The 232,100-nt window shown below is 44.4% G+C and overlaps 4 protein-coding genes across 4 annotated transcripts; 3 read left to right on the forward strand and 1 right to left on the reverse strand.

Annotated features, from left to right (window-relative positions):
* The first annotated feature begins 324 nt into the window (after window positions 1–324).
* yjefn3 (YjeF N-terminal domain containing 3) lies at window positions 325–94,720 on the forward strand. Its single transcript, XM_052037596.1, has 6 exons — window positions 325–445; window positions 71,454–71,562; window positions 84,230–84,340; window positions 87,562–87,675; window positions 88,598–88,745; window positions 91,383–94,720. Exons 1-6 carry the CDS (start codon window positions 381–383, stop codon window positions 91,580–91,582), a joined length of 747 nt encoding a protein of 248 aa, XP_051893556.1. The 5' UTR covers window positions 325–380; the 3' UTR covers window positions 91,583–94,720.
* A 7,588-nt stretch (window positions 94,721–102,308) lies between these two features.
* cilp2 (cartilage intermediate layer protein 2) lies at window positions 102,309–131,914 on the forward strand. The gene is made up of 9 exons (XM_052038281.1): window positions 102,309–102,417; window positions 106,152–106,253; window positions 110,302–110,571; window positions 112,030–112,212; window positions 113,987–114,157; window positions 115,116–115,430; window positions 116,193–116,301; window positions 117,189–117,337; window positions 129,543–131,914. The coding sequence occupies exons 1-9, from the start codon at window positions 102,309–102,311 to the stop codon at window positions 131,912–131,914; spliced, it is 3,780 nt and encodes a 1,259-aa protein (XP_051894241.1).
* Window positions 131,915–149,006: 17,092 nt separating this feature from the next.
* c24h6orf120 (chromosome 24 C6orf120 homolog) lies at window positions 149,007–153,876 on the reverse strand. Its single transcript, XM_052037598.1, has 2 exons — window positions 153,750–153,876; window positions 149,007–150,348 (listed from the first exon to the last, which is right to left on the reverse strand). The coding sequence occupies exon 2, from the start codon at window positions 150,300–150,302 to the stop codon at window positions 149,754–149,756; it is 549 nt and encodes a 182-aa protein (XP_051893558.1). The 5' UTR covers window positions 150,303–150,348; window positions 153,750–153,876; the 3' UTR covers window positions 149,007–149,753.
* Window positions 153,877–202,293: 48,417 nt separating this feature from the next.
* Window positions 202,294–211,085, forward strand: LOC127582400 (golgin subfamily A member 6-like protein 4). The gene is made up of 5 exons (XM_052037597.1): window positions 202,294–202,678; window positions 204,680–204,776; window positions 207,115–207,256; window positions 209,437–209,547; window positions 210,483–211,085. The coding sequence occupies exons 1-5, from the start codon at window positions 202,376–202,378 to the stop codon at window positions 210,487–210,489; spliced, it is 660 nt and encodes a 219-aa protein (XP_051893557.1). The 5' UTR covers window positions 202,294–202,375; the 3' UTR covers window positions 210,490–211,085.
* The last annotated feature ends 21,015 nt before the right edge of the window (window positions 211,086–232,100 follow it).

The raw sequence follows: 232,100 nt of genomic DNA on the forward strand, positions 1-232,100 counted from the left end.
CACACAGATTTGCACACACATCACATGCAACACACATAAACATTACTCAGACATTCACAAACACACATTCATAATAGTTTCACGTGTATATTAGGTTTAAACAGACCACACACACATATTAAGGCTCACAGAAAATGTGCACAATCAAAGTGAACACATACACTGACCAATCCTGGTGCACACACGGCAGGCCAATCTTATTCTTCTCTGTTGAAGCTGATGTTCTTCTGATTGGCTGCTGTGTCAGCCAATGGGCGAGGTTACTGAATCACAAATGAGGATGCAATGTATCTGTGAAGGCAGAGAGTCTGACAGCAGCTCACAGCCTCAGTATCAGCAGCTGGCATCACCTCTCCTCTCTCCGGGCACTGTGCAAGGACATGGCCAGCACCATCCATGGCGTGGAGCCGGAAACTGGAGGGAATGAGCCTGTTAAATTCATCAGGTAAGCAGGAGCCAGCACTGAGTGTGTCAGTGCAATTGTCACATTGATTCCTTGAAGGCTGTAAGGTCTGTACTGTTTAGGATGCACCATTACAAAAGGTTTGGAGCTCTTGTGCAGGAGATGTCTGTGAGGGACAAGTCCCATATGCTCTGGGTTCAAACCTGCTTCACTCTGAAGGGGGATGGTGACCGTGGCAGGGCTCTCTAGAAATGTCCTGAAGGTATCGAACTGCCACCCGCACAGCTACCCAGGCAGAGACTGCTCTGTAAACTTCTACATTGTGGTCTTCAGTGAAGTAGGTCGATGCTAAATGAAAACTCACTTGGTTTAAGATTCAACGCCATACATCCCCGGATTCAAATGAAATCTGCACATTGTTCTCCTTATTACTGGTGGGTGAGGAAGACAAACCACCATCTCTACAGTTGACTGGCTGCCTCCCACATAGCCTACCCTTCACCCAGATCCGCCCCCAGCATCAAATTATAGGCTTTAAACCTATAGGGTTTTTAAAATGAGGAATTTAAATTTATGTGAGGAATTTAAATAGAGGGATATGGGGGAGGTAGAGATTAGATAGTCTTAGGCAAGGCTTAAAGGTCGGCACAACATTGTGGGCCGAAAGGCCTGTATTGTGCTGTACTGTTCTATGATTCTATGAAACCAGATAAGTATGGCCTGAGTGTATGTAACAAATTTGCACATTCTCCCAGATGGGTCGTCAGTGTGGATGTTGTATCATTTTGAGTGGTCAGAGCAACTTCTGGGTTAGGGTCAAGTAACTGGTTTATTATTGTCGTATGTACCAAGTTACAGTAAAAAGCTTTAGTTTGCGTGCCATCCAGACAGATTATTCCATACATACAGTAAGTGCATTGAGGTAGTACGAAGGAAAAAGAAAACAGATGCAGAATTTTGTGTTACAGCTACAGAGAAAGTGCAGTGCAGGTAGACAAATAAAGTGCAAGGGTCATGACGAGGTAGGTTGAGAGATAAAGAGTTCTCCTTTATCATATAAGAGGTTTGTTCAAGAGTCTGATAACAGTGGGATAGAAGCTGTCCTTGAGCCTGGCGGTGCGTGAAAGATGTAACAACTGGACATGAAGCAAGGGGTTGGGTGCACAAGGCATGAACATTTAGACACTGGGAGTTCCAAGGGTAAGTTATACATCTGACCATCTCACAGAATTTTTAAGATGATGCACTTCATTTATTGTGTGTTGGGGTGAGATCAGAAAGTAGGGAGCAACAGTCACAGTGAAAATCTCAATAACAGTCACAGCAACAATGGCAAAGATGGTCACAGTGTTGATCATAGTGATGACCACACCTGTGGCTGAGGGGTGCTCCATAGTGGGAGTGGAACCAGGCGACAAATGCCTGCAGCAATACCGTACCCTGAGCCCTGGTTTTGTCAGGTTACCTCGACAAGAAGCCAACCGCTGATGATGCAGCATGGAAAATCACTGATGTGCCACTTTGTACCTAAAATCTCCAACTTACTCCCCCATAAAATGAAGCCCCCTGTTTGGGTGGGAGCCTCGGAGGATTTGTCCGATCATTACTGGAGAGGGTGCTGGAGATCTGCAAAGATGTTGTCACCTGTGAAGAATTATGTTTATGAGGAGAGACTGTCCAGGCTGGGGTCATTTTCTTGGAATGGTAGAGACCGAGGGGACTTTTAATAAGTACTTAAAATTATGATCTTGTCAGGCTGAATCTTTATTGTGCAAAGGTGAGAGGTCAGCATGGAACGTGGAATTTGCTGGCATTGGTTGTCTGTCCTACTTGCCGCTGAACTGTGTGGGTTAAGAATCAACTACATTGGTGGGTTTAAAGATTTTTTCTTTAAACTCCAGATTTACTTAATTACTTGAATTTAACTGGGGAGATTTAAAAGATATTTAAAGGACACTCGGATAAGTACGTGGATAGGAAAGGTTGAGACAGATATGGGCCAAATGCAGACAAGTGGGACTAGTTTAGATGGACATTTTGGTCGGCATGGATATGTTGAGCTGAAGGACCTGTTTCCCTGCTGTATAACTTATGACTCTATGATTAGAGGGGAGTTGAGAAAAAAACTGATTTCACTCAATAAATGTGAGGGTCTGGAACTCACTGTCTAAAGAAAGAAGCATTCCCCACATTTAGACTGTGCCTGGAAGACCTGTGACCTGCGGGGACTGAGAACTGGGAGTAACCTAACGTTCATTTATGGACTGAATAAATGCGATGGGCTGAGTGGCCTTGTTGCTGCATATTTCTATTATTATATTTAAAAGTAATCACCTCTGGTCCCCAGGCAAGGTGACACAGGCTGGTACAACATGCTAAACAGACTAGCCAAATGCTGGGCTCTCTCATCCCTCAGTACTCTTCCTCAGACAGCATGTATAAGCCTCACCGATTCATCAGAGTGACACTGGCACCAACGGAGTTAAATTCCAAGGACTGGTTGCACTGACTATGTTCCCTTGAGTACTTCAAGTCATCTGGTGATTGGATTGAGAAGTTTGAACTGTTATTGTGGAATGGGTACAGAAAATTTCCTCACAGGGTTGGGAATGGTGGGGGAACCGGGAACATGAGGTGGAATTAGAACCAGGAAGCAGGTTTTTCCACCTGGTTGAAATCCCAAGATCCAGCTGGGGAAAGCTGCAGATCAACTGAAGAGTTTGGGAGTGGTGGAGTCATGTTGAGTAGTGTATTGAGGGATATTCCCCAAAAATGGGTAAAAAGAGATGCAAAGATTGTCCAACAACATGGCATCCGGTAAGGCAGTGAGTGGAGTTGCTTTCTGTCAGCTCCAGTGACCCAGCCCAATCCTGAACTCTGGCACTGTCTGTGGAGTTTGCCCGCTATCCCTGTGATTTTTCTGGTTTTCCTTTGGGTGCTCTGGTTTCCTCCCACATCCTGAAGATGTGTGCATTGTCCACTGTAAATTGCCCCCAGTGTGTAGTTGACTGGAAGAATCTGGTGGGAGTTGATGGGAATGTGCGATTAGTGTAAATAGTGCTTGGTGGTCGACACGGACTTGGAGGTCTTAAGGGCCATTTTCATTGCTGTATGACACTGTGACTTCATGACGCTATTGGCCAGGATATGGGCTGGTGGGTCCGAGCAGCTCCTCTTTATCCTGTGCAGTTGGACTGTCTCAATGAAGGTGGAAGTTTCAGCTCTCCTCCCAGGTCTGAGGGAACCAAGAGGCTAAAGTGGAGGTTCCAGCATCTGACCTTTGCGTCTGCTGGACCAATTGTGATGCCTATCCTATCCAAACATCCACTGCCCTGCCCTGCTCTCCAGCACAAGCATTAGCGGAAACAGAGCAGGGAGGGTTGGTTCCTGAAGTACAACGTCAAGACCAGAGTCAAAAACAATGAGGATTTGGGACATGCTGCTTGGCACGATGAAACTGATTCAAAAGGGAGACGGATAAGGAAAAGTTGCAGTGCAGTGATGAAGGGATATGGAGTGGAAATGCATTGTTCTTGAAATGAATCAGCACAGATTCAATGGGTTGAATGGCCTTAATCCATGCCAACATATCCTACAATTGTAGGAAGAATTAAGTCCTTTGGCCTCAATGGGACAAGTGCCACAGACTGAAGCCAGAACCCCTCCCACAGCCCATGATATCCAGCCATGTGTTCCGTGATTTGATGAATCTACATCAGCTGCCCCTGACTAAGGAAGGAAAATCAAAGTCAACAAGTAGGAAATCAGCTGAGCCCTCTGTGTCAGAGCACTTTATGGATCAGTAAGATCCTAGGCTCAGGGACCATGGTATTCTCGGGGTCTCCCGTTCCCTGTGGACAGGTGACTGGCTCTAATCATCCATCATTTGGGAGGGGTTTTACATTGAGGCCTCATCTGTTGCTTCAGCTCACAGAATGCAGAAGAGCAGAGGAGTACATCCCAGTGCCCAGCCGGGATTGTTCCCTCAGTCAGTGTTTCTAATACGTGTTATCAGGTCATCGTCGCAAGATTGTGTGTGGGATCCTTGCTGTGTGTGGGATCCTGTTGTGTGAAATTGGATGTTGCATTTCCTACGATAGGAATTGCACTTCACTGGCTTGCAGACCAACTGGGGCTGTGAAAGGGCCTAAGGAAAAGCAATTGTCTTTTGTTGTTCCATGGGATTGGCAGCACTGGGGAATTATGGAAGGGATCCCATTGGACTTGGGGTGGGAGTGGTGGGGGAGGGGGTTGGCAACTCTGATGACTTCCCACAGAGGAATAGTTTGCCTGACCTCATAGTCAGTTCTGGAGTTGACCACAGGCAATTCTCCCGTACCTTTGATCCTGCCTGTCATTAATCAGTCCATGTTCTGGGACCTTTGTACCTTCATTCCAAACCAATCGGGCTCCTTCTAGTTTGAAGCACAAGGGGAAATATCAAAACCAAAAATGCTGAGTGATCCATCTCATCCCCTCCTGAGACTGCCATCGTCTCAAAAGCTGGCCTTCAGCCAGATTGATTCACTCCACCTGTTATCAAGAAACAGCTGAGAGCTCTGTATGTTGCAAAGGCTTTGGGACCAGATAACATTCCAGCTGTAGCACTGAAGCCTACACTCTGAACAAGCCAAGCTGTTCCAATACAGCTACAATTCTGGCATCCACCTGACTATGTGGAAAATTACTCAGAAAGCAGGACGTATCCAATCTGGTTGATACCATCAAATCCATCTACTCTCAATTATCAGCAAAGTGGTGGAAGATGTTGTCAACAGGGCAGTCAAATAGCACTTAGCCACTAATAGCCTTGTCACCAAAGCCAATTTTGGTTTTGTCAGTCCACTCAGCTAAAAACTCATCACGGCCTCGGACCAAGACTAGACTATTGAGCTGAGTTTCAGAGGTGAGGTGAGGTGACATCAAGGCAGCATTTGACAGGCGTGGCATCAGGGAATCCTGGTAAAACTGAGGTGAATGAGCTGCAGGGGGCAAGTTCTCCAATGGCTGGAGTCATGCTTTGCACAGAGGAAGATGGTTGTTGGAGGTCAATCATCCCAGTCCCAGGAGTTCCCCAGGGAAGTGTCCTGAGCCCAACTACCTTCAGCTGCTTCATCAATGACCTTCTTTCCATCATGTTACATGGAGAAATTTGCTGATGATTGCACAGCGATCCATCCCACTCACAACTCTTCAGCCAATGAAGGAGCCATATCTGCAGGCAGCAAGACCTTGGCAATGTTTGTGCATGGGCTGATGACTGGAAGGTAACAGTCATGTCATGGAGATGCCAGATAATAACCGCCTCCAACGTGAGATAGTCTAACCGCTGACTCTTAACATTTAAAAGCATTATCATTGCTGAGTCCCCTACCATCAATATTCTGGGGATCACCATTGACCAGAAACTCAAATGGACCATCTAGATAAGACCATGGTGATGGGAACAGGTCAGAGGCTGAGTATCCTGCAACGTGACTCACCCTCAATACCACAAGGCATGTCAGAAGGCTGAAGGAATATTCCTCCCTTGCCTTGGTTGTGCAGCCCCAACTACTCTCAAGAAGTTTGATGCCACTCAGGACAAAGCAGCCCACCAGCCCAAACATTCAGTCCCTCCACTAGCAACGTATCCACAAAATGGACTGCAGTTACTCACCCAACCTTCCCCGACAGCAAACTCAAGAAGAACAAAGACACAGTGTATGTGAACACCACTGCCTTCAGACTCCTCTCTAAGTTATGCACCATGCTGACGAGGAAATACATTGCCAGCTTTTCATTGTCACTGGGTTTAAATCCTTGACTTCCTTCCCAATGGTACTGTAGGAGCACCTTCACTAGAAAGACTTCAGCGGTTCATGAAGTTGGCTCACCACCACCTTCTTGAGGGCAATTAATGATGGGCGATAACTTCTGGTATTAAATACTAGGAGTAGCGCGACGCTATTACAGCGCCAGCGATCGGGGTTTGATTCCCGTCACTGTCTGTAAGGAGTTCATACGTTCTCCCCGTGTCTGCGTGGGTTTCCTCTGGGTGCTCCGGTCTCCTCCCACATTGCAAAGACGTACGGGTAGGTTAATTTGGGTTTAAAATGGGTGGCTCAGACTCGTTGGGCCAGAAGGGCCTGTTAGCACACTGTAAACAAAAATAAATTTAAAAAAAATAAATTTTAAGCTGGTTAAGCAGAAGATGGAGAAAGGTGTCAAGGAGGATGTGACATGTGAACTGTAAAACATGGCGGAGGCCTGATTGATCATCTTCTGCTGAACACTCAATGTGTGGGGGGTGAAATATAGGGAGGGAAAATATAAATCATGGGCAGCCCAATCAGAATTAAGCTGGCAATTTTGGAACAACTATTCCTCACTACACACCAGGGTCAGCATTACAAAATCTCACTCCATCCATAATACAGCACGGTGTAACACTGTAATGGTTAACTTTCTGGACTAGCATTCAGGCTATTGATCCAGGTACACAAGTTCGAATCCTAACACGGCAGCTGAAGGGGATGGAGGTGGGAGTTAAAGTCATCAGGTCTGGGATGAAAAGTTGGTCTCAGTTATGGTGACCATGAAACAATCTGATCGTCATGGAGCCCATTTGGTTGACGAATGACTTCAAGGAAGGAAATTCATTATTATCAAGTCTGGTCTGGATGTGACTCCAAACTTACTGTGGTTGACTTCCCTTTGAGGTGGCCTGGAGGGCAATTAGAGATGGATAATATACCCTGCCAGTGGTGTCCATGTCCTGTGAATGAATGAACAAAGAAAACCAGGATAATAAAACTCTTTTATTCCAGGCTGTCAGCTATCCAATGGTGAGTCTAAAAATGTTTCATTCAATGGTTAACTAGTTAAAATGTCAACCGTGTTGTACTGCAGCGGAGTGATGTGATCACAGGATGTCTGATGTTGCGCTTCTCCATCATTGCTACCCTGCAGTTTCTGTGGTATTTTTAATGTCATTTGAATCATTACCAGCAGGTTCCAAAAAAGGTTATTTTGCAAATTATTGTTGAAATATCGGTCGCCCTTCAGGGAGGCAGTGGAGGATTTTGAACCAGAACAAAGCAGGCTCTCGTTAATTACTGCAGGCAGAATTTTTACTGCCCTGAGCGTTCATCTTTTCTTCTGTTCCAATTTCCCCACAAAGAAAAATTGAAAGATAAAGAAAGTGAGGGAAAAGAGAGGGAAGAGTGCAGATAGGACAAGAAAGAGAAACTGATATGAAAGAGAAAGAAGGGGATGGAGAGAAAGAAGAGGAGGAAAACAAGATATGAAAAAAATTGGGTTTGTTTTGTGATTTCTGTATATTCAGAGTAGGAATTGGAAATGGTTCATCGAGTCTCAGTTTCATTCATAAGGATGCAAGACAGAGTGAGGATAACCTCCCTGCAGGTGGCAACCTTCAAATGTCTAAATGTTGATTCAAATTGAAAGCACAGTCCATTCTCCTGTTGTGGGATGGTTGTTTTTAATGCTCTGGACACGGTTATGCTGAATTCACACATATTAGAGGCATTAGTACATGGAGGGGGGGGGCTTAGAGTATTACGGGCTGAATGCAGGAAATTGGGACTAGCTGGGTGGGCACTGTGGTCGGCATGGACTGTTTGGGCCGAAGGGCCTTTATCTGTGCTGTATTGCTCGATGACTCAATGACTCTATTCCACTGACAACTAGTGAAAGGTATACTTAGCTTTATTCAAACTCTAAATTACAAAGAAAACATGCAGGCACTCGCATCTTGCATGGTATACTGCCTGTCAAGACAAGAGTTTATCAACCTTGTTCAGAGTTGTAGTTTCCCTTTGTCCTCGGATTTGCAGACTCAAGCTCCCCCCTTGTGAGTGTTGGATCTGGGATCTCTCTGCCATCCTAGGTTCTCATGCTGTTGTATGGTTCAGTAAAGAGTTAAATCCTGTTTCCAAGGCCCATTTCCCTTCTATCCCATTTGCTATTCTCCAGTGAAACAGTACCACATTAGTAGTCTGGTCCAAGTCAAACCCATTTTCATCCTTTTGCCGATGGACTATTCCTCGTTACACTACAAGCTCCATTTCCCATTGCACCAATTTTGTAACATCCTAGTTACTGACGCTGAGCCAGTTGGGTATAGAGCAAGCTCCTGACATTTATAGAAGGGCTTCATTCCTTGTGTTGGTCACATGACCAAGTCTCACACATGGGTATTTTGCTGTGTTAACCAAGGCTTCTGGTTATCCCTTATTACCATAGTAACAGCCAGCTCTTCTGTCTGCTGTTGAGGCTTTGGATGTCATCGGCATTGTCTGTGTGTGAGCCCATTGTTTCTTATATCACCACAGCCAGATGGCCACTTCTTAATTAATTAGGCCTCTGGGACCTTGCGCCTTAGTGAAATGAGCTAACTTCCCAATTTATTGCCGCTGCTTACAGTGGACTATTGTCCCTTTGCTCATGCTGGACTAGTTTATCTTGTGATCAATCAATGCTGGGGATTCACTCCAATTGTGTTGTTATCAATCCCCTTGCTTATATTTTCTTGACATTCTCAAAGAACTTCTCAGACCATTAAACATCCCTGTATGGGGTAACCCCCAAGACTAAATGTTGATCCAAATTGAAAACGATGTCTATGTATAGTTGTTTTTAACCTTCTCACTACCATAACACTGCAGGAAGGAGGCAAGTGCAAAGGGAGAGAAAAAGGTTGCAATGGTCTTCTGTGGATGTTGGAGATAAGGACGGGTAATCTGGTGAGAATCCTCTTCTGTATCCAGCTCATAGAATTACAGATGGAGGACGTTTGTCCTGTCCTTCTCTGCCATTCTTCCAGTGAACCTACACTGCCCTGAATCTTCCTATGGTCTTGAAATTCCCTGAGATTGTACTTCTGATTTCTGGAATCTTTCCATCTGTGTGTTTGTGTGTCTTGATTTCAGAATCTTTCAATATTTTGCTTGCACACAAAGATTTGAAAAAAAGAGTTGGTGTGAAATATTGCACTTTAAAGCTAAATATAGACATGCAAATATATTTAATACCCAGACAACGAAACAATGAATAGTTAAAATGTTAAGTCCTGATGGTGGGTCTTGGGCCAAATCGTCGACTGTTTATTTCCCTCCATAGGTGCTGCCTGACCTGCTGATTCCTCCAGCGTTTTGTGTGTATTGCTCCAGATTCCAGCATCTGCAGAATTTATTGTGACTAAGTTTTGTGTTTCCTCCTGGACTGTAAATAGTCAGCAATTAATCAGCCTGGCTCAGCAATTGGCAACAGCTCACACCCATTTTGTTAGGTGCTTTCTGGCTCTTTTCTAGCTGATACTGAGAAATAGAAAGCCCAAAGACACTAGCAGTTAGATCCAACAAAGAACCTGCAGAGGTTAGAATTCAAGCAGGCACTATGCTTTCATCAAGGTAGGGCAGGCATGGTAGTGTAGCAGTTAGCATAACACTTTACAGCACCAGCAATGTGGGTTCAAATCCGGCCACTGTCTGTAAGGAGTTTGTACGTTCTCCCTGTGTCTGCATGGGTTTCCTCTGGGTGCTCCCGTTTCCTCCCACATTCCAAAGATGTACAGGTTAGGAAGTTGTGGGCATGCTATGTTGGCGCCGGAAGCGTAGCGACACTTGTGGGCTGCCCCCAGAACACTCTATGCAAAAAGATGTATTTCACTGTGTGTTTTGATGTACATGTGACTAATAAAGACATCTTAGATCTTAAATCAAATACAATAACCCAATAATTGAGCTTTTTGAAAAGGTGACCAACCGGATTGATGAGAGCAGGGTGGTAGATGTTCAGCAAGATTTTTGACAATGTCCCATGTGGTAGACTGACCTGGGAGGAGAGATCACGTGAGATCCAGGGTGAGCCATCTAACTGGAAACAAAATTGGCTTGGTGGAAAGAGTCAGAGGGTGGTAATGGAAGGTTGTTATTCAAGAGTGGAGGCCTGTGACCAGTGGTGCGCCTCCAGGATCAGTGCTGTGTCCCCTGTTGTTTGTCATATTTATTAACGATTTGGATAAGAACGTAGGAGGCATGATTAGTAAATTTGCAGATGACATCAAAATTGGTGGTGTGGTGGGTAGTGAAGAAGGTTGGCTCAGGTACAACTGGATCAACTAGGAAAATGGGTAAGGGAATGGCAGATGTAATTTAACTCAGACAAGTGTAAAGTGGTGCATTTTGATCCAGAATCAGAATCAGATTTATTATCAGTGACTTGTATCTCATGAAATTTGTTATTTTGCTGTAGCAGTACAGTGCAAAGATATAAAGTTGCTATAAATTCCCAAAATAAATAAATAGTACAAAAAAAGGGATAACGAGGTAGTGTTCATGGGTTCATGGACCATTCAGAAATTTGATGGTGGAGGGGAAGAAGCTGTTTCTGAATCATTGTGGGTCTTTGGGCTCCTGTACCTCCTCCCTGATGGTAGTAACAAGAAGAGGGTATGTCCTGGATTGAAAGTTAAATGAGAGCAGCACTTGCACAGTAAATGACAAGACCCTGGGGAGTATTGTAGAACGGAGTCCTAGGGATACAAGCACGTAGATTCCTGAAAGTAGATAGAGAAGGTGGTGAAGAAGCTGTATGACATACTTGCCTTCATTGGACAGGGCAGTGAATACAAGTGTTGGAATATCAAGATACAGTTGTACAAGATGTTGGTGAGACCATACCTGGAATATTGTGTGCAGTTCTGGTCACCGTACTATAGGAAGGATGTGGTTAAACTGGAGAGGGTGCAGACAAGATTCACAAGAATGTTGCCGGGACTGGGGGGCTTGAGTCATAAGGAGAGACTGGAGAGGCTGGGACTGTTTTCCCTGGAGTGAAGGAGACTGAGGTGTGACCTTCTATAAAATCATGAAGGGCATGGATAAGCTGGATGATCACAGTCTTTTCCTGGGTAAGGGAGTCTAAAACTAGAGGGTATACTTTTAAGGTGAGGGGGTAAGATTTAAAGAGTACCTGAGGGTCATGTTTTTCATACAGAGGGTGGTGGCATATAGAATGAGCTACCAGAAGAAGTGGTAGAGAAAGTACAATTACAATGTTTAAAAGACATTTGAACAGATTCATGGATAGGAAAGGTTTAGAGGGATATGGGCCAAATGCAGGCAAATGGGACTAGCTCAGGAAGGCACCTAGGTCAGCATGGATGAGTTGGGCCGAAGGGCCTATTTCCATGCCGTATAACTCTATGACTATTGATGTGAGTAAGCATAGCGTGTTCATTAGTATGTATATGTGTAAAAGCAAGTTGCACTGATTGTACTAAATGGGTTTGGCCTGCTGTGAACTACCTGATCATTTACGGCAAGTGCTTTCACACATACAGCCTTTCTCCTTCTGAAATAAAAGCACAAAATGCAGGAAACACTCTGCAGGCCAGAAACATTTGCAGAAAGAGAAACAGTTAACCCTTCAAGTCTGAGACACTTCTTGGACCTAAAACATTAACCGCTTCTCCTTCCACAGATGCTGCCTGACCTGCTGAGTGTTTCCTGCATTTTCTGTTTTTATTGCAGATTTCCTGCATCTGCATTTTTTGATTTCCATTTACTGCCGTTCTTCTTCTTCTGCTTATGACAAAGACACATATAAAGGTACAGACATCGAATTCAGATCAGAACCATTACTCACCCTGGTCATGGCACCAAATAATGAAAGAAAGACAGACTCATGTTTCTGCACCATTATTCACATCTGTCTCAAAACACTTTGCAACCAATGAATTACTCTGAAGTTTGGCAGCCAGTTGTAGTAAGATCCCAAAAAACAACAATGTGACAATAACCAGATAATCTGACTTTAACAATATTAATTAAGCAATAAGTGTTAGTCCAGTAACAAATCCCATGCTAAATACTGTGGGGTTTTAACCATCTGAGAGAGCAGACACTACATTGATTTAACATCTACTCTGAAAGCTTGCACCTCCTGCAGTACAGGACTTCCTCAGTTCTACCCTGGACCATCAGATAGGTCTTTGCGCTCAAACCTCTGGACAGAGAGTTGAATCCATGATCTTCCAACTCAGAGTCAAGTGTTCTACTTACTGAGCCACAGTCCACGCTTGAAAATCAGAAAAAAATTACAGATGCAGGAAATCTGCAGTAAAAACAGAAAATGCTGGAAACACTCAACAGGTCAGGCAGCATCTGTAGACAGAGAAAAATGTTAATGTTTCAGGTTAATGCTTCAGGTTAACGACCCTTCATCTGAACTGGAAAAGTTCTGACGAAGGGTTTCCAAAATCACATGTTTAAAATAAATAATGAAATAAAAGTAGTGGATACAGTTTGATACTCAGGTGAGAGCTCCCTTCCTCTCTCAGCCACATTCTCTGCCAATGATCCACACAATTCGTGTTTTCATAATACCTTATGAAATAGAAGGAGGCTATTGAACTCATCAAGCCTATGCCAGCTCACCAGGCAACCCCATCAATCCAATTCCCTTAATTATTTCTCTGGAACTTATTTTTTCTTACATGCCCATCAACACCTTTCTTCTCCCACCTACACTAATTGGCTACAGTAAATTACTCAGCATTTTCCAAGATCTTAGCTTTGGGAAGTGAGAGGAAACTGGAATACCTGGGGGAAACCCATGCAGTCAAAGGGAGAACTTGCAAACTCTACGCAAACAGCACTGGAGGTCAGAACTGAACCCAGTTCCCTGGCGCTGTGAGGCACCTGTTGTGTACTGTGCTGGCCTCAGTTCTTCCTCAGTTTCACTGGTCTCTGTAGCTCCTTTGGTAAAGATAAAATTAATGTGCAGAAACAGCATTTCACTGCACGAGTTGTCATGCCACTGAACAGGCTCCCTCGGGAGCTGCTGCTGGCAGGCAGTATTGCCTTCAAATTCCTTTAAGGTAACATTTCTTTCAGAGACTAGTGCCTCATGATACAATATGTGAACAACTGGAGACATGGCTTGTGGTAAGTGCTGTGTTTTCGGGGATACAGGGGCTCCTCCCGCTACTGGTGGGGAGCAGTCTTTGCCTCACATCGGAATCGGTCATGACAATCACCACACACATTAGAGTTGCTCTGCACACTCTTGGGATAAGTCAGTCAGTGGTAACTTTCCCACTTCATCACTATCCTGTGACCCCACTCCTCAGCCTCACACCCCACACATAAGAACGCGAGAAATGAGGAGGAGGAGTTGGCCAACTGGTCTCTCAGGCCTGCCCCACCATTCAACGTGACCAATCTGCCCCAGACCTCATCTCCTCCTCTGTGCCACTTTCCTGGTGCTCTCAACTCCCCAGTCTTTCAAACATTTGTCTACCTCCTCTTTAAGTATCTGCACGCACCCTTCGTTGATGGTGGATGTGATCACTGGACAAGGGTCAAGATCAAATGGCGAAATGTGCTGCTGGCATTCACTGTCTCAGCCTGGGTGAAATTTGATGCTCGGGAGAGGTGAGCAGAGTTTGTGTGGGGGAGGTAGAGAAGTAAGGGAGTCAGAGAAAGATACACAGTCAGTACAACACAGAATAGCGATTTTTTTAATATATATAAATACATCCACTTCCAGTATGTTGCTGGTAAGGCCACACTTATCGCCATCCCTAACTGTTCTTGGGAACATGGTGGTGAGCATGCTTCTGAAATGGGGAATCCTTCTGGTGAAGGTCATTACACTGTGGTACTAGAGAGGGAGTATCAGGATTTGTACCCAGTGACAATTAAAGGTTTGTGTCCCCATACATATGCTGCCCTTTTCCTTCCTGGCGGTAGAGTTCACAGGTTTGGGAGCTGCTGTTGGAGTAGCCCAGGCAAGTAATTGTACTGCTTTATATAGATGCCTTTCTCTGCAGTCATTTGATTCATTAGGCTACAAATTGTTTGAAAGCCCATGCATGCTTGCGGGTTAACCTAATTATAAAAACACCATAATGACATAAGATTGAAGCATCCCTGTGTGTTGTGGGAAATTTGATACCATTTCCATTAAGCAGCTCGTTATGAGAAGAGCATCAGGGCCACTCACAAGTCTCACTGGATCCTCTGACTGACCTATGGTTTGAATTGATCATTACTGAGTCCCATGGTCACATTTTTTTCATTTTCCGTGGAACGTTTGGAGAGTTGGACTGACACGTGCAGAGATTCCCGGAGGGAGTGGGGCGGGGATGCAATGGCTCTGTTGCAGTTCACCACAGTGAAGAATGGTTTTCATCTCAGGAAGCTGCAAACCTTCCCTTGAGCACGTGTGTGTGTGTGTGTGTGTGTGTGTGTGTGTGTGCCTGCATGTGTGTGCGTGTGTAATTGTGTCTGTGTTTCCATTTGTTTATGGCACTTTTTGTGTGTGTGGTTGTCTGTGCAGTAGTGTAGCGGTTAGCGTAATGCTTTACGGCGCCAGCAACCCAGGTTCAATTCTGGCCACTGTCTGTAAGGAGCTTGTACATTCTCCCTGTGTCTGAGTGGGTTTCCTCCGGGTGCTCTGGTTTCCTCCCACATTCCAAAAAAGGCGTACGGGTTAGGAAGTTGTGGGCATGCTATATTGGCGCCGGAAACGTGGCGACACTTGCGGGCTGCCCCCAGAACACTCTACGCAAAAGATGCATTTCACTGTGCGTTTCGACGTACATGTGACTAATAAAAATGTCTTATCTTATCAATGTGTATTTGTTCTCCTGTCTGTGTGACCGTGTATATGTTTGCATGTGTATCTGTAGAACATGGAGCATAGTACAGCATAGGAAAAGGACTTTCAGCCCATGATGTCTGTGCTGACCATGATGCCAAATTAAACTAATCCCATCTACCTGCACATGACCCCTCTATTCCCTGCATGTTCATGTGCCTGTGTAAATTCTGTATTTCTTCCTTTGCATGGAAATGTTTTTTTGTGCACTTATTTCTGCTTGTCTATGTTTCAGAGAGTGAATGATTGCATTGGTCTATGTAAGATAAGATATCTTTATTAGTCACATGTACGTTGAAACTCACAGTGAAGTGTATCATTTTGCGTCGAGTGTTCTGTGGACAGCCCGCAACTTTCGCCACACTTCTGGCTCCAACATAGCATGCCCACAACTTCCTAACCTGTTCACCTTTGGAAAGTGGGAGGAAACCGGAGCACCTGGAGGAAACCCACGCAGACACGGGGAGAATGTACAAACTCCTTACAGACAGTGGCCGGAATTGAAACCGGGTCAGTGGCGCTGTAAAGCGTTACGCTAACTGCTACACTACCATGCCTGCCCTAAGATATCTTTATTCGTCACGTGTCTGTTAGTGTATGACTGTGTCACTCTATGTATGAATGGAAAATTGGGCAGAGCAGAGGCAGATGGAATTTCACAAGATCACAAGACAAGGGAGCAGAAGCAGGCCATTCGGCCCATCGAGTCTGCTCCAAGGAAAGGGAAATAGAAATGAGAAATGGGGAATGGGAGAGGAAGAAGAAAACAAACTATTCTAATCCCAATTTCTGGCCTTATCCCCATATCCCTTGATATCCTGACTATTTAGATATCTATCTCTCTCCTCCTTGAACGCCCCCACTGATCTGGCGTCCACTGCTGTACGTGGCAAGGAGTTCCACAAATTCACCACCCTCTGGCTAAAGAAATTTTTCCTCATCTCTGTTCTGAAATTGTACCCTCTAATTCTAAGATTGTGCCCTCTGGTCCTGGACTCACCCACCAAGGGAAACAGCCTAGCCACATTTACTCTGTCCTTTCCTATCAATATTTTAAATGTCGCTATGAGGTCCCCTCTCATTCTTCTGTACTCCAGTGAGTACAGTCCAAGAGCCGACAAATGCTCCTCATACGTAAGCCCTTTCATTCCTGGAATCATCCTTGTAAATCTCCTCTGAACCCTCTCCAACGTCAACACATCCTTCCTAAGATGTGGGGCCCAAAACTGCGCACAATATTCCAAATGAGGCCTCACTAGTGCCCCGTAGAGCCTCATCAACACTTCCTTACTTTTATACACTATACCTCTCGAAATGAATGCCAACATAGCATTCGCTTTCTTTACCACCGATCCGACCTGGTGGTTAACCTTTAAGGTATCCTGCACGAGTACCCCCAAGTCCCTTTGGACTTCCGTGCTTTGGATTTTCTCTCCTCCTAGATAATAATCTGCCCGCTTATTTCTGCTTCCAAAGTGTACAACTGCACATTTCCCTACATTGAATCTCATCTGCCATTTCCTTGCCCATTCTCCTAAACTGTCTAGGTCCCTCTGCAACCTTCCTATCTCTTCAATACTCCCTACTCCTCCCCCTATCTTGGTGTCATCCGCAAACTTAGCCACGAAACCATTTATTCCATCATCCAAATCGTTAATATACAAGGTAAAAAGGAGAGGTCCCAACACCGACCCCTGCGGCACACCACTAGTAACCGGTAACCAACCAGAACGAGATCCTTTTATTTCCACTCTTTGCTTCCTGTCAACCAGCCAATGCTCCACCCATTCTGTTATCCTACCCGTAATTCCATGACCTCTTATCTTATTAATCAGTCTCTTGTGAGGCACCTTATCAAAGGCCTTTTGAAAGTCTAAATACACAACATCTACTGCCTCTCCCTTATCCACCTTACCTGTGATTTCTTCAAAAAACTCCAATAGGTTGGTCAGGCAGGATCTTCCCTTCACAAAACCATGTTGGCTAGGACCTATCTTGCCTTGCGCCTCTAGGTATTCCGTAACCCCGTCTTTGAGGATAGATTCCAATAACTTTCCCACCATTGACGTCAAACTAATAGGTCTGTAATTTCCTTTATGCTGCCTCCCACCTTTCTTATACAACGGAACTACATTTGCGACCCTCCAGTCCTCCGGAACCATGCCGGAATCTATTGATTTCTGGAAAATTATCGCCAATGCCTCCGCTATCTCTAAAGCCACCTCCTTCAGAACCCGGGGATGCACCTCATCCGGTTCGGGAGACTTATCAGTCTTTAGCCCATTTAGTTTTCCTAGCACCTTCTCCCTAGTAATCTTAACTGAACTCAATTCCATTTCGTGAGACTCCTGACTAACCGGCACATTGCTGATGTCCTCCACGGTGAAGACCGATGCAAAATATTCATTCAATTCCTCTGCCATCTCTCTATCGTCCATTATAATAGCTCCTGCACCATTATCAATTGGTCCTATATCAACAAGACAAGTGCAAGGTAATGTATTTTGGGAGTTCATATGCTGGTAGGACATAGAGAGTAAATGGCAAGGACCTTAGGAATGTTGATGTACAGAGAGACCTTGGGGTGCAAGGCCAGAGCTCCCTGAAATTGGCAACACGGGTGTACAGGGTAGTGAAAAAGGCATTTGGTATGCTTGTCTTCATAGGCTGAGGTATTGTGTGTAAGAGTTGAGGAAACACGTTGCAGTTTTATAAAGCATTGGTTAGACTGCACTTAAAGTATTGTGTACAGTTCTGGTCGCCACACCACAGGAAGGGTGTGGTGGCAATCAAGAGAGCACAGATGAGATTCACCAGGATGTTGCCTGGAATGGAGGGCTGTAGTTATTAGGAAAGATTAGATAGCCTGGGTTTATTGTCACTGTTACATAGGAGGCTGAGGGGTGACCTTATAGATGTTTATAAAATTATGAGGGGCATGGATGGATAGATAGATAGGTAGACAGAATCTTTTTTCCAGAGCAGGGGAATTTAGAACTAGACGGCACAGGTTTAGGGTGAGAGGGGACAAATTTAAAGGAGATCTGAGAGATGTTTTTCACATAGAGAAGGTGATGAATATTTAAAACGAGCTGCCAGAGGAGGTAGTGGAGGCAAATACTATCACAATGTTTAAAAGACAGCTGGACAGGTACCTGGACATGAAAGGAGTAAAGGGATATACAGTAGCATGCAAAATGTTGGGCACCCCTGGTCAAAATTTCCATTACTGTGAATAGTTAAGTAAGTAGAAGATGAACTGATCTCCAAAAGTCATAAAGTTAAAGATGAAACATTCTTTTCAACATTTTAAGCAAGATTAGTGTATTATTTCTGTTTTGTACAATTTTAGAGTGAAAAAAGAAAAGGAGCACTATGCAAAAGTTTGAGCATCCCAAGAGATTTGAGCTCTCAGATAACTTTTACCAAGGTCTCAGACCTTCATTAGCTTGTGAGGGCTATGGCTTGTTCACAGTCATTGTTAGGAAAGGCCAGGTGATGCAAATTTCAAAGCTTTATAAATACCCTGACTCCTCAAACCCTGTCCCAACAATCAGCAGCCACGAACTCCTCTAAGCAGCTGCCTAGCACTCTGAAAATTAAAATAAATGATGCCCACAAAGCAGGAGAAGGCTATAAGAAGACAGCAAAGTGTTTTCAGGTAGCCGTTTCCTCAGTTCGTAAAGTAATTAAGAAATGGCAGTTAACAGGAACGGTTGAGGTCTGGAAGACCAAGGAAACTTTCCAAGAGAACTGCTCGTAGGATTGCTAGAAAGGCAAATCAAAACCCCCGTTTGACTGCAAAAGACCTTCAGGAAGATTTAGCAGACTCTGGAGTGGTGTTGCACTGTTCTACTGTGCAGCGACACCTGCACAAATATGACCTTCATGGAAGAGTCATCAGAAGAAAACCTTTCCTGCGTCCTCACCACAATATTCAGTGTCAGAAGTTTGCAAAGGAACATCTAAACAAGTCTGATGCATTTTGGAAACAAGTCCTGTGGGCTGATGAAGTTAAAATAGAACTTCTTGGCTGCAATGAGCAAAGGTATGTTTGGAGAAAAAAGGGTGCAGAATTTCATGAAAAGAACACCTCTCCAACTGTTAAGCACAGGGGTGGATCGATCATGCTTTGGGCTTGTGTTGCAGCCAGTGGCACGGGGAACATTTCATTGGTAGAGGGAAGAATGAATTCAATTAAATACCTGCAAATTCTGGAAGCAAACATCACACTGTCTGTAAAAAAAGCTGAAGATGAAAAGAGGATGGCTTCTACAACAGGATAACGATCCTAAACACACCTCAAAATCCACAATTGACTACCTCAAGAGGCACAAGCTGAAGGTTTTGCCATGGCCCTCACAGTCCCCCGACCTAAACATCATCGAAAGTCTGTGGATAGACCTCAAAAGAGCAGTGCATGCAAGACGGCCCAAGAATCTCACAGAACTAGAAGGCTTTTGCAAGGAAGAATGGGTGAAAATCCCCCAAACAAGAATTGAAAGACTCTTAGCTGGCTACAGAAAGCGTTTACAAGCTGTGATACTTGCCAAAGGGGGTGTTACTAAGTACTGACCATGCAGGATGCCCAAACTTTTGCTTTGGGCCCTTTTCCTTTTTTGTTGTTTTGAAACTGTAAAAGATGGAAATAAAAAAAGTAATCTTGCTTAAAATATTAAAGAAATGTGTCACCTTTAACTTTATGCCTTTTGGAAACCAGGTCATCTTTTACTCACTTAGCTATTCACAGTAACAGAAATTTTGACCAGGGGTGCCCAAACTTTTGCATGTCACTGTAGGCCTAATGTGGGCAAATGGGATGAGTGTAGAGACATCACACTCAGCATGGATGAGGTGGGTTGAAGGGCCTGTTTCTGTGATACATTTCAGTGATTCCATAACTTTGTATCTGCTTCTGTATGTGCATGTCTGTCAGTGAATGACTTAGTCTGCCTGTGTGCATCTGTGTGTCTATCAGAGTACGACTGTGTGTGTGTGTGTGTGTATCAGTTCTGCCATCCGATTAACCTTGTCTCGTGCCTGTAAATTGTCTGCAGTTTGTCCTCAACTCCTTCCCTCTGAATGAACAAAGGCAACAAAGCTGTTGTTTGAAAGCACTGTGCAGGCCTAACATTGCAGTTCACTTATTTGCAGTTCACTTGTCTCCAGTCAATAAGAGAATCGGTGATCATTTCTTCCGGAACAAAAGCAATGGCCCCTCTGTCACCAGCTTCACACGTAGAATTCCATAATGTTCATTCCTGCAGGCCATTGTTGATGTAGTATCCAACAAGTAACTCACCACGTCACTTATATTGAAGAAATTACTCAAAAGAAGAACAGTGACACCATTGTCTTACTTCCATATCATGTCATTGAAATTCTTCGCGCAGAAGATGCCTTCTTAACTCATTGTGACTGCTGGATCTCCTCACTGTGACAGTATTTCCTCTGGGCTCTTCCTCTCCCTAAAAATGACTTGATTTTCTTAAACTGGTCGCTGAAGGTCACTGACCAGCAGGAGGTGTGGATGAGGGACTGGGGAGAACGACTGTCAGTTCTGCTCACATTGCTTTAAAGGCAGAAGCAGAAAGCATTATTTGCTTTCAGCATCATTTGGCTGTTGGATGTCTGAACTGCAGTGGAGTGGAAGACAATGTCTGCAGGCATCTGCTGAGAAAGCTATTGCCCACAAATAAAGGACAAAATATAACCAGTGGAACAGGGTGTTATGCACATAGTGTAGCGGTTAGCGTAATGCTATGACAGTGCCAGCGACCCGGGTTCAATTCCGGCCGCTGTCTGTAAGGAGTTCTCTCCATGTCTGCGTGGGTTTCCTCTCACATTCCAAAGATGTATGGGTTGGGAAGTTGTGGGTGTGCTATGTTGGCGCCAGAAGCGTGGTGACACTCGCGGACTGCCCCCAGAACACTCTACACAAAAGATGTATTTCACAGTGTGTTTCGATGTACATGTGACTAATAAAGATATCTTATCTTATCTTATCTCATTTGATATCAGTCTGTAAATGACCAGGCATTGTGTCCTCTTCATTCCTCTCGCTCATTACAGAGGCTGTTAGCTTTGAGATCATTGAAAGAGTTTGCTTTCACCATCTCAAGATATCTAAACCACCCCACAGCTGGGGAAGTGTAGTCACTCAGTAATATCAGGTCCCAGGCAGATTTTCTTGATTTACATCGGAGTTCCATGCAGGTGTCAAAAGCACCAGGCAATTCAAGTCCCAATGGCCAAATTCATACTTTGGCTTGTGATTGCCATAATATGCAGCTGATCAGGCACCTTCTCTAACTTAGAAAAATCCCGGGATGGCAACTCCGAGGGAGAGAAACTGATCGTCCTGTGGCTCCAACACCACTGTTGGAACATATGCAATCCTCAGGCATGACATTATCAGCAAGGAGCAAATAGGGAACATGGACTCCTTCTGACAAAATGCTTGGAGCCCGGTTTTCTCACAATTAATACTCTGTTTTGCCAGAGTGACCAGCAAAAGATGTCATGGCAACACCCCCAGTCCAGGTACTAGCACCCGTTACATTATGTTGTCCTCGACAGACTGCAAGGACATCTGCATCACCTACATCAGGACAGGGACTGATCACTGTTGGACTGACCACTTCCCAATCTGCACCGTTATCTCCATCATACTGGCCCCTAGTAACAGCATAAACAGAAAATCCATGTTGATGGTCTCAAGGACCCCACAAAGATAGCACTTCTGAGACAGTGCCTCATAGACAACTTGACAACTCCCAACCAACAGCAGCCACAAAGTGTCTGAGCTGCCTTGAAGTACATCATCAGTTAGTACCTGTGATGAGACTCTTGGCTTTTCTGCAAGAAAGAACCAGGAATGGTTTGATAAGAATGACAAAGAGATCCAGGTATAGTTGGCTGTAAATGCAAGGCGTTCCTGGAATGGAAGCTCCATCTTGCCACAAGCGGTAAGGAATAGCCTTACATGCACCTGAAGGCTGAGATCCAAGGGAAAAAACTGTGACCTAAAGAACAGATGGTGGGCGTAAAGAGGGCAGAATATCCAGCAACTCATCGATAGCCACAATACGCACTGTCAAGGCCATCTATAGACAAAACACCAATAGGCAACTCTACTGACAGCCAAAGACGGAGGGGAATTATCTAGGACAGGGAGGCAGCACTTGTTGGAAGGGTCACTTTGAAGAACACCTCAATGTAGACTTTGTTCTTGGTATGAACATCCTTGACTCTATCCTATAGTAATTCATCTGATGCAGCCTTACTGCTATCCTGGACTAACAAGAAGTTGGACAGGCCTTCAGAGCAGATAGCATCCCTGCTGATGTCCTAAAACTTGGTGGTGAGGAACTTCAATCATAAGTTCACAGTCCCATCTCCCATGAGTGGCAAAAGGAGTGTATACCATGGGACCTCAGAGGCACCATTGTCATGACCATGCTCATAAAAGGAGGCCAATCCAACTGCAGTAATTACCGAAGGTTCTCCCTGCTCACTATTCCAGTGAAAATCATTACAAGCTCCTCCTGAGCCACCTCAACCCAGTGAAAGAACCACTCCCCAAATTGTAGTATGCATTCTTTCTATGTGGAGGTACTGAAGAAGTTGTCTTCATCATGTGCAGAGTCCAAGAGAATTGTAGCATCAACACTGCACATGGCCTTTTACAAAACTCTTTAACTCTGTCAATCAAGAGGGACTATTGAGCATTTAGGTGCCCACAGAAATTTATTTCTGGCACACGAATCGTGATGCTAACTAACAGGTCCACTGAAAATCTAAAATCCATGCAGAATTGTGTCAAGCAGGTCTCCGTCATTGCCACAATCCATAGGATTTAATGCAAAACTGTTCAATCTACAGATTCTACATTTCAGAAACAAGGTCACCCCAATCTGTCATCGCACTGCAGTGTGCAGACAATGCTTCCTTATGCGATGTTCAGAGGCTGAGCTCCAAGTCATTGCTGACTTATTCACTGAAGCTTACAAGAGTTAGAGCTTTATATTTAACATCTGCAATAAGATATCTTTATTAGTCACATGTACATCGAAACACAGTGAAATACATCTTTTGCGTAGAGTGTTCTGGGGTCAGCCCGCAAGTGTCGCCACGCTTCCGGCACCAACATAGCATGCCCACAACTTCCTAACCCGTACGTCTTTGGAATGTGGGAGGAAACTGGAGCACCCGGAGGAAACCCATGCAGACACGGGGAGAATGTACAAACTCCTTACAGACAGTGGCCAGAATTGAACCCGGGTTGCTGGCGCTGTAAAGCGTTATGCTAACCGCTACACTACCGTGCCTGCCCTACTACTGTGCCAAAGGCTCTCTGCCAACCTGCTACAGTATACAACACCACCCTTCAACAATAGAGTGAGACCCTGGAAAATGTGGTCCACTTTTCATAACTCAGGTGCCAGCTCTCAGAGCAGGTAGGTGAGAAAATTCACCTTCATCTCCAGGGCCCCAGCACACCCTTGGTCCATCTGAGAAAAGGAGATTAGCAGCACAAACTCTCTACTAGTCCCTGACTTCCTTGCATTTCTAAGACTCTGACTATTACTAAAGGAATCTCAAAGCACAAGAGAAAGATCAGCATCACTGTTTCTGCAAAATCTTCCAAATCCATAGCAGGATAAATGAACAAATATCAGCATCCTTTCCCACGCCAACAGCCCTGCATTCAGTTCCTAACTGCACTCTGTCAGCTGCATTGGACAATCTGTATTGTTCACATGCCTGATCCCAGCCTCCTGAAGCAGACACTCTGTTTCATGCTCAGTCACAGCCAAAGATCCGAAGCAGCAGAAAAGATTCAAGGATGTTCTCAAAGGCTCCAAGATCAGGTGCATCATCCTATCATCTCCTGGCCCTGGCCTATGACTGCTCACATTGAAGAAAGAGCATTCAGGATGGCACCAAGAACCTGGAGTCCATGCAGTGGGAAGACACTGAAGCCCAGTGGAAATGAAAAAAGGAGCACACCTCAGCTCATAAGCTTCCTACAATCACTTCTCTGGCCCAACTTCCCCAAGCACCTTCTGCTCCACCTACGGTGGTGTCTGTTACTCCCACACTAGCTTTGTTGGTTACCCAATGGGTAACCCGAAGGACTACCGCAGAAGAAGAAGATACAACTGATGAATTGTACATGGTGGTCATACTCTCTGCCTCAGAAACAATGGTCAATTAATGACTGTATTTTGGTGATAATGGTTGAGGGATAAATGTTGGTCCCAGGTAATGAGGGAGGACTTGCCTGTAGTCCCCCAAAATACCAACCCTGCGAACTTTAACGTCCATCTGAGAGAGCAGACGAAGCCTTAATTTATTGCCTAGTCCAAAACAGGGCCCTTCCAACAGTGCAGCAATCCCTCAGCACTTCACCATTGATGATAGGCTCAAGTCCCATGAATGGAGCTCATTCCCACAAATGAAGCCAGATGTAATATTCCTGGCAAACTCACAACACTGATAATTCTTTGTCTCTGTTTGACAAAGTAGCAATCTTGTTTCTCCTCTTTGACCACACCAGGTATTTTCACATCACCGTCACTGCTTAGACAGCCAGAGGTGGAATTTGCCATATCTTCCCAGTGCTGAAGGTTAAACCAGCATTGCTGGATGGAGATATTGAGCAGAATGTTCGAGGTTCATGTCTGAGAACAGCGCAGGTGGTTACAGCTCATAACTCCACACACCCAGGGACGTGTATCTTATTTTAAAGCTGGGAGACTGCTCTAATTTAAAACAGCTATCAAATGGGAATAATAATTTAAAATGAATAATTACATGTAATTTATATGCCAATTTCCAGATATTGCTCAAAGCTTTCTCTATACTGTCGTCAAGCACTCCCAGGGCAGCAGCAGCACAAATTTGATTCAGAGTAGAACTTCCTCAACATTGTCCTGTCAAGACTACTCTCTCTCCAGTGAATGATCACACAACTCCCAGAGCAAGATCATTGAATATATACAGGATATTGAATATAACTCCCTTTACACTGTCCTACCACATACTAAAAGAGTCTAGATGATGGGATTGCTTTCAGTGTGAGATTAGGATCTCTTTATCTAGGTATTAGTTGAGCCATGGAATACAAGAACCTTCAGCAATCAGTCCATTTTCTCCTGACTTAGTTGACCTCAGCCATGTTGCCAATGCTTTGTTGCTTTGTTCCTGGACAAGAGAAAGGAATTAAATCAACGGAAGTTTCTAATTTAGAAGTTCCTGATCTGAAATTCCTTCCCTAAACCTTCTGTCACTCTATGTCCCTTTCCTCCTTTAGAAAAGTGTCAAAGCCTGCTAATTTCTCAAGCTATTGGTCTTTGCCCTAATACCACTTCTGTGGCATGGTGTCACATTTACTTGGTTAAGCTGCAATGTTCTACTATGCTAAGGGGGCTAAGCAAATATAAATTGCCATTGTCTTGATATGTATCTTTTGGAGAAGTGTGTGTGTGTGTGTGTGTGTGTCTGTATGTATGTATGTATGCCCACTGCCATTGGCAAGAAGTAGGAAGGTCAGGAGTGTTGAGTTGATTCAGCAGTGCTGGACTAATTATCGATTTTATTTACTCAGTTTCAGGGTGTGTCTGTTGCTGCCAAGCACTTATTGCCCTTCAGATGGTGATGGTTAGCCATCTTCTTGTACTGCTGTAGTCCTTCTCTGGAGAGTACTCCCATGGTGTTACTAGGCAAGGTTTTCCAGGATTTAGACCCAGTGATGACGAAGGAATATTAATATACTTCCAGGTCAGGATAGTCTGTAACTTGGAGAACCTGCAGATCCTGGTGTTCCCATTCTCCCACAGCCCTTGTCCTTCTTGGTGACGGAATTTTGAGACTTCGAGTGGTGTTGTCAGAGCAGCCTGAGCGAGTAACTGCAGTGCATTTTGTAGATGGTGTTCACTGCAGCCATTGTACGCTGGTGGGGAAGGATTGAACGTTTAGATGGTAAGTGGGTTACCAGTCAAGTAGATGGCTTTGTCCTAGATGGTGTTGAGCTTCTTGACTACAGTTGAAGTGACACTCATCTAGACAAGTGGAGAGTATCCCACGACACATCATGTGCCTTGTAACTAGTGGAAGGGCCTAGGGGTGTGTGAGGAAGTGAGTCACTTGCTGCAGGACACCCAGCACCTGACCTATCACAGCATCTATGGGTTTTATTTGGTTGAGTTTCTGATCAACCCAAAACAGTTGCTCATTCACAGAATTGGCAGCAGAGATTGCTCCTTTATTTGTGCAGGGAGACAGGAGGAGGGAGAATGAGAGAGAGAAAGAGGGAGTGAGAGGGAGGGCTGAAGGACAGAAACCCCAGAGAGAAAGAAAATCCTTGTGGGGAGGAATGTGCGTTTAAATTCAAAGTGTTCGAGTACTTTGCCAACTGTTACTATAGTAACCCTGATTTTTTTCACAGCTAAATATAGATGAATATCAGTGCTAGTGGGTTTGCAAATGAAACTTACACCTGGATGTGAAGAAGTCAATTAACCCTTAACAACACTGGCCGAGACCTTTTATATACTGGAACTTTCCTGCATTCAGCAATTGCAGCAAATTTACCTCCCTTCTTTAATGTAGATGTTCTGTGCCGGAAGTAAGTGAATACCAAGCTGGTGCAGGGGTGTCACTGTGGCTCATTGTGGGCACTCTACCTCTCTAAGCTATTGTTCAAATCCCAGTTGGGATTTGAGCACACAATTTGAGGCTGACACCTCAATGCAGTACTGAGGGAAGGAAATGCACTGTCAGGGGGGCAATACTGAGGGACCCTTGCGTTGTCAGAGGGGCAATACTGAGGGACCCCTGCATTGTCAGAGGGACAGTACTGAGGGAGCCCTGAATTCTTGGAAGGGCAGTACTAAGGGAGTGCCATGTGGAGGGGCAGTGCTGAGGAAGCATGGGAGTCCTATGCCATCAGCGTCATGAGGGTGGCAGCACACTATCAGAGGGACCACTTGGGGCAGTATAGGGGTGTGTCATGGGAGTACTGCACTGATTGAGGTCCACACTGTTAGCAGAGCCTGTACTGAGGGAGCACAGCACTATTGGGCTAGGCATACTGAAAGACAGCCACATTGTCAGAGCAGTGCTGTGGATATGTAGCACTCAGAGGGGCAGCATAGTAACAAAAGAGTGGTTCTGAGGCAATGCCACACTGTCAGAGAGGTTGTCCTTTGGGCAAAATGTTAAATTGTGGCCTTCTTTGTCCTCTGCAGGCGTCATTTGAGGCAGACCAGTGAACTTGTCACTGGTGTTTGAGCGATTATTATCAGGCAATATCACTAAACAGATTAGTCTGAATACGAAGGTTAACATAGATCTTGCGGGGTTGATGCATTTCTATATTGTCCACACTTCAAAGATACTTCATTGGCTGTGAAAAATTTGAGAAATCATGAGATTTGGTGGTCCTTCTATGGAAGTGTAAGTTTTCCCTACTGTTGCTCACTGAGTCTGCCTGTCTATGTGGTGGAATGTCCACTGAGTTGTAGTGTCTTTGACCATGGTAGTAGTAACTCCAGGGAGACTATCGCCCAGCAAGAGACGGCACCTTCAGGACTGATGGATGAAGTATTGGATTGGGATAAGGAAAGGGGATTATTGAAAGGATGGGTGATATGGTGAGACGCTGGGACTGAGAATTGCTGAAATGGTTGGGGGAATCCAAAGAGACATCAGATTAGTCAGATTGGAATCAGGAACGGCAGCTACTTCCCGTTGTTAGCAATCTTTGTCAGTTGTTTCCCAAAATTAATTGAAAAGCAAAAAAATTGTAGATGCTAGATATCTGAAATGAAAACAAAAATTGCTGGAAATACTCAATAGTTCAGGCAGCATCTATGGAGAGAGAAATAGGTAATGTTTCAGGTCATTGACGTTTCATTACAACTAAGGAAAGTTAAGCAACAAGCATGAAAATGAAAAGCTGCAGATTATGGAAATGTGAGATAAAAGCAGAAAATGCTGGAAACACTCAGCAGGTCAGGCAGCATCTGTGGATAGAGAAGTAGAGTTAATGACCTGAAAGTTAACTTGTTTCCCTTCCACAGATACTGGCTGACTTTCTGAGTGTTTCCAGTACACAAGCATGTTTCAAGTTTTCCCTACCTGATTGCTAGGCAATATCACTAAACAGATTAGTCTGAACACGAAGGTTAACATGGACCTTGCTGGGTTGATGCATTTCTCTATTGTCCACACTTCAAAAGTACTTCATTGGCTGTGAAAAATTTGAGAAATCGTGAGGTTTGGTGGTCCTGCTATGGAATTTCTTTGTCTTCTTTGTTTTCTTAACTTTTCCAGGTTCTGATGAAAAGTTATTGACTTGAAACATTAAATCTGTTTTTCTCCCTTCTGATATTGCCTAAACTGTTGAATATTTCCAATATTTCCTGTTTTTATACCAGAATTTAATTCCTATGTAACATTATCTGGTGGTTTGCAGCTTTGATCTCTGTTCTCAGGCAGCTGGTTCACCACACAATAACAGTGTGCAAGAGGGAAGTAGGTTACTCCAGGGACAAGGAACACTTTAATAACATGATATAAAGTTAATCTAATTGTTCTGCCTAATCACCTGCTCACAGCATAAAGACAAGTCAATGTCAGTAAGTATCAGTACAATGCCCTGATTTGTGAACTGTTGCGAAGGAACTTTTAAGGAACAGAACCAGGAACTAGTCTCTTTGCACTATAGATTTAAGTCAACCCTATAAATAGTGCATAATATTTCTTGTTCCAGGGAATGTTGGCCAAAAGTGGAAGGAAGAAAGGGAAGCGAGGGAGAAATGTGAAGTATATTTCAGGGAAGAATATTGAAGCAGGGAGTATGGATGGGTTGAGAGACAACATGAGAGAAGGAGATTTAGAGCAACGACTGGAAGATGGAAATGTGGAGAGAAGAGATACATTGAGAGAATAGGATTGAAACATAGAAACATAGAAAACCTACAGTGAGAAATACTGTGAGATGAGGAGAGAGAGAGAGAGAGAGAGATGAATTGGCAACAAGTAAAATGGCCATTTCCTGACCCCAACCCCATTGTTAGGAAAGGCAACAGTAACATACCCCTCTCCATCCACCTAACCCAACCATCTGAGACATCCCACTCCAGCCTCCCCATCCACCTGACTCAGCACAATCTAGACTATGACCACTTTGACCATTTTGCACTAAAATGGACATTTTTTTTGTTCTTTCTTGTAAAAATTGTGCATAATTTATGTTTAATTTATGTTTTTATTGTGAATGTTGCTTGTATGATGCTATGTGCCTGTGGTGCTGCTGCAAGTAATTTTTTCATTTCATCTGTGCATACATATACTTGTGCATATGACAATAAATTCGACTTTGACCTTGACTTTGACTACTTTTTCAACATCATTCAGTCTGAGCAAAACTAATTACATCAGGTTCATTCCACTTTGTTTAATTTCAACCAGTTGTCCCACCCCAGCTAAAGATTCAAAATGCCCTGAAAGAGATGAGTTTATTTTTCTTTCAGCGCCCTGTTGATGTTGGTCGGTGCACTCTGGCATTTGCAACCATGCTGCATGTGCTATACTTGGTCTTCTGAGCTCCTGGAAGGCAGTGCAAAACCGACACTGTCAAGAGGGTGAGGAGGCTGAAATCAACAGGCTGGGAAGAATTGGAGCTCAGGTTTCACAGACCAAGTGCCAGTGTGGAATCTAGTTTACCTCAACAATTCCAAGTTACTGACTCAATGGATACTTTAATCCATACTGACTGAGCAAATTGGCCAGATTGGATTTGTCATCATCACTTTGTTGATTGTGGGAGCTTGCTGTGCGGTAATTGGCTGCCATGTTTCCTACATTCCAACAGTGGCTACACTTTAAAATGGCTTCATTGGCTGCCAGATCCTTTGAGATATTGTGAAAAATTGCTGCTAGGTGTGAGACCACCTTTCAGTGAGGTGAGGGCTGCTGGCTCTGTGTCTGGTTGTGGCCTTGCTGTGGAACTGTGCTGTGGTTCATGTCAAGGGAGGCTTCCTGGCTGGTGCCATTGCTCCAACCCTTCCCACCCCTTCCCACTGTCATGTTTCACACTCCCCACTCCCTCTCCCGACCGCCAGCCTTGGTGCCACACTGTAGCCATCACAGCAAGTGGGTGCAAGTCTAGCAGGCAATGCTCAATGAGTTCTGAATAATTGATTGGCAAATGGAAGTCATGCAGTGGCACTGGATAGAAAGATGGCCTGTTTCAGAACTCACATTAAAAGCAAATCTCCAGCAATTGATTTTGTGATTAATGAATTGGGCCTCAGACTGTGAGGCCCAACAGTGCATTCATAGTGATTGCTGAACCTTCTTATTAACTCTTTGGGGGATGGGATATTTAACGTTTTCAACATACATACAGTGTACTTTTCCTCAGATGATGTCTTATGCCGAGGCTCTGTCTGCTCTTCCAGGTGGATAGAAATAACCCCATGGTGTTACTTCCCAGGGCCAATATTGATATCTCAATCAGTGTTGTTCCTGGGAACTTGTTATGTGCAAATTAGCTGCCGTGTTTCTTAAATTACATCAGTGGCAACATTACAAAAGCCCCTCAGTGGTTGTGAAGAACTTCGGGGCGAGCAGAGGTTGTGTCCAGCAGCAGGGGAGTGCAGGGCTGTCTCTCTGAAGGAACAAACTGAGCCATACATCACCGAGCCTCTGGCTGGTGTCTGGCGTTTTCCCACATTTCTCAATGGCTGAAAACTGACAGCTAATACTGGATGGAATCTGCACTGAGAACAAAACCCTGCCCATGTGGATCATGCCAGGAAAGGAGAGAGATCAGGCTCAGAAGCACAAATGGAGTCATATGCACCAGGGGTAAGAGTGGGGGAAGTTGTGAATATGTAACAGTGGGTGAATATGTAACAGTGCAAACATTTCCAACTTTCCTGAACCGATGTCTAATTCAACCATTTGAGATCATGGCCTTCACTCCTCTTTCCTCAAACAGCAGCTGCCAGTAACTATTTTGTTATTGCCATTTGCACCTTCTCCAGATTGATCACTTGTTATTTTTAATCCATTCTGCCCTACAGACCTTCCCTTTTGCTCTTTCCTCCCTTGTTTCCCAATGTACCTGCTTAATCCAATTCAGCTCATTCTGAAGAAGAGTTATTGATTCAAAATGTTACTTATTTTACTCACAAAGGAAGCTACCTGGCTTGCTGAGTGTTTCCATGCTTTCCTGTTAATATTGCAACGAATTAATCCCCTTTTCATTGAAGGACAAAGTACATGGCTGTGTAGAAATAAAAGGAAGGTTCAGGGACAGGGCGGGTGGCTAATCACTGAATCTTAGCACCCTTGTGGGTTTCCCTTGAAAAGAAGAAAAGCTGGACTTTCACTTCTACATTTATATAGCACCTTTAATAAGCAAAATGTCACTGGACCAAATATCAAACAAGAATTGATTCCAGATATATTAGAACTGGTTCCATAATAGAGTTAGATCTGAAGGAGTATCTTATTGGCAGGAAGAGGAGCAGGGAGTTTGCAAAGTTTAGAGAGGGAATTTCAGAGGTTGGAGTCCCAGCAGCTGAAGCTATGGCCACCAGAGGTGGTGCGATGGAAACGGGGTGCACAAGGGTCCAGAGTTGAAGGAAAACAGAAATCTCGGGGGTTGTAGGAATGGAGGAGGCTTCAAAGAGAGAGAGAGAGAAACCAGAGGCCAGTAAGGGATGGTGAGCATGGATGTGATGGCTGAATGGGATTCGGTGCGGGTTAGTCTCAGGTGATCTTATGTTATTCAGGGAGTAGTGTGTTACAATAATCAGATATGGAAGTAAGAAAGACATGGGGAGGGTTTCAGCTGCCACTGAGCCAAGCTCACAATAGAGAATGATGTCATTGAGGTGGAAACTTAGTGACAGTGTGGAGATGTGTTCTGAAACTTCCCTTGGGATTCTATATGACACTTAGTTCCTGCACAGTGTGAATTAACCTTCTCATTATACTCCTCAAACCTATTGACCCATCTTTGCCCACAGCATTCACCACCACCACCTTCCCCCAAACCCTCCAAATCCACCCACACCTCACACCTCTCAACTCCACCCACCGTCCTGCCCCTACATCCCACATCCCACAATCCTACTACCTTCCCTCTTATTCTTCAAACCCGCCCACACCCCACATCCCTTGACCCCACCCACCTTTCCCTACACCCTTCCTTCTGTCACATTCTCAACCCCACCAAGGCACTTTTCCTTAGAACTCAAACCCACCCTCCTCTATACCTCCACCCCACACTGCTCCTTCCCCATCTACCCTCAAAACTACCCACCAGCTCCACATCCCTCAATCCCCTACCATCCACCTTCTCTCACACACCCCAACCTCCACTTACCTTCCCCCACACCCGTCGCCCCCACTCACCCACTTCCTCCCACACCCCTCAATCTTATCTGCCCACCTCCCTCACAGCCCTCACCCCCACCCTCCCCCACACCCCTTACCCTCATCCACTGACCTTTACCATGTTATAAATCCACCTAAGATTAAGGTTTCACTCTTGTGTCATTGAATCTACACTAACCATTGAATAGAGTGACCACATGTTATACCAACAGGTCCACCAAACAGAGCAGCACGCCCATAATAAGACAGTAGCCAGCCATCACCTCCTCACCCTTTCCAGCACCCCCCACCTCCCAACCTTACCCAGCTTGACCAGCTGCTCAATTCAGACAGAGTAACAAGTTTTCTGACAGGGAGAAGGTGGTGGGTTTGGAGGAGGGTTTGTCCCTTTACAATCTGTGATGGGGGAGCATATTTTCTGGCAATTTTCATCAACCACAATAATGGTAATCTGGCCCATTCCTTTATCATCATAGGGCCTCAAGTTAGACCAATTTCAATATTGCATTGAGAAGGTTGACAGGGTTCCAATGAAGATCTATTCATTACTTTTAAAAAACAGTACTAAGTAAGTGAATAAAGTTCTTTTTACTTATATAACATTATTTCTGTGCCATTTGTGGCCCCAGTCATTCAGAAGCTCCTAACAACCTGAAATTATCATTGGATCTTGGGACACAATCCATGAGCTTGTGGTTGATATAAGTAACACTATGTTCCTACGTTCCCTCTTTCCTTCTGACCCTCTCGCCTTCTCCCATTGCTCCTCTTCATCACTCTCTCATTCCCACAAGAACTCAATCTCCAAAACCTTTATTCACCTCTTGGTAATCACTGTTTCTCCTTAGGAGAGCCCCAGCCTACAATTTGTCCAGTTAGATCTCAGTGAGGAGATGGGAGCTTCTGATTGGCCATTCATTGTTGCCTCACGACTTATCTCATGGCTGCATTCCATTCTCTACCTCCATAAACTTCATCTTATCCAAACCCTCGCTAGTTCGATGCAAACTCACACCAAGTCCAGTTCACACATCAGCCCTGTGCTCACTGACCTGCAGCAGCTCCCAGTAAAGCAACTTTTCAGGTGTAGAATTCTCACCCTTGTTTTCAATCCCCTTCTTGGTGTCACCCTTCCCCACCCGTGTGCCTCCTTGAGCCATTGACCCTCCCAGGACTCCACCAGTTCGGGCCCATTTTCAATGCTCTACTAATGGACTTTGGCTGGGTTGCTTCCAAAACTCTGGAATTCCCTCTCTAATCCGACCTTGCCTTCCTCCTTTTAGACTTGCATTAGAGCCAATGTCTTTGATAAACCTCCTGACCATCTTCCTGTCAATATCTCTTTCTGTGGCTTGGCATTAAGTTTTGTCTAAGAATGATCTGGGGCACGATTTTACTGGTTAAGGAAATTTTGAATGTGAGCTGCTCTAAAGAACATAAAAAATTTGCATTTATATAGTTTCTTTCACAGCCTTGAGGCATTCTCCTGCCAATAAAGCCCTTCTTGGGTTGTAGTCAGTGTTCCGATGTTGGAAAAGACAACGAATTTATGCACAGCAAGCTTCCACAAACAACAATATAATGATGACTTCATAATCTGTTTTGGTTAGGGCTAAATATCAATAAAGATGCAGGTAGAACTTTTCTGCTCTTTCTCTCACTAGTCATAGGATACTTCATATCAATATAAGAGAACACTAACAGTTTTTGGTTTAACATCTCATCCAAAGGGCAGCATCACTGACAGTGCAGCACTCCCTCAGCAATGCACTGAAAGATCACTGCAGTACAGGACTTGAACCCTCAACCTTCTCACTCACATGTGGGAACGGCACCCATAGGACTACAATAGGTCAATCTCGTCAATGTGTTAAGCACAGACCAGGGAATGAACAGCAGCCTTCCTGGTCTGACTGATCAGGCTACATTCTGTCCTTATGACGCAGGCTATTTGTAGTGATCAGAACTTCCTTGAGTTCTGTGAGTGGGCTTATGATTTGCATTCCTAGGATTTCTAGCCGGGTTGCCTATGGATATCGAGAGGTTCCCATTTACTTCCTCTTGAGCCTGTTAGACAATGGGTCATGGAACTCATTGGCTCAGGCAGGAGGGGAGGGACTTGTCCCAGAAGAGAAGCTAACAATAACAAGACCAGCAATCTTCTGCTACCTCAAGACAACAAGATTGTCACGTGACATCTCACCTGAGAAAGAAGTGCAATGTAAAATAAATGTAATGTTTTCTTTTTGTGGCATGTTGACTGGAGCTGTTTGGAGCTCATAAACTAATCCTTTGTGCCTTTGTTGGTGGCTGTTGAGGAAGGTTTAATGACCAGAGGGACTACAATGGACCAGTGGCACAGTTCACAGTACATAACTTAGATTTATGTGACAGCGTCTTCAGTGTAGCAAAACACGCCGAGGCCCGTCACAAGAATAGATGTCAAAGAGATGGTCAAAGAGATGTGTTTAAGGAGTATCATATTGAGAGAGTGGTGGGGAAATTCAGGGATACAAAGCTGGGTGGCTGGGAGTTGTAAAGAGAATGCAGAGAGGCTTCCAGGGATGCTAACCAGACTAAGTGAATGGGTCAGAACACAGCAGGTGGAATGTGATGTGGACAAGTGTGAGGGAAAAGTGCAAGAAAACAGAAGAGTGGAGTATTATTAAATGGTGAGAGATTGAAAAGTGTTGTTATTCAGACATAGCAGAATGTCCTTGTATGTAAATTATGGAAAGTTAGCACGTAGATACAATAAGCAATTAGGAAGGCAAACAGTGTGGTGGCTTTTATTATAAAAGGACTTGAGCATAAGATGTCTCACCACAATTGTATAAGGTTCTGGTGAGACTGTACCTGGAATACCACGTGCAGATCTAGTCTCAGGAAGGCTGTAGTTGCAATACAAGGAGAGCAATGAAGGCTCACTTGATTAATTCCTGGAAAGGGAGGGCTGTATAATGAGGAGAGGTTGGACTGAACTGCACCAACACTCACTTGAGTTTCGGAGAATGTGAGGTGATCTCAGTGAAACGCATAAACTTCTTATGGGTTAGATGTGGGAATGATGTTTTTCCTGGCTTGGGCTGTCTAGAAGCAGAGGTCACAAGCTCAAGTGGTAGCCTTTCAGGACTGAGATGAGAAGACATTTCTTGACCGGAAAGTAATGAATCTTTGGAATTCCCTCCCCAGGAGGGCTGTGGAGACCCAGTCACTGAGTTCATACAAGACAGAAATTGATTGATTTTTGGTTATTAAGGAAATCACAAGATATGAGGTTAGTGCAGGGAAGTGACACTGAGGTAAAAGATCAGGCAGAATCTTATGGAATGGCAGACCAGGTTTAAGTGGTTGAGTGGATTCCTCCTGATTCTATTTCTTAATGATGACAGATGACAGAATTGGAGGAACACAGAGACCTCAGAGGATCACAGTGCTGGAGAAGGCCACAGAAATGGCAGGGAATGATGCAATGGACAGATTTGAAAATAAGGATGAGAATGTTATAATTAAAATTTTGTTGGAAAGGGAGAGTGTGTGAGTCAGTAAGTGTGGGGGAGGGGGGTGAACAGGTTGTCATGGGTTAGGATACCAGCAACAGGGTTTTGGATGTGATCTGTTGAGGATGTAAAGTGTGATACAACAGGTAGATGTGGGATAGAGCCATGGTTTTTTGTATGTTCAGCCTGATACTTGTCAGTCAAAGATGACACCTCAGTTGCAACATCTGCCTGAGCAAGGACCTGGACCCACTGCCTTTCGCCTACCGCCACAACAGGTCTACAGCGGACGCAATCTCACTGGCTCTCCACTCTGCTTTAGGGCACCTAGGCAACAGCAAAACATATGTCAGGCTGCTGTTTATCGATTACAGCTCGGCGTTCAACACCATCATCCCCTCAGTACTAATCAACAAGCTTCAAAACCTGGGCTTCTGTACCTCCCTCTGCAACTGGATCCTCGACTTTCTCATCAGGAGACCACAGTCAGTGCAGATCGGTAATGACATCTCCTTCTCACTGACAATCAACACAGGTGCACCTCAAGGATGTGGGCTTAGCCCACTGCTCTACTCTCTCTACACTCATGACTGTGTGGTTAAGCACAGCTCAAACCCCATCTATAAATTCACCAATGACACTACTGTTGTTGGTAGAATCTCAGATGGCAACGAGAAGGTGTGAGACAGATCGGCTGGTTGAGTGGTGTTGCAATAAGAACCTTACACTCAATGTCAGCAAGACCAAGGAATTGCTTGTGGACTTCAGGAAGGGGAAGTTTGGGAGAACACACACTGGTCCTCATTGAGGGGTCAGCAGTGGAATGGGTGAGCAGCTTCAAGTTCCTGGGCATCAACATCTCGGAGGATCCATCCTGGGCCCGACGCATTGATGCAATCATGAAGAAGGCATGCCAGTGGCTCTACTTTGTTAGGAGTTTGAGGAAATTCAGTACGTCACCAAAAACTCTTAGAAATTTCCATAGATGTACATTGGAAAGTATTCTGACTGGTTGCATCACAGCCTGGTATGGAGGCTCCAATGCACAGGATCACAAGAGGCTGCAGAGGGTTGTAGACTCAACCAGCTCCATCACAGGCACAACCCTCCCCAACTTCTAGGACATCTTCAAGAGGTGGTACCTCAAGGAGGCAGCATCCATCACTAAGGACCCTCACCATCTGGGACATGCCCTCTTCTCATTACTACCACTGGGGAGGAGGTACAGGAGCCTGAAGACCCACACTCAACGATTCAGAAACAGCTTCTTCCCTGGCACCATCAAATTTCTGAATTGTGCATGAACCTATGAACACTACGTCATTATTGCACTCTTTGCTTATTTTTGTAACTTACAGTAATTTTATGTCTTTGCACTGTGCTGCTGCCGCAAAACAACAAATTTCATGTCATTTAAGTCAACGATAATAAATCTGATCCTGATTCTGATCTGTCTGCCCAGTTGTGGTCTGTGCCTACAGATCATTGAAATGCCATGGAGAGCTACAGAAAACCACCAAACAGATGAATGGAATGCTGGCTTTTATATCCAGAGGAGAACAGTATAATGAGCTAGAGGTTATTTAACACCAGCACACAGCCATGGTTAGACCACGCTGGGAACTCTCTGAGTGTTTTGGGGCCACACACCTGAGGAGGGAGAGATTGATCTTGGAAGGTATGCAGTGTAGATTGCCAGTATAATATGGAATGGGAAGCACACTATGGAATCATTAGTCATAATACAAGGAATGGGTTTGTTATAAACAATGCAATAATGCAAAAAGTGCTTCTGAACTGGAATGAACATTGATTGAAGTGGATGGTAAAACAATGGCCTGCCACCCACAGACCCCATACCCACAGACCCACAGACCTGTTACTGAGACTGGCGTTAAGTTCCCAGCCCTGGAGGCTGCTGTGCATTTCTCTCCAATGTTGCTGGGAACTGATAGCATTTAAATCTCTGAGTTTCCACAGCACCAAGAACTGACAACCTGCTGACAGGATGATATCAGGAACCGACACAAGTTAAAGACTAATTCTCTGAAACTGGTTTTCCCTGCTATATTAACAAATAATTAAAGATCTAAAGAGATTTGACCAGAGCAGAGACTCTGTCATTACTGGTCCATTAGTAGGAAATCCTATCGGCGTTGACAGGGAAGAGACAGAGCGACTGTGATGAGTACAGACATGGGAATATGACAGGCTGTGGGCTTGTTTGATTGACAGGTGAATTATCAAGGGATTGGAATGAAGTTAACATCTGAGAATTAGCCGGATTTCCCTGCTCCAGTGATGATCGCTGCTACCAGTGATCATCTGGTGACGAGAGTGTACCTGGGCAATGTGCTGGGATACAGTCCTTGAAAAACAACTTCCTTCACACCTCTCCCCTTCCCCCTCCCCTCTTCCTCCTAGATCTCCCTCTATGTCCTCACAAATTCTCTTCATATCCATTCACGGGATGCAGATATTGCTGGTGAGCTTGGCATTCATTGCCTCTGAACTATGTCTCTCTGAGTCACTTGAGAGGGCAGCTGTGAATCAACCATATTGGTGGGACTGGAGTCACGTACAGGTCAGTCCAGGTGGGGATGGCTCATCTCCTGCTCTGAAGGACATTAGTGGACAAGATGTTCTTTTCGACAATCTAATAGATTCATGATCACCATTCGTGATGCCAGTATTTCAATTTCTAGTGTATTCGATTAACTGTATTTAAATTGAAACTAAGGTCTCTGGCCATTGGTCCAAGATTTTGGGCTTCTGATATAGTGATAGAACTAATATGCTGCCATACCCCCAAGTAAAAGCTGGAGTCCTGAGCAGGCATTAAGATTGGGGTTTGGGTAAAGCCTACCAATATCCACCAGTTACCTTCAGAGAAAAGGAAGACTCCAGCTTCTCCAACCTCCACAGTAACCGAGGCCTCTCAGCCTGGGACCATTCTAACAAATTGCCACCAGACCCTCTAAAAGGCCTTGACATCTTTCCCAAGGTGCAGAATTATCCAGAGTACAGTTAAATAATGAGCCAGTTTGGTTGTACCAGCTGTGACACTGTTGTAGCTGTTGTTCTCTGAATTAAGAGGCTGTTGTTTTTGGTTTCATTCTGATGAGATGTTTTGTCTTCATTTGTGGGATGTGGGCAAATTGGCTAGGGTGGTGTTTATTACCCATCCCTAACTGCTCTTGAATGGGTAGTGGTGAGCTGCCTTCTTGAACCACTGCAGACCCTCTGATGAGGGTACTCCCACAGTACCATTGGCTAGGGTGTTCCAGAACTTGAACCCAGCAACAATGAATGACTGGCAACATATTTCCAAATCAGGATGGTGTGTGACTTCAAGAGGACTTGTGTGCTGGTGCTGTAGGGAGTGAATGTTTACTGTTGTGAATGGGGTGCCAATTAAGTAAGCTGCTTTGTCCTGGATGTTGTTCAGTGTTTAGGGAGCTGCACTCATCCAATCAAAGGGAGAATATTCCAACACACTCCTGCCTTGAGACTTGTAGATGGTGGAAAGGCTTTGGGGCGTTAATCGTGAATGACTCACTGCAGGATACCCAGCCTCTGACCTGCATTTGGAGCCATCCACTTATGTAGCTGGTCCAATTGAGTTTCTGGTCTTAGAGAAACAAGGAACTGCAGATGCTGGATTCTAGATGAAACTAGAACTGTTGGCTGCCAGGATGTAGATGGCAGTGGACAGAGTGATGGTAATGCCAGTCAATGTCAAGGGGAGTAGGTTAGGCTAGCTTATGTTTGCAATGGTCATTACCTGGCAATTGTGTGGTGCAAATTTACTTACTGGTGACAAACAGCTTAAACACCAAAACCTAGGCTAACGTTCCCAATGTTGCACTTGTACTTCACTTCTTCCAAATGAGGTGCTGCCAGAGGGAGATTTCCTACATTCAAAGGGTGGCTTCTCTTCAAGAAGACCTCATTGGCTACAGATCCCTTGGGACATCCACGGGCTGTGAAAGGAGTTATAAAACTGCAAGTCTTCCTTTCTTTATTTACAGAGGATTCCTATCACCAGGTGCCAGCTGTGGTTTTACATAAGAGTGGAAACGGGGAAAGTGCAGAGTTGCAAACTATTTCTCCTCTACTGTTTATCTATTGATTCATTTTTAGAGATCTGGGTGCTGCTAGCAAGGCCAGCATTTATTTCCCATCCCTAAATGCCCTTGGATGGTGGTGGTGAGCTGCAACCTTGAACTGCTACAGTCCTCATGAAGGTACCTCAACACTGCTGTTGGGTAGGGAGTTCAAGATCTTAGACCCAGTGATTAAGAAGGAATGACAATGTATTTCCATGTCAGGATGGTGTGATTTGAACTGATCCCCTGTGCCCGCTGCCCATCTCCTTCCTGATGGTAGAGGTTGTGGGTTTGGGAGGTGCTGCTGGAGTAACTGTGGAGAAGAACTGCAGTGCATTTTGTAGGTGCTACTCACTGCTCTGGGCTAAACCAGCCCTGACGTCTGTTTGCGAACTCCATAGGCAGCCAACAAGCTATAGGGAGGCAACTGTGCAAACAGAGCAAGATGTGAGGCACAGCAAATCCCCAGGAGCATCAAACAGAAGAGCTCGGAATATTCAGGCTGGTTGAGTGCCCAGCAGCCTGCTCTTGTTTACTTGTCGAGTGCGTCGATCCATCACCTGCTCCCATCTTTCTACAAACAGCTGCTATTTTTGCTACACCAACAGCATGCCTCCTGTGCACAGGCCGATGTCACAGAGAAATATTACTCATCGTTTTAGCCTCTATTTTCCAATGCATTAGGAGAAAACACACAGGCTGTAATATGGAATAACAGACAGCCTCAACTGCATTATACCTTGGAAAACATTGATTGGTGTGTGGAACACCCAGAATAACATGTTGGACTGCATTTACATTGAATATTACACAGATTAGGGTGTGTATTACACAGATGAACCCACGTGCAGGACTGCGTTGTAATGCATTTACTGGAATGTGTTTTCACAGCATAGTGCTCAGTCCATACACAGCAGTTCTGTATCCCCCACAGTTCAATGGAAAGACTCTCACTTCTATAGCCAGTGGTTCAAAGAATTGACATAGTCAGGTAACACTCGGAGAACCACATGTCAGAGTGCTGCTCTGAGGAAGGTGCTGTCTTTCTGATGAAATGTTAAAATGACCACCCTACTACTCTCTCAAATAGATGTGGAAGGTCCCAAGGCACAATTAAACAAACAGCAAAGGATTTCTCCAGATTACGTAGGTCCAGTGTTTATCCTCCAACAAACATAATCTATGGTGAGAGTGTGTGATGGGACAGTGGAGTGGGGTTTTTTAATCTCAATCCCATGTCTGTGTAAAACGGGAAATTATCTCAGTATCCAGCACCAACATCCCACAGATTATTCAGGGAAAAAAAATAATCCAACATGACTGACTCAATGAGTTGAATAAAATCACACTTAAGGTTGTGGAGTGCCTCCTTGACCAGCTGCTGTTGGAACTCTGTTGTGTTCCATTGTGGTGCTTGCTGCTCAGAAAGCTGTGGTTTTATGTAAAAGGCTTTGTACTGAAATATGCTTTGCTCATTAAAAGCTCCTGTTGCTCCAGGTTCTCCTTGAGCATCGACGTCCGTTACACAACACAAGAGGGAGGACCTCACTTTAATTTTTAAAAAAATACTCATTTTGGGGAGGATGGAGAAATTGGGATTGTTCTCTTTAGATGAGGAAGGTGAAGGGAAGATTTAACAGAGGTGTCTGATTGGGCGTGTGGGGCGTTGTAAGGGGAAGCTTATTCCACAGGTAGGATGGTTGATGGTTGGAAGTCACAGACTTTGTAGCAAAAACAAAACTAGCAGATGGGAAGAATGGAACGTTGAGGTCTGGGATGCACGGCCTGAAGGGGCAGCAGAAGCAGGTTCAACAGTGGTTTTCAAAGGGGGATGGGATTATACTTGAAATGGGTAAATTTTCCATACGGATGAATTAGGCAGCCTTTTGCATTTGGGAAAGTGGTTAAAGTACTGAACAAGAAATCCAGAGGCCTGAACTGAAAATCTAAAGACTGAGTTCCAGTCCTATTGTGGTAGCTGTGACAATTAATTCAGTCAATAATCTGTAATTAAAATGTGGGATGTAAAAAAACTCTAATTATTAGTAAGGATGATCATAGTTCTATGGTTCTGTCATAAAAACCAACCTGGTTCACTGGTGTCCTTCCAGGGAGGAACTCTGTCGTTCTTACCCAGTCTGTCTGCTACATGACATCAGACTCATCAATGAGGATTCTTTAACACTATCTGGAACAGCCTCGCAAATCACTCAGTTCAAGGACAATTAGGAATGAGCAATAAATGTGCTGTGGGCATAAGCCCAGATTCCAAAAACAAATATGTTTTTAAAAAATGTACTGAGACTTACTGGGGTACAGGATACAGTTTCGAAAGGCAACAAATATCTCTATGGTCAGATGCCACAGACACTGGCCCTGATCCAGGGTACAATCTCAGAGACACTGACTCTCACTGGGGTATGAGTCTCATGGACATTCTCACCAGGGCAAAATCCCATGGCACTGAGAGTCAATGTTTGGGAATCTCACTGGGGTACAGCCCCTCAAACACTCTCTCTCAGTGCCGTACACTTCCTTTGACACTTTCTCACTCCAACACCATCTCACAAACACAACTATTAATGTTGTACAATCCTATAGACTGACTCACAGTGGTGAGCGGGTCCACGGACACTGACCCTCACTAAGGTCCAGCTTCACAGATGCTGTTTTGAGGAGAGACTGGATAAAGTGGGTTTGTTTTCTTGGAGCGGAGGAGGCTGAGGAGGCACCTGGTAGAGGTATATAAACTTATGAGGGCCATAGATAGGGTAGATGGTAGAAACATTTTTACTGGGTAAGGAGTTTAGAGGGGATCTGAGGAAAAATCTTTTCATGCAGAAGGTGGTTGGAATCTGGAGCTTGTTTCCTGAGTGGGTGGTAGAAATGGGTACTCTCACAACATTTAAGAAATGTCTAGATGAGCACTTGAATCACCAAAGCGTAGTAGGCAATGGACCAAGTGTTGGTAAACTGGTTTAGCATGGATAGGTATTTGACGGTTGGCATAGATACATTGGGCGGAAGAGCCTGTTCCTGTGCTGTATGACTCCATGCCTTTATGATTCTGAGATACTGACCCTTAGATTGGTACAGTCTCAAAGACACTGACCCTCACTTTATATAACGTGTGCAGTCCACCCTACCTGGGAGCATTTGATGGGTCACTGTGGTGGGAATTTTACTCTGGATCTAACCTGTGCTGTCAATACCCTGAGAGTGTATGATGAGATACTGTAGAAAGAAGTTCACCCTATATCGAACCCAGGCTGTCCCTGCCCACAGCATGTTTGTTAGAACAGTGGAGAGAAGGCTTTACCCTGTATCTAACCCGTGTTATCCCAGCCCTGGGAGTGTTTGATGGGACAGTGCAGAGGGAACTTTCCCAGAACACCCTACGCAAAGATGCATTTCACTGTGTGTTTTGATGTACATGTGACTAATAAAGATATCTTTTCTTATCTGTATTGAAACCATAATTGTGGTGGGCATGCTAGAATGGAAATTGTTTCAATATTCAATACCAACATACTACAGATTAATCAGAGAAACAAATCCAACATAACTGATTCAACAAGTTGAATAAAATCACACTTAAGGTTGTGGAGTGCCTCCTTGACCAGCTGCTGTTGGAACTCTGTTGTGTTCCATTGTGGTGCTTGCTGCTCAGAAAGCTGTGGTTTTATGTAAAAGGCTTTGTACTGAAATATGCTTTGCTCATTAAAAGCTCCTGTTGCTCCAGGTTCTCCTTGAGCATCGACATCTGTTACACAACACAAGAGGGAGGTGAAAATTAAAAAAAACAGCAAAAGTTGGAAATCTAGAAAATGCTGGAAACACTCAGCAGGTCAGGCAGCATCTATGAAGTGAGGAACAGTTAAAGTTTCAGGTCCAGGACTCTTCATCAGAACTGGGAAAGAGAGAAGCATTAGTTTTGGTAGCAGGGAAGGTGGTGGAGAGGGCTGGGTGGAACAGAGAATATCTCCGATGGGGTGAGACTGGATGACCTATTGTGGCTGCAATGTGTGTCTGCAGCACGCAATATTGAATGATTCAACTTTAGATAACTCGCTTTCTTTCTGCTTGTATGAGGACAGGGCACTTTTGGCTGCCATCCTAATTTTATTGTACAGTTTGGGTGCCTGAGCATGTCCTAGTAGGTCAGACAATACAACATTAGCAACATATCACACAGACAAAGTTCGATCTGATTTTAACTGCCCCGAAACTGGGTCATCCAGTCTCATTCAATCAGAGAACTTCCTTTTGTTCCATTCACTCCCCTCCCCCACCTTCTCACCAAAATCAAACTTGTTTCTCTTTATCCCAGTTCTGATGAAGGGTCCTGGACATGAAACGTTAACTGTTTGTCTCTACAGATGCTGCCTGACCTGCTGAGTGTTTCCAGTGTTTTCTGTTGTTTACATCAGAGAGATCCTCACTTTAATTAAAAACAATAACACTCATTCTGGGAGTGCGGAGAAGCTGAAATTGTTCTCCTTAGAAAGTTAAGGGGAGGTTTACCCGAGATGTCTGACATTATGAGGGGTTCGACAGGAAGGAGGGTCAATGATCAGTAATAAATACTCCAGCTCTTTGGTCAATTCTTGTGCATCAGGCAACATCACTAAAAACAAATTATCGAGTAAACTGTCTTCTTGTTTATGGAATCTTGCTGTGTATGAATCAGCTGCCATGTTTCCTGTGTTACAAACCTCAAAATGTTCTTCATCAGTAAAGTGCTTTGGTTTGTCTTAGTGCTATGAAGCATGTGTAATGAGGACATAAACCTGACTCTCCCTCATGTGTGAGTGTCTGTCGGTGACGTGTTAACTGCTGATCTCTGTTGGGTCTGGGTTGGTGGACGAGGGTTTAGTTGATGGAACAGGCTCCCAGGGGAGAGAGCAGAAGCAGAAATTGTTTTTTATTTTTCGTTCTTGGGATGTGGTGTTCATTTGCAATCCCTAGATGATGGAGAAGATTGCAGAGTAGTTTGCCACAGCACATCACTGTCAACCAGGTTGACACAGGTCTTGCATTTCTATTGTGCCTTTCAGGACCTCAGCAGGTCCAAAGTGCGTTCTCTCCCTAAAATTTCCTGGGATTCCCACTTCAAGTGCGTGCCCAGGGAGAATTGCCAGGAATAGTCTGCAGCAATGTTAGGGATCAGCCCAGTCCCCACACTCCACAAGGCTGCATAATATCCCAGTGCTTGTGTTTCAGGAATAGCCCCTTTGTTAAGGGATGGGAGTGATACTGCCCCTGGCAAGGTTCCATTCTCACATCTAAAATGCCTCTCACAAACACAGGATGTCCCAAAGTCCTTCACAGCCAATGAAATGCACTAATTAATTTGTAGAACATTGGTGTTGGATATTGAAACAATTTCCCTTCTAACATACCCACAATAATTGCGGCTTCAATGCAGACTGAAGTTCCCTCTCCACTGTCCCATCAATCACTCCCAGGACTGAGACGACACGGTTTAGATACAGGGTAAAGCCTTCTCTCCACTGTTCCAACATACTCTGGGTAGGGAAAGCCTGCATTAGATATAGGGCGACCTCTTTCTCCAGTATCTCATCAAACACTCTCAGGACATTGACAGCACAGGTTAGACACAGAGTAAAACTGTTGTAATGTGTGAAACTGATGACTAAAGTGTGCACAGCGAGCTCCCATAATCAGCAATGTGGTAATGACAGGGGCTTGTTTTACTGGTGTTGAAAAGACCCAGTAATCAAAAAGCCCAAAACTGCAGATACTGGAAATCAGAAAAAAACAGAAAATGCTGGAGATACTCAGCGGGTCAGGCAACCAACTTCCAGCTAACACCAGTGACGCCACAGAAATCTATTGACGGTCATACCCCATGGTGCCCATGGTTCTGAGAGGTGCATGTACTTCAGTGCTCACACTGAACATTACTGAGCTTTGGTGAAAGGAAAGACTTGATGGAGCCCTGAACTGGATTAATTCAGCTCTCTGATGGGCAGGGGGGTGGGGTGGTGAGGGGGGTAACGTGCTAATCTGTCCAAACATTCCCAAACTACTGTCAAGATTGGAAATAATAATAATCTGTGGCTTGTGACAGCTCTCTCGCCACAGAGACAGGAAGTTGTGTGTTCAAGTCTCACTCTTAAGAACTGAGCTTATATTTTTTTCTTGTGTATGGCAGAGGGAAAAGGCACCAGATATTCTAATTAAATCAGAAATGAAAGCAAAAGTCTTAAATTAAGTGCCCAATGCAAATACTCCAGTGCAGTACTGAGGGACTGCTGCACTGTTGGATGTGTTGCCTTTGGAATGAGACATAAACCCACAGTTCTCCCCACCCTCTCAGCGGGATGCAAACGCTCCTGTTAAATGGATCAGTGAAATTGTCCCCACAATCCTGGCCAATGTTTACTGCTCAACCAACATTACTAAGAAAAGGTTTTTCTACCAATCCATCACGTTGTTGTTCGTGGGGTCTTCCAGTGTGCAAAGTGACTGCAGTGTTTCTCTGCAGTGACTACACTTCATTGGTTGTGAAGAATTTCTGGGTGTCCTGCAGTTGTGAGAGGCACCTTTAGAAGTTTAGGGGTGGAGCCTGCCAGGAAGCGGTAGCTTTCCCATCCCTTAATGGAGAGGCTTTTCCTGAAGAGTAAGTCTCAACAGCGAGCATGGGGAGATTATATAAACTGTGGAACATAATGAGTGGATCTAAAATTTCCTGGCATCTGTTCTCGGGCACGCATTAGGAAAGGCAATCTTGGGAAATTTTAAAGAGAGAGAGAGAGAGTACATTTCCATTGTACTGTTCACAACCTCAGGACATCCCAAAGCACTTCATGTCCAATGAAAAGCTTTCAGAATAGTAGTCACCACCAGGAATAGTAGTCACCACTGGCATTGTGGCCAACATGTGCACAGCAAGATCCCACAAAGAGAAATGGATAAATATTGGCCCCAGGAGCACAGGCGCTACTTCCCTTTGCTTCCTGTAACAGTGTCTTGGAATTGTTCCACATGTTAAGATGGCAGATGTGTTAACATCTCAGCTGGGAACAAGGGAGGGAAGAAAGGGAAGAAGAATATAAGAGAAAGACCAGGCGAGAGAAAAAGAATAAGCATAAGATAAAGTAAGAGAGAGAGAGAGAGACAGACAGACAGACAGACAGACAGACAGACAGACAGAGAGACAGAGAGAAAGAGAGGGAGAAACTAAGGGAGAGGTAGACAGACTGGGAGCAGAGAGTTTGCAACAGGCGGTGAGAGGGAGAGATGGTCAGACAAAAGAAAGTGAGATCCTGAGGGAGAAAGATGGACAGTTGGAGGGTATTAAAGAGTTCAAAGGAGGGAGAGAGTGTCAGTTGACAGCAGATAAAGATATAGAATGAGATGTGGCAGGTGAGATTTAAGAAGACAAGTAGGGCTTTGAACCAGGAGGCAACTCACAAAGCTCAGTGAGACCACTATGGAGGGAGTTGGCTGGGATGTCCCCAGAAATTGCTGCTGGGAAGCGATGGGATGGTTTAGAGAGAGTTCTAAGGTAGGCTTATGCAGCTGAAAGAGAAGTCACTCATGGTCACTCATGGCAGAGTGACTGGGTGGAGTTGTAAGGCTGGTGGAGGTTAACGAGATTATGAGAGGTCTCGGAGGGACTAATGTATCACTTCATTTCCCTCTGGCAATGACTCATTTTTGTTGTGATGAATTAAGACTGCTTTTCCAAGCCTGACACTGAGGCAGTTTGGAGCAGTTCACACTAATTATCCAGTGGGGAATCTTCTCTGATCTTTTTTGTTCCAAATATTTTGCCTTCTGTGTTTCAGATTCTTCCCACGGAAAAACCCTCATTCCCCATCAAATCTTCCCAGCTTTGACATCAGGGCAGGTATAATTGGTAACCTGTAGAAAGATTATAATCAGCTAGCCTGGCGTCCCGGAGGAGGTGGTGGGAGCAGCGGGTATTGATTCATTCAGAGGCGAACCGGATAAGATTTCTTTTGCTCTGCAAGGCTTGTGGTCTGGAGTATGAGGAATTGGATTCAGGGTTTGTGGTGAGTGCAGGAAACAAATGACCTCAGGCCAATCCACACTCCTTGGGAGTGATGGGGTGGGGAAGTATGTCCTTGCCCCGTACCTACAGGCATTTCAGAACTATGCTCCCAAGGCTTGGACGTCACTGGCGTTTATTGCCCACCCCTGAGGTAGTGCTGAGCTGCCTTCGCGAATGGCTGCCGTCCTTCTGGTGAAGGTGTTCTCATGGTGCTGTTGGGTCAGGTGTTCCGGGATTTAGACTCAGTGATGATGAAGGAATGGCAAAGTATTTCAAAGTCAGGAAGGTGTGCCACTTGGTTGGGTTGGTGTCATGTCGCCTGCAGACCGATGACCTTGCTGCACTCCGGGGCCGGAGCCTGCCGACAAAGAATGCAAGTCTTGGGTGTTCATTCATGGAAGTGGGGTGGGGGGTGGTGTGCTTAACTGTGTTCATGTGCACAAAGCCACTCCACCCCCTCCCCCCCCCCACACACACCCACACATTTACACACAGACACACAGATGCATTTACACATAAACACGCACACAGATGCATTTACACACAGATGCATGTATGCATGCACAAACATGCGTGCACGCACATATGCACACATGCACGCACACAGGGCTGGAGGAGCTTAGAGGAATGTGGGAGGCAGGGGAGGCATTTTTGATAGCAAGAATACGAAACAGAATCAATGGTAAGAAACAACTAAATGTTGGCGCTGAGACAGATCAGGGATGCCGGTGTATGAGACCCAGCGGTAAATTAACGTGCAGGAAATTAGCAAGCAATCACGAAGCAAATGATTGTTTGGTCTTCATTTGAAAGGGGATGAAGGATGTCTGAGTGAGGATTGGTGTATTGGACTCAGAAATGATGCAACATGAATTCACCGGGCTGAACCCTGGACTGGGGGCAGGGGGTTCCCCGTGAGAAGAAACTGAGGATGATTGGCTAAAACCCAGTGGAGTTTAGGAAAAGGGGAGGTGACGTGAGGGGGACTGACAGATGTTGGAGAGGCTGGAACCAGTGGGGCCAATCTATCCATTTATGACTGAGATAAGGAGCAATTTCCTCACTTAGGTTATTGTGTATGCTCAGTAGTTGCGTGCATTCAAGGCATGAACACGTGCACGCACACGTGCATGTGTGCACACACTACACAGGACACATGTGCAACATACACGCATGCACGCATACCACATACCTTCATACCACATAGGCACAACATACATACATACTACACAGCATGCAACAAACACAAACACAGCACACACACCACATACAGACACTACATACAATGTGCAACATACCACAGTCAACACGGACACCACACACGCCAAAAATACATAGCACACGCGCACGCACACACACACACGCATGCACGCACACACGCACGCACGCACGCACACACACACACACACACACACACAAAGTTGCCAGAGGGGTTTAATAAAAGTTTCAATCAAAGTGCTTACCAGACAATTTGTCCTGTAAGAACAAATAAATATATTGTGTGGGTGGGATGAGGAGAACTGTCAAGCCCCTGAGGGAGGAGGAGGAGAGCAGATGCTGCTCCTGTGATTAATGTCAATGGAGCCTTTGATTTAAACAACCTCATTTACAGTTAATTAAATTCCCTGTAATATTTCTACTCCCAGAATGTGATATTTCTTTGGAATACATAGAAACTCCCTGTTGACTGTAGCAGTGCGTGCAGACAGAGCTAACTGCAAATAATGTGCATTGTTTGAAATACCTTTTAGTTGGTCTATATTTTTAACTCACTCTTTACTGGACAGTGTGGAGTTGGGTGTGATGGGGGCTGGGATTTGAAAAGAACCCACAAGACCTCTCGATATTTGGACAATGCAAATTTATGAAATTTATACAACTTTAATGTAAAAAATATCCCGTCACCTTCACTAAATGGGATGCCAAGGTATGTTAGGAGAGGTCACCAAACGTACGGTCAAAGTGTAGGTATTAGTGAGCACGTGAGAGGAGGAGGGAAACGGAAGGGTTGGGGAGGGAATTCCTGATCCCGGGACATAGGCAGCTGAAAACATGGCTGCCAGTGGCAGAGTGCTTGAAGGTGGGATTGACATAGAGGGCAGAATTGGAGGAGGGTTGGGGGTCAGAGAGATGGGAAGGAGGAGTAACTTTGAGGAGACTTGTAAACAAGGGTGAGAATTTGTGAGTCAGTTCTCAGAGCTTCGGAATCCAGAGGTAACAAAGGCACGGACAAGAGATTCCAAGTAAGGAATCTCCCATTTCTATGTTCAGATTCAAGATTAAGAGATGATCTTTCTCCCAGAGAGCATTGCACCTCTGGAACAGGCTGCCAACTACGCATGGACACCAATTTGTTGAGGTCCTTTCAGTGAGAGTGGCACCTGTCCTGGTAATGTGTCACGTTCACAGAAGTTTCCTAGTTTGGATCAATCAGGTTGGAGACAGAGAGAAACCCTCCACATACTTTGTTCAGTTTTTAAAAATAATCTGATCTGGCCTCCTCCAGGAGATCACTTGACATCCATGCGTGGGTGTGGGGCCCGTGAATTGTGGTGGATAAATGTGCAGATAGACTGGAGGATTCTTACCTTTCTTGGAAGGCAGGCAGTGCTGGCCAGCATTTCTTGCTCATTCCTAATTGCCTTGAGAAAGGGCTGGTGAGCTGCCTTTTTGAACCTCCTGATGAGTGTAGTTGGGTAGGGAGCTCCAGGATTTAGACCCAGTGACGATGAAGGAATGGCATTATGTTTTCAAGTCAGGATGGTGTGCAACTTGGAGTGGAATCTGCAGGCTTCACTGCTCCTTCTGCCCTTATCCTTCTTGGTGATAGAGGCTGCTGGTTTGGGTGGTGTATTCAAAGAAACCTAGGCAAGTAACTGCAGTGCCTTTTGTGGATGGTGCACGCTGCAGCCACTGTGTGCTACTGGTGGAGGGAATGCTGCTTAGAGCAGTGGATGATCTGTCCATCACAAGGGCTGCTTTGTGTGGATTGTTGAGTTTCTTAGGTGTTGGTGGAGTTGGTCTCACCCAGGCAAGTGGAGAGTATCCTGCTCGCGGTTGTCCATTTGTTGATGGTTGTTCCTCCCAGGCTCTTGCTGCCTCCACATCCCACTTTGAGGAGCTGGTGGGTCCTGAGTCAATCCGTGGTCGAGCGAGGGGCAGAACAGAGGATATAATGCTCAGGTCTGAGCCAAGGACAGGGAGAGTTAAAACCAGCACTGAGCAAATGTTCTCCTCCTGAGGGTTGTGTTTCACTGTACTGCCTCCTACAGTCAAACAGCAGTGAGGGAACTTGGGCAAGTTGCTGGCTAGTGCTGGTGGAACTTCACAAGATCACAAGATCACAAGACAAAGGAGCAGAAGTAGGCCATTTGGCCCATCGAGTCTGCTCCATGAGCTAAACTAATACTATTCCTATCTAGCTCCAATTTCTGACCTTATCCCCATATCCCTTGATACCTTGACTAATTAGATACCTATCAATCTCCTCCTTAAATGTCCCCAATGATTGGGCTTCCACAGCTGTATGTGGCAAAGAATTCTGTAATTTCACTACCCTCTGGCTAAAGAAATTTCTCCTCATTTCTGTTTTAAACCGGTACCCTCTAATTCTAAGATTTTGCCCTCTAGTCCTGGACTCCCCCACCAGGTAAAACAGCTTAACCACATCTACTCTGTCCAGTCCTTTCAACATTCTAAATGTTTCTATGAAGTCCCCTCTCCTTCTTCTGTACTCTAATGAACACAGTCCAAGAGCCGACAAACGCTCATCGTAAGTAAGCCCTTTCAGTCCGGGAATCATCCTCGTAAATCTCCTCTGAAACCTCTCCAACATCAGTACATCCTTCCTAAGATAAGGGGCCCAAAACTGCGCACAGTACTCCAAATGAGGCCTCAGCAGTGCCCCATAGAGCCTCATCAACACTTCCTTACTTTTATACTTCATACCTCTTGAAATGAATACCAACATAGCATTCGCTTTCTTTACCGCCGATCCGACCTGGTGGTTAACCTTCAGGGTATCCTGTACAAGTACCCCCAAGTCCCTTTATACTTCTGTACTATGAATTTTCTCCCCATCTAGATAATAATCTGCCCATTTATGTCTTTTTCCAAAGTGCACAACGGCACATTTCTCAACATTGAATCTCATCTGCCATTTCTTTGTCCATTCTCCTAAAATATCTAAGTCTCTCTGCAACCTTCCTGTCTCCTCAATACTCCCTACTCCTCTACCTATCTTGGTGTCATCTGCAAACTGAGCCACAAAACCATTTACTCCATCATCCAAACCATTAATGTACAAAGTAAAAAGAAGCGGCCCCAACAGCGACCCCTGCGGAACACCACTAGTAACCGGTAGCCAACCAGAACTTTATTCCCTTTATTCCCACCCTTTGCTTTCTGCCAACCAGCCAATGCTCCACCCATTCCAATACCTACCTGTAATTCCATGAGCTCTCATCTTATTAATCAATCTCTTGTGTGGCACCTTGTTGAAGGCCTTTTGAAAGTCTAAAATTTAAACTTCATGTTTAAAATTGAAGTTAGTGGAAAGAAGATGAGCAGAGGAAGGGAAGACTATAGAAATCTGAGAGAGAAATTCAAGCTAGAATATAGTTCTGTCTTCCATGGATGGGAACAGTATGTTGGGACACATTACACCATCGCAAAAGCACAGCCTGGGGCAAGTGGGCATCACCCCAGGCAATGATGCCCCCTGCTGGTGGGTAAAGATGCAGCATTCAGAGGAGAATCGCCTAAAACATGTGGAACAGGGGAAATGATTCCCTGCTGATGTCCTTGCTGTAGGCATTTATATTGGTCCATTTAAGGAAGGCGACCTCCTTCCTCACCGGTCCCAGCTGCCCATCTCAGAGTTGTGCCTCAGGTAGAAATGGATTGAAACAATCGTGTTTTCACTCGTTCTGCACTGCCCGCCCTCCAACAGTCCTGATCCTCCTCCTCAACTCTCCAAGCGATACCTCTTGTGTACAGGGCCCTCGAGACAGGTCGCCTTACTTGAAGACAATATCAACCTTAGCTCAGTTGGTGAACCCTTGCAGGAAATGCGTGGGTTCAAGACCAGCTCCAGGAATTTGAGCACCAAATCCAGACTGACTCTCCCACACAGCACAGAGGGAGCACTGTACAGCTGGATCTGGCTATTGTAAAGAATCCCACAGAGTAATTTTGAGTGCTTTGTGTCCTGGCTGATATCTGTCCTTCAACGTCACTGATATAGACTATGTGACCATTACTCCAGCCAGTAATGCCCTCTAGTAGTCTGTTGGGTGGGGAGTTCCAGAATTTAGATCCAAGCACGATGAAGGTCAGGCAATATATTTCCAGATAAGGATTGTCATAGATTCATGGAGAGATTCAGCATGGAGTCAGGCTCTTCAGCCCATAGAGTCCACGCTGACCATCGGCCACCCATCTACACTAATCCTACATTAATCCTGATGCAGGGTCTCGACCCAAAACACCGACTACCCCTCTGTGTTCACAGATGCTGCCTGACCCGCTGAGTTACTCCAGATTCCAACATCTGCGGTCTCCTGTGTCTACATTAATCCTATTTTAATTCTCCCCACATCCTCATCAATTCTCTAGATCCTATCACTCAGCCACACACCAGGGACAATGTACAGCGGCTGAGTAACCTACGAACCTGCCATGTCTTTGGGATGTGGGAGGAAACTGGAGTATCCAGGGGGAAACCCATGTATGATTGGGAGGGAACCCTGTAGGTTCCATGAGGCAAGTGGAATTTTATCCAGAGTATGTCCAAAGATCCTTCAAAGTAGCAGAATAGGCCAATAAATTTAAGATTATTAGTCACATGTACATCGAAGCACACAGTGAAATGTATCTTTTTTTGCGTTTAGTGTCCTGGGGGCAGTCCACAAGTGTCACCACGCTTCTGGCGCCAACATAGCATGCCCACAATTTCCTAACCTGTACGTCTTTGGAATGTGGGAGGAAACTGGAGCACCCGGAGGACACCCATGCAGACACATGGGGAGAACGTACAAACTCCTTACAGACAGTGGCCAGAATTGAACCCGGGTCACCGGCACTATAAAGAGTTATGTTAACTGCCACACTACCACACCTGCCCAGATATTTTAACTGCATTGGCTGGGAATTGAACCCGGGCCTCCCGTGTGGCAGGCAAGAATTCTACCACCAAACCAAAAGCATGGTAGATATTTTGCTTTATTTGCAGAGGTATAAAAGGGCAGGGAGGTTATCTAGAACCGTATACAACACTAATTAGGCAACAGCTTGTGCACTGCGTGCAGTTCTAGTCACCACATTATAGGAAAGATGTGATTGCACTGGAAAGGGCACAGAAGAAATTTATATGGATGTTGCCAGCTGTGGAAAATTGTAGCAAGGAGTGTAAAATGGATAGAATGGTGTTTTCTTTCAAACAGAGGAGGCTGAGGAAAATATAGAGGGTCCTAGCTAGAGTTAATAAAGGAGTTATTTCTCTTGTCAGTGGGATTAAAAACCAATGGGAATAAAATTAAAGGAATTGGTAGAAGAATTAGAGAGGAGATATAACACAAATTTTGACTCGGAGGTTGTGGGAGCCTGGAACTCACTGCCAGATATGGTAATAGAGACAGAATTCTTCACCACATTTAAACAGTACACGGGGAGTTGGGAGGTGCAGAGTGTGGGACCAAGTGTTGGAAAGTGGGATTAGGGTGGGGAGCTCTTTCTCGACTAGCACAGACACAATGGGCCGAATGTCTTTCTTCGATGTTGTAAATTTTCCATGGTTCTATAATTCTAGATTAACTTGGTACTTGTGGGATCTTCCATGCATGGACAGGGTGCTGCATTTCTTGCATTTCAAACATTTTATTGTCTGTAAAGCACTTTGTGACATGCTGGGGATGGTGGATGGATTTATAAAGAAAATTGTTTCCTTTGTTCCAATAAATCAAAGCAATATTTTACATTTTAGGAAAAATCTTGGTCTGTATTCCCACAGTTCTCACACTGTGTAATTTCTGATATCTGTTGGCAGGGTCACACGGAATGATTTACTTGCAGATTAAGGAGGTCCCGTTAAAACCTCTCCTGCGAGTTTACTGATCTTAATGATTTGCAAGGACCTTGTGCTGATAACAGGCTGAATAATTCACCAGCAGGTCATAGAGTGTCTGATGAAAGGCAGGGTGTCAGAGACAGTGTGAACACCACTGCATTCTGTTGTGTTTGAAGACTGAATGCTTTAAAGATCTCATTCTTTATCTTGTATATGTCATATAAAAGGCTTTGGATATATATCATGCCAGCATGATATATATCCAATGTGTCTCACAGCCAATCAAATACTCTCGAGGTTTAGTCGCTGTTGCAATGTAGGGAACTACTAAAGACAATTTATACACACCAAGCTCCCACAAGAACCATGGGCTGGATTGTCTGACGGTTATGATCCTAACTGCTGGATCTTTGTAAAATAATTTTATACAGAACAATTTCAAGCCTACCCTCAGCTCCTGGCTGACATCTGTCCCTCAACATCACTGACAATGATTACCTGTTAGTAACCCAGCCAATGATGCCCTCTGGTGGTCTGGTCTGTTGCAGAGGGAGGTCCAGGATTTGGACCCAGTGCTGATTAAGGTATGGTGATGTATTTCCAGGGCTGGATGGTGTATGACTGGGGTTCCCACAAGGCAAGTGGAATTTCATCCAGAGAAGTGTGAGGTAATGCAGTTGGGGAGATGTAACAAAATAAGGGAAAGCACAACATATGGGAGGATATTGATTGGAAAAGAGGAACAGAGAGACCTTAGAGGGTAACATGTACAGTGGCACAGCATTTAGTGCTGTTGTCTCACAGCTCCAAAGACCCAGGTTCGATCCTGACCACTGTTGTCTGTGTGGAGTTCTTGCATTCTCCCTCTGATGGTGTAGGTTTACAGCGGCTGCTCCAGTTTCCTCTCAGCTGTTAAAGGCAGGCTGGTATGTTAATTAGCTACTGTAAATTACCCCTTGGTGTAGGGCAAAAAAAAATCAAAGGGGATTTGATAGGCAAGTGAAAGAGAATAACTTGCAGGGTACAGGGAAATAATGTGGGAGGAATGGGACTGCTGGGATATCTCTGTTGGATAAATACAATGGGCCAAATGGCCTCCATTTGGATTGTAAGTGTACCTACAGATGCTTAAAGAGAAGAGGTCAATAAGCCTGATAAAAAGCGTATGTGAGGGTTGATGGCTGGGTGGAAGTTGCCCAGACAGCAATCCCTTGCTGAGCTCCTGTGCTGATTCTGGGCAGTGCTGATGTGTATGTGGGGAATGGTGGGAGGGATCTGCTTCAGCAAGGATGGAATGGGCTTCCCAGTCTGGGACCCAGTGGCAGGCAGTGGGGAAAGTGTAGATTCTCTCAACACTGGAGTTTATTGGATTCAAGCATCTTTGCAAGTAAAATATTTCACACAAAAAGCAATTTGACTAAGAAACTACTTGCTTATTTGCATTATCACTATGTCTTTTAGACACCTATTTTATAAAATGACTTTTGCCATCTGTTTAATACTAAAGATTCACAAAACTACCATCCAATGAGGATCTGACTTCACTGCTCACAGCTTTTAGGCAGCATGCAATACTACTTTGCACCCATCACTGTTTATATTCAGTTTGGAAGGGTGCACAACATTGTCTGTTCTCTATGGGGGTCAACTTGGTAGGTGTATTTCCTTTTGTTTCAGTTTTTGCTATAAATTATAGAGGCTTTTTTTTCTAATTGTGGTCTTGTTATTGTTCTTTCTTGTAAAAATTGTGTATAATTTATGTTTTTTTGTGAATGCTGCTTATATGATGCTATGTGCCTGTGATGCTGCTGCAAGTAAGTTTTTCATTACACCTGTGCATAGATGTACTTGTGCATATGACAATAAACTCCACTTTACCTTTGACATAGGCACAGAGTCAGAGAACACAGAAATAGCCTTCGGCCACCAACACCGCACCGACTATAGCATAAGTAATTGAAGTAGGAGCAGAACATTCGGCCCCTCGTACCTGCTCCCTCATTCAATAAGATCTTTATCTCAGCGCCACTTTCCTGAATAACTTGATTCCCAACATGTGTTGTATAAGGAACAGCAGAGCAAAAGGTCAGGGACTGTCCAGAAACTGTGCAGTTTTGTTCTCACTGGATAGTTACACTTAACCTGGAGTTCTGTGACTGGTTTATTTGCATAGAAGCAGTTGCATGAATAGATATTGCTGTCAGCAATATAAGTAGGCAAATTAGTGGGGCTGGGGAAATTGAGCAATGAGAGTTTTCTGGAAGTTAAAAGGAGGTGGATTAAAACAGTAAAAGTTCTAAGGGTGGGAAGAGGGAAAGCGCCAGTGGTGTGATTTTTGATTTCCATAATGGGGTAATCCTACAGAGCCTGCCTGTCCTTCATATCACATGGGACCCAGACTTAGACACAATTCTCCATCTGGGAGTAGACCAGTGATTTATAAAGGTTGCAGGACAGCATTAGCAGCATTGCAAGGGTTCATCTTACTGAGCAAGTGACAGAAAATTGTTAACCACAGGGATTAATAGCAACATATCATAGAAGCATATAGCCCAGCTGCCAGCTTTAATCGACTAGTGTTCCTCACAGGGTTGCAGGTTTGTTCATATTCTGCCTGTAATTAGTGGCATGAATGTTAGGACGTGGCAGTCTGCCTCCCACAGGCAGTCGGTAAAGTGACCCATATAGTGCTGGGAAAGAGAAGTTAGGTTCACCCAACCTAAAGATAGTTAGTTAAAGTGACCTCAATGGGGCCTTTCCTGGTCTCAGGAGGTCCCAAATGGTTTAACATATAATGAAGTCCGTATGGAACTGAAATGTGGCAGACAAGTTGGGCACAACAAGATCCCATAAATGGAAATGTGATATGGGCATAGTGCCCCTGTGGATATGTCACTGGGATAGTAATTTAGCCTTTTAGACTGATGATTGGAGACAATTGAGGGGCCGAGTGGCCTACTCCTGGTACTAATTGGTACATCCACGCATACAAGGTCAACAGATACAGAGCAAAAAAACAAATTACTGGAGAAACTCAGCAGGTCAAGTAGCTTCCACAGAGGGAAATATATATTCCATTGACAGAAGGTCAGTCCAGATGAAAGATCTCATTCCAAAATGGTGTCTGTCCATTTCCCTCTATAGATGCTGCCTGACCCGCTGAGTTCCTTGCTTTTGTCTCCAGATCCCAGCACCTGCAGTCTCCATCGTGTCGTCAAACCTCCTACACCAGATGTAGGGGAAAGGAAATAAGTAGCCAAGTCAAATCGTCCCCAACATAAGATGGATTCATGACCACAACATCAAGCTAGTATGCTGGTGATTGTTAACACATGCAAGTCCAGGCCACCATCTGCTCTTCCAAAACGGACAGCACACCTGGTTGTCAAGGGGCTACAGAGGGAGATTTAAATTCAATTGATTACGTTGATCAGTAATGTGGACTGTGAAATTACTGGGTTGGGGTAACATCCCACCTGGCACTAAGTGTTCATCAGGGACAGAAATCTGCCATCCTTATCCAGTTTTGGCCTGTATGAAACCCCAGGCACTCAGCAATGTTGTTGGCTCCTATCTGCCCTCTGAAGTGCCAGTGAGCTCCCTCAGGGTAATTGCAGATCGGTGTTACAGCTTTGCCAACAACACACCATCTGCTAAAGGAACAAAAGAGTTCTATTCCTCGCTGAGGTTGGCTCAGGGATAAACTTTGGCCAGGCACGACAGGAGCATTCCTGCTCTTCTTTAAAATAGTCTCATGGGATATGATGGACCCACTGTCAATTTACCAGCAATGTTAACACAGAAGTCCACATTAAGCAGAAAGTTTACCCCCTATTGTCCTGTCAAAGCCATTTATGGTTTGGTCCAAGTTGGATTAGATGAGAAGTAACCAGGCTCACAGTAATAAACTACAAACTCTGACATTTTAGTAAGGAATCAGAAATTGTGGAAATAAATCAGCAACACTTTCACAGTAAGATACCAACATTAATGGTAAAGTTGAACACAACCAGAAAAATGTGCACCCTCATATTTTTTTAAAATGTAGGAAACAGAAAACTAAAGGATAATGAACCAGGGATTCATTGACATTTGTCTGTGGGTGTGGATCTTGAAGGTGATGAGGTGCCCGTGTAGTGGAGAATTATTGCTATAGAGAGAGCTATTAAAATCTTCCAGGGTGAGTCTTACTGCAGAATCAGCCTCAGTGAGAATGACTGAGTGCTGATAGAAATTATACTTTGAGAAGGCAGTTGGACATAGGCCTTGGAAACACTTGAATTGATTGAGTGCTGGAGAAAGAGGGGATTAGTCTGAAGGAAACTAGTTACCAATTACAGTGAACAGTCAGGTTGGTTTGTATTATTAATAAATTGGCGTTCTTGGTACCGCAAACATGGCTTTTACAATTTGTGCTCATTATACTTTACTGCACTTGAGAATAGAACAGCTGCCAGGAGAATTGATGCTGACCTGCATTAGAAAAGTGTTTGTGTGTGTATGTGCATTGTGTCTGTGCTTTTGTGTACGTGTGTGTATGTACATGTGTGCATGCTTGTGCATGTGTGTGCGCATGTATGCACATGGCTGTGCATAGGTATGCATAAGTGTGTGCACATATGTGTGTGAGTGCATGTGTGCACATGCTTGTGCGTGCTTGTGTGTGTGCATTTGGACTGCTGGTTTCTCTGCTCTCATCTATAGACACTGATTCATGCTTGTGTTCAAATCCCTTCATGTCTCTTTTCTTGCCATATCTTTACTCCTGCTCCAGTAAATCCATTTCTTGGAGATCTCTGCACTTCCCCAGTTCTGACCTCCTGACCATCCTTATTTTTGATAACTTACCACTGGCAGCTATGCCTCCAATTGCATGTGTGTGACCATACGTATGCACGTGCTCCCTGAGCTCTGGAAATCTGCCTCCCTCCCCAACTTTTCCACTTTCTCCCTGTTCCTTTTAATAGCTTCATCTTGGACTACACATTTGGTCACCTGCCCTAACATCACCTTCAGTGGCTCAGAGTCAGATCTTGTCTGATAACACTCCCATGATATATTTTGCAATGTTTTGCTACATTAATATGAGAATAAGCAGAAGGATTTGCAATATCTACAGGCTCCCTAAACACCATGTGCCACAGGAAATGTGGCACTGAGTGAGCACAGAGCAATTCCCCAGAAACAGCAATGTGATAGTGACCAAATCATTGGTTTTAGTAATGATGAGTAAGAGAGAAATATTGGCCCCAGCTTACTGATGAGATTGCAGTTGCTCTTTTCAAAAACACCATAACCTATCTCATTGCCTGAATTTGTCATCTGACCTAACCCTTCCTTCTTTGGTCAATTTTTGTCCAATCACACTCTGACAGTTGGTTACCACTAGCAACCCTGCTTCACCTCTGGAATTCACTCCCCAACTCTCTCCTCTCAGATGCTCCTTAGACCAGATTTCTTTGAGCAAAGTTACGGTCAGTGGTTCTTGTATTTGCTTATGTGGCTCAGAGACAAATTTTATCCACTGATATTCTGGGTCATATCTTGAAGGGTACTGCTGTGTCAAAGAAACTATTCAAATTCAGGTTGTTGCTGGTTCGTTCCCAAACAGATTATTCAATTTTGTATTATAAGCACAGGACTGTATGTGGGAGCTATATGGACTGCATGCTGCGAGTGACAGATATAGACAATTCATTAGGAGCTGGCACAGGTTCAGCTTCTGAAAATAACTGTTAATTGAAGAGGATAATGAGGGACTAATTACCTCTTCAACCATTCTTCATCATTACCAGAAAGCCTCATTAGCTTTTCAATGTCACGTTTTCTTTCATTGAGGATTGGCAGCCCTTATTTATTCAATCCACATGAAATTGATGTCTCTTTCTTAGAAGAAATGTGTTGTTAATCTATTTCTTTCTGTATGAGTAATTTCTGATGAAAATTGTCAATTTTCTTCTTTAACTTACTGTAAATCCAGAAAGCAGCAGTGACTGATTGCCCTCCTGTGTTGTGTTGAAGTTACATAAGCACTGAGGACAAGAATGGCCGTGGAAGCCCAATAGTGTCAAATCTGGCCTCACTCAGCAGCCACTTGCCCACCTCCCACGGTCAGGAGCAGGGACTCAATGCTGAGGCTTCCTCTTCTAGTCCCCTGACCAGTGACACACAGAGCCCAAACATCAATGTGCCTGCTTTGAACATATGACTTGGAAAGATGATTGACTAAAAGGACATCAGAAACAGGAGCAGATGAAAGCCATTCAGCCATCAAACATCCTGTCATTCAACAAGATCTTTGTTGTGCTGATCTTGGTCTCAACTCCAGTTTCCTAAAGGTTCCCAATAATTATTGACTGCCAAAAAGATCGAAAATCTCAGCCTTGAATGTATTCAATGATTCTGGCACCACAGCTCTCTGAATTCACAAACCTCTGGAAAAATTATTCTGAAGCAATGCCCCAAGTACTAGATTCCCTACAATGGGAAACATTCTGTCAACATCTACCCTGTCAAACCCCCACAGAATCTTATATCTTTCAATAAGATCATCCCTCATGAATATGGACCCAACCTGCTCAATATTTCCTCTCCTCTTCATCCCAGGATTCAACTGAATGAACCTTTTTGGAACTGCCTCCAAAAGATTTGGCTTTAATTCGCTTTTGATTGGCAAATAGCTCACTGCAGCTCAGCGTAGACGTGAGGATGGGATGTAGCATCTGGAGCTTCACTCTCTAGCTTTTCAGAAATGGACGGTCAACATTTCGGGTTGAGACCCTTTGCCTGGATTGAAAGAGTAGAGGGGAGATTGAAAGAGTAGAGGGGAGATAACCTGTATAAAGGGGTAGGGCAAGAGTTGGCAAGCGATAGTTGGGACCGGGGAGGAGGGATGATGGGCAGATGGAGGAGGGAAGGTAGAAATAGGTACAGTGGCTGGGAGGTGATAGGTGGAGGCAACAACGGGCTGCAGATGATGGGATCTGAAAGGAGAGGAAGACGTTGCCTGACCCACTGTTCCTCCAGTACTTTGTTTGTTGCTCCAGATTCCAGTATCTGCCGTCTCTTGTGTCTCCACTATACAAATGCAAGTTGATGTGATTGGTCTGTTAACCACCTTGCTTCACGCCAGCAGTTACTTCCTGTGCAGAAGATGTTACATTAACTCAAACAATGGGCCAGTGTTGTGTTTCTCTTTATAAAATATAAGCTGAAAACCAACAGGAACCTTCATACAGAATTAGACTGCAGCTTTCGATCGCCAGTTGTCAAAACTTCATTCATTGTTTAGGACCAGAACGTGTTGATAAGAATCCTCCACAAACCTCCCTTGCCTCTTGCTGTAATTGTAGTAATTTACCAGAGTGTTGAGTCTCTTCAGAATGAGTAATCGCTCATCTGGATGCCTGTGAGAATGTTTGGTCCGCATCGCAGAGTGACGACAGCTGCAGGGGAGTGGTGGGGGGCAGCCAATGTCAACTGTTACATGTACAGAAAATGAAACACATATAACACAGAAACCGGCCAGAAGAGAGATTGAGGGAGAACAGAAAGAGAGGAAACTGAAAGAAGGAAGGAAACAAAGAAATCAGAGACAAAATGAGAGAGGGAGGGTGGAATAAAGTAAAAGGAAACAAGCAAAAAAAACTCATGGGAAAATGTTATAGCAGTAGTTTCAGTCTTCATCTATAAAAGAAGAATGATTTATGTAATGGAGTGAGCATTTCCTAAGGTGATCCATGGAAGCCTTTGTCCTGGATGTGATGCCCAGTCTGAATTGGCAGCCATGATGTCTCCCTGCCTGCACTGATGTGATCCGGATACAGAGGGTCGACCGAGTTGATACTCCGTACCTGAGAAGCACTGAGTGAGCAGGAGTGGGCCACGAGGAAAGACTAGGCCTCAGATGGTAGATCCTGCAGCCCACCCCAGCACACCCTGATGGACAAGCAGAACCAATTAGGAACTGTCCAATAGAGTTACCTCATTAAAAAATAAAAGCTGGCAAAAGATTTTTTAAAATTAATTAAGAATGCTTCACAACGATAGCAAATGATTAAAAATATTAAATAAAAGTATTTAGAACCTGCTTAGGTTCAATGACCTATTTTCACAGGTTAATGCGGTGCCTCTCATCATTGGCCCCTTGTCTCACACGTCTGTGCTCCACTGGTGGTCTCAGTGGTGAGTCCAAGATGCAGCAAGATGTCATGCGTGCCAGCATCTGACTGTCAGCTCACTTTGAACTTCCACACCAGACCACGTGCACAGAAGTCTGAGACAAGTCAACTCCACAGAATCTGGATCAACTAAGCTGGGCAAGTAGGCAGAGCGAGCCCGAGTTTGGACAAGGCTTGAAGCACTTGGATCATATTCACTCTGTCAATGACATCAGAGAAATCCCAGTCATTCTTGGTTCATGGAGAGAAAATTAAATAATTGCCAGTTAGTTAACAAAGATTTTCCACATCAGTTTTTCCACTTGGGTCTCTCATCTACTTTTTCACCTTCCATCCTCTGTCTCTGCCTCTCTGTCTGTGATTATTTCATCCTGTCTCTGTTTCTCTGTGGAATTACTGGCTACGTGTAAGCCCATTGTCACACCAAAGGTTGGCACAGAGTCACATGAGGCATTGGGAAAGGTGGTGAAGAGCTTAATCAGTCAGAGAAAATTTTATGAAGGGAAGTTGGTAACCACAAGCTACTCTTTAAATTTCTGTGATCCTTCACACTCAACCTCCTGCACCCTGGGTCATAAACCCATGACATGGGCTCCTGAGCTCACAGGTGGAGAGGACGGGCTCTGGGGCTGAAGGGAGGTTATTGACACTTGCAGATTTAGGTCGGGTATCACAAATAAGTTGCCAGTGGGGCAATAAGCAAGCTGCTGCAGGAACTCAGTGGGTCAGGCAGCATCTGTGCAGGAAATGGACAGTCGACGTTTCGGGTTGAGACCCTTCATCTGGGCCTTTCCTCCCAGCCCCAGTCCCTCCAGTGATCTGATTCCAACTATCTCCATCATGCGGCTGCAGTGAGGAAAGGCAGAACCCACTGCAGGACCTTCTCTGCTTTAAGATTTATTTTTAATTTTAAAAATAAATTTTATTCATGATAAAATATATATATCCAAAAGGAAAAAAAACAAAATTCTACATTCTTAGTGTCATTTGGTCAATATGTTCAATAGTGTTAACACTTTTTTTAATGATAGCACCATCGCCACTCATGTAGCCCCCTGGGGTGATACAACCTTTCATTGTTTGAGGGGCTTCCCCATGTGACTCAGCCCCTCTGTGTCCAGTAGTGGAAGGGGCCCAGACTGTGGTCCTTCCCCACAGAACCTTTGCGTTGGCTGCACCGAGCTTCAGTGCGTCCCTCAGCACGTACTCCTGCAGCCTGGAATGTACGAGTTGGCAGCATTCCCTTACAGACATCTCATTATACTGGAAGACCAACAAGTTTCAGGCAAACCAAAGCACATCTTTCACCGAGTTGATTACCTTCCAGCAGCACTTGACATCCGTCTCTGTGTAAGTTCCTGGGAGCAGCCCATAGATTAGAGTCCTCTGTTACGCAGCTGCTTGGGATGAACCGAGACAAGAACCCTTGCATCCATCTCCACACCCTTTTAGCAAAGTCAAAGTTATTTCTAAGAATCAGTCTCAATTTCACTAAGTTCTAATCCATCGCTCCCTTTATCTCCAGACACTTGGACACTCCCTCTTGGTAAGGCCAAGGTGGGTGGGACACCCATCGCCCAGTCTGTGTGTAATCTGCTTGACGTTGATAAGGGCAAACTGGGTAATCCTGGTTCTAGTGTCCGTCTTCAACACTACAGCTGCGGGGGATACCAGTGGGGAGGAGGAGGAGAAGTTGACCATAATTCCTTGCTCCCCTGTTCTTCCTAACATTCCCTTAGAATCTTTTCCCTTTATTTGCTCGCTCTTTCTGAATAATCGTGAAGTTAAAGCTGAGTTTCATCTCCTGGTCACTGGGAGGAATTCTCTCATTGCACCTCGAAATGGGAGCCTTCCTCACCCTCTCTCCATCTTCTGCAGTACTGATGGGATGCTGCAGTGCCAAAGTGCTGTCTTTCAGAGGTGTTGTTACACCCTTGGCTCCCTCCAGTGGAGATCCATGACCTACAGAGTAGAGCAGTGGAGGTCAATACAATACTTGGCCTCCTCTCACCATTGTAGGAAGATGGCCTCTGGCCATCTGTTCCCTCATTGCGATGTCCTGCTCAGCACACTGTGTGTAGCAAAGCATATGGACCCCTGACACATCTCAACTGCAGCCCTGAAGACTTCAAGACCAACCACCCTCCGTGGTAGACAGTTGTCGGGCTCTCCGAATCGAGTCGCTGGAATCCCCACTGATGACGCCACACTAATGGAAATATTGGGCTGGGCGGTGTTGACTGCTGGCTGCCTCTTCCCAGTAGAAGTCCCGTCACCTGCAATGTGCATGTCAGTGTGCTCCGGGCCTATGGAAGTATGGAACATGATGGAGGACAGATGACAGCCACCCAACCTCCTAGTCAACCCCAGATTCAAGGGGTGGATCCATGATGTACGGAATTGGGGGGCTGGAGGCACCACATCTGGCCCTCCAGCATTATGCCAGCCACAACTGGCGCATATACAGTATACTGGCCCCAATCATTTAAAAGGATTGCTGACCGTCACTATTAGGGTCAGTGAAGGTAATTTATTTTACTTTATTTTAATTTATATTATTGTGTGCAATTAATTTCGATATGTAGAGTGAGTGAATCACCAAACACATTTAGAAACAGTGGGAGACACAAGAGACTGCAGATACTGGAAATCTGGAGCAACAAAGCGTTTTGACACCACATCACCTGTTAGATGCCATCAGGATTGCGGGGGGCAGGGCCTTTGCTCTCACCGCCTGCGGCTCAGTTGATGCTCACAGACCCCTCTGTCTTGCAGACCGGTCCCAACCCCAAGGCCGGCAGGACATTGGGAACTATTGGGCCTCAAGTGGTTGGTGTGACTGTGGGCTTCCCACAAGAGGGGAATAGAAGGCTTGTGTTGATCCCAGTGTGATCTCTCCACGTCTACAAACTGAATTCCTTTATGCTTCTTGGTCAATTATCTCTCAAAGGAATAAATGCCAGTGTTTATGCAAAATTGTTTATTTTAACTTAACTCTTTAAAGTGCCAGTAACATTTTAATTGCCAATTTATGAACAAGTGAGGTAGTTCTCTGGATCAGTTCTGTGGATGTTCAGCCAATAATGGCCATGTAAACAATCTCAGGAATCAATTGCAAAGAATTCTTTTTCTTTAAGGTTCAATGACACAATATTCATGTTTAACGTATGAGGTAAGCACGTGTTTATGGTCCCATTTGCTACAAAGTATGCTGGAGCCAAAGGAACTTTCTTCCTTCATAAGGATGATAAGATCATCTGTCTAGACATCAGATCCCAAGTCCCAGCCAAACTTATCACCAGCTCCAAATTGCTAAAGACTGTTGGTCCGTTTTGATGCACTGCCTTTAACTATTGGGTTGCTTTATGTACATGTTGTGAAGGAAGGCCCTGCATCAATCCCTGACACCACAGAACCCCTTGGAACACCATCTGGGCTCAGTGGGAAGTATCTTCTCTCTGGAACAAAAAGGTTGTAGGTTCAAGCTATTTAATCTTCATGCACTATCAATAAAGTAGTCATTAATTAACATAAACACATCAGATATTGGAAATAGGAACATAAAGAAATAGAAGCAGGAGTAGACTATTCAGCCCCTAGTTCCTGCTCTACCAACTCAAGCTCAGCACTACTGTTAACCCTTTATCCTTTGATTCCCTTAATATCTACAATTCTCTGTCCTGAATATACAGAGGCTCCCAGGGGTAGAAAATTGCTAAGATTCACTCGCTTCTGGGGAAGGAATTTCTTCTCATCTCAGTCCTGAATGGCTGACCCTTTAGTTTGAAACTGTGACTGTTGGTTCAAGACTTCGCAGCAACATTGCATCTGTGGCGTTGAGCACCTTAAAAATGTTGTACTTTTGAATGAGATCACCTCTCAATCTTCTAAATTAAAAATAAAAACATAAAACCCTGGAAACATCAGCAGCCAGGAAACATCTGTGGTGAGAGAAGTAGAGTTAATATTTCAGATTGATGATGTTTCACCAGAACTGGTTCCAGTATTTTCTGCTTTGATATCATTAATTAACCCACCTTCCTGTGGGTATATTGGGTTTCCGATTTCCTACATTACAACAGTGAGCACCTTTCATTGGCTGTAAAATACTCTGGGATGTCCAGAGAAAGCAAAATCGACATAGAAGTCCAAATCCTTACTTTCTTCCATGTTATGCACCTCAGGAGGTGCAGCAATGTAAAGAGAAAGGAACTTTGCTTGGCGTCGGAAAATAAGAGAGGACTCTTGCTGGGCAGAGGCCGAGACTGAGCAGGGGTGCAGAGCTACTCACTCACCTATTCCTGGCATGTAATGTTATCATAAAACTCCCCCTCACAAGATGAATGGGACTCAGGTCTTGCACTGAGAGCCTCACTTGCTAACAATACTGAGGCTGGCATTTTTCACAAACAGACAACAAAGACTAATTAAATCATTATTAAAGACTTGAATAGGTCAGCTATCATTTTCTGCTTCAAATATCAGAGTAATTGGTGTTCACTGTGAGTCAGTATTTACATGCTATAGTGTGCTTACTGGGAAACAGGGCAAGTTTGAATCTCCTCTTCCCAAAGTGCTCCTGATTGGCTCTCCGCACCTCATTCCTGGGGGCTGTGGTAGATTCATTGTTCAAGATTGATTACCGAGATCAGTCAATGACCTCACTATAGTATCGATTGACTACTAGGATGTTGGAAGGTGAACCAGGTATTTTTCTGTCCGGCAATTCCAGGCTCCCACAAGCATATTGAACTGGCTTGGTGTTAGTAACTGCAACTTTCATTATATGGCACCTTCAATGCAATAAAACATCCAAAGAGTTATCACAGAGATGTCATGTCAGGAGAGAAAATGTCAGGTGGCCAAAAGCCCAGTCAAGGAATGATGATCTTAAACGGTGGAGGGATGGTGGGACGGGTGGGGGAGGTTTCCAGGGTTTGGAACTTGGGACGTGATGGCCATTGGCGGGCCAATTAAATTCGAGACTGCACAAGAGATCAGAGTTACAGAGGTGTAGGGGTTTTGGATCTGGAGGATAGACAGGAAGATGTTGCAGACTGCAGAGAGTGGAAGGGATGGCTCTGTCAGATCTGTTTGTCCTGGATCGCATTGAGCTGGAATGTTACTGGAGCTGTGACTGGAGAAAGAGCTGCTTTGTGCTCCTGGCCCAGCTTGTTCTTCAGAACGCTTTAACTTTTCTCTATTCCACCAGCAATTTGACTTCAAACTCTTCAGCCAGGAAGTGCTCAGAGGACTTTGCCACAGGAACCTCACTGGATATGGGTCATCAACGTTACCAGGTTACAATACAGTCATTCTGTCTGAGGTGGAATAACTTTGGCAAAATTCCTTGGAACTCATGTTCTAACCCATCCAGTTTCTCACTGCAGTATCTCCTCACCACTTCTGCCTATCCCCCTACCCCAGCCTTTTCCAATCCTACTTTCCAGAAACTTTCCCTCCAGTCTTCCTAGTTTAGAATTCCCATCCCTCTCCCTTGTGCCTCCGTTCCTTGATCCTCCCCGTCTCCCTTCCCTACCTGTTTCTCATTGCCCATCGCCTTCACTCACCTGAGGCCTCCAATTCCTCCTCTGTGTCTCCCCACCCATTGTTTCCCACCCCAGGTCTACACATTCCCTGTGCCTTCCTGCTTCCATCTCCCCCATGTCCCCCATCCTGCCACGTTACCTCTCTCCCCTATATGCCCCTGCCCCCTTCCTGTGGCACCAATCCCCTGTGACATCCCTCCCCAATCTTTCCTTCCCCCAAATATCCTCACTGCGTCACTCCTCCCAATTGTATTCCCCTCCCACATCTCCTCATCACCCATCCCTGCTCTTTTTGGTTGTCGGATCTTTTTAGACCTGTCCCTGAACGTTTTGTCACGTGATTTTAATTCCATGCTGCCATGATTATTCCTCATGGAAGTTGCTCAATGTAGTGTTCTGGAGACTCCTGGGAATTCGCTGTACTGGCCAGTCAGCTCCTCTCTCTGGGAATGGTCTGGTCAGGTTTCTGCTTTAAGACTTTGGAATTCTCGGCATGCTCTTCCTCTCTTCTCCTTCCTCCACATCCTCAGAAAACAAATGCCAAACCGATCGCCTTGGGAATTCATTCAGTCACCTTCCTTAAGAAAGCACAGGTTGTTACTCAGCCTCCCCAGAGCACTCTCAGTCTTCCATTAGCTCTGTCATTTCCCTTCTTTGAAGACTGTGCCTTGTGCAATTATTTCTGTAGTCAGTCTTAATTGAAAAATCAACTTAAAGTGAGTAAATTAATCAAACCTTCCCCCTGAATATAAGGGCTCTTTAGAATTAAAAAGATTCAGTCACAGTGTGATATGGAGCACAGAAACAGCCCTTCAGCCCACTGTCCATGCCAACCATCAAGCACCCATTTTTACTCTTAACCTATTTTCCCACAATCCCATCAACTCCCTCCCCCTGTCATGCACACACTGATTCTGCCACTCACATAGGCTCTAGGGGCAACTTACAGCAGCCATTTAACGTACCAATCCACACATCTTTGTGATGTGGGAGGAAAATGGAGCACCCGGAGGAAACTCACCCGGTCAAAGGCACATTACAGCACTGGTGGTCAGGATTGAACCTGGGTCTCTGGTGCTGTGGGGCAGCAGTTCTACAAGCTGAGCCACTGTGCTAACTCAGGTCTTCACTTAATTTGTTGCCTCCTTACTCGAGCTCCTCAGTCCATAATCAACCCATGATTTTACAATTCTCACTAATTCTAAGCTATATCCATAGCCTCACTCCTTCCTCACTCTGCAATCTCCTCCATCCCTACAACCCTCAGCTATCTGTGACCCTCTAACTCTGTTTTTTTTATTACCCCCAAATCAAATATTTTCACTATTGGTGGCTGTAGCCTCCCAGACAGCACCCCTGACAGTGCAGCAGTCCCTCAGAAGTGCACTGGGAGGGTCGGCCTGGTTTATGGACTCATAAGTCTAGAACAAGTCTTGAACCTATGACTCTGAGTCGGGGGCGAGGATGCTGCCCACTGAGTCACTGTGAGTGACAGGGCTTGTGTTCTTTCTTTTTCAATCTTTTTATTAGTTTTCAAATTAATACAGATTGATATATAGCATCAATATTTATACATGTAATACAAAGAGATCAGGATAACAATCATAGCATATATAGTTATAAAGAACAAGAAAATATAAAAAAAATCTGTAGATCCAATGATCTCTTAGTAAATGAATATAATATAAAAGAAAGGAAAGAAAAAGATTTATTATATAAATTTAAAAAAAAAACCAAATCAATAAAACAAAATTATAAACAATATAAACTAAACAAAAAAAACTTTTTAAAAGAAAAACAAACAACAAAAAAAAGAAAAAAAACTGGGCTAAAATTTCTCAGTAGAAACAGAGCAATATTATGTCGTCAAGTCCGTTCCTCCAAGTTGGAAAGTTATTGAAAGGGGATCTACATCATGTGAAAATATTGAATAAATGGACTCCAAATATCTTCAAATTTAAGCGAAGGATCGGCAGTACCACTCCTAATTTTTTCCAAGTTTAGACATGATATAGTTTGAGAAAACCATTGAAAAGTAGTAGGGGGTATTGGATCCTTCCATTTAAGCAAAATGGATCGTTTGGCCATTAATGTAACGAAAGCAATCATATGGTTAGCGGAAGGAGATAAATGGCCAGACTCTATCCTTGGTAATCCAAAAATTGCAGTGATAGGGTGAGGTTGTAAAGCAATCTTCAATACATTTGAAATAGTGTTAAAAATGTCTCTCCAATATTTTTCCAGAAGAGGACAGGACCAAAACATATGTGTCAAAGAAGCCACATTCGATTTACATCTATCACATATAGGATTTATATGGTTATAGAAACGAGCTAACTTATCTTTGGACATATGGGTCCTGTGGACTACCTTAAACTGTATCAACGAGTGTCTGGCACACATTGAAGATGTATTGACTAAATGAAGAATTTTCTTCCAGGTCTCTATAGGTATAGATGTCTGGAGAGAGCTTGTGTTCTGACTGCTTTCTCCTCCTTGTGTATTCTGCAGCAAAGAAGAGGCGAAGGAACTGGAGAAGGAGCTCTATGAGGAATATCGATTCGGACAGCAGCAGCTGATCGAGATGGCAGGCTACAGCTGTGCCATGGCAATCACAAAGGTAGGCCATGCCCTGAAACCCCCTTCCAACCGTCTCGATTGCCAGAAGGAACAGCCTCAGCCCCAATCCACACACGGGATGCCAGGTGCTCTGAGTGAGGGCATTGCCAGATTCAGTCAGCCTGCCCGTCTCTGCCGCTGGCTCACAGCACTGGGGGAAGAGGCTGTGCGTCGGCATGGTAACATCCTCAGATAATCTGCAGCATTGTCACAGCTGCCTACAGATGTTGCTCAGGCGTAGCTGAAAGCAGCCAGATGCCCTCTGATGCTCCCATTTCTACTGTGATTTTGAGGAAAAACGGCAACTTATTCTTACATTTCATTTCAAGGGATGAAACATTATGAACACGCAGCTTATAATCTGCAGCAGTGAGTTGAAAAAGCAATTTAACCCTTAGTATTCCATACAGATACACTATTCATTCTTTTATTGATTTGTTCTCTGATACTGGCTTTTAATCGAATTTTATGCATCAGCGTTTACATTCTGCTTCTAACATGGTTGGATTCAAGCGTGTATCTCTGAACCAATGGTCCAGGCATTTGATTACAAGTAACCACAGAGCAATAATATTTTCAACTCAATTAGTTTTAATGAAGTAGAAAATAGCTCCACTGATCTTGAAGTGGATAGCAGTGGCTAAAGTGACATGATTACAATATTGATGTATAATGTGGCTGTATATTGATAGCCATGTGGTGGTGGCTATCTTACCTATACAATACTAACCTATGTTCATAGTGCTGATGTAGTGTATTGACAGTGAATAGTGTTGATGTGTAGGTCCACCCAATGGCAAATAAGGCTTTTTTACACCTCATATCCATTTAGTTATTTTATTGTTCATTTTTGTGGACATCGCTGGAAGACCAGCATTGATTGCCCAACCTAAATACCTTCAGAACATAATGGTGAGCTACCTTCTTGAATCCTGCAGTCTTTCTCCTTCAGTTGCTGTTGTGGAGGGAATTCCAGGACTTACACACTGTGACCATGAAGGAATGGTGAATTACTTCCATGGTACACACTGCAGCCACTGAGTGCCAGCAGTGGGGAGAGAGAGAGAGAATGTTTGGGTAGTGGATGGGGTGGCATTCAGGGGTTGTTAATTGGGAGGTCTCAGTAAATCATTGTCTCCGGTAGAGCCAAATAAACTTCAATAACTATTCTTATTAACACTCATCCAACAATTTCAAGTCTTGTGTCTGAAACCAACAGCACAACCTGAAAGACAGTTGATATACAGTAATCGTGTCCAGACACCCAAACCTTCACAAAGCCAACAGAGATCGGCAGGCACGGTAGTGTGTGGGCAGGCACAGTAGCGTAGCGGTCAGCGTAATGCTATTACAGCGCCAGCAACCCAGGTTCAATTCCAGCTGCTGTCTGTAAGGAGCTTGTACGTTCTCCCTGTGTCTGCGTGGGTTTCCTCCGGGTGCTCCAGTTTCCTCCCACATTCCAAAGACATACAGGTTAGGAAGTTATGGGCGTGCTATGTTGGCGCCAGAAGCGTGGCGACACTTGTGGGCTGCTCCCAGAACATTCTACGCAAGGATGCATTTCACTGTGTGTTTCGATGTACATGTGACTAATAAAGATATCTAATCTATCACTGAAAGACAAACCAAACCAAGTACTGGGGGTGGGGGGTCATTTCCATGGAATAAAACTGAAAATCAGAAAACTTGTTGGATATGTCATATTCTGGTTGGATCATACTGTTCTGTCAAGAGTTCTGATCTCCCATTATAACATGTACGTAGAAGTACTGGAGAAGTTGCCTCTATATAGCTCCTTGAGACTACCCTGTCACAAGTTTGTGGCCTTAATTCCTTTTTCCTATTGATCCTTATTTCCACTAAGTTCTTGAGACCACTGTCTCACCTTTGAATATACTCAGTGACTGAATATCCACACTGTCTGGGGTAAAGAATTCCAACCCTCTGAGTGAAGGTACTTAAGCTGAACAGCCCTGGGACCATGTCCTGGGATCTAGTCTCTTCATTTTGGGAAACTGCTTCTGAGCATCATCACCACTGGCCCCAGCGATCAGTCAGAGTGACACCCATTGACCACTATGTGTTGTGTAAAAGTATTGAAAAACAATTCATCGACCAACCCTGATAGCACCTGGTTTCATGGAGTGATACAGCACAGATTGAGGCCACCTGCCCGTTGGCTACATGCTATCTATTTGTAAGATCTCTCCAATTGGTTACAAGCATCTCATCTATCACCTTATCAAATATTGTCACAGTATTTTCATCCACAACATTAAGTTTTATCTTTAAAGGATCTGACCTTTGTTCTTAAACCTTTGTTGGCATGGAAACATCACCTTTGCTCTTGTTAAGTAGCTGGAGCTTATTTCCTTCAATGTTTTTTCCATTATACCAGTCAAGACAATTGGCCGTCTGAGCTTCAAGAAAGAATTTAACCTAAATCATTCATCTGGTTCTTGCCTCATGTTTAATGAGCTGCAAAATATTTCAACCATGGCTCCCACTATTATAGTCTTTGTTTCTTTGATTATTATTGGATGCATTCCATCTGGTCCTATTGGCATCCGAATATTCCTATTATTTTAGTGACGATTTTATTACTTTCTTGTCTCATTTTGCTACCTACACTCCTGAGCTCCCAACTCTGGCTGCAGTCATTACCTCACCCACCTGGAACTAGCCAGCACTGAGGTGGACAGCTGATGCCAATGGTCTACTTTACTGGTGGACACCACAGCTGCACTTGCTTGTCTATGCCCAAGATCTCAGCATGGCCTTGTTAAAGAGTACTATAGCAATGTGCTTATGCAGTTGGACCAGCAATCCAAGGCCCAGATCTGGAGATATGAGTTTAAATCTCACAACAGCAGCTTGGGAATTCAATCAAATAAAAAGCTAGTATCAATAATTCTGACCATGAAACCACCAAATTATTGTTAAAAATCCCATTTGGTTCACTATTAGCATTTAAGGAAAGAAATCTGCTGCCCATACTCAGACCCCCTCTTCACTGCCCTCTGAAATGGCTAAATGAGCAGCTTAGTTCAGGGGTAGCTAGGGATGGGCAATAACTGCCGGCCATTTCCTGTGGGAGTGGTGAATTATAATCAGAACCCAAGTCTTGCATTCCTATAGCACCTATCACAACTTCAGTCTGCTCCAAATAGCTTCACAGCCAACAAAATAATTTGAAAGTGTGGTCAAATGGCAGTCATCCAGATTTTCACACAGCAGGATCCCACAAATGGAAAAGTGACCAGAAAATGCACTTAAATTATGACAATTGCAGGATAGGTTATTCACTAGGACACCGGAGAGAACTCCCTTGGACCTGTCCACATGTTGCCATCACAACTCCTACATCCACCTGAGAGCAAGGTGGAGTCTTGGTGAGTCTCACCTCAAGCTTGCCACTCTCACCAGGCCTCTGAGAGTGAGCCACAACCCTTCACCCATCTACCACACAATCCTAGCCCCTAACAGGCAGTCAGTGGAAAATGTGTGGGTACTGGGAAACTGATAGGGTTTGGATTGGGATCAAGCTGGCTCCACATTCCACTGAGCCTATTTGTGCTGGTCAGTGTAGAGTAATATTGTACTCATTGTAACACTGGCATTGCCCTCAATTCCAAACCCAAAGATTGGCACTGGAAGCCCTAGAATACATTGCTGTGAGTTAAGTGATGCTATCCATGGAAGGCCAGGAGAAAGGCCCATGGTTAATTACAACTAGCAAGATCCAACTGAACTGGGCTGCCATTAACACAAGGGCCACTGGACCCAGAGGTAAGAAGAGAATGCTGCCATGTCCAGAGGAAAGCATTCATTCATTTCTGCTGGGCTTGTTTTAACTGAGGAAATGGAAGGGAAAGGAGTGAGATTGGGTTGGGGAGGTGGAGGTGAAAGTGTTGAGAGGAAATGGAGTGGGGGACTGGTGTGTGGGTTTGGAGGGTAAGTGCTGGGTTGGTAGAGAAGGGAGGTGGGGTGATGGGTTTGGGAGGGAGGTTTGTGGGAGGATGTTGGTGAGTCAGTTGGATGGGAAGTGATCTGGTACTTGGGAGGGAAGGGGAGGGCCTGGGAGGGAATGGAGTGGGGGGAGGTGGGTAGGTTGGGAGGGAAGTGGTCGGGAGATAGGGATGAATAGAGTGGGGGGATTTGGGGAATAAGAGTGGAGGGGTTGGCAGCAAAGGGGCTGGAGTTGGAGGTGGAGTTGGGAGGAAAGGGAAAGAGGCAGGGGCGCAGGGTTGATGTTGAATTGAGTGGATGGGGTGACAGTGATGGGGTTGGGAAGGAAGAGAGTTGGAGGATTTGTATTGGGGTTTGTGTCAAAGGCCTCTCCTTCAGTGCCACAGAAGTTTGAGAATCCCAAGAATCCTTAACTGGCTTCCAACGGAGTTAAAAATTTCAACATGGGGAATGATTTCTCATTGTCCACCAAAATTGGGCAGACAGAGGTCTTTCAAAATGGTCAGAGACTTGAAAGAGTGGGGTTCATCTGTGTAAATCAAGGCAGATGATTGGGTACCGCACTCTCTATCAGAGGACTGGAGAACTTCTGTTTCAGTGACACAGGGTCTGGCTAAACCACTAGGAACAACTCTGCCCTCTCTCCACATGGAGGGGATGATGGCCTTTCAGGGACAGTAGATTAGATTTACTAGAATGTTATCTGATCTCCAAGGATTAGTTTATAACGTGGGGTTTTATTTAATGGAAATTGAAAGGTTAAGGGGTGATTGGTTAAAGTTCTCAAGATATTAAAAGCATCCTGTGGGGTGGATAGAGAGAAACTAGTCAGAGAAGATAAGAAGATACGATATCTTTATTAGTCACATGTGCCTTGAAACACACAGTGAAATGCATCTTTTGCGTAGAGTGATCTGGGGGCAGCCCGCAAGTAAGGAGGGGTCCTGCATGTGGGGCAAAGTCTAAAGTTTAGAGCCAGCTCTCTCCACACAGATGGTGATGGGAGTTTACAATTCTTTTGATAAACAGCAGTTGTTACAGGTCAATGGTGAACTTGAAATCTATGCCTTTTATTATAATGCTAAGATTGCTTGTTTTATGATGTTGATTAAGACATAAAGAGTGCCAGACACAGGTGAAGTCTCCTCTTTTTAAACCAATGTCCCAACATCTTTTATATCCAAGGGTCAGGCGGATGGTACCTCAGTTTACCTCTTCCTACAAATGGCACCTCTGACAGTGAGCACTTTCTCAGTACTGTTTAATAGCTAACCAGACCCAAACCTATTACTTAGCCCCAAGCAATTAAATTAGAGCCAAACAGTTACAATTAATTAAGATTAAAAGGTTAGTATTTATTGGGCATGATTTAGATCAAAACAGGGCTTTATTAGACACATGTATATCGAAACACACAATGAAATGCATCTTTTGCGCAGAACGTTCTGGGGGCAGCCTGCAAGTGTCACCACACTTCCCTCCTGCTGGATTGAGCAGCTGAGAGTCTGTACTTCGGGGTCATAGGGTAGTGTTACAGTGACTAACTGATCACACCATTGCTCTTTGAACCCCAAATCCCTCTCTGCCTTCACCTCCTGTTTACATTCTCTGGTTTGTGCTGAGACATTAAGCTGTGCATTTGTGATACAACTTCTGTAAAAGATTAAACATTAATGATGATTAGGACTTGCAAGTTGCACAAAGTTGGCCATTTTCATTGTGGGTTCCTCTGTGCCCCTGAGGAATGACCCCAATGAGAACCAGGAGCCTGTGTGTGATGTCCATTAATGTGCAACACCTGTCTGGGTGGCAGTTCCAGGATATTCAATGGCATTCTATGAACCTGCTTCTGTGCACCTTCAATGACACAGGCCAGTGTAGGTATTGTAGGCATGGACTCTTGAGGAGGAACAGAGGGATCTGAGAGTGTATTGTCTGTGGATTCCTACAGGTAGCATGAAATAACAAAATGGTGGTTAAAAAAGGATACGAGAGATTTTCCTTTATTAGCCAAGGCACAGAATATAAGATCTAGGAAATTATACTAAAATTATATACAACACTGGTTAAGCCACAGGTTGAGTACTGGGTTCAGTTCTGGCCACCATAATACAGATTGGACTGAAGTGGGTGCTGAAATTTATGAAGTTGTTGCCAGGAATGTAAATTCTTAGCTGCAAGGATCAGATAACCTAAGGTTCTTTCCACTGGAACAATGATTCTTTGACTTTCTGCATCTAATACTAACGCTTTCGATATCTGTCCTGGTTGTGTTCGAAGGCATGATGTAAAAAGGACTTTCACTCTGTGTCCAATCTGTGTTGCCCCTGCCCTGGGAGTGTTTAATGGGGCAGTGTTGAGGGAGCCTTACTTGTATCTAAACCATCCTGTCCTTGCCAAGAATCCACAATCCTTTGATAGATCAAATACATTAGTTTCAGGCTGTTTGACTAAGTAGGCACACTACAGCAGCCAAATTTCATCGATATGTTAAAATTCAGGTTTATTCTGTACCTTTCTATTGGCCAAATGGATTAAGTCCGTACGGGCTGCCAACTCCCAGTTGGACATCTCCCTTGAGGTGACTTCACAAAATATTGCTCCCCCTCTCCCACTCCATCTCAACATCCAACAGTCTTGCCATTGGATGCTTGACACATCCATCCTTGAAGAACCTGCCATCCAGGTCCAATCATAAAACACAGATTCTGAAAACAGTCCATATCATGATTTTCCATCAAGGCAAATCCACGTCATCTGCACCTGCTTAAAGAAACGCGAGTTAAAAAAAATTGTGTGTATTTATTTACTTTTTTTAATAAAATTCAGTAAGAGCAAATTTTATTCTATATCTCAAAGTTTTGGGTAGTGATTGGCGAATCCAAGGGCAAATTTCTGTTACCCGAATGACCATAATGTGGGGATCACCTGTACCCCCCTGGCCATGTCTTGACTGTCCTACAGATGTTGACCCTTGGTGGATAGTTTTAAAAATAATGGGCCAAATTGATGCAAAGAAATGATTGGAACAGTTTTATTTTACTGCTTCCACAATCTTTCATCCAAGAGACACCAAATCAAGCCTATTGTGCTCCAGGATTTGGAGCAGTGTTAGAACCCACAACCTCCCATCTTGGGGAACAGGTAAGAGAGTGCCTCCCACTGAGTTAAAGCTGAAACAGTGCTCAGGCACGAAAACTGACCACCACAAGAAAACTACAGTGTTGCAAAAATCTCCACGTATTCCAGCCTCTTTCTCCTGAATCCCGTAAAAATGAAGCCTCTGCCGTTTTAAATCTGATATTTTGGGATAAGGCCAATGAAAGGCTGTTCTCCGTTATTGGAGTATGTCTAATTTGCCTCCTATAAAATTAGCTGCAACCTTTATTAATTTGGCTATAAAGTAAATTACGTCATTGATCCTTTTAAGGTTTATGAGGAGCCTTTGGCTCCCTGAGACCCAGAGGACAGGATTTGGCAGCTGAGTGCTCTCTCACACCTGTCTAGGGGCCAGAAGTACATTGGGTCCAGAAGTCTCACAACAAATTAGCCAAATGGAATTCGTACATCATTCATTAGGAATAGTGAGATTCATAAGAAACTGTATCAGGAGCTGCTCAATTGGCTCCTCAAGCCTGCTCCTGTGTTCAATGTGATCCCAGCTATTCTGCAAAAATCAAAAAAACTTGCAGATGCTGGTCACCTGAAATAAAAACATAAAGTGCTGGAAATACTTAGCAGGTCAGGTGGCATCTGTGGAAAGAGAAAGAGTTAACGTTTCAGATCAAAGACCCTTCATCAGAACTGAGAAAGAGAGATGTCAAGTTAGTTTAGGTAGTAGAGAAGGTGAGAAGGCCAATGGGTGGAACATAGGGAATATCTATAATAGGGTGAAACAATGTGGTCATTCAATGGGCAGTGTGTCATGAAGACCAGGTAATGTTGTTTAGTCTGACCTATAGGGACATGCCCACCAAGCAACACTGTACAAATGAAAGAAAAAATGAAACAAGGAATGATAGCCAGAAACGTCCTCAAAATTGCTTTGGGCCTTGTTATAACAGTGCAGGAGGCCACAGGCAGAGGTCAGCGAAGGATTGAGATGAGGAGTGAGCTGATCTGTGTCTCGTCCACTTTCTCATCCAATCCCGTATTCTCTGAGTGTCCAGAGATCTATTGGCCTTAACCTTAAATATACTGAAGATACTGAGGACTCTCAGCCCTCTGGAGGGGAGAATTCCAAAGATTCACAACTATCACTAAGGTGAAATTCTTGCTAATCCTAAATGTCTTTCGTTCCATTCTCCAGCCTGTGGAAACAACACCTTGGCATCCACCACATCGATTACTCCCAGACTCCTGTGTGTCCTAAGGAGATGACTCTCATTCTCAAACACTACAGTGAATAAGGACAAATTTAACTCAATCTCTTTCTTTGAACAATCCCTCATCCTAGGAATCAATCCAGTGAACCAATACTGCACTGACTTCAGGAAGTAAAGTGTAGGGGAGGCCAGGAGGTTGGATGTTGTTCTTTATAGCAGGGGAGGTGGAATTGCAGTCTAGCTGAGAGTGCACTGGGCTGTTGTGAAACATCATGTGGAGCACCTGGTGAAGTTCTGGTCTCTATTGATGAGGCGGGATTGACCCCCCCCCCCAACTCTCTGTCCCCCAATTCTCTGTGTCCCTCCTCAGTCTTTGTGTCCCTCCTTACGTTCTGTGTCCCTCCTCACTCTCTTACAGACCCACACCGTGCACGCCTACCGTTTCTGCATTGATCTGGACTCACTATACACTAAACCCAACTCTGCACCTCCCACATTGTGAACACCCCACAACTCATATACCCCTACATTCACTGTGCATGCAAGCTCACTGTGCACCAAGACTCACTGCCCACCCACATGGACTGTAAACACACACACACACACACACACACACACACACACACACACACACACACACACACACACACACACACACACACACTACACCTGCATTCATTGTTCCCTTAGAAACAGTATTGGAATAAATACTGGTTCTGTCTGACTTCAAGTGGTCATAGACTCTGTACACAGGGTCCCTCTAATCAGGCTTCCTACCTTCCTCACTTCAAAAGGGGGTTCTGCTCCCTCTAGATTTCTGGTTCTAGAATACCCCAACTGCTCACTCAACCTCTGGTGAAATCACACAGCACAGTGACTGTCATCAGCAAGGACCTTCCAAGAAAGCATCCCTTGTCCTAGTGCAATCCAATATGGTGGGTATTTAGCAGCAGGCATATTGGGTTCCCACACTCCATAATGGGGATGATCAGTTAGTGCCTACAAAACAGGAATGGTGTTTAGATAAACATTTCCATTGGGTTCAACTGATAGGATGAAGTGGGAGGAACTAAATCCACATGAAACTACACTTTTTTTCCAATCTCTTGAGGTTTTATTTGTCCAGGAATGTACTTAATAACTACAGCTCCAAATTATATGCTTTCCTCTTAATTGTTTTGTCCTTGCCTTACAGTGACCTATAGGATATCAATTTAGGAAGCATACAGCTAGAATAATGAGCCTTTAGTTCTCTGAAGTCTGCCCTTGGAATTCATTCACCAGACTTTATGGGCATTAAACTCAGACCTCCTACTAGTCAGAGCCTTTTCTTTAAAGCTTTAACATTTAGTGGCTGTGCCATCACTATTTAGGCCTCAGCAGGTAGTCCAGATTTCGGTGAGGAATTTAAGCCTGGGGCCCAGGGTAAAGAACAATCAACTGTGACTACTGGACAGCTCATGACTTCAGATTGGGCTGTGTGGTAGCAGAGAGGTATGACATTCCTCAGCCAGCTATTGTAGACAGAAACAACCACAGATTCCACATTGTATAAATTCAACCCACTGGGTACAGTATAAGACTCCCTTTACACAGTCCCATTCAATAATCCCATGGCAGCAGGCATTAGATACAGAGTAAAGCTCCCTCCACACCATCCCACGAAGCACTCCCAGGGCAGGAACAGTATAGATAAGACACAGATTATAACTCCCTCATTGTGATCCTGTCAAACACTCCCAGTGCAGGGACACTATAGGTTAGATACAGAATAAAACTCCCTCAGTGCTGTCCTGTCAAACACTCCCTCTGCAGGGTCAATATTGGTATTGGCATTGGTTTATTATTGTCACTTGTATCGAGGTACAGTGAAAAACTTGTCTTGCATACCGAACGCATAGATCAATTCATTACACAATGCAGAATGCAGTTACAGTACATTGGGATAGTACAGAGTGTATTGAGGTAGTACAGAGTGCATTGATGTAGTACAGGTAAAAACAATAACAGTACAGAGTAAAGTGTTACAGCTACAGAGAAAGTGCAGTGCAATAAGGTATCGTGAGGTCAGAGTCCATCTCATCATATAAGGGAACCATTCAATAGTCTTATCACAGTGGGGTAGAAGCTGTCCTTAAGTCTGGTGGTACGTGCCCTCAGTCTCCCGTATCTTCTACCCGATGGAAGAGGAGAGAAGAGAGAATGACCCGGGTGGGTGGTGTCTTTCTATATAGGTTATAAACAGAGTAAAACTCCCTCAACATTGTCCCAGCAAACACTCCCAGAGCAGGAAAAGCATGGATCCAATACAGTGTAAAGCTACCTTTGAACTATCCCACCAAATATTCCTAAGTATGGGCAGCAAGGGTAAGATGCAGAGTAAAGCTCCCTCTCTGTCCTGTCAGATGCTCTTGCCCTGCCGGAATAGTTGTGCCTCAATTGGCAGGAGGCTATAATTACAGTGTAACACATTTAATTTAACAATATATTAATAATCTCAATATTCTCCTATCTAATGTTAAATTCCTTGGCACTATTCTAGATAAAATTCTCTGTGGTTGTGATATCCTTTTGATAATGGGACACATAACCGTACACTTTAGTCCAACAGCCACCTTATCAACTGTTCCAGACATATTTAGCATGTTTTCTTTACTTTTATATTTGTTGCCACAGTCACAAAGCCTAAAATGTTCATCACCTTGTTTTTTTATGTACCTTTACCCCTCCCTATCCACCGTCAACTCCAGGAATGTCAGGGGTCTCCAAGAATTAAACATTAATCTTCTGCATCCTCTTCCTAAGAGCATTAAAACCGTGTTTATTTTGCTGCTTGTGGGTGAGCTGTAGCGATGGAGAATGATGTCCGACTACACTGAGGCCAGAGTGTTAATACTCAGCCAGCATCCATGACACAGGGAGAAACTTGGGAAAGTGTTATGTCCTGAACAAGAATATATCTGCCTTAGAGACAATGCTATGGAGCTTCACTGAATTACATCAGCAAAGACTGAAAAGGTGTGGCAAGCACTCCCAGTTGGAGTTTAGAAAAATGAGAGGTGATCTCACTGAAACATGAGATTGAGAGGGATGGACAGGGTACATGCCAAACGGCTCTTCATTTGGTTGGAGAGTCCAAATCATGAGGTTGTAATCTGAAGATAAACTTAAAACAAAGAGCAATGTCTTCACTCAGAAAGTGAATTTTTGGAAATTTCTACCATATGAAACTGTAGAGGCTCAGGTGTTGGGAATTAAAGGAAATGGACTTCAGGTGGGAAAGTGGAGTTAATCATTTTGAAAAGCCTCAAAGGACCAAAATCTACTCCTGCTTCAAATGTCTTCAGGTCACCCAGCAGGTATTCCTTCCTCCATCTTCATGCTGCTTCCTTGTTGCCTGATCATTCAGTCAGCACTTCTGTTGCCATTGCTCCTCTGCTCTTTCCCTTATTTCCACTAAGCTCCAAGAATTCTCAGACTACCCTAGATTCATTCCTGTATTTTCTTTGCCAGAAGTAGGTAAGTTTAGAGTCATTAGGTACCAGATCTTCTGTAATTGTCAGTGAGGCTTGACAACTTGGGTATCAGAAATAGGGAACAGCTGGGGCTCTGGGGAGGAGAGAACCTGTCAGCCTTCCACACTGCGGCATGATGGATAGATATCATTCCTGTGCAACTGCTCTGTATTTCCCTCCAGTCACACAACTATAAATGGTAAATCTTTCCTCAATAGATGGCTTTGAAGGTTCACATACTTCAAAAAGAATACTCAAAAATATTACCACTTGCACTAATCTCTTAGCTGCTAGATTTCTTTGTGAGGTTGACTGAGTTTCAGGTGTGAACAAGTGGAGATGTTCTCCCTACTTTAGGACCAATTTCTGACCAGGGTTGCCCCTCCTCCTCTGAGTGCTTGTTCTTGCTCTCATTCTGATGGTGTCCAGCCTGGAGCTCAGCCAAGTGTTTGGGTGTGAGGTCATCACCTAGTGCATTGGAGGGATTCCACCGCAGCCGAGCTCTTTGAAGTGGTACCATGGACCCTTCTAATGTCCAGACAGACTGCAGCTCAGAGTGAGCTGAAGCTCAGCCCTCAATCTCCACCACCAAAATAGATTGTCTGCCCATAATTGCACTGAGGAGAACTTGCTGTGCACAAAATGGCCGCCACATTTCATCATTACGTCAGTGGCAACCTTTCAAGGAGTCTTTCATTGGCTTGGGAGGTCCTGAGATTGGGAAAGGTACCATAGCATTCAAATCTCCCTATATCTTCAGGTGATGAGACCTCCAGGAGTGATTCCAAGTGCAGTTGAGCTTCTTATTGCTGATGTTTGATTCAGAACCCACTGATTTTCTGTCTCTTTCCCCACTCAGGCTTATCCACGGGCGTCTCTTCTCAGGAAGCAGCCAACTATTCTGGTGATCTGTGGCCAGGAGCAGAATGGGGCTATCGGCCTGGTGTGTGCCAGGCACCTCCGCACATTTGTAGGTATCGGGCTGGGGAGAAGGGGGAATGGGGGGCAGGGGGGGAAGGGATGGCGACTGAGTGAATGTGGAGAATGTTGGGGAGCCGAATGGGTCCTGGGGAAATGGGGAATGGGGTTGGGGAAGCAGGGAATTAGGGAGCAGGATGGAGGGAAGGGGCAGGAGTGGGTTGGTGGAATGGCGTGGGGTTAGTGGTCTGAGGGAGTAGGAGCAGGGTGGAAGACGGAGAGAAAGGTGGGAGCAAGGGGTGAGGAGAGGTACATTCTCCAACATGGCTGTGTTGAGCTGATTTAGTTATGTCATCACTCCTACCCTGTTCTCAACTCCCCAACCCACCACTTCCTGAGGGCCTGAGATCAAAGTTAAAATAGAAAGCTTTTTGAAATAATTTGAACTCTCTTCCTACGATGGGACTTCAGATTCATCAAAAAATGAACTAAAACTTTTACTGAAAATTTTTCAACCGATAAAATACCTTTGCCAGCATATAGGAGGGAATTAGCCATCTTTTTGCACACAGCAAGCTCCCACAATCAGCCATGCAATAATAACCAGATCATCTGTTGTTTATTGTTGTTGTGAGATATATATTGGTGGAGTAACTGCAGAGACCTCCTCTGCTTCTCTTTGGTCAATGCCATGGGATCATTTACATCTCCCCAGGACACCTCAGTTTAACATCTCATGCAAGGGACAGTGTGCAGGTAGTGCAGCATTCCCTCAGTGCTGCAGTGGGAGTGTCAGCCTGCACTACATGGAGTGTATCTTGAGCCCACAAACGTCTAATGGCCACTGAGCCAACATGGAAGCATCTGCGGTACACTATCTGCAACCCAGGATCAAGGGAAGGTCATGTCACAGGTTGCTGCACTTTGGACACCTGTATGTTGCATTTACAAAGACAAGTTCCATAAAAGCCAGCACAACTCACTGCCTGCTGCTGGTTTCCCCTGGAGTCTTGCACAGATGTGAAAGCTGGGATTTAAAAAAAAGAGCAAGAGGAGGTAGATGAACTCCTCACCTGAAGTGCAGTGTTGGTCCTCCTGGGACAGTGAAGCGAGTCACCAAGCCCTGGTCCAACCAAACCAGCCTGCTTCCTTTCTATCCACAGTGCTCAAGCAGAAACTGAGGTTTTGGAGCAGGTGGAGGCAAGCAGCAGAACAGAGAAGATGATGATGATGCTGGGACAAGAGGGAGGAAACACCAGGTGGATGGCTGGAGTTAAAGGGCAGTGCCTCTGCTGCAGCTTCGGGATGTAGTCAGTGACAGGTCAGCTCAGAGAGAGCTTGAGTATCAGGTGGCCGTGAGTATGCACTGACTCAATGGCACCAGACTGATGCTGTGCTTCTCAACATCCTCAAGGTGCCACCACAGCTCATGCGATTAAACCAACAATGATTCCCACCAGACAGCCAGGTATTCTGCCTGGGAAGTCTGATGTCAGATTGTAAACCCTCACCAGAAGATGGGTTCCCATCACAACCGGGCTTAATGGGATTAGTGTAGATGGGCAAAAAGTTTGGCATGGACATGGTAGGCCGAAGGGCCCATTTCTGTGCTGTATGACTCTATGATTCTAAAGATATGTCAAGCAGTTTGTATTTCTAACACAACCAGCTTAACAGTATCCTGTAACATCAAAATTAAAGATTAAAATTTGTCAGTGCCAAAGTCTATTTGACAGGAAATATGTTTGTAAGGACTTCCTGTGGATACTCAAAATGGCTGTCCTGAAGCCCAGAACTCAAGTGATTACAAACACACCTGAAATCTCTCTCAGTAAATTAGCCAACCTGTCTCTTTAAATGACAGTATTCAGAAGCAGCACTGCACTAATGACTCTCACGTGGAGGCTTTTTGTGGTGAAGAGTTTTAAATAATTTATTGTTGAGTGTCTGTCAGCTCCGCAGTGAGAAAGGCTTCAGAGACACCAGCCTGCGTATACAGTGTTGAACAGCAGATGTTGACCCTGGGTAGAGTCAGGATTATGAAACCCACCTGAGACTGTTTAACGTTCCTCATGAAGAAACACAACCAATAAACTGGATAATTCCACCTTCATCTTATTTCTGAAAAGAGGCCACAGTTCTGGTGCTGCTGATTGCACCAGCAGGGATGGAAACAATCTCCCAGTGGTTGGCATGGATACAAATCCGCTATTAACTTGTTCTCTGCACATGAGGGACACTGGCAACAGGGAAGTTGTTGCCCTCTGTGCCCCCATTCCCAGCTGCCCTAATGGGGGCATTGATGGGGTGCTCACCCTCTGTCCCAGCAGACTGGGTGATAGTGCCCCTGTTGCCCCATCAGTGAGTCACCAAGCCCTGGTCCAACCAAACCAGCCTGCTTCCTTTCTATCCACAGTGCTCAAACAGAAACTGAGGTTTTGGAGCAGGTGGAGGCAAGCCATGGCAGAGGCGCATGGCATAAAAGAATCTTAGGGACCTTTAATATCCCAACTCCTATAGCTGTATATACTGCTGCCTCACAGGTCCAGTGACCTGGGTTTGATCCCAACCTTGGGTGCCCTCTATATGAAATTTGAATGCTCTCCATGTGACCACATGGGTTTCTTCCAGTTGCTCCAGTTTCCTGCCACATCCCAAGTTTGTGCTGGTAGGTTAATTGACCATTGTAAATTGCCCCTAGGGTATGTGGGTTGCAGGAAATCAGGGCATGTGAGATAAAATAGATTGTAAGGAGATAAATGGGGGAAGGGGACTGATGGGATTGTTCTGAGACCCAGCACAGACTCAAAAGGCTGAATGTCCTCCTGTCATAAGGAAATATGAGAAATGAGAAGGTGCTTTGCAGGAGCTTCAGACAAAATCTGACATTAAACCACATACTAGTGCTGGTGAGCTGAAGCTGGGTCAGAGAAGGAGGTTTGAAGGACCATTTTACAGGAAGAGAGACGTGGAGTGGTTTATGGAGGGAATTCTGGAGTGCAGGTCCAGGCAGCTGAAGGCATGACTGTGGTGGGGAATTAAAATTTGGGATGTGTTAGAGAACCAATCTGGGGAAGTGCTGGGAGCCCGGGAATCTGCAGGGATGGAGAAGATTACAGAGGTATCAGGGAGGTGTGGGGAGCAGTGGCCGAGGCTCTGTGGGTGGGGCTGGGGTGCAGGGATGGGAACATTTTAAAACGTAGGGGTTGGTGTATACTTGACGATAGGAAGAAGCTGAAAATGAACGTTGATAATCCATGCTTTGTTTTCCAGGGATATGAACCGACCATCTATTACCCCAAGCGTTCCTGCAAATCCCTCTTCTTGGATTTCACGGTTCAGTGTGAGAAGCTGGATATTCCGTTTCTCTCCTACCTTCCAGCTGAGGTGATAAAGCTTGAGACTATGGCTTCCTCTGGTAGTTTTAACAGCGTGGCTGGGCAGCTATTGGGTTACCATGAGGTGAAGAATGCAGGATTGCATGGTTAACCTGGACAGTTCGGTCATGATCACACTGTGTGGTGGGACTGGCTTAAGGGGTTGAGTGGCCTACTCCTGCTCCTATTTTCTTATGTTCTTACGGTTTTATTCACCTTTTGCCCTAGAATCTGAACCTCCTGTTTTCCACTGTATGCCCATAAATGGTCACATATCTATTTATGCTTCATGGATATTAAATTGTATATCCTGCAGGTACAGAAAATAATCAAAAAGGCTAGCCTCAGTCTGAACTATGAACTCTATGTTGCAACAACATCTTTCACAACATCTTTAACATAGGAGCCCAAGATGGATCAGGTCTGGGCCAGGCTAGTAGGTTGAAAGACTGACCCTGGGGTGAGGACAGTGTAGAATCACCAGAATGATACCTGGATTACAAAGATTAAATCACAAGAAGAAATTTCTCAGCTGAGGTTGTATTCCTTTGAATGTAAAAGAAATGAGGTGAGTTTATCAAAGTTTTTAACATTTTATGAGGGCCTGCTTAGGAAAGTAGTGGTAAGAAACTTACATTCTTCACGTAGCTCCCTCTATATTGTCCCACCAAACATTCCCAGGACAGGGACAGCACAGGTTAGAAACAGAGAGGTCAGATACAGAGTAGATCTCGCTCTACATTGCCCCATCAGATAATGCCAGGACAGGGATAGAGAAGGTGAGACACAGGGCAAAGCTCTCTCTACACTGTTCTGGGAAGCAGATTGTTAGGATACAGTATAGCAGCATTTGATGAGCTGGTTTTGGGTGATCCTAGTATGTCTGACTCTTTGCCAAGTGCGAAATGGTTCCTGTCTTTCCTTCTTCACAGGTGCAGTTGATAAATGATGCCTATAACCTGATCATAGATGCGGTGCTGGGGCTTTCAGATGAGATGGGCCTGAAGGAGCTGTATTGCAATATCTTGACTACGATGAAACATGTGAAAATACCTGTAATCAGCATTGATGTCCCCTCAGGTAATGAATGGACAACTGCTTTCCAAAGCAGTATTGTAAACTTACATGATATAGATCATCATACCACTATCAACTCTTGGGAAGAGCAAACCAGTTGAATGCTCCACTCCATCTCCTGCTCTTCCCCCCCATATCCAGGGAACTTCTCCCTGTGCATTTCTCCAGTTCCCTTTTGGAAACTATGATTGAAACTGCTTTCACTCGTCATTTTAGCCAGGGCTTTATTCTTCCCATATCTCCCATCTGGTTCTTTTCTCAGTAAACTTAAATCTGAGTTTTCTATTTCACTGAACATCTTGCCACAGGTAGCAATTCCTCCTTATTTACTCTATCAAACTACTTCATAATTTGAAACGCTCAGTAAAAATCTCCCCATGACCTCTCTGCTATAAGGGAAACTGACCCAGTTTTTCCAACCATTGCATGTGACTGAAGTCCCTCTTCCCCGGGGCCATTAAGGTAAATCATCTCTGCAGCTTCTCCAAAGTCTTGAATAGGGTTGATTTTATGGATGTTGCTTCCATTATAATTATCTTCCATTCATCATTCACTACTGCTGGAGAAATGATCCTGTTATTATTTGGAGACTGTGGTGAAGATCTGATCATTAACTCTTTTGCTCTAATTCAGGGTAACTCTTATTTAGACTCTGCATGATACACCTTCATTCTTTTTTTCTACCTTGTCTTTATTGGTTCCAATTAAGTAAAATTTCACTTTTAAAATTTGCATCTTCATTTTCAAATTCCTCCCTGGCCCTATCACTCAATTTCTCTGTAATCTCCTCCAGTCTTAAACCCATCCATTTCTGGCCTCTTGAGTATTTCAACTGTAATTGCTCCACTGTTGGTGACTATTGAGTTCCGAAGCTCTGGGATTCCCTCCCCAAAATTGTTCAACTCTCTCCCTCTTTCTGCCTTTAAGATGGTGCTTAAAACCTATCTCTATGACCAATCCTGTAGGCACCAGCAATAACACCCTTTTTTTGTGGCTCAGCATCAAATTTACTCCAATATTATTCCAATGGGGATGCTTTTATTATGTTAACAAATGCATATTATTGTTTCATTGAACTCTGTAACAGGCCTTTCTCCACCTTCCATTCATTGGCTAACTAAGTGGTCTTGGTCACTTATTTCTCAGAATGTGGGCATCACTGACAAGGCCAACATTCATTGCCCAACTCTAGTTACCCTTGAGAAGGTTGTGGTGATCTGCCCGCTTGAACTGCTGCAGTCCTACTGGCGAAAGTGCTCTCACGATGCTATTGAGTACAGAGTTCCAGGATTTAGACCCAGCGATGATGAAGATTAAACTGCTATGAGCAATGAATGTCTGTAATTAAGCTTTCTCATTTTGTTGATCAGAATTGGTACCAGAAGACTAATGTTTTTAATCAGATCTGGCCTGACTTTAAAAACCATAGCATGATAGAAATTCGGGCCATTGGAAGAGGCCTTTCAGCCCATTGGGTCCATGCCAGCCAGAGCTGAACTAGTGACACCAATTCCATTTCCCGGCACTCGATCCATAGCTGTGTAGGTTATGGTACATTAGATGCTCATTCAGGCACCATTTAAATGTGTTAAGGGTTTCTGCTTCTAACACTCTTTCAGGCAATGAGTTCCAGACTTCCTCCCCCACCATCTGGGTGAAAACATCTTTTTTTTCATTTCCCCTTTACTTTTTCTAAGCCTTAACTTGAATCCATGCTCCCTGGTTGTTGAACTCCCAGAGGATAGATCCTTCCTGTTCGTCATATGAAAATGAAGCCAATAATTAACACCAACCTTGCTGCCAGCAACAGTAAGCCCAAAGAACAAGGAAGTTCATTCACCTGGGAAATAGGGAGGCATCAAGAAAGAAGTCACCTGAAGAATTAACAAAGCAAACCTGCCCTTTACAATGCTGGAGAACACCAGGACTTCAAATACAACAAAGACAAACATCTTCAACAGCAAAGTCCTCTGTGTGGTTATATGGTGCACAGCAAGAACAGTTCACAAGCTGGAGCCCTTCCAAAGCAAACGCCTGTGGAAGATCTTCAGAATTTTCAGGCCAAGAAGAATCTCAAACCGAGCTGCACCAGAGGATAAATGTAAAGCCTCTGATGGTAAAAACGAGATGGACAGCTTGCCTGTAGGTGACAAATACCACCCACAGCTGCCCAGAACAGCCCCATGCTAGACACTAGATGGGTAGCATTGAAAGAGTCCACCCAAGAAGACTGGAGGAAATACGGTAGAGAAAGAGGGCATGCGCTGATGTGGGATACCAGCTGTGGTTCTCTCTCATGAGAGCCTTATCTGGCATTGGAAGCATGAAGGGTTGAAAGAATGACTCACTCTGTCTCGGCTTCTCACAGTTCTATCCACCTGATTAAATTCTCCCTTCAGTCTCCTCCATTCCAAAGAAAACAACCCCAGCCTGGCCAATTTCTCCTCATAAATAAAATTCTCCAGCTTTGGCAACAACCCCAAAAATCTCCTCTGCACCTTCTCCTGTGCTCTCACATCATTCCGGTAGTGTGGTGGCCAGAACTGTACACAGTTCTCCACTAGGGCCTAACTAGTGTTGTACACTCTCCCAGCATGACCTCCCCTTTAATGACAGGTGATCTTTCTTGTGTTTGTGCAGGCTGGGATGCAGAGAAGGGGAAAGGTGATGGCATCAATCCTGAGGTCCTCATTTCCCTGGCTGTACCAAAGAAATGTGCCACCCAATTTTCTGGAAAGTACCATTTTCTAGCTGGTCGCTATTTGCCCTATGACCTACAGAAGAAATATGATCTCAACCTCCCAGACTACCCAGGAACTGACTGCATAGTACAACTTTAAGAGCTTACACTAAAATGACAGATGCAAACAAGGAGAGGACTGACCCTAACTAGAAGCTCGCCTGGGTAAGCATAGTGTCCGCTCCTGCAATGGGAGATGCACTCTCCAGAAATCCTACCATCAGCTCATCTAGTTCCTTAGAAAGAAAGGAACCCCGGAAAATGCATCTCCTCGGGGAGGGATTTGGACTGCATTCTAGATCAGCACAGTTCAATTTTGTTTAGTTTATCTGGTCCAGCTAGTGTGTTGCAAAATGTAATGGTTTGTCTTCAACTTTTATCAAAGTTCTTCTGTTGCAGAGAACGACCTTTATGTGATTTCAAGAGACAGTGAACCTTTGGCCAGGCCAAAGTTTGGTGTATCCCTTTGTGATGTTTTTAACTGTGCAGCTAGCTGTTACTAATGCTTATGTTGCAGGGGACCAGAGCATTTCATGTATCTGTAACGTTTATATAATCCTAGCAAATTCCCTGTTCAATTCTGGAGGTGGAAATGGGAATGACACTGCAGACATTGGGAATGTTCCTATTTTGACTTGTTTCAATGCTGCTTTAACCTAACAGACCTTGGCAGGTGTAACGCCAAGCATATTACTGAGTGTGAGGGGGGATGGGAGTCCCATTCCTGAGCCCTAACAAATCCGCAAGCACCCACCTACCTCTACACCCTCTCCATTTCACCCAGCACCACACAGAGTGGTGTTAGTCTTGACAATAGCACTCGCCATAGTTGATCAAATGTCCCAGTTTCTGCTGACTCGCAGGAAGAAGCCAAAAGAGGAAGGATCACTTGGGTTTATGAACTTCTTTCTGGGATTGTGATTTGGGACAGGATAAAGAAAAAGTTGAGGTGACGAAGGAAAAGAATGTCGATTGCATTCTGATTAAAATCTCCCCAAGGCAGTAGGGAATGTCTGTGTTAAAGTGATATTACATAACATTATTATTTTTGCTCTGGGTTGGCTAAGGATTTTGGCGAATGCCGGGTTGGATGGATATAGAGGAAAGTGGAACAGGAAGGAGTTCACACTGAGGTCAGCAGTAATTCTGTAGCAAAATCAGTGGAAACAGGAAAATAAGAAAAGCTGACAAATGGAGGCAACCAGGCTTCCCAACCACCCAGAACTCAAAATCTATCCTCAAGATCATACAAGGCTTGGGCAATATTAGTGGGAGAAACCACCAGAAGCAAAAGGAATAGATGAATTGCAACAGGTATGGGAAATGTGATGACTTACTTCAGGCCTCAAGAGACTAAGTCACAAGGAAACATTACTTTGCCACTGGGGGAGTAAAGTATTGATGAGATAGGTCATTAGCTTCTGCGGTGAGCTAAGAACAGGCACAGCTGTCAAACTAATACAGTTTGTGTAAAGTCTGAGATTTAAATGATTTTTGCTTCCCTCCTTTAGTTTGGAATTAAGTACCAAAAAATATGTTACTCTAGTTGGTAAAAGGGGGTTAATTCCTGTTTTGATGAGGGAATGAAGGTTACAGCGAATAATGTATTGGATAGGCCAAGTGACCAAGATATACAGGGTGGCCAAGATCTTACTGAATGGTGGAGCAGTCTTGAGGAACTGTATGGTCAACCTTTGCTCTTGTTTTATTATTCTTTTAACCCTTAATCATTCCGGGGTCCCTAGTCAGAGGCCTGTCAGCATCTAAGCAATACAGGTTATTATTCCAGAAAAATTAGATACTTAAAAATCAGCTCCTGGACTTTCCTTCTGACACTGTCTGACCCAACACGTATCTCCAGCATTTTCTGTTCCTATTTCAGATCTTCACGCTTAAAGCTTCTGCTGTCTATTTTGTGAGTTCATTATGCTTAGAATATGTGCTTATTGTAGTAGTTTAATAAATCATCAGTAGACATTGCATAACTCTACTTATGAGGAGTTAAGACACCAGGTGAAGTGGTCCTAGAGGGAAGGAGTAATTAGATTGGGGATATACAGATGTAATTAGATCTCCCATTTCAAGACATGTATTCTGACTTTAATTTTAGATTTTGCATTATAAAATTCTGAGTTTCACATTAACAATGGCAACCATGTATGGAAAGATGTCACACTGTAATTACTCACTCCCGCCATTGTTGGTGCTGTGATTACAACCTGACAAGTTGATATAGGATTTCTTTCTTATAAATGTGAGCTCAGAATTTCATACTGCAGAAGAAAGGGTGTGCTATAGGATTTTTAATATATTACATAAATATATAAATATATAGATATTATAATATATATGAATAATTGGTTTTTGCACTATTGACGGTGTGTTTTGACTCTGGGTGGAGTTTATTCAGCAGTTGTACTCATGGTGTATAAGACATAGGCACGACATTCCACCTCTCTTACACTATTAATACACTTAGTGTATGTGAGACATGGTTCACTTTTTACTTTGCATTAGGGGCAGGACTGTTCTCATCGGAAGCTCACCTAATGGCACACTTAGCTTGATGTGACAGTGTAGAGAGAGCCTTACTTGATATCTGAGCTAGATGGGACAAGCTTTGCTCTGTGTCAAACCTGTGTTGCCTCTACCCTGGGACTGATTGATGTGACAGTATAGAAGAAACTTTATTTTGTATCTAACATGTGCTGTCCCTACCTTGGGAATGATTGAGGAAACAGTGTTGAGGGAGCTTTACTCTGTAATTCCTTGAGAGGTGCAATCTGTCAGCATTTGTTGTTACGTTGCTAAGAATGTGGAATAAATGCTCTCTATCATTGAATTGGCGATATGTATATACTCACACACAACATTGCTAATATAACATTCTAAGTCTGGTTGATCTTTGTATTTCATCGATCTGCTCAACCACAAATGTGACCTATTTACTGTTGTCAGCAAGAAACATTTAACGTGCTCAATCTGTCACAGTCACGGAAGAAACAAATCAACTGATTCCATGCTACATTCTTGCACGGTGTCTCTCTGCTGTTATCATCGACTACACCACCTACACTAACGTTCATCAGCTGCTGTTGATTTCTGATGCTCCCAAATTTTAGGGATTTCCTGTAAACTCTGCCCAGCTCTGAACAGACACTCTATTGTGGAAAAGGGAAGTGAATTTTAATGTTGTTACTTTGTCAGATTTTGGATTGTTGTTGACTCAATTTGAAGCTTGTAATAAATAGGAGTAATGTTCATGGTTTTTGTTGTGTCCTTGGTAATGAATGTAAGGACATGTTTGCCACCTCTGGACTCTACTATACCAAACTTCCAGGATGGTGGCTCAGCTGCCAAGGATATTGAACTTCGGCACATCCATGACATATCCACCCCGTGTCCAGATTCCACCACATCCTAGTGTTTGTCAATTGCATCAAAGTCAAAACCAATTGTCAAAGGCCAGAAGGAATGGGCTTAACAAAAACGAAGGAGATTCCAGAAAGAGAAAAAAAGTCCGCATTTCGTTCAGAATCACAGAATGGTCCAGCCCAGAAGATCTTTGTTTCTTTGTTTACAGCACTCTACTAGGCAGTGCTTTCTCTAAACATTCACCAAGTAAAACAGATTATCTCTATTTAACCAGCCTTGCTCATAACTCTGCTGTAACCTTCACTATATTTCTCTCTCTGCAGATGTTACCTGACCTGTACATTTCCAGCCCTTTTCTGTTTTGATTCTAAATTTCCAACATTTCCAACATATGAGGGGTATAAATAAGGTGAATGCATACAGGTTGGGTGAGACTAGAACTAGAGGACATAGGTTTAGGGTGACAGGTGAAATATATAAGAGGAATCTGAGGGGGAACTTCTGGGCAGGCATGGTATTGTAGCGGTTAAGATAACGCTATTACAGTGCTAGCGTTATGTTAACTGGGTTCGATTCCAGCCGCTGTCTGTACGTTCTCCCCGTTGTCTGTGTGGGTTTCCTGTGGGTGCTCCGGTTTCCTCCCACATTCCTAAAACTTATGGGTTAGGAAGTTGTGGGCATGTTATGTTGGCACTGGAAGCGTGGCGCCACTTGCGGGCTGCCCCCAGAACACTCTACGCAAAAGATACATTTCACTGTGTGTTTCAATGTACATTTGACTCATAAAGATATCTTATCTTACCTTAAACTTCTTCACTCAGAGGGTGGTGCGAGGGTGGAACGAGCTGCCAGTGGAAGTGGTAGATGTGGGTTCAATTGTAACACTTAAGGGAGGTTTGGATAGGTACATGGATGCGAGGGGTTTGGAGGGATTATGGTCTGGGTGCAGGTAGATGGGACCAGGCAGAAGATCAGGTCAGCATGGACTAGATGGGCCAAAGGGCCTGTTTCTGTGCTGTAGTGCTCTACAACTCTATTTGCTTTTTAATTTCAAATATCCATCAGTTCCACTTTTGAAAACCTCAATTGACCCATGGCGTCCAATTCTAACAATTGCCTCTCATCTAAGATTTCCCCATCATGGACAATGGTTTACTTGTATTTTCTCTGTTAGCCATTATTAATGATAATCTACTGTAAAAACAGCCAGTCAGCTGGATTCAACAGTCATGTAGTCTTTTCTGCTCATCTTTACTGTTTATATGCAATATTTGACATCAGACTCTTCAAACTGAAAGGGAATGGATCAAGACATTTGGTAGTTTAAACCACAAACAGGTTAATGATGTTAAGTCTGTATCCTCACTTGTACCAAATTCTACTGGATGTTCTGCCTCAGCTCACATTTTGGAAAAAGAAGATTATGATTAATAGTATCCACTTAAATTCATAGTTTCTCTCACATGGGATTTTCCAGGACATACCACGAGAAGAGTTAAACATTAAAAGGCGCAATTATGGTCTTATTCCCATTCACATGTGTCCACCAGCTGAAATTAAACTGTGCTAATTAATATGGTGTCAGCAACCCTTAGGGAGGAGGTGACCACAGCTGGGATCATGGCTTGAAAAAACAGAGGCATGGGAAGAGGCATCCAGTGCTAAGCTCCATATCCTGGTATGTGGAAGAGATGGTCACTCAGAGTGAGGTCCTACACACTCAGGGGCACATGAAGTCCTCCAGGCTGGGTGGGAGAATCAGGATGGAGTTAATGGGCATTGCAGAAGTTAGATTACATGGAACATAGCACAGCACAGTACAGATTACAATGAAATAAATGGGGGAAAGGGATTGATGGGATTATTGTGAGGACTGGCATAGACTTAATGTGCTGAATGGCCTCCTTTGAAATTGTAAGAAAAATGAGAGGAGATACTTCAAGGGTTTTTTTTGAGGCAAGAAATTGCTTCTCACAGAGACTGTACTCCAGTAAATCTGGGCTGCTTCCAATAATCCTAATGTGGACTTCTAAATCTTCCATTTAACACTGGCTTCTCTTCAAAGGAAATGTTCACAGAATGTCCCTCAATACTGTGACTATCTGCATCTTTCTGCTCGTTTGCAAAAAATAATCAGATTTTAAAGGTATTTAAATTGGAAAAATGTGGAATGCTTTAAAGATGAAATTCCCACACTTTTTTTCAATGCATGGCTTAAGATCTCAGTTTCATCTTCATTCAACTGACAAAATTATCAAACTATCCCAGGATGCACAATGTTCCAAAGACATGAAGAGAAGCGTGATAATTCCTCAGTGGAAGATCTATACCCAGGTTCACTGGGATAAATTCCAGAACACGTGACTTACATCTCAAAGTATATCTTCTCCCCCGGTTTGTAATGTGAAACACTCTAGAACTACTGAATGTAAGAATTGGAGCAAGTGTAGGCATTAGTATAATGGCCCTTAAAAGCAGATCTACTGCAGGATAGAGTATAAATCAAATAATGAAGGTTTGGAAGAGAGGTACGCCAGTAATCATAGACATTTTAATTATTAAATAAATTGAACAAATCAAATTTGCTGCTGTAACTGAGTGGTGAAATTTGATTTTAATTCTATGCCACAGGGATACTGACTTCTCCATTAGTGGAAATATGCTCCTTCCTTCCACTTTGTCCAGCCCTCTCTTTGATTTATCTCTCCATTCTGCCTTTCCGTTAATAAAACCAACCCCAGCCTTGTCAATCTTCCCTCTTAGCTAAACATCTTCAGTAACAACAACGTCCTTGTACATCTCCCTGCAGCCTCTCCTGTGCTATCACCACCTTTCATTGGTGTGGTGGTCAGAATTACACACAGTATTCTATCTTCAGCCTAACAAATGTTTTATACGGTTTCAGCATGGCCTCCCTACTGGGAGACTGGCTGCCTGGTCTGAGAGCATCGGTACCTGACTACATGGTTGGTTTCAGGTCAGATCAGGTGTACATGTTGATTTAACAGTTGGGTTAAATTGCGCCGTGCCAGCTTGGCTCAACACTCTATCCAGGCCAGGCTGTTCTGCTTGGTATTACTCAGTGTGTCCTCTGTTGTCGATCAATAGAAACGTTGACAAGGCTGGGTTTGTTCCTTTTTAAAAAGGAGGCCTGGACAATGAATAGGAAAGCCTGGTTCGGATTGGCCATGATCGGAGTGGATTTGGATTGGTATGGTTGGGTTATGACTCTGGTTGGTCGGGTTTGGATTGGCAGTGGTTGGGTTGGGTCTGGGTTGGCTGTGGTTGGGATTGGCTGTGATTGGACTGGCTGTGGTCAAGCTGGATTTGGGTCCTGTTTTAACTTTAAACCTGAGCACACCACTCGATTCTCCACTTTTCTGACCCATCCAATAAAGGAAATTACTCCACATGCCTTCTTAACTATCTTATCTAACCCTCCTACTGCTTTCGGCAATTTTGTGACCCTACACTCCTAAATGCCACTATTCCTCAAGACTTGTCATTATCCCACCAGTCACATGACTTCTCTTCCCTAGTTCATACTCCTTCAATGCACTGCTCACACCTCTCCAGCTTGAATTCCTTTCAGCACTTTTGTGTCCACCTGACTAGCCTGTTAATAACTTCCTGCAGACTACATTAAGCAATTCTATACAATCAATAATATCCTTAACACCAACAGCAATCTGTGTAAGTATCTATTGATTAAATAATAGGATATTCCACTTATTATACTCAACTAATTAACAGAGGAGATGATGCTAGTGTCCAGAGTGGTGTAATCATTTAGACCAGATGATTTAATTGGCTGCTCTCATTCAGGACGGGAAGTAGAGCCTTTCTGTTTGTTTTGGTATAATTTGGGATCACAAAGAGAAAGAATTGAGATCGTCTCCCTGAACAACAAAAATTCTTGCAGGATGCTGGATGGGTGTTGCACCAGGCCAAGGGGAAATCAAGCAGTTTTTTGTGACGCACTTCCATGCCAAATAGCTCATACTTACTCCGAAAGATAGGGCTACTAGGCTAGGTATGTCAGGCTCTTCGGATGTAACTGTCTATTTAATATTTCTGGAGATGTCTTGACGTGACCATGGCACACTCTTACCTACAAAAACAAGTTGTAAGAGCAGGATTATTCCCTACAATCCAAGCACTATTTAATAATTAAACATCCCACCCAAAGGATATCTTAACCATCATTTCCTTAAGGAAAAATAGGAGTAAGTTGCAGGCTGATAGTGTATCAAGGATTCAGAGGGTAGGGAGAGGGGTTATATAACGAATTACACTTACCAGAAAAGCGTTACAACCTGGAATCTAACTGAGGGGCTGAAGTGTCATAAAGCATGAAATCAACACTTCATGATTTAAACCAATGTTTCAGTTCATGGTTCCTTCAGGACATCCTTTTAGGTTTCTGCACTATGTGATGTGAGCTTTGGCAGGGCACTTGTGCTCTCTGTTGCAGTTTTGCATTTACACCTAAGTGACAATTTCCAGCGATGTATACAGAATATGATACACCCTACAATAGGCAAGGGGCATTCTCCCCTGGAGTATACCTACACCATACATATACAGTGGGAAGCTTTCTCACCTCTGGTTCAGTGTATGGTTAAGATCCCATGACAAAGATATAAGGTTGCTACTTGTGTGAGGGAATGTTGCATTGTCACAGGGGCAATAGTGAGGGAATGGCACACTGCCAGGGAGGTAATTCTGAGAGAGTGCTTCACTGTTGGAAGGGCAAATCTGCAGGAGTGCTACACTGTCAGAAGGGCATTACTGAGGGAATGCCACACTGTCAAGTGGGGCAGTGCTGAGGCAGTGCTGCATGGTTGTAGGAGGTACTAAGGTTGCAATATCAGAGAGGCATACAAAGGAGTGCTGTGCATTGGGAGAGGGACTGTACTGAGGGATTGCAGCTGCATCAGAGCAATGGTACACAGCACCATTAGACGGCTAAACTGAAGGAGTACAGCACTGTCAAGGGTGCACTACTGAGGGAATGCTGTACTGGTGAAGAGTGGTGCTGACAGAGCAGTGCACTTTCAGAAGGGCAGTAACAGGGGACAGCCATGCTGTCAGAGGGACAGTACTGGAGTAGTGCACAATCTCAGGGGCATTGCTGAAGAAGCCCCACTTGAAGAGGCAATAGTGAGGGATTGTTGTACTGTTGGAGGGGCAGCACTGAGGGAGCTCCACACTGTCAGAGAGGCAGTACTAAGGGAGAACCACACTGTCAGAGAGGTGGTGCTAAGGGAGAACCACATTGTCAGGGGCTACTGAGGAAGTCTCACATTGTAGGTTTCTGAGGAGAGAGCTGTGTAGTGCAACCAAACAGAGCTTTGCAAAGACCCAGAACAGGCACACTGGACTGAATGGTCTCCATCTGGTCATATAATTAAATGGCTTTGATCAGAATAATATTCACTGTGGACTTCAGATCAGACAGTGGAAACCCCAGAGCGCAACCCATATAGACTGGTAAAAAATTCCAAACCTCCAAATCACTTCCCATCTTGCACGTTATATCGACATTCTCATGATCGCAGCATTAAAATTCCAAACTTCCAAATCACTTCCCATTTACACAGAATTTCAGAGCCAGACAGAACATGTAAACTTTATGTTTGTGTCCAAGAATAAAAATATCTGAGTACACAGGGAATGAGGTTATTGGAACCTGTCTGCACATGTAATTATCCTTAACTCTTTCAGTCTGAAAGCTTCTTTCAATAAAATTCCTCTTTTCTCCTATTTTCCTATTGATCTACCAGCTGTGTACTGTATTATCTGCACATTTCTAAAGATTGCATTTTTTTTAAAGAAAGTCAAATATACTTACTCTGCTCTGTCTGTTCTGGAGGCTCCAACTGGCAATGCACGATTGTGTATGGAGGGAAGTCTACCCTCTCATGCCCCAGTGAAGAACCCTCCCTCTGTATAGGCACCTGCTAGGTCTCAGGGTTAGTCCATCAGCTTCTGGAAAAACATGGGTTGTGGTTCCCACCAGCCACAGTCTTGATCAGGCTGACAATCCAAGTGCAGTACTGAGAGAGTGCTGCATAGTAGAGTTGCCATTTTCAGGAGAGCTGTTAAATAGAAGCCCCATCTGTTCTCTCTAGTGCATGTAAAAGATCCCCCAGCATGGCTCTGAAGAAGAGGAGGGTCTCCCTAGTGTCCTGGCCAACACTGTTCCCTCAGCCAAGATAGTCTTTTCAGATGAGGCAGTCTTTCACATGTGAATCCATTGGTATCATTTATTGTTTCCAGTGCTCCAGGTGCGGTCTCCTCTACATCAGTAAGACCTGACCCAGATTGGGTGACCGCCTTGTCGAGCACCTTTGCTCCATCTGCTGCAGCAGCCAGGATCTCCCGGTGGCTGGCCATTTTACTTCCAATTCCCATTCCCACACCGACATGTCTGTCCATGGCCCCCTCTACACCCAAGATGAGGCTAGACATAGATTAGAGGAACAGGACCTCGTATTCTGCCTTGGTAGTCTCCAACCTGACGGCATGAACATTGATTTCTCTAACCTCCGGTAACCACTCTCTCCTCTTTTTCCCTTATCCCACCGGTCCCATCACCCCATCTCTTTCCCCTCCCCGACCCTCTCGATCTGTCCATCACCCACACATTCCTCCCTCTGGTTCCCTCCTCACCTCCTTCCCTTTATTCTATGGTCCACCTTCCTCTCCTATCAGATTCTATCTTCTTCAACCCTTTGTCACTTCCACCTATCACCCCCCAGCTTCTTACATCATTCCCACTCTTCTCCCCCCCCGCCATCTGGATCCACCTATCACCCACCAGCTCTTGCTCCACCCCTTCCCCCACCATTTTATACTGGCTATCTCCCCTCTTTCTTTCTAGTCCTGATGAAGGCTCTTGACCCAAAACATTGACTTTCCATTTCCCTCCGTAGATACTGCCTGACCCACTGAATTTCTCCAGCTCCTTTGTGTATTGCTCCAAATTTCCAGCATTGTCAGTCTCCCTTGTATCTGGCCATTATCCGATTGCTATTTGTGGGGTCGTGCGCTGTGCACAGTTGCTGCTACTTATGAACGATGACTTTGAGAAGTACCCACAGCATTCTTTCCTTCGAGTAGAAATGATAATACGTAGTGAACTAGCTGTGGGATGGAGGTGTTGTTTGGGGAGGAAGGTTTAATTTCACCTCACCAGCAACAGGGCAAAGTCTCAAGGTTTTTTTTAATGAGGAGGTTCCAGAGCAGCCCACAAGTAGGAAGGGTATATGGTAGAATAGGTACATGGCTGAATGGGTATGCAGCTGAATGGGTAATGGGAACAAAGGTATAGCTGAATAGGTACATGGTAACTGAGATACATAGCAACTGGTTGCACAGTAACTCGGGTTCACAGCTGAAAGGGTGCACAGCCAAATGGGTGCAAGGGTACCCAGCTGAGTACGTATATGGCTGAATGGATGACAGGTAGCAAGGATACACAGCTGAATGGGTATATGGCCAGTGTTGGCGAGATCTATTTCCATCACACACCCAATGACATCTTTAGGACCTACTGTAATCTTTGCCACATGCTCTGGCAGGCAAGTTGCAGGGAATGGCCAGCCTGGTCCATCGCAATGCGGGAGAGGATCTGGGCCCAGGAAGCAGCAGCCTGGCTATTTCAGAAGCCTCCACACTGAAGTCTTGACCCAGGCCTGTCCCAATAACTGGTAGAAGGCGTCACAGGCTAGGCCTAGATTCTGCCGATTCACATATGTCCCTGCCAACCTTCCATGGGAATAGCCACAGAATGTAAGTTAAAAAAAAACATTTTAAGTCGGAACTTAGATAAAATAAACAGAATTGCATTACATCTATAACCCCTGCACTGAAAATACTGTCATGAACTACAAAGTGATCTTTAAAAAAATGCCTCTTTATGTAATGCCTAGCTCATCCTCAGGCCAATAGCAGCACCAGTACTGCAAGCTTTTGGTGGAATTACAGAGGATTTGAAATGTGGGGAATGAGCACAGTGGGAGGCAGGGGCATCCTGAAGATCTACAACAGGTGAGAAGTGCTCTGAAGCATAGGCACTGCTGCAGTGGGTAAATGTGGAGCTGATTTTCACACAGCTTGCACCCACTAACGGCAGTCAGGAACAGACAAAATATTTTAAATTATATTCGTTGAGGAATTAATCTTGCCCGGGGCACTGCAGAGAACTTCAATTAGTACTGTTGGATCTTCCTTGCCCAACCAAGATAGCACCCTGTTTAATGCCTCACTTGGCAGACATTATTCCCTTGGTAACTCATTGGATTTGAATTTTCAAATGTCAGGGGCTTGCAACTTCATAAACATCTGTCTCAGAGGTTACGAGAAGTGCACCAAAACTTACAGCTTCATGGCTGAATAGTAGATCAATACCCACAGCCTAATGAATTAGCTCTTGGTGTCCAAGGGAGAGTGTGTCATTCACATGAGACATATCCCAAGTGTGACCCAACAGACGTGGAGGATGAATTAGGTGACAGAAGTTGACTCAAGGCTCAATATCCCTCACTACTTAGAGTGGTTTCCAATCTGAGAGCTTTCGGGCTATTTTAGAACAATCTGATCATCAGCAAGCACAGACTTTATGTGGAATCTTGGGCACAGCAGGGCTAAAGCTGATTTCAAGAACCCTGCCAAGCTCTAGGAGTTATATTTGCAAACATTTGGCTCATGCAGGTCAGGTGGGAAAGGAACATTTTTTAAAATCTTTTTATTTGCAAAAGAATGAAAGTGGGAATTCACTTAATTTATTTCTCTTTCAAATCACATCCTTACCCACTTCCCCCACCCCCTTTCCTTACATCAACTATCACAGAAAACTCAGGGTCAGGAATGTGGACTGCAACCTTGGACCAATCAAATGAGATAGACCCAGTAACATATATAAGGGCAACTGAGCTGTCTAACAGCCAACAGTCTCTGCTCTCCACACAGAGCTCCACAGCCTCAGCACTGTATTACCTTCCACTGACCTACAGATCTGACAAGTACTTCACAAAGACTCCACTGTAGTTTTATAAAAACAACTTGAGGTCTTCTTAAAAGGCGGCAACTCCACTTTTAGTGGAGATGGAGATGGAGGGACCAGCAGTCTGGATTTTCCTTATCCTCCTTGTCTTGCAACAGTACATTTCAGCTCAAGGTAAGGCACTGTTTAATAATATAAGGAATTAAAGGTCCCTATTTTCTTGAATTTTGTTTTCCACTGAATTTTCCTTTACGGGAGTCCTGAATAATCTTTGACCAATTGCTTGATACCTTTGCAAATATTTGAAAGAAAATTAAACATCTTGATTGACTCTTGATTGTCAGATCTGAGCCTTCATCCAATGTATTGAGTTAGAATGATTTCAATCAACTTTGCTACACCTTGTTCTCTTTTTTGTTTTTTTTTTCTGAAATTATTGTTTCTTGAGGACATGTACGTTTTTCCCTTGATGTTGTGACCTTACTTAATTTTTGTATGGATTTTTGAAAATCTCAGTTTACTAAATTTGCAGGTTCTATGTGATGGCATTAACTTAATGTCAGTTCTTGATCAGTGGGTTATAGCCTTGTTCTGAGCCTAAAAATCATGGGTTCAAACCCTTCACAGATTTGAACACATAATCCAGGCTGAAACTCCCAGTACTTCTCTCTCAAATGAAATTAAATTATCCCGGTGTTCTATTTCTGAACAAGAGTGGGAGAGTTCTTCCTGGTGTCCTGAGCTCAAAACCTATCCCTCAATCAACATTTCTAAGATAGATTATCTGGCTGTCATCACAATGCCCTTTGTGGGATCTTGCTATGCATATTTGCTGCAATGTTTTCCATTTAAAATTGTAACTACACTTCAAAAGTACTCCATTGGCTTACAGGCTGTTTAAGTTCTCTTCACCAGGACGTGAACGGCCGTTGTGGAATGCAAGCTTTTGTTTCTAACATTGCTATCTTCTTTGACTAACGGTTCTGATACTTGACATGAACTTGGGGTAAAATGGCTAGGGGAAATAACTGGGAGAGCACCCATGTTCAGTGTCTTTGCTGTGCCATGGTTAGCTGCTTTTAACATGGTCCTGGAAAACCAACAGGAGTCAATGTCTCTGGCTAGTTGGGGGAGTTGTTGTTTCATGAGTTAATGTTTCACGAGACCCACAATCCTCTCAGCTTGTTCTTCCAACCTTTCCCAATTTTGCACATTTCTATAGCACCTTTCACTGCCTCCGCATGGCCTATGCACAATACAGCCAAAGAAGAAGCTTAAATCAGTTTAGAAAGGAATAGTTCATTTACTGTGCATTTAAATGGAATTAGATAATATTCCTAAAGGAACATCTGCAGTGCTGTGGGGAAAGAGTACAAGAGACAGACTGAAGAGAAGGAATGTGGGCTGGATGGGCTAATGGCTTTCTTCATGAGCTGCAAGATTCAGTGATTGTTCTTCGCCTCTTGTTGAATTGCCAGAAACGCATAGCCTTTAAATAGTCTAACTCTTTAAATATTTCTTCATGATAAACAACCATTCTGCCTTCAATGTATCACTTCCCATGAAACAACACCAAGAAAGGCTGAAATTGCTGTTGTTCTATTTTCTCTCACAGTTCCACACTGTCCATGAAGCATGATGGATATTAAAATTTGTGACTAGCATATTGCAGGTTGGATACAGAGAAAAGCCCCCTCCATACCGCCCCATCAAACACTCCCAGCGCGGGGCAGCACAGATTAGACACAAAGCTCCCTTTTCATTGTCCCATTGAACACCTCCAGAGCAGTGACAGCACAGATTAGGCACAGAGTAAAGTTCCCTTTTCATTGTCCCATCAAACACTTCCAAGGCAGGGATAACACAGATTGGACACAGAGTAAAGGTCTCTTTGCTCTCCCATTAAACTCCTCTAGTGCAAGGACAGCACAGGTTAGACACAGAGGAAAGGTCCCTTTGCATTGTCCCATTAAACACCACTGAAGCAGGGATAGCATGGAATAGACATAAAGAAAAGCTCCCTCATTTTTGTTTGGAAATAAATGTGTGTGAGTGTGTGCACATCTCCCAAAATTTAAAGGATCCTGTCTGAAACTTTGATCGATGCTGTCAGTGAATTTCTCGCCAAAGTGAAAGCACAGAGATTTGGAATACCATCTCCCTTCCTCTTCACCCCTGCTCCTAATATTTATTTTGGGTCTGATGTAGATGGTCAAGCGGGTGATAATGTCAAAACAAGTTTTTTTAAACCAGTTCCTTTCAAACGGTTTATTTCTATCCATAGTTTCCACGGCTGCCAAAGAGGGCAAGCCTAGACTCCAGAAATGGAAACAGATTCGGAGGAATCGAAAACTGGGTAACAACGAGGTACAGGAACTGCGTTCAGGTAAGCAAAACAATAATATGAGAGCAAAATACTGCAGGTACTGTACATCTGAGATAAAACAGCAAATGCAGGAAATATTCAGCAGGGTTGTTCTAATGAACAGTCATCAATATGGAACATGAAGACACAAGAGACTGCAGATGCTGGAATCTGGAGCAAAAACCTAGCTGCTGGAGGAACTCAGAGGGTCAGACAGCATCTGTGGGGGGAAATGGACAGTTGACATTTCAGGTCGAGACCCTTCATCTGGACTGCAATCCAGTCCCTTCATCTTCATCTACAGTTCAGATGAAGGGTCTTGACCCAAAACCCTGACTGTTCATTTCCCTGCACGGATGCTGCCTGACCCGCTAGGTTCCTCCAGCAGCTTGTTCTTTTTTAACATGAAATATGAACTCTGTTTCTCTCTCCACAGATATTGCCTGACTGCTGAATACAGTATTTCCAGCATGTTCTGTTTTATTTCAGGTGATGGGATTGCACATTAGGATTAATTAATTAATTAATTAATTCATTCATTCATTCTAACACCCCAGTAAGTCTCAGTGGGCAAGTAATGTATTCAAGATAGCCCTGAATTTCATTCCTCAGGTATCTTAAACCCTTAACACTGCCCTTCCCACAATCTGGTGCTTCCTGAGCCCCACTGCCTCTCCACAATGCAGCGCACCCTTGTCCCTGAGAGGCGCTCCCTCAGCAGCACTAACCCTCCAACAGTGTGGTGCTCCTCTGACAGGGACTGCCCTTCCAACAGTGTGACACTCCCTTGGACTGTGCAGCATTCCCTCGGCACTGCTCTTTTGACAGTGTGGCACTCCCTCGCCTACAGTATGGTGCTCACTCAGCACTGCTCCTCCTACAGTGCTGCACGCCCATTGCACTGCCCCCTTTGACAGGGCGTCACTGCCCCTCTGACAGTGCAGTGCTCCCTCAGCACTACCCCTGACATTGCGGCAATCCCTCAGCACTACCCCACCTGCAGTACAGTGCTCACTTGGTACTGCTCCTCCAACAATGCTGTGCTCCCTCGGCACTGCCCCTTTGACACTGCAGTGCTCCCTGTGCAGTGCCTCTGAGACAATGCTGTGCTCCCTTGGCACTGCCCCTCTGACAGTGCAGAGTTCCTCCAGTAATACACTCGGAGTGCCAGTCTAGATTTTTTTGTGTTCCAGTCTCTCAAATGGGCCTGGACTCGGAACCTACTGACTCAGAGATGAAACGACTGCCCACACAACTCCTGGGTTGGATGTAGTTGTTTTGATGCTAAGCTTGGTGCTGATCAGAAAACTGTGATCAACCACCAAAACTCTCTGGGGGATTCAAGAGCTTTGAATGGCATTCCTGGAGTGTGAGCATGAGAGAACACATCAGGCAGACACACTGTATGCCTGGGAGGTGCCAGTGACTGACAGCTCCCCTAACACAACCATTCAGTCAGCCATCAGCAAGTAAGCAGGTCACTGAGCATTCCCTTGTCACTGACTCATTTAACAGCACAGCGTGCTATAGCAGCTGAGTAAGCTCTTCAAAGGGCTTGATCATCGACTGCTATTTCTTCTTCTATCTTCTACTTTTTCGGCTCCTTGTGGACTTCTGCTGGTCATCTTGTCTGTGTGTGCTTTGTCCATCTGATCCTTGTCCAGCTATTCAACTGTCAGGGCCATCACAGCTCAATATTTTACCAGAATTGAGAAATTCTAGCTTGATTTCTCCCCACCATTTCTCCCTCCCTCCCTCCCAGCATGATTCAAAGTCGCATAGAGTTGTACAGCACAGAAACGGGCCTTTCACCCCACCACATCCGTGCCAACCTTTTTGCACACCTACACCAGTCCAGTTGCCTGCATTAGGTCCATATCGTTATAAGGTTTGCTGATTTGTGCCTGTTTAAATGACTCTCGAACGTGATGACTGTATCTGACTCCACCACCTTCTCTGGCAGCAAGTTCCAGATTTCAACTACTGTCGATGGGAAAAAAAGTCCCCTCAAATATTCTTTAAATCATCTTCCTCTTATCTTAAACCTATACTCTGTTGTTTTTGATACCCCTAGAAGATTCTATCTACCCTACCTATACCTTTTATGATTTTATATACCTCTATAAGGTCACACCTCAGCCTCCTTCACTCTAGGGAAAACAAATCCAATCTCCCCATAAATAATGTCCTCCAGTCCAAGCAACACGAATCTCTGCACCCTCTCCACTGCAACCACATCTTTTCTATAGTGTGATGACCAGAACTGCACACAATACTCCAAGTGCAGTCTAACTAGTGTCCTCGAAAGAAACACTGTCGGGGAGGCTGTTTGGCCATTTGTACATTCAACGGCACTTTGAATGAACTCTCCAATTAATTCCACTTCCCTAACTTTCCCTGAATGACTTCTGTCAAATGCATCAAGTATTTTGCACACAGTAAGATCCCACATGTAGTTTTTGCGGAGCTGGTGGAAGGGGGATGGTTGACCAAGGTACACATGAGAAAGAGGAGCAGAAGTAGGCCATTCGGCCCATCAAACCTGCTTTGCCATTCAATAAACTCATGTCTGATCCAATCTCAATACCACTTTCCCACTCTCTCCCCATAACCCTCAACTCCTTTTTAGTTTAAATGTTCGTCAATCTCCGTCTTGAATATATCCAATGACTCTGCCTTCACTGCTTCCTGGGGTGGGGAGTTCCAAAGATTCATAACCATGAGAAAAGAAATTCTTCCATCTTAAGTGGATGACACCTTCTGGAAATATGCCCCTTTGTCTTAGAAAGCCTCGTGGTGGGAGACATCCTCTCAGCATCCACTCTGTCTATTCCTCTCTGGATCTATTATGGTTCAATAAGATCACCTTCTCAATCTTTCTTCATCTGTTAACCTCTTTGTCTTCTCTGCAGTGCCTCCAATACAAGTACTGTATGTCCTTCCTTAAATGTGAGCAATTATACATAGTACTCATGTTGCATCAAAACTTTCCTGCTTTAGTACCACATATCCTTTGCAAAAAAGGCCAACATTCCATAGCCTTCCTAATTAATTGATGTATCTGCATGTTAACCTTTGTGTTTCATAAGACATCCAGATCCCTTTGTACCACAGCATTTTGTCATCTCACTCCACTTAAATGATAATTTTGTTTCTCATTCTTTCTTCCAAAGTGGAAAACATCATATTTTCCCACATTATCCTCTAATTGCCAACATGTTGCCCACTCACATAACCTATCCATATCCCTGTGCAGGCTCTTTGTGTCCTTCTCACAATTTTTTAACTCACCTATTTGTAAATTTGTCTACAGTACGCTCAGGCCCTTCATCCAAGTTATTACAGTTAATAGTCAGTTGAGGCCCCAGCACTGATTCCTGCGGCATCCAACCCAAACTTAGCCACCATGAAAATAACTCATTTATCTCCGTTAGTTTGTTAGCCACTTCCCAAGCCATATTACTAAGAGATCATAAAGGAACAGAAAAGGCAGAAGGGCCTTCAACCGAAAACATTAACTATTTCTCTCTACACATGCTGCCTGAGCTGCTGAGTATGTCCAGCATTTTCTGTTTTCCCTTCTGATTTCCAGCAACTCCACCTTTTTGACATTTTTTAAGATTAATCCTACATCATTATATAATACCAGACCTAATCTCTTGTTCAGATCAACAAACGATGCTGGAAGAACTCAGCGGGTCAGGCAGCATCTGTGGAGGGAAATAGACGGTCGGCTGGGTGTCCAGATGAAGGGTCTCGACCCGAAACATTGTCCACTTCCCTCCACAGATGCTGCCTGACCCGATGAGTTCCTGCAGCATCTTGTTTGTTGCTCCAGATTCCAGCATCTGCAGTCTCTTGTGTCCCCCTTGTCCAGGTGTTCCTTGAATGCAGTGAGAACCTCTGCCTCTTGCCCCTCTCCAGATCCCAGCCACCCTGAGGTGGAAAAGCTCCTCTTACCCCTTACCTTAAACCTCTGCCCCCACTAGTTTTTGGACACCTCTGTCATCCAATAGGCGTTAGACAAATCCAAGCTGTTTGTTTGACGTTCGTGATTTGTTGCTCCCAGACGTGACGGAGTGGACCTCTTGGTTCAACATCGACCATCCTGGCGGGAACGGGGACTTTGAGCGGCTGGAGGCCATCCGCTTCTATTACCGGGAGCGCGTGTGCGCGCGGCCGACGTCCATCGAGGCGCGCACCACCGACTGGGTGAAAGCCGAGCAAACCGGGGAGGTGGTCCACTCCAGCCCCGACAAGGGCTTCTGGTGTGTGAACAAGGAGCAGCAGCAGGGCAGAGTTTGCTCCAACTACCACATACGATTCAAGTGTCCCGTAGGTAGGCTGCCGGGCTCACTCTGACGCTGCTGCAGATGGTTCTTGCTCCGCGGGCTTTTTCTCTACAGATATGGGTGACCAGCGCGATCCCCAGCCCTACCCATCTCCCCACTGCCAACACCCCCAGCCACCCATTCCCACCCCAACCCTCCGACACCCCCATTCCCACCCCAACCCTCCGACACCCCCCACTGCCACCCCAACGCTCCGACACCCCCCACTGCCACCCCAACCCTCCGACACCCCCATTCCCACCCCAACCCTCCGACACCCCCATTCCCACCCCAACCCTCCGCCCCATTCCCACCCCAACCCTCCGACACCCCCATTCCCACCCCAACCCTCCGCCCCATTCCCACCCCAACCCTCCGACACCCCCCTTTCCCACCCAACCCTCCGACACCCCCCACTGCCACCCCAACGCTCCGACACCCCCCACTGCCACCCCAACGCTCCGACACCCCCCACTCCCACCCCAACCCTCCGACAACCCCACTCCCGCCCCAACCCTCCGACACTCCCACTCCTGCCCCAACCCTCCCCCCCATTCCCACCCCAACCCTCCAACACCCCCATTCCCACCCAACCCTCCGACACCCCCCTTTCCCACCCAACCCTCCGAAACCCCCCATTCCCACCCAACGATCCGACAACCCCACTCCCGCCCCAACCCTCCGACACTCCCACTCCCGCCCGAACCCTCCGACACCCCCTTTCCCGCCCCAACCCTCCGCCCCATTCCCACCCAACCCTCCGACACCCCCCATTCAAACCCCAACATTCCGACACTCCCATTCCCACCCCAACCCTCCGACACTCCCATTCCCACCCCAACCCTCTGACATCCCCTTTTCCCACCACAACCCTCCGATGCCCCCTTTCCCACCCCAACCCCCCAACACCCCCTTTCCCATCCCAGCCCTCTGACACCCCCACTCCCTCCCCAACCCTCCAACACTCCCCACTTCCAACACCTCCACCACACCACTTCCAATCCCCCACCCCATACCAACACCCCCACTCTCACCCCCAACCCCCCACCCACTCCCACTCCAACACCCCTACACCCAACTCCCATCTCCATCACTACCACCCCAAAAGCTCCCACCCTTCTCGCACCCCAACACCCCATCCCCAACCCCGTTCCCACTCCCATACCCCCCCCACTCCCACCTCCACCAAACCACCACCTACTCCTTTTCCTCCTTCAAGACTTCACTTAAAAGCTGCCTTTTTGATATTTGGTCACCTGTGCTAAAAATCTTTTTGGGCGTCAATATATTTGTCTGATAACCCTTAAAGCTCCTTGTGATGATTTTTGCTACACTAATGGGGCTACATAAATGTAAGTTGTTGTTGGGGGCACCACTTTGAACTGGGCGAGCACGTTGCGGCATTTAATCATGGTCTAAAGACACAGGCGCTGCCTTCAGCTTCTTTCTGTTTCCTCCGTCTGCAGTTCACACCCACTGGTCGCAGTGGTCAGAGTGGAGTCAATGTTCAGCCACGGCATGTGGTGGACCAGGTGTCCAAGCTCGGCAGCGCACTTGCACGAACAACATGCGTTTCCGGTACCTCACGCTTCCCAGATGCCAGGGAAAGGCCATCAAGCGGCGAGAATGCAGCATGCCCGCATGTCAAGGTGAGAGCGAACACACAAGAAAATAGGAGGAGTAGGCTGAAAACTCCCCTGCCGTTCAATATGATCACGGCAAATAAGCACCAGGTCTCATCTCCTCTTCTGTGCCAGTTCCACACAGCCCTCAATTCCCTGATCTTTCAAAAATGTGTCCACTTCCTCTGAATAGCTGCATTGATCTAGCTTCCACAACTCTCTGGGGCAGGGAATTCCAGAGATTCACCACCATCTGTGAGAAGAAAAGGTTAAGTTTATTGTTTGGTATTTACGGTTTATTGTAACATGTACTGAGGCACAGTGAAAAACTTTTACTTTGTGTGCCATCCAGACAGATTGTGCCATACATCAAGGTAGTAAAAAGAAAATAAAATGCAGAATATAGTGTCGCAGTTTCAGAGAAAGTGCAGTGCAGGTAGACAAGTAACTTGCAAGGGCCACAATGAGGTAGATTGGGAGATCAATGGGGAAGGATGGGGTCGGTTGCTACTTATAAATATCAGGATCCTCATTCATAGAAAATATTGCCACATGAGCAGAGCACGTTACACCACTCAGCCATTCTTGGAAGCTGAAAGGCATCACCCATTCAGGGGTGATTCTCAGCACAGGGTGGAGGGAGATTAGAATACAAACTATCCCTCTGGCATAAGAGTACTGATTCACCTGAAGGGAACATCAGAGAAGGAACAGACCATTCAGACCCTCAAGCCTGTTTTGCCAGTCAATTAAATCATGATTTATCTGTATCTTAACTCCATCCATCTGACTTGATTCCAAAGCCTTAAATATCCTCACCCAACAGTATTGTTGAACAATCTCAGAAATTTCCAGCTCAGCCTCAGTTTGGGGAGGTGGGGGTTCAAGGAAGGGGAAATGAGAAGAAAGTTCCAGATTCCCACTACCCTCTGTGCGAGGAAGAAGTTCCCAACATTACCTCTAACAATTGAGCTTCAATTTTAAGACATCACCCTTCCTGCTCTTGATACAACTACGCTTAATTCTGGGCACCATGTTTTTGGAGGGAGGGGTGATTATATTAGCCCTAGAGAAGATGCACATCAACTTATCAATTGACACTGGGGCTTAATGTGTCCACACAAGAGGGCATCTGACTCACCTGTCTGAGTAAACAGTCTATGAAAACACATTGTGCTGCTCTTCCACACCCCCCACCATGGTCCTGTTTCTAATACAAACCTCTGAAGCGCAGGTTCTGTTGATTGTCCAACTCACTGGTCTACACTGGTTCCCATTTCAGCAAAACCTCAATTTTAAAATTCTCACCTTGCCTTCAAATCCCTTCCATCCTGTCTTTGTAACGCTCTACATCTCAACAATTCCAGCCTCTTGTTCACCCTCGTTTTCCATTGGCATCTTGTGCCTTCCCTATACCCTGGAATTCCTTGTTCTGACCTCTTCTCCCCACTTTCTCTCTTTGCCCTTGAGATGCATCTTAAAACTTACATCTTTGACAAAGTTCTGGTCATTTGCCCCAAAGTGTGACTTGGTTCCAAATATGTCTTCAAAACCTGTCTGTCAGTGATTCACTGAAGGACCTTAGTGTATTTCACCATGGCACAGGTGCTACATAAAGTGATTGTCCACTGTTTTCCTTGAATGGGAAGTGTCCTGCTAGATTATTATTCTGTCATATTCCAGATCACCTTGTTCCACCATGGAGGGAAGATATCAGCCTGGGACAGTTGTAGCCCCTCACTCTGTTATGTCCTGCTCTTATGAATTTATTGATTCCATTTCTCCTGATCTGATTTTCAAGAGGCCCATTGGACAGAGTGGGGACCTTGGACTGCATGCTCAGTCACTTGTGGCAGTGGTCACTCCCTGCGCCGCCGAGATTGCTCCCGGACCTCGGATGAGCAGACTTGTGTTGGACGCCCAGCTGAAGTCAAAAAATGCATTGAATCACCTTGCTCAGGTACGGAACTGCGTCAGGGTGAGGCGAAGAATGTGGTGGGCAGGGGCTCTTGACCTGTGATGAGAGATTCTTGCGCTCACTCTGGTAGGTTCTCTGAGGGTTCAGGGGATTGGGGGCAGGGGCTGGAGGGCATCAGTCAACCCATCACAGGGTCACGACCCCACTTCAATAGTGACAGAAGAGCCCAAAGAAGTCCAAATAATGCAGAAAGCAAAAACTTCAGTCACTGTAAATCAGAAATAAAAGCAGAGTATGGTCATCAACTTCATTCTTCTCCACAGATGCTGCTTGACCTGCTGAGTATTTCAAGTGTTGTCTCTTTTTATTATAACTTAAACACATGTGTCAACACTAGCACTCTCCTCTGGTTTATCTTTGTAAAGCCTAGAAATTTCTAGAAAAATAATATTTTTTATCTTCAGGGATTTTCTGAAAGAAAGAAAATGGGATGAGTAGAAAATGTACTAAGCTGGGGCAATTAGATGCATTTCAAAAGGTTCACTGCCAGGAATGAACAAACAGTGTATGGTAGGTCAAGACTACTGCAGTCATAGTGGTTGGGACTTCTGTAATCAGTCCGCAGTCAGAACAGGTCATCTCTCCACAACTGGAGTGCACCTTCATTCCGTAGTCACTCTGTAGTCTCTCCACAGTTGCTTTGCAGTCAGTGTGTGCCATTTTTCTGCAGTGTTGCTTTTTAGTTGCTCCACAGTCACTCTTACAGTTAGAATGTACCAAGTCTCTGCAGGCCCTGTCTTCAGTGCATCAATTTTTAAAGAATTTTAGTGTGGTTTGGGTGGTTGTTGTTATTGGGCAGGTCACAGATTGTCCCGAGAAGCGATTGATCTAATCCTTGTACGAGTTGGTGTTTGTAGAGCGGGTATGGGGGTGGAAAGTAACAGGAAACATGTCAATTATCAGGGCAGAGACAGCAATGTTGATAAAAGCCAATGGGATTGTTTTCCTGCAGAGTGTCAGCTTGTGTGCACGATGGGCCGTGTGAATGAAGAATGCAATGGCTGCATTTGTGACCAACACATCCTACTGGGGACGGTCCGTTCTACAGATGGGGCACCCCTCACTGGCAGCAGGATAGCCATGGAGGACCAGCCCTTCGTGACGTTAACAACAACCGATGAAACTGGTTCTTTCCGGATCCCTGGAGTGTGTGCCCACACCCAGAATCGTGTGCTGGTCGAGCACAGAAAGTTTGTTCCTTCTGTATTCCGAGCTGTTCAGAACAGTACAGATGTTTCAGTGATCAAGGCAATTCTCACAAGAGTAGGTCAGTAGCCATCTCATACATTGCACCTGCTGACACATAGTAATCCTTTTCAATAACAAGGTAATTCTTTTGAAAAAATCGGAAGCAATGGGCTGTGAGACACAGCAGCAAGTGGCCATGATAGTTCAGTTCCTGGAATCATTCAAGTAGCATCTGTATCTCACCTCCAGTCAGCCAGCATTACTCCATTTCTCTGAAAACTTTGCAAAGCAAAAATCTATCTACTTTGGAACAGTTTCAATTGAAGGAAACGGATTTCAACAACCCCTTATGTGTTCAAAATTACAGTAAGGTCCCTGAATAATTGTAGTTGTGGATTTCTTATTCTGCCCATTGTAAAATGTTCAAGATTTTAATTGGAAGACATCCTACAAAGACCTGGAAAAAAAACAGAGATAGAGAAGGATTTTATTTTAGTATTGTGATCTGGGCGGTGAAAGTAGGTTCAATCAGAACTTACAAAAGAGGAATTGAATAAATACTTGAAGGAAAAAGTTTGCAAGATATTGAGGAAAAGTACAGGAGAGTGGGATTAATTGGAGAGCTAGTGTGGACATATGGAGCCAAATAGCTTCATTTATGATTCTGCTTCTCCAGACCCAGAGAAATGGCTCAAATGTGTAAAAGCCAAACCGTGTTTGGAGTTTGTGTTTAATCCTATCATGAATTCTGCCCTTGAAATGACAATATGACCATCACAATTTTGGATGTGCTTCCTCTAGGTTCTGATTGCTTTTCACTATCTCTCCCTCATACCAACAGAAAACCCTTACATAGTGAAACACCCAGAGACTAAAGTGCGATTTGAAGATCAGCAGGTGACCTTCTGTTGCAAAGCCACAGGAGCTCCAACACCACTAAAATATTTCTGGTGAGATTTTAAGATTTCATTACTTTAGCTCTCTGGCTGTGGGGGTGTGGTGGGTGTCAGCCAATGTAGGTTTTGAGCTTTTGCAGCATGACACTAAGACAAAATAGCCTTTGATTGGATTTCAATCCACATTTGAACATTCTTTCCCTCTTACACCCATGGCCGCAATGTGTACCATCTACAATATGGTAGTGTACCAGTTAATCCAATAGAACTTCTAAACCTAGGACCAAGAAAGACAAGGACAGCGGGCACATGGGAATACCTGCAGGTTCCTCTTCAAGTCACATACTATCCTGACTTAGAAATATATCACCATTCCTTTATCATCACTGGATCTAAGTCCTGGACCTCCCTCCACAACAGAATTCATGCAAACTGTGGCAATTTAAGAAGCTGCTACACCACTACCTGCCTCAGGGTAATCAAGGCTGCTGGTCTTGTTACTGAAGCAACATTGTAGGATTGGTGACTTCAGGATTGTGAATAACTGGAAAAAAAATCACAAAGGCACTTAAGATTAAAAACCATTATTTTTTCTTTGAGTACTTTTATTTAATCTTTATAAGACCGAGTAACAATGGTAGGGAGAGGATATTCATTCGACAGTCAAGAGTCATCCAATGAACTAATGAAGACTTTGCTCTCTATTTGTACGTGGGGGTGACTGAACCATGACATGACCAATAGCGGGGGTGCTGGGGTATAGTGAGTGGAGGGAGAAGGTCAATGATGAAATCTCCTGTAGTATTTGCAGTGAGAGTTGACAACTGCTTGGTTCTTACTTTAATGCTGATGTCTCATAATCCAGGATTTGACTGTTTATGTGGTGCATATTAGTGCTGTTATGCTTCTGATCTGAACATTACCCTTTGATTTTTGCTCAGGTATCACAATGGGACTCTCCTTGACACTAAGAATGAAGGCACTCTCGTGCTGAGGGACCTGAAGAGGTGGCAGGAAGGTGAATACTACTGTAATGTTACCAATGGGTTTGGTTTCATCAAATCAGCACCAGCAACACTCACAGTCATCGGTGAGTAACCAGAATCTAACCATTACTAAACGAATGTTAAACACTCAGTACTGGGACCCACAGTTCCTGTTACACCTGTGCATATAGTAGTGCTGGGACCTTCATTCTCTGTTGCAAACATACAGTCAGTGCTGGGATCCTCGGTCCCTGTTATACATACAAAGTCACTGCTGGGGCTCTGAACTGCAGTGACAGAATTCATCTTATTTTTCTCATCCCTTAGGCTTAACATCTCCTTTTGGTTCTACAGCTGTTGCCATCTGTACAGTGCCTTGTATATCCTAAAATACAGACCGTAAATACGAGTCTTCCTCTTCCTAGGGTCGGTTCCTGCTGGCTGGGGATGAGGCTGGGGATTGGGTGTGAGATAACACTCTCGTTCTCGAGTCGTCTGTGTGCTGTTGCCTTGGCTACTCATTTGTTTTACATGATGTCCGGAGACAGAAGTACTAAATGTGGGGAAAGTAATGAGGCATCAGAGAGCACTAAACACATTCCTGATACAATGGGTGATGCATCCCGCACTGTAACTGCGCCAACAGTTGCACGTTTAATTTATAAACCACTGAATAGATTCGTTCAGTCTTAATAATGTTTTGATAACTTGACCTATAAAACAACATTCATCTGGAATCATGCTCACACACAGTGTCTGAACTTCACAAAGCCCAGTCGCATTGTGGAGTTTCTTAGAATCCATGAATGATTGAGATGGAGACCATTCAGCCTATTGTGCCAGTGCTGGTTATTCAACTTCCAATATGTTGGATTCATATACTACCTTTCACATGTGAAGAACATTTGCATGTTTTTCTAAGAGCTCAGTGTCAGCTATGGCTCAGTGGGAAACAATCAGTCGGAGTCCACCTCTCAGAGACTTGAACACAGTCCAGATTAATGGTCCCAGTTCTGTTCCATGGGTGTGATGTTAAAGAGTGCTCTGCCTGCCCTCTCAAATTGACGTTAAAGATTTCACAAGAATATTTGAAAGAAAAGCATGAAAGTTCTCCCCAGTGTCATGGCTAATATTTATATTGATTTACATCTCGAGCAACCTCAATAGAACAAAGATTGTTATCACATTTCTGTGTGGGATCTTGTAGTGTGCAAATATACTGCTGCATTTCCCTGTATTACAGCAGTGTTTATATCAATAAAAATGAAACAACTCTTTAGTTGTAAACTGCATGAAGATAAGGTTGTGGAAAGTACTCTATGTGCAAACTTTTTTATATATCCAATAAAAACAAAGCAGGAAACCTCAGCAGGTCAGGCAGCATCTGTGGAGAGGGAAGCAGTTAAAGTTCCAAGTCAATGGATTTTTATCAGATCCAGGAAAAGATAGAAATTAAAGGTGTTATAAGTTGCAGAGGTGGAGGGAACATGGGGAATGTTTGCAATGGGCTTGAGACCGAGAGAGATCAAATGATCCAAATAATGGCTGAGGGAGGGTGGTGAAGGAATATTAAATACAACCAATCTCTCTGGAGGAGATGTAAATATAAAGAAGTGAATTAAACCCCTAGAACCATGTGATATAAAACCCTGCAGTTGTTGAAAATCTGAAATAAAATAAAATGCCAGACATACCCAAAAGGTCAGGCAACATCTGTAGAGAGAGAGGAACTTAGTTAATGTTACTGGTTGATGACCTTTCATCAGAACTGGACAGTTCTGAAATAAACTGGAAAGGATGAAGTTGTTGAGATTTTTGAGACAGCGCTTTAAATCACCCCATCATGTTAACTAACCATCCAGTCAGCTAACATGAAGCTGGGGATCAGTAAATAGCCGTAGAGAGAGTATTTGTGTTAAGCTGTTAATCAGTTTCATGCACCTCTTGCACTACTCTCCAAGTGGCTGCCTTTGACTGCGTGAGATCCATGTTCCAGAAGCCACTGGCCCGAGCCCAATATAAAGACAGTCTGTTATGTTTTCATAAACTGAATCCCAGTTGCCGGAGTAGGCACTAGGCATCGAGTAATCTCCCACTTCCTCAATGATCTGCTTATTATTAACAACCTTGTCAGGCTGATACTTCCTGTCCATTAATCTTGCACATGTAGTTTGGCTTTGTTCTTCTCCCATAAGCACGTAAAAAGTAAAAGCAGTTGTAGGCCATTCAGCCTCTCATGTTTGCTCTGACATTCAATGTAATCATGGTTGATCTGTTACTTTAGTGTCACTGCAGTAACCCCACATTCTATGATTGTTTCTTGTCTTCAATATACTCTGCAAATCAGCCTCCACAGCCATCCTTGATAGAGAATTCCAAAGATTTACTATCCTCTGGGTGAAGAAATTTCTCCTCATTTTGGTGCTGAATGACCTTTATTTTGAGATACTGATGTCTGGTTTTGCACACCCAGCCAGGGGAACCATCATCCCTGCATCTACCCAGTCAGTACCTGTAACTATTTGATACTTTTCAATGAGATCATCTCTCATTTCATTAAACGGAATACAGTACACACCTAATCTGTACTGACACCCCACCTTACCCCCCTTACCAGGAATCCATCTGGAACATTCACAGTATTCCCTCTATTGCAAGTGTATCCCTCCTTAGGTAGGGAGATCATACCTGTACACAATGTTCCAGATGCAGTCTCACCAGGACCCTGTATAATTGGAACAACACATCCTTAACCTTCTGCTTCAATCCTCTTATTATAAAGGTTAATATACTGCTTGTCTCCTTAATTGCGTGCAACAGCTTTTCCATGATTCCTGTACAAGGTTTCTCTCTTCTTCTCCATTGTAAAGTCAACATTTCCATTCAAGTCCCAGTTTGGTTGCAGACCTGGATCACTAGGAGGCTCTGTACAGTGACTGATGACTTCCAATTCAATTACCTTTCAGTGGATCAAAATAAAAAATGATCCCTGTGCTCATCAAATGAACCAGAACTTTAGGACTGGAGGCATGTGCTCATTTTCTGGCTGATCCTCACACTTAATGTATGAGGAAATAAGACTGAACTGTCTCGTTCGGGTGCTGCCCAAGTCTGAGAGGCAGAGGCTAGGCTTGCCAGCAGTGGAAGAGAACTGAATTGATGAACTCCAAACAAGCTGTCACACTTGCCTTCCTGTCTCAGCAGTACCTTGGTCACATATTGGAGCAATAATGATACATCCCTGTGTTTTCTCAGGAATGTGATGCAGAAGGAACTATTTGTTTCATCTTTAATTGTCAGGTGTCTAATGTGTTAGCAGAACTTATTATTATTGCTCAGTTGTCTCCCCTTTCCCAATGTCCTCGCACCTCTCCGTATGTTCCCACTAGCATATGGTTTCCTTCACTCACACCCAGCACTAAAATAAATATAGTAATTATTAGATTGATGTTTATTGAATCCTATTGTGCACAAATTAGCTGATGAAATTGTACTTCATTATCTGTAAAGCACTTTGGGATGAGCTTCCATTAGAACTTCACAGAATGTATAGCATGGAGACATGCTGACATTTGTCCTCATCCTTCAGCCACTACAGTCCTTGTGGGGAAGGTGCTCCCACATTAGTAGGCAGTTCCAGGACTTAGACTCAGTGACAATGAAGGACAGGCAATATATTTCCAAGCCGGGATGGTATGCGACCTGGAGAGGAATTTTGTTCCCACGCGCTGCTGCTCAGGATGGCAGTTTCTGGTCAAGACTGGTGTGGGACTGAAGTTGCACAAAGGTGCAGACTGATTCATGATGACAGGTTTCTGTCCCTAATGGACTGTAATAGGTCAGCTGAAGTGTAATTGATAATCTGATAACTTTTTGGCCACAGTTACTCGAATTTGTAGTTACGGATTTTAAAATTCATGTTCCAAGCTGCCACAGTGGGATTTGAACTTGCATTTTACCACATAGTTAATCTAGTCTCTGGACTACTTGACCAGTGACACTCTACCTTCTCTCCCTTCGTTGTCCACCCTGCATTACAAAATCTATCTCCGTTACTCCTCTTTTATCTACTACACCTGTACCCTCTCCTCAGCCTTTGTCCTACAGTCTTCTGGTACCTCGGAGAAAATCTAGAACAAGACATTGTTTCAGAGTATGGGCTCACCCATTTAAGATAGAGATGAAAAGGAATTTCGTTGCTTAGAGACTGTGGTTTTCTTAGAAAATCCCCTCTCCCAGCACACTGAGGCAGAGTTAATGAATATATTCATGGTTTAGGTAGACAGATTTTTGGTCTGTGAATATGGTTGGTGGTGTGGGGTAATCAAGACTTATGGGGAACAGGCAAGAGAGTGGAACTTGGGCCAAACTCAGATGAACAATGATTTTACTGAATGGTGCTACTGCTACTGTTATATTATTCTGAAAAGCATACATAAATGGATCTAGTTTTTCGTCTGTTATCTGGCCTTTGAAAGGTGGTTATTTCTGGGAAATTGCATCACATAAATCGGTAACCTAATGCTTCACACCATAGCAATAAGTATATTTCTAAGTCATTCTCTGCTGAGTTATTCAGGATAACACGTCATTACAAGGTGCAGATCTTTCTTCGTTTAGTCTGAATTGGCAGCACTCACTAGGATCTCCTGTTGAGGGAAGATTTCATAGGTTGGCTTTTGCTTGGAAATCCTTCCCCCCTTCATCCACCCTTATTTTTACTTTTAAGTTGACTGGGGTCCTTGTAAAAAATGGAAGGAGTTGCTGAAACCCACTCAACCTTTGACCTCTGCGGCCACTGGCGATTTGCAATTCACCTCAAGTCAGATTGAATTCTGCGGCAGCACCTAGAACAGTTGAGGAATAAAGCTGGGAGTTCTGATGAAGGGTCTCCCATCTAAAACGTTAACTGTTTCTCTTTTCACCTGCCTGACCTGCTGGGTGTTTCCAGCATTTTCTGTTTTTATTTCAGATTTACAGTATCTGCAGTTTTTAAAAATATTTTCAAGAAGTAAAGCTATAACTCTGTGGCCAATAATCATCAACAGAGGTCTTGTATACATAAATGTTGGATCTGGCAGTGGTTCAACCAACTTAGCCCCTCCCAGGCTGTGTCGCTGCATATCAATTTAACGTGGAAGAGGTTCAAAGAGAACGTTAGATTGTTTCACATAAATGGCTGTGTAAAATTTCCTAGCAAATCCGCCAGAAAACTATATACAAGCAAAAGCAAGGAAAAGTAACTGGTTTCAGGGTGTTGACAGATGTACAAGTTCTTGCCAATATAGAACAAAGTGCCCTTGTAGCAAAGCAGGGAGCTTGAACAAGGATGGAGCTACTACCAGGGATGCTCCTGGTGGCCATGCTGATGTTTATGGAAGAGATTTAAGGCATTTCTTAGGTATGAAGAGTTTCAATATTAGAGGTGTGTCAAGCTCACAGTAGATCTTAGCCCTTTTCCCAAGGGTAAGGGGTGTGGCTGGGGAAGCTTTGATATTGCAGAATGAACAAAATATAAACCAGAGAAAGAGAGAGGAAGAAAATCAATCATTACCTGCTCCTTTTTCAGGACTTCAGCTGGAGAGGAGGGTGGATGAAGGGGGGAAGGATTTCCAAGCAAAAGCCAACATATGAAACCTTCCCTCAACAGGAGCTCCTAGTGAGCGCTGCCAATTCAGACTAAACAAAGAAAGATATGCACCTCGTAATGACGGGTTATCCTGAATAACTCAGCAGAGAATGAAGTACTTAGAAATATACTTATTGCTATGGTGTGAAGCATTAGGTTACCGATTTATGTGAAGCAATTTCCCAGAAATAACCACCTTTCAAAGGCCAGATAACAGACGAAAAACTAGATCCATTTATGTATGCTTTTCAGAATAATATAACAGTAGCAGTAGCACCATTCAGTAAAATCATTGTTCATCTGAGTTTGGCCCAAGTTCCACTCTCCTGCTTGTTCCCCATAAGTCTTGATTACCCCACACCACCAACCCTATTCATAGACCAAAAATCTGTCTACCTAAACCATGAATATATTCATTAACTCTGCCTCAGTGTGCTGGGAGAGGGGATCTTCTAAAGAAACACAGTCTCTAAGCGAAGAAATTCCTTTTCATCTCTATCTTAAATGGGTGAGCCCATACTCTGAAACAATGTCTTGTTCTAGATTTTCTCACAGGGGAATATCATCTCAGCATCTATTGTGTCAAATCCTTTCAGAATCTTCTAAACACCCATGCGTACAGGCCAAACATACTTAACCTTTCCTCATAAACAACCCCTTCCTCCCAGAAATCAACCTAATGAACCTTCTCTGAACTGGTTCCAGTGCATCATTAAATAAGGAAACCAAAACTGTGTGCAGTCCTGATGAGGTGTGGCCTCATCAGCACCCTGGAAAGTTGTAACAAGACTTTTATATTTTTATGTTCCATCCCCTTTGTAATAAAGGCCACCATTCCATTTGCCTTTGTAATTACTTGTTCTACCTTCATACTAACTTTCTGTTCTTCAAAGACAGAAATCTACTTTTCTTACCTTGTCTGGCCTCTATGTGATTCTTAATTGTCTCCTTGCTCAGGGTGGACAATGAATCCTGGCATTCTCAGTAATGTTCACATCCTGTAAAGGTGTAAATAAATCAGAAAGCATGAGGCCATCCAAACCCCTATATACAGCAGCATTCTGCAGTGCTCTTCAGTTAAATAATATTCTGCTTTTCTATATCCCCATATATTGTCAGCAAATCTAGCTTTGTTACTGAAACGAAAGCAGAAAATGCTGGAAACACTCAAAGTCAGGCAGCATCTGTGCAAAGAGATTTCAGATTTGTAGCATCTGCAGTTTTTTTGATTTTCATTCGCAGGCTCCAATGCTCTTAGTCCCTTCCTCTGAATCATTAATTGTAAATAGATTTTAAATTGCACATAAGAGCAATTTGACCATATTAAGTCATAATGGTGATTGTTTTTAGGTGAAATTTTGCTCGCTGGGATAGAGGTAGGCGCTTCTGTTCCACCTTGTCTTCACATGTCTGATATGTCCCAGCATCAGGCATGCAACAGGCAACATCAAGGTCATGCTCCAAATCTTTCCTCCATTGCTGGCATAAGTCAGAGGTTTTGAGGGAAACCTATGACCTTTGCTGATAACTGAGAGAAAACCTAGGAACACAACATGGGGATCAGAACTGAAACTGCAGTTAAATGGTCTGCAGTGCAGCATTGCAGTTTTGCAAACAGCATCTCCCAGCCTGAGCTTTTTCACTGTCTGCAGCCTTTTTGTTCAAGTTATATCAGAGCTACTTCCTGTGATCTTTGCTCCTGTGATGAGCTTGCACCTTGCAGCGGTGCAGGGTACGGGAGTTAATCAGTGCACAACATGACGTGGAAAGTGCCCAGGCACACAGAAGCTCACTCTGTCATTCATGCCTTTTCTTACCTCCAAGGGACTTAGCTGCCATTGAGAGTACATTCAATATGGCAATGACAGGGCAACTATGAGGTCTGCATGCAGCTCCTGATAGGAACCGTGCAGGTCCTGTTTTAGAGCAAAATGCCTTTACTTTGCTATCATGTTTTTACCCAATTTCACAAACGTTTGTGGAGGCAGCATTGACCATTTAAGCGATATGCAGCACCTATTTAATGCACCAAAAGTGGATGAAAATCAATTTCTAGATTAGTGACTTTGGTTGAAGGTAAATATTAGCCAGGGACAATAGTAAGAGCTTCTGCTTCTCTTCAAATAATTCCAGGAGGTCTTTCACCATCTGGCACCCTCTTCTTAGCAAAACCATTGGAGAATAAGGGAGTTCTTATTCAGAAACAATATCTTTTGGGGCCCCACAGTGGCTTAAGAGCCCAATAGGAAGGGCCTCTTTCCCTTAGCAGAGGGGTCAGGAACCAGGGGATATCAATGTAAAATAATTTGAAGGATGAGGGGAGATGGGGAAACATTTTCCCATCCATATGATGGAAGGGAAATGCCGGAAGATGGAATAAGGCTGGAGCTCTTTCTCAAATGGCATGGTCATGATCGGCTGAATGGCCTCCTTTGTTGCATGTTTTCTATTCTATGATCCTATTCCACATTGCTTCATGTAGAGAATGAACTTTGGAAGTTGTGAGTTTTGCCCTAAAGGCAGACTTTGCCTTGTCTAATCACATTCCCTTGATTAAGAGGCTATTTGGTCCATCATGCCTGTGCAAGCTCTTAGAAAGATCATTTAAATTGATCCCAATCTCTGCTCTTTCTCCACAGCCTTGTTTTTTGTTTGATTTTTTTTTAACTCATTCATTCAATTCCCTTTTGAGAGTTTGTTAAATCTGTGTCTACCACCCTTGCAGGAGAATATTAAATTGGAGTAGAGCAAATTACAAGAGCATTAGGCAGGAACTAGGAAGAGTTAACTGGGAACAGCTGTTTTTGGGCAAGTCTACATCTGACATGCGGAAGATGTTTAAAGACCAACTGCACGGAGTACAGGACAGGTATATTCCAGTAAGAAGGAAGGACAAGGACGGCATAGTAAGGGAACCTTGGATGTCGAGAGAAGTGGTGAATTTAATCAAGAAGAAAAAGGAAGCATATGTAAGGTTTAGGAAGCTAAAATCAAATGGAGCCCTTGATGATTATAAAGAAGTTAGAAAAGAACTCAAGAAGGGAATCAAGAGAGCCAGGAGGGGCCATGAAAAGTCCTTGACAAGTAGGATTAAAGAGCATCCCAAGACATTCTATATGTGCATAAAGAGCAAGAGGATAACTATGGAGAGGGTAGGACCACTCAAGGATAAAGGAGGGAATATGTGCTTGGAGGCGGAGGATGTGGGCGAGGTCATAAATGAGTACTTTGCCTTGGTATTTATCAAGGGGAAGGACGTGGAGTCAGTGTGGAGTGTGCTGATATGTTAGGGCATTTTGAGATAAAGAGATAGTGTTGGGTCTCTTAAAGAACATTAAGGTGGATAGGTTCCCAGGGCCTGATGGGATATACACTCGGTTATTGAGAGAGGTAAGAGATGAGATTGCTGGGGTTTTGACCAAGATTTTTGTGTCCTCTCTAGCCACAGATGAGGTCCTGGAGAACTAGCAAGTAGCTAATGTTGTTCTGTTATTCAAAAAGGGAATAGGGATAATCCTGGAAACTAGACCAGTGAGTCTCATGTCAATGAAAGGGAAGCTATTGGAGAGGATTCTTACGGATAGGATTTATGAGCATTTGGAAAACAATGGCCTAATTAGGGACAGTCAACATGGCTTTGTGCAGGGCAAGTCGTGTCTTACTAACTTGACTGAGTTTTTCGAGGAAGTGACAAAGGTGATTGATGAAGGTAGAGTAGTGGATGCTGCCTACATTGATTTTAGTAAGGCATTTGACAAGGCCCCTCATGGTAAGCTCATCCAGAAGATTAAGGTGCATGGGATCCATGGTGACTTAGCCATTTGGATTCACAATTGGCTTGCCCATAGAAGACAGGGTAATGGTCGATGGGACTTATTCTTGCTGGAGGTCAGCGACTCATGGTGTTCCTCAGGGATCTGTACTGGGAACTCTGCTGTTTGTAATATATATAAATGACCTGGATGAAAATGTAGATAGGTGGGTTGGTAAGTTTGCAGACGATACAAAGATTGGTGGTGTTGTGGATAGTGTAGAAGATTGTCAAAGGATACAGCGGGATATAGATCAGTTGCAGATATGGGCAGGGCAATGGCAGATGGAGTTTAATTGAGCCAAAAGTGATGTATTTCACTTTGGGAGATCAAACGTAATGGGACAATACACCGTTAATAGCAAGACCCTTAAGTCTGCTGATGTACAGAGGGATCTTGGGGTCCAGATCCGTAGCTCCCTGAAAGTGGCTGCACAGGTTGATAGGGTGGTAAAGAAGGTATATGGCATGCTTGCTTTTATTAGTCGAGGTACTGAGCTCAAGAGCTGGGAAGTTATGTTGCAGCTTTATAAAACTCTACCTAGGCCACATCTTGTGTATTGCATTCAATTCTGGTTGCTCCATTATGGGAAAGATGTGGAGGCTTTGGAGAGGGTGCAGAAGAGGTTTACCAGGATGCTGTCTGAATTAGAGGGCATGTACTATAAGGACAGGAGAGGCAATTATTTTACACAGAGAGTGGTGGGTGTCTGGAATGTGCTGCCTGGGGTGGTGGTGGAGGCAGATACAATGGAGGCACTTAAGAGGCTCTTGGAGGCATATGAATGTGCAGAAAATGGAGGGTTATGGACATTGTGTAGGCAGAAAGGATTAGTATAGTTAGGCGTTTAATTAGTTCAGTGCAACATCATGGGCCGAAGGGCCTGTTCTTGTTCTGTACTGTTCTATGTTCTAATAACTCCTCACAGCACAGGTAGAGGCTGCTTGCTCTTAGAAAGATCATTTAAATTGGTCCCAATCTCTGCTCTTTCCCTACAACCCCGCATTTTTAAAAATGTTAGTATTCATTCAATTCCCTTTTGAGAGTTTGTTAAATCTGTGTTAACCACCCTCGTTACAGGTCATCATAACTTACTGTGTAAAAATGTCTTTAAAAATCTCCTCAGCTCTGGTATTCTCTGGTTTTCAACCCTCCTGCCACAGGAAATGATTTCTTCTCATTTTCATTGTCAAAATTCCTCATAAATTTGAACAGCCAATTAAAGCCCCCATGAGTCTTTCCTCTTCTTAAGCGAACAATTGCAGTTTCTCTGATCTCTTTCCTGAAAAGGTTTAGATTATGAGGAAAGTTATTACAAACTAGGCTTGTATTCCCTCGAAGATTAATGAGTGATGGTGATCGAGGCTTTAAGATCATGAATGGGTTTCAGAGAAGCACATTGTGCTGGAAGGGGATTCTACAAGAAGGAAAGAGCTAGGCCAATCAGGAGAGAAATTAGAAAATATTCTTTCACGCAAAAGTTACTTGACATGCAAAACTCTCACCCACTCATCGCAATGGATGCAAGATTTGTCATTTAAGATCTGAGATTAATTAACTTTTACTGTCAAAGAGTATTTGAGAATATGAAGCCAAGGTTGGTGGACTGAATTAAGATAACAATCAACCATTGGTTTACTGAGCAGCAGAAAAACCTTGAGGGGCTGAATAGTCTCCTATGCAATTGTGGTGGAATGCATGTACTATGTCTTTGTTGTCCTTAACTAAGGAAGGTCAGACTTGCCATGGAGACAGTACATAGAGGTTCCTTGGACAAAATTCTGATGGGGGGGGAGCGGTGGTGGTTGGCCCATGAGTAAAATGGCCTGGACACTCTGGAGTTGAGAAAGTAAGAATGTTTGATGGGTAGATGCTGATAAAAGTTTTCCCTTTGAGACCTGTACACTTTTCCAGTTCTGGTATCCTGCAAATCCCTGATCTTGATCACTCCACTATTGGTTGCCGTGCCCCTGGCTGCCAAAGCCCTAAGTTCTGGAGACACAAGAGACTGCAGGTGCTGGAATCTGGAGCAACAAACAATCTGCTGAAAGAACTCAACGGGTCCATCAGCATCTGTAGGAGGAAAGGAATTGTCGATGTTTCGGGTAGAAAAACCCTGCATCCTGGGTGCTGCTGCTCTAATTGTTGCTCTTGATCAGGTAACTGAGCATGTTTGGGATAAACCTTCACACCCTTGATCATTTGGGAATCTGCAGACGTTTTGAAGGGACACTGTGATTTTTTTTCCCTCCACCTTTATTTAAAAGTTTCCAAAGTGAACATTAGCTCAACAAATACATTTGATTGAATAAGTGACAGGATGTTACACAGTTGACAGGTATATCAGGAAGTCACAAGTCAAACTGCAAATGAATACACCACAATCCCAGGGAGTAATGCACCATAAAGGCAGGGATACGAATGTCTGCAGATTCCCAAATGATCCAGCGGGTGAAGGTTTATCCCAAACAAGCTCAGTTAGTTGATCAGTTAGCAAGGGCAACAATTAGATCACCATCACCTGTGATTCAGGGTTTTGACCCAAAACATTGACAATTCCTTTCCTCCCATAGCTGCTGCTTGACATACTGAGGTCCTCCAGCAGGTTGTTTGTTGCACCTAAATTCTGGAGTTCCTTCCCTAAACTCTCTGCCTTCCTAACTCTCCTTAGCTCCTTGCCCTTCCATGAAGCTTTTGGTCATTTGCCCTAATGCCAATCCTTGTGTGCCTGCTGCGCCGTAAAGCCCCTTGAGATGTTTTGTATATTAAAGAGGTTATTTAGAATACATACTGTTGTTGCTGAATAGCCTGTTTCCCAGCTGCAAACACTGACCTTATCTCTTTGTGTTTATATAACTTTTTCCTCAGCCAAAGGACAACCAAATTGCAAGTCAAAACCACTGGAGCACTTCATCAAACTGCCCGGGGACTGTTTCCAGGCTGCTACCAATTCCTTCTACTACAATGTCAGGAAGTGTCCCAATGTAGGTTGCACTGGTGATCTGGGCGATGAGCTCCGCTGTAAGGACAACACCAACTACTGCTGTGGGGTGAAGCGGACAGAGTACAAGGAGATCACCTGCCAGGGATACACCCTTCCTGTCAAGGTGGTAGCTAAGTGTGGTTGCAGGAGGTGCACGGAGCCCAAGGTGTTGGTCCAAGGCCAGGCAGTGGCGGCGGATAATGGGGAGCCCCTACGCTTTGGACAGATCTTCATTGGCGGTGAGCACGTTGGCCTCACTGGCTACAAGGGGACCTTCACCATTCAGGTGCCTCAGGAGACAGAAAGGCTTGTTGTGCAGTTTGTGGACAGGCTGGGCAAGTTTGTAGACACAGTTAAAGTCTTTCCCTTTGACCGCAGGAGTGGCGCGGTGTACTTCAAGGTTAAACTCTTGAGAAAATCAGAAACAATTGAAGTTGATTCCACTAAAGGTATCACCATACCTCTGGGGGAAATGGAAGGGGAGGACACCATTGGAGAGATTGAAATTCCACCCAATTCCTTCCGTCGAAGCAATGGGGAGAGTTACAGTGGAAAGGTCAAAGCTACTGTGACTTTTCTGGACCCGAGGAATATCAGTCTGGCTATGACTGCTTCGAGTGATCTCAGCTTTGTGGACAATGAGGGCAATGTTCAACCACTGAGGACCTATGGCATGTTCTCGGCAGACTTCCGAGAGGAATCATCCAACCAGCCGCTAGATGCAGCCGGAGTGCAGGTTTACCTGGACACAGCTAGTGTCAAGATGCCTGAGCACGTGCAGAAGATGAAGCTGTGGTCACTGAACCCGGACACGGGTTTCTGGGAGGAGGAGGGCCTCTTCCACATCCAGAAGAAGAAGCGGAACAAGCGTGAGGAGAGGACGTTCCTGATCGGCAACATGGAGATCCGGGAGCGGCGGCTGTTCAACCTAGATGTTCCTGAGGGCAGGCGTTGCTATGTGAAAGTTCGGGCCTACATGAGTGAGAAGTTCCTGCCTGGAGAGCAGCTGGAGGGAGTGGTGATATCACTGATTAACCTCGAGCCATTGCCTGGCTATACAGCCAACCCTCGGGCTTGGGGGCGATTCGACAGTGTAATAACCGGGCCCAATGGAGCTTGCCTTCCCGCTTTCTGCGACGCTGCCCGGCCGGATGCCTACACAGCTTATGTCACAGCCACTCTTGGTGCTGAGGAGCTGGAAGCCGCTGCCTCAAGCCCTAAAATGAACCCCAACATAATTGGGGTGTCTCAGCCCTTCCTGGGCAAACTGGACTACCAGAGAACCGACCACAAGGACAAGCAGCTGAAGAAAACTGCCTTTAAAATTAATCTCCCTAAGCCCAATGCAAACAACATTGACGAGACCAATGGTCCAATATACCCATATCAAAACATGAGAGACTGTGAGGACGCCCCAGTCTCGGCCAACCACTTCAGGTTTTACAAAGTGGAAAAGGACAAGTACGAATACAACGTGGTTCCTTTTGAGGAGAATGACTTGACCAGTTGGACTGGTGACCACCTTGCTTGGTGGCCGAACCCACAAGAGTTCCGGGCCTGCTACATCAAGGTCAAAGTGAATGGACCGGAGGAGGTCATGGTGAGGTCGCGCAATTACGGTGGCACTCACCCAGAGACGACGGGGCAGCTGTACGGTATCCGTGACACGCGCAGCGTCCATGACCTGGTCAGGGCGAGTGTTTCATCGGCTTGTGTTGAGTTCAAGTGCGGCGGCATGCTGTTCGACCAAAGCGCGGTGGACCGCACCCTAGTGACGCTGATCCCCCAGGGCAACTGCCGTCGAACTGCAATTAACAGCCTGTTGCAGGAGTACCTGCGCAGACACCCGCCACTGGCCGTGAACAACGACACAGCAGCATTCAGCATGCTGGCCCCTGTTGACCCATTGGGCCACAACTACGGCATCTACACTGTGACCGACCAGAACCCCAGGCTGGCCAAGGAGATTGCCATTGGCCGCTGCTTTGACGGCACCTCCGATGGCTTTTCCCGAGAGATGAAGGTTAACGTGGGCAACGCCCTGACCTTTAGCTGTCAGGAGAAGGCGGTGACCCGGCAGAGCCTCTTCCAGCGTATCCAGAACTCCCCGGCTGAGACCATAGCAGAAATTGGGGCGGAAATGAGGAGAATGGTCCAAACACGACCCGCCCAGTCACGGATTGTGGCCTATCCCTCGGGGCAAAGGAATCGCCGGACCAGGGGAAGTGAGCGGAAGAGTAGACCGGCCCGGCAGTAGACAGGATGGACTTCCCTTGACCCTTAAGTGGCAGGCTTATTGTAAAAATCTGTACATACTGAACTCTATAGTGACTGCAGCTTGTTTTCTAAGTGACTTTTTTATATTTTGAGTCAAGAAATGAAGAATTCTTCGGCAGGGGACACAGGCAAGGAAAACCACACCCAGTTCTGTAACACGGACGTTTCATTGGAACACCTCACGAGCTAAATTTTTCATCCTTTCACTTCTGGGATCCAAGGCTGAACAAGAACATAAACTGATGGGGTGGGAGTTTTTGATTCTGGGTGGTCACGGGTTTCTATGTGACATGAACCCAGAGTGGTACTAGGTTATGAGGTATGTGCAGGTGGGGAAGGAGTTGGAGAGAAAGTCTCAAGCTACTACATAGTGGAGGTGATCCTGCAGCTCAGAACTCCTCATTGGGACACACTGATGCTCTCTCTCCATTCAGTGGGACACTCATTGTCAGGAGTGGCTTGGGGGTTAGTGCCTCTGATTGATGGGACATTTTAGATGGAATTTAGTTAGAGTGATCTGGTGGTGTGCTGGACAGTGTTATTGGACTTACAATTCAGAGGGGCAGGCATTTGAAATCTTGCTGTGGCAGTCTGAGAATTCAAACTTGTTTGCTTCAAAACCTGTTAACAAATAGCTGGTGTCAATAAAAGCAACAATCAAACTGCCCAAATAAAGATCCAGAAGGAAACCTAGCATCCTTCCCTGCTTTAGGTCTGTGTGCAGCTCCTGATTGAGAGACCAGTCTACAGCACTGATGATCAGGGGTACTGCTGGGAAGGATAGAGGCATGGGGTGGGGGGGGGGGGGGGGGGGGGGGGGGGGGGGGGGGGTGGGTGCAGATTGCTTCAAGGACAAGAAGTAAGCTTCTTGTTCTTTTCAAGATCCATTGTAAAACAGAAGGGTGCTCTGCTGAGGAAATATTGCAGTTTAGCTAAACTCTGCAGCAGAGAGACTTGGTACAAAGCAGATTGTATTCGAGATATCTCCTCTGTGTTTTAAATGGTTCAGGTGCTTGGCTGTGTACTTGCCACATGAATCAAACTCATCTGTGATTCGGGCACATCTTGATTAACACATAAGCACAAACTTTGTCCACTGTGACTGAAAAGTAGCTCCCCTCTGGGCCCTCAATATTGGAGTGAGTTACTTGAGAGCTAGAAGGTTGGACAAACTTGGATTGTTTTCTCTGGAATGTCAGGAAGTTGAGGGCGACCGGATAGAAGTAAGTAAAATTATGAGGAGCATAGATAGGATAGATAGTCAGAGTGTTTTTTCCCCAGGGTGAAAATCTCAAATACTAGATGGCACAGCTTTAAGGTGAGAGGGGAAAGTTTAAAGGAGATTTACAAGGCAAGTTTTTTTACACACAGAGTGGTAGGTACCTGGAACGCGCTCGCAGGGGAAGTGGTGGAAGCAGATACAATAGTAATGTTTAACAAGTATTTAGACACATGAATAGGCAGGGAATGGAGGGATATAGGCCATGTGCAGGCAGATAGGATTAGTTAAAATTGTAAGGGTCAGCACAGACATGGTGGGCCAAAGGGCCTGTTCCTCTGCTGTACTCTTCTATGTTCTAGGTCCCAAAACAATCCAACACTGGGGTTTCCTCAGCCTGGGTTTGTTGCAGACTCATTCAGTGAGATTAATTGCAGTGATTGGACAGCAACCTTATTTTCACAGAGTTGTGATTTTTGTAGAGGCTAACTAGTTAGGCCTTGGGGATGTTCATGTCTAACAATTCCTTTGCTCCCAGCTAGTTCATACTAGTGAAATCTGGAATTAAAAGATTGATCTCAGTAAATACCACTGTAAGGATGTTGTATTGTCATAAAAATCTGAATCATTTATGTCCTTTAGGGAACAAAACCAGCCATAGCTGACTTTTGACTTCTAGCAGTTGCATCAAATCACAACAAATTGGATTTAACTAGTGCCCTGAAGAGAGTAAAACATCTCAGGAGCTTCACAAGACTGTTATCAAACAAAACTTGACACTGACCCAAGTAAGGAGATATTAGGACAGATGACCAATTGCTTGGTCAAAGAGATAGATTTAAGGATAGGATTAGAGGAGGGAAAATAAAGCAGAGAAGTTTAGGGAGGGAATTCCATAATTTAGGACACATGAAGGCTCAGCCACTAAAGATGAACTGATAGAAATTGGGGATTTGCAAGGTGCCATTAATAGAGGAGCTTGGGCATCTGAGAAAGTTGTATGTCTGGAGGGTATTAGAATCAGGGAGGGAAGAATTTGGATCAAAACTCTGTCTTGAAGGCGTAAATCTAACTGGGATTAGCATTAGTTCTCCCATATTCCTTCCTAATTTCTCAAATATATGGAATCTTCCTTTGGTTCTGCAGATAATAAACCCCAATCTTGGCATCTCTCTATCATCATTTTTTGGTTTCAAATATTCCAACAAAAAGTACACACATACCTTATTGGCTGTGAAGCACTTTGGGATGCCTGAGGGTTGTGAAAGGCACTATAACAATTCAAGTTCTTTCTCTTTGATCATTCTCAACATCCCTCCATTATCCCATCAGCAATGGGCCTTGGACTTTCACTGAAGGTTCTCATTGTAAATATGAATGGAAAACTGTTCAGCCTTGTAAGCCGCACTGTAAGCAGATGATTGCAGAAAATTGGGCCAACAACACTGAAATATCTTGGCTAAGGGGAGCTGATGTTGCATTCCAAGCATCAGGCTTCTGCCAAGAAACAAGTGAAAAATTACCTCTAAGGTTTAAGATCATCAAATGAACCTTTTGCCCGATTTTCCAGAGGGCCCCCACACTGGGGATTAGTACTTTAGTGTAAATTTTACAGTGTTTTTCACATTATATTGATGACAACACTTGAGAAATACTTCATTGAATGTGAAGGTCATGGCAAGCCAACAGCTTGCCTCAGCCTCAAAAGCATTTCCAAGATTTGTTGTGTTTCAATTTCACAGCAACTTTGACGCACTGGAAGAGGTGTAATTGTTCACATTCAGTTTACATTCATACACAGGATGGGTTGCCACTTTCAGGGCCAGCCTTTATCACCTATTCCCAATTGCCCCTGTTCTGTGTGGCTTGTAAGGCCATTTTTGAGGACAGTTAATGAGAGTCAACACATTGCTGTGAGTTTGGAGTGATGTGTAAGCCAGAACAGGACTAGGATGAGTTTTTTAATAGTTTGTTGGTTTCATGGTTACTCTTACAAATATTAGTTTTTATAATTCTGGAATTATGTAATTCCTCAGCTGCTGTGGTCGTGTCTGAGCTTGTCTCTCCATATCATTCATCCAGACATCTGAATGACCAAACCAGCGATGCAACCACCTGCAAGCATACTGTATCTTGTAAATGTGGCAATAAAGGCCAATTTTAGAGTACATTTTGGATCTTCATAGTTGATTTGCAATGCATGTGTAAAGAATTTGTCAGAAACAATTTTGGCTTTGCACTTCTGTGTGTGAATGCAACAACATTATGTGTGGCCTTTAACTAGGAGCAGTTGGCAAAAAGATGATCTAACATCAGCAATCTGCACGCATCTAGCTCCTTTAACATTGTAAAATATCCCAATATGTTTCACAAGTGTGTAAATGTACAGAATTGACACTAAGGCACAGGGGATATACTGTAATGGAAGCTGACCACAGAGGTAGGTTTTAAGGCGTGTCTTAAAAGATGTGAGAAAGGTTTATAGAGAGAATTTCGGAGCTTTCGAACTAGATAACTGAAGGCACAGCCACCAAGGCTGGAATAATGAGAATTGGGTGCAAGAGGGTAGAGTTGGACAAAAACAGAGCTCTTGAAGGATTGTAAGCATAGAATCAGGGACCTCTGATTGCTCTGCAATGCATTCAGTAGGCTCTGGCAAGATTAGATAAAAGAGACTGCATCTTATGTCCCAGAGGTGAAGAAACGTTATTATGCCAGAACAAATAAAAAGTAATCACAATCTGTTGCAATATCAAAGGGAACAAATTGTCCCGTTGGAAACATTTTTTAATTCAGTTTTTTTTTGGCAGTGTTTGAAGTACAATCCCAACGTGCTCATCTCAGCTGGCTTTAAATCTGAGAGCAACACCTTAATCACCTGTAAATTATTGTGTAATTTATTTACTGCATGTTTGTTTTTGTATCTTTATATTTGATATTTTCAGGAGAAATGTACTGCAATGGATATTCATGTTATACAGATGTTAGTCATACTCCGGTTTTAGCTTTACAATTTGTATTTTTTGCAATCGCGCTCGTCTTCATTGACTTATTCAGCTGAGGAGACATGCGTACATACAAACATCTGAGCACGTTACAATCTAATCATAGCTCTCTAGTGTTTCCAGCAAATGTCATGGTCTAAACAGAACTAAACTCCTAGCAGTGTCCAGGCTTCCAACAGCACTTGTTCCTAATCTTTCCTCAAGGGCACACTGGTTGCAAAGTGGTCTGCACCGGACTTGAGTGAAATGCTGATGCTCCTCCCAATGACGATGTTGCTTTTGTGTTTTTTTTTGTTATTGTTGAGAAAGGGGGTGCACCCTTTTATACTTTGGTTGACTACAGTCTGATAATGGCCACAATCTCATGATAGGTTAACATGAAAACAGAATCCAACAGCTCAGAAGCAAGCCATTTAGTCCACTGTGTATGAGTTTAAAGTGGATGCTTTGAAAGAACTATCTAATCTCACTCCTCCTGCTCTTTCTCCACAGCCCTTGAATAATTTGAAGAAAAGTTTTGCATATAGCACCTTTCATGGGCTTTGCCCATCAAGAAGCACTTTACAGCCAATGATGAACTTTTGAAGTGTAGTCCCTATTGCAGTGCAAGAAACTAAGCAACCAATTTGCACATAGCAAGCTCCCATAAATAGTAATCAGAATCAAAAGGTTGTAGGAGGAAATCCCACACAGAAGACTAGCACCTAAACTGAGCACAGATGAATTGTTAAACTCATGCTTTCTCAGATGAATATAATAGTTCACATGACATTATCTCAAAGACATCCTAGTTAAACCCATCAGACACCATCACTAAAAAGCAAACAGGTCACTGTTGATTGTTGGAGCTTGCTGTTTGGAAACTGGCTAATAATCACAATTCAATATTGTTCTTCATTGGTTGTGGTGTCCTGAGATCATGTAAGGTGAGACAAAAATACAGTTGCCTTTTATATTAACCCATTCCTTGTTGAAACTACCTGCTGAATCTCCTTCCACCACCTTGTTGCATAAAATTGTTTCTCCACTCCCTTATCCGTTTGGTAATTACCAATTTTGTTACTAACCCTGGAAAGAGTTTTGTCTTATTTACTTTTGTCAAAAACCTTTCATAATTTTGAAAGCTTTAAATCTGGCCACAACCTTCTCTCCTTTAAGAACAATCCCAGTTTCTTCATGGAAATCAAATTTCTCACTCCTGGTATCAATATGGTAACTTTCCTTTGCACCTTCTCCAGAGGCTTGTTTGGCTCTTTCTGTAAGGCTACTATTGTACCCTTGTTTTTATAGTGCATTACCCCCTGGGATTGTGGTGTATTCATTTGTAGTTTGACTTGTGACGTCCTGATATACCTGTTAACTGTGTAACATTCTCCCACATGTTCAATCAAATGTATTTGTTGAGCTAATGTTCACTTTGAAAACTTTTAAATAAAAGTGGAGGATAAAAAATCATAGTGTCCCTTCAAAATGTCTGCAGTTCCCAAATGATCAAAGGTGTGAAGGTTTATCCCAAACATGCTCAGCTGATCAATTAGCAAGGACAACAATTAGAGCAACAGCATCTGTGATGCAGGGTTTCGACTCAAAACATCGACCATTCCTTTCCTCCCACAGATGCTGCTTGAGCTGCTGAGTTCCTCCAGCAGATTGTTTGTTGTTCCAGATTCCAACACCTGCAGTCTCTTGTGTCTCACCCATGTAGTTTGGAAATCAGAAGGTTGTGGGTTTCTGTTCTACTCCCGAGGCTTGAACACAATACATGACATTGGCTTAGGAGAAGAGGTTTCATAAACATGACTTGAATTCCCATGAATATAGAAGATTGTAATGGGATCCCACTGAGGCGTTCAGAGTAATTTGATAGGTATGTGTACATAAAGCATTTCCTCCAGTGAATGACCCCTGAACTGGGAGGAGTGGAGGGGGCATGAACCTAAAATCTGGGCAAGGCTATCTAGGGTGAAATTAGGGAGCATCTTTTCACAAAGGGTCATTTTTAAAAAATCTTAAATACTTCCTCCAAAAGGCCATGCATGCTGAGAGATGACCGGAGCCTTGAGGTAGGTTTTTATTGGCCTCAGGTAACAATTGGCATGGAGCAAAGATGGGGAAATGGACAGATTGTGCATAATAGAGTGGATGGCCAGGCTCATGGGGCTTAATCACAAGATCACAAGACAAGGGAGCAGAAGTAGGCCATTTGGCCTCACATTTTTCACAGGTTCCATTCCAGATATCATAAAAACCAGCCTTTCCTCCATGGACTCAGTAAAGCAGCAAGCACAATCAAAGATCCCACCCACCCTGGACATTCTCTCTTCTCTCCTCTCCCATCGGGCAGAAGATAAAAAAGCCTGAAAGCATGTACCACCAGGCTCAAGGACAGCTTCAATCCCGCTGTTAAAAGACTATTGAATGGTTCCTTAGTACAATAAGATGGATTCTTGACCTCGTTGTGACCTTGCACCTTACTGTCTACCTTCACCGCACTTTTTCTGTACTGTAACAGTCTATTCTGCACTATGTTATTGTTTTTATCTTGTACCTCCTCAATGCACTGTTGTAGTGAATTGACCTGTGTGGACGGTATGCAAGACAAGTTTTTCACTACACCTCGGAACATGTGACAATAATAAACCAATTTACCAAGGCTCAAGGAGGTTCAATGCAATGCACTGTGTCAATGCCTCACCATTTCAGGCAAGGCTCCTCCAAGAATGGAGGAGAGAGTGGAAAATATCTAGGTTTATTTCCCAATGTCTGCTGTTGGGGTTTAAGGTAGTAGCATTGGGTGAGGCTGGAACCCCATTTGTGACTTTTACCTTTTTTAGACATTGCATTTGTCAATCAAAGTCTAAATCTTAATGCTTGGGCTCACTACATTAGAAACTTTAACAAATCTGTAACTCACAGTTACATGATCTCAAGAATTCTTCAACTGTTACACAGCCAGTGAAGTACTTTGTTTTGAAGTGCAGTCAATGTTGTAGGAAATGTGGTGGCAAATTTGTCCATAGCAAAATCCCCAAAACAATTTCTATTTATAAACCAAAAACATCCCAAGATGCTGCACTGGAGTGTTATCAAAAAGTGACTAACCAATATTAGTAGATAATAGATAAGGAGATAAAGTGTTGGTTAAAGAGCTAGGTCCAGAGACTGGATTTCATTTTTTGGTGAACTAAACATTTGCCTTGTTTAGTTCACCCAAAAATAGCCAATTTGATTCCCCACAAACAACTGTAAAACTGACCAAAAATACTGAAAGGAACTCTCCTCATATAGCCACAGAACAACTGAATAAAAGATTGCTGTAGAGGTGAGGGAAGAACAGGGAAAGAGGGAGAAGATGTTCTATGTGAAGGAGCAACTCCAAATGATCATCTGACCTGATCAAATCCTGTACCGCAAATGGCTCCCTTCCACAATAAAGTATGGGAGGGTCAATGAGACAGATATTGCAGCAGGTAGCACTAATGTGCATGGTATATAAAGACTGCAATCAGTGACGGGACAACCAATGATGAGGTTTCAAATATTGTGAACATTGAAAACTGAGGTTGGCAGACGCCATGTGCAAGACACCGATATCAGAGTGAAAACTGGTTAATTAACGTCTGACAAACTCAGCACAATGTCTTCCTCGTTAGTTTTTTGAGAAATTTCAACAAAGGTAAGATGCTGCATTCAAAAGCTCCAATTTATGCTGGTTTAGGAAGAAATGGTTGATGCGTGGCTTGGAATTCCATTCGATGTTCAGCTGATGCTGAGAAATGGTCAGGTATGGTGAACTGAATTGTGCTCAGAAGGGCTCAGGCCAGATTCCTGATGTGCACAATTACACTCAGAAATGATTGTTGGCACAACATACCCATGATTAGATTGTTTTTATGCACATGAAAATGGGTGCTTATAAATCCAACTTCTAGGCAGTACAGTTTAAGGAGTCTCTTAAAAGAAGTTGAGGTTTAGGGAAGGAAAATTCCAGAGTTTACAGCCCAGACACAACAAACAACAATAGAGCAATTAAATTCAGGAATGAGCTAGAGGGCATAATTAGTGGAGTGCAGAAACCTCAGCATTGTGGAGCTGGATGAGACTACATATATTGGGCGTGGAGAGATCACGGCCATACTTCAAATAAGGGTGAGAAATTTAAAACCAAGGTATTGCTGAATTTAAAACCTATGATGATATGAGTTTGGAGACAGGGAGGAGAGCTTTAAATCACCTCAAGTTTATGAAAGTAAAACAATGGACACTGTCCAAGAGAACACTAAAATAATGAAACCTAAGATAACAAAGACATGGAAGATTTCATCAGCAGATAAGTTTAGGCAGACATGCAGTTGGGTCAGGTAATGGAGTTGGAAATAGGTGGTTTTAATAATGACAGAGTTGTGCGGTCTAAAGACCAACTTTGCATATAATGTGAAAAATGTTACAAGCAGTATGGTCCCATTTTAACCAATTGCCAAGAAGAGGGATGGATATGACAAGGAATGGGAGCTTGTGATGGGATGGAAGACAATGCTTCAGTCTTTGCAGAGTTGGAGGAAATAACTGTTAATTCAGTACTGGATGTAAAATAATGTAACAATTTAGAGATGGGGAAAAGTCTAAGAATGTGATCAAGCCAGTTGACATCAGTGTAAATGTGATGCCATCTTTTTGGATGATGATTCCAAGGGGCAGTGTGTGAATGAACAACAGGAAGGAGCTAAAACCAGATGCTTCAGACAATAATGAAATAATGTCCAGATTGTATTAGATGTTTGCAGAGAAATGGTCAGGATCCTGGAAAGGACTGTTCTGTCCCAAGGGATCTTTTACATCCAGCAAAGAGGACAAGGCCTTAGTTTTAATGCCCTATCGAAAAGACAGCATGTCTCTCAGTGCAACCCTCCCTTAGTAATGCACCTCTGTTAGACTCAACTTTATCAGAACAGTCATTCTTCAAGTGCAAGGCCAAGTGCTAACAAGCAATGCTCCAGTGAGGGGAGAGGCATCAAACCCAAGCCAGTATTGACCTACTTTGATGTTCATGTCAATGCATTTGCCAAAGAGCAATAATCCCGGAGATTATTCCCATTACCTGGCCCGTAGAGGTTGCAGACTCTGATCCTGATGGCTTGACAGAATTGTTTTCCAAGGGCACTGAAATATAGTGAATGTGGCTTCATGGCAACAAGATTAGAATGGAGGCAAGGCCAGTTTTCAAGTTTATTAACATAGTGCCACATAGAACCTCAGGTCTCCTGCATCAGTTAAATCAGTGCTTCAGAATAGCCAAAAAAAATCCTAGAACCTAACAGCGCAGAAGATCATTCGACCCATGATACCCATGCCAGTTCTTTGAAGAGCTTTCCAATTAATCTCATGTATTTGAATAATCCTCGGCCCTTGACTATTCAATTCCCCTTTGAAGGTCATCATTCATTATGCTTCACCCATGCTTTCAGGTAATGCATTCTACATTGCTCATGGTAAACCAGCTGACTTCTGAATAGGACACTGCTCCTGAATCAAAAAGGCTACTTTAAAATGTGTTTTACTGATGATTATAATTAGTCATAACTAATGATGTTGCACCATGGGACAATGTAGGAGGATTAGAATTAGGAACTTTTAGATAAGAAAACTGTGAGGTTCATTGTCTATCACATAATTAATGACAGTTTGAAAGCATGTACCACCAGACTCAAGGACAGCTTCTATCCTGTTATCAGACTCTTGAATGGACCTCTATGTAAAAGGTGAACTCTTGATCTCCCAATCTACTTCGCTGTGGCCCTTGCACTTGTTTACCTGCACTGCACTTTCTCTGAAGCTGCTACATTATATTCTGCATTCTGTTTTCTTTTTACTACTTCAATGTACTTACGTATGGCATGATCTGCCTGGATAGCACACAAATGTTTTTCACTGTCTCTCAGTACACTTGACAATATACCAATTCCAATTCTTAAACTAATTCCAATCAATCCCTTTTCAATCCTTCTCCAGCAGACCCAGACACGATGTGGCAAAACCCCCATCGGTAAAAACTGCTTGCTCTTTCTACACTTACTACACACCCACTCTCAAATGATCCATATACTAAATCCCAAAATGTAATTTTCTGTAAGAAATCTAAACAATTTACAATTAATATCAATATTGCTTCCATTAACCTCCAAAGACATCTGCCTTCACACTTAATGCCTCTGCAGATAAATTATAAATCTACCTCTGCCATGCACACTGTATCTACCAGTCTGGGCAAGGTGTCACAATGGAAATTATTTAGTCTCACAAGAATCCAAAAATTAGCAATCAGATCATGCCTCAACTACTTTTCCACTTGATGTAATCATGCCTCACCAGACCTGATCACCATCTCGTAAAGCAATCCTTTCATCCTCTCAGTTTCTCTTCCAGGAACCCTGGCTGATTTATCCCCCCTCCACCCCCATGCTTACCACAGGAACATAGAAGCCAGCCTTCTCCACATGTACTGGGGTCTTGCTGCTTGACACACTCCACTGCATTTTATTACTGAGCCAGATGGCTCGGCAGGATATTCAGCCCTGCAAATATTAAACCCAAACCCCTATTACACAACATTGTGATGTTGTCAATGAATTGCTTCAACTGCAGGTGGTGAGCTGATTATTTCCTTTCCTCTTCTCTCCCAGCCCATCAAAAAAAAACATTTCTTCCAGAAAAGTAAATTCTTTTTACGGGAATGAAAACAAGGACAGGTTGTTCTTTTGAAGAGAAGGCACTCAGGGGACATGTGGTAAGGAAGGTCAGTGACAAGTTGATTCCTCGCATTTTTGATTCTTCAAGGCTAACAGTTAATGACAAACGCAGGCTGCTGTCTAGTCTGGAGCATGGAATCCTGCTTGCCAAAGAACACTAAGCCCTTATTCATACTTAAATACCTTGCTGGCAGAGAGCTAGTTGTAATCCAGTTGGGTAATGGCGTTCTCAGCATTCCACAAGTTCAACACAATGGAGAGTGGTCTTTGCAAGTTGCTAGAGATCGGCCTTGCAAACAAATTGGCTGGAGAAATTGTTTTTGGAAATCTAAATTCAATTGAGATTGAGTCACAACTGGTGAAGTAACAAAAACTGCACTCAGCCACAAGAAACTTCTTGTACTGAGCTTCGTAGGGGTCTTTTTCCCATTTCCTCCCACTTTTCCTCTCTGACTCTCACTCCTGCTTCAAGGACCCCTTTGGTCCAATCCTTTTTGAACAAACTTTTGGCTATTTGCGCTAATAGCTCCTTAGGAATCGTTCTTACAAAACGCTTTGGAAATATCGTGCTGAATTAAAGGTGAGGTATGAATGCAATCGTTGTTGTGGTTTAGTATACTTTTCTAGGTAACTAACTGGCAGCTGAGAGTCATCTATGGGGCTGTTGGACTGGAGAATTGATCTGAGCAGCTGGATAGTTCCGACTTCCACTATCCTATCACTGGTGGCCTTGCCCCCAGCTGTGTCCGAAGTTCCAGAACTCCCCCCATGAACCTCTGATTTTTTTCTTTTAAAACAATGCTGAAAGAATCATAGAAAATTTACAACACAGGAGGTAGCCATCGTGTATGAGCTGGTTGAACAGGGGCTCTCCAGCCTAATGCCTCCTTCCAACACTTGGTCCATAGCCCTGTAGGTCACTGTAGGTTAAGTGCACATCCAAATACTGTTTAAATGTGAGGAGAGATTTTGCATATACCATCCTCTCCAGCAGTGAGATCCAGACCCTTATCACCTTTCAGATATTCTTTTTCCCTCACCTCCCCTCTACTCTTTATACCAATCAACTTACATCCATTCCCCCTGGTTTTTGATCCATAAGGGAACAGCTCCTGCCTACTTGCTCTGAGCCCCTTATTATCTTACACCTTAATTACGACCCCCCCTCAAATCCAGAAGAAACAACTCAGGCTTATTGAATCTTTCCTCAGAGTTACAATTTTCCAGTTCCAGCAAAGGCTTGAAAACATCCTCATGTAGCATGTAACTGCATGTAACGTGGTGAACAGAACCATATGCAACACCAAGCTATGCTTAACTAGTGCTTTATGCAGTTATGGTATAACCTGCCTCTTAAAAGCTAAACTTCGCTAATAAAAGAGTAGCATCCCATGTGCATTTTTAATCACTTTATTGACCTGTCCTGCAACCTTTAAGGATCTATGGACATACACTGCAATGATCCTCTGTTCCTTCACACCACGCTATATCCTCCTATTTGTTGCCTATTTCCTTGCCTCATTGTACCTCCCCCAATGCAGTAACTCTCATTTCTCTGCATTATATACAAGTTGCCACTTCTACCCAAATGACCAGACCATAGAAATCTTCCTGCAATTTAAAGCTTCCTCCTCACTGTCAACCAGATGGTCAATGTTTATATCTTCTACAAATATTTTTAATTTGCTTCCTTCTTACTTGCTCAGAAGTCAGATAGTGGTAGTCAGGTACAACTTTTCCTTAACAAATCCATGATGACTGGCTGTGCTTAATCTGTGCTTTTCCAAATGAAGGTTTATACTGTTTCTTAAAATAGGTTCCAATAGTTTACCCACCACTGCAATAATTTGGTTTGTATCTGCCTCCCTTTTTAAACAATGGTATAATGTCTGCGGTCCTCTGGCATTATTTCTGTAGCCATAGAGGATTGAAAAATTGTTGCCAGAGCCTCCAGTTTCATCCCACGCTTCCTTTAACAGCCTGGGTATAGTTCGTCTAGATCTGGCTAATTATCCACTTTCATCTTTAATACTTCCTCTTTTACTATATTTCTTCCATCCAAAATTTCACATTCATTCACCTTAACTAAAATATTAGGATCATTCCACTCTTGTATGAAGACATGAAAAATTTCATTCCATATCACCTGCCTTCACCCACAAGTTACTTGTCTGTCCATAACAGGCCCTACTCTTAGTTATCCTCTTGCTCTACATGTACTTATAAAATATCTTGCCAATATTTCCTCCACACTCTTTCTTTGCTTAAGTTCTCTCTGAATTATACTATACGTACATTTTCTAAACCTCTTCAATCTGTGTATGTGACACATGTATCTCTTTTTGCATTATCCTACCCTCTCTGCACCTTGCGTAGAACAGTACAGCACTGGACAGGCCATTTGCCCCATGATGTTGTGCTGATCTTGATGCCAATTTATACTAAATGTCCTCCTCCTTGTATCATCCATATCCCTCCATTCCCTTCATATTGATGTGTCTATCTTAAAGCCTCTTAAACTCCACTAAACTGCCTACTTCCACTACTACCCCTGGTGACAAATTCCAGGCACCTACTACTCTGTGCAAAAATCATGCCCCTCACGTCGCCTTTAAATTTCCCCCTCTAAGCTTAAAAGCATATCCTCTGGTGTTTGACATTTCTACCCCGGGGGAAAAGATTCTGACTGTTTACCTTATCTATTCCTCTCATAATTTTAAAAACCTCTATCAGGTCTCTCCTCAGCCTCTGACACCCTAGGGAGAACAACCCAAGTTTGTTCAACCTTTCCTTATAGCTCATACCCTCTAATCCAGGCAGCATCCTGGGAAACCTCCTCTGCACGGTCTCCACAGCCTCCACATCTTTCCCATAATGAGGAAACCAAAACTTCACACAATACTCCAAGTGCCGTCTGAAGTTTTCATATAGCTGCAGCATGACTTTCTTACTCTTATATTCATCAGCCCTACTAATGAAGGCAAGCATTCTTTACCACCTTATCCACTTGCCTAGCCATTTTCAGTGAACTATGGACCTGGATCCCAAGATCCCTCTGCACCTCAATGCTAGTAAGGAGCCTAGCATTAACTGTCTATCTTCTCCTTTCATTTGACCTCCCAAAGTGCAAAACCTCACACTCGCCCAGATTAAACTCCATCTGCCACTTCTCTGTCCATATCCATAACTGATATATCCTGCTGTATTCTTCGACAGTCGTCTGCACGGTCCACAATTCCATCAATCTCAACTGCAAACTTGCTAATCCACGGTCCCAGCACTGATCCTTGCGGAACACCACTGGTCATGGACCTCCAGCCAGAATAACAGCCTTCCGCCCCTACTCTCCCTCTTTCATGGGCAAGCCAGTTCTGAATCCAAACTTGCAATTCACCCTGTATCCCATGCATCTTTATCTCCTGAATCAACCTACCATGAGGAACCTCATCAAATGCCTTACTAAAGTCCATGTAGATAACATCCACTGCCTTACCCTCATCAAGGTCCTTCGTCATCTCCTCAAAAAAACTCAAATCAAGTTTAAGGCATGACCTACCCCACACAAAGCCATGCTGACTGTCCCTAAGCAGGCCATGCCTTTCTGAATGCGCACAAATCCTACCCCTCAGCATCTTTTCCAATAGCTTCCCTACCACTGACGTGAGGCTCACTGGCCTATAATTACCTAGATTATCCCCATTTCCCTTCTTGAACAAAGACACAACATTTGCTATTCTCCAGTCCTCTGAGACCTCACCTGTTACTAGTGAGGACACAAAGATCTTTGTCAAAGCCCCAGAAATCTCCTCATTTGCTTCTTTCAGTATTCTGGATATATGCTATCAGGCCCTGGGGACGTGCTTTTCAGAAGACCCAGCACTACCTCCTCCTTAATCTCAAAATGTCCCAGCACATTAGCATGCCTCACTCTGCCTTCACTATCCCCAAAATCCTTCTCCTCAGTAAGTACTCATTTAGTACCTCAACTCTTAAGCGTAAATTCCCTCCTTTATCCTTGAGTGGATCTACTCTCTCCTTAGTTATCCTTTTTCTTAATATGTATAAAATGCCTTGGGATTATTCTTGATCCTGCTCGCCAAGGACATTTCGTGGCTCCTTTCGGCCTTCCTAATCGCCTGCTGGAGCACTTTCCTGCTGTCTTTATTTTCTACAAGGGCCCAGTCTAATTTTAGCTTCCTAAACCTTACATATGCTTTCTTTTTCTTTCCGACTAAATTTAGGGTGTCTTGGGTTCCCTTACCTTACCATCCTTGTCCTTACTCCTTACTGGAACATGCCAGTCCTGAACTCTGATCAGCTGGTCTAAGAAACTCCCACATGTCAGATGTGGACTTGTCCAACAGCAGCTTCTCCCAAGTGACACCCCTTAGCTCCTATATTATCCTGTTGTAATTTTGCCCTCCCCCAATTTAGTACATTCCCACAAGGTCTGATTTCATCCTTATAACTATCTTAAAACATAACAATTTGTGGTCACTATTCCAAAAATGTTCACCACTATCAGGTCTGTCACCTGGCCTGGCTCATTTCCCAAAACTAGGTCCAGTATGTTCTCTCCTCAAGTTGGACCCTCCACAGAGTGTTTCAAGAATCCCTCTTGGATGCACTGAAGAAATCCCGCCCCATCTAAGCCTCTTGTATTAAGGAAGTTCTAATCAATACTGGGGAAGTTAAGGTCCCCCACTATGACAACCCTGTTGTTTCTCCACCTTTCCATAATCTGTCCATCCTTGCTGTAGCAGGGTGACCAGAACTGTATGTAGTACTCCAAATGTGTTCATACCAATGATTTGTACAGCTGTAACATGATGTCCCAATTCTTCTACTCAGTATCCTGACTGAAGGCAAGTGTGCCAAATGCCACCTTCACCACACTTTCTATTTCTGTCGCCATTTTCAAGAATTATGTACCTGCACCTCTAGGTCTCTGTGTTCTCCAACACTCCCCAGGGCCCTACCATTTGCTGTGCAAGTCCTGCTCTGATTTGTCTTACCAAAATGCAACACCTCACATTTATCCAAATTAAACTCCATCTGCCATTCCCCGAATTGAAAATCAAAAGATTGGAGATGCAAAAATCTGAAATAAAAACAGACAATGCTTGAAACAGTCCAGGTCAAAGAGCATCTTTTTCATATCTTTGATCTGATATATAGCCAGAGGCAAACTGCACAGAAACAGGGCCTTTCGCCCACCAAGTCCATGCCAATCGTCAAGCACCCATTTACACTAATCCCATTTTTTTATTCTCCCCACATTCCCATCAACTCCCCTGGTCCCAATGCCCCAGAAATCTAAAGCTGTCCCTATTGCACTCTCTCTCCTGCCATACATTCATCTACATATTTCAAAACACTCTGTGCCATTAAGGAGCTATCTTAATGCAAATTGTGGTATTCTGTACATTGAGTACCCATCACAATTGATGTCTTGTCTAACTTACCTATCTGCAGCGATCCGTTTGAACAAAGAGATTTGACAGAAACTCTCAGACTGGCTTAGTGGAATTACACTCTCATCTCACAGGTTCAAGTCCTACTACAGATAATTAATGGAAACACCCAAAATAATATACCCAGTGCAGTACTAAAGAAATGCTGCACCAGTGGATGCTATGTGTTTCAGATGAGACATTTAAAAAAAAAAGTTCCTTCTGCCAAGTTAAGTTGGATGTAGGCATTTCCATGGCATTCTCCCATGTCTCAGTGAACAGTCCCCCTCAATCAATGTCAACATTGTACAGGTCATCCATTCATTTGCAAGATTTTGTTGGGGTAAACGGGAATCAAAGCGACCTCACATGACGGTTGCTTCACTGGTTGCAAGATGACCTGGAACATCTGTAGATGTGAAAGGCACTAAAGAAATGCAAGTTCTTTTTGTCTGAATTCACACAAATAAGTTCCAGGAATGGACACTACACAGCATTCAGAATTGGGGACTTTTACACGTCCAGAATAATTATGATGCCAAGCTGCTGCTACTGCTGGACTAACTAACCCCAGCAGCCTTTACTTAAAGGAAGACTCACATTCAAACTCAACGATGGACATTAAGAAATAAGATTCTCTGTTCCAGGGTCAATACAATGATTGTATTTATTGGCTCTCAAACTCAGGAAGAATGTCACTTGCATTCCTTTTCTTCAAGTTTCTGGCATTTAGAAATGAAAACAATGCTTTTAGGAGGCTACAGATTGAGCCTTCCTCTCAGGCAAAGCTCAGCCCTGGATGAGGACTGCCAGGGATTCTGGAAAATTTCTAATTCCAATTTCTGGCACATTTAAAGTCTGCAGTATTAGAATCATCCAGCAGCAGCTCTGAATAGGAAGCTGCACTTGCTCTGTACAAATTCTGCTGATTTTCTTTCATGTAAAAATATCTACAATCTGCCTGTTCCAGTATCATTTGGGGTGTGGTATAGATGCAACGAGTGGTATTCTGGGAAACAGATGTGGCGTAGACAGAATAGTGGCAATCCTAGGAAATGGACATGGCATTGACAAGAGGGTTATCTTAGGAAATAGACATGGATTAGACAGGCAATGAGTATCCTGCAATAGCACATGTTCGGTGTCCCACAAGGTACACAGCATTGGGAGTACACGCAATCACCACCCTCTTACCCCACTCTGAAAGTAAAAGAAAATTGACCATAAATCATTGACTGGTTGAAATCAGTGAAAAATAAGTTCAGTCTTGCCTGACAGAGAGCAGGCAGTGATTATGTTGGGTCTTCGGGCTGTTTCCACCTGCCACTCCCAAAGTCATGCAGGTGCACATGCACACACAACCCCACCCACCCCTGGTACACCATGAGGGAAGTCTTCAAAACAGGATCTCCAACACCAGTTTGAGGATCCCAATCATTATGGTCCACAACACTGACTCTTCTGTCTCCTCCTCCACCACCTTTTTTGGTGGGGTCCTGTCAGTGGTGTCCTCGTCACCAGGGTAGGAGAGCTCAGGGAAGGGGCTCTCCCTCACCCCTTGGTCCAGGTAGACCCTCATCTCGAACTCGGTCTGTAAGTGTGAGGGGTGGCCGTAGATGGCAATGCCCACCGGCCTGCGGAACTTGGCCGGCACCGCCACCAAGTCCAGGCCGCAGGTGGTCGACTGCAGCTCATACTCATCGAAGCTGGGGTGCAACGTGGAGTCGGAGATGTACAGATCAGCGTCGCCTCGCCGGCTCTCCATGCGCAGCACAACCTGCCCGTCGTGGTTAAGCCGCAGGTAGCTATAGTTGCCAGGCCCCACCTGCCCCTGGACCACATGCAGCAGGACCCAGTCTTCGGGTATGGGCTCGCTGACAGAGAGCTCACCCAGCACCACCTGGGACAGCAGCACGAGCAGAACCACCCACCACACCGCTGCCATGACTCTGCCAGAGACGCCAACTCAGCCCACGTCATCTGCACGGCTCCTGGGGGTACAGCAGAGAGAGAGGAACCTGTTAATGCTCCTGTTTTATCAGGGAAGGGCATGTGAAATGAGGGAATATATTCCCCTCCTCGACCCCTTTCCTCTTTTCCTCTCCAGATTCTTTCCTCCCCCCAAATGACCATAAGAGATAGGAGTAGAATTAGGCCATTTGGCCCATCGAGTCTGCTCCACCATGGCTGATTTTTTTTCAACCCCATTCTCCCACCTTCTTCCCGTAACCCTTAACCCCTTACCAGAATCAGAATTATCACTGACGTACATGACATGAAATTTGTTGTTTTGTGGGAGTACAGTGCAAAGACATAAAATTAATATAAATTACAAAAATAAATAAAGTGCCCAAAAAAAGGAATAACGAGGTAGTGCTCATGAGCCATTCAGAAATCTGGAGAGGACAAAGCTGTTCCTGAACCATTGAGTGCGGGTCTTCAGGCTCCTGTACCTCCTCCCTGATGGTAGTAACGAGAAGAGGGCCAATCAAGAACCTATCAATCTCTGCTTTAAATATATCTGCTTTCCTCCTCCTCCCCTCACACTCCAGCCATGCCTGCTCCCAAAGTTCAATCACAATACAACCTTTATCCATCCATGACCTTTATTTTTTACAAAATGAGATTAGAGTGACAGTGGCAGCACGCAGAACTGGCTAAGGGACAAAAAGCAGAGAGCAGTTTTGCAATCTGTGGGGTAGGATAGCAGCAGTACCTGGAAATAAATGGTCTTTTTCAGGCTGGAAGGATGTAACGAGTGGAGTGGCCCAAGGTTCATTTCTTGGCCCTCAATTATTTACTATTTATATTAATGACCTGGAGGGCTAAGCAGAGTGTAAAATATTCTAATTTGCTGATGATACTAAGATAGGTGAGAGGGTATGTTACAATGTGAATATCTGGACTCTGCAACTGGATTTTTTTTTGAGTGGGTGAAAACTCGGCAAATGGAGTTTAACATGGTGCAGTGCAAGGTCATAAACTTTGGTAAGAGGAATCAAACGGCAGGTTTTTATCTAAATTGAGAGACATTGTGGAGTGGAGTACAAGGGGATCTAGATGCTTTTATGCATGAGTCACAAAAATTAAAATGCAGATGCAACAAGTAGTTATGAAGGAAAATGGCATACTGGCCTTTTTACAAAGGAGTTGGGTACTTAATGGGCAAGTATTGTTCCAATTGTTGGGGAAGCCACACCTACGCACAGTTCTGGTCCCCTTACAGTCTGCCCCCAAGTAATGAACAGGTCCCGTTTTTACAGACGCAAAACTCACTTTTACCATAACGCCACAGTACTGTAATGAAAGGCATCAAAGGACAGATAAGAAAGAACAATTACTGAAAGTGGAGAGAGAGAAAACCAGTTCTGCCATCCGTAGGGATGAACGTGTGCAAGTACGTCGGACTTTTGAATTTAATAATATTATGGGAGCTTGTTTGTATGTAGGGGTGTCCATAAGTTTGGGCGTTCATAATCCCAGAAAGGCCTATACTTAAGAAAGGATGTACAAGCATTGGAGGCAGTCCAACAGAGGTTCACTAGGTTAATTCCTGGCATGAAAAGGCTGTCCTATCATGAGGGGCTAGAGAAGCTGGATCTGTATTCCAGGAGTTTGGAAGAATGAAAGATGATCTTATTGAAACATCTAAGAAGCATAACAGGCAGATATGAAATATTCACAAGTGGAAGAATCTCAAATGAGGGGTCATAGTTACAAGATCAAGGAAGGCAGTCGTTTAAAGTTGAGGTCCATAGGAATTTCTTCTCAGAGATGGTGGTGTATCTCTGGTATTCTCTACCCCAGTGGGGTGTGGAAGCGAGATCATTGGGGTACGTAAAGAGGAGGTAGGTAAGATTTTGAAAGATTGGGGAATTAAGAGCTATGTTGAACCAGCACAAAGGAGGAATTGAGGCCTGGGAGAGATCAGCCGTGACCCCTGGTGGGGCATGTTTGAGGGGCCAGGTTGCCTACTTCTACTTTCTTGTGTGTGCAAAGATTTACAGCTGAAATGTTAAGATGAAATATAGACACTGTAGATATTAACAGATTTTGGAAGAACAAAAGCAAACTGGTGAAATATGCAGATGTCACACAGATGAAAGTTATCACAGAGTAGATATATTTCATTTTAATAGAAAGAGTAAACAAAAGAAAAATGCCCGAAGTTTAAATGGGATGCAAGAACAGTGAAACTTGGGGTATACTTGCAGAAATCTTGAAAGTTTTTAAAAATAAATTGTAGGCTTTACAAAAAGGGTAGAGTTAGCAATAAGGACATGATGCTGAGTCTTTAGAAATCGCTGGTTAAGGTACAGGTGGCAGTAATCTGGCAAGACTGTGCAGCGCACACTGGGAATGATGCTAATGGATTGAAGGGAGTGGAGATCTCCTGGTTACAAGGATAAAATACAATTAATGTAGAGAGACCCAAGAGGCTGTGATTGTTCTCTGAGCAGAAATGGTTAAGGGGAAATTCTACTGAGGTGTTCAAAATAAAGAGGAGTTTGGACAAAGGAAACGTAGCGAAGTAGATTGAAAGAATTCATCAATAGCTGGAAGAAAATCTTTCCCAGCGACATGTTTTGATTGGAAATACTGGTAGGGACTGGCAAAAAACAGGAGCTTTCAAAACAGAACTGCATTAACACAGGAAGACAAAACATTTGCAGGAGTGTGGAGAGACCAGAGGAAAGTGGGACGAATCAGGGAGTGAGATTGCCAAAGAGCCTACTCCTAAATGTTGAGTGAGAGTAAATAGCGCAGCAGGATGGGTGGGGTGAAGAGGAGGGGAGCAGGGTTGTGTGGGTGCAGTGTGGGCAACTTAAGGGCCGGGTGGGGGGGAGGGGGGTCAGAGCCGAAAGGGGTGTATAAGGGGGTCAGAGCTGGGTGGGGAGGGGGTCAGAGCCGAGGGGAGGTGTGGGAGGGGGTGAGCCGAGGGTGTGGGAGGGGGTCAGAGACGTGGGGGGTGGGGCGAGGGAGCCGGGGGGGGGGCGGGAATGGGGCCAGAGTGGGGAGAAGGGAGTAAGTCGAATAGCGTCCGTGTGGGGGTGGAAAAAGCGGCAGAGGAGGATGAGGGGATAGGGGGGGTGGGGATAGGGGGGTGGGGATAGGGGGGTGGGGGGGTGGGGATAGGGGGGGTGGGGGGGGGTGGGGATAGGGGGGTGGGGGGAGCGGCGGGTGGGGGGGGAGGGAGCGGGGGGTCAGGGGGGGAGGGAGCGGGGGGTCAGGGGGAGCGGCGGGGGGGGTGGGCGTGGGAGATGGTGAGGGAACAAGCTCAAGGGTGGGGAGGGAGGGATGTGAGGGACCGACGGCAGCTCCAGGCCCCGGGGATACGCGGTGGTGTCTGGCGATCCCCCGGAGCGGGCCTGTCCCCAGCCCCCGTGCTCACCATGCCCAGATCCCGGGCTCGGCCCCGCTCTGCCGCCGCCGCTTCACTCGGGCCCGAGTCCCCCGCCGCCGCGCTCCTGACAACGAGGCTGCAAAGTGGCCAAGAGCAGCCGCGCTGTCGGTCCGGCGCTGCCGCCACTACAGCGACACTCACTGGCCAGAGAATGCAACTGCAGCTTGGGGGGAGATTGGCTTTGCTAAAGCATCCTTCACCTATCGCCCAGAAAGCGCTGGAGGAACTCAGCATCGATGGAGAGAAATAAACAGGCCCTTAATCAGTTTCGACCCGAAACGTCGACTGTTTATTTCTCTCCACAGATACTGCCTGACCTGCTGAGTTCCTCCAGCATTTTTTGTGTGTGTTGCTCCAGATTCCAACATCTGCAGAATCTCTTGTGTCTTCACCAATCTCAGGAGTTTGCAACCATTGAAGGGCTTTGAAATGAGTGTAAAACGTGCACTAACAAGTGAGCTAGAGAGGACATTTGTACAAGGTTGTAATAATACCAGAAGACCTATACTGGATAGTGTCCAGCCTTTGGACAGTGAGGTTTGCTGGCCAGGAACTTGCAGGTAGAATGAAAGCGGGAGAGGACATTCCCTAGCTCTTGATCTGTGGTCCTCCAGGTTCCAGTGGATCAACTGTTCGCTCAGACACTTTTTAACTATGATGAGGATTTCTGCTTCCACTACTCTTTCAGAACAATCTCTGGATAATTGTTCTTATCCAGAGGGTAGTGAGAGTTCAAACCCTCACTACTCTCTGGATAAGAACAATTCTCTTCAACATCCTTCTAACTCTACCAATTAACTTTAAAACAGTGCTCCTTCATTATTGACCTGCATGCCAAGGGAACTAGGTTCTTCCCATCCACTGTCTGGTCTTACACATAATTGAGCCCCACCCTCAGGTGTTTGGGGAGAGAGTTCCATGTTCCCATCGCCCTGAATGGGAGGCTTGAATTATGTTTTGGCACTTTGCTCTGGACCATTGGGTTGGGGATGAAAGTGCTGAGACTATCAGTTCCGTCTCACTGCTGTCCCTAGGACCATCCAATTTGCCTTCAATAAATACCTTATAAGACCAAACGCCCCCTTGGATGCTCAACCTGAAATCTGCAGCAGACAAAATAACATTGTCAACAGCTCACATGCTCACTCAATCTGAATAATATTTTAATTACATTTACATTGTCCTGGAAATCTAAAGGCTCTGACTGCCTGGGAGGACCTCCAGGCAGCAAGTGTGGAGGTGTCTGGGTGTTGCTGGATTGGTACTGAAATTACAAGTCTCTCTGAAGGCAGAATTGTTCATGGCTGACTGATTGAGAAGTTGCTTTTCACAGCTTCCTCAACCTTTGCCAGGTCTGCTACAAGAGGTGAAGGAAAGTTTTGCTTGCACTCAGTCACCCCAACCTGGTTTTAATTGCAGCTGAGGACCCTCCTTGTAGGTTTGAGGATAACATCACTGACATGGCTTTGTTGCTGAATTATACGACATATTAAAACATAATTTCTTCACCAAATGGCAATAAATCATAAATCATTTTTTATTGAAAAAAGCGTGGGACCAGCTGCTGTTGGCTCTGCCACGTCAGCAATGTCTTTGTATGAGAACATAAGAAACGGCAGCAGGAGCAGAGTGTGCATTCATGCCTGCTCTGTCATTCAATTAGATCAAAGCTGATCTTTTACCTCAGCACCACCTTCCTGCACCAACCCCATTGTCCTTTGATTCCTTCAATATGTAAAACTCTATGAACCGGTCTTGAATATACTCAGTGACCGACCTCCTTGTGAAGAGAATTCCAAACATTCACTACCCTGTGGGCGTAGAAATTTCTTCTCAAAATGGCTGACTCCTTTTTCTGAGACTCATTCCAGACACCTCAACAGGGGAAATACTAGGTCTGAATCTAACCTGTGAAGCCCCATAGAAATTTTGTGCATTTAATGAGATTGTCTCTCATTCTTCCAAATTCCAGAGAATTGTTCTTTTCTACATTATTTATTCTCTTCTCACAGGACAAACTTGCCTTGCCAGGAATCAAACTGTTATTTAATTCATTCATGGAATGTTGGTGTCACTGGCAAGGCCAACATTTATTGCCCATCCATAATTACCCTTGAGAAGATACTGATGAGCTGCCTTCTCCAACTACTGCAGTACTTCTGGTGAAAATACTCCCATGGTGCTGCCTGGTAGGGAGCTCCAGAACTTAGACACAAGGATGATGGAGTGACATATGTTTCCAACTCAGTTATGTGAACTTGAGGGGAACCTGGAGGAGATGTGTTGCCTCGTGCTCGCTGCCCCGTCCTTCATAGTGATGGAGTTGTGGGTTTGGGTGGTGACTAGGCAAGTAGCCGCAGTGCACCTTGTAAATGGTGTACACTGCCACTAAGTTGTGTCAAACTCTGGGATGGAGGGATTAAAAATAAAAAAAACTGCAGATGATAGAAATCTGACCTATAAACAGAAAATCCTGGAAACACTCAGCAGGTCAGACATCATCTGTGGAAAGAGAAACAGTTAATGTTTCAGATCGGTCCCTTCCTCAGATGGAGGGAATGTTGCTCCCCTAGAATGCATTCAATAACCAGAAAAACATGACATTTACTTTGCTTGTCAATTAAACTGCCTAAAGCGTTCCCATTAAATGTAACATTACATGCCATTCCCAAGCCTTTGGAAGAGCTCATTAGTTGATGGAAACTGCTGTACCGTTCATTTCTTTAATCAGTGCTTCACAAACTTGTGCAAGGAGAGGAAGGTCTATTGACTGGGTGAGATAAGTGGAGCTATAGCCACACCTTTGGACTAATGCAATCAGAATAGGAAGATTTTTACTTGAGTGAAAATCAAAACACTGTAGATGCTGGAAAAACACAGTTTCATCAATTTTGGCCTTTTGCTAAATGGCCAAATAATTTCCCTCCCTTCTCTGCTGGGTACACATACACAGAGGCACATGAACATGCACACTTATCCCCAAATGCACACCATAACTGACACTAATTGTTGGCTGTCACTCAAAGTGGTCACAGTACAGATAACATCATTGAACATACAAACATAAAAACTAGGAGCAAGAATAAGACACTTAATCCCTCAAACCTACTCAACCACTTAATATGGTCATGACTGAACTGGCTGTAATCCCAACTCCTCATTCCAGTCAATGCTTGGTAAACTTTCATCCCTTGTTTATCAAGAATCTTTTCTGCCTCTGTCATTAAAAGACATTCAAAGACTCTTCTTCCACCGAAGAAAAAATAAATGCCTTATCTCCAATTAAATGGGCAACCTCTTATTTTTAAACAGTAATCTCTTGGTTCTAGATTCCCACGCAAGAGAAACACCACCTCAACGTCCATCCTGTCAAGACCACTTACAATCTTGTATTGTTCAATCAAGTTACCATACACAGTATTTCAGGTGTAGTCTCACCAATGCCCTACATAACTGAAGCCCAGCCTTCCTACTTATGCATTCAATTCCTATGAGAAAAAAACAAAAAAAAAATCTGTTAGCTTTCCTAATTACGCTCTGTCTGCATATTAGCCTTTTGTGAATGATGTATTAGGGCACTGAAATACTGTTGCATCTGTGTAATCTCTCACTGTTGAGATAATATGCTTCCTTTTCATTTTTTCCTGCCAAAATCAACAATTTTCACATTTTCTCACATTATGCTCCATTTGCCAGGTCTTTGCCCACTCACTTCATCTACCTCTGTCCCTTTGTCGCCTCCTTATGCCTTCTTCACAACTTACTTTCCTATCTATCTTTGCATCATCTGCAAATTTAGCAACCATACCGTTGGTGTCTTCATCCAAGTCACGTATAAATTGTAAAAAAATTGAGGTCCCAGTTCCAGTTGCTGTGGCTCACCTCTCGTCACAATTTGCCAACTAGAAAATGATGCATACGTACCTACAGTCTGTTTCGTATTAGCCAGTCAAACTTCCCTTCCTGCCAATATGTTACCTCCTACGCATGAGCTTTTATTTTCTGTAGTAAACTTTTGATGTGGCATCTTCTATGATGTCTTCTGGAAAGCTAAGTATAGCACATCCACCTCTTCCCCTTTATCCACAGCATGTTGCTTCTTCAGAGAACTCTAATAAATTGATCAACATGATTTTCCTTTCACAAAACTATGTTGACTTTCCCTGATTACCTTGAATTTTTCTAAGTGCCCTGCTGTAATATGTTTAATGTGGCTACACAATTTTTCCCCTGTCATCATATTGAACCAAGCCAGTGAGATCTCACTGAGCTACGTATGAGGGAAAAAAGGGAAATTCACAGCACATTGCCCACTAGCATTAGGAAGCAATGGAGGTCATGTTCTGGAATCATTATTGCTTTCAGTACCCGAGTCTCCATCAATCGTACAAACAGCAGTCTAATAAAACAGTCAATTCACGGATTGTGATGAAAGACCAGATCACAGAATGGAAACACTTTGGACACCAATGGATTCTGTGTTTTATACATTATGTACATGTTAGAGTTGGAATTCCAGATAGGAATAGGCAAAACTGTAAAGTATTTGTGAAATTTAAACTGTCCGATGCATCTACACATGCTCCAATATATGGTTGCACACACACGCACGCACACACACGCAATTTTCTAAATCCTTTCACTAGGTGTGGATGGCAATGGCAATGCTGGCATTTATTGTCCATCCCTAATTACCTTCTGAAGGGACTGGTTTCTTTCCTGAGTGAACAGATCTCCAGGGTAACATCTTTGTGCTTTCCTTCTGTTAGTAATGGGTCTCAATTTAAAGTGTCACACAACAGACCCAGCAGAGCCACATTTCCCCAATGGTGCAGCATCCCCTCAGCACTGCCCATCTGACACTGTGCTCTGCCCCAGTACTGCCCCTCTGATAGTGTGTCATTTTCTCAGCACTTCCCCTCTGACTTCACTGTCCCCTCTCAGCATTGTCCCTTTAACACTGCGGCACTCTGTCAGTACTGCCCTTTCATCCATGCAGCTCTCCCTCAATATTGTCTCTTAGAGGATGCAGCATTCCCCAAGTTCTGCCCCTCCATAGTTCTGCACTCCCTCAGTGCTGCCCCTCTGAGAGTGTTGAACTCCCCACACTATTGCCGTCCAGCAGTGCTGTACTGGAGACAGTCAGTTTGGAATTTGTGTTCATGTCTGTGGACTGGGACTTAAAACCATCCGTCTCTGAGTGAGGGAAGTGGAAGGAGGACACCACCTTCTACTCCAGTGGAGTGACGGGGGGTGGGGGTACATTTCGTTGGAGAGGCCTACAGCGGCTCTGGATGTTAGCGCTGTTTTTGGGGGTGAAATCCTGGCAGCTCTCTCAGGCAGAGAAAGAGCTAAGTGAGGAAATATGATCTTGCCAATGTTCCTTTGATCCTACTGGCAACATGTGGGGTGTTGGCTTTCCATTTTACAGTGTGTTGTCTTTTGGCAGGAGTTTGTACTGTTGGACTTTGAGGACAAGCATGCATCACCAGCGAGAAATGATTGACATAACTTTTGCTTACAGAGGGTCCAGGTGTGATAATGGGTTCACGGTGTCAGCTACAAGTCAGTGAGAAGGGGGAACAAAAAGCATCTTATTAAGTACCTGTTATTTTTGGCAAAATAGCACAATCAGGTCAAATATCTTCTCAATCAAACCCTAGGTGGCATTAGATAAAATTCCCAAGGAATTTAAGGTCATCGAAGAAGAGTATTGGAGAGAATGATGAATTCAGCTAGACCAGATTCCTTGTCAAAAGGCTAAAGGCTGCAAATGCTGGAAATCTGAAATAAAAACAGAAAATGCTAGAAACTCTCAGCAGGTCAGGCAGCATCTGTAGAAAGTGAAACAGAGTTAATGTTTCAGGCCAATGACTTTTCATCTGAAGTAGAGATGTTTGCTTCCTAACTGTTCCTCGTTCAGGTGAAAAGTCATCAACCTGTAACTTTAACTCTGATCCTCTCTCCACAGACACTGCCTGACATGCTGAAAATTTCCAGTGTTTTCTGTTTCGTTTAAGTCTCAATATCTCCTTGATAATGGTTCCCTTTCCTTGCAACAGTACCCAATCAACCCATTGAAAGCTGAACAATCCCAGAGCTCAGGGCAGAAAGTGAACTCGGCCTAATGCCCATGAGGGAGGGGAACATTTGTTTTACCTGTCAAAGTGCCACGTTTTAATCCTTTCTAAAGTTGCGATGAGGGAGCAGGGCTCGGTGCGAGGGAGTGAATAGACTGCATTCATTTAGTTCACAGCATTAGAAATAAATTGGCTTTTATAGTAGCAGTAAAATGTGGATTTTTCTTTGAAGTGGAATGGCAGCGCTGGACAGAGGAGGCAGATCAAACCTGATGAAATATGATCTTGGAGAGTGATTAACACGTTTAAGTTCTGGTTGTGACATCCAGCCTCTCAGGCAAAACTCCATTCCTAATAGTACAGCAGCCTTTAGTTAGAGGGTACTTGGGTGGAGATCTGTTTTGGGAGGGGTCGGTGACCAGGTGATTCCACTCAGGAAGTTGGAACCTATTGTCCATCCTTGATTTCTATTGCTCCCCCGTTGATAATAGTGCCTTCTGCTGGAATCACATCTCATCTCTGGACGTCTTCACCTCTCTATCTCACTCTGCTCCTTTTAAGACACTCCTTAAAACGGACCTCTTTGATTTTGAGCTGTTCTAGTATCTGTTTACATGGTTCAGCATTGATACTATAATGGTGAATACCCCTGAGAAGTCCCGTAGGGGGTTTTTTGCCATCTACAGGGCCCGGTGGTCTCCTCCTGCTCCTATGTTTTATACAATGTTGTAACCATGATCTCAACCTGCCCTGATACTTTCAATGAATTTTGCACATCTACCCCAGATTTCTCTGCTCCTGTACTCCTGTTGGAATTGTGTTCTCTATTATTCACACAGTCTCTCCTCGTTCTTCGGACTGAAACATAGCACTCTGCATTGTTCTATGTTAGATTTCATCTGCCAAATTCTGTATCATCTAGAATCTTGGAAATTACGTCCTTTGCACCCAAATCATAATTTTTAATTGACTTAGTTTTAACATGTGTGAGGATGGCGTCAGTTTGTATAAGGTGTAAGATCTTATTCTTTTGCAACCCTACTGCTGGTATTCTATTGCAACATCCCACTACCTCAGACTCAAGGAAGCAGTGTCTGTCTGTCTGGAATTCCCTCCCTCTGAAGCTGGCTGATAACTAAAGGAAACGTGTTTGTACTCTTGCAAATATCACTTTTCCAGCATAAGACAGTCTGTTCTGCTTTCTGAGTGCAGTCAACATTTCCTCCCTCCTGCCTCTGACTCCAGCCTCTATAAGCATTGACAGACCAGCTGGGAGGTCACTAACCCATTCCCTTTCTTTACAGACATTAATCTTTAAACATTCTTTACTGCCTGCTTTGCAGAAAGAAAAGCCCCACTGTGCTGTTCTGTTAGCCGATCAACAGATTGTTATTGTATTTCAGGGAACAGTATTTCATCAATGGATCTACGGCACTTGCAAAAACAAAGGTTGCATTTGTGATCTCCGGCTGCCCTGCAGTGCATTACAGCCAGTGAACAATATTTGAAAATGCAATCAATATGAGAACTGTAGCAGTGAATTTGTGCACAGTAAGCTCCACAAACCTTTCTGGACATGGGGGCAGGGGCTGGTGGTGGTGGGGTTTGGCAAATTAGGCAGGAGGGATGAGGAGTGGGGAGCTGTGAAGTAAGGAGGAGGGCACACTGTAGGGAGTCACAGCAGATCTTCAGGGAATCCAATGTGCATTGAATCAGAGCCGTTGTCAAGGTCACAATGGCTATTAATGCAACAGACCGCAGCCAATGACAGTCTACAGTCCGCTGCTGGACCAGGAGGGTCACTAAGTATCCTTGTCCAGAAACAGCTCCTTCTTCTATCATGGACATAGAGAGTATAGAGGGACCTCCCAGCCTCTGGGGTGCCATTAACTGCAAGCACAGTGCATTAGGTGCTTTCCACTATCACTGGCCAGCATCCATCCACATGGTTTCTACTTCTTCAATGTCTACAGCAAGCTGATCTTTTTTATTCATTGAAAGAATATGGGTGTCAGTGGCAAAGCCAAGACCCATCTTGTGTTATCCCTCAAATGAGATTTTTTCTGGGATATTTCAGAGGCTAGTTGGTTGTTTACCTGATGATGAGGGTCTGGGGTCACAAATGCCCCTGCTGAGGTAAGGAGGTAAATTTCCTTTACCTCCATATTGCCAGCTCAGCAATTTATCATTGTGCCAGGCTGAAAGATCACGGGCGAGCTCTGAGTGGCCGGGGCTTCTGTGTCCAGATGCCCTCATTCTCTTCTCTGGATCCGCCCACTGGACACATCATCCAGCACAATCACCAAGGAGGCCATTCAGCCCATCATGCCTATTCCAGCTGAAAAGGAGCACTCAGCCTAATCACACCTTTGAGCATCAGGTTCCTATCCCTGCAGGTCACAGCTCTTGATGAACACAACCAACTAATGTTTGAATGTGACAAGAGTTTCTGCCTCTGACTCTCTTTCCTGGCAATGTGTTCCAAATTTCCTGGCAATGTGTTCCAAACTCCCACTTCCCTCTGGGTAAAAGCACGTTTCCTTCTCTTCCCTGTAATCCTACTAATTATTATAAATTTATGCCCCCTGGTTTTTCATCCCACTGCAAAGGGAAATAGGTTCTTCCTATTAACTGTTTTTTGGCCCCTAATAATTTTATATGCTTTAATCACATCACCCCTTAGCCAAAGAAAACACCAGCAGATCCAATCTTTCCCCATAGTTGCAATTTTCCAGTCCCAGCAACATCTCATTAATCAACTCCCCTGCCCAATCAAATCTTTCCTGTAATTTAGTGACCAGAACTGCACACAGAACTCAAGCAGTGTTCTAACTGGTGTTGCATACAATTTTAGCTTGTACTGCCTACAGTTATATTCTAGACCTCAGCTAATAAAAGGAAGCATCCTGCATGCTGGTATAACTACCTTTTTGACATGTCCTGCTACTTTTAAGGATCTGTGGATGAACGCTCTAAGGTCCCTATGTTTTTCACACATTTATTTGCTGTGTATTCCCTTGCCATGTTACACTTCCTCATGCACTTTAACTCACATTTCTCTGGATTAAATTCTGTTCGCTACAGTTCCATCCAACTGACCTGACCATCTACATCTTCCTGCAGTGTGCACTGTCAACCATATAATCTGCAAGCTTCTTTATTGTGTCTCTATGTTTAAGTCTAAATTATTTACAAAAGCAAGGGACTGATTAGCAGGCCCTGTGGAACCCAACTGGTAGAGGCAGTCAGAAAGACACCCACCACCCGTTGCCTTCTGCCTACTACCACTGAGGCACTTTTGAATCCGGAGCAACGCACACACAATGCTGGAGGAACTCGGCAGGCCAGGCAGTATCTATGGAGGGAAATGAACAGTCGACGTTTTGAATCCAGTGTCACTTTCCCTTGGATTCCAGGGGTATTTTATTTTCTGACCTTTTCAAAAACCTTGTTAAAATCTATGTAGACTACATTAAATGCACAATCCTCCAGAAATCTAGCTTTGGGAATCCCACCTTTTCTCTTTGAAGAAACGTGTGTACCCTAAAACCTAAGAACTTCCTTCTTAAATGTCTCCTATTGTTCCAAGACTAATTAATCATCTTTGTCACAGGAAGAGGTTACCAAGTGGACAGAAGGAAAGATTCAAGGATATGCTCAAAGCCTTCTTGAGAAAGTGCAACATCCCCACTGACTCCAGGGAATCCTTAACCCACAACCACTCAAAGGAACATTCAAGATAGCATTGAGAACCTCGTCCATGCATTGGAAGCACAACAGCAGCCTGGCATAAACAGCAGAAGGAACACACCAACTTGCAAACTACCCACTCACCCACCCCGATCAGGCACTTCCATCTGAGGCAGAGCCTGTGATTCCTACATTAACCTCACAACCTACAGAATCAGTTTGGTAGCTAATCTCATCCTCAATCCCAAAGGTCTGCCTTAGGAGATGATGCTGACTGTATCCCAGTGCTGAGGTAAGTTAAATCACCTACTATTACAGCCCTAGCTCTTTTCAGAAATTTGCTTCCAATTTTGTTTTCCTACCTTGTCTATAGCACACTCACAAAAATGTGACACTTCTAACAAATTATTTGTTCATATAGCTGTGACTGTTTCTTTGACCAATATTGACTCTCCCTCCCCCCCCTTGTTTACTCCTTTCTCAATCCTGTTGGAATATCCTGTAACCAGGAATGATGAGCCTGGCCCCACTTTATACCATCTTTCAGTAGAAGCTAAAATATCATACTCATGTCAGCTCACCTGCCTTGTTTCACAGTACTTCTTGCATCTACAGTGTGTATATTCCCTTAAGCGTTTTATTTTTACTTTCAAGCCTTCCATGGTCTCTCATTAATCTTCTGCCTTCCATTTCCAACTCTGCTTTACTCCTTTCTGAATTTACTCGGCTTCCTATTCCCCTGCCAAAGTAATTTAAAACCTTCCCACCAGTATCAGCAAATCTGCCCTCAAGGTTCAGTCTTGGCCCAGGCAAGGAGCAAAACAATAACACTATACAAAAAAAGGAAATTTTGCATTGAGACAGCACATTTCACAACTTCAGTGTGTCCAGATGTGCTTCAAGGTCAATGAGGTATACTCACTGTTGCAATGTAGGAACTGGAACAGCCAATATGAGCACAGCAAGCTCCCAAATATGTTAATATCTATCTAGTTGACCAGATTTTATTTTGGTGCTTGTTGAAGGTTAAGCATTGACTTGGATACCAAGCACAACTCTTCTGTTCATCTTCAAAATAGTTGCTGTGGGATCTTCACATCTACCTGAAAGAGTAGGTTCAACACTGGTTTATTGCCTCAGCGACATGAAGGCACCTCTGACAGTGCACCCCTCTCTCGGTGGTGCACTAGGATGTCAGTGAGAATATTCGTGCTCAGTTCTCTGGAATTAAATCCATTCTAGGTATTAAACCTTCTCCTCTGAAAGAGTGTGAGCAAGCACAGAAGGACTACGTGCAGTATTGGAAATGCATACTAGGATACTACCTGGGGAAGTAGAAGCAGGAACAACAGGGTTTCTGTTAGAATAATGCAGATTACAGGATGAAGTTATCAGTTTCAAGGGGTGAGACAGGTATTTCAATGTAGGCTGCCTCCTGTCACCAGTCATGTAGCGTCAAGAGCTGAAGGCTTTAAAAGTAAGGCTTTGGCTAACAGGAACTACATCACACAGGGAGGTGTAAGGCTATGGATAGTGATTGAGACAGAAAGCAAGTCTGTGCACAAGATTAAACAGGACACTCTGAACTCTCTTCATTCATTATTTCAGTGAAGCTCATGATAAACTTGGGAAACAGCATCTTGTCTTCCAGTCTAACACACCACAGCCTTCCAGACTAAACTATGAATTCAGCAGTTTACATTACCTGGTACAGCAGCCAATGCATAGCTGAGAAACTAGATAAATAGTTAATTATTTAAATATTTTCATACCTAGAATGCAAAGCTGGTCTCTGTATTGGTAGCCATGAAATTACTGGATTTTCATAAAAATCCTCCTGGTTCATGATTGTCCTTTCTGGAAGGAAACCTCTTGACCTCCACTGGCCTATATGTGACTCCAGACTCATTGAGGAGGCTGATTTATAACCCTTCTGAATCAGCCCAGCAAGGCCCTCAGTTCTGGGGTGGTAAACGGTGGCCTTGCCATCAATGCCCTCATCCAATGATAAAAAAGATAATGATAAACTCACACCTCCTCACCTTTGTTCCCTTCCGTGTCCTTTACCCTCCTCTTTTACCTGGCACCTTCACTGTCATTAATCTCTCCAATGTTCTACCCCTTCACAGTCCTTTCCTTTGCTCTTTCCTCCACCAACCCACCATCACCACCTTCAAATTCCCTGTCTCTGTACCTAAAACTTGCACATTTCTAACTTTTCCTGGTCCTGATGAAAGATCTCCAACTTGAAAAAGGAACTCTGTTTCTCCCTCCGCAGATGCTGCCTGACCTGTTCTCCATTTTTATTTCAGATTTCCAGCATCTGCAGGGTTTTGCTTTTGCTTTGGCGGTGCATTCCTGCTCAGGAATCCAGATGTGCGGTTATCTGATGAAGGCTCCACAGCATTGGCAACCCCAAGCATCTGCTGGGCAGTGCCAATGCAAGGCATGGAGCAGCACAGAGGAAGAGGAGCAGGACTGCCCCTACTGCTAATGCCTCTCTGGGCTCCTCTCCAGATGGAGGGAGCATAAACGGGTGGAATGGGCTGTTCCTGTGCTTTATATCCTGTGTAATCTGTGTAATAAGGAAACAAACAACCCAACTGCTCTCCACGTGAACATAAGAACATCAGAACAGTGCGGTGATTCCCTGGCAACATATTGGATGAGATGTGAGGATCCATTATAGGCAGAATCAAGTGTCTCTGCTTGGGTGCCTGGTGCTGGCACCGTCCCAGCCTGGAACCTGGCACGGGCTAAGCTGATGGGTTTTAGATGGTACATCTGGTGGCACGGTAGCGTAGCGGTTAGCGCGACACTATTACAGCGCCAGTGATCGGGGTTCGATTCCTGTCACTGTCTGTAAGGAGTTTGTACGTTCTCCCATGTCTGTGTGGGTTTCCTCCGGGTGCTCTGGTTTCCTCCCGCATTCTAAAGACGGACAGGTGGGTTAATGTGGGTTTAAAAATGGGCAGCAGGGACTCGTTGGGCCAGAAGGGCCTGTTACCACGCCGTAAATAAAATTTTTTAAAAATTTAAAATTTAACTACTCTTGGGATGTCGTATTTCTGTGGAGCATTGAGCTGGAGAGAAGGAACATTACTATAGCATCTTTCACACATTCAGGACATCTCAGAGCACCTACTCATATAACTCATTACAATGGAGGAGGGGACCATTGGACCCATCAACTCAGAGTGTTCCCATCGTTCCATTCCCCCACTTATTTCTCTGTAACCTATACTCTTTCACATGCCTATTAACTCCTTGGTTCTCCTACCACCTACCCCCATTAGGGGTAATTTTACTGGTGAAGTAACCTATCAGTACATCTTTGGGACCTGGGGGGAAGCCAGAGCGCTCAGAGGAATTCCACGTGACCACAGAGAGAACATGCAAACTCCACACAGACAGTACAGGAGGTCAGGATCAAACTTGGGTTGCTGGAGCTATGAGACAGCGCACTACAAGCTGTGCCACTACACCACCCTGAAGTGTGGTCACTGTGCAAGAAATGCAAACTTGTGTAGAGCAAGCTCCCACTAACATCCATATGAGAATCATATAGTTTGCTTGCTTAGTGTTAAATATTGGCCGTAAGACCAGGGAGAACTCACCTGCTCTTTTTTTAAAATATAACTTTAGAATGTTGGGCATCCACCTGAGAAAGTAAACACGGCCCTGATTTACCATTTCATTTGAAGGACAGCACTTCTGACCATGCAGCACTTTCTCAGTGCTGTACTGGAAGGTCAGCCTGGATTATGTCCCCTGGAGTGGATTTTGAATTTTCAAACATCCAGTATAGAGATAATGACCCATATGATTGGTCTGTCACTCCTTGTGCACGCTGACCTACTCTGAGTATCCACATGCCAGGAAATCAGACATATCAATTTTCTACTTTAACTCAATTCATGTTTACATGCAGTGAAATAAAGACCAGACTCCAGCTCATTGGGGAAATCAGTCTGGCTGCTAAAACAGCTGGCGCGTGTTATAACTAATTTTACAATTTGAGAAAATATGAATATTTTGCTATCATCTGACACAAGAGCTTCTGGGAGTTAACATGAGTAGGAATGAATGAGTCATCCTTCACTGAGTCAAGATTTCTCCTTTAAATGATGGGACTTGACACGACACCTTTCAAAACCTGCTCTGGTTTCTAAGACGATTCTGCAAATCAGGAAGACTGCAAGAAAGGGGGAAAATTAAGATTGATCTCTTTGTCGAGCCCTCTTTGGTGGCTGAATTTCTAAATAACGGGGTGGCTTAGAACTTGACTTCATACAGACCCTATCTCAGAATGTTCCATCAGCTTTATAGCCAGTGAGTTACTTCTGAAGTATAGTCACAATAGAAAACACGGCAGCCAACATATACAGCAAGCTCCCGTAGGATAATGATCAGATGATCTAAGCTCACCCATCTCTGCCCGCAGAACATTGTCCAACAGCTTACCTCAGCTCATTGTCCCTGAACCTTTTTTGGTCTTATTTCAGTACTCTCGTAGCTTCTGATCTTCATTGATCCAAAACTCTAATGCTCCATCTGGTCACACCAAACCCCATTCACTTGTCCTTTCTATCTCCTGTTCCACACCATAGAGTCATACAGCACAGAAACAGGCCCTTTGGCCCAACTGGTCCATGCCGACCAGGATTCCCATCTAAGCTAGTCCCACTTTGCTGCATTTGGCCCATGTCCCTCTGAACCTTTCCTATCCATGTACCTGTCCAAGTACCTTTGAAATGTTGTTAATGTACCTGCTTCAACCACTTCCACTGGCTGCTAATTCCATATACTGACCACTCTCTGAGTTAACAAGTTGCACCTCAGGTTCCTATTAAATCTCTCCCCTCTCACCTTAAACCTATGCCCTGATTCCCCAACTCGGGGAAAAAGACTGTATGCATTCACCCTATCTATGCCCCTCATGATTTTCTACACCTCTATAAGATCACCCTTCATTCTCCTATGCCTCAGGGAAAAAAGTACCAACCTGCTCAACCTCTCTCCCTAGCTCAGTCCCTTGAATCCCAGCAACAGCCTCGTAAATCTCCTCTGCACTCTTTCCAGCTTAATAGCATCTTTCCTATGACAGGGTGACCAAAACTTAACACAATATTCCAAATGCAGCCTCACCAATCTCCTTGTACAACTGCAACATAACATCCCAACGTTTATACTCATTGCCTTGACTGATGAGGGCCAGTGTGCCAAAAGCCTTCTTCACCACTCTGTCTACTTATGACACCACTTTCAGGGAACCATGTACTTGTACTCCTAAGTCCCTCTGTTCTACAGTACTCCCTAGAGCTCTTCCATTCACTGTGAATATCCTACCCTCATTCGTCTTCCCAAAATGCAATACCTCACATTTATCCAAACTAAACTGTATTTGCCATTCCTTGGCCCATTTACCCAGCTGATCAAGATGCCGCTGTAAATCCTGATAACCATCTTCGCTGTCAATACCACCTATTTAAGTGTCATCTGCAAATTTAATAACCATATCTTGTACATTCTCATCCAAATCATTGATACAGATGACACCAACTTAAGCAATGCCTTAAGTTTAAAATTCTCATCTTTGCTTTCATCCCTCCCTATTCTGGAACATTCTCCAGTCCTGCTCCTCATCAAGATCTCTGCCATCTCCAGTTCTGGTCTTATGGAGGGGCTTTTATTTAACATCTCATTGTAAGGACAGCATTCCCAACAGTACCACCACTGGGATTCTCCACTGAGATTGCAGGCAACATACTGTGTACAATTTTGCTGTCACATAACCTATAATAGTGGCTGACCTTCAAAAGGATTTCACTGAATATGAGAGGCGCTGTGGAAATTCACGTTCTTCCTTTATAACTTTTACAGAGTGCAAGCTAATTCCCTCATTGTAGTTGAGCTTCCCTACCACATTGAGGTAAGGACACAAGGCAAAACTTTCTGATGAAGTAGTTGAGATTTATTTGCTGCATGCATTCTGTCCTCAGTGGGTCAGTATCCACCTTCATCTGTTACCTCAAACCTCCAAATGTGGCAGAGAGCATCAACACATTTCCCCTTGACCTTTATTTGACTCCCTGCCTCTTTCATTGTGGTTATAATATTGTCCTTCTTGAAGTCTGAAGATTGTTGGTTCAATCTGTGTTGGAGGGAATTGAGCACAAAGTCTAGGCTGACTCTCATTGGGTGGCACAGGGGCGCAGCTAGTAGCCCCACAGCTTTAATGACCAAGTTTCAATCCCGACTTTTGATGTAACCGTTGTGGAGTTTGCATGGTCACCCTGTGACTGCATGGTCCTTGCTGGTCCCCTCTCGCCCTGCAACTTGTTCTACCTCACATGCCCAGAGAAGAGAGGAAGCAGTGAGTTGTTCTGACTTGGAATGTGCTGCTGGAAAGGACAGCAGATGTGGATTCAGCAGGAACTTTGTAAGTCAAACCAGACAAATAGTCAGAGGGGGAAAATGTGCAGGACTCTGGGGAAAGAGCTGTGGAGATGGGGTTAATTATAGAGCTAGCACAGGCAGGATGAGCTAAATGGCCTCCTTCTGTTTCCTAAGAGTCAGTGGGATAGAAGTGTATCTTTGGTTGCTAGCAGTGAAATGGGCACTTTAGTAACGGGATACTCTCCTCTGAATGTTCAGACTCAGTGAAGCAAATTTCCATCCCCAGAACTTTCTATGAATGGTGTTTATCACACTTTGCTTTACTGGATTGTAATTCATCGGGAAAGCAAAGGCAGAAATTTTTGTTGTTAAAGATTATTTCTCTATTCATCTTTGAGTGAAAATGATTCTTTTTATGTTTCTGCAGAATAAACTTCAAAGAAAAATAATTCTCCACTGATCTGTTTTCCAATTTGGAACTGGATGGTGATTATCTGTTTCAACAGTTGACGGGATTTAATAAATCTGACACAGAAAGTTGGTTAAAATTGCCCCAGGGAGATTTCCGTTCCCTCCTGCCGCAGGGTGGAAGACTCTCTGCTTTCCTCATTACGCTCAACCTGAACAAACGCCTTTGTCTGCCTCCTCTTTGGCGACCGATTGTAATTTTGGTGAAAATACTTGCGCTTTCACAAAACTATTCAGCGGTGAGTGAAAGAATGCTGCTGTGTTTAGTCTGGACTCTGGCTGAAGCAATGAGGTTAGATTTACGACTGGTTTCACTTCACCTCCAGAAACTGAAATGAATCGTTATGTTTCTGTGAAACTGAAGACGAGTTTAATGAACTCGTTCGTCTTAAAATAGTGTGGCCACTTGTGGCGGGGAAGAGCTGCGCTCAGGAGTTGAGATGCTGAACAAATTTTATTACTCTCCACGCCTGAACAGCAACTCACACTCTGCAGCTCCAGGAGTTCCACAGCCTCACTGCACTTGTCCAGCTGTTAAAGTCCCCACTTCTATTCCAGTCTGATCCTTAAAGAGATAAGTAAATGAGGAGATTTCTGGACAGCATGAACAAATGGCCTCCTGCTGTGCAGTACATTTCTATAAATGTCCATGTGCCTGCAATGACACACAACCTCTCTGTCCCAAAAAGGAACAGTTGAAACTCGTTGATATCAGGGACGTTTATCGTGGGGAGGCAGTGTTGTGCAGTGAGAGCTGGTTGGTACAGGACCTTTATTTGTGGATGTTGCATAGAAGGCTCATGGTCTTGTATGTTTCGGTGAATGAGTGAACAATGATTTGAAGTTCGACCTTTGAACGTGCAGTACAAATTCATCGTCGGCAGACTGTAGCTCAGCCGCTATATTGTTAAAAGATCTGGAGGCACTGGAGAAGGTGCAGGGATCTACAAAGATGAAACCAGAAATGCAAGGATATCAGGAATGGGTGAACAGACTGGGTCTCTTCCCTTGAGAAAAGAAGTCTGAAAGGTAGCCTATTGGAGGTCTTTAAAGTGACGTATGGAGTGGTTGCAGAGAGAATGTTTCCATGTGGGGAAGAGCATAACTAGAGGCCATTGAAATAAGATAGTCACTGAGAAATCCAACAGGGAATTCAGAATAATCTTCTTTACCTTAAGAGTGCTGGGAATGTGGAACTCACCACCATAGGCAGAGGGTGAGGGAATAGTCCAGATACACTTAAGAGGAGGCTGTGAGGAAGAAGGGACTAGAAGGTTACACTGATACATTTGGTTGAGGACAGATGGAGGGAGCATAAGCGAGTGGAATGGGCTGTTCCTGTGCTTTACATCCTGTGTAATCTTGAGTAATAAAGGGACAAATAACCCAACTGCTCTCTATGTGAACATAAGAACATCAGTAATAGAAGCACAGGTAGGCCATTTGCCCCCTCACACCTTGTCTACTGTTCAGAAAGATCACAGCTGATCTTCTACCCCTGTGCCACTTTCTGCACTAATACCGTATTCCTTTATTCTCTTAATGTCTAAAAATCTATGGATCTCTGAAAGACAGCCTGGTTATCTGTGCTGAAGCCTCTGATATGGAGCATTACTTTCAGACTCAGGATCGAGAGTGCCAGCACTGAGCTAAGGCTAATTGAAACTGAAATAGATATATCTCACACTTCTTGACTAATTTCCAGTTAGATGCCTTGTTTGATCCAACAGCTGTTAACAACGATTCCAACTGCTGCTTAAACTGTTCCCAATTTTCTGGTTTGAGGATGTAGTTTATCAATTTTAATGTCACTTTAGTTCCACCCAAGAGACTTTCCTTATTTCAATTACTTCCTACTATTCTTTTTATTGAATATTTCTTGTATCTCAGGATACATGTCCAAGCACTGATGTAATTCTAGGAATCATTGTGCCCATATTTTTTAAGGATGTTGGATGAATATGTAAAACAATCTTTGGTTAAGAAAGAAGGCAGGAGCCTATCCCATCATGTCGTGTCCCCTCCCTGAAATCCATTGTATTGTTGAATCCCCATATCCTTGATCTCCCTGGATTCCAAAAATCTACCAGTCTTACCTTGAATTCACTCAATGACTGAGCATCCGCAGTGCTCTGGGAGAGAGAATTCCAAAAATTCCTTAGAGTGAAGGAATTTTCGATCCTCCAAGTCATAAACGTCTGATCCTTTACCCTAAGGCTGTGTCCCCAGTTCTGGGCTGAGGAAGCAGGCTCTCAGCATCTACCCTGTCCATCCCTTTCAGAAGCTTGTATATCTCATTCTTCAAAATTCCCAAGACACAGGGCCTGTCCCGTTTCACCCCTCCTCAGCGGACATTCAGGGCAGCTCCCTCACCCTAGGATGTGCTTATTAACGACCTTCCATCTTTTAAAGACCCCCCTACCTCTTGGCCCTCCCTGTTGAGCACTACCTTACTCTGGCTCCCTGAGGAGGAACCAGTCACAGTGCATGAACTTTTATTGTGTATTGTCTACTGGAGCTGGAAGGATTGGAATGTTGATCCCCACCCCATCCCAGTCTCTGGAAACTGAGATTTTCCTTCCTTTCTAGGTGACCTCACTTCTCCTGGTCTCTACATGTCGAGGAATTACCCTTCCTCCCTCAAAACGTAGCCCACCCTTCCCAGTCTCTGCAGGCTCAGTGTTTGCCTCTACCTCCCTCCCATAACATGGACACCCCACCCCCTCCCAGAACAGTACGGTGATTCCCTGGCATATTGGATGAGATGTGAGGCTCTATCATAGGCAGAATCAAGTGTCTCTGCTTGGGTGCCTGCTGTTGGCAGCGTCCCAGCCTGGAACCTGGCACGGGCTAACCTGATGGGTTTTAGGAGGAACAACTACTCTCGGGATGCCGTATTTCCGTGGAGCATTGACTACCCAATGGCTGTGTGGTGGGTGTTGCTGCTTCTCGTGGAATTTGTGTGTCCACTTTGGAGCCAATGGCCAAGAAATTACTATGGAGATGTGTCCAGATCACAATGCATGAAAGCATGCCTTGCGGACTAAGCTTGTAGCTACTGGAAATGCCTTGAGGGATTTGGAGTGGAGCCTTTGATCCCAGGCTACACATCCTTTGTCTTCTGTATGACACTGTGGCTGAAGTGTTGGTCCAATCAAGCTTTTAGTTGGTGGCCCCATTGTTGTGACTTCACAAAATTCAGCATTTAAATGTCATAGAATTCTACAATACAGGGGAGGCTCCTTGGTCCTTGGGACCTGTTCCAGCTCTAATGACAGAGCATATGACCAGTGCCATTCTCCTGCTCTTCCCCGCATATTTTCCACTCATTTGTTTACGATTGCTTTTTGAAGGTTTCTGGTAAATCTTCTTCCACATCCCTTTCAGAAGAAGGTGCCAAATCACACAACACACCACCTCAAAAATGTCCTCCTCTCCCCTCTGACTCTCTTGCCTTCACTCTGTGTCCTCTGCTTCAGTTTCCCCTTATTTACTGGTCTAAGATGCTTTACAAATTTTGAAAATGCCTTAAGAAGAACAGCCCCAACTTCTCCAATCCTTCCTCAGAACTGAAGCCCCTTGTCCCTGCAGTAACTCCTCTACACATCCTCTCCAAGACCCAAACAGCTAGAAGTGCTGAATCTGAAACTGGGCACAATGCCCCAACTGTGGGATTAACAATGATTTAGCCTTGCTTCCTTTATTAAGGATTAACAACATTCCTCACAGTTAATAACTTCTCCTTTAGAAGTTTAACCTCTGGTTATATGGGTTCACTGACTCCAATTTAGATCTAATCACTCCAACAGTCACTGCAAATAAGCAAAAGCCTTAAATCCATTTCAATCTAACGATAAAGACAAACTATAAAACTAATACACAGACACCGGAAAGAATGCAAAAAAATTTTCTAGGACGATACATAAAACGTGAGATTATACCCTTCAGGAAGGACTGAACAGGCATCTTCTCTTGTTAAGAGAAGGGGATCTGACAGGGGATTTTAAAATTTGGAAAGGTTTTGACAGAGTTAGTGCTGAAAATGTTTTACTCTAGAGCAGAACTAGAAACTGTCACCCACAGATATTCACTGAGAAATCCATTCACGTACTCAGGACAAACTTCCTTCCCAGAATCAGTGAGAAGGTGATAATCAGGACAACCTCCCACAGGGAGTGGTAGAAGCAAATAGGAGGTGGGACGCTATAGACCAATTATCCTGGAAATGCTCCAAGAGGAACATTGTGTGGGGAATGACATCATTTGATGCTCACCTGGTGGCGAGATTGTGCCCCATTGAATTTGCAACCAGTGTGATCCCATCTGGCAATGTTCCAATTGTATTCCACTCCGAAATAACCGATTTTCAAATGAGTAGTGTCCAAGTTTCTCGATCAATATGTGGTCATGATCGGCATTTTGGCTTGTGGCGAGTTTGCAAAGCACAAATTGGCTGCCACACTTTCCTAATGTTAGAACAGTGACTGCACTTCCAAAGTGCATTCTACACTGGGGTTGGGAAAGGCACTATGTAAATATAGGCTCTTCCTTTATGGTTGACCCAAAACCCACAGAAGCGTTGCGTTGGAAAGTTGGAAGGAATATTGGTTAGAAATGTATGTTTAATGCTGGAAACAAATGGAAAGATCTTTGCTTAAGTGATCCAACAGCAGTGTCCTTCAGTGAATAGTTTTATTAAATAGCATGATGTTTCCCCGCCCAATTCCTGGACCTCAAGTCATCTTGATAATCCCACCTGCCAAACTCTTGCAATTTAGACATAGGAAAGAAAGAAGATAAGACAAGATAAAATATTTATTTATTAGTCACATGTACATCAAAACACAAAGTGAAATGCGTCTTTTTGCGTTACTGAGAATGTGCTGGGGGCAGCCCGCAAGTGTTGCCATTCTTCCGGCGCCAACATAGCATGCCCACAGCTCCTAACCCGTAGGTCTTTGGAATATGGGAGGGAAACCGGAGCGCCAGAGGAAACCCATGCAGACATGGGGAGAACGTACAAACTCCTTACAGGCAGAGGCGGGAATTGAACCTGGGTCACTGGCACCGTAATAGCGTTACACTAACTGCTACAGGATCACTGCGTATGCATGTGTTTGGAGTGGGTGACTCTGTGTGTGTGTGTGTGTGTGTGTGTGTGTGTGTGTGTGTGTGTGTTGTGTGTGTGTGTGTGTAGTGTGTGTGTGTGGTTTGTGAAGTCTGTCCTGTTAGTTTGAGGCTGTGTGTGTGCATGCGTGCCTGTGTTTGTGTGTGTATGTATGTATGTTCAGATGTGTGTGTGTGTGTGTGTATGCATGTGTGTGTGTTTGTGTGTGTCTGTGTGTTTGTGCATGGTTTATGAGTATCTGTTAGTTTGTGTTTGTTGTGAATATGTGTGCCTGTGTTTGTGTGCCTGCATGTGTATGTGGGATGCACAAATGCATGTACAAGTCTGTGACATTTGTGTATACACATGCATTAGGTGCATGTACAGATAAAATATGTGTGAAGTGGTCATGTACTTATGTGGCTAGTGTGTACACGTAGCATGTGAGCACTGTGACGGGTATTTGTGCAGTGTGGGTGCAGTATGTATGCAATGGGTGGGGTTGTTAATGTACGAAGCTGTCATGAGTGCTACCAGTGTGAGTACGTTGTAGTATACGTGCGTGTTACTGAGTGAGTGTGCATTGTGGGTGTGTTTATAATACTGTTATGAGTATGAATAGTGTAAGCAATGTGCAATGTATGGTTGTACAAAGTAAGAGTGTGCTCTCTGTGTAAGAGAGGCTGGTGTGAATGTGCAGGGCGTGAACAAATGCAGTGTATACATGTGTAGTGTGTTAGTGTGCTCCGTGTGGGTGTGCTAGTATACAAGACTGGTGGGAATGTGTGCAGCATGAATGTGTGCAACAAAAGCAGAAAGAAAAACAAAGTTAACATTTCAACAATGGAATGGGACCATTCATCAGACTGTTTCTCTTTCCACACATGCTGCCTGACCTGCTGAGTGTTTCCAGCATTTACTCTTTTCATTTCAGACTTCCAACATCTGTGTGGGTGTGTGCAATGTGTGGGTGTGCGCAATGTGTGGGTGTGCAATGTGTGGGTGTGCAATGTGTGTGTGTGCGTGCAAGGTGTAGGTGTGTAACATGTGGGTGTGTGCAATGTGAGGGGGTGTGCAATGTGTGGGTGTGCAATGTGTGGGTGTGCAATGTGTGGGTTTGCAATGTGTGGGTGTGTGCAATGTGTGGATATGCAATGTGCAGGCGTGCAATGTGTGGGTGTGTGCAATGTGTGGGTTTGCAATGTGTGGATGTGCAATGTGCGGGCGTGCAATGTGTGGGTGTGTGCAATGTGTGGTTGTGCAATGTGTGGGTGTGCAATGTGTGGGTGTGTGCAATGTGTGGATATGCAATGTGCGGGCGTGCAATGTGTGGGTGTGTGCAATATGTGGTTGTGCAATGTGTGGGTGTGTGCAAGGTGTGGGTGTGCATCTTGCAGGTATATGCAACGTATGGGTGTGCCTGTATATGAGGCTGGCGTGGGTCCGTGTAGCATGGAAAGTACAGAGTGTGTGGGTTCAGTTGTACCTACAGTGACTGAGGATACTTTCAGGCCTGTGCTGGGCTGGAGCTGTACTACACAATGGGACGGTTGATTTTGCTATTTTTGCCCTAGTTTTTTCCTTCACGTCTCAAAGACTTGTGCTTTGCCCTGGCATGTCATCTCTGTCAGTGGGCAGGAGAGCAGCCCCACAGTACAGTGCTCCGTTTTGTTAATCCTAGGGGCTGTTGCCGCTTAGAAGCCACATCACTTCAGTGCAGCCTAGTTTCCACAGGAGACTTGGCTCATTGGGAGCACTCCAACCCTGAGCTGAGGTCTGGGCATTCTAGTCCCACTCTAGACAGACTTGTACAATGTTGGCATGGAAACAGATGTGTTTCCATGTGATTACAATGTGTAAAATGGATATCTGGTTCTATGAACAATATCTCCAGTCAGTCTCACAGCTCTGTTAGTTTTTCATTTTCAAGTGTTTAGTGAATTTCCTCATTTGAAAGTTCATGTTGGATCTACTTCTAATGTCCTGTCAAATAATGTGTCCAAGATCACAACTACAATCAAGCCTTGGATCCTCTATTACCCAGCCAGCTGTATAATAAATTGTGCTTATCAGGATGGGTGATCTCAGCACTCCCTCAGTACCTCTCCACCAATGCTGCAACTTTCCCTCAGTGCTTCTCTCCGAGAACGCAACGCTCCCCCAGTTCTTCCTCTATGACAGTGCGGTGTCTGTTCAGGGCTGCCACTGGAGCGTCAGTTGCGAATATGGGCTCAGGTTTCTAGTGTGGGATAGGGGAGGTGTGAGTGTGCATGGTCGGCATGTCTCTGTGTGTATGTGAGTGTGAGCACTGTGAAGGGTATGTGTGCAGTGTGCGTTTGTCAATGTACAACGCTGTCATGAGCACTGACAGTGAGAGTATATGTAGTGTGAGTGTGTGTGTGTGTGTGTGTGTGTGTGTAATGCTGTTATGAATATGAATAGTGTAAAAAATGCGCAGTGTGTGGTTCTGACAGAGGCAGGAGGACCCTGCTCACAAGCCATGGCTGGATTCTCAGCTGTGGCATGGGGTGTCCAGATCCTGTTTGCAGAGTGGATGCTGATGGAGTTTACCAGTGCTCGGTGAAATGGAGAGCTGTACCATGGGTTACCAGTAGTCAGTAATGCTTGCACCTCCTCCTGGCAACTAATCCCGCTCTCAAACCCAGGAAAATCGCAAAAACATACTATCAAAATAGAGAGTGGCTGCCAGATGGACATTGACTATTGAAAGTGTGCTGACACTGAAACTGTTTTTAAAGACATTTTGAGACCAACTGTAGGCTCCTGGAATTGTCTCACTGTTCCCTACCAGAAACACATTCAAAACAAAAACTGGCAACCTGACTGTTGGCAAACTATGAATTGACTTGTCCATAGGTTATGCTGGGTAACTGCAGAGAGCTCCTGAGTGGGAGAAACTCTCCCGACGTATGAATTGTGGCTGTCTAAACCCCTAATTAACTGAAAGATTTAAAAAGTAATGTCTTAGCCTTTCCACACAGTGAATTAGCTCAACTGTGTTGGTGTAAATAAGGCAGTGGTGGGGGGGGGGGGGGGGGGCGGGTGAAGGAGAATCTAAGACAGATTATTCAATAATTCACTGCTTCTTTGTCAACAGGCTTGCAATGCCCACTTGAACCAGCACCAGAAATCCCAGTATTCCAGCCAATTCTTGGGATGAGGGGTTGTCCTAGGAGGAGAGACTGGCTTCTAAGTCCATAGATCCCTCAAGGTTGCCGCGCAGGTCGATAGGGTTGTTAAGAAGACGTATGGTGTGTTGGCCTTCATTAGTCGGGGTATTGAGTTCAAGAGCCGCGAGGTAATGTTGCAGCTCTATAAAACTCTGGTTAGACCACACCTGGAGTATTGTGTTCAGTTCTGGTCACCTCATTATAGGAAGGATGTGGAAGCTTTAGAGAGGGTGCAGAGGAGATTTACCAGGATGCTGCTTGGATTGGAGAGCATGTCTTATGAGGATAGGTTGAGTGAGCTCGGGCTTTTCTCTTTGGAGAGAAGGAGGATGAGAGGTGACTTGATAGAGGTGTACAAGATGACAAGGGGCATAGATCGAGTGGACAGTCAGAGACTTTTTCCCAGGGCAACAACGGCTAACAGGAAGGGGCATAATTTTAAGGTGATTGGAGGAAGATATAAGGGGGAGGTCACGGGTAAGTTTTTTTACACAGAGAGTGGTGGGTGTGTGGAATGCACTGCGAGCAGAGGTTGTGAGGGCAGATACATTAGGGACATTTAAGGGACTCTTAGACACATGAATGATAGAGAAATGGGGGTTATGTGGGATAGAAGGGTTAGGTAGATCTTAGAGCAGGGTAAAATGTCAGCACAACATTGTGGGCTGAAGGGCCTGTACTATGCTATAACATTCTATGTTCTATGTACTCTCAGGAGTTTAGACTGAGGAATGATCCCTGAGGGACTCAAGGTTCTGAGAGGGATGGACAGGGTAGGCTGTGTACTCTCAGGCTGTAACCAAGGACCACTGGTACAGGATAAAAGGCTGGTCACTTAGGATGCAGGTGAAGAGGAGTTTGTTCACTCAGAAGGTTGTGAATCTTTAGAGTTCTCCACCCCAGAGTGTTGTGGATGCTCAGTCACTGAGGATGTTCAACACTGGGATTGAGAGGTTTGTGGGCAGTGAGGGAATTGAGGATACAGGGGTTGGGTGCTCAAGTGAAGGTAAAATTGAGGAGCTGAATGGCCTACTCCTTAAGGGCAGAGCCAAGGCCCAGAGTCCAGGAGCCCAGAAACCCTGGAATGGTGAGGGGACAAGGGTTATGAAATCTGACTGCAAAGAAGGCAACGACGTGAGACCACAATAAATGGCAGTCACGGTTCACTCTATCATGGCCCAGTTCAGTAAGAGAACTGGAGAAATGAAACCTCTCAAAATGATTCGAGGTGCCCTCCACTTCCAGAAACGTGGAGAGAGCTTTAGATCTTTAGATCCTCAGATAAAACACAATTCTGCTGAGCTACAAACTTTTTATTGGTCTAGTAAACATCACAGGGCACATCTGTTTGTTCACTCACGGGTTGACTTTGTTTTGGCTTATTTATGCATTTTTCTTTCATTTTATTTGCTTCTATTTTTTATCTTTGCATTCCCTTTTGGAAGTCCTGAGTGACGACTTGCTCACAGATCTCAGGGCAGTGGATACAGAGCTACATTGGCTAAAGATTAGCCAAAGAGAAGAGTTCACAGGGCAGGACGAGAACAGTGAGAAGGCAGGACAGCGAAGCAAAGAAACAGAGAGCTGAACGTCTATCATTCCTTGCACCTCCACCTCAGGACCTAAAGCACCTAACAGCCAATGAAGCATTTTTGAAATGTAGTCACTGTTGTAACGTAGGAAAAGTTGCAGCCTCCTCATGCACAGTAAGATCCCATATACAGCAATACAATACAGACAACTGCAGGAAGAACTCAGTGGGTCAAGCAGCGTCTGTGGAGGCAAAGGGATGGTCAACGTTCTGGTCGAGGTCCTGCATCAGGACTGAGAACGTAGAGGGGAGATAATCAGAAGTGAGAGGCAGAGCTGAGACATAGGCTGATAGGTGATAGGTGGGATCGGATGAGGAGGGGGAAATGATGGGTAGATGGAGCCAGGCGGTGGAGAGGGAGTGGTGAGTGTTGAGACACGGGCTCGAAGGTGATAGGGAGAAAAAAATTGATGACCTACCTACCTCTGTCTCACCTCTCCCTCTCACTTCTATATACTGGCTATCTTCCTTCCACACTGTCCTGATGCAAGGTCTCGATCCGAAACGTCGACCATCCGCTTGCAGCAAGACGTAAATACATTCATGGCATCTAGGAGCAGAGAGGCTAAGTTACTGCACTACTACCCAGACATCTGGGCTATTGATCCAGAGACACACTCCGAATCTCACCAGCCCAGCTGAGAGGTTAAAATCCAAATAATTAATTAATCTGGAATAAAATGTTAATCTCAGTAATAGTGAGAGATTGTCATAAAAATGTAATTGAACCCACTTAAGGAAGAAAATTTGTTCTCCTTCTCTTGCCTGGCTTACAGTAACTCGGACCGATGCAGGGTCTTGACCAGAAACTTCGACCACCCCCTTTGCCTCCACAGATGCTGCACAGATGTGTAGTTGCATCTTAACTGTCTGTAAGCCCGCAGTGAAGTTGTCATTAGGGATGGGTAATAAATGCCTGTCCAGTCAATGACATAAAGTCCTGTGTGTGAGTGAAAGGAGGTATTCGGGCATGGAGTGCCCTGGTGTACTGTGCATATCTGGATGATGCTTCTGTCTTTTTCATCCACAGTTGTGCAATCTCCACCTAGGGGTGAGCACCCATGCGGAAGCATCTGCATAGCCTGAGTTAAAGGAGGCTCAGTTTACTTCTCCCATCACACCCACTGATCCTCCACCCACAGCCCATGGACACTCTCCCCATCACAGACTCTACCCCCCCATTGAATGTCTTCCCACAGCCCATGGACACTCTCCCCATCACAAAATATACCTTTCCATTGAATCTCCACTCATGGAGGCAGAGTTCATGGATGCAGAGTGGAGGCACGTACCACCAGGCTCAAGGACAGCTTCTATCCACTGTTATAAGAATATCGAACGGTCCCCTAGTATGATAAGATGAACCCTTGACCTCACAATCTACCTCGTTATGACCTTGCACCTTATTGTCTACCTGCACTGCACTTTCTCTGTAGCTGTGACAGTTTATTCTGTATTGTTTTACCTTGTACTACCTCAATGCACTGTGTAATGGATTGACCTGTATGAATGGTATGCAAGACAAGTTTTCCATTGTAGCTCGGTACATGGGACAATAATAAACCAATTCCAGTTCCAAGCCTGTGACGATATAGAGATGATACCCCATAAAGAATCTTCAATAAAATATTTTAGTTGTCACTTCCAATTGCCTTCTCGATCACCATTTCCCAGTAAGGGCAGGAAGAGAACAGCGGCTTTCCTCACCATCCCTGGGCTGTGGGTGGAGATTCCATGGGTGGGTAGAGTCTGTGATGGTTAGACCCTAATGTAAATGTGCATAAAACCTGTCATTGGACAACCAGAGCCAAAATAAAACACAAAACACAAAATGGGGAAATTGTAACATTCACTGCCAGGAATGAGGAGTTCAGCTCCAGATAGCTAATGCAAAGCATTCTTCTTTGGATCAAGTTTCACATTAATCCTCAATATTTGTCATGTGGTGGGCAATCCAAGCCAGCACTTGAGCAGTGCTTGGACACTGAGCATTAGAATATCAAGATTCAAGAGCTGGCCAGGTTTGGGTATCAGGGCCATAGAAAGAGAGAAAGGAAGAGAAAAAGGGAGAAATAAAGGATAAGGGAGAGGGAGAGAGAATCTGAAAGAGAAACAGATAAAGGGAGAAAGAAATAAGGAGATAGAGGAAGAGGGAGGGAGAAACTGAGGGAGAAAGTAAGGCAGAGAAAGGGAAGTAAAAGAAGTTGCTAAGGACCAGCCCATGGTTATGCTGCTAGATTAGTGATGATGAGTTCCGCCCCAGCACATCTGAATTCAGCTTTAAATAAAAGTCAGCCAAGAAATTTGTCTGAACACAAAAGTTACATTGACCATGTACCAAAGGTTCCCCACTTTGCTCCTGTGGATTTGTGGCTGCCTCGCTCCAGAAGGATTCTGGATTCACCTCTTTTGTCAAATATCTTTCTCAATGTTTCTTTCTTATTTCTGCTGGTGGTGAAACAATTCTCCTAATTCAGGACCTCATCTGACATTTCTGACCACCTGCTTTTGAGGGGAACCTACTTAATCCAGCTGGAAGTGTAGTGACAGGGGTCCCAGTTTGGGCTGTTTTACCGGAGAACTGTGCAGAACTCTGACTGTGACTGCAAACATTTTTTGCTGAGGGTATCAAAAACAACAGGCGATGGTTTTAAGGTGAAAGGCAGGAGTTTTAAAGGGGATTTGAGGGGTCAGTTTTTTTACACAGAGAGTGGCTGATACCTGGAATGCGTTGCTATAAGTGGTGGTGGAATCAGACATAATTATGTTTAAGATATAGAAGGAAACGGACCTAATGTGGGCAATTGGGATTGGTGTAGATGGAGAAAAGGTGGGCCGAGGGGTCTGTTTCTGTGCTGTATGATTCTGTGACCATGTCTGATGTTTTAAGTAACATGCAGTTTGAACCTTTGGTGTTATTAAAATCTGTTTTCTCTGGGAATGAACAGCATTGGTTGCTATCAAGACCAAAGTGCTGTAGAAATGAATTCTGAGTTTTGATCTACTGTTGACATCACTTTTGGTGAGCTGGACACCGGGAAAGGATGGCTAAGGTGCACAAAAATCTCGCAACAGGAGATCTTTACCCTATTAACCACCGGTGTTGGCTCTCCCGGAAATGCACAGAATTGACAAATGCATTTGTTGTCCATACAGCCCTGAATTTATATGCCCTGGTCTTGGTAAAGGTGACTGGATGCTGTAAAATTGTTATAAGAACACAAGGCCATTCAGCCCATCGAGTCTGCTCTGCCATTTGATCATGGCTGATTTTTTTTCAACCCCATTCTCCTGCCTTCTCCCCATAACCCTTAACCCCTTTTCCTATCAAGAACCTATCAATCTCTGCCTTAAATACACCCAAAGACTCCACAGCCCTCTGTGGCAACGAATTTCACAGATTCACCACCCTCTGGCTGAAGAAATTAAAGAAATTATAAAAACATAAATGGTTCATTAGTGTACTTCAGGGAAGAAAATCTGATTTTTCCTGGTCTGGCCCATATGTGACTCCAGACCTGCCCTCTAACGTTTCCCAGCAAGACTCAGTGTATCAAAAGTCCATGCCAATGGTCCAAGTGAAGGAGATCACCACCTTCCCAGGGTATGGGCCGTAAACACCAGCGATGTCCGCAATCTGAGAATAAACTGAAAGCGAGGTCTTACTGAGGGCAGATGAGGAAGTGGACCCAGCACCCGAATGGGGTGACCTGACTAATGCAGCACTCCACCAACAGCAAGATAAGTTGTCCTGCTCCAATTCCAGCGGCAGGAGGCCATTAAATCTGACATTTCTATTTTGTTCCTGTCGGCTTGTTTCTATTAAAGGAAGAAATCAAAAAGCTTCTGGAAGTTGAAGTGTCAGGTGCCCGACTTAATCAAAACAGGCTGGGGAAAAATAAACTTTGTCCCATCAACATCCAGAAAGAAAGGCCCATTGAGCCTGAATCGTGGCCTTGTGTCAGTCTCAGCAGTTTATTTTTTAAATACTATGTACTTTAGGGGAAAGAGTTTTAATCTACTGAGCACAAACATTGGGAAACAGAGCCAGTGATCCAGCAGAGTGTAACTCGAACGGATGGACGGAAGACTAGGCCAGGGAGCCAGCAAAACGTCCAAACAAAATATCCGCCAGGAGTTCTGCAGAGCCTTAAAATTTCCTCTGAAATGAGGCTTCCATCAGTAAAGCTGTAAATATTGAAGATCAATGGTTTTAAGGTCCCCAAAGCCTGGTCTGGAGAAGAAAGAATGAGAGAGAGTGAGAGAGAGAGAGAGAGAGAGAGGGGGGGGGGGGGCGGGAGGGAAGAAGGGAGGGAGGCAGAAATAGGGTAGGGGAGAGGAGGGGAGAAGGAGATGGAAGGGGAGATGGGGAGAAAGAGAGGGAGGGGGAGGGGGGAGAAAGAGAATGAGAGGTTGACAGAGACAGTGAGAGGGATTGGATGAGGGAGGGAGGAAGAGACAGGGAATGAGGAATCATAGAGTCATAGTGTTGTAGAGAAATACAACACGGAAACAGGCCCTTTGGCCCAACTCATCCATTGCCGAATTGGTGGGGGTGGGGGGGGGGGGGGAAGCGGTGAGACACTGGGGGAGAGATCCAGATATAGAAAGGGGAAGGGATGGCAGATCTGACCTTGCTAGTGTAGCTTCCATAGTACTCCAGGTTCACAAACACACAGCACTACTTTAATTCTCCTAGATGAAGATATTTAAAACAACTTCCATCCTTCAGTCCTGATGAAGGGTCTCGGCCCGAAATGTCGACTGTTCATTTCCCTCCGCTGAGTTCCGCCAGCATTTTGTGTGTTGCTCTGGATTTCCAGCATCTGCAGTCTCTCTTGTGTCTCCAACAACTTCCACCCTCCTCTCTGCCCAGCTTTCACATCCAGTGGTACCCTGAACTCACTGAGCAAGGGAGTGGGACATAAGGAAAGAAGCAGGTTCCTATCTGAAGGACAGGTTTGCATTCCTACAGTGATTTTTGCCACTCAGGATTTCCCAACGTGCTTTATCAGGAAAGGAGAGCTTGTTAATGAATGACATTGTTGTAATGTTAACACGCGGAAGCCTATTTCAGCAAACTCCCGTGGAAAGCATTCGGACAATGATCAGATCATCTATTTTAGTGACCCTACCTCAGGGATAAATATTGGCAAGGACAATGTGAAGGACACACCAGAGATTCTGCAGATGCTGGAAATCTGGAGCAACAGACACAAAATGCTGGAGGACCTCAGCAGGTCAGGCAGTATCCATGGAGGGAAATGAACAGTCGACGTTTTGGGCTGAGACCCTTCATCCGGACTGGAAAGGAAGAGGGCAGAAGCCAGAATAAAAGGACTCTACAAATAAAAGTACAATATGAAGAACTCTGCTTGCTTAGCAAATTTATAACTTAAAGGAAGACCGTTCAGCCCATCATTTCTGTTTTTCTCCCTTCTCTGCACTGTGGGAGGGGCAGTGCTGAGGGAGCTTCACACATTGAGAGGGGCGTACTGAGGGAGCTTGACACATTGAGAGGGGCAGTGCTGAGGGAGCTCCACACATTGGGAGGGGCAGTACTGAGGGAGCACTGCCCTGTCAGAAATGCCTTCTTTCAAATGAGAAGTTAAGCTGAGATCCTGTCCACTCAGATGGGCAGGAAGGACAACATGGCTCCTCTTCCTTGTGTCCTGGACAGTATTTATCCCTCAATTGACATCACAAGTGATGGGAGGAGGACTTAACAACAGCGTGGGCGGGGTACTGGATGTCAAGAGGGGCAGTGAGGGGGCAGTTTGGAACAAACACCACTGACAGCACTAATGTCAGCCTGGGTCTCAGCTCCCCAGCGGATCTGTTGCTCCAGAGTGAGAGTTCCATGCTCTTCCCAGGTCCAGATAATCCAGGCATTAGGATAAGTGACACAGGTCTTTTGACATCACTGTCGTGGGGGGCAGCAGTCTGCCCATTCTCATGGAGGCCCAGATGTCTGCCACACACACACACGTGGAGGAGCGGACTGGGCTTTCAGAAAAAGGAAGTTTTATCCTTTTGATTGTGTGGACTCTGCTGCACTGAAAGATCTCAAGTCCCAACAGGAAGGTGGAGGGGAGATCAGGGGTCCCGGGACAGAAACAGCTTCCAGTCTGGCTCACACTTTGCTGGTTGTGGACATGTGAGCAGCAAGTGTGTGCTGAGCCAGCGGGACATCATGTGAGCTAGAATTACCCGACCAACATCCTGTCATCAAGCCAACAGTGCCCCTTTAAATGGCAATTCTGTGTGATAAAACACTTGCAGAATTGAATTTGCTTAGTCACGGTGGTGATTGCAGTGAGACCGTGGTGCGCTGTGCCCACAGTCTGTATCCAGCAGCTCGATGAAGCCCAGCTCAATGTCATCTGGTAATCATTTTGCTTAAAACAACTTGATGCAACACTTGGATGTGCGCACAGCCACATAAACACACACGCATACATACACACGGGCACGCACACGCATACATACACACAGGCACGCACACGCACGGCTTTGATGAAGAGCAGAAATAGATGAAAAGCTATTGAGACTTCTGTTTAACCGTGATGTGGCTTTCTGCTCCACTGCCCTTTCAGGCTGTGAATCCCAGACCCTCCAACTTATTCTGGGTGAAAGCATTTTCCCTCCCTTCCCCTCACAATCTTTCACCAAATACCTTTTCATTGCATCTTGGCCTCACATAACTGTCTGCACCTCAAATCTTCTCTCAGTATCTCAGGTTCAACACCCATCTCCGCCGGCCTGGAAATGTCCTGATAAATCCCCTCCACACCTTCCTGCAGTGTGGTGACCAGGATCCTCCGCAGTTCTGGCTGCAGCCTCACTACTGCTTTGTGATCTCGCGGCTCTTGTGTAGCAAATGAAGTCAAGCGTCCCATCTGTTTTCTGAACCACCTTAGCCACCTGTCCTGGTGACATCACAACTCTGGACACGCATTCCAACATCCCTATGTTCCTCGACGTTTCTCAGTACCACACATTTAATGTAAGGTGGGAGTACATTAAATACTCCCTTGGCAAGTAAGCTGGGTGAATACAGTAATTGTACCAAGGTGGTGCCCGAGGTGGTTGTCCTCAGAATGCTCATCAACGTTAGTTGGTTGGTAGCATAGAACTGGTGCCACAAGATGGCGAATGCCCTTCTGTTCCCAGGTTGACTCACCTTGCTGGGCTATCAGGTTCCTTCTTCCTACAGGACTAACCGATGTCCTGTTGACCCATCAACTTGCTTTCAGATGCCTCCGAGATGGCCCCCAACCCCATCTTGAACACCAAGGAGGACGAGAGCAAGAAGTCCAGAGAAGACCATTAATACAGGTTCCCTACAAGTCACCAGTCCTTCATCATCACCGGGTCTAAGTGCTGGGACTCCCTCCCAAACACCGCCATGAGATTATTTTCACCAGGTAGACTGCAACTCGTCACCACTTCTCAATGGCAATTAATGATGGACAATAAAGGCTGGCATTGCCTGCAAAAGCCTCACCCAGCAAAAGAAAAACTCTCCGAGATCCATGCTTCTGTAACTCTGGACTGTTGATCGGTGCTGATCTGAGTCACTCCACCAATGGCAGCTGTGCCTCCAGCAGCCTTGACCTGAGATCTAAACCTCAGCCTAAACCTCCCCACCTCTTTCATCCTCTTACATCTGAGATGCCTCCTGTGGTTCGGGATCCATGTTACTGAAAACCCTCCCACGAAGCTTATCACTCTCAGGTGTTTGATCTGACTGTCCACAATGGTTACTACATTTGGCTGTGAATATAAACCCGAGTAACTGAATATCCATGTACCACTTTGGGAGAGTTGGGTGTGGAGTGAGACAATATCTAAAAGGGAGGCCATAGTTGAAAGTAATATGGTCACCAATTAATCTGGTTTCTTTAGTGTCTTTCACAACCTTAGGACACCCTAGGGTGCCCCATCTGTCCTCCCATGTCGATATAAAGGATTCCACATCATTGTGTTGAAGAAGAGCATGGGATGTGTCCCTGGTGATTTAGATCCATATTTATTCTCAGCCAGCATCTCTAAAACAGTGATCCTGTCATGACTGCATTGCTGTTGGTGGGATATTGTAGCACGCAAATTATTTATTGTCTTTCTTACTTTACAGCATTGACCACACTTCACTGCGTTCCTCAGTGGTTGTCGGTGCTTAGGGTCATTCTGAAGTCTTGACCAGCACTGTCAAACTGGACGTTTCTTCTAGTTTGTGTGTCAGTGCTGATGCAACGCTCTCCCACAAATGGAAGGAAGATGTAGCACTCTTCCAAACTCTGCAGGAACCCAATTGGCTGAAAAGGATGAAGAAAACAATTGCCAATTGAACAGTCCTGCACATTGACTGACTAACACAACATGGCTTAAAGAATGTGACGGGACATTCCGAATGGTGCTCAGGTTCCTGGCGCCAAACTCTCAGCTAAAGAGAAAAACAACATTTGATTGGAAGTGTGGATTTAAGTGGTTGTTTTAAAATAATTCCAGGATGATTGGGTGATTGAGTAATGGCAGAGCACACGCCAGGGTTAGGTAGCAGTCAGTGAAAACATGCAGCTCTCTCTTGACTTACTGGTTACAGTGAATCACTGAAACACCAAACCTTTGTCCTTCCCATCTGGTCCTGAATACAGTAAACATCAGACCTCCACACTCGATTTGCCCTGTCACACCCTGCTGACACTTTATGACCCTTTGATGTCAGTGACAGACCCACCCCACCAGTACTCTACCCAGCTATACAGCAACAGATTTGTCCCCACCATTACTGTACTCCAATGTTACGCAGTGACAGACCCGTCCCCACCAGTAGTGTACCCCTGTGTTAAACAATGACAAACCTGTCCCCTACCAATCCTTACCCTGATGTTATAGTGACAGACCTGTCCCCACCAGTACTGTATCCTGGCGCCACAGTGACAGACCTGTCCCCACCAGTATTGTACCCCAGTTATACAGCAACAGGTTTGTCTCCACCACTATACTCCAGTGTTACACAGTGAGAGACCTGCCCCACCAGTACTGTACCCCTGTGTTATACATCGGCAGATGTCCCCACCAGTAGTGTAGCATAATGTTATACAATGATGGACCTATCCCCATAGGTACTTTATCCCAGTGTTATACAGTGACAGACCTGTCCCCGTCAATACTCTACCCTGGTGTTATAGTGCCAGACCTATACCAACCAGTACTGTACCCTGGCGTTATACATTGATACACCTGTCCCTACCAATACTGTACCCAGTTTTATACAGTGGTGGTCCTATTCCCAGTTGCTACACCCCAGAATTTTACAGTGATGGACCCATACCCCAGTTTTATTTAATGACTGACCTGTATAGTGTCTCCTGTGGCCAATGCACCTACTGTTTTTTTGAAACTTTACGCGGAGAAATCTTAAAGCAGCGAGGAGTAACGTTCATACAACAGAAACGGTATCAGATTGTAGTGATCACCAGCCTCTTGTGTCGCCAATGTGATCCACAATCCTTAGGCACCACTGCCACCCGCTGTCTGAATCCTGCACCGGCAGCAATTTGCTTGCAGAGAGCAGTTTGTTAAATAATCATGCAGTTTGTGGTGAGAGGACATCCTGACATTACCTCCCAAACCAGAACTACATCACTTTTAAAATTCTTCTCACTTTCAGATCTCTTCAGTGCCTCACACCCTCCCTACCTCTCTGATCCTTTCTTACCCTATGGCCTTCCGGGATCTCTGCATCTCCACTTCTGGCCTCTTTTACCTTCCCGTCATTGCACTATGGTGCCCTCAGCTCCCTGTGTCTTGAACTCAGGAACTCCCTCCCTTAATCTCTCCATTTCACTTCCCTCCCTTATGATGCTCCTTCAAACCTAGTCCTCCAACAAAACACTTGGTCATGTCCCAATATCTCAGAAGAACTAAGCATTTAAAAAATAGAAGTAGGAATAGACCATTCATCCCCTTGTCCCTGCTCTGCCATTCAGTGAGATTATGGCTGATCTTATATCACAGCACCACCTCCCTGCACTAATCCCATATCCCTTGGTTGTTTCATTATCCAAAACAAATCTATTGATCTCTGTCTTCAATATACTCATAGAACACAGAACAGTACAGAGAAACAAAGGACTGCAGATGCTGGAATCTAGATGAAAAACACGATGATGCTGGAGGAACTCAGCAGGCCAGGCAGCATCCGTGGAGAAAAGACAGGCGGTCAACATTTCGGGTCAGGACCCTTCTTCAGGACAGTACAGCACAGGAACTGGCCCTTCAGCCCACAATGTTGTGCCAAACAGATTAAACTAGTAATTAAATGGCTAACTAAATGAATCCCTTCTGAATACACAATGTCCATTTCCCTCCATTCTCTGCACATCCATGTGCCTACCTAAAAGCATCTTAAACGCCTCTATCATATTTGCCTCCACTACCACCACTTGCAGGGCATTCCAGGCACCCAACACTCTGTGCAAATTACTTGCCCCACACATCTCCTTTGAACTTACCCCCTCTGACCTTAAATGCATGCCCTCTAGTATTAGACATTTCAACCCTGGGAAAAGGCTATCAGCTGTCTATCTATGCCTCTCATAATCTATCGGGTCTCCCCTCAGCCTCTGCCGCTCCAGAGAAAACAACCCAAGTTTGTCTAACCTCTCCTTATAGCATGCACCCTCTAATCCAGGCAGCATCCTGGCAAACCTCCTCTGCACTCTTTCCATAGCCTCCATATACTTCCTATAATGGGGTGACCAGAATTGAATGCAATACTCTAGATGCAGCCTAACCAGAGTTAGTCAGTGACTGAGCCTCCACAGGGCTCTATGGTAAAGAATTTCGATGATTCACCACTCTGTGAGTGAAGCAAATTCTCCCGATCTCAGCAAGTCAGAACTCACTGCTAGAACTGGGAAACCAGCATCACCAATAACGCAAAGCCAAGTCCTCACCACACTGGCTGAGGCCAAGGTCACCAACAATTGTGTCCTTCACTGACTCCCAGCATTTATGGGGCTGAACTTCTCTGCTGAGTGCAGTCCAGGTGGAATGGTCAATGATACTATCGGGTCAAAATCAAAATCCGAAAACTGTAGATGATGGAAGTCTGAAATAAAAACTGGAAATACAAGAAACACTCAGCAGATTAGGCAGCATCTGTGGCAAGAGAAACAGAGTCAATGTTTCAGTTACGAGACTGAGCTGGAAATGAGAGAAAACAAATTTTCAATAGAAATGTATGTGGGGAAGCAATGGATAGAACAAAGGGAATATCTCTGGTAGGGTAAGATCAGATGAGTTAATGTGACGGTTAGGATCAGGACTCCATCTCTCTCCCACTCTGACCTCCCTGTCTGCAAACACCTGCACTGTTATAACTTGACCCACTTCAAGCTTGAGGAACAACACCTCGTCTTCCTCTGGGCACAGTGCAGCCTTCTGGGCTCAATATCAAATTCTTCAGCTTTAGGTAACTTTCTTTCTGTCTGTTTCAGAACTGGCCATTTCTGCCCTTCATCCATTTGTGATTCTGGCTCAGTTTTTCTCTTTCTACTAACATAGCCTGACCTGCTGACCTGTCCTACAGCCCTGCTCCCAGCAACGCATAACACCAAAGAAACATCATGTGCTTCTAACTGCCACATTAACCAATATGGTCTCATCCTACCAGAGATATCCCCTTTGTTCTATCCATCCCTTCCCCGCCTACTCTGCTACTGAAAACTAACCCATTTTCTCCCTTTCCCAGTTCTGACAAGGGGTGTCAGATATGAAACATTAACTCTGGTTCTCTTTCTGCGGGCTCAGCAGGTCCAGCAGGGAAAGAGCAACAGGGCTAATGTTTTGGATCCAGTTTCACGTGAACACAGGAATCACCTTTTGAAGGAGCGAGCACTTCCAGTGAACCTTTTGTACTTCTGTAGTCTGAGGGATCTTCTGCAGTCAACGTTTTACCCTCTTTCCTTCATTAACATTGCCCCTCCCTTGCGTCAGTCCCAGTGCTGCACTGTGGCCTGATTCCCACCTGGCTTTCCACATGCTGCGTATTCCTGCTGTGCTCTCACCCTTTTCCTTTTGCTTCCTCTGTTTGGGCTACTGTTGTGATCTCCACATCAGCTCGGATGATCTGTGGCCAGTCTAGTCCTGCTCTAGCCAAACTGTACTGAGCGCTGCCATTACTGCTGCCCCGCCTGTACGTTGACAAAGGAATCTGACTCTCGTTTGGCATCAAAGTTGTTCTCAGAATTCTGAACACTCATCCCAAACCTTACCCAACTGTAGCTTTAGTTCACTCCAAAAACACTAGGAGGCTTTTTGAAGTCATGTCAGAGTGTGTGTGGCATGGTGTTGTAGAGGAAGGAATAGAGAGGGTTAATAACTAGTAAAATAGGATCGTGCTGATGTGGTAACAGGGAACTGCTGATAAGGTTTAACAGTGGAGAGACGGGGTGCAGCTGCAACTTGGGGACAGAAGCTTGTTAACTATAACTGTGTTATATCTTGCAACTATTGTAACTGAAACTTGGAGTTACTGTTAACTAAGTTAGACTTACTGATAATTAAGTGTTTTATTCTGTAATCAAAACTTAGATTTATTGTTAATTAAGTTTTTTGTGCAATCACATATGCTGAGAGGTGTATAAACTGTACTGAAATTGTGTTCGGGCAGATTAGCTTTGGCTGTTCTCCTGGTGTGCACCAGGTTCAATAAATTACCCGTTAGTTCAGACACCGTCTCTGTGTTGTCTTTTTTGTTCAATCCGACACATGGGGGCAGCTGTTTGTATCCTCGACCAGCTCTCACTGTTTGAAGGTTCCTGGGTCTGCTGCTTTCAACAAGACTGCCTGGTTGTCTGTTGTCCTACCACACTCAACAATCATGCTCCTCGCGGATTCTCGCTCCATCGCAGAGAGGAATAGGTTCCGGGGAAATAAATGGGGGAGTGGGACAGATGGGAATGCTCTGAGAGCTGGCATAGACTAGATAGGCTGACAAGTCTCCATGTCATAAGAAAACATGGGAAATCCTTAAACTCCCTAATCCAGTTTTGCAACTACAATTGGTGAGATTAGATTTTAAAAATGAATAAATAAATATATATATTTTTTAAAAAGTGAAAAATGACACAGTCTGCTTTCACTTCTGAATGGAGCAAAAGTTATCAAACTCCCTAACAACTTGTAAGTTTACATCCCAATCCACAGCAACTCTGTCTCAGATCTTCCCCTTCAAAGTTCGGTTTTCGATTGAAATCACTGCCCACAGCACTCTGCTCCCACCCTCCCGCTTTCCTCTGCTGCACACCTTTGTCACATCAGGGTCCCAGCCTTTCGTCACTTTAACACCTTCACTGTGTTCCCAGTGTTCCTGCCTGGGGATGTTGTATCTGATGCCTCATTTATTGTGACCACCCATCTGATATCCTGCTACCATTGTCCTGTGCTGCTTTCATTTGTTTTCACTTTGGCTCTGACAGCTGGAACAGTACATCCTGTGCTCTCAATACTTCACTCTGATCTTTCTATCAGTACAGGTTATCGGCTCTCACTGCGAACACACATCTTGATCCTTTGCAGCAAGGTCTGTGCCCTGCTGTCTGATACACAATGTGGTCACATCTTTCAAATGCATAATGTAGCTCATTAGTCGAAGGTGCTACCTCAGTGCGTGCAAAACCTGAGATACTTGATGGTTTACATGGACATGGTTGGCTGAAGGATGTTGCTGTGCTCTGTGACTCTTCACCAAATTCCTCCAATCATATTAGGGCTTTGTTATCTCTGGAGCTCCACGTTCTCCCCCCATCCTTTCCCTGCTGCCCTCCATGCCTGCTGCGGCTGCAGTATTTCTTATTGCTTCAGTCTCTTGCTGCTCCTTCATGGTCCTGCCTTCTACATGTGATCCCATGGCTCAGCTCCCTTATCCTACAGCCCAGCTGCCTCACTTCCTGTAACTTCACTAAGGGTTATCCGAGCAGTTGGTCTTGGCCACTGTTCTCTGTGACACTGTGAGGATCTCCCTCGGGTGCTCCGGTTTCCTCCCAGAGATGCACTGGTTGATTGGCTAATTGACTGCTGTAAATTACCTTCAAAGTTGGTGGAGGAACGGGGGCTGGGGGAGGGGGGTGGTGTTGGGGGGGGGGGTGATGGGCATGTGAGAGACAATACGTTCTGGGAAATAAATGGGGGAGTGAGATGGATGGGAATGCTCTGAGAGCTGGCATAGACTAGATAGGCCGACAAGCCTCCATGTCGTAAGAAAAGATGGGAAACTCTTAAACTCCCTAATCCAGCTTTGTAACAACAGTTGGTGAGATTAGATTTTAAAAATAAATAAATAGATAGATAGATAGATAGATAGATAGATAGATAGATAGATAGATAGATAGATAGATAGATAGATATTGCTTTAAAGAAAAGTGAAAAATGACACGGTTTGCTTACATTTCTGAGTGGAGCGAAATTTGGCAAACTCCCTAACAACTTGTTAGTTTACATCCTGATCAACTGCAGATCTTCCTCGTAAAAGTTTGGTTTTCAACTAAAATCAACAGAACAAACCAACAAGTTAAACAAGGATTACAATTTGCCCATACAATGTGTCAGAGCAGGTACAGTGGATCATTTTTTGGAACTAGTCAAAGGTTAAGGAAACATAATAGAGATGAGACATGATGAATAATGAAATGAAAGGGAAGAAACGTTGGAAAGGACAGGGAACCACTTGGGCTTCAACAGGAAAAGTGATGTTGGATATATAAAGTATGGGTTTATTCCAAGTAGGGAAGGGAAATGTCCCAAACCTCCATGTGGGATGTGTGGTGTGATTCATCACCTTGAATCCAAACACCCTAAACATTAAAGAGAGATGACAAAAACTACTACCTATTGCAATAGAAGTGAATGAAGGCATCTTTAAAGTGTAATATCTCCTGGCCCATCGTTAAAACCTGTGATTTTGCCGGCCATTTCATACACACTGCTGTTCACACACAGATTTCAGTGACTGAAGTGATCAAATATATCTGCTAGATATGGCAGATTGGTGATTATTGTAAATCCTCAAATTATTTTACTTAAGGAAACTTCGCTTGAGACAGAAAGGCTTCAAGGTCACATCATATACTCTCTGCTTATAACAACCACTATACATCAGTAATGTTGGTCAGTCCCCATTTCTTCACACATAACAGCAAAGATATGAGAATTGACAACATTTGCTTAAAGTACTATAACAAGAACATTGTTAAGCTCTGAAGACAATTTCTTGCCTGCTATACCTCTCCATGAATGGAGCAGTGTGTCGCTTGTTCACCCAGTGCAAATTCCGCCACTTTGGCCACCACACCTGCTACTGGGGCCGTTCCATCAGTGCAAATTCTAATGCAGCAGGCTGGCGTTAGCTATTACAGCTACACTAGCTATGGTGAAATATTTTGGTTAGCACTGGATTCTTGGAGAATAAACCCAAGAAGAACGGAAGGCTTAACTTGTGAGATTGGATAACTGGGTTTATTCTCACTGGAACGTAGGAGGCTGAGAGATGACCTTAGAGGTTTATAAAATTATGAGGGGCAGAGATAGGTGAGGTAGATTTTTTTTGTGCTTAGGACATGGGAGTCTAAAACTAGAGGGCACAGGTTTGTTAGAGGGGAGAAATTTAAAGGAGATCTGAGGGGTAAGTTTTTCACACAGAGGGTGATGGTTATATGGAACAAGCTGCCAGAGGAAATGTTAGAGGCAGATACAATTACAGCATTTAAAAGCTATTTGGACAGGTACTTGGATAGGAAAGGAGGAGAGGGATATGGACTTAATGCGGGCAAATGGAATTGGCAGAGGTAGGCATCTCAGTTGGCATGGACATTGGGCCGAGAGGCCTGTTTCTGTGTTGTACAATGCTATGACTCTGTGGCTATAATGGAGCTCCGAAGAGGGACTCTATGCCATGAGGTTACAGAAGATGTTTTGCCAGGCCTGAGCAGGGGAAAGATGTTTCATGTCCTGGATTAGCACATGGAGCTTGGTGAGGAGAACTCATACCTAAACTGTTTCAACACACCATCCAGTGGATAGCAAAGTCTGGATACTGCACTTGAAGGTCTCAGAGCACCAGATAACATACTAACCTTTTCGAGGAGAAATTGTGCAAGAAGCAGTTGTACCATGATTGGTTGATAAAAAAATACTACAGACAGTTGCTTCAATAAAAGGGTCTTGACGCAATGATTCTGCCAAAGGATCAGCCAATGGCATTTATAGGCAGAGCTCTGACAAACACATATAACATCCACATTAAGAAGAAGCTGTGACCTTTGGACTAGACGTTCGACCTGTACAATGTGAACAATGGTCACAAGCCACTCAAGACCAATGCTGGCAGGTTCATCAATAAAGACCAAAGAGGTTGTGAAGAATGCTTGGGAGGAGGAACGAAAGCTGTATAAAGATTCAGTATTGTTCAGACAAAGACATGCAAGGAGCCCACATGCTTAGTCAAGCCTATCTCAAAGACATCAGAAATACCAGAGGTTGAGTCAATAACATAAAGAGATATATTCCAATCATTGAGCTATTGATGCAGGAGTCTGTGACACGTTGCTCTGAACTTCAGAGGTAAAAGGGTGATTGTTCCTCAGCTACAAAGGAATGATACAATATTGTAAGCTTTACGTTTCATTTCATTAAATACACTGGTTGTTAATTGGAATTACCAACAATGTTTACACTATGTTAGAAAAAGAAACATTGAGATAGTGTGAGACCATTAAATGTTGGTGTTCAGAAGATCCCCGTGACCCTGCACAAAAAACACAGGAAGTTAGCATTCAGGTACAATACGTAATTAGGAAGGCAAATGCAGTGTTGGCCTTTATTGCAAAGAGAGCATACAAGTAGGGCAGTTTTGCTTCAACTCTAGAGGGCAGTGGTGAGATCACAACTGGAATACAGCATACGGTTTTGGATTCATTTATGGAAGGATTACTCACCTTAACTGATGGTGCAGAGGTGGCTCAGGAGCACCAGCTTCATTTCTTAGTTGTCTTATGAAGAAAGTTTGAGCTGACAGGACCTCTGGTGTCTGGAGTTTTCAGAAGAGTGAGAAGTGAAGTTATTGAAATGTGCAGACTGAGGAGGTAAATGCCATGAGGAGAGTCTAGAGCTAAGGAGCCTAGTCTCAGGATAAAGGGATGCCCATTCAAGAAAGTTGAGGAGAAATGTGAATCTGGAGAGGCTGAATCAAGATGAGATAAATGGACTTTTGGTTTGTTGGGCACTCAAGGATCATGGGGAACAAACAGGGATGTGGAGTTGAGGCCGAGCTCAAATAAGCCATGACCTAATTATGTGGCATTATGGCTGTCTAAGAGTACAACGGGATCTTGATCATCTGGGCCTGTGGGCCGAGGACTGGCAGAAGGATATTAATTCAGATAAATGTAAAGTGTTGCATTTTGGTAAGACAAACCAGGGCAGGACTTATGCAGTAAATGGTAGGGGCCTGGGGAGTGGTGGAGAACAGAGAGGTGCAGGTACATAGTTCCTTGAAAATGACAACACAAGTAGACAAGATGGTGAAGAAGGGGTTTGGCATGCTTGCCTTCATCGGTCAGAATAATGAGTACAGGAATTGGGCCATCCTGTTACAGCTGTACAAGACATTGGTAAGGCCTCATTTGGAGTATTGTATGAAGTTCTATTTACCCTACTATAAGGAAGTCTGTTATTAAACTGGATAGGGTGCTACGGGGACTGGAGGACTTGGGTTATGAGGAGAGGCTGGATAGGCTGGGACTTCTTTCCGTGGAGCATAGGAGGCCAAGGGGTTACATTATAGAGGTTTATAAAGTCATGAGGGGCATCGATGAGGTGAATAGCCAGAATCCTTGCCCCAGGGTAAGGGAAAGAGGAAAGATTTAAATGGGATCTGGGGGCAACTTTTTCACGCAGAGGGTGGTGATTACGTGGAACGAGCTGCCAGAGGAAGTGGTAGAGGCAGGTACAATTACAACATTTAAAAGGAATTTGGACAGTTACTTGCATAGAAAGGGTTCAGAGGGATATGGGCCAAATGCAGGCGAATGGGACTAGCTCAGTTAGGCAACTTGGTCGGCATGGAGGAGTTGGGCCGAAGGGCCTGTTTACATTCTGTATAAATTTATGACTCTGTGGCAGAACAGACTCGAGGCCCTGTATGGCCAATTTCTGTTCCTATTTGTTGTGTTCTTAAACTTAAAGTGAAGAGGATCATTGATCAAATGTCACCAAGAGTTCAACATAACCTAGCAAAACATATAGATCTAAGAGCAAAAGCTAGCTTTAAAGAAAAAATAGAGATCATGTTGAAACAACTTCTAATGCTACCATAGAATGTTACAAGTTGCTTTACACAAGAATTCAATGAAACTGCTAAAGAAATAAATGGAAAAGCAAAGAAGTAAAAACAACCATGGATGAATGTCAAAACCATGGACACGTACGCTGCATGCAGGCACAGTAGTGTAAGCGGTTAGCGTAACGCTATTACAGCACCAGCAAACCGGGTTCAATACCGGCGGCTCTCTGTAAGGAGTTTGTACGTTCTCCCCGTGGCTGCGTGGGTTTCCTCCGGGTGCTCTGGTTTCCTCCCACATTCCAAAGACGTACGGGTTAGGAAGTTGTGGGCATGCTATGTTGGCGCTGGAAGCGTGGTGACACTTGCGGGCTACCCCCAGAACACTTTACGCAAAAGGTGCATTTCACTGTATGTTTCGATGTACATGTGACTAATAAAGATATCTTATCTTAGAAGCTAAACCCTTTCAATCAGATAGCATCTGATACGAGAAAGAAAAAAATTGAGAAATCAAATAAGGAAAACGCAACCTAGAAGAGGGGATTGATCACGAGCAGCTGCAACTAAGAACAAGGGTGTGATTTTTTCCTGGAAGTAATGGAATGCATAGAAGGTAGGTGGAGTAAGTAACCAAAACACATTGTCACAATATCAAAACACTCCCAGAGGCAACCTTGTCTAGAGAAAAGAGGAAGTGGAACCATGGAAGGACTTGGCAAAAGCTTTGACCTTTAAAGGAGAGGAGAAGAAACACACTGAATGGAAATGCACCAAGCGCAGACAATATAACTGCAGAACCACTGGCCCAGATTGGATTTGCCTTTTGCCAACAGCTCAGAGATTACTGCAAGTGTGGTGCTCTTCATGCCTTTGTGACTTCTGTGCCTGAGCATTACAGTATGCAATGATGGGATGTGTTGGAGATCAGACACCACCTAATTAACATTCTCTCTGTTCTGGATTTAGCACTAAATCCAGGAAAGTTTTCTAGTCAATCTGAGCTCAGAGGCTGTATCCCACCTCTCAGTTTCACACCAGTCTTTTCCAGTGTGAGCTCATTCATTTGAATGGAGTTACCGGGCTCCATTAGTAAGAAAAGTGAAGGCTAATCTTATTGTTTATTTTTCTTTGCTTCTTTTCTTATTAGTATTTTTAACTACTTACAGTTGGAAAGAGAGAGGTGGGGAAGTTTAGGGAAGGAATTCCAGAGCACAGAACCCAGACCAGAATCAGAGGAGTGTGGAGATGATTGATACAGAGACTGGAAGGGCAAATGATTTGAACACAAGATTAAGAATTTTTAAATCAAGGCATTGCTTAACAGGGCAACAGTAAAGGTCAGCGAGCACAGAGGCCATGGATTTACGAGACAGTGCAACAGAAGCTGATTAAATTTGGATGCTTATCTCTTCTTCAGAGCAAGAGTTAAGAAGACAAAAGAGACTGCAGAAGCTGGAATCTGGAGCAAAAAACAAAACACTGGGGGAACTCAGCAGGTCAGGCGGCATCTGTGGAGGGAAATAGGCAGTCGACATTTCAGGGCGAGACCCTTCATCTGGATACTAAGGAACAACTTCATTGAGGGAGATGTTGATCAATGGAATAAACCATGTGGGAGGGATGAGAGGGAAGGATTAGACTGGGTGGGATACTTAAGGACGTGGAGATAAATAGCAGAGTGGCGTTAGACCAAGTGGGATATTAAAAAGTGAGAGATGTGAGAGCACAGTTGGACTAGGTGGACTATTAAAGGGTATGGCAAGTAAGGGGTGATTGCAATTAGATTGGGCAGGATATTAAAGGATGCAGGGAGGGAAGGGAGAGTGGGAACAGACTGGATGGGAAGTTAATGTGTGTGGTAAACAAGGAAAATTAAGGTTAAACTGGATGAGATATTTAAAGATTGAGGGATTGAGTGGTGGAATTTCTGACCCTACCCCACTCCTCAGCCAGCACCTCAATGTTCCCAGTTGTCACGATCTGCAGCCAGAATTCAATCACTTTCTGGCGTCATGTTTTAGTTTCAGTTTCCATTTCCAGCTCTCTGCAAACTGAACAGTTTTGTTTCCCAATGTAAACCACATGGGGGACAAAACAGATCATTGCACAACACAGGCACACAGCCAGCTGATGCAATGATTGTGTTAAAACTCCTTCTTCATTCCTGCACTCTTTAATATCCAACCCACAGTTTTTTATCCCACTCCCCACATCCTTTAGTATGCCAGCCACTCTTCCCTCACCCTTTAAAGCCTAATGTTTATTCCGACTCGTCCCTCACTCAGTATTCCATTTGATATTCCAAGTACGCCAATCTCACTTTCCTCTCATTCACCACACTCTTTAATGGGTCACCTAGTCTAATCCCACTCTAACCTCATTCCCAACTCCTTGTAATGCCCAACATTATCTGCTCCCATTAAGATCTCACCCAGCTTAATCCCATTCAACTTCCACACCCTTTAGTACCTGTTTAGTGCTGCACTCTTGGAGGTGCAGTACTGGATGAGTGCTGCACTTTTGGAGGGGCATTTATTTCAATCTTATGTAAATGCCCGACTTTGGGAATTACTATTGGAGTCAAACAGCTGGAAGTTTGCCTACACAACAAACACTGCACGTCAACAAGGGCCTTATTCTTGTCAGTGTGTTAAATCAGACAAAAGTGCTATGAAAATCCAGGTACTTTATAACTAAAACAGAAATTACTCAATTGGTCACCTGGCATCTACAGGGAGAATATGTTTTAGGGTTTGGAGTACATAGAACATAGAACAGTACAGCACAAGAACAGGCCCTTCTGCCCATGATGTTGTGCTGAACTAATTAAACTAGTGTAAAGTGAGGAAGTCAGGCTGAGATTGTACAGGGCGAGTGAGACCATCTTCCAGGTTGTGTCACATTTTGTTCCCAGTGCCTGAGGAAGTATATCCCGATTTGAGGTTGATGCAGAATGAATTCACTGGACTGACTCCTGTCATGAGGGAGTTGCCCCAAGCAGGGCTTGAAGAAGGTTGGCCTGTACTCACTGAAACTGAGAAGAACTAGGGGTGATATCATTATCGCTGGTGGGGTGGAGGTGTAAGGGGCTGTTTCCTCAGGCTGGAGAGTTTGAAACCAGTCTCAGGATAACAGGTAGGCCTTTATGATTGACATGAGATGGAGGTTCTTTGCACAGAGGATTGCAAATCTTTGGAATTTTCGGAGTGCTGGGCATGTTCAGTCACTAAGTATGTTCAAGGTTGAGAGCAAATGATTGTTGGACACTTGTCACGGAATATGGGAATCAGTGGAAAAGTGGATCCCTACAGGATCAGCTGTGATCTTAATGAGTGGCAGAGCAGGCTCAAGGGGCTGTGTTTGGAAACCTATCATGGAGTTTCCAACATCTAACATTTGGGACGGAGTGGGACCAGACATTCCTTTCAGAGGGGCGTTGGCTGCGCTCCGGGTGTGGGGGTCAGATCATTTTAACTGGCTCACGGGATGTGGACAAGCCGTGAAATGTTTGGCTGTTTCAGTGATCTGGAGTCACCCGGAGATAAAGGAGGACCTTTCCTAGTGAACCTGATGGGTGATTGACAATTCGGTTGTTGCCTGTTCCAGCAGGTGTCAACGTGATGACTCGCTCTGCGTCCAGATCATGTGGTGCTGAGTTCCAGTCTGCGAGGAGTTACGAACCGCTCTGAAACTTCTGCGGCTCACGAGTTTTTGCGAAAGTTCCAGGCAGCCAGACAGAATGCGGAGCGGTGCAATCCCCAGCTTCACCCAGTGTATCAGCCTTGTCCTCGCCCTCATCCTGTTCGCCCTGGGATGGACGCTCTTTCTCGGCCAGCCCGAGGCGGCGGAGATGCAGCAGGAGACCGGGAGGCTGCGGGAGGAGAACGGGAGACTGCGGGAGGAGAACGGGAGACTGCGGGAGGAGAACGGGAGACTGCGGGAGGGGAGTGGGATGCTGCAGGAGCGCCTGCAGAAATGCGAGGCGAGAGCCCTGGATCTTGGGGCAGAGATCACACGGCGCAGCAAAACCCAGGAGTCGGAGGTGAGTCGGGTCCGGGAGTGGAAGGTGAGGAGACAGAGAGAGCCCGACCCCACGCCCCAGTGAAAGCGAGGGAGCGCCGCACTGTCAGGGACGCAGGAATGAGCAGCACTGAGGGAGCGTGGTTGGAAGGAGTGCCTCACTATTTGAGAGGCGGTACTGAGGGAGCGCTGCACAGTTGGAGCGGCGGTTACAATTCCCACCATCATTGCTTCTGCAGTGTGGTTGAGGGGGGAATCCCAGTATTTAGACCCAGTGATGATGATTAAGGAACTTCCAAATCAGAATAGCGTGGAACGTGGAGAGGACCCCGCAGTGGGTGATGTTCCCATGTTCCTGCTACCTTTGTCCTTGGTTGTGGAGATCTGGGAGGATGTCCAGGGCTGAGATGACTCCAGTAACCACTTTCTTCCTGCCTGGTGCTAGGTATGTCTGCAACCATTGGAGTATTTTCCCTTTGATGCCCATTGACAGTTTTCACAGAGCTCCTTGATGCCACACTCAGTCAAAGGCTGTCTGATGTCAGGGGCAGTCACTCTCACCTCACTCTGTAATTCTGCTCTTTGATCCATGTTTGGACAAAAGCTGTGATGACATCTCGAGCTGGGTGGCCCTGGCAAAATCCAAAATGCGCATGGGTGAGCACTTATTGATGAGTAAGTGCAGCTGATAGTCCTGTCAATGACACTTTCCATTGTTTTGTTCCTGTTTAAGAGTGGACTGTTTAGGTAGGTTGGATTTGTCCTGCTTTTTGAGAACAGGGCATACCTGGGCAATTGTTCCCATTGTTGGGTAGATGCCAGTGTTGCACCTGTACTGGAACAGCTCGGCTAGAGATCAGCTAGTTCTGGAGTGCGCACCTTCAGCACTATAGCTGGGATGTTGTCTGATCCCATAACCTTTGTTGTATCGAGTGCTCTCAGCAGAGTCTAGATATGACCTTAGGTTAATTGAACTGGATGAAGACCAGCTCTGTGATGGTGGGGAGTAGGTGGCATCACCACCACATAAACAATTTCAGCCCTTCCTCCTGGGTGCTTTCTCACTGTGTCGTTGAACTTTCACACTGATAGCACACCTGGTTGTGTGGTGCCACAACAACAACAACCTCTCGCTGAATGTCTGTAAAACTAAAGAGCTGATTGTTGACTTCAGGAAGTGGAAGGAGGGTGAACGTGTGCTCCTGCCCCTCTCCACCACCAATCGACCAGTCTACGTTGGTGGATCAGTGGTGGGGAGGGTCAGGAGCTTTAAATTCCTGGTTGTTAACATATTGGATGACCTGTCCTGGGCCCAACACATAGATGCAATCACTACGAAGGTGCACCAGTGTCTTTACTTTCTTAGAAGGTTAAGGAGGTTCACTGAACACTCAACAAACTTCTACAGATGTACTGTTGAAGGTATCCTGACTGGTTGCATCATGGTCTGGTACGGCAATTCGAATGTGCAGAAACATAAGAAGCTGCAGAGAGTGGTGGACTCTGCCAATACATCATGGGCACATTCCTCCCCACTATCAAAAGCATCTACATGAGGAGCTGCCTCAAGAAGGCAACATCTATCATCAAAGGTCCCCACCATCCAGGCCATGCCATCTTTTCTCAGCTACCATCGGGCAGGAGATACAGAAGCCTGAAGTCCTGCACCATCAGGTTCAAGAACAGTTACTTCCCTTCAACCTTTCAGTTCTTGAACCAACATGCACAACCCTAATCACTACCTCAGTACAGCAACACTATGTCCACTTTGCACTAAAATGGACTTTTTTTTGTTCTAATTGTGTTCTTTCTTGTATAATTTTGAATAATACATGTTTAATTCATGTTTTTCTTGTGAATGTTGTGTCTCTAATGCAATGTGCCTGTGATGTTACTGCAAGTAAGTTTTTCATTGCACCTGTGCGTACATGTACTTGTGCATATGACAGTAAACTTGACTTTGAGTTTGATTTTGAGAAACACGTTAACCAAGTCCATTATTTGCCTTCCTCTCTTTCAATAGATGTCACTGCAAAAACAGGTCATAGCTCAAGAAAAATCTATTAAAGAACTGCAAGATCAGAACAGGGTCTTGAATTCCAAAATGACTGAACTGCAAGGTCAGCTCAACGACAATTGCATTTGTATAGCAGCTTCAAGAATGTCCAAAGTGCTTGGGAGAAATATAAATCCAACAACATTTGATGCTAAGGTAGTACAGGACAGCACATACAGGCAGCAGGGCAAGATCTGGGGCTGCAGAAGAGGGCAGAAGATGGGAGGTGTGAACACGGGGATATACAGACACATGGACCAAACCCTCCTCAACCCAATGCAGCTCCTCACACACAAGAACATAGAACATTACAGCACAGTACAGGCCCTTCGGCCCATGGTGTTGTGTCAACATTTTATCCTGCTCTAAGATCTATCTAATCCTTCCCTCCCACATAGCCCTCCATTTCTCTATCATTCATGTGGCTATCTAAGAGTCTCTTAAATGTCCCTAATGTATCTGCCTCCACAACCACTGCTGGCAGTGCGTTCCATGCACTCACCAATCTCTGTGTAAAAAACATACCTCTGACATCCCCCTTTATACCTTCCTCCAATCACCTTAAAATTAGCCATTTTTGCCCTGGGAAAAAGCTTCTAACTGTCTACTCGATCTATGCCTCTTATCATCTTGTACACCTCTATCGTCACCTCTTCATCCTCCTTCTCTCCAAAGAGAAAAGCCCTAGCTCACTCAACCTATCCTCATAAGACATACTCTCCAATCCAGGCAGCATCCTGGTAAATCTCCTCTGCACCCTCTCTAAAGCTTCCGCATCCTTCCTATAATGAGGCAACCAGAACTGAACTGAATACTCCAAGTGTGGTCTAACCTGAGTTTTATAGAACTGCAACATTACCTCGCGGCTCTTGAACTCAATACCCCAACTAATGAAGGCTAACATGCCATACGCCTTCTTAACAACCCTATCGACCTGCGTGGCAACCTTGATGGATCTATGGACGTGGACCCAAGATCACTCTGTTCTTCCACACTGCTAAGAATCTTGACATTAATCTCGTATTCTGCCTTCAAATTCGATCTTCCAAAGTGTATCACTTCACACTTTTCCAGGTTGAATTCCATCTGCCACTTCTCAGCCCAGCTCTGCATCCTAACAATGTCCTGTTGTAACCTACAGCAACCTTCTACACTATCCACAACATCACCAACCTTTGTGTCATCAGCAAACTTACTAACCCACCCTTCCACATCCTCATCCAAATCATTTATAAAAATCACAAAGAGCAGGGGTCCCAGAACAGATCCCTATGGAACACCACTGGTCACCGACCTCCAGGCAGAATACGCTCTATCTACCACCACCCTCTGTCTTATATGGGTGAGCCAATTCTGAATCCACACAGCCAAGTTTCCCTGGATCCCATGCCTCCTGACTTTCTGAATAAGCTTTCCATGAGGAACCTTATCAAATGCCTTACTAAAATCCATGTACACCACATCCACTGTTCTACCTTCATCAATGTGCTTTGTCACATCCTCAAAGAATTCAATCAGGCTTGTGAGGCATGACCTGCATAGGCTGATTAGGGACAGCCATGCTGCCTGTCCCTAATCAGCCTATGCTTCTTCAAATGCCCATAAATCCTGTCTCTAAGAATATTCTCCAGTACTTTGCCCACTGCTGAAGTAAGACTCACTGGTCTGTAATTCCCAGGGTTATCCCTACTCCCTTTCTTAAACAAATGAATAACATTTGACACACTCCAATCATCTGGCACTATTCCAGTGGCCAGTGAGGATGCAAAGATCATCGCCAATGGTGCAGCAATCTATTCCCTCGCTTCCCGTAATAACCTTGGAAATATCTCATCCGGCCCCGGTGACTTATCTGTCCTAATGTTTTTCAAAAGTTCCAGCACATCCTCTTTCCTCACGTCAATATGCCCTAGCACATCAGCCTGTCATACGCCATCCTCACAAATGTCAAGGACTTTCTCACTGGTGAATACTGAAGCAAGGTATTCATTAATGACCTCCCCTACCTCTTCTGACTCCAGGCACATGTTTCCTCTTTTATCCCTGATTGGTCCTACCCTCACTCTAGTCATCCTCCTATTCTTCACATGCGTGTAGAACGCCTTGGGGTTTTCCTTAATCCTACTCGCCAAGGCCTTCTCATGCCCCCTTCTAGCTCTCCTAAGTCTATTCTTAAGCTCCCTCCTAGCTCCCTGGCCTCCACAGCCGTCATTGAAAGAGGGTGTAAGTATAACAGTCCCTCAATCCCACACTTGTCAGCCTGGATTAGAACACAGAGAACAGGAGGGATCTCTTTTAAATATTATTCAAGCAAATCATGAAACACAGATTTACAAGGGTTTAATTCACAGAGGCTCATCCTTTTTCCCCGGTTCGTCAATCTTTAACTTTTATCTTGATAGGTTATCTTCAGCATTGTAAAGAGGCGAAAGAGCTTCAAGGGAATGAGATACACGAATGCATGAAAACTAATGAAAATCTGCGTAAAAACCAACAACAAATTCATTATTTGAGGAGCCGTACCTCGGACTTGGAGTTTGCTCTGTGAGACCTTGTGCCTTTTTAAAATATAATTTTGTTTTGAGTACTGCTGAGGATTGTACGAGGCCTGAAGGTGGGTGCACAGATTAAACTCAGGGGGAGGTTTAGAGATACGTGTGAAAAGGAAAACATTGCAGGTCTTTGGGGTAAGTATGGGGGAAGCAGAAGCAAATGGAGAACCTTTTCAAATGGCCAGCACTGACACAATGGGCTGAATGGCCTCCTTCTGTACTGCACCAGTCTCTGAGAGAAAATGGAAAGGAAGAAAATATTGCTTTAGGGTACATCCAACAATTTCAGCATTTTCCAAAATTTTTAGGCAGTTAAATATTTTTGAAGCAAAAACAGAAAATGCTGGAAACACTCAGGTCAGGCAGCATCCATGGAGAGAAAAACAGTTAACATTTTATGTTGATCACCTTTCATCAAAACTAAGATGGGTGAAAAATGAAACAGGATATCGGTATATTGGTTATATGCAGAACAGATTTATTTGAGAAGTTCTGTCTGGTATAAAGAAATAAACCACAAACAATAGTCACAGTCCTCCCACAAAACGTGAGACTTGCCGTCTGAGTGATTGTTGTATGGTCTCCTTTCTTCTGCGGTTTCCTGTTGACTGAAGGTTCTCTTTCTTCTCGTCACACATCCTCTCTCTCTCTGTCAGACCCCATTTTTATACATTCTCTTTGATCATACCTGCTAACTACCAGTTCCAGATTTATTTCACTCTGCCACTTTGACAGTTTCCAGTTCCCTGGTCCCAACTGGCTCATCTTTATCATGTACAGACAGTCGCTTTACACCTCCCTTACCCACCACGATGGCTCAAGGGCCTTCTGTTTCTACCCTTAAAACAGGCCCAACCAGTTCGCTCCACAAACACAGTCATTCGCTTGGCTGAACTTGTTCTCGCACTGAACAACTACTTTCAACTCCAGAGGCTCAAAATGACCAGCTGGGAATTTCCAATATTCTCCTTTTTAGTTTCACTTCTCTGCAGCAACCCTGACTTATGTTTCACAGCTTAACAAGCCCTCTTGTTTGTGTTTTCTCTCTCCAATTTCCTCATTAACCCAGCAAGCAGGCAGCTTCATAAACAGCATTTCACCAAAGCAACCCTGACGTCACCTATCAGAGATATTCTTTTGTCCGATCCCTCCCTCCTCCCTTCTCTCTATAACTTGAAACCAACTTGTTTTCTCACTTTTCTAACTTTGATGAAGAGTCTTTGATCTGAAGCAGTAACCCTGTTTCTCTTTCCATTAATGCTACCTGACCTGCTGAACATTTTATGTTTTTATTTCAAATTTCCAACATCTGCAGTATTTTATTTTTCTGCATTACCCCTGTTCAAGTACTTTGTTAATAAATTCCTGGTAAATTCAATGTACTTGTTCTGTCTGAGGCTATCTGCCTGCCTCAAGCAACACAACTGTCCAAGTTTCACAGTCTGCAAGTTTTAAACACTTTTCTGTTGCAGCACATTCCTGCAGCACGGTAGCGTAGCGGTTAGCGCGACACTATTACAGCGCCAGTGATCGAGGTTCAATTCCCTTTGCTGTCTGTAAAGAGTTTGTGCATTCTCCCATGACTGTGTGGGTTTCCTCTGGGTGCTCTGGTTTCCTCCCACATTCTAAAAGACGTATGGGTAGGTTAATATGGGGTTTAAAATGGGCGGCGCGGACTCGTTGGGCCAGAAGGGCCTCTTACCACGCTGCAAATAAAACAAAATTAACTGACCAACATTCTTTGTTGCTTGATCTAAGACCATTTAAACGCAATTAATACTGTTGTATTTGTGTTGACAATCTTTACACCAGTGTTCCATTGCAGCAACAATAATGAAACATTGAGATGCATCAGAAACACTTCAAAATAGGCTTATACATTTGAAACATTCTATTATTTGTTTAAGCTACTTTTTAAAACAGTGTAGTGAGTACCTAGGCTGTGGGAATAGACGGAGTGGGGTGTAGAATGGTAGGAAAGTAGGTGTAGGTGCAAAGGATGTATGTGTGGAGTCCCGAGGTCAAACATCCCTGGGCTGTGGAGAGAATTGCCTGGGAGTTTGGTCCACTAAAGGTTACACTATACCTGGGCTTCAGGAAGGCCTTTCATCATTCTCTGTTCTAAAGACAATTGGAAATTAATTCTGAATTACCTGAACTTATTTCTTACAGAGACAACTGCAGGAGTAATTCATGCAAAGAGCAGGAACATAGCATTCTGTGGTACATTTTGCCTTTTGTTTTGGGTTTGTTCCTGGGTTGTTGCTCCAAATGCATTGATTGGTGAGTTGAAGCATTGAAAGGAAAATCTATGAACTGTGAAGAAAGGGAGGAAGTGTGTGAGACGGTGTGGAATGTGGTGGGGGAGATAGTGTGGGGTGGAGCTGAGGAGTGTGGGAGGGTTTGGGGTGTGGAGAAGGAGAATGGGATGTGGAGGAGGAGTGTGGGAGAAGGTGAGAGGAGTGAGTGGGGGTTAAGACTGAGGGAGAACATTGTGGGAGATGGGGTGTGGTGTGGTAGCGGCTGAGGGGGAAGTGTGGGAGGGAGGTGAGATGTGGAGAAAGGTTATGGGGAAGGAGTTTGGAGGATGGTTGGGGTGTGGAGGTATAGGGGATTGTGGGAGAGAGTGGGGAAGGGTTTGTGCTATGGAGACGGGGATGTTATGTGGGGGTGAAGGAGGAACAAGGGAGGGAGTGGGACGAAAGAGTTATATGGAGAGAGGGTGGGGAATGGGGCATGGAAGGTGAGGTGTGGGGAGCAGGTGGTGGGTCAAACTGTGGGAGAGAAGGGTGAGGTGTAGGGGTGATTGGAGGAAGGAGTGTGGGGAAGGAGTGGGTGAAAAGGTAGTCTGTGGAGAATGGGCATGGTGGGAGAGGGGATGGGGTGTGGTGAACTGGGAAAGGGTTGGGGAATGATAGAGGAAGGGGTGTTGGCAAGGAGTCTGGGATGGGAGTAGGGTGTGGGGAATGGGAGTGGGGCAAGAGGTGTGGGAGAGGGTGTCCTGGGGTCAGAAATGGGGAGTGGTGGGTGGTGTGTGGGGGATGGTGAGCATGGGGTAGGGGAAGGTGTGGAACTGGGTGTAGGTGAAGGTTGTGGGTAGAGCTGAAGGCATCGTGGTGGGGTATGGAGAAGGGATGTGCAGAGTATGTATTGGACAAAATTGTGAGGTGGGGGAAAGGAAAATCGAAATGTCTAAAGATTTTTGTTGTGTCGCAAAGGTCTTAATGAAGAAAGGAGCACTCCAGTATGAAGGAAGTGGTTGCTGGTTCTAAACAGCGAGCGAAACATTAATTCTGAGCCTCTGGTCGTGATCCCCAAAAGAAAGCTGATATAAAGATGTTTCTCCATGTCTGTGCTCCAGCTGAATGGTTATCCTGTGGTGAGGCTGGACCAGTGATACCTCACCAACATCCAGATTCCCTGGGACACTCATGCTGAAACAGTCGGCACTGAGATCTGCAGCCCAGCCTGTTTGAGTAACAGTGATAACCTACCATGGATATAACATGGGGACACAAGACACTTAATGTGAATGAGCCACTAAATATGTTGGCCCTGTTCCTTAGCTTGTATGGTCTACCCTGTCATGGACTTCATACTTCATCCCCATTTTGGGACAACATCTGCACTCTGTGTTGTCATATCAATGAACTGATCACTACAACATCCTCCTGTCCTCCCTCATGTCCGGTGATCACTTCTGATACCTCCATACAAAGTGGGAAATGTTCCTGGTCCATCCCTTCTGATGACAGTAGAGTTAATGTGTGTGTATTTTTTATTTAAGTTCTTCTGTATCAATTTACAATAAAGGTTGACTGTAAAAAAAAGCTCTCAAATCAGATTTTGTTGCTTCCACTGAACTGTTATTCCTGAGCACCATCTGGATATTTTTTAGTTAATTTACAGGACGTGAATGTCTTGCTGGATCATTTCACAGGGTGCTTATGACGTAGACCAGACTCATCAGGATGACAGATTTCCTGAAGGGAAATCAGGTGGGTTTTTGAACCAACCTACTAATGATCCTAGACTTTAATTCAAGATGTAGTTAGTTACCTGGATTTATATTCCACAGTGGGATTTGAAGTCACATCTCCAGATCAACAGACCAGATACCTGGATACTAGCCCAGTAACTTAACCATTCTGCAGCCATATGCTACATTGGAATAGTACACAAAACATGGGCACAGGGGTCTAGCAGGACAGTGTAACATTCTGCTTTCTCTGCACTGAACCCCAGCCATCAACAAGTAACAGAAACTTAGCATAAATACCCAACGTGTGGTTTGGCACACATTCTTACAATTCAATGAAACTGTGCAGCATGTGTCCAAGTGTCTGACTCACACTCTTCCTGAGACACTGGCCCTTTCAAGTCATCAGTGGATTACAATTACAAAAAATACTCTGACTACTTATTACTCTCAATGAAAACCCCAGCCCTACAATTAGATACCAGCCTGTAACCTAGTCCCAGCTACTGATTATCCTATTTATACCAACACCAACCTCCCCCTGAACCCCTCAATTAGACTCCAGCCTGTAGCTTACTTCCGGCTATTTGTTATTCTGTATATAAACCCCCTGAATCTTCCAATTACCTGCCTTTAACACCTTCCCAGGTGTATATATACTATATATACACTCATTTAATCCCTTGATTAGATTCCAGCCTGAGAACTGCTCCTGGGTATCCATTATTCTATAAGTAAACCTCCCGAACCCATTAGGTTCCAGGCTCTTACCCCCAGATATTGGATATTTTACATTTAACTCCACTGTCCCCTTACCCCAACCCCCAACCTCACTCCCAGAACCCTTCTATTACACTATAGCCTGTAACTTACTCCCAGGTATCTCTTATTCTGTATATAAATCCCCAAAAACCCCTGAACTGAATCCCAAAATAACACTTTTCCAGGTATCGGTTATGTAAGATTTTGACTTGATGTCCACCCAGGTTGCCCAGACAGAGTTATAGAATGGGAGGTTTATTGATTCATAGCAAATAGTAGTTACTTTAACTATTACAATAGATAATCCTGTAAGACATACAGAAGAAACATACAACCTGTGAGGAAGACATAAACAGAAAATGCTCAGCGGGGTCAGGCAGCATCAGTGAAGGGAGGAACAAAGTCAATGTTTCACTTGAAAAACTAAATATTGCAAATGCCGGAAATCTAAAATAAAAATGGAAAATACTGGAAATACTCAGTTCAGGCAGTATGTCTGGAAAAAAAGAGTGAGAACCTCAAGGCCATGTATAAGGAGCACCCAGAACCCTGTGTAAGCAGAAGGTGGGGGGCACCACCTCACAAACTACACCACCCCCACCTCCATATCCCCCCACTGCCCCCCCCCACACCCCATCAGCCACTTCCTGCTGCATCTGTGGCAGAGTCTGCAGTTCCTACATTGGCTCATTAGGTACAGGTTAGGAAGTTGTGGACATGCTATGTTGGTGCCGGAGGCGTGGCGACATTTGCGGGCTGCCCCAAAACATTCTACGCAAAAGATGCATTTCACTATGTGTTTCGATGTACATGTGACTAATAAATATATCTTAGGTGCCTCAGAACCCAGTAAACCAGAGTGAATGTAAATCATCCCCAAGGCACTGCCTAAGAAGGAGAAAGGCATGTCCCTCTTTGATGAGCTTCATATGTTTTTTCCTTCTCCTTGGCCTTGCTCATGTCAGCTTGTTTGGACATTTTCTCCAGCATCAGTTTAATTAAATTGGACCTTTATCTGCTTGGATGTACTGGTACCCAAATTCCTCCCATTTTGTTCATATGCTTATCTCTTCAGAGGAACATGACTGCCTCTAATCACAAAGTTCAACCTTTTCTGAAAACTTCAGCCGGAAATCATCTTTCAACTCCTTTCAATTAAAAACACTTTGAGATTACAAAGATTTATTCTGTTTCCATTCTTTCCCTTACATGGACACTCCCATTTCATAATCTGCCAAACTACTAGAGATCAATTTTTCTGATTGTAATCGTGTTATTTAGCTTGTAACCTAATTTGCAACTCATTAAGTAATATAGTAATTACAATCCCTAATTAAACATAAACCTCTCTCCAATACTCCCCTAAAAATGCCAAGAGATGTTCAATCATGTGGGCACTGAATAAGGGAGGGTATCACTCACAGCCTCACTGTGGCCTTAACTGTGTGAGACCTGCTGGGGAGTAATAGAAATGGTGGGAAATTTTCCTCATTCCAGGGCTCATTCATTGACGATGACCCAAGGCGAACGACTCAGGGGAAACAGAAACTAACTTTTTCCAATAAAAGAAGATAATTGCTCCAGAAAATTATTTTGTCACTTAAAGCAGTGCAGGCACCTAGTTTGTTTGGCAGGGAATTACCCAATCACCTCCACCCTCCCTGCTGTAGTGTTAACACAATATGCAACCTGCAGCACGTAGAAGAGAGCAGGAGAAAGAGGGAGAGATCAAAAAGATCGAAAGAGATGGCTTGTGATGGGGTGGAATTCAGGAGAGATTAAATGGAAATAGGGATGGGTGCAAACAAAATGGGGTTATAATAGGATAAGAAAAAAAGGGTCTGGAGAAGGTGCGAATAGGTCTAGCATACTTATCATGTGATAACAAAAGATTAACTGCCAGAAACACTCAGCAGCTCAGGCAGTATCTTGGGGGGGTGGGGGGCAGGTCGGTGGGGGCGGGGGGAGAGACAGATTTTATGTTTCAGGTCAATGATCCTTCATCAGAACTGGGAAAACATCAAAACGTGTGTTTCAGGTTTCAAAGAGAAGGTTGGGGTGGGATAGGGTGGGGTGGGGTGGGGTGGGGTGGGTTGGGGTGAGTGGACAGGACAAAGGGAATACCTGTGATAGGGTTGAGACCAAAGGTGTCCAAGTGACAAACTTGTTTTCAGTGTTGACACAAGACACTGCAGATGCTGGAATCTGGAGCAACACACAAACATCTGGAGAAACTCAATGGGTCAGGCAGCACCTGTGGAGGGAAAATGGACAGTCAACATTTCAGGTCGAGACCCTTCATCTGGACCGATGTTTCTAGTGTTGCCTAAGTGAGAGAAATCAATGATCGCCGATCATAGTTTATCTGCCTGCATGACTAAATAGAGAACAGTGGAGAGGGAGGGAAAAAAAACATGCCTAAAGCTATGACATGAAGAACGCAGCACCAACTGGAAACCTGAAATGAAAGGGAATGCTGGAAATGCTCAGCAGATCAGATAGTAGTGATGAAGATAGATAGAACTGACATAATGTTATGTGAGTGTCCTTACGTCAGATCTGACACTCATAGGAAAGACTGGTTTTCTGAAATTATTGAATTCAATGTTGAATCTTGAGGGATGCAAAGTGAATACATGGAAGAGCAGGTGCTAATCCTCGAGCTGATGTAAGGCCTCATTGGAGAAGTGCACAAGGGCAAGGACAGTCAGAGTGGGAGTGGGATGGAGAATTAAAATGACGGGTGACTGGAAGCTCAGGGTTGCCCTTATAAAATGAACAGAGGTGTTCTGAAAAAAAGTCACTCAATTTCCTCTACATTAGGAAACAAAATGGGGATTGAGTACCTGCCAGGTGGCGCCTTGTCAAAAGCCTTGATAAAATCACTGTAGAGTATATCAAATGCATTGCTCATCATCCCTCATCAACCCTCCTTGTTATATATGGAACATGTACTCCCTAACTGCAATATTGTGAGGTTAATGACAGAGTATTCATTGAAACCTTTAGCCAAATAGGATATGGGAAAGAACAACACACAAGATGCTGGAGGAACTCAGTGGGTCAAGCGGCATCTGTGGTGGGAAATTGACAGTCGACAATTTGGGGCTTGGGTCTCCACCCAAAATGTCAACCGTCCATTTCCCTCCATAGATGCTGTCTCATCCACTGAGTTTCTCCAGCATCTTGTGTGTTGCTCTAGATTCTAGCATCTGCAGTCCCTTGAGCCTCCAGGATATGGGAAAGAGGTGGATTTAAGAGAAATGGGAAGAAATGGGATTAAGTGATAATGGGAGATGGTATTGGGATATGGATAAAAAGGTAGGTTTAAGGGAAATGAGGAGAAGGTGGGATTGAGCAATAGTGGGAAGCGGGATTGCAATATGGGGAGAAGATGGTTTGAAGGATGTACAGAAGGTGGGATTAGAATCATAGAGTCATACAGCATGGAAACAGGCCCTTCAGCCCAACTGGTCCATGCCACCAAGATTACCATCTAAGCTAGTCCCATATCCATCTAAACTTTTCTTATCCATGTACTTGTCCAAGTGTCTTTTAAATGTTGTTAATGTACCTGCCTCAACCACTTCCTCTGGCCGCTCACTCCATATACTGACCACCCTCTGGGTTAAAAAGTTGCCCCTCAGGTTCCTATTAAATCTCACCCCTTTCACTTTAAACCTATGCCCTCTAGTTCTCGATTCCCGAACCCTGGGAAAAGGACTCTGCACATTCTCTCCATCTATGCCCATCATGATTTTATACACCTTGATCGGATCACTCCTCATTCTCCCATGGTCCAATGAATACAGTTCCAACCTGCTCAACCTCTCTCCATATCTCAGTCCCTCGAGTCCTGGCAACATCCTTGAAGATATCCTCTGCACTCTTTCCAGCTTAATGACATCTTTCTTACAGCAGGGTGACCAAAACTGAACACAATATTCCAAGTGCAACCTTACTAACGTCTTGTACGACTGCAACATAACATCCCAACTTCTATGCTCAGTGCCCCAACCGATGAAGGCCAGTGTGCCAAAAGATTTCTTCACCACCTAATCTACCTGCGACGCCATTTTCACAGAACCATGTACTTGTACTCCTAGGTCCCTCTGTTCTACAACACTCCTCAGGGTCCTACCATTCAAATCCTACCCTGATTTGTCTTCCCAAAATGCAACCCCTCACACTTATCTGAATTAAACTCCATTTGCCATTCCTTGGTCCACTTACCCAGCTGATCAAGATCCCTCTGTAAAGGATTGAGGGATATGGTGAGAATGTGGTAAAACGTTGAAAAGTTTTGGTGAATTTATCAAATATAATGTTACATGCAAAGTGCTCAATATTCACAAACTACAAATTGACCTGAAATTAAACTAAGATTAAGGGTAGGGTGGAAGTGTGACAGTTAAATAAATGGGCAAATAATCCATAGATCTGAGTTCAAATTGCACAATTGTGCAATTCAAATTCAGATCTATAAACTGCGATTAGGAAAGAATATGGTTAAAAAATCTATGCTGTTCGATAGTGAGCTTCAGAGGCGGTTCTTATTCAAATGTGGTTGATTTTGGTCTGTAAGTGAATAAATTAGGGATCACGTGATTTCCTGTAAATTGTTATATTTGGAAATAAAGACCCCTCGGCAGTGAAGCAACTTTTCAGTTGTAAGGTCTGAGCATGGAAGCGTGTGCGAAGTTCAAGAACACGTCTAACAATTGGTGCTGGGTGCCGTTAGCGCTGATCGTTGGTTTTGCTCTGGGTGCAGGGATATTCTGGTCCCTTGGAACTGTTGGAATCCTTGAAAATCAATCCGAGTATCGGAATCGAACGGTGAGTTGTAAGAATACTCGGGATCCTATTGATTTCAGTCAATGAAGTGACCTTTGCAACTTTTGATTTTGATTAGGGAATCCCTTAGCCGTGACGTTAGATGCTAAAAGAGATTTCGGCTCTCTTTAGTAAAAGTTCTGTGAAATATGGTTTTGACGTTTTATTTGGAAGTATGTAACACGAGGACAAGGTAGTATTATGTTACTTTGGTCCTGGATATTGTGAGATTAAATTTCATTGTGTTGGTTTCACTATTCATTTTAGAATTAAAAAAAATCATATGGCAATAAATTGCAGTATATCCGTTAAGATAATTTGAAGATATCGGGGTTGTGAAAGACATTGCAGCTTTTTTGCCAATGACTTATGGAGAGAAAACTGACACTCTAACTCTTCTTACTTGGAATTCTCATAAGTGACGCCATCTGCACCTGCAGGTTCGCCTCCGATTAGTACACCCTCCTGCCTCGGAAATCTACCTCTAATGGGTCTAAATCTTGCAACTCCATCCCCGGCAGCATTCGGGAGCGCCCTACGGCGGTTCGAGGAGGCGGCTCACAATCACCTCTGGAGTCAGAGATGACCAATAAATCTTGTCTCAGAAAAGGACTGAAATACAGCGCACCCCCGCGTGTGGCCACTTTCGCCAACGGACCCGTCTCTCCCATTGAATCCCATGTTATAAGTGGAGATGAGTTCCTACAGGAAGTTTTTCTCTCAGCAGCAGTCTGCGGGAAAGGGAGTTCTGATTGTATTAATACACACTAAATGCTGGAGGAACTCAGCAGGTCAGGCAGCATCTATGGAGGGAAATCAACAAGTCGACGTTTTGGGCGGAGACCCTTCATCAGGATTGGAGAGGAAGAGGGCGGAAGCCAGAATAAGAAGGTCGGGGGGAGGGGGAGGAGCACAGGCAGGCAGGGGATAGGTGAGTCCAGGTGAGAGGGGAAAGGTAGATGTGTGCAGGAGGGGCAATGAGAGGGAGTGATGTTAGAAGCTGAGAGGTGGGAAGTGGAAGAGGCAAAGGGCTAGAGAAGAAGGAATCTGATAGAGGGGACAGTAGACCATGGAATAAAGGGAAGGAGGTGGGAAACCAGAGGGAAGTGATGGGTGGGTTGTGAGGGTGCGGGAGGGGAAAGAGATTGGGTGTGGGGGGGGGGGTACAGGAATGGGCGAAAACAAAGGGGGAGGGGAGGGGGGAAACAGAGGGGATAACCAGAAGTTAGAGAAATCGATGTTGATGCTGTCAGGTTGGAGACTCCCAAGGCAGAATATGAGGTGTTGTTTCTCCAACCTGCGCCTGGCCTCAACGTGGCAGTAGAGGAGGCCATGGGTAGACATGTCAGTGTGGGAATGCGAAGTGGAGTTGAAGTGGCTGAATGTATTGTAGGCAGAAGAGAAAGAATGTTGTTTTAATTAACTGGAAATGGATGTTACATTTTCAATAAAGTATCGTTATATACTGTAAGTATCAATAGAAGAGATTGCTTCGTCAGTTTCCAAAGCAAATCCTTTAAGTAGCCTCCCACTGTGAACTGGCAGCCTGCAATAGTTGTCCTTGGTAAACTAGTTCAGTTCTCTGTATAGTGTTTATTTTTGTACAAGCACACCTAGGTCCCTCCGAACATCAACTGTACCCAACCATTTAAAAATGCATTGCTTTTCTGGTTTGTCCACCAGCTGGGAGATCCTCACATTTGTCCAATTGATATTCTACCTGCTATGTTCTTGCCCATTCATTCAGCTTGTCTATACTCCTTGAAGCCTCCCTACGTTTTCATCCCTACTCAAAATTCTACCTAGTTTTATATCACCAGCAGATTTTGGAAATATGACATTTAGTGCCCTCAGACAGATCATTGATATAAACTGTGTCCCAAGCTCTGATCCCTGTCATAACCCACTAGTCACAGCCTGCAGAAAACATTGTTTATTCCTGCTCTTTGCTTTTTATTCTCAATGTCAGTATATTAACCCCAGTTCTGTGTCCTCTAAGCATGCTCACCAACCTCCTGAGTGGGACTTTATTAAAAGTCTCAATGTCAGGCAGCCTCTGTGGAAAAAACAGAATTGCATTTAAGGTCGATGATCTTGGGTGTTGGCTCTGATTCTCCCTCCATAGATACTGCCTTTACTTGCCTGGTATTTCCAACATTTCCTGTTTTTGTTTGAATACTCACCACGTTGATGGCATTATTGGCACAGCTTCAGTGTGAGTAGTGCAACACAGAGTCACGTGGTTACTCCCATGTTAGTGCTGACTGAGTACATCTCAACACAGCCCGCAAGAGGGAAGTTACCAGGACTGAATTTTGTTCTCAGGAGTCAGACTGAGGGTTAAAAATAAATCAGCCTACACTTCTGTGGAACTAAGTGATAGCATGGCTGAGCAGTTGAGTGCTTCTTGCTACTATAGCAGCTCTTTACTCACTGACCTATACTGGCATCAGCCCCAGCAATATCTCATTCTAGTTTTTATATCCTTGCATGGACTTATCCTCGCTGTATCTGTGCACCACTCTGAACCCCTTCAATGTTGGCCACTTGATCACCCTCCCATTCCATCCTTCCAGGACTGACGGCCATGTATCCAAGTGCCTGGGCCCCAAACTTTGAAATTCCTTCTTTAAACCTCTCTGCCTCTCTCTCGTTTAAGACACTCTTTAAAACCTTCATCTTTGTCCATAATATCTCTGTATGTGACTTAGCATCAAATTTTGTCTGACAAATACTTCAATGAAATGCCTTAGAGATGTCTTCTCAACTTAAGATCACTATAGTAATGAAAGTTACCGCTGTTATGAAAGGATTGCACTTGTCACCCTAACATCCCATTGCTTGATGTCAGCATCAAACTGCAACAAACATGTGATGTATGACCCATGAGGTATCCTTGATGTATCTATCCCACATAATATGTCCATGTTTTGTTCTCAATGTTGCAGGAAGAGGAAATAACAGCCTTGAAGGAGAGTGTGAAAGAGCTTCAAATCCACAATGCCAACTTGACTGGTAAGCAAGAGCAGCTTATTCACAGCATGGCTGTTCAGTCCATTGAGTCCATGCCAGCTCCCATCAGTCCCATTGCTCCTGTCCTTATTTTGCCATAGCCCTCCCACTTATTTTCTCACATATGGCCATCAACTCCCGGTTGATTTGTTGCCACTCACACTAAGGAGTAACTTACAGTATCCAGTTGACACAACAGCTCATCTTTAAGGTGGGAGGAAATTGGAACAGCTGACAGAAACTCATGTGATCTTGACAAACTTCACACAGGCAGTGCCCGAGGTCAGGATGGAACCTGAGTCTCTGAAGCTGTGAGGCTGTGATGCTAACCAATGTGCCACCACTGGCAGGTTAGAGGCACATTGTGTGAACTGGGATTTATACTGCTGTCACTTCCTGTGAAGTGATCATGAGACTGTGACTGTCAGATGAATTAGTCACAGAGTTATATATCACTGTCAAGCACTGATTTAGACAAATCCTACAGTAATCCTATTTTATTCTCCCTACATTCCCAATACCGCCCCCAGGTTCTACCACTCACTTACACACCAGGGACAATTTACAATGGCCAATTAATCTACCTATCTGCAGGTCTTTGAGACATGGGAGGAACTCTGGAGAAAGCCCATGTGGTCACACAAATGGAGTAGTAATTTAGAGATCTGGTCTAATGAACCAGAGAAATGAGTTCAAATCCCACCATGGCAGGGGTGGATACTAAATTCAGTTAACTAAAAGAAAATCTGGAATTTCATTAAAAAGGCTAGTCACATTAATAGCGGCTATAAACCAGGTTGTTGTAAAACCTGATCTGTTTCATAATGTCCTTCAGGAGTACAAATCTGCTATCCTTCCTTGGCCTCTACTTGACTTTAGATCCACAGCAATGTAGTTCTTTCTTAGCCAGCAGCTGCAATGGCCCAGCAAGGCACTCAGATGTAGCAAAACACTACATTAAAATACAACCAGAGGAAGAACCCTGCATCAATCCAGGTTCCTAATTCAGACACAGCAACATCACTCTCAGCCCGGATGCCCTTGCAAAATGTTCCTCACAAACATTTGGGACTGGGACCAATGTTTAAATTGAGGGGGCCGTCCCACCAATTCGTCAGGCATTGACCTACCACAGTTATACCCAGAAAAAAAACAAACACAAATGGGGGGCTAGGCATAAAGGTAATGAAACTTCCAGGGTAGGGACAGCACAGCATACAGCTTCCTCAAAATTAAACAGGTTAGTCGCAGAGGAAAGCTCCCTCTATCTGTCCCAGAGCAAGGAGAGCACAGTGTGAGTGAGGATTGGAAGCAGTGCAGTGTTTGCGTTTGGAGAAAGGAGAAGCTGGACAAGTTTTCCAGCATTTATTGGGAAAGTGGAGTGGAAGACACCGTAAATTTGTATTAAGATGAACATACCCCATAAGGCTGATGAAAGTTGGAGGAGGCTGAAGAGGTTGTCAGATCACAGGGGAAGGGCTGCCAGTTCCACAGAGAGAGATAATTGTGACTTTTCCAGCTAAACATGAGTAAACTCCCTCCTCACCTCCCCAAATGGAGCAGCCTGGGTGAAGAAAGTTTGTCAAACATTGCACTTTGGTAAGGACGATGAAGCTTTCAGCTGATGTAGGTGAAGATCCACCATAAGAACTGTGAACTAACATTAGAGCCAGAGCTGCCATCCTTGGGCTTCCTCTCCCTTTCCCATGCCAATTCATCCCCCCCTCCCCAATCTTGTATTTATATACTTCTTGCTACTGTTTCAACACTGGGTGGGTGTAGCTCATGGCTAGTCCACTCCACTCTGGTGGTGCGACCCTCTCACAGCCATGTAGCAGTGGCAGCAGAAGCTGCTTCTGTGGTCCTGACAATGTCTAGATTAATTACATTGAAGAATGGGGTCAGGCCGATGTTCAGCCCAATGTGACCGTAGAGTCATGTGTTAAAGCAATGGCTGAGGATGACCTCTGGTGCTGTCATTCTGAAGTTTTCCCCCACGTGCTCTGGTTTCCTCCCACAGCCAGAGATGTGTCGATAGGCTAATTGGCCACTAGAAGTTGACCCTGTTTGTGCGTAGACATAAGAAGTACATCTGAGTCGATGGGATGTCAGAAGAATAAAATAGGATTAGTGTAGATTTGTGTAAATGGGCATTTGATGGTTGGCACAGAGCTGGTGGGCTGAAGGGCCTATTTCTGAGACCTATGACTCTTTGACTTTTTTGATTGCATCCTGGAACAACTACTTTGGTGTTTTGCTGATGTACAAAATAAAGTTATTTTAAAACTAAAATGACAAACAAAGACACACAAAATGGGGACCTGAGGAGGGGAAAGAAAAGGAGAAGAGTTAGATACAGAGCAAAGTTTCCTCTACACTACCTTTGGATATGTTTCAAATCCAAACTTAGAAAGAGTCTATGGTAATATGGCCTTGTCAATTGTAGAAATGTCCTCATATCCTCACTGGGAGAGTTTACCAGTTTTGACTACTCTTGTTATATATTTTGTGTGAAGCCCAAACTACTTCAGATTGGTGACTTCATGAACATGCAAGGAAGAAAGGGATTTGAGTGCAAACAGCTTAAGGGGCCTAGGCTTGATCTTGACCTTATGTTCTGCCCGTGACCGCCTGGGTTTCCCCCGGGATCTCTGGTTTCCTCCCACATCCCATAGATGTGTTAATTGGTAGGTTAATTGATTACTGTAAATTACCCTGAGTGTAGCTGGGTTAGTAGGAGAATTGGAATTGGTTTATTATTGTCACTTGTACCAAGGTACAGTGAAAAACTTGTCTTGCATACCGTTCATACAGATCAATTCATTGCATTGAGGCAGTACAAGGTAAAACAACAACAGAATGCAGAGTAAAGTGATCAGTTACAGAGAAAGTGCAGTGCAGGTAGACAATAAGGTGCAAGGTCATAACGAGGTAGATTATGAGGTCAAAAGTCCACTTCATCATACTAGAGAACTGTTCAATAGTCTTATGACAGCAGGATAGAAGCTGTCCTTGAGCCTGGTGGTATGTGCTTTCAGGCTTTTGTATCTTCTGCCTGATGGGAGAGGGGAGAAGAGAGAATGTCCGGGGTGGGTGTGGCCTTTTGATTAGGGAAATTGGGGAGTTGATGGGCATATGAGAAGGAAAGGTTACAAGGAAATACGTAGAAGAATGGGATTGTTGTGTTTGCTCCTAGAACTGGTATAGACTCGATGGGCTGAATGGCCTCCTTTACTGTTGTAAGGAAACATGAAAATAAGAAAAGTGCCTGTAGAATCCCCCGATAACAACTCTCCAGTCACAAGAACACATGCTAGTCAGTACCTTTTGCTTTGGTCACTAATTTTGGATCCAATTTGTCCCTCTCTCTAAGATTGCACAAGCATTTTTTGAACATTTTGCCATGTGGGACTTTGTCACAAGCCTTGCTGAGCAGTCCTCCTAGTCCCTGGCACCATTCCTGTGCCTAGAGAGGATTGAAACATTATACTCAGAGGTTCCAGAGTTTCCTCCCTTGCTTCTTTAAACAGCTGGGATATATTTCACCCAAGCCTAGTGGCTTATCCATATTCAAAAGTGATAAAGCTTTCAATGTTTCCTCTTTTACTACACTTATCCAATCCAATGCCTACTTTAAAAGAGATGTTTATGTTCAATAGCTACAGTTATGAATTATCAAGTGAAGTTAAAGGAGTGTGAAAGCAGTCTGACCAGAACCAGGGATCAGCTAAACAAGAAGATTAAGGAGGCGAACCAATGTCAACAGGAGAAGTAAGTGACAACAACATCCATTTGCATGAAATTTGCAGATGTTCCTCTCTGAGTTCTATTATCTGAGTTTGGCACTGAACCTTTACAAGTAAAAGTACTCTTACAATGATCTTGGGGTGTTCTAGGATTTAGACCAACTAATGATGAGGGTACAATGACAACTTTCCAATTTGGGATAGTGTGCAATTTAGAGGGGAACCTGCTGTTGGTAGTGTTCCCATATGCCTGCTGTCCTTGTCTTTCTTGATGGTAGAGGTCATGGGTTTAGGAGGTGCTGTCAGTGTGGCCTGGGTGAGGAATTGCTGTGTAGTTTGTAGATAGTACACAGGGCAGCCACTATGGTGTTTGATGGAGTGCCAATCAGCAGGCTGCTTTATCCCAAGTGGTGTTGAGTTTCTTGAGAGTTGTTGGTGCCGCACTAATCCATGCATGTGGAGAGTATCCCAGCGCGGCCTTGAATTGTGCTTTGTAGATGGTGGAAAGGGGTTAAGGTGCCAGAAGGTAAGTCATTTGCTACTGGATACCTAATCTCTTGTGGTGATGGTATTTATGTGGCTGGTCAATGGTGAGCCCCCAGAATATTGATGGTGGGTGATTCAGTGATGGTAATACCATTGAAAGTCAAAGGGAGGGGGTGAGACACTCCCATAATGGAGATGGTCATAGCCTAGCAGAAGTGTACAAATGTTGCCTGCTGCTTATCAGACCATGTACAATCATCAAATGTCCTACCTCCGTTCCAATGATGGAAAGAAATTCATTGATGAAGGAGCTGAAGATTGTTGGGCCTGGGACACTGCCAAGGAAATCCTGCAATAATGTTCTGGGATTGGGGTGATGATCTCCAACACTCACAGCAATCTTCCTCTGAACGAGGTATTACTCCAACTATTGGAGTGTTCTTTGATGCCCATGGATGACATTGCTACCAGGGTACCTTCGTGCCACACTCGGTCAAATGCTGCCTTGACATCAAAGACAATCACTCTCACCTCACCTCCAGAAGTCACTTCTTTGATCCATGTTTGGACTAAGGCTGCAATAAGGTCCAGAGTCGAGCAGCCCTGGTGAAACCCAAAGTGGGCATCTTCACATAGAAAATAGAACATAGAACAGTCCAGCACAGGAAAAAGCCCTTCAGCCCAAATCGTTTGCGCTGACCATGATACCAATCCAAACTAATCCCACCTGCCTCCACACGGTCTATAGCCGTCCATTCCCTGCCTGTTCATGTGCATGACTAAATGACTCTTACACTTATTTATCAAACCTGCTTCCACCACTTCCTCTGGCAGCATGTTCCAGGCATCTGTGCCAATCTATGCCTCTCATACTTCTATCAGGTCACCCCTCAGCCTCCAACACTCCAGAAAAAACAATCCAAATTTGTTTAACCTCTCCTTATAGCTAATATCCTCTAATCCAGGCAACATCCCGGTGCACCTCTTCTGCATCCTCTCCACAGTCTCCACATCTTTCCTGTAATGTGGTGACCAGAACTGCACACAGTACTCCAATAGTGGTCCAACCAAAGTTTTATACAGCAGCAACATGTCTTCCCGACTTTTATACTCAGCACCCCAACCAGTGAAGACAAGTATGTCATACGCCTTCTTTACCATCCTACTTGTGTTGCTACTTTCAGAGAGCTATGGAAACACCCCAAGATCCCTCTGTATATCAATACTCCGAAGGATCCTGCCACTTACTGTGTACCTTCCTCTTGTATTTAACCTCCCAAAATGCAACACCTCACTCTTGTCTGGATTAAACTCCATTTGCCATTTCTCTGCCCATATTTCCAACTGGTCTATATCCTGCTGATCCTTCGACAACCTTCCTCACTATCCACAACTCTGCCAATTTTTGTGTCATCTGCAAACTTACCAATCTGCCCACCTACATCGAAATCATTTACAAATATAGCAAACACAGAGGTCTCAACGCTGATCCTTGTAGAACACCACTGTCTACAGACCTCCAGTCAGAATAGCACCCTTCCACCCCACCTCTCTGTCTTCTATAGCCAAGCCAATATTGAATCTAATCTGCCAAGTCGCCATGGATCCCATGTGCCTTAATCTTCTGGATCAGCCTACCATGAGGGACCTTGTCAAAAGCTTTACTAAAGTCCAACGTATACTGTCCTACCCTCATCAATCATCACCTCCTCAAAAACTCAGTCAGGTTTGTAAGACGTGACCTCCCATGCTGGTTATCCCTTATAAGTCTAGGTTTTTCCACATGTGAATAGATCCTATCCCTAAGAATATTCTCTCATAATTTCTCTACCACTGTTGTAAGGCCTATAACTTCCTGGTTTGTCTCTATGTCTTCTTAAACAGAGGAACCAGTCCTTTGGGACTGCACCTGTGGGTAAAGAGGATACAAAGATCTCTGTCAAGGCCCAACTATCTCCTCTCTTGCCTCTCTCAATTACCTGGGATGGATCTCATCGGGCCCTGTGGACTTATCCACTTTAATATTCTTCAAGAGCCCCAACACCACCTCCTTCTTGACATCAACATGCCCTAGAATATCAGCATACCTTTCCCTGATCTTGCTATCCTCCATGTCCTTCTCACTTAGTACCTCGTCTACTTCCTCTGGCTCCAGGCATTAAGTCCTTCCTTTGTCCTTGAATGGTCCTACCTTCTCCCTAGTTACCCTCTTTTTTTTAATGTATGTAGAAAATGCCTTGGGATTCTCTTTAATCCTACTCTCCAGATACATTACATGGCCCCTTTTAGCCCTCCTGATTACTATCATGTATCAGTTCTTTCCTGTTTCCTTTATGTTCTTCAAAGGCCTTGTCCAATTTCAGCTTTCTAATCCTTATGTATGCCTCCTTTAACTTTTTGACTAAATTTGCAACATTTCTTGTCATCCAAGGCTCCGGCAACCTGGTCAGCATTATCTTTCTTCCCCAAAGGAACATGTTGGGCAGATTATTGCCGAGTATTTGCTGCATGATAGTGCTGTCAACAACACCTTCCATCACTTTGCCTATGATTGAGAGTAGACCAATTGGGCAGTAGTTAGCCAGATTGAATGTGTCCAGTTTTGAGAACAGGACATCCTTGGCATTTTTCCATTTTTTTGGGTGGTTGCCAGTGTTGTGAGTGTACTGGAACAGCTTGGCTGGAGTTGCACCCAGTTCTGGAGTGCAGACCTTCAGTCCTATAGCTGGGGTGTTGTCTGGTCTCGTAGCCTTTGCTGCACATAGTGCTCTCTCACCATCATGTATCAGCTTTTGTACTAATGTTGAATTTTGCACCACTGTTAACTGTACTTGTAGCTACGACTCCTCAATAGTTAGCTGTAACTCTGATTCTGGACACCAATAATCCCGGTTATCAAAGGATTTATTCTTTGCAAGTTGTTCCACTTCACTCCCAAACCCACACCCGTGATATATGACAAACACAAACCCCTTAGTGATTCTCTTCTGTACAAAGTTTATTCCATGTATTGCTTAATTCAAATATTACCGAGTCCTTTGTTACTGAAAGGTTTGTATAGAAAAGGAAGAGCTTGGAGTTTAGCAGCACTTCCAAAGCTTTTTTTTACATTACACAAACTTTGCAGTAATTTAGGAGTGAGATAGAACTTGGAGGAGGGGAAGGTAGAGGGTGAGAGACTGAATAAAGGCAACCCTGGAGTACGTTCGGTTGTGACCTTCAAAAGTAAATAGATAATGAAAAAGAAAATTGTTCAGGGTTGTAAAGAGGGTAAGTTGTATTTCTATAGCATCTTTCTCATCCCAAAGAACTTTTGAAAGTTAGGGAAAATGGTAGTCAGTTTGTGTATGGTCAACAATGTGAAATGATCTGATCTGTTTTAATTATTAGCCCAGGAAAGAACTTCTTCTTAGAACAGTGTGGTGCCACAGGATTTATTAGAACCAACAGAGAGGGTCGATGAGTTTAAGCATCTCATGCAAAAGGCACACTTTTGAAAGTTCAGCACTCCTTCCAAACTGCATTTGCAGCATCAACTTAGACTTTCGTGCTCAGGTTTCTGGAGTGGGACTGGAACCCACAACTTTATGATGTAGAATGTTACCCACTGAGTCACAGCTCCCTTCAAAGAGATAGTGTGTGCACAATGTGAGGAATGGCCAGCATGCTCCACAATGACCCAGAGGACAATTGGACAGAGATATGGTTAGAAATGCACCAACACTAGAACTTATCAGGGATGAACATGGCTCCTTTTCACCAAGTTGCTTACCTGACAGCACTTCCACTGCTCTCTGGGGTTAGTTGTTTCCCACACTTCATGGATGTGCTGCTGTTGCTTCTTTTCCCCTTTGTGTCTTTACACATTGCAAGTGTAATAACCTGCTCACAAGTTTCCAATAATGGGTAGCACTGTGATGAAGCAGATAATGCTGCTGTCTAAGGCTCCAATGAGCCAGCTTCAATTCTGATCTCTGGTGCTGCCTGTGTGGAGTTTGCATATTCTTCCTGTGACTGTGTGTGTGTTTCCCTCAGGAAATCTGGTTTCCTTCCACATCCCAGAGACCTGCTGGTAGGTTAATTACCCGTTGTAACTTACCCCTGGTGTGGATGGGCATTAGGAGAATTGGGAGTTGGTAATGTCAGGTGAGAGAGAATAGGTTGCGGGAAAGTAAGTGGGGAAATGGGATTGCTCTGAGAGCTGGCATAGGCTCAATGGACTGAAGGGCCACACCCTAGGATATAATGAAAATATGAACATAATATAAATATTAAAATGTTCTTATTTACAGAGAAAATTGTGAAAAACAGCTACATGCTGCCAACCATGTGAGCACTGTGCACAGGGACCACAGTTGTTGGATAGTTCTCTTCACCTTCTGCCTCATGCTACTGTACAATCAGAGGTAAGCATCCTCCTATCAATCAATTTGCCCTTCTGACAATTATCATAGACAATTTTGAGCATCACACAAACTTCAGGTGTCATTTCATTAAAAAAAGACAATGGGTCCTTGATATTTTTCCCAGCATGGACCCTGAAACTTGAAAACTCTTGCCTGTGTATACCCGGAGCCCTGCTAACAGTTTGCTCTCCTTATTTAAGGGGAATATACTTCCATTGAGGCAATGCAGTGAACCTTAAGATACTTAAGGTTGCTTCCTATGATGGAGGGTTTTCTTAAGAGGAAAGGTTGGGCCTATACTCATTGATCTAATTGAAACATATAAGATTCTGAGGGGGCTTGACAGGGTTGATGCTTCAAGAATGTTTTCCATACTGGGGGTATCTAGAACTAGAGACATACAGTGGCATGCAAAAGTTTGGGCACCCCTGGTCAAAATTACTGTTACTGTGAATAACTAAACGAGTAAGAGATGAACTGATTTCCAAAAGGCATAAAGTTAAAGATGACACATTTCTTTAATATTTTAAGCAAGATTACTTTTTTATTTCCATCTTTTAGTTTCAAAATAACAAAAAAAGGAAAAGGGCCCGAAACAAACATACCTTTGCTCATTGCAGCCGAAAAGTTCTATTTTAACTTCATCAGTCCACGGGACTTGTTTCCAAAATGCATCATGCTTGTTTAGATGTTCCTTTGCAAACTTCTGACGCTGAATTTTGTGGTGAGGATGCAGGAAAGTTTGGAGAAAAAGGGTGCAGAATTTCATGAAAAAAACACCTCTCCAACTGTTAAGCACGGGGGTGGATCGATCATGCTTTGGGCTTGTGTTGCAGCCAGTGGCACAGGGAACATTTCACTGGTAGAGGGAAGAATGAATTCAATTAAATACCAGCAAATTCTGGAAGCAAACATCACACTGTCTGTAAAAAAGCTGAAGATGAAAAGAGGATGGCTTCTACAACAGGATAACGATCCTAACCACACCTCAAAATCCACAATGGACTACCTCAAGAGGCACAAGCTGAAGGTTTTGCCATGGCCCTCACAGTCCCCCAACCTAAACATCATCGAAAATCTGTGGATAGACCTCAAAAGAGCAGTGTATGCAAGACGGCCCAAGAATCTCACAGAACTAGAAGCCTTTTGCAAGGAAGAATGGGCGAAAATCTCCCAAACAAGAATTGAAAGACTCTTAGCTGGCTACAGAAAGCGTTTACAAGCTGTGATACTTGCCAAAGGGGGTGTTACTAAGTACTGACCATGCAGGGTGCCCAAACTTTTGCTTCAGGCCCTTTTCCTTTTTTGTTATTTTGAAACTGTAAAAGATGGAAATAAATAAGTAATCTTGCTTAAAATATTAAAGAAATGTGTCATCTTTAACTTTATGCCTTTTGGAAATCAGGTCAACTTTTACTCGCTTAGCTATTCACAGTAACAGAAGTTTTGACCAGGGGTGCCCAAACTTTTGCATGCCACTGTAGTTTCAGGACAGTGATGAGAAATTTCTTCTCTCAGTGAATTATAAACTTTAGAATTCTCTAATCCAAAAAGCTGTAAAGGCCAAGTCATTGAATATATTCAAGATGGAGATGGACAGATTTTTGGACTATAGGGGGGCAAAGAGGAATGCGGAAAGGGCAGGAATGTAGAGCCAAGGCCAGGTTCAGGTCAGCCACGATCTTTTTGAGTGACAAAGCAGGCCTGAGGAACCAGATGGCCAACATCTACTCCTATTTCTTTATTTCTTATGTAAAGGTCCACCACCAGGCATCATAAACTGATAGAACTCAGTATCAGCAACCATTAGAGTCTATCTGGCCAGAGTTTTTTTTACATCAATTAAATGCCTTAAGATTTACTGCAATTAGACTCTAATTTTCAGATTGTGTTGGGTGTTGTGACCTTAAATATAAATCCACCGTAGCAAGTCAGAAGCTGGGTATTTGTGGCAAATGCCTCACCTCCTGACACTTCAAAGACATTCTACATCCACAAGGCATGGTCACGTGTATGATGGGATGGGATTATGTGGTATAAAGTTAGAACCCAATGTTAATCTGACCCAATCACAGCCAATTCCAATCCAATCTCAATCTCAATCTGATCTGACCCTGATTGATCCAAACCCAACTACAGCCAAACACAACTTGATCCAACCTTGGCCAATCACAACCTGACCTGTTCACTGCAAATTCAAACCCAACACAACCTGTCCATGACCAATCGCAACCTAACCAGACCATGGTCAATCTGAGCCCAGTCTGATGTCAAGGATTTCTGATTTATTTCCATTCCTGTAGTAAAGTTTTGCAATAAAGTGGAAAAGAGACTTGCTTTGCTGCACATCCATTCCTAATGATCAAGAACAGAGGACACACAGGGTAATATCAAGCACATCAGCCTGGCCTGGATAAAGTACTCGGCAATGCTGTCATGGCACACTGCAGCCCAGCCCAAACGTTTTATCAGAATGGATGCCCAGCTTAATGCAAACCTGATGCATAGAGTCAGGTCCCATTGATCTCAGGTCAGGTAGCCAAGCTGTACACCACTTGCCTGAATGAGTGCAATTCCAATAAAACCCCCGAAAACTCAACACTATCTAGGAAAGACAGGAAAAGTCTGTCCTGTTGATGGGTGCCCCATCACCCCCACCCTCCCAAACTAAACATTTCCTTCCCTCCCACCCTCCCCACTAGTATATCCTGGCTGCAATGTGAATCTCATCATAATTCTATCTGATGAAGGTCACTGATGTGAAGTGTTGATCCTGCTTCTCCCTCCACACAACCTGCTTGCCCTGCTGAGTGTTCCTGCCATTATCACTTCTTTTCTTCATTTCATCCGTCTCTCTTGGTTCAGTGATCCTTAATTCTTCAACCCACAAAAACATATTAACACTGCTTCTGAAATTTGCAATTAACTGCAGCCTTGACAGATTTTTTGGGGTGCGAGCTCCAGATTTCTCTCCTCCCCCCCCCCCACCCACCCACCTTTGCATCAGGAATGCTTCCTGACAGCACCCCTGAACTGCCCAATTCAAATTTTAAGGATCTGCCTTCATGTTCTGGACTTCACCCACCAGAGAAAATAATTTCTCTCTGGCTAACTGATTAAACCCATTAATCATTAACATTTTGATTAGATCATTCCTTAATCTTCCATCCTCAAGGTAATGTAAGCCTTGTTTAAGTAATTCAACCATTTGTGCTCCAGTATCATTTCATATCCCTAAATCATTGGAACACTGAGATGGAGGCTTCTCACACTGTGGTTCACTAGCTGGAGAGGATATCTGTTGAAGATTCCTCAATATATCTGAAACAGGGGCAACCACTCTCCTTCCCTGGTTCACAGTGTAGGATTCTGGTCATGCAGAGAACCTGTGCATAAATCACTGTGGCAATATTACTTGCAAAAGACTACATATTTATCATTATGGGATGTATTGCTCAAAGGGACAGTGAAAGCTGATTCAAAGGAACTTTACACCAGGAGATTGGAAAGATATGAAAAAAACTGGTTGTCAGACCCCAAGGATAAAGCACAGAGTGGGTGAAACTAACTAGAAAGGTGATAAAGCAACACAAGCTCTCTGTGCCACCTCTG

The sequence above is a fragment of the Pristis pectinata genome, chromosome 24 (genome assembly GCF_009764475.1).
Source record: "Pristis pectinata isolate sPriPec2 chromosome 24, sPriPec2.1.pri, whole genome shotgun sequence".
Taxonomy (NCBI): Eukaryota; Metazoa; Chordata; class Chondrichthyes; order Rhinopristiformes; family Pristidae; genus Pristis; species Pristis pectinata.

Coding starts and splice junctions, on each gene's coding strand:
- yjefn3 (XM_052037596.1), top strand. CDS start 381: ATGGCCAGCACCATCCATGGCGTGGAGCCGGAAACTGGAGGGAATGAG. Junction 446..71,453: donor GAGCCTGTTAAATTCATCAG/GTAAGCAGGAGC, acceptor TGTATTCTGCAG/CAAAGAAGAGGCGAAGGAAC. Junction 71,563..84,229: donor GTGCCATGGCAATCACAAAG/GTAGGCCATGCC, acceptor TTCCCCACTCAG/GCTTATCCACGGGCGTCTCT.
- cilp2 (XM_052038281.1), top strand. CDS start 102,309: ATGGCTGAATGGATGACAGGTAGCAAGGATACACAGCTGAATGGGTAT. Junction 115,431..116,192: donor GGCAATTCTCACAAGAGTAG/GTCAGTAGCCAT, acceptor TCATACCAACAG/AAAACCCTTACATAGTGAAA. Junction 116,302..117,188: donor ACACCACTAAAATATTTCTG/GTGAGATTTTAA, acceptor ATTTTTGCTCAG/GTATCACAATGGGACTCTCC.
- c24h6orf120 (XM_052037598.1), bottom strand. CDS start 150,302: ATGGCAGCGGTGTGGTGGGTGGTTCTGCTCGTGCTGCTGTCCCAGGTG.
- LOC127582400 (XM_052037597.1), top strand. CDS start 202,376: ATGCGGAGCGGTGCAATCCCCAGCTTCACCCAGTGTATCAGCCTTGTC. Junction 202,679..204,679: donor GCAAAACCCAGGAGTCGGAG/GTGAGTCGGGTC, acceptor CTCTTTCAATAG/ATGTCACTGCAAAAACAGGT. Junction 207,257..209,436: donor TCGGACTTGGAGTTTGCTCT/GTGAGACCTTGT, acceptor TATTTCTTACAG/AGACAACTGCAGGAGTAATT.